This window comes from Crotalus tigris, unplaced genomic scaffold (genome assembly GCF_016545835.1).
Source record: "Crotalus tigris isolate CLP2741 ecotype Arizona unplaced genomic scaffold, ASM1654583v1 scf7180000018216.395306, whole genome shotgun sequence".
Taxonomy (NCBI): domain Eukaryota; kingdom Metazoa; phylum Chordata; class Lepidosauria; order Squamata; family Viperidae; genus Crotalus; species Crotalus tigris.
The window spans coordinates 143,531-395,306 of record NW_024096886.1 but is presented as its reverse complement, the minus strand read 5'-3'; the positions used below and the strand labels follow the sequence as shown (position 1 = coordinate 395,306).

At 37.3% G+C, this 251,776-nt stretch overlaps 5 protein-coding genes and 1 long non-coding RNA gene across 15 annotated transcripts; 3 read left to right on the top strand and 3 right to left on the bottom strand.

Annotated features, from left to right (window-relative positions):
• The first annotated feature begins 13,023 nt into the window (after nt 1-13,023).
• LOC120310492 lies at nt 13,024-53,194 on the top strand. The gene is made up of 2 exons (XR_005557369.1): nt 13,024-13,144; nt 52,204-53,194. It is a non-coding gene; the product is annotated as an uncharacterized LOC120310492 (long non-coding RNA).
• WDR27 (WD repeat domain 27) lies at nt 32,093-103,840 on the bottom strand. 2 transcript variants are annotated; one of them, XM_039348934.1, is made up of 25 exons: nt 103,120-103,840; nt 98,675-98,876; nt 96,803-96,944; nt 95,339-95,463; nt 93,793-93,906; nt 93,205-93,256; nt 92,413-92,483; nt 91,895-92,006; nt 91,251-91,383; nt 88,731-88,834; nt 88,350-88,417; nt 87,231-87,364; nt 85,656-85,723; nt 83,834-83,912; nt 79,920-79,994; nt 78,719-78,825; nt 78,438-78,527; nt 76,390-76,511; nt 74,209-74,342; nt 71,486-71,583; nt 70,620-70,741; nt 64,134-64,231; nt 58,401-58,503; nt 53,711-53,809; nt 32,093-34,775 (listed from the first exon to the last, which is right to left on the bottom strand). In XM_039348934.1, the coding sequence occupies exons 2-25, from the start codon at nt 98,867-98,869 to the stop codon at nt 34,728-34,730; spliced, it is 2,493 nt and encodes an 830-aa protein (XP_039204868.1). In that variant the 5' UTR covers nt 98,870-98,876; nt 103,120-103,840; the 3' UTR covers nt 32,093-34,727. The 2 variants fall into 2 exon arrangements, with proteins under 2 accessions (XP_039204868.1, XP_039204867.1); XM_039348933.1 differs by lacking the exon at nt 103,120-103,840 and adding an exon at nt 100,244-102,163.
• On the top strand, nt 102,311-105,909 carry CUNH6orf120 (chromosome unknown C6orf120 homolog). Its single transcript, XM_039348947.1, has 2 exons — nt 102,311-102,440; nt 103,847-105,909. Exon 2 carries the CDS (start codon nt 103,852-103,854, stop codon nt 104,410-104,412), a length of 561 nt encoding a protein of 186 aa, XP_039204881.1. The 5' UTR covers nt 102,311-102,440; nt 103,847-103,851; the 3' UTR covers nt 104,413-105,909.
• Nucleotides 105,884-121,156, bottom strand: PHF10 (PHD finger protein 10). Of its 4 annotated transcripts, none has more exons than XM_039348940.1 (12): nt 121,009-121,156; nt 118,969-119,075; nt 118,344-118,474; nt 117,203-117,286; nt 116,468-116,601; nt 116,215-116,364; nt 114,351-114,460; nt 113,186-113,348; nt 112,748-112,900; nt 106,907-107,015; nt 106,524-106,712; nt 105,884-106,085 (listed from the first exon to the last, which is right to left on the bottom strand). In XM_039348940.1, exons 1-12 carry the CDS (start codon nt 121,075-121,077, stop codon nt 106,000-106,002), a joined length of 1,485 nt encoding a protein of 494 aa, XP_039204874.1. In that variant the 5' UTR covers nt 121,078-121,156; the 3' UTR covers nt 105,884-105,999. The 4 variants fall into 4 exon arrangements, with proteins under 4 accessions (XP_039204874.1, XP_039204876.1, XP_039204875.1 ...); XM_039348942.1 differs by having other exon boundaries at nt 113,198-113,348; XM_039348941.1 differs by having other exon boundaries at nt 117,203-117,280.
• A 2,849-nt stretch (nt 121,157-124,005) lies between these two features.
• On the bottom strand, nt 124,006-137,126 carry DYNLT2 (dynein light chain Tctex-type 2). Of its 3 annotated transcripts, none has more exons than XM_039348944.1 (4): nt 136,989-137,126; nt 133,521-133,730; nt 131,613-131,771; nt 124,006-124,264 (listed from the first exon to the last, which is right to left on the bottom strand). In XM_039348944.1, the coding sequence occupies exons 1-4, from the start codon at nt 137,076-137,078 to the stop codon at nt 124,154-124,156; spliced, it is 570 nt and encodes a 189-aa protein (XP_039204878.1). In that variant the 5' UTR covers nt 137,079-137,126; the 3' UTR covers nt 124,006-124,153. The 3 variants fall into 3 exon arrangements, with proteins under 3 accessions (XP_039204878.1, XP_039204879.1, XP_039204880.1); XM_039348945.1 differs by having other exon boundaries at nt 131,613-131,768; XM_039348946.1 differs by lacking the exon at nt 136,989-137,126 and adding an exon at nt 136,748-136,881.
• ERMARD (ER membrane associated RNA degradation) lies at nt 136,956-160,784 on the top strand. Of its 4 annotated transcripts, none has more exons than XM_039348938.1 (18): nt 136,956-137,246; nt 139,531-139,699; nt 140,016-140,155; nt 141,192-141,293; nt 143,947-144,036; nt 144,343-144,440; nt 144,725-144,861; nt 146,349-146,436; nt 147,459-147,561; nt 150,306-150,335; nt 151,669-151,737; nt 152,279-152,449; nt 153,469-153,552; nt 154,314-154,387; nt 155,751-155,873; nt 156,449-156,658; nt 157,307-157,420; nt 159,100-160,784. In XM_039348938.1, exons 1-18 carry the CDS (start codon nt 137,217-137,219, stop codon nt 159,302-159,304), a joined length of 2,037 nt encoding a protein of 678 aa, XP_039204872.1. In that variant the 5' UTR covers nt 136,956-137,216; the 3' UTR covers nt 159,305-160,784. The 4 variants fall into 4 exon arrangements, with proteins under 4 accessions (XP_039204872.1, XP_039204869.1, XP_039204873.1 ...); XM_039348935.1 differs by having other exon boundaries at nt 146,322-146,436; XM_039348936.1 differs by lacking the exon at nt 136,956-137,246 and adding an exon at nt 137,297-137,688 and having other exon boundaries at nt 146,322-146,436.
• The last annotated feature ends 90,992 nt before the right edge of the window (nt 160,785-251,776 follow it).

The following is a 251,776-nucleotide window of genomic DNA, read 5'->3' as shown; positions in this document are numbered from 1 at the left end:
AATAGGTGGGCGTGGAAGGCTACAAGTACATCAGATGGTTGAAGAATAAAAAATGGCTTTGGAAGAATATCTGAAGAACAATGATGAAGATGCACTGAAATTAGTATATCAGGAAGGCTTACTAACTACTGGAGAGAGCAAACTGGCCTACAAGAAAGACCAAATGAAGAACAGAATAGAGGCATGGGAAGACAAAGAACTACCTGGCCAATACATGAAAAAAATAGCTGGGAAAGCAGATAATAATAAAACCTGGCAATGGCTAAGAGCAGGAAAATTGAAGAAAGAGACCGAGGGACTAATTCTGGCTGCACAAGACCAAGCCTTAAGGACAAATGAATACAAAGTCAAAATTGAGAAGACAGCAACAGACAGTAAGTGCCGCCTATGAAAAGAAGCTGAAGAAACAGTGGACCACCTGGTAAGCTGCTGCAAGAAGATTGCACAGACTGACTACAAGCAGTGGCATGACAAAGTAGCAACAATGGTGCATTGGAAGATCTGCAAAAAAATCATTTGCCTGTAAGCAAAAACTGGTGGGATCATAAAACAGAGAAAGTCATAGAAAATGATAAAATTAAACTGCTCTGGGACTTCAGAATTCAAACAGACAAGCACCTGCAACATAACACCCCAGACTTAACAATTGTCGATAAAGAAAGAAAGACAAAAAAGTCTGAGATAGTGCGAAGGAGGCACGTGCCTGGAGGACAGCAGAATAGACGAGAAGAACTGGAGAAGATAACAAAATACAAAGACCTACAAATAGAAATAGAAAGACTGTGGCAAAAGCAGAGCAAGGGTAGTATAGTACCAATAGTCCAGAGCTCTGGGTGCAATTTCCAAAACAACTGGAGCACCACTTGAACACCATTGGCATTGACAAATTCGCTATTAGTCAATTGCAAAGGCGGCCTTATTAGGAAATGATTCCATCTGCGACGATATCTAAATACCATCAACATCCACATTGCCTTTATCCCAGGTCCTGGGTAAGGACTCGATAGGTAGGACAAAATGCCAAAATGTCCAGTTCTTGAAACATCTCGCGACGGTGCGATGATCAATATAATAAAATAATAGTGACCCTTGTGGGGCTTGTGTACTCGAGGAAGATGAGAGCTATGCCAGAGTTTCAACCATACTGGACAGGTCTCATCAGAGGAGTCAGACAAAGAGTGTCTCTCCCATAAAAAATATGGTGAGACGTAAATTGCAGAATGCCATACCGGCTCGGACGTCGCCCGGGTTAACAAGGTCCGCACTAGAGATTGGAGTTCCTGGATATCTGGTGAAAAATGGGTTACAGGACTCAGGACTGGTGGCTGAGCAACCAGGGCCAGCAGCTGCAGAAATACTGGAAGAAAAGGTGTTTACCCGTCGCAGATACACAGTGATGGAAAACAAAGAAATAATGATCTGTTACTACAGATCAAGTCCAACAAGAAGAGGATATCTAAAACGAATGTACCAGTTCTGGAAAGAACAACATCCAGAATCAGAAATAACAGAACAGAGACTAGCAGATCAATGCCGATTTATAACACGAAATAAAGTATTCACAGAAACAGAATTGGACGAACTGCAAAGGTTTACCCAGGGCAAAGAAATCAAAGCCTGACCAGAAGTAATTCAGAATGTAGAGGCAAACCAGGGGGAGTTGGCAGTGAAGGAATCCAGCAGAGATATACAACTGTTCTCATTTGGAAACAAGGCACCTCGTCCTCAGGAAGAACAAAACCCTCTAACTAAAGAAATAAAAGAATTGAAACAAAGAATAACTGAGCATCTAGAACAGCACAAAAACAACCGAATAAGGCTGCCTGCATTGAAGCTTGTTCCAAAGAAACAGCTAGCACAAGCATTAAAAGATGCAAATACTGCAATATCAAGTATAAGCACCAATTCACTGCAAGAAACAAACCAACTAATGTATAGCACAGCTGCACTTATAACTGAATACCTGGGGCCTGGGAGCAAAATCACAAAAGGGAAAAACAAACAAAATGGCACCACAAAAAGGAAAGGTAGGACTAGAAATAAGATCAGCAAGTTAAGATCACATGCAAGCAAGCTAGAACAGAATGAAAAAAAAGCAGTGAAGAAACAAGAAGACCATAAGAATACCTAATCAAGACAAGACCACTTAGAAACAAGGAAGATCAAGGAAGCACTGGAAATAATAAAGCAACAAATAACAGCTATAGCCAGGAAAATCAGTAGATATGAAACTCAAATTGCAAACTATAGGCAGAACCTCCAATTTCAATCCAATCAGAAACATTTCTACCAATCCATCAATAGAGAAACTGCAATGAATCAGTCAGTACATGACAAGGAAGAAACAGTGCAGTTCTGGAAGCAGATATGGGATAACCCAAAGAAATACAACAAGGATGCGGCTTGGTTAAAAGGGGTGGATGCAAATAAAACAGAAGTTGAAATGAAAGAACTAGTAATAACAACAAAAATGGTAGAAAAAAGAGCAAAGAAAATCAAAAATTGGTCAGCACCAGGTGAAGATGAACTGCATGGGTTTTGTTGAAACATCTAACTGTTATACACCCACTCATTGCCAAGCAGTTCAACAATATACTACAAGGAGGAGAAATTGAAAAGTGGCTAACAACTGGGAAAACCTACCTAATAATGAAAAATCCAGCAAAAGGGGCAACACAGGTAACTACAGGCCAATTACCTGCTTACCAACAACTTTCAAATTACTAACTGGTGTAGTAGCTGATGCAGTGCAACAGCATCTAGTTGAAAACAATCTCGTTTACACCTGAGCAGAAGAGGAAACCGCCCAATAGCAGAGGAAACAAAAGATCAACTCCTAATAGACAAAAATGATCTGGAAACTGCAAAGAGAAGGGAAGACCAACCTGAAATGGCATGAATGACTACAAAAAGGCATGACTCTCTGCCACATGATAAAATTTGGGGAATAACCAAGTGCCTAGAAATAACAGGAGTAAGTAGAAACATCAGAAAATTTGTGCAAGATCGATGGCACAATGGAAGACACAGGTGCAAATCAATGGTGAGAAGCTGGGAGAGGTTAATATCAAGAAAGGAATATTTCAAAGAGATTCATTATCACCATTACTATTTGTTATTGCACTGTTTCCTCTGTCAACAATACTGAATAACTCAGGACATGGCTATCAAACATCAAAAACATCTGCCAGACTATCCCACCTCCTTTATATGGATGATCTGAAGGCTGTATGGAAAAACATCATCTGAAATAGAATCGCTGCTCAACACTGTCCGTATATATAGCCAAAATATTGTTATGGAGTTTGGCTTGGACAAATGTGCCACACTTACTATCAAACAAGGAAAAGTAGTGAAAACTGAAGGAATCTAGATGCCCCACGAAAATAACATTATGAGTCTGGATGAGGAAGATTACTACAAATACTGGGTATCCTTCAAGCTGACAACATCAAGCACACTGAAGTCAAGAAAAAGATTAGAGGTGAATACATCAAGAGAGTGAAGAAGATCTTAAAGTCCAAACTCAATGGAAGAAATACCATAAAGGCAATCAACACATGGGCAATTCCAGTCATTAGGTACACAGCGGGAATAGTGGACGGACTCAAGCAGAACTAAAGCAATGGATAGCAGACCAGAAAAATAATGACAAGGAATCATGCCCTTCATCCACGCAGTGACATTGATAGACTTTATCTACCAAGGCAAATAGGTGGGTGTGGAATGCTACAAGTACATCAGATGGTTGAAGAAGAAAAAATGGCTTTGGAAGAATATCTGAAGAACAATGATGAAGATGCACTGAAATTAGTATATCAGGAAGGCTTACTGACTACTGGAGAGACCAAACTGGCCTACAGAAAGACCAAATGAAGAAAAGAATAGAGGCATGGGAAGACAAAGCACTACATGGCCAATACATGAAAAAAAATAGCTGGGAAAGCAGATAATAATAAAACATGGCAATGGCTAAGAGCAGGAAAATTGAAGAAAGAGACCGAGGGACTAATTCTGGCTGCACAAGACCAAGCCTTAAGGACAAATGCATACAAAGTCAAAATTGAGAAGACAGCAACAGACAGTAAGTGCCGCCAATGAAAGAAGCTGAAGAAACAGTGGACCACTTGGTAAGCTGTTGCAAGCAGATTGCCACAAAAACTGATTACAAGCAGCGGCTGACAAAGTAACCAACTAATGGTGCATTGGAATATCTGCAAGAAAATCAATTGACCTGTAAGCAAAAACTGGTGGGATCATAAAATAGGAAAGTCATAGAAGAAAATGATAAAATTAAACTGCTCTGGGACTTCAGAATTCAAACAGACAAGCACCTGCAACATAACACCCCAGACTTAACAATTGTCGATAAGAAAGACAAAAAAGTCTGGATAGTGGACGTGGCAGGGCCTGGAGATAGCAGAATAGAAGAGAAAGAACTGGAGAAGATAACAAAATACAAAGACCTACAAATAGAAATAGAAAGACTGTGGCAAAAGCAAGAAAGGGTAGTACCAATAGTCATAGGCTCCTTGGGCGCAATCCCAAAACAACTGGAGCACCACTTGAACACAATTGGCATTGACAAATTTGCTATTAGTCAATTGCAAAAGGCGGCCTTATTAGGAACTGCTTCCATCCTGCGACGATATCTGTAATACCATCAAAACATCCACATCTGCCTATCCCAGGTCCTGGGTAAGGACCGATAGGTAGACAAAATGCCAAATCCAGTCTGAACATATGGCTGACTGTGGCAATAATAATAATCATAATAATAATAATATAATAATAATCCCCCGTGAAGGCCACTACTGACGTGGTTGTGGGGGTTGTGTACTCTGAGGAAGATGAGAGCTATGCCAGAGGTTCAACCATACTGGACAGGTCTCATCAGAGGAGTCAGACAAAGAGTGTCTCTCCCATAAAAAATATGGTGAGACGTAAATTTCAGAATGCCATACCGGCGCGGACGTCGCCCGGGTTAACAAGGTCCGCACTAGATATTGGAGTTCCTGGATATCTGGTGAAAAATGGGTTACAGGACTCAGGACTGTTGGCTGAGCAACCAGGGCCAGCAGCTGCAGAACTACTGGAAGAAAAGGTGTTTACCGTCGCAGAACACAGTGATGGAAAACAAAGAATAATGATCTGTTACTACAGATCAAGTCCAACAAGGAGAGGATATCTAAAATGAATGCACCAGTTCTGGAAAGAACAACATCCAGAATCAGAAATAACAGAACAGAGACTAGCAGATCAACGCCGATTTATAATACAAAATAAAGTATTCACAGAAACAGAATTGGACGAACTGCAAAGGTTTAGCCAGGGCAAAGAAATCAAAGCCTTACCAGAAGTAATTCAGAATGTAGAGGCAAACCAGGGGGAGTTGGCAGTGAAGGAATCCAGCAGAGATATACAACTGTTCTCATTTGAAAACCAGGCACCTCTTCCTCAGGAAGAACAAAACCTTCTAACTAACGAAATAAAAGAATTGAAACAAAGAATAACTGAGCATCTAGAACAGCACAAAAAACAACAGATAAGGCTGCCGCATGAAGTTGTTCCAAAGAAAACAGCTAAGCCACGAAGCATGTAAAAAGAGCAAAATACTGCAATAGCAAGTATAAGCACCAATTCATTGCAAGAAACAAACCAATTAATGTACAGCACAGCTGCAGTTATAACAGAATACCTGGGATGTAAAATCAACCAAAAAGAAAAACAAACAAACAGTGCACCAGAAAAATGGAAGGTTAGACTAGAAAATAAGATCAGCAAGTTAAGATCACATGCAAGCAAGCTAGAACAGATGAAAGAAAAGAATCTGAAGAACAAGAAGACCAAAGAATACCTAATCAAGAAATACCACTTAGAAACAAGGAAGATCAAGGAAGCACTGGAAATAATAAAGCAACAAATAACAGCTATAGCCAGGAAAATCAGTAGATATGAAGCTCGAATTGCAAACTATAGGCAGAACCTCCAATTTCAATCCAATCAGAAACGTTTCTACCAATCCATCAATGGAGAAACTGCAAGGAATCAGTCAGTACCTGACAAGGAAGAAACAGTGCAGTTCTGGAAGCAGATATGGGATAACCCAAAGAAATACAACAAGGATGCGGCTTGGTTAAAAGAGGTGGATGCAAATAAAACAGAAGTTGAAATGAAAGTAATAACAACAAAAATGGTAGAAAAAAGAGCAAAGAAAATCAAAAATTGGTCAGCACCAGGTGAAGATGAACTGCATGGGTTTTGGTTGAAACATCTAACTGTTATACACCCACTCATTGCCAAGCAATTCAACAATATACTACAAGGAGGAGAAATTGAAAAGTGGCTAACAACTGGGAAAACCTACCTAATAATGAAAAATCCAGCAAAAGGGCAACACCAGGTAACTACAGGCCAATTACCTGCTTACCAACAACATTCAAATTACTAACTGGTGTGGTAGCTGATGCAGTACAACAGCATCTAGTTGAAAACAATCTCTTTCCACCTGAGCAGAAAGGAAACCGCCCCAATAGCAGAGGAACAAAAGATCAACTCCTAATAGACAAAATGATCTTGGAAAACTGCAAGAGAAGGAAGACCAACCTGAATGTGGCATGGATTGACTACAAAAAGGCATTTGACTCTCTGCCACATGATTGGATAATCAAGTGCCTAGAAATAACAGGAGTCAAGTAGAAACATCAGAAAATTTGTGCAAAGATCGATGGCACAATGGAAGACACAGTTGCAGATCAATGGTGAGAGAGCTGGGAGAGGTTAATATCAAGAGAGGAATATTTCAAGGAGATTCATTATCACCATACTATTTGTTATTGCACTGTTTCCTCTGTCAACAATACTGAATAACTCAGGACATGGTTATCAAACATCAAAAACATCTGCTAGACTATCCCACCTCCTTTACATGGATGATCTGAAGCTGTATGGAAAAACATCATCTGAAATAGAATCGCTGCTCAACACTGTCCGTATATATAGCCAAGATATTGTAATGGAGTTTGGCTTGGACAAATGTGCCACACTTACTATCAAACAAGGAAAAATAATGAAAACTGAAGGAATCAAGATGCCCCACGAAAATAACATTAAGAGTCTGGATGAGGAAGAGTACTACAAATACTTGGGTATCCTTCAAGCTGACAACTCAAGCACACTGAGTCAAGAAAAAGATTAGAGGTGAATACATCAAGAGAGTGAAGAAGATCTTAAAATCCAAACTCAATGGAGGAAATACCATAAAGGCAATCAACACTTGGGCAATCCCAGTCATTAGGTACACAGCTGGAATAGTGGACTGGACTCAAGCAGAACTAAAAGCAATGGATAGGCAGACCAGAAAAATAATGACAATGAATCACGCCCTTCATCCACGCAGTGACATTGATAGACTTTATCTACCAAGGCAAATAGGTGGGCGTGGAATGCTACAAGTACATCAGATGGTTGAAGAAGAAAAAATGGCTTTGGAAGAATATCTGAAGAACAATGATGAAGATTCACTGAAATTAGTATATCAGGAAGGCTTACTGACTACTGGAGAGACCAAACTGGCCTACAAGAAAGACCAAATGAAGAACAGAATAGAGGCATGGGAAGACAAAGCACTACATGGCCAATACATGAAAAAAATAGCTGGGAAAGCAGATAATAATAAAACCTGGCAATGGCTAAGAGCAGGAAAATTGAAGAAAGAGACCGAGGGACTAATTCTGGCTGCACAAGACCAAGCCTTAAGGACAAATGCATACAAAGTCAAAATTGAGAAGACAGCAACAGACAGTAAGTGCCGCCTATGCAAAGAAGCTGAAGAAACAGTGGACCACTTGGTAAGCTGTTGCAAGAAGATTGCACAAACTGATTACAAGCAGCGGCATGACAAAGTAGCAACAATGGTGCATTGGAAGATCTGCAAAAAATATCATTTGCCTGTAAGCAAAAACTGGTGGGATCATAAAATAGAGAAAGTCATAGAAAATGATAAAATTAAACTGCTCTGGGACTTCAGAATTCAAACAGACAAGCACCTGCAACATAACACCCCAGACTTAACAATTGTCGATAAGAAAGACAAAAAAGTCTGGATAGTGGACGTGGCAGTGCCTGGAGATAGCAGAATAGAAGAGAAAGAACTGGAGAAGATAACAAAATACAAAGACCTACAAATAGAAATAGAAAGACTGTGGCAAAAGCAAGCAAGGGTAGTACCAATAGTCATAGGCTCCTTGGGTGCAATCCCAAAACAACTGGAGCACCACTTGAACACCATTGGCATTGACAAATTCGCTATTAGTCAATTGCAAAAGGCGGCCTTATTAGGAACTGCTTCCATCCTGCGACGATACCTGTAATACCATCAAACATCCACATCTGCCTATCCCAGGTCCTGGGTAAGGACTCGATAGGTAGACAAAATGCCAAATCCAGGCTGAACATCTGGCTGACTGTGCGATGAATGATAATAATAATAATAATAATAATAATAATAATAATAATAATAATAATAATAATAATAATAATAATAATAATAATAATAAAGTTGGAAGGGAACTTTGAGGTCATTGAGTCCAATCCCCTGCTCAGGCAGGAAACCCTACACCATTTTGGACAGATGGCTATCCAGTCTCTTCTTAAAAACTTCCAATGTTGGAGCATTCACCGCTTCTGGAGACAGGTTGTTCCATTGGTTAATTGTTCTAACTGTCAGGAAGTTTCTCCTTAGTTCTAGGTTGTTTCTCTCCTTGATTAGTTTCCATCCATTGCTTCTTGTCCTGCCCTCAGGCGCTTTGGACAATAGCTTGACTCCCTCTTCTTTGTGACAGCCCCTGAGATATTGGAACACTGCTATCATGTCCCCCCTTGTCCTTCTCTTCATTAAACATACCCATTTCCAGCAACCGTTCCTCATATGTTTTAGCCTCCAGTCCCCTAATCATCTTTGTTGCTCTTCTCTGTACTCTTTCTAGAGTCTCAGCATCTTTTTTACATCGTGGTGACCAAAACTGGATGCTGTATTCCAAGTGTGGCCTTACCAAGGCATTGTAGAGTGGTATTAATACTTCGCGTGATCTAATCCCTCTGTTAATGTAGCCTAGCACTGTGTTGGCTTTTTTGGCAGCTGCAGCACACTGCTGGCTCATATTTAAGTGACTGTCCACTAGGACTCCAAGATCCCTCACAGTTACTACTATTGAGCAAGGTACCCCCTATACTATATCTGTACATTTGGTTTTTCTTGCCTAAATGTAGAATCTTACTTTTTTCACCAATGAATTTCATTTTGTTAGATAGTGCCCATTGTTCAAGTCTGTACAGATCCTCCTGTATCCTAACCCTGTCTGGAGTGTTGGCTATTCCTGCCAGCTTGGTGTCATCCGCAAATTTGATGAGTTCCCCATCTCTCCCCTTGTCCAAATCGTTGATGAAGATGTTGAAGAGCACTGGGCCTAGAACAGAGCCCTGGGGCACCCCACTACACACTTCCCTCCATGTAGATGTAGTTCCATTGAGGACCACACGCTGAGTACAGCCGGTCAGCCAGCTATGAATCCATCTGGTGGTGATGCTGTCTAACCCACATTTTTCTATCTTATCGAGTAGTAGATTGTGATCTACTTTATCAAATGCCTTACTGAAGTCCAAGTAAATTATATCCACAGCATTCCTCTGATCCACTAATTTTGTCACTTGGTCAAAGAATGCAGTAAGGTTTATCTGGCATGATCTGTTTTTGACAAATCCATGTTGGCTTTTAGTAATGACTTTGTTTGCCTCTAGGTGTTTGCTGTTTCATTGTTTGATTATCTTTTCAAGAATCTTTCCAGGTATTGAAGTCAGGCTGATAGGGCTATAATTTCCTGGATCCATTTTTTTCCCTTTTTTGAAGATGGGAAATACATCAGCTCTTTTCCAGTCCTCTGGTAGTTCCCCAGTGCTCCAAGATCTTTGAAAAATATAGTTCAGTGGTTCTGAGATCACATCTGCCAGTTCCTTGAGAACCTTGGGGTGTAATCCATCTGGTCCTGGTGATTTGAACTCGTCTAGGCTGGACAGGTGCTCACTTATCATTTTCTTGCCTATCTTAACTTGTGTTTCTATTCTGTTTTTTATGGCACTATGTTTGATAGGTTGGTCTGTTTTTTTCCCTTTGTGTAAAAACAGATGCAAAAAATGAGTTAAATAGTTCTGCTTTCTCCCTGTTGCTTGTCACCTTCTTGCCACTTTCGCCCAATAATGGACCAATCATTTCCTTCACTTTTTTCTTGTTTGAAAGAAGCTTTTTTTGTTATTTTTGACTTTGGTCGCAAACCTTAGTTCATTTTGAGCTTTAGTTTTCCTCACTTCATCTTTGCAGTCTCGGGCTATTTGTTGATATTCTGATTTAGTTATGTGCCCCTCTTTCCACCTTCTATACTTGTCCTTTTTATTTTTCAATTTATCAGAGAGTTCTTTATGCAGCCATGCTGGTTTCTTTTGAGAGCTGTTATTTTTCCTCTTTGTTGGTATTGTGCTAGACTGGACTTCTATTATCTCGTTTTTCAGAATTTCCCAAGCTTCTTGAGTTGTTTTCCCCTGGAGGATTGTCATCCATGGAATCCTTCCCAAGCCCTCTCTAAGTTTATTGAAATTAACTCTCTTGAAGTACAAGACTCTAGTTTAACTATGTTCTATTGCTTGTGCTTCCATAATGTTGAATTCCAATATTGCATGATCACTACCTTCCAAGGTTCCTGTGGCTTCAACACCTTCTATCATTTCATCTCTGTTAGTGAAAATTAGATCCAAAATGGCTAATCCCCTAGTTCCCTTCTCTACTTTTTGGGAGACAACAGCAGAGAGTAAATGGGCTAAACAGATTTCAGCTGTTGACGCTCCTTACTAGAGACTTTCAGATGGAGATATTAAAGAATGTTGATTCAAAGCTTTTTGAAACTTAAAATGAAGGCATGACAGGATGAAATTAACTTTGGACTAGCTTGGAATAAGTGGAACTCTGTCTAGAATTGTTTAAAGGGAAATAGCTCAGCTCATTCCAAGTCCTCTTTCCAAGTTCTTAGGAGAAGCAAGGCCCTGGGTCTCCTCTATTTTCTCCATTCCATAAGATGAAGGATGGGAGCTTGGCTTCCCTCACTTCCTGCCTTTTTTGCTGCTTCAGCTTCTTTAAAAGAAGAAGAAGGGGAAGGTAGGCAGCACAGAAGTTCTATCATGTTCCCACCAAAAGGATAACAATTCAGATTTCTCTCTCCTATAGTGCAAGAGAAGTGAAGTCTGCAGTTTATTTTGCAGAAGGCATGATTTGGGAAAGCAGAGTGAAAGGAAATAAACTGCAAACTTTCAATGAATGCATGGCTAAGGATGTGCTGCTTTGGTATTGGATTGCTCTAATGGCTAAAACATTTGGTTTCTATCCGAGAAACAAAACTGATTGAATCAGAAGCAAAAAATATATAATCAAACCCAGCCCAATGCTCATTTGGAGGGCACCAGTCTGTTACTTTAAACCACCCACCAAGTTACTGTCCACTGGAAAAACAGTTTTGGTGCTTTTTCTCATGGCATTATTTTCATTTAATTAATCCTGTAGCTACATATTTCTTTAATCGCTTTTGCTGCCTGTTGGTTTCTTCCTTCAGAATAAGATGTTTCACCTGACAAATTACAGTCCCAACTTCAGTAATTGAACACATCTGTTCAACTGTTAATGTCAGGTATGGGTTATTTGTAATTTCTGAGCTGGTTTTTGACCTATTTGTGAAACTGCTGCCTCCTGGCCTGTTTCTTTGACTTGATTTCTGTAGTGTTTCTTTTCTAAAACTGGAAGAAGCCTGAATTGAGTTTGGGAAACAGAAATAAGTCTTATTCTTTTCCAAGATGGTTAAAAGGCAAAAAAAAAAAAGTCAATAGCAGTAGAAATAAGAAAATAAAGTTTTAAAATAAAGCTATGTTTGCCACAAAATGTTGGCTATTACATCAAGCATTATCAAATCATAAAAATAACTGTCAGTCAAGAGAATGGATGACAGACTGACTGACTACCCCAAACCTAGTAATGACATAGTTTACAATTAATTCTATATCCACAATCAAGCAAGAATCAGCAGGAATAGTGAACCAAAGTGTGGGAATATTCTTTGCAATGATGAATTCCATAAGCTCTCTTCCTTATTTTTCAATTCTCTAAACTAAGAAAATATGGGAATTAAAACAACAGGTTATAAAGCTACCATATCTGGGCAAGACAAATCCAACTCTGAGGAACTTTTCAGGAGAAATTATTGGAGGTAGGGAGAGCCAGTTTCAAGGAACTGAAAAGTTTGCGAAGCTGATAGTGTCAAGTGAAATTGAAAACTTTGAAACTCAAAAAATTTTTGAGTTTCAAAAATTCCGATTGGCATTATAGTTGACTTTTTCTTCCAACATTTTCAACTTCCATTTACAAATCGTGATATTTTGTTACTTTTCTAAATTTATATATTTGAAAATCCAATTATCTCCAGATATGCAACATCTATGAACCACAGATTTTTTTTAAAAAAAATAGTAGGATCATGTTTCAGGTGAGTCTCAGCCTGTATTTTAAAAGCAAAAAAACTTTTTTTCTGGTGTCAGGTCCAAGTAGTTTTTCTTAATAATAAAGCCAACTTTTTATCTGTATTCCAGTACCTAATTTGTTAACAACAACAACATTGTCAGCCTTTCTATCCACCTATCAAGTCCTTCCCAAGGACCTGGAATAGCAGATGTTGATGTCTGATGATGTTAAAGGTATCACAGGATGGAAGCTGTTCCAAGTTAAGCTGCCTTTATACACAGTACAAGTTTCATTTGGGTTTTTTTTCCCCTTGGGTTTTTTTTCTTATTACATAGATTCTTCACATTACAGAGTTGCCTCCACCCAAAATGTATATTCTCATGACGTATCATTGGAATGCATATATAATCATCTGTTCTGTTTCTAATTACAGTGCACAGTCAATGATTTTTTAACAGAGTGGAAATGGTTAGAAAAGCTTTAATTCTCACGTTGGACAGAAATGATTGAAAATTCATTCCCTTTCTCATGAGCGAAAATGAGACCAGACTTCTCATGGGTCAGACCTGGAGATCTGATCATCCATGTATGGTAAGCTTCCTTTTTTGCTGCCTGCTTGGGACTCTCAAGCAAGTTACAGGCTGTGAACTATGTTTAATGTGGTAGGTCAGAAATGCTGGCATGGCATCCATGTAACATTCCTGATTTTTTTTTAAAAAAAAAAATGCAGCTATGTAATTGCCTCATTATTGCATATTTCTCACATATTAATTCAGTGTATTAGGGATATCAAATGTTGCATAGCAAATGCAATTTTCAGGAAAATTCTTACCCAAAAAAAGTGTAACTATTTTAGCATTTTCTTGATGCTTTTGTTATCTCCCTTGATAAAATGGCTCACCTGTGATAGAAAAAAAAACCCACCAAAGGGTGGGGTTTGTGTGAATTGTGTGACTATATTCTGGAGCAAATTGATCAGATTTGCAAGACAACAAGTGAATCTGAAGTTTTGTTCTTTAAATTCTTGATCTCTTCAGATGATCGAGTGACTGCTTAAATTTATACTCCAGCTGTAAGCTTATTCTAACTCTCAAGATAGCTTACAGCAATTTAAAAAATATATAGAGTATGAAATATAAAAAAATGAATTAAAATCAATCATTAAAATAATTCTCAATTAAAAGGTTAGCAAAGGATGTGTTCTTCCTAAATGATGAGAGAGTGAGAGCGAAACAGATCTCTTTAAGAAGCAAATTCCATAGTGTGGATATAATGGTATGTAAGAATGATCTTGGGAAACAGGGCAACTAGACACAATCAAGGGCAAGTCAGATAAGAAGTAGCTTAGCCAGCAGAAGGAATGTGGATGTTGCAAACATCTCAGAAGGGACTCTTCATAGTTTCTTGAGCTGAAAAGGTGAGATTTGCAAAGTTCAGTTAATGTAAACTTACAGTAATATAGAATTAGTTAATCTGGGTGTGTTTCCTCTTCACATTATCTTGCATGGCTGACACTGGGTATCACATAGACGACCCCTCTCTGCATATTGAATAGTTACTGTTCTGGCAATAGAGCATCTTCAAAAGGACCTTCCAGTTGATTTAAGCAATGGAGAGCATTCATAACAGATGAGGCAGTCTTGTAAATAATCACAGCAGTTGTTTTGTGCTTTAAAAGTCAACACCAATGTTCTTGATTGTGCCTGGTAGGCAACTGGAAACCAGTGCATCATTATATGATCCTGTCTTTTGTCCTGGTCAGCCATTTGCCTGTCACATTTGATCTGAGATGCAATTTTGGAAATTTTTCAACAGTAGTCCCATGTGCAGTAATTCATACCATAACAGTCATGATGGGTTCCAACTAAGATATCATTATTGCTCTGTAGGACTACAGTTGGTATGCTAGCTAAAATTTTGCAAAGGTACTCCTTATTACAGCTGTTACATGTTCTGTGATAGCTGGGGATCAAGAAGCAACCTCAAACTGTAAAGATGTGCTCTTTTGAGGAATGCCACATCATCCAAAACAAGCTTTATCTCCATCCCAGAGTTTATCTCCAATTGTACCACCTTGTACCTGGATTTAATGTTTTGCTTGCTCTTCCTCATTCAAGATTATTTTTAAGATTAGATGGTGTTCAAGGGCACTGCATATTAGAAAGCAGGGACCAGTAGAATCAAGTGTGAAGTGACAATGTCTTAATTTAGCCATAGAGAAATGGAAGTCTAATTCTAACTATATTAGAGTATTAGAAGTTGCATAAGGAACTTGCAATAAAAGTTTTAAAACCTTTGATTGAATTGTTTCTCAATTAGAAGATTCCTTATACAATTGAGCACCACATGGCAACAGATCCAGAACTTTAGTTTTAAATAATTTAATAGCTGCTTGAGACGTAATTATTTCCAGATTGATTTGCAAATTTAGCAATTGAAAGGAATGCTTTTGGGGCTGTTATTAGTAACTTTCTTGATTGAATAGATCAGAGGTAGAGGACTGAAAATGGACACTCGGATATTTAAAGTATTTAACTTGTTCAGTAAGTTTGCAGCTAATCATCCATCTTATTGAGGACTTAAAGTGTTTCTTAGAGAATACCAATACCTTCTCAGGAGCAGAAAAATAATAGAGTGTTGAGGGATCTTCAAAGGTCTACTTGGATTACAGTAGCTGTATAGAGAAAAACAGAGACGGAGTAATGGATGAGAGAGGATGGAATTGAGGCTTAATGCTGACTGGGGAATTCTGGGAGTTGAAGTCCACAAGCCTTAAAATTGCCAAGGTTGGGGATACCTGCACTGGATAGGTTGCCAAGGATATGTAATGGACTGAGAATAACCTTGAGAGATAGAAGGAAATGCTGCGCCCTAGACAATGATCTGATAAACTAAATCTGAGTTCAGAGTAAGTGGTTCAATACTGATACTGCCTAGTTCTCTGGAACATAAAGACGGGAGGGGAAGAGGTTCATTCAGACCTTCAATTTTCTGTTACTGTAACCTTATAATAAAAAGAGCATTAGTATTCATTGATTTCTGACAGGACTATCTGAAAGGGCTGACAGGATTTTACCCCTTAACTTGAATAGTAGTGCCATGATATAATGGAAGACAGTGGTTTACAAATGTAGTAGCTAATTTCTTCCAGGGTCCTTTTTTATGGTATGGAGTCAAATGCTGCCCTCAATTCTAAAAAGACCACATAGAGATCATCATTAGATTGGTTATGTATTTCTTAGCTAAGTGATGTAGTTACTACATTGGTCCATAGTTTAATGTTCAGACCTGAAACCAGGTTGTTCCAATACCAAAATATTTTGGAGGACATCCAATCCAAGAGTTTGTAATATAGAAATCCAGCATATCATTTGCTAATTACAGATAATAAGCTTATTGGGTGGCAATTTTTTTATTCATTTATTTATTTTATGCATTTGAGTCAGTATTGTCTCCTGGTGAGTGCCTGGACGAATCCTTCCAGTTTTCTTGGCAAGATTTTCAGAAATGGTTTGCCATTGTCTTCTTCCTGGGGTTGATAGAATGACTAGCCCAAAGTGACCCAGCTGGCATTGTACCTAAGGTGTACACAGTCTCCTGATTTCTAGCTTGGTGTCTTACCGTATCACATTTGTTACCTTTTTGATAAGCTGGCATAAGAATAAACCAATCTTTAGGGAGACAAAGAGTTATTTATGGCTCTGGGCAAGCACAGACTCCTACCATGCATGGTTCAGGCTGGGCAGAAAATTCACTGCCTTCAGATATGATTTATAAGCTCCAGAAACTCAAGGAGGATTGGATTGTTACTGCTGTAAGATTGACAAGATGCCAAAACAGACAATTGCCTTTGTTAGCTACAGCCTGCTGGACTCCAGTCCATACTCTAGAGCAGCGGTTCTCAACCTTTGTGTGACGGCCACCCCCGTCACACGGACGCGGCGTGCATGCGCGGTGCGCATGCGCGGTGGCGCCCCATGCACGGCATGCATGCGCAGCGGCGCCCCCTGAGGGGGAAAAATGGCGGATCGTGTTGTTTGGCGACCCCCGTAAAATGGTCATTCGACCCCAAATGGGGTCGCGACCCATAGGTTGAGAACCGCTGCTCTAGAGGCTAATTTTGCTTATCTTCCTTTAAATGTTTCTTATAAATCCCTTTTTAGGAAGTGAAAAAGAAGAGGCTTTACAGATGAGGGTTCTTGTGAACAAAAGAATTTGAGATTTAGATATCCAAAATGATAGAGCCAATGTATTCCACCTCTTTTACAGTGAATTGCCTCTCCTCCTGGTCAGGCTCTAAATATTTTTTCTTTATGTCCCTAGACATGCTACTCCTAGATATGCTATATATCTTTCATAGGAGGTTACCCCAGCCCAAATTGAGATGTTACCTATTAGTCCAACAACTAATACTGTAGATATATGACTCCCATATGAAAGCTGTACTTGTTTCTGTTCAGGCATGGAGTAGAATCTGTCTCACATGCTATTAATTATTAAATTGTCTGTAGTATACTAAAACGGCAATAGAATTTAGTATTTCCAATTGTTAACAACTTGAATTGCCATTGGGGCAAAGAGACTCTTCTTCTTCTTTTGAGTGATCACTCTTCAGAATCTTTACAAGATAGAGTAGACTAAAGAAACAATTCCATAGAGATCAGGACTGTTTTTATTGTAAAAGCTACAGTAAACAAAATCTTGCAAACCCAAGCAGTATTGTTTTAACCTTTGCTTTCTTTGATAGTGGCTCTTCTATCTTTCAAGGCCATTCCCTGAGATTTCCCTGAAGAAATCTCCAAGAAGGTTACTTTTTTTTTTTATCAAAAGCTATAGCTCCTAGAAATTGTCTGGTTTCTTCTCATGCTCTTAATCATTAGCTCTTAGTTACCCACAATTTCCCTTGCGATTTTTATTCTTTTTGTTGTTGTTAGTTGCGAAGTCGTGTCCGACCCATCGCGACCCCATGGACAATGTTCCTCCAGGTCTTCCTGTCCTCTACCATCTTCTGGAGTCCATTTAAATTCACACCTACTGCTTCAGTGACTCCATCCAGCCATCTCATTCTCTGTCGTCCCCTTCTTCTATTGCCCTCAATCTTTCCCAGCATTAGGCTCTTCTCCAGTGAATCCTTCCTTCTCATTAGGTGGCCAAAGTATTTGAGTTTCAACTTCAGGATCTGGCCTTCTAAAGAGCAGTCGGGGTTGATCTCTTCTAGGACTGACCGGTTTGAACGCCTTGCAGTCCAAGGGACTCGCAGGAGTCTTCTCCAGCACCATAGTTCAAAGGCCTCAATTCTTTTGCGCTCAGCCTTTCTTATGGTCCAACTTTCACAGCCATACATTGCAACTGGGAAAACCATGGCCTGGACTATACGCACTTTTGTTGGCAGGGTGATGTCTCTGCTTTTTAGTATGCTGTCTAGATTTGCCATAGCTTTCCTCCCCAGGAGCAAGCGTCTTTTAATTTCTTGGCTGCAGTCCCCATCTGAGGTGATCTTGGAGCCCAGAAAAATAAAATCTGTCACTACCTCCATTTCTTCCCCATCTATTTGCCAGGAATTGAGAGGGCCGGATGCCATGATTTTGGTTTTCTTAATGTTGAGTTTCAAGCCAACTTTTGCACTCTCCTTCTTCACCCGCATCAAGAGGCTCTTTAGTTCCTCTTCACTTTCTGCCATTAGAGTGGTATCATCTGCATATCTTAGGTTGTTGATATTTCTCCCGGCAATCTTAATTCCAACTTTTGATTCATCTAGCCCTGCCTTTCTCATGATGTGCTCTGCATATAAGTTAAATAGGCAGGGCGACAGTATACAGCCTTGCCGGACTCCTTTTCCAATTTTGAACCAATCAGTGGTTCCGTGTTCGGTTCTCACTGTTGCTTCTTGACCCGCATATAGGTTTCTCAAGAGACAAATGAGATGGTCTGGTACTCCCATCTCTTTAAGAAGTTGCCACAATTTGTTGTGATCCACACAATCAAAGGCTTTTGCATAGTCAATGAAGCAGAAGTAGATGTTTTTCTGGAACTCCCTAGCTTTCTCCATGATCCAGCGTATGTTGGCAATTTGATCTCTAGTTCCTCTGCCTCTTCGAAATCCTGCCTGTACTTCTGGTAGTTCTCGATCCACATACTGCTGGAGTCTAGCTTGTAGGATTTTAAGCATAACTTTACTAGCATGTGAAATGAGTGCAATGGTGCGATAGTTTGAACATTCTTTGGCATTGCCTTTCTTTGGAATTGGAATGTAAACTGACCTTTTCCAATCCTGTGGCCACTGTTGAGTTTTCCAAATTTGCTGGCAAATTGAGTGTAGCACTTTTACTGCATCGTCTTTTAAGATTTTGAATAGCTCAGCTGGAATACTGTCACCTCCACTAGCTTTGTTGTTGCTCAGATTTTCTAAGGCCCATTTCACTTCACATTCTAGGATGTCTGGTTCGAGGTCAGTGACCATCTCATTGTGGTTATCTGGGATGTTAAGCTCATTCTTGTATAGTTCTTCTGTGTAGTTTTGCCATCTCTTCTTAATCTCTTCTGCCTCTGTTAGGTCTCTGCCATTTTGGTCCTTTATCATGCCCATTTTGCATGAAACGTTCCCTTCATATCTCCAATTTTCTTGAAGAGATCTCTGGTCCTCCCTATTCTGTTGTTTTCTTCTATTTCTTTGCACTGTTCATTTAAGAAGGCATTCTTATCTCTTCTAGCTACTCTCTGGAATTCTGCATTCAATTGGGTGTATCTTTCTCTTTCTCCTTTGCCTTTCGCTTCCCTTCTTTCCTCAGCTATTTGCAAAGCTTCCTCAGACAGCCATTTTGCTTTCTTGCATTTCTTTTTCTTTGGGATGGTTTTAGTTGCTACCTCTTGTACAATGTTGCGAACTTCCATCCATAGTTCTTCAGGCACTCTGTCTATCAGATCCAGTTCCTTAAATCTATTTGTCACCTCTACTGTATATTCATCAGGAATATGATTTAGTTCATACCTGAGTGGCCTAGTGCTTTTCCCTACTTTTTTCAATTTAAGCCTAAATTTTGCAACGAGAAGCTCATGATCTGAGCCACAGTCAGCTCCTGGTCTTGTTTTTACTGACTGTATAGAGCTTCTCCATCTTTGGCTGCAGAGCACATAGTCAATCTGATTTCTATGTTGACCGTCTGGTGATGTCCATGTGTAGAGCCGTCTCTTGGGTTGTTGGAAAAGAGTGTTTGTTATGACCATCGTATTCTCTTGACAAAATTCTATTAGCCTGTGCCCTGCTTCATTTTGTACTCCAAGGCCAAACTTGCCTGTTATTCCGGTTATCTTTTGGCTTCCTACCTTAGCATTCCAATCCCCCATGATGATAAGGACATCATTTTTTGGTGTTAATTCTATAAGGTGCTGTAGGGCTTCATAGAACCGGTCAATTTCATCCTCTTCAGCACCAGTGGTTGGGGCATAGATTTGGACTACTGTGATATTGAATGGTTTGCCTTGGATTCGAATTGAGATCATTCTGTCATTTTGGGGATTGTATCCCAGTATTGCTTTTCCTATTCTTTTATTGACTATGAAGGCTACTCCATTTCTTCTGAGGGATTCTTGCCCACAGTAGTATACCTGATGGTCATCTGAGTTAAATTCACCCATTCCTGTCCATTTTAGTTCGCTGATTCCTAAGATGTCAATGTTCAGTCTTGTCATCTCTTTTTTGACTACGTCTAGCTTGCCTTGATTCATGGATCTTACATTCCAGGTTCCTATGGAGAAAAGATCTTTACAGCATCGGACTTTCCTTTCACCACCAGATATATCCACAGCTGAGCGTCCTTTCGGCTTTGGCCCAGTCGCTTCATTCTTTCTGGCGCTACTAGTACTAGCCCTCTGCTCTTCCCCAGTAGCATATTGGACACCTTCCAACCTGAGGGGCTCATCTTCCAGCGTCATATCTTTTTTCCTTTTAGTACTGTCCATGGGGTTTTCATGGCAAAGATACTGGAGTGGTTTGCCATTTCCTTCTCCAGTGGATCACATTTTGTCAGAACTCTCTGCTATAACCTGTCCGTCTTGGGTGGCCCTGCACGGCATAGCTTATAGCTTCATTGAGTTACGCAAGCCCCTTTGCCACGACAAGGCAGTAATCCATAAAGGGGTATTCTTTTACTATATTTATAATATCACTGGTCTTTTTTCTTGTGCTTGGCCGTGAACTGTAAATAAACTTGGGTGATTTTAAATCATTTTTCCCACTAATTGAAATTTGTAACTGCCTTACAAAGAACAAGTCCCAGGTTTTTCATTAAGGTGTCATAATTGCCTCCATTAACCGTGCAGGAGCACATCCCACATTCAGGGAGACACTGATTATCTTCCTTAGTTACACGCCAGCAATTACCTGGTTGGTTAAAACAGCAGCAAAGCCAAGAGTCATGGGAAAAAGTGGTGGCCCTATATCCTCAAGATCTGCAGGCTGAAAAGAATCTATAGGAACAAGCAGTTGCCTAGTTTATTTTCCTATGATGTGCCCATCACTGAAGTCCACAATGAGGTGAATCCAAACAACATTGCTGGTAAACAATAAAAATTTCTTATAGTGAGTTTCTGCCTATTTGAGCATTCCTTCCACAGAGCGGAGGGTGCGTGGTTTTGTATGGTGCCTGCATCCTACAGATGGGCTTTGCTTGTTTGTATGGCCCAGTTGCTGGCATGCTGCGGCCCAGGCGTCGGGGACCCCTGCAGTAGAGCAGTGAAGCCCTCTTCAATGCATGTCCTGCCACCAAGTAGGAACTCAAATGTGCCAGAAAGGGAACCTCACACTGCCTTTGGTCCAGATGAAGCATCTTGTCAGTGAGTTAGAGTTTCTACAGACTAAATCATGCCTCCTCCCTCTCCTCCAGCCCTAGTGGTGATGGACACTCCTGTGAGAATTTGACTCTTCTTTTTTTACTAGCTTTTCTTTTCATACAACCCATTTATCTTCCTATTTGTCTCATTTATTCTTTAGGATACAGAGTACTTCAATCTTTGATAACTTCATGTCCTTGACATCAGGCGCGCATGCGCACAAACACACACACACACACACACATGGTTTTTGGAATGATATTTAGAATTACAGCAAGGAACACATGAAAGGAAGAAATCACCACCACCACCACCCCAGCCACTGGAAGAGAAAACGCATACTATTTAAAAAAAAAAAAGATTGAGCAAAAATTAAAGCATGGATTGCCCTGGGGAAATATTTAATTTGTCATAACTTTTGTGTTGTACTGGGGGTTAGGCTTTGTTTGAATGAAAATGTCAATTTCTTTTTGTGGTTAGGATTGTTTTTTTTTTTTTTTTTTTTTTTTTTTTTTTTTATTGAAATTTTTCAAAAGTTTTACAAATAAAAATCCACCCCCCCCTCCCCAACCACCCCACCCCCCCCCGACTTCCCAGAACTGAATATAGGATTATTTAACAAATATTTTAAAAATAACATTTGCAATTTATAAAATAATTAATAATAATAATAAAAATCACAGTAATAATATATATAGAAATAATATACATAACATAAACTTTAAAATGAATAATATATACTAAAAAAGAAAAAAAATAAAAAATAAAAAGAGAAGAGAGAGAGAGAAAGAAGAAAGAAGAAAGTAGACGAAAAATAAAGCATATATATATATAAAAAAAAAAAAATATATGAATAATAATACATTAAAAATGTATATATATAAAAAAGAAAAAGAAGAAAGAAAGAAAGAAAAAACAATCATTACAAATTATAAAAAGGCTAAATAATATTTTTCCATATCCAAATTATGTTGTATAAAATTTATCCATTTTTCCCATACCGCAAAAAATTTTTCTTGAGATTGCTCCTTTAAGAAAGCCGAAATCTTTGCCATTTCTGCCAAATACGAAACTTTATGAAACCATTCTTGTAAAGTAGGCAAAGATTCCTTCTTCCAATATTGTCCTATTAACAACCTAGCGGCTGTAATCAAATTTAACATCAATATAACCTCCTTAGCATCACAGTCAATAACAATACCTAGTAAAAATAATTGCGGAGTAAATTTTACCCTTCTTTTAAAAATTCTTTGAATATTCCACCATATCTTAATCCAAAAAGCTTTTATATGCTTACACGTCCACCAAATATGGTAATAGGTAGCATCCAAATATCCACATCTCCAGCATTTCGGCTGTAGATTAGGGTACATAATGGACATTTTCTTTGGGTCAAGGTGCCATCTATAAAACATCTTATAAAAATTCTCTCTTAAATTTTGCGCTTGTGTGAATTTAACATTTCTTATCCAAATAAGTTCCCAAGTATCCATTGAAATCGTTTCACCAATATTCTGTGCCCATTTAATCATACAATCTTTAACTAGTTCAAGTTCTGAATCTAATTCCACTAAAACCCCATAAACTCTCTTAATATGGGTTGGCCTTTGATCTCTTACTTGTTTTAAAAAAATTCCATCTTCACTAAGCCAGCCCATTTTACAATCCATCTTCCATCTATCCACTATTTGTCTATATTGGAACCATGAATAAGTTAAGTTTTCATGTGTTAATTCTTCCAAAGATTTTAACTGCCAGTCTTGGCCATCCCATCTTAATAACTGTACGTAAGAGACCTTGTCCATATTTACCCCTTTCCTTATACCTTCTATGGCATGCCGAGGTATAGCCCATAATGGTATTTTGAAGTCACTTTTATAATACTTTCTCCACACTCTTAGCAAAGAGTTTCTTATAATATGAGACTTAAAAACCCAATCCACTTTTTTATTAAATATTAAATAGGCATGCCATCCAAAAAATAGGTCCCAGCCTTCCAAATGAAGTATTTCTGTATTTGTTAAATTCACCCAATCGCTAATCAATGTCAATACTACAGCATCATAATACAATTTCATATTTGGTACCTTGAGTCCACCTCTCTCACGAAAATCTTGCATTATTTTAAGTTTCACCCTTGGTTTTTTCCCTGCCCAAACAAATTTATTAATACCTTTTTGCCATTCATCTAAATTACGTTCGTTCTTTAAGATAGGTAACATTTGGAACAAAAAAATAAACTTTGGCAGGACATTCATTTTAATAACTGCAATTCTGCCCATAAGGGATAACTGTAAATTATTCCAGTTTTTTAAATCCTTCTGTACCTCCATCCACAGCTTTTCATAATTATTTTTATACAATTTTACATTAGAAGCAGATAATGTAACCCCCAAATATTTTACCTTATCAACAATTTCAAAGTCTGTTAAGTTAACTAGAGCCTGTTTATCACCATTAGTCATGTTTTTAGCTAATATTTTGGTCTTATTATTATTAATTTTAAAGCCAGAAACACGTCCATATTGTTGAATCAATTGTAATAATTTCACCACCGAAGAAACAGGTTGAGACAAAGTAACAACCAAGTCATCTGCAAAGGCTCTTAATTTATATTCTTTTTTATTAATTTCTATTCCTTTTATTTCTTGAGACTCCCGAATTTTAATCAACAAAATTTCCAGTGTTAAAACAAACAATAACGGAGACAACGGGCATCCCTGTCTTGTTCCTTTTTCTATTACAAAAGCCTCTGACAAACCCCCATTTACAATAATTTGAGCAGTCTGTTTTTGATATATATTGGATAATACTTGTAATATATTTTGTCCAAAATTCATCTCCTTGATTAAACACAGCATAAACTGCCAATTCACTTGATCAAAGGCTTTTTCAGCATCCAAAAATATCAAGCCTGCAGAGACTTGGTTATTCTTTTCTAAATACTCTAATAAATTAATAATTTGTCTAACGTTATTCTTCATATACCTTCCAGTTATAAAACCCGATTGATCCCTATGTATAAACTGCTGCAAGATCCCCATAAGCCTGTTAGCTAAAATTTTTGCAAAAATTTTATAATCCACATTTAAAAGAGATATAGGCCTATAATTTTTAGGCAAAGTAAGATCTTGACTATCTTTTGGAATCAATGATATAAATGCATTACGCCAGGATGGAGGGATCTCTAACCCCTGTAATAAATTATTAAACAGTTCACACAACGGTTGATCATCTCTTCTACTAAAGCTTTATAATAAATAGATGTCAACCCATCCGTACCCGGCGCTTTGCCCAATTTCAATTGTTTAATAGCTGTAACAATTTCTTCCTTAGTAATTAAACCGTTAATCTTTTTTTCCTGATCTTCTGTTAATTTAGGAAAGTTAACTTTGCCTAAATAATTATTTATATCTGTAATTTGAATATTGGTACCCTTATATAATTTTTGATAGTATTCTAAAAAAGATTTCTTAATCAATTCTTTCTGATAAACCAATTTACCATTATAATTTATTTTATCTATATTCCTCTGTTTCTGTTTTTTTCTTAACTGATAAGCCAACCATCTCCCTGGTTTAGTGGTTAGGATTGTTAGCAAACAATGAACAATACTGAAACTGCAGAATGAAAGGGGGGAAAATCTTATAACTAACATATTAACATTGCATTGAAACAGTTCACCACTTCCTTCCCTTGCTATTTGATACTTCACGCAAGCTATGAAATCTGTTACCATCAGAGGTGGCAGCATTTTTAGAATAATAACATTTCTGCAGATCTTTATTACTCTATATGTTACAAGCATAATTCCACTGATTAGCCATCAAGTCAGTATTGACATTGACAGGTAGACTGCATAGATGATTGGAAATTCGTAAGATTTATTCCAAGTGAATCTTTGGTCACTGCGATGTAAAAAAGATGTTGAGACTCTAGAAAGAGTACAGAGAAGAGCAACAAATATGATTAGAGAACTGGAGGCTAAAGCATATAAGGAACGGCTGATGGAATTGGGTATATCTAGTTTAATGAAGAGAAAGACGAGGGGGGACATGATAGTAGTGTTCCAATATCTCAGAGGCTGCCACAAAGAAGAGGGAATCAAGCTATTTTCCAAAATGCCTGAAGGCAGGACAAGAAGCTCCAACACCGGAAGTTTTTAAGAAAAGACTGGACAGCCATTTGTCCGAAATGGTATAGGGTTTTCTGCCTGAGCAGGGGGTTGGACTAGATGACCTCCAAGGTCCCTTCCAACTTTACCATTATTATTATTATTATTATTATTATTATTATTATTATTATTATTATTATGTGGACTACCAATTAATAATAGCAATTTGATTGACATTTGTAGTGTTATAACCCAGAGGCATTTTTTGTGCCTTTTTGGGGGGGGGGGAAACTAAAGAATAGCATACTTTGTTAAATTCCACAGTTTGGCCTTCAAATGTCAACATTACAGGCTGCTGTGGAGATTACAGGAGGGGCTTGGTGGGATTCCATGGGAACTTAACTCTCATTTAAGAACCCAACACAATGTACAGCAAAGTCAGCTGAAACTTTAATTTCAACATATCCATCAACCACTAAGCGGCTTGATAAGAAATGAATAATGAGAAAGGGGAGCTAAAGCAGAGAAGTCTGTATAACAAGAAAGGATTCTTGAAGCCTGCTTAGACAGGGAATTTACAGACTTTAACCCAGTCTGAGTGTGGCTTTTCTTGCAAGGAGGCAATTGCTGCCATTTATAAGACAAGATCTTGTGAGCAGCCTTTGCTCTTCAAAATAAATAGTTATCCAATTTGCATGACAAATGTTAAGAGGATAATAACCTTTTGCTACTCTAGATAAGCATTCTGAGAAGCATGTTTTAAAACTGGTAATATTTCAGTGTTTGTGTTTTTTTCTAAATCAAGACTAATTAAAATATTGTGGGGTTCAAACTTATCAGTAAGTGCTGCTCCTCTGACAATTTTTGAAATTCTCCCATGGACACTTTTTTAACTAAGTTCCCAAAACATCCCAGATGTATTTGGCTATAGCATTATTCTTGACCTTATACAAACTTTCAAGATTAACTGTGGGGATGTTATGATCTTGCCAACTAAAAATAAAACTTTTTAAACGTTCTTTCCCACCATACATTTATGAGATCAGACTACTAGTGTTCACTTTAAAAAAAAAAAAGACAGACTGGCAAAGACAAAAAATTAATTTGGATTGGAATCCAAATTATGTTCAGAACATGACAGTTCAGTGCCATTTCAAAATTAAAACAAGGCTGATTTTCTCACACTTCTTTGTTAGTGTTATTAGGTGTCTTTGAAACAACTTGAAACAATTTGGCCTTTATAAATTGCTGCACACAGAAATTAAACATTCCATTCACTTAAAAGTCTGCACTTTTTTTCTAATCCAATTGTTCTGAAAAGCATTGTGCAAGAACTTGTTTTATAATTAATGTGGGTTTCTTCCTCACATTTACCAGAAATCCCTCAAGAAAAAAATGAAAAACCAAGACTTTCCAGCTGGTTGTGAGAAAGGCTAATAAAACCAAGCCTTAGGGTTGTTTGTCTCAGCTTTCCCTACGGATCTTTCCTCATCCTGGCAGTCAGTGCTTTTTTTGCAAAAAAAAAAAAAGATGCTGGAACTCACACGTCATACAACCCGCCTTGCCTACCCTACAAGGTTCCATCCAAAAAAGGTGCCGGAACTCCGTTCTGAGCATTCTATGACAAAAATAAGCCAGTAATGTAGAAGGGAAGACAAAAAGAACTTACGAATGCTTCAAGGCCATTCTAAAGAATCACTTCTTTAGGATCACAGCTTGATCTATATTACACTTCCTGTTTCCATTCCCAGAACCAGGAAGCACAAGGCTGATAAAAACAGCATCATCAAAGATCCTCCTGCCTTCAGCCATTTTTCCCCAAGTTATTACATAGAAGAATTTCTGAGAGGGGTATGTTGTGGCATTAATTTAGAAGAGAGTGAGCTACATTTATACTGTAGAGTACAATTTCTGAACTGGGGAAACTCAGTCCCACAATTCCAGGTTTGGCTCTAAAGCAACTTGCTAGGTGTCGATTGCTGCTGCTGTTGTGGTTGATGTTGTCATCAATATCAAATGGAGAAAATACTTCCAAATTGCTGTCTTTTGAGAGAGCTAAGCCACAACATTCCTATGTTGAACTATTTACCATGATTTTGGTCAGAGATGAAGATGCAAATGCTGCAATGGAAGCATATTTCATTCTGGCAGAAATTGAACTGGTTGTTTTTTTTTCCCCTTGTAGACAAGCTGCTTTCAAAAGTTAAGCTGCCCACAGATAGCTACAATCCACAGAAACCCTCATGCTTTCAGACACAATTATCATGTTCGCACTCACTTGCCTAACAAGCTAAAATGTGTACAATGGCACTAGAAGGCAGAATTAGAGACTTTTACTTATCAATCTAAATTTGGGCTGGAGCAGCACAAAACAGGAAATAGAAATAGTGAGAATAGGTTTCAGGAAGAACTACAACCATCCATCTTTTTCCGTAATAGCTCTAGATGTAAGAAGTCATAACAATCATTTCTAAATTTAGGACTGGAACAGAACTTTTCCATAGATGAACTGAAATGAAAAATTTCAATGAACTTTTCATAATGAAAATGACATTCCCCTCTCTTTTGGTATAATTCTGACTGTCCCAATCGCATATAAACTGTACAGGTTATGGGACAAACATCTGGTTTAAGAACAAAAATGGTATATAAACCGAAGCATTTTCTCTCCAACAATGGGGGCTTCACATCGACAACTGGGGCTTCTGGTTCTTCCCCATTATCACTCCATTAACCAAAGAGAGAAGAATGCTTAGAGGAAAGACTATAAGAACTCTGTTGATTCTTGAAAGATGTATTGGCACTTATGCGTCAATCTTGGAATGTAAGATCCGTGAATCAAGGCAAGCTAGACGTAGTCAAAAAAGAGATGACAAGACTGAACATCGACATCTTAGGAATCAGCGAGCTAAAATGGACAGGAATGGGTGAATTTAACTCAGATGACCATCAGGTATACTACTGTGGGCAAGAATCCCTCAGAAGAAATGGAGTAGCCTTCATAGTCAATAAAAGAATAGGAAAAGCAATACTGGGATACAATCCCCCAAAATGACAGAATGATCTCAATTCAAATCCAAGGCAAACCATTCAATATCACAATAGTCCAAATCTATGCTCCAACCACTGGTGCTGAAAAGGATGAAATTGACCGGTTCTATGAAGCCCTACAGCACCTTATAGAATTAATACCAAAAAATGATGTCCTTATCATCATGGGGGATTGGAATGCTAAGGTAGGAAGCTAAAAGATAACTGGAATAATAGGCAAGTTTGGCCTTTGAGTACAAAATGAAGCAGAGCACAGGCTGATAGAATTTTGTCAAGAGAATATGATGGTCATAACAAACATTCTTTTCCAACAACCCAAGAGACGGCTCTACACATGGACATCACCAGACGGTCAACATAAAAATCAGATTGACTATGTGTTCTGCTGCCAAAGATGGAGAAGCTCTATACAGTCAGTAAAAACAAGACCAGGAGCTGACTGTGGCTCAGATCATGAGCTTCTCGTTGCAAAATTTAGGCTTAAATTGAAAAAAGTAGGGAAAAGCACTAGGCCACTCAGGTATGAACTAAATCATATTCCTGATGAATATACAGTAGAGGTGACAAATAGATTTAAGGAATTAGATCTGATAGACAGAGTGCCTGAAGAACTATGGATGGAAGTTCGCAACATTGTACAAGAGGTAGCAACTAAAACCATCCCAAAGAAAAAGAAATGCAAGAAAGCAAAATGGCTGTCTGAGGAAGCTTTGCAAATAGCTGAGGAAAGAAGGGAAGCAAAAGGCAAAGGAGAAAGAGAAAGATACACCCAAATGAATGCAGAATTCCAGAGAGTAGCTAGAAGAGATAAGAATGCCTTCTTAAATGAACAGTGCAAAGAAATAGAAGAAAACAACAGAATAGGGAGGGCCAGAGATCTCTTCAAGAAAATTGGAGATATGAAGGGAACGTTTCATGCAAAGATGGGCATGATAAAGGACCAAAATGGCAGGACCTAACAGAGGCAGAAGAGATTAAGAAGAGATGGCAAAACTACACAGAAGAACTATACAAGAATGAGCTTAACATCCCAGATAACCACAATGAGATGGTCACTGACCTCGAACCAGACATCCTAGAATGTGAAGTGAAATGGGCCTTAGAAAATCTGAGCAACAACAAAGCTAGTGGAGGTGACAGTATTCCAGCTGAGCTATTCAAAATCTTAAAAGACGATGCAGTAAAAGTGCTACACTCAATTTGCCAGCAAATTTGGAAAACTCAACAGTGGCCACAGGATTGGAAAAGGTCAGTTTACATTCCAATTCCAAAGAAAGGCAATGCCAAAGAATGTTCAAACTATTGCACCATTGCACTCATTTTACATGCTAGTAAAGTTATGCTTAAAATCTTACAAGCTAGACTCCAGCAGTATGTGGATCGAGAACTACCAGAAGTACAGGCAGGATTTTGAAGAGGCAGAGGAACTAGAGATCAAATTGCCAACATACGCTGGATCATGGAGAAAGCTAGGGAGTTCCAGAAAAACATCTACTTCTGCTTCATTGACTATGCAAAAGCCTTTGATTGTGTGGATCACAACAAATTGTGGCAACTTCTTAAAGAGATGGGAGTACCAGACCATCTCATTTGTTTCTTGAGAAACCTATATGCGGGTCAAGAAGCAACAGTGAGAACCGAACACGGAACCAATGATTGGTTCAAAATTGGAAAAGGAGTCCGGCAAGGCTGTATACTGTCGCCCTGCCTATTTAACTTATATGCCGAGCACATCATGAGAAAGTCAGGGCTAGATGAATCAAAAGTTGGAATTAAGATTGCGGGGAGAAATATCAACAACCTAAGATATGCAGATGATACCACTCTAATGGCAGAAAGTGAAGAGGAACTAAACAGCCTCTTGATGCTGGTAAAGAAGGAGAGTGCAAAAGTTGGCTTGAAATTCAACATTAAGAAAACCAAAATCATGGCATCCGGCCCTCTCAATTCCTGGCAAATAGATGGGGAAGAAATGGAGGTAGTGACAGATTTATTTTTCTGGGCTCAAAGATCACCTCAGATGGGGACTGCAGCCAAGAAATTAAAAGACGCTTGCTCCTGGGGAGGAAAGTTATGGCGAATCTAGACAGCATACTAAAAAGCAGAGACATCACCCTGCCAATAAAAGTGTGTATAGTCCAGGCCATGGTTTTTCCAGCTGCAATGTATGGCTGTGAAAGTTGGACCATAAGAAAGGCTGAGCGCCAAATTGAGGCCTTTGAACTATGGTGCTGGACTGCAAGGCGTTCAAACCGGTCAGTCCTAGAAGAGATCAACCCCGACTGCTCTTTAGAAGGCCAGATCCTGAAGTTGAAACTCAAATACTTTGGCCACCTAATGAGAAGGAAGGATTCACTGGAGAAGGGCCTAATGCTGAGAAAGATTGAGGGCAATAGAAGAAGGGGACGACAGAGAATGAGATGGCTGGATGGAGTCACTGAAGCATAGGTGTGAACTTAAATGGACTCCAGAAGATGGTAGAGGACAGGAAGACCTGGATGAACGTTGTCCATGGGGTCGCGATGGGTCGGACACGACTTCGCAATTAACAACAACAACAACAAATCTCATGTAGGCTGGAAAAAAGGTGTGGCACAGTTAATTACAATTGCATCTTGCTCCCAATTTTATATCTGGGTAGCTCATATCTACATTCTGCTACTCTCACATCTAGGTTGGTCTTAAAACAGTACAATGACTTTCAGTAAAGATGGAATCAAGAAATAGGACTTTAGGAAAAAACAAAATTCCAGTGGTGAAAGCCATCTGTCTAAATGCTTTTAAAAAATCAGTCAAGAGCATACCAGTGGTGGCACTGAATAAATTCTGTGAAAGGAACAAAACACAAAACAAATAATTTATTAGAATAGCATACAAATTATCTCATCGTTCCCTGTAATCCCTTTCATTACAGAACCACAGTGCTTACTACAAGCCACCCATTGCTAGAAATAAACATTCCAGGACTCAGAAAAATATACCGCTGTCAGTTAATTATAAGTTATGCAATATATTCAATTGACTTGAGATGACCAAATACTTTCCCTTGAGTTTGCCATTATATAAGGTTCAATCATGCATAGTACTTTTCTATTGTTATTAAGTGGCTTTGTCTACCTTCCACATCTCAGACAAAAATGCAGCTTCTTTTGGCAGATACAGTAAAGATTCCAAGATAAATCTTGCTGTTGCAAAGTTTACATTTTGGCCTGCAGAATGTGTTGACAGCAAAGTAGGCTCTGGGCAACTACAGGCCTTTCTATCATGATTTGTTGTCATATCCCATTGTACCTGGTATTACATAAATGCATTATGTTTTTTTAAATGAAATCTGGGTCAATAACCTGTAATAAAGTTTGCCTTGATTTAAGGTTGGACATACCAGTAGTTTTTTAGTTTTGCTTCATGGTACATATTGTACATACAAGTGGTTTTGCACATGGCATCAACATAATTTGACATTTCTAGATAACGAATAAGAGGTAGACCTAAAATGGAAAACTTGGAAGTAGAAAATTAGCAATGATGACACAAGAGCCACATAGTAGAATAATCAGAAATAACAATTTATTGTGATGGTGGGACCATTGGCAAAGAAATCTAGCAATTTGGAACAGGTTTTTTTTTAATTAATTTTCTTCAATGTGAGAATTTTAAAAAATTACCAAAACATCTGGAGTCTGAACAATTGCAGAAATAAACTATTGATCTGATCAATTTGTCTGCACCTGTGTCTATGTGTTTGCATTTTTTGCAGTGTATATTTCATAAGGGATTTCATACTGTCCAATAATCAAAACATCCAACACTGACACAAGAAGAAAACCATTTAAAAACAAAAAATGATCAACAGAGGGGCAGCAGTTAGTCTTGTAATAAGTCTTGTAAGATTGTCCAAATACAGCTACAACTATACATGAGCCATGAGAAATGTCTAGATTGTACATGACTGTGATCTGATTGCCTAGCTTTCAACTAACAGCTACTCATCTGTTGATCATTTTTATTTTTAAATGGTTTTCTTATGGTGTCAGCATTGGATGTTTGATTGTTGGACTGCCTTGAGAGATCTCCATGAAAATCATCTAGTCTTGTAATTACTATATGCACTAGCTATTTCCTCAATACAGGATTTTGTCAAGTGCTAATTTGCATTGACTCTTTGCCATACTGATCAGTCAGCAAAAAAAAGTTAAATACACCCAACAGATGGTAAATGGTATCTATCCACTGAAGAAGATCCATCACTCACAGTTTTAAGTGAAACAAATTTTCCCTCCTGTACAAACATGACATAAAGAATTTAAATACAAAACTGCAGAAACCTTGTCGGTTAGCTCAATGATAAGACAGTTCAACTTGAATAGCCTATCAAATGCAGCAATTTACACTCATTGTTTGGAAAAACAGAAATTTGACTTTGATAAATAGATTCATTAAATTGTACAACAAACTTAAGGACCTTTTGCATAGCAACCTGCAACTTCAGCTGCTTCTTTTACATTTCGATTGGTACTGTATTTATGGAATATAATATTTCATATTACTTTTCAGATAAGGAGTTATCCTTTAGACACAAAGAGAGAGACAGAATAGAGACAAAGAGGCAGATAATATTGAAAAGGAGAAATGAGAATTCTAAAAAAATGGGAATGGGGCCATAGCTGAAGAAGCAGAAATTATTACAGCAGCTTCACCCCTTCTCCTATGCCACTACAGACCATTATTCTGCATAAAGGGAGGGGGTCTATCCCTATTCAAGTATTATATAAAGGTTTAAATTCACTATAAACAGCAGGAGAATTCCTATCAAGCAATATTCTACTGGTGATCTACTCTTTCAGAGGCATCTGTGCTTTCGGCAATCATACTGCTAAAAGTATGGATGCCTTTGAAGATTGAACCAAAAGGCTTATTTTGTAACTACATGTCAAATATTAGACTATATTCCTTCTCATATGGCAGAATATTTCTTTTAAACATGTAATCTATAAGGATTCTTAGTGTAAGCATAACAAATTGCTGCTTGCCATTATAAAAATAATATATTGGATATTGATCCCATCAAGCTTTTTTTATTATTATCAGCAGGATTTATTTTAATATACATTACATCTAATTAAATATTTCATAAGTATTATAATTATCCACAATTAACTAAACACATTTTGATCACTCACACCATATTATTTAAAAATCTTCTGACTAATTTACTGAAGAATTTGTATCCAATGACCACTTGTTTCCATATTATGGAAAGTATAAATAGTGAAATAAATGTGTCTTAAATCATAGTGGCCTTTATTTTGATTGAGCTTCCATTCTTATAGTTCTGAGAATGGTGAAACTATTTATTATTTTTATCTATTTTACTTTATTAACTTATTTTACTTTATTCCAGGAGATTTACAGTTGTATGAAAGAACATTAAGCATAGTTAAACATTAACTTTTAAAAATCCTGCAAAAAATACCTATCCTTACTGATATTTTAACACTCTTGTTGAGAAAGTGGCATTTTCTATGATTCTTTTTTAAAAAGAGTCATATATTATTAGACAACTAAAGAATTTTTAGAGGAAAAGGAGAAATGCATTGCATAATAGTGTCTATTGACCACATAAAATCAAAGGTACATGAAATCTATTAAAATATTGCTAGCATTTCCAAATCCAAAGGAAATTCTTAACATATCAGATGGTCTCTATAATTAAATCAAGATGCAAAAGGAATGAGTAGACTGTTTCTTTATTATTGAGGTTTAGGTGTTAGCAAGCAACTGAAGAGCAAAAGTTTTATTTAATCTGTGTAATAATAAAAAATTATAGAATGGTTAAAGGATGGTTATAGAAACAACCACCCAAAATATCAGTAAAACACATTAGAAATTTATACACTACAGAAATTTAACTCTTGAGCTAAAAATAATCTAAGTACACAAAATATTTAAAATCTTTCATTTGGTATCACCTGTGAAGCTGCTTTTCCAGCAGTAAAATTATTTTTTTAAGCAAATCCCAGTTGGTTGACAAATAGTAGAACAAATCTGGAAGACTCTATTTAATTAAAATATGCTATACAGCTTGCCCAGTTACCATGCTCAGCTATATATCTTTTTTTTTTCTTTCAAGAAGTTTAATTATCGATGCAGGAAAACCAAAGATGCCAGGTCTGATCATTATCAGGGTAGAAACAATTGCAATTTGCCATCCAAGGTAGCTGTAATGAGCTGCAATTTAAAAGAAAAGATCCACGATTAGCTTATATATCAATGGGCCAAAACACCCTAGAAAAGCTGTGTTATGGAACATCCACATGAATCCAGCATATGGTCATCAGAAACAAAAATTCTATGCCATCTACAAAACTAGTCTACGTCCTATAAAACACAGACTACAGCTATGATGCATGAAATGTTAGTGAAACGTTTTTATTCTTCTAACAGCTGCAGAATTGAAAAGGTCTCACAAGACAGCAGGGATCGCCTTATACAATTGAGATTAGACTGGACTGGAACCTTAGAACTCATTACACTGCTGTAAATTAATTATGGTGCCATATGGCGCCATATGGACACCATCTTTTTATATGTTTCTTTATGGTCTTGTATAATTATATAGGAGCATATTAAATATTCTTATTGAATATACTGTATGTCTCAAGCCTTTTTTCTCTTGAGTAGCATGTGTTTCCTGGTTATTCACTTCACTGTTCACAGCTGCCTTCATGAGTAGGTTTTATTATGATATCCTATTTGTCCCAAAGTCACCCAATGTACATTGATCTGGGATTGGAATCCAGGATCAGAACTAGTTAATATGTAAATGGCAGACCACCTAGAAATTAGAAATTACAGAGCTGCAGGTTATTTGAAAACACATTTCAGAAGAATATAAGGGCAAATCATTTATTTTACCATGAGGAAACAAATTTGATTTGAACAAAACTTTATCTTGCTTTATACTTTGATCTAAATCAAATAATACAGCTGAGTCTTAGGGAAATACTTTGGAATCAGGTTAGTTCTTCATTAGACTTTGGATAGTTCAAGATTCTGCCAAAGTGAAGAAAAAATAATTCTACATTGTCATGCTGTGAATCTGGATCATTCTGATATTTTGTGAAGAATTTGGAAAATCAAAGGCAAGCAGAGCTAATGTGCCTGCATAATTTCCAGTACTACTTTCCCAAAGTTTTAATATAAAGGAAACATCGGTGAGAATAAATGAAGGAGGAAGAATTGGAGATGTTCTTTTGTGACTGACAAATCTATCTTCTTAGTCACACAGGATCTTTGTACTACAGGTCTCTAACCATAGTGCAGAGTAAGCTTCATTGAAATGATATTTATACTTCTGTGCTCTCTACAAGTCCCTCTTCTTAGCAGGGTCGTTTAAAAGTGTTAAATATTTATAAGACTATTGTTTGATTTTTATTTTTGCTCTATTTTTGCTGTATTTGCTTTATTCCTAAAACTGTCCCACATTTTTAGGTGTTGTTTTTGTACAAATCTCTATGCATTATCTGCTGATATTGTGACTTCAGCACTCAGAAAAAATAGTCCGCAATCACAATTTAAAAGCAGCAACCTTCTTCCCACACTTTTATCTTCAGTTGGAAATGATCAGCCACCCCAGAAATAATGATGAATTGTGCCTATTCATTTCATGTCCATGTATCAAACTTAAGCAAAACTAGTTTCATTTCCTTCCCTGCAATTAATGTTTAAACTGAAAGCTAACCTGAATGATCTTGATGCAAAGTTATCAGTCAAATTCAAACTAAAGAAATTGTTCTAAAGTGAGTCAAATCAAGATGTCTGTTTTCCAAAACATCACAGAAGGTTCTAAATGTTTGGTCACCATGATGTAAAAGTTTTGGTCACCACAATGTAAAAAAGGTGTTGAGACTCTAGAAAGAGTACTGTACAGAGAAGAGCAACAAAGATGATTAGGGGACTGGAGGCTAAAACATATAAAGAACGGTTGCTGGAATTGGGTATGTCTAGTTTAATGAAAAGAAGGACTAGGGGTGACATGATAGCTGGGTTCCAATATGTCAGGGGTTGCCACAAAGAAGAGGGAGTCAAGCTATTCTCCAAAGCACCGGAAGGCAGGACAAGAAGCAATGGATGGGAAGCAACCTAGAACTAAGGAGAAATTTCCTGACAGTTAGAACAATTAACCAGTGGAACAACTGCCTCCAGAAGTTGTGAATGCTCCAACACCGGAAGTTTTTAAGAAGAGACTGGACAGCCATTTGTCTGAAATGGTATAGGGTTTCCTGCCTGAGCAGGGGGTTGGATTAAAGATCTCAAAGATCCCTTCCAACTCTATTATTATTATTATTATTATTATTATTATTATTGTTGTTGCTGTTGTTATATGTTATTTTATGGTCAGTGTACATAACGGTACTTGTTTATTAACTATTAATTTATTTAGAGGCTGAATGAACAATGCAATACAGTGATGCAACTTGCAATACAACAGATACTAGAAATTCAAACGTTCAAATTTAGCAATAGTCTATGAAAATAAAAATCAAGTAAAATTTTATTACTAATTTCATGACTACTTTATTCAGTATATGAGATATACACATTCTTCTGCTGATGAGTGACTCAAGGTATTTTCATCCTGTTTCTTAGGCTGTTTTGAAGAAAGGGGCGGGGTTGGTTACAAATCTGAACATCTTTAAACTACTCAAAAATGGAAAGTACTGAAGATCTGATAGCATTTGGTACATGCCATATCAAGACCCTTCCCCCCATTCAAACCATATGAATACCAATGTTAATCAATTAAACCATCATGCCTGTTGATAATAAATGCTTATTATGTTCTCAGTAAAGCAGATATCCTAGATTAGAGACTTGTGGTGCTGATGCTGCTGACTTTATACTGTAGTCATGCCCAATGCTAGATTTGGCCCAATGATCACACCCTCTATGCACACCACAAATGTCCCTTCCCAATCCTGAAGCTAATGAATTTCTCCTCATCTGTTGTTCAAAAGATCAGAAATCAAACTTTGCATGTCTCTGATTGGGTCAAAAAGCCTTTGGGCTAAATCTCCACATTTTTAATGGTGCCTTTGAAAGTGACCATCCAGCTAAATTCACTTATCTATCTGGCTTCAGAATGAGTACTTTGACTATATAATTGTCTCTAGGGATTTTCTCCCTTATGCTAAGGCCCTAGAAGTTATACTTGAGTTTGCCAGCAATCATTTCCCGATCCTGCTCCAGTTAAATGTCTTCACTCAAGAAACACATACTGAAGACTGCCAACAACTCTTTCTAATGCCAACAGGAAGAATCTACTGCCAAATCAAGTGGATCCCCCATCAAAAAGATAACTGAGCTATGTGACCTCAGATTGCCTACAGTGTCTTCAGTCTTTCCTGACATCAGCCATCTCCTAATCTACTCTTGCAGAATTGTAACCCCCTTACCAGAGAACTTTACCAGGATCAAACTCATCTTAACAGTGCACCTTTGAGACAACAACCAAGCCATGGTTTGAAAAGGACTGTGTTACTGCCAAAAAAGAAGCACTTCATACTATTAATAGGCTTATGTATCTGATACTGCAAATACCACCTCCAGCAGAAAAGATACTACAAACAACTGCTGGCATGCAAGGAAAAGGAAGCCATGAAAAACATCTGGGCACAGCTTATTCAGGCAGTCAAATCCAATGACTCAACTTCATTCTGCCATATCACATCAAGCCTTCCAAAGGAATGTTCCATTCAGGTTTGACTGTCACATTCCTCACCCCCAGTTTCCGGGATATGGGAGATATACTTTCAGAAACTCTTCACAGAGTTTCACCTCCATTGAAAATGGATGCCCTGGCTAAACTGTAGAAAATCTGACAACGCGGGCATCAGTGACAGTGATAGAGATCAAGAACTCTGTTGATCAATTAAGACCAGGGAAGATTATGGGGGAAGACCTAATACTTCCAGAGGCCATTAAAAACAACTTGGACTTCTGAACTTCCAATCTGGCCTCATTCTTTACCTGCATTAACACCCGGGGAATAAGGATGATCCTGCTAATTATAAGCCACTACCCAAGGTACACAGGGCAATTGTACACCTCCCTGTTTTTTTCAAATAACAACCTTACTACAACATACAATGTTGCCAGGTTCTATTCAGCAGTATTTAAATTTTGTTGGATGTTGACCTGTGCCATCAACTAGATTTAATGAGCATCCTATTCACCATACTAGAGTGCTCTGTAATTTGATATAGTCTTCCTTTTGTATGCTCCCCTACAACCATCTAATGCTCTTTCCTCTCCTTTTCAGTTCTTTTAGACTCTTGTTTACTTTCTATTTTAATACATACAATATATTTTATATCTTCTAGATTTTCATGCATTTTTAATCTCTGATGTATCTTCTATACCAGTGATGGCGAACCTTTTAGAGACCGAGTGCCCAAACTGCAACCCAAAACACATTTGTGTATTGTTGGGTGCCAGGTGGGCGTGGCCCATTGGGTGGGTGTGGCCTATTGAGTGGGCATGGCTGCAGTGGTAACGGCAGACTGGGTGGGACTAAAAAGTTCAATCAATCAATTCCAACTTTGCGAGATCTTTTTTTTTCCTATGAGAAGTTGAAATTGATTGATTGAACCTTTTTTTTTTGCACACGGCGGCAGAGGCCTAAAGCGAAAAGGTATTATAAAACCCCACTGAAGGCGTAGGACTGGGGCAACAGCGCGCATGCCCACAGAAAGGGCTGTGTGCCACCTGTGGCATCTGTGCCATAGGTTCGCCACCACAGTTCTATACTTTTTAATTGATTGAACCTCACCCTCCTTATGTTGATCTATGATCATAATAAAGATTTACTTTGATTTGAAGGGACATCTAGATGCTCCAGGGCTCCTAGTAAAGCAAAGAAACGCAAAATCATCGTGGAAGATGACAATAGCAAACTATAAAAAGACACAGATGCAGTCATCAATCAGTCTTGACTTAAGACCAACTTTACCTTTTTCTATCTCTCTTAGTCTATCACCATGACTAAAATAAGAAAGGAAATTTCAAATCTTCTTTGATAGTCCCAAATAAGAGGGTGTTTGTTTAATCACTGAGATGCTGTTACAATGCTGAATAACTTTCTTTACAGCAGAGTGCCCTCTGCTGAAAATCCAGTTTGAAGTCCCCCCCAAAAATTGTCAGGTTTCTTTGCCACACTAAAGAGAAAAAAAAACACTTTCTTTTTAATTCGGTTCTTTGTCTCAACTCCTCCACCTCCACACCTGACTTCTTCTGAAGAACAGAATAGCATTTGAAGTCTAATAGGGAAACTTTTCTTTCTTGTTTTCAGTTTTACCATATTTCAGTTCTATTTCTTAGTTTTTTAGTCTTGCATTCATTTTTTAAATTTATTCTATAGAGTAACATTTAGGCTGACATTATTCAACTCTATTTTAATCACACTGCTCTCTTCTCCCAAGTGTATCTATCTGAAAGATATCCCAAACCTTATTATCTTGTTATTTTGGGATAATTCTGCAATTCATTCTATGTACTGAAAATGTAATACTGATTTTTGAACATTTTCATTCTTTGGTTTTTAAAAACACTGCTAGAGATAAAATATGATGGTTTTTCCTTCACAATATTATCAATGTATAGCCATATTGTTATTACAGTTATTATTATTTTCAGCCTTTTCTACATGCCATAAATACTGTGACTTACTTAATTTTTATTTCTTCTAAATTTGACTCTCTTTGCTGGGGCTCCAATTTTACCAGGATAAGTTTTTGAATTTCATTCACTTTTAATATGCTTTTAGTTGTAGATTTTATAATTTCTCATTTTGCTTTGTGTTGATATTAATTTCTCATATTTGTGCATATAAATCTTTGTGTATATAAATATATAATATTTATCAAATAAATATATACCATAAATGCTGGCGTATAAGACGACTTCCGCGAGTGCTGAAATCGGCACCAAAGAGGGGGGTCGTCTTATACGCCAAGTCGTCTTATACGCCGGAAATACTGGTAGTTTCCGGCGTATAAGACGATGTTCTAGGAATGCGGCCCGGCTATAAAGACGGGGGTCGTCTTATACACCGGGTCGCCTTGTACACCGGCATTTACGGTATTTCTGTACATAATGTAGTATATTGCAACTTTATTCTTTTTTTATTTTACTCCTTATTCACAACTGATCCAACTAGGAAGGTGAAGGAGGAGAAGAAGAAGAAGGAGACGCCAGATCTCACATAGAAATCTTGGTCCCTGTTTAATACTTCCCACAGTGAGTCTTTTATTCCACAGGGGGATAAATAACAGAGGGATGAAGCTTATACTGTAACACTAGTTTTATCATTTAATGAAAGACAAATGATGATGATGATGATGATGATGGAAAGGACTTTGGAGGTCATCTAGTCCAACCCCCTGCTTAGGCAGGAAACCCTATACCATTTCAGACAAATGGTTGTCCAGTCTTTTCTTAAAAACTTCCAATGTCGGAGCATTCACAACTTCTGGAGGCAGTTGTTCCACTGGTTAATTGTTCTAACTATCAAGAAATTTCTCCTTAGTTCTAGGTTGCTTCCCATCTATTGCTTCTTGTCCTGCCTTCAGGTGCTTTGGAGAATAGCTTCTTTGTGGCAGCCCCTGAAATATTGGAACACTACTATCATGTCACCCCTAGTCCTTCTTTTCATTAAACTAGACATACCCAATTCCAGCAACCGTTCCTTATAAAGATCCTATGGATGCCTCTGAATACAGTTCCTGTTCATATATTGGGTTCAAATCATGTTTAATAGTACACTACCTACCAATTTGCTACTATTAAACTTGTCGATAAAGTTACTTCTGTACAAACTTTTTCCACCCAGAGGCAGTTTCTTGCCTCAGGTAGATTGCTCTGTCTCTATTGCAACAGTAGGAAAACACATAGATCAAGAGTTATTTAGTGCTACTTTTCAATCTGATCATCTAACAAAACCCATCTCTAGTTCTACAGTTTATAGAAAAATGAAAAAAAAAATCACCTACTAATTTTTGTTATCTCAATTAGAATTTTCCTAAATTAGAGCAGATTTTCCACCCTATTTATCTTCCTTCTCCCCACCGTCAGACAATATCACACTTGATTTTAGAACTGCTGCCTTATTCTCAGTGTCATATCAATTGTGTTTCAGGTTTGACTATTATGCAGAATAGCTGACACTGTTTTTCTAAATTGTGAACAAAATGATAGAATAAAAGCAGATACATTTATAGCAGTAATTTAGTACTAAGCTGATTGTGCAGCTGTGTATAAAAAGGCAAGTAATTATCCTATGTAACCCAAACCTCTTTGGGGTTTTCTAATGTGTTCCTTTTTTTGCTATGATACACTGTCTGACTTACATTAATTTAATCCTGATAATTCTTTCCTTAGCATTTGAGAAGGACTGGGAAATAATCAACATTACAGATTATAAATATTCCTAGTTCCGTCTAATCAATTGTGATTAGACTTTAGACCCTTTTGGTTACAAACTCAATTCATACCATGTTCAATTTCCTATGACTTAATTTCTCATTGGAAAAAAGAGAATAGTATGATAAAAGAGACTACAACTATACTGTGGTTTTATATAACAGAATATAGAATATTCTGGGGTTTGCTTCATTTTTAAGTTGAACGGTATTAATATTTCAAGTTTGAATTCATGCAAACAAAGTTTTAATTGCAAATTGCAATCAGATTCTTAAAATACTCCTAACTTTGTGTCAACCACATATACCATCTAGTACCAAATTGATTAGTTACATTTTAAAAATGCAAGTAATTTACATTTCATTGAAAAAGTATTCTAGCCTCCAAACAATAATATGCAAACTGAACTCAGATGTCTCACAACTGTGGTAGTCTGTATATTGATTTATTCTTTTCCTAAGCTAATTTGGTTCTTCTGTATTATTGTAATATGGAAATTCTAGACTGAAAAATTGAATGACAAATTTAAAGATGTTCCTTTGTTCTAATCATTAATAAAAGGCGATTTCTTCAATGGCAAGCTTTCACATAACTTTCCTTCATGCTACTTGAAAAGGGCAGCTTTTTAAGTCTCACATTATAAAAGCCTGACTCTTAACTAACAAAAGCTAAATCTTTAGGCTACAGTCCTGTATCTGCACAGACTTAGATATAGTTGTGAGAAAGAATGACAAGGTGGTACTATTATTTCAATTTTAAGCTGTACCTAAGTGTAAATTCTAGGAAATGTCAATGTTGTATGACAGGAACAGAGATGAAATGAGTTATTATACCTGTGAAGCAATGGTGGGATTCAACCTGTTTGCACTACTTCAGCAGAACCAGTAGCTAATTTTTTGTTGCCCAGGCCCAGAATGGACTTCTGGAAGGGGTATCCACACAGAGAACTGGTTGTTCATATATTTGAATCCCATCACTGCGGTGAAGTGGTAGATAATAAGCAGAATATTCTCAGGCTTGCAAGTTGTTTGCTCAATCCCTGGCTCACTTTTCAGAACCTAAGATGGTATAGCACCAATTAGGCCTGTTAAGAGGTAAGGATGATTTGCTGCTTCAGGTTAAAATAAATTAAAAATGAATATTGAAGTCCCCTTCAGAGAGCCAGCCTTGCTCTGCAATGATGTTTTGAAATGCCCTCACTAGGCTTATTCTTTGTAGGAGTAGGACTTTTCAGCGGAGGACAAGTAGGTTATAAGAACAGGCTGGGTGTGAATAAAATGAGTGTCAGTAGAGGAAAAGAAGTGAGTGACTGAGAATGGAGATCGTTCTGGAAAAGCACATTCAGGCCATTTGCCTATAGCCCCAATGAATGTGCCTGGAGCTAATTCAGCCCTGGGCTAAGATAGATTCCCCATTCCTGGCAAATACCATGCATTTTCCAAAGAGAAAGCATGAATGCTACTGCTAGTCAAATGATTTTACCATCCAGCATCTTTCACTTAATGGGAAACTAAGATGGAATTGAATCTTTCGCTATTTTTCCAAACCACAGTTGGAAAACTGCCATGCCACTATTCATATTATGATTTTAGTTGACTGGATTTTCAAGGTTTTTTTTTTCATTCCCCCCCCCCAAATTTTTCAAAAAATCCCTGTGATCCTTCATCTTTGATATATTTGGGACAGTGCCATTTGAAAAAAGAATTCTTGCTGAATGGAAATGGTTTCTTTGTCGGACATTATACCACTTCTCTGGGCACTTTTGGAAGTACTTGTGATATTCAGAAGCTGCCTTTTTTAACATGTACGAAAACTGAAACTTTCTTCAGTTTATGATGGCAAACTTGGAGATTTTGAAATGGCAGGTTGGTGAAAGTACATATTGAAAAATAGATAGAGACTTTTGGATTAATGCAGAAAGTCACACTGAACTGCATTAATATGCAAAAAAGAGTTTGTGGTTTACCCAAGGCTTGCTTAATCTTAGGAAAATAATTCTGCTAAGCAGAAGAATAAATAAATAATCTGAAATGCTGACTTTGAAAGTTTGATTTGATAAGGATCTAATTTGGGCAACTTCTTGCATATGGAAGATTAAATTAAATAGTTTCTCTAATAAGGGAGTAACTTCAAAATTTTGGATATGGTACAAAAGAATATTTTTTTAAAAAAAAAAATTAGGTATGATTTTTTCCATTCTAATAAATCTATAGATTTTTCTTGTTAAGTAGTAAAGCTGAAATCTTAAGTAGTAAAGGTGAAAAATTGCAATTGCATTGCAATTTGATTAGTATGAAAATATATTTTGATAAATAATCTCAGAAAGGCAATAAATATATCAAAATCCTTTAGTAGTCTTCCCAGGTTGCATTACTACATCTGTTCAGACAGAATCAAGCCTAACTTTATTATATTTTATCAAAATAAAAAATGAAAGTCCCATGAAAACAAATTTATTACTAAAGATATACCTCCAGAAACTGAGTCAAGATGAGATGCTGTTTTTTGAAAATAAATAGTGCAACTTTCTCTAGATGGTCCCCCTTTCCACTATTTTAAAATGTAATTTGTATTTTTAGTTTATTAAACTAGTTACTTGCATTTAATTTTTTTGTAGAAAAATTAATTAATTGACTAATATGGCACATTTCTAGAATTGGTATTTCTAGTGTTCAAGAATTCATACAGCCATTACTGTTGCTCAAAGACATGTCATATTCTTATTTTCTATTGGCCTCATTATGTCCACATCATAAATGAATCATGCTTCCTAGCCATTTACTTTCCTTTAAGGAAACTATTTTGCAAATCATGGCAGTGTCAGTAGTCAAAACACTGTTATACAGAGCACACAAAATATTGAATTTGAGAAATGGAGATTCTTCCAACAGGAAAAATTAACCTAACACTGCTTGGCTATAATTATTTTAAATTTTCCTTGCTACTATAGATGCCTCTGGAAGCATAGCAAATGCAACAGTTGGTATTGTCTTTAGCTCCTGACAATTTCCAGTAGGTTAATAATTTTTCTATTATTTTGATTCAAGATTAAAAAAAAACACAGAATCCTAACACTGTTTAATCATTTCCTGGATTCTTATCTTCTCTAGTTAAACTTGCTGTGAATTAGGCACAAGTAGAATATATTACAGGTAGTCCTCGGTTGCAATAGCAATTTGGAGAGTGATTACTGTTGCTAAACAATGGAGATATATAGTACAATGTCACATGACTCTATTGCTTATCGACAATTCCAAGACATATAGGTCATTAAGGGTGAAGTGTAAAGAGCACCGGAGTACTATAAGGGGTGGGCAAGCCCTAGGAGCCCCGGAGGGGGGTGCGATGGTTGAAGAAAAAAATGGCATGCTGAGAGAAGGAGACTGTAATATGGTGTGAGTGAAGGGAGGATGTCTATGCAGATTCTCAATCATCTAGATCAGGGGTAGACAACTTGGCTCTTTTACCACTCATGTTGACTCAGGAATTCTGGGAGTTGAAGTCCACAAGTCATAAAAAAGCCAAGGTTCCCTACCCCTGATCTAGGTCGTGGTGCACCTTTGGGACAAGTGAAGGGAGGCTAAGGAAGGAGGGCACTGCTTGAGCTCAGGCAAGCCAAAGGAAGAAAGATGCACCACAATGCAGGCAAAGGGAGGCCAAGGGAAGGAGGACACAACTGCAGGCACACAGGAAAGCAGGGGGAGGGGGAACTTAGTAGAGCAACTTGTGACCTTCCCATCAGACTTTCCCACCAACTTTGCTTGTGAGAAATTGGCAGAAAATGATGATCACGTGAGCACAGGAGGCTGCAACCATCCTAAGTACATGCTGGTTGCCAGTGCCTGAATCATGATCACATGATGCAGGGGTGCTATAATGGCCAAATCTTTGAGGACTAAATGTAAGTACCACTCATTCAGCCCCACTGTACCTGTCAACGCTGCTAACATCGGATGTTTTTGCTTTGACAACATATGGAGATGCAACCATTTTCCTTCTTATGTTTTACTCTTAGAATTTGAGTTAGAATTAGATGATACTGGGGGGGGGGAGGAGGAATGTGCATAGGAGTTTAGTTAGACATAACAATACTGTAACTAGTGTAAGAACTAAGATTTTTGAAATAAGAGATGATAAGAATTGGCGGGTTGGAGAAGTGGAGGGAAAGTCTGCATTTCAAACTAATTGGAAAATGTGATTTATGAGTGTAAATTAGAGGAGGGAATTCTGCTTTGATACTATGTACTCAGGGGAGGGGAATTCAGATTTTGGCTTTGGCTATGTAAGTGCCGATGCTATGCTTCTCGAATAAAGATTCTTTAAGGTAAACAATGCCTCAAAGTTCTTTGAAGAGTTTCATCTGTCAGAACCATGACAGTACCTTCAAATGGTCACTGAACAAACAGTTGGTAAGCAAGGATCATCTATACATCAAAAATCCTTATGGAGTATATGTCCGTATCAAAAGAATGACTTCTCCAGCTCCACAAAATTAGATTTTGCTGAAATGTTGTGTGAACCTGGTGGTTTTAAAAGATGGCTAAAAGTTCAGGTCGCATGTGAAGATGTTGAAATGCTGTGATGTCAAGATCTGTTGAGCTTTGGCATGGCAGGGTTCCCCCAACTTTGGAAGTCTTCATTAAATGGACAGAGAAACTGAGTGAAAGATTTACCCACATTTCTCTCTAGTGAAGAAAAATACAGGACTGTCTTACTAATGATAATAACTAATGATAATAACACCACTACTCACAAAGCTCAGAGGAATCTTTCCCTTTAAATTTAATTTAAAGGCTTTGGTCACTTTGCATTGTAATTGAGGTGTTTCAAACTTGGCAACTTTAAGATGTGTGTAATTCAACTCCCAGAATCCCCCATGTCAGCATGCAGGTAAGTAAGTGCATGGATATTGTAATCCAGTTATAAAATAATTTCTTCTTCTGTGAAATAATTTCTAACGCACTTTTTTCATCAGAATGGCTGGAAAGTGGCAGAAAAAAATACAGAATGATTTCTTTGCCACTGGTCTCTTAATTATATAACCACTTTTGAATACAAGTAGTCCTTGACATGCAACCATTCGTTTAGTGATTGTACGAAGTTACACCGGCACCAAAAAAAATGACCTATGACTGGTTTTCACATTTATAACTGTTGCAGCATCTCCATGGGTCATGTGGCCGGATTTGGGCACTTGGCAACTGGCTTGTATTTATGACAGTTGCACTGTCCTGGGGCCACAAGACCACCATTTGTAACCTTCCCAGCCAGCTTCTGACAAGCAAAGTTAATAGGGGTAACCAGATTCATTTAACAACAGCATGATTCACTTAACAACTGCATGATTTGCTTAACTATGGCAAAAAAGGTCATAAAATTGGACAAAACTCACTGAATAACTGTCTTGCTTAGGATCAGAAAGTTTGGGCTCAATTGTGGTTGTAAGTCAAGGGCTACCTGTATTGATATGGTTCACACCTTTGATCACAAACATTTGCATTGACTCTTATTTGGATAGCTACTTGTCCATAAAATTGATGACTTACACATTAAATAGGCTCAGACCAGTGTTTAATGAAACCATTCTATATATTTTTTTTCCTACCAATTCTCAGTCATTTTGTAAAACATTCTTCACAGCCCAAAATCAATTTTTTACCTAATTTGAAACAACTTAAAATTGGATTCAAAGTTCCTGAGTTCCATTTCTAAACCTTAAAAGATGAATCAGGGATGATAACAGTGAACCAACTTTCTCATAAGCTTAACTTTAAAATATGTAAAGTCACTGGAGATGTTACATTAGAATTTTTTGCCATTTCCCTGATCTAATCTTCCCCTCACCCTGCCACCTATACCTGCCATTAGCCTATTATGGCAGTATCTTTTGGATTAGTCACTGAAACTAGTTTGAAGAGCCCAGATAAGTGGCTTTTGATGAACTTCTCCTGAAAGTGCACATTTAATCATTGCAGTTTAAACTCATGCATCGATAACATAAACAATTTTTGTATACAGCATGATTAATATAGGTATATATTTGGTCCTTTGTCATATATGAGATGTCAATGAGTATTCTGAAAACAAACCCCATGGCTTTCTTATTGGCTGTTATGTTAAAGCTGACATGGAAAGCTAGAACATCTGGCAGAAAGGAAAACAGAAGATTTCAATGTGTGTATTAGCCCATTCTCTCCAACTTACATGTAGCCAATCTTAAGAGAAAAACAGTTATTTAAATTGCCTTTAGAAAGACTCCACGAGGTTTGGCATCAATAGTTTAAAGTTGAATGATTTCAGTTTTTATAAGACTTGCATAGGAAACTGCTTCCTGATGTTTGCTTTCAAGCTGGAGTATGCACACAAACATTGCAGGTTTTTAGAAGTGCTGCCAACAATCTGCACTTAGATATTTTAATCTATTTCCTTATTTGATTTTTTTTCTCGTTATTTTGAGCACTTACTCTACCCTGAAGTGAGTTTATTCTATCCAATAGCTATTGGATGAATCCTGAGGTCTTCTAGTCCTGTTTCTGAGAGCAACATAGCTTAGACGTAAAGTCAAGAGAATAGCAGATATTTATTTCAATTCATTCTGGATCTTGGTCCATTATCTGATGCATTTGCTTTGTTGTGATGAACGTAAGGGGTAGCTAGTGTTTGTGGTAGGAATACTAGAAGAAAAAGAAGAAAGTCTTCATTTTGTCTGTCACTGTAAAATCTGATGGGCAATAGGAGAGCAGTTCTGAATTAAATGAAAATATGAAGACCTATTTGGGAGCCAGGCACAAAAGAAGGAATGGTTGGACTTAGTGTGGACAATATTTTCTAAGTATTCAAATTAATATGAAACATTACTTTAATTCTCATACTTAATTTTTTCAGAAAGAAAAATATCTCAAAATCCATCGCAAAATAATTTTCAAACATCTCTAATGATGACTGCAGATACTTTATTTGCTGGGGGCATAAGATGAAAATGTCAGCCTTTAGAACTCAGGATAAAACTGTTATTTTCCAATGTAGCAGAGAATTTAAAAAGGCAATAAATCTAAGCCAGTGCAAGTTCCACTAGTACAGCAAAGTTATCATTGTCAGATACTAAACAGAAACACAAGAAATGCTGATTAATTCAATCATGATTGTGCATTAGATTTTCTTATTTGATTGCATTAATTTTAGCAATGATAATTCTGAAAGCAATTACAGTGTTTAGTATTCTGTTTAAAATTTCAGCCAATTGAGTCTTTGCAAAAGTTCTTGGTGTTCTGGATTCTCACTGCTATTACCTCAGCTGCTCTACAACCTCCAACTAGCATCAACTATGACTATAATCCTCTACTGGAACTTGCTTAAAGCATACACTTTGCAATTCTCCAGGGTATCTATTAGCCACACCAAGAACTATTTAATATTGGAGTTGCAATTTCAAATTGCCACACAAACACAAAAAAATACTAATTCATCTTCCAAGAATCACAGCACTGAAAAGTTTTTATGCAGTGACAGAAAAGTTTCTAGTACGGTAACTCAAAAATGAAAAGCTATGAAACAGGTTTTTCACATTGACCACTTAGGTGCCTTACAATCTAGGAACCCCAACACAATTACAGCTACCCATATCCTCCTTCATTTTTCTTTCTCTCTCCTTTCTGACTAGGGAGTTCTTTCTTTCTTTGGTCTTTTCCCCCTTGCCCTTCTCTTCTTTCTCCTTTCATGGTAGAGTCTTTCCTTTCATTTCCTTTCCTTTCCTCCTTCTTTCCTCCCTCCCTCCCTCCTTCCCCATCTATTGCCTGGTTAACCTCTCAGCCCATTTTTTCTAGCCAAGCCTTGCCTCTCTGATTCACCTGCACAAAAATCCACCTGCTTCTCCCATACTAAATTGAGCATGCGAGATAGTGGTGGTTCCCAGAAGGTGGTGCTAGTCTGACTGGCTTTGAGGTGACTAGGCTCCTTTGTTGCCAAAAGACACAGTAGGCTAAGCCAAGGGGAGTGGGAGTTGCCAGAATACAGAAGCAAACAAGCCCTCAAAATGGGAGTCAGTTACTGCCTAAGTTTCTGAAGTGGCTGGATTATTGTTTTATGCATACACAAATAAATAAATAAATAAATCTCTGTTACTAAGATAAGCCTTCTTGTCCTAAAATAGGGAACAAATAAAAAGCATATAAAGGAAATATGTCAACTGGATCAGCATATGTTTGAGGCAAAGCTTTCAGACCTCCCCAATTACTGAACCATAGAACTGATTACGGTGAAATTGACCTCAATTGTTTAGGATATAAAAGTGATGCTGGCACAATTTCACAATTCCTGAAACAGAAAAGGTAGTACTAGGAATAATAAATGCAACTAAAACTCCACACAGTCAAAGAACTGGTTTTAGATAATATTCTAAGATTTTGCTACTAAAATAAGAAGGAGCAAACAAAATATCCTGTGTCAACGCTGTAAACATTAGATGTTCCCGCTCTGACAACTGATGAAAATTGCAGCTATTTCCGCTTTGGTTTTAACATGCTTTTTCTTCTATTTAGAAATCAGGTGCAGAAGGGGGTTGGGATGAATGCTTGAGCTCAGCTAGCCATAATAATAACGCTGCTCTGTGGGAACTTAAGGACGAACTGATAACAGTTTGATGGGCTGAGGAGCTGGAGAGACAGCCTACGTTTCAGGCTAATTGGAGAAAGTGATTTATGACTGCTTATTGGGGGTGGGAATTGCAATTTGTTACTTTGTATCCAGGGGGAGAAGGGAATTTAGTATTGGGTTCAACTATGTAGTGCCGATACTTTGTTTCCTGAATAAAATGTTCTTTAAGGAAGAATTCTTGCCTTGAAGTTCTTTTGATGGGTTTCATCTATCGGAACCATAACATCCTGCACTGATTAACTATACATTCACAATATGAATATGGTTGGAAGATAACAACAGATACTCATTGTGAATATCCTATTACCTTGATATAATTCATTTCATTTCATTAATTTTTATTATCCTTGATTACCATCTAGTATCACTTGGTGCTAGTCGGCATATAAATTTAATTAATAAAATAAATAGTTTGTCTGAATTTTTAAAAAATCCTCAAGAAATGCTACACTGTCAAACAGAAAAATGTTGTGGATGCAGTGATGATATCTTTATTCATAAACTGTTATTTCTGAATGAAGCTACCCCAACTGCTGCTTCATTTATTCAATGGATCATACTTCCTTCAGTGAATACAATGTTTTAAATTATTTCATGGTGGATGCTGTCTACAGAAAATAGACCTTATTTACCTTAGTTATTGATTCTGACATCTTGGCATGCTGAAAACTACTGATGCAAAATGCTAAGTGTAGGAAACTAAACTTCAATAACCAAACATCATTCAGTGTCAGCTGCACCCAAATAAAACTTGCACAATGAATGGAAACACTGTGGTGTATTTATATTCATGTATAGACAGATGCTTAGATATAGACACATATAGACCTGTCAATTTAAATTGAGTAGATTTTTTTTCCTGTCCAAAAGGAAGGATTTTTAAATCATTTTCATCTTGTCATCTTTTTATATTTTTTATTAAATTTGTTTGTCACCCATCTCGTTGCAAGGCGACTTTTCAAATATCCATTTTCAGAGGGATGTGGAAATTATTCCTGTTTGCTGAATGCTGTTTTGCCGACGAGTTGAAAAAAGTAAAAACACGGCATGTCCTTGGATGGTGAAAGTGCTTTTATCTGATGTACATTAATATTGGATTCTCACTACAGACTTTTTTCATTTTTTAATTTGCAAAATATTTGGGGTTTATTTTTTAAAAATTTTCTTTTAATATTGAATCAAAATATCCAGAAAATATCTTTCCTGGGTTTTTTTCTGCTTAGCGTTCTTTGTTTCCTAGCTAAGTTACATAGAGCAACAATATATTCAGATTATTGACAAGCAAGTATGGCTGATGTCCAGAAAAGACCTTTTGATAACATGCAACCTTTAGTTGAAAACTAAATACGTATATGTAGGAATGTGGGTCTACTCTATACATACGTTGTTCATAGTATGTTTAGGTGTGCGTCATGTATGTGTTTCACTTTGAGAATGGGCAACTACATTTCATTTTTGATATGTGCCGTTGTGCCCACAGTTTAAAAAAAATAACAATAAAGGTTATCTTATCTTATCTTATCAGACCCATTGGAAAGTCTGGAAAGAGATATGGAGTGTACAGATGTAGAATCAACTGAGCTGCTTCCATACACCTCTCTGAAGTTCAAGCCTGCATTCTTTTACAATAGCAGAAGTCTGTCTGAATGGAGAAATGATAAACTGGTTTTTCCTAGGAGGACTCTTAACTCTTGGGATGATTTGGGATGCCATGGTAAATTTTCTACAAGTTGATTATAATAACAATTTGTTAACAGAGGTTTTTGAAGCTTTAACCTTGTCTTTTTTATTATTGTTGTTCTTCCTGCTAACTATTTTGTCATTAATATAATGGATTATAGATCAATAATTTGCAAATAGATTTAGTAGTTTAATTTTTTTTTTCTGGCCCTGTTTCACAAGGGGTGGGAAACCAATATTGTAGTTAATGTATTAATCAGTATTCAATTAGGAGGGATAATGCATTTTTAATGCATCATTTTGTAACGTCTTGTTTGTTTTGCGTTTTTTTATTTGATTTTTTAAAATTTGTTGGAGTTTTCAATTTTAATTTTTTTCCCAAATAAAATAGAGTCTTAAAAAAAGAAAATTGCTGAATATTAGGTGGCAGATAAGACACCCTTTTTAGTGAAAAATGAGGGAGCCATTTTGTTTGTTCTCTAAGGCAAAACATTCCACTGGATTTATTTTGTTCTGAGCTTGAAATATTGCTATATTATCATATCAGATACTCTCTGTGAAAGTTTTTCTACCTCTAATTATTGCAGTTAGAACTGTGTGTGTCAATGTCTTTTAATAAAAAAGCTTCAATCTTTCATATAATAGAAAATATGCAGCAGACATAGGAGTAGAAAAATTACTTAATATCAATGTGAAAACAAAGCCAAACTTGGTAAACTTTTTTTAAAGAAAAGATTTCCTGAAACATTACAAAATGCAACTTAATTTTGAGAAATTATGTGTTTCTGACTATTAAATGAATGAGTGGAAGTGAAATAAAAATCAGAGAAAACAGAGGTTTTGAATTTACCTTTCTTCTTTATGAAGTTTTTCATATGTGTCACAAAGAATTACAGATATTTTCTACTTGTCCCTAAAAATTCGAACTCATTTTAAACAAACATTACTTTCAGCCAACCCTAAATCAACACTGATGAATAAAAACTTAATTGTAAGCACATCCTTACAACTTTTTCTTACAACTAATAGACAAGTATCCCTAAGTCACGAGTCAATATAGATTTTAAGTAGCCTGGGTTTTCTTCAATTCTAAGTGAAAAAAAAAATATCTCCAAAGTCACAATGATTATACCCTACTCCTCCACATAATCAGAAATAATATCCTTTTTTTTTAAAGATACCAAGTATCATACTTCCAACTTGGCCTAAAGCTAACAGCAAAAATAATTGATCCTCAATGGAATTATAATGGGAAATTTTAAAAAATGCCGAGAAAGGGAGGCAATACAATATTTGATTAATAAACATTCAGAAATTAACATTTGTTAGGAAAAGGAAAATGTTATAAATACCTGGGGAGATGACGGATTAAAAGCCACATTGATTACAGATTCAGTGTGTCCTGTCAGTTTATAAGAATAGGTGCTGGAATGCTTCTCATATATATAAGCCTGAAAAAGAATACATATTTAAAGTTGGCAATAGCCCATCAAGGAGCAAAAGTTTTTTATTTTAAATACCTCTTCACAAAATGTACACTTATCAAAATTCCAGGTCTTCATAAGATAAAATGGAACCCACAATCCAATTGTTGCCTTTGCTCAAAAGCATTGGGGGAAGAGCTAAAAAAAAAGGTTAAATCTGACTTAATTTTTTACATTTGTTCACACATACCTGAAAAATGTATGTTTTGATCATACAGTCACAGCCACAACTTGACTTTTTTAAACCCACTCTGGATTCACCTGCTATTAATGCTACACTCTACTGCTTGATTGCAGCCAAGGCAGGCACTAATGCAGTGGGCCTTGATTTGCTAGTTGCTGTTATTCATTTGCATTAACTATGAGAACTTTAAGGTGAGCATAAGTCCTAGAGACTTAGAAGCAGGGCTTTGTTTTTCATAGAACGCCCAGAACAGAGTTCCGGCACCTTTTTGGGATGGAACTTTGTAGGGTAGGCAAGGTGGGTTGTATGACGTGTGTGAGTTCCGGCCCTTTTTTTTTTTTTTTAGAGAAAAAGCACTGCTTAGAAGATATAGAAATAAAGATTCCCAATGTGCTACTGGAATAACCTTTCACCCACAGAGGTATATTGATTCTTTTAAAACCACTTAAAACCCTTAAAAAGAGATGTTGCCTGCAGAGACAAGGTTCATGCCATCCTATAGTCTATGGAAATATTCCCAGAGTACATAGATTTGCCTTCTCCAAAAATTATACACTTATTCATTTTGAATACAAAATGAATTTACAAAATCTATTTTGATCACATTTTTATTATTGCTTATAGCAGACCCATATCTTGTATTTAATATTACCAATGAGAACCAGTTCTGTGTAGCAGTTTAAGGTGTGAAGCTAGAAACTAGGAGACAATCAGTCCAAGTCTTGCCTTAGCTACAAAGCCAACTAGGAGCTTTGGACCAGATGCTCTTTCTCAGCCCTTAATAAACAAGGTAATGGCAAGCCACTTCCAAAAAATGTTGCCAAGAAAACTACAAGGACTTGTCCCAGCAGTCACCAAGAGCCATAAATGACTTAAAGGTACTGAAAAAAAAATCACCAATTGATATTACTATTAATAGTATCATATGTCTAGTACTATTTAATACTGCTCATATTAATATTTTAATACCTCAACTACTTTCAGAAACATGAATCTATTTTTCAGACATGATTTTACAAATAATATCAAAGTACTTTTAAATAATTAAAATTATCTACACTTATCTATAATTTTTTTTGACTAAATGTGAAAATAAACTATTATTTGCATCCAGATTATATGAACAATTGGAAAATGAGAAGCTGTGTATATGTTAGCTGCTGGACTAGTGTATATTTTGTGACTTATCTGTGCCCTCAGTGTCACCTGAATAATGTAAATGGGTGTGGAACCTTCTTGGAATGGCTGAAAGGTCTGTGTTGTAAACAGGAGATAGGTGGTGTCGTATTCCTCTCCCTCTATTGAGAGAGGGCTGTTCATTCTTAATGTAGATTAGGGGTGTCCAACTCGCCACGTCATGTGATGTGTCGCGACATATCGTGACTTTCCCCCCATTGCCGGAGCTGGGGTGGTCGCAGTTTTGGCATGACGCATCCGGCCCGCAGGTCGGCAGTTTGACACCCGTGATATAGATTGTCTCTTTGACCCCTCTTTCAAACCAGCGGTCCTTTCTGTCCAGAATGTGGACTTTACACTCTTCAAAAGAGTGACCCTTATCTTTCAAATGCAGATGGACTGCTAAGTCTTGTCCTGATGGGTTTGTTCTCCTACAATGTGCCATGTGTTTGTGGAGTGGTTGTTTTGTTTCTCTGATGTACAGTTCTATACATGATCATAACACAATCCTTTTAGCAGTTCCAAGAAGTTTCACACCCATTTGCACTATTCAGATGACCCTGAGGACACAACTAAACCTTCAAGTGACCTCAACAACTCTCAGAAAGAGTGCTAATTAACAAGCAGATGACAGCAAGGAATATAAATCCTTCCATCCTCCATCATTCAGTCAGAACTGAAGAAGCTTCTTGGATGAGAAGCAAAATGTCTTCAAAGAAAAAAACGAAGTCCAGTTACCTTTTGAAAAAGCACTTTTGGGACATGCACTCGTCTAGTTAGGTGGTCTTAGGTAGTGGTTATGACAGTTGTGAGAAGTTTCTTAAAGATCACAGATTAAACACGAGCTAGCAAAATGTTGCAATTGCCAAAAGATTCAAAGCAGTTTTGGGCTGCACTAAGAACAGTCAAGATCACAGGGAGTGTTAGTACTGTGTGTTTTTTTCCCTGGCCCGACTGCATCTGAAAGACCTATTGCCATACACAAATAAATAAATGTGCCCAGTTCTGGTCACCACAAATATAAAAAGCACAATGAGAACTTGAACAGCCTGCATCCTGAAGTCATGGGCACTTCATCACTGGGATCTTTCAAGAAAGGATTTGACAGTCATTTTGTGGCATGCTATGGGTATTCTTGCATAGGCAGAAGATTGGTTTAGAATCCTATGATTCCATTCTTGCTTCATACTACACCTACATTTCTATTACTTATCCCCATTATGTATTTATTTCAATAAGGCATCATTTAAAAATATGCAAAGAAAAGTATTGGGTGTACCTTTTTTGGAACAGCCTTTTTTCCCTCTCAAATATTTCCATATTATTTTCAATAATCCCTATGATGTTTCAAGAACTGTATCAGCACAATCTATTTACATTTTATATTCTATGTTCAAACATTAGTAAATCTTTTAACCGAAAATGTGTAGCCTTATTTCAAGAAAAAATCCTCAAACTATGTGAACTATTCAACCACAGAAAAACCTGGCCTTTTTAAAAAGAAGACACATAGGAATGTTTCTAATGTCCTGTTTCTGTTGTCATAAATTAAAGGGGAAAAAAGTCAGAAAAGGCTTCAACTAGTTTCCTCTGGTCTGTACCAAATAGCGAGATCAATTGGTTCATACTGGCACCCAGCTGGGGCCATAAGAAGGTACATATTGTACTTGCTGCCATTTTCATTTTGTCTAACTTGGTATATTTGCTGTTATTTTATTTATTGTCTTCTTCATTTTTTTAAAAAAAATTACTACTCTGTAATTTTAATTTGTTATATAATAACTATTATACGAATAACATAATTCATTCCATTGGGCAGAATCTTAAAATCTGAGTCCAACTCTCATAACAAACCGAGACTGCAGAGTAATCCCCATTTAAAAATGGCTGGAAAAATCTCTTTGGAGAGAATTTACAATGAAAATCAGTTTAGTGCTAGTCAGGTAATATATATAATGGCTTCCTTAAAAACTTTGAAGCACTGCAAAAGGAAAATAACTTGACAATGAGACAAATAAATGGCAACATGAACAGTTAAAATACTTATTAGTCATATTATTTGGGTAGAAGAGACCAAGACATCAATTCCATGGGGAAGGCTAGGGTTATTTTGATTGGGACTGGCTTTAATAACAGAGCCTTATAACTCTGATTATGCTGTACTCCCTCTTCCTCTTTATAGTCTAGTGAATCAAAAAGGTGTCTGCTTGAGCAGCCTCCAAATATTACCTTGTTTCTCAGGACTTAAAAAATGGTGCAGCCTCTTTTGTCAAGTCAACAGTTCTTGAGAGGTCCTTGTGCTCTCTGACCTCTTAGTTGTCTTCTTGCAGACTTTTCATTACCCAAACAAGAAGACATCATCAGTGTAACAACCTGCCTCCAGAAGCGGTGAATGCGCCAACACTGGAAGTTTTTAAGAAGAAACTGGACAGCCATTTGTCCGAAATGGTATAGGGTTTCCTGCCTGAGCAGGGGGTTGGACTAGATGACCTCCAAGGTCCCTTCCAACTTTATCATTATCATCATCATCATCATCATCATCATCATCATCATCAGTGTACCCTCATTTCAATCCCAGCTACAAATATTCTCCCTTATTGGCAACAGTTTTATATATTCCTATCAAGGTTATCTTTCTTACTGTCTACAGGGGCCTTCACAGTTTCCAGAATCTGGGGAAACCCTTGTGTATTGAAGAAAGCTTGATGGACATCAATTAGCAATTTATTATCACGAATGTTTGAACAACATTACAAAAACCCATTTCAATTATACATAATAAATATGGAATGAAGAATTGGAATAGTCTACTCTTGGAAGAAAGTTTAAAGTTCAGAGTCGTCGATGTGTTGCTATTGCACATATTTAGAATTTCAAGTTATGGAGAACTTTGAATAAACAGTGCCCATACTGTTGAGAATAACTGATTATAGGCACAAAAGCTGGCTGGGTAATTTTGGGCCAGTAACTCTCTCTCAGCCCAACTTATTTCAGAGTTGTTATGGGGAAAATAGACGGAGGAAGGAGTATTCGTTATGTTCCCCACATTGAGCTATTTATAAAAAATAGTACAGATGACATAAAATAAAACCAATAAATGAATAAGCTCCTGGAAAGATGTTTGTACACCAGATTATAATGATGGTTATATGAAATTTGGAATACCATATATTATCAAAAGTAAGCTACTATACATACACATTTATCTTCAGATCCACAAGCGATGAACTGGCCACAAGGAGAAACACTAATTCCACATGGATGACAACGGCTATTATGACCTTCAAATCGGCGCTCGCATCTGCAGAAATTCAATAAATTTAAGTACTATGAATTTTAAAATAATTGCTTCTAAACTTACTCATTTTTTTCAATGAAGTACATATTCTATTTATCTTTGCCTTACAATCGACATCCAACACTCTGAGGTAAGATGGGCAGCCAATAAATTTAATGAATGAATGAATGAATGAATGGAATGGAATTGAATATGATATATCATAACATGCTCTGATTGCTTAAAACTAGGAGAGTTTAAGAAGAGTTTACAAAATACTTAAACTCTCTTATTTAAATAGATTTTTAAAATGAAAATATTAAATTTTATAAAGGTATGTATACACATAATAACAAATATATAAACTATAAAATTATTAGAAGACATATATAGGCAGAAAAGTTGCATTCATCTTAAGAATCTCAAGGAAATAGTATCTGCCTCAAATTTAGTTAGATTTGCAGTGCTAGATGCAGAGTTGACTTTTTATATTATTAGGACTATTCCACTATTTCTATATGTTCAGTTTGCTGTTCTCTGGGCATTATACCTGTTGTGATTAGGAAGGGAAGTTCAATAATCAGCTTATGTTTCCAAATATTTTGTGGTGTTGATTTACTTAGTTCTAGTATATTTTTTCAATATTTAATTTTTTAGTATGTGTAGGTAAGAAGGATTTTACACGACACTGCAGTGGTACATGAGAGAATGTATGTTTAGTCATATATGTACATGAGTGCATTCAAGAAATGTAAATTAGAATATGGGCACTGTTCCTAATTTAGCTAAAAATGGACAATTGACATGACAATCTATGATTTTCTTTTCTCAGATTTGATGAATGAGTTGTAAGGATTTGGTATCTTTCGTTGAATACATGCATCAGTTTATTTTCCAATATCGTTTTTAGTTTCTTATACAGGTTCAGAAATTTTTCAACACTGTTCTACATGATGTTTTTAAGACATACATTTAAGAAACATTAGTTAACAGCCATGATGCAATGGGATGTATCTATGAAGGGGAAAGTGGTGTGATGGATTTCAGTAATGCAGCAGTTTCTCAGGAAGGAGGGAAGACATTCCAAGGAAGGGAGGGTGAGACAAGAGACAACACAGTTTGGAGCTGGATCATGGAGGGAGGAAGAGATTTAACATAACCATTCCCTAAAATCTCCCAGGGTATATTCATAGGTTAGGGTAGTATAGGTTTAGTCTCCAAGATTCTGTCTATATGGCATAAGCAAATAAAGAACTGAACTTTGGCTGGATTGTTCTGTTCTTCTCAGTTGAAGCCTGACACAACAGGCTAAATAGTTACTTAGAAAACTGTCTTTAACAACAATAATTTAATACAGGAAACATCCTTGAGACCAGTCTGACTACAATCTTTCTGGCAATAATATGGAAGCCATTTGCCACTATCTTTTTCCAAGTCCTTCTGGTCTACCCTATAGTCCTGTGATTTTCTAGTGGCTGCCTATCCAAGAGCTAATCACTTTCTACCCTGCTTAGCTTTTCTGAGATTAGTCAAGAAAAGCCCTGCTCCCATCTATTTCCGCAAGCAATTGTTTATCTCGAAAGAAATGTGCAAGGGGCTTTCCACTGGGTATTTTTACAGGCATTATTCTCAGGCATTATTATGTGCTGCAGAACATATTCAACAAATCGTCTGGATAAAACAAAGGAAATAAATATTCCTACTACTAAACAGTTGGGCATTCCATAACTGAGTACAATATCTTCCTTGTTTTATTTCTGAAAGAGATGGAAGTCAAAGCAAAACCTCACTCACATATTGTCTCTTTGATTAATAGATAAGAATTTGTTACATTGTAGTAATAGCTAATTTGTTAACTCTTGGAGGTCTCAGATTTATGTATGAGAATGGTGGTTCCTGGTTTATGGAAATATAAACCCATTTCATCTGTTCCCAAGGCCTAAAATAAATCCCAAGCCTTGTAGATCTTATTTGTTAAGAAATAGTTTATCTAAGCTGCTTTTAAAATTTGGCTGGAAAACAAATAAAAATCTTTACACATCAGTCAACTTTTTACAGTGGAAGCATAATATAATATACAATTATGAAATTCAAGCTAATAGTTCTCATAATATACAATTATGAAATCCAGACTCATATATCTCTGTGGATAAACATTCATGGATCAAGATGTTCATAGATCATGAAGGACATGTATTTTCCTCTCTTCTGACTTAACATAGGAGCAATCAATAATTAAAATGCCACGTACTGCTGAAAGCAAAAATACTTACAAATGATTCGAAGAAATCAGCTTACTGGTGGTATTCTATGTAATTAAATCTTTGTCATGTAACGTTTAGGTGCTACAAGAAAGGCTGGGATACCTGGCATGTAATATTAATGTTAATATTCTTCACATGAAGTCTATAAGCAGGAAATAGGCAGAAAATGCCTGAACTGATATCTGGAGAGTCTAAAGCAGTGTTTCTCAACCTTGACAATTTTAAGGCATGTGGACTTCAACTCCCAGAATTCCACAGCCAGCATTGCTGGCTGTGGAATTCTGGGAATTGAAGTCCACATGCCTTAAAATTGTCAAGGTTGAGAAACACTGGTCTAAAGCAAAGCAGCTTGCCAATGTCTCTATGCTCTTTACATTACAAATTGCTCCAATATATGTTGAGAAATAGATGACCAACTTTATTTCACTAATAATTTCTTTAAACTCTTTAATGACTTGCCTGATTTTTCTTTACAAAAATTATGCTTCTGAAAAATTTATTGCCACTTAGTTACTGCACTTGTATCCCATCATTCCATCAACAAATAGTCCTCACTGTGGCTCATTAGAGAAAGTTTACATTTGTAAAATGTGAACTCAGAAGTAATTTCAGTAACAGCAGAAGGTACCCCTAACTGTGGCAACACAGACAGAATGACTTCTTTTGCCATTTTAAAAGTATGAATTGGCTCATAAGGGAGAATAGGATCTTTCAAATAAATTAGGGCCAAGTTATATATAACTATAGATCATAACCAACACTTTTTCCAGGAACAGACTGCCAGCAATGGAAGGGTATTAAGAAAGGAATTGCATATTCCTTTTAATCAGTTCTAGACATCAGTCTGGCTGCAGCATTTTCTCTTTTCTGTTTCTGAGTACTTTTCTCAGACTGTGTTATGGTAGTCCTAAGAGCATTTTACAATAGCATGTGTCATCGTGGCCAAATCTGACATCTCCAGGAATGCATAGAATTGGTCACCATCCTTAACTGTGCCAACACATTTCTAGACACCACAAAAACCTAGGTATCCAGCTTCATTAGTGAATCTGAAAAGACCAACAAGCTCTGAGTTTTCACAGATAAAATTACCCTTTCCAGCACAACTTGAAGCACCTTTGTATTATCCTGACTGAGTTTCTCCCAGTATGATCTTCTGAATCTTCACTCTAAGAACTGGTGTCTCACTGCTATGCTCAGACCATAAGCTTGATTCTACTGTACAGTAGTCCTTATTTAGCAACCACCACTTAGACTGGCAACTCAGCCAATAAGTAAAGTGGTGATTAAGTGAAATTGAGATCATAGACTCACGAAGGTCATAAATGCGAGGACTGGCTGTAAGGTTACCTTTTCATTACCATCCTAACTGAAAAGTGATTGACATTGAAGAATATTATCTTCTTCATATAATTCTGGTAATCTGGAGAAAATTGTGCTTCTACAGCTTCACTACTAGAACTTTTGATCCAAGGACTGTGGTATAATTCCATAAATGGAGTAGGTGCTGGTAAATACTATTTTTTATATAAAGAATAATACATAATTTGGAACTCAAATTTTAAAATTTCCACTAATTTGTCTTACTAGTCTTAGTATTAGAGCCAAAATGGACAGGACCATCTATGGTATCAGCCCCACAAAGTCAGCTGCAGCTGAGATCATAGCACCCTATCATGATGTTAAATCAGACTAGTCAATAGCACTTATAGGAACAATACAGACTAGAGGAAATATAAATAGAAGGGAGAAAAAGAAGGGGAGGGAAATCAAAGGCTCTAGACGTAACCAACAAGTACAGCCTATTATACTATATAATTTAGGATTGCAATATAGAGAAACTACTCATACAGATTGTATTTTAATTATTTTACCATTCCCTGTCGAATCTTAATGTTTTAAAATGAGGCTGCAAGTAAGTAACCTGTTAAAAAAATTAACTTTTTACTATTCATGAATAGTAGTTAAACCAATTGATAGAAAAAACATAAGGATATAATATAGTTAACCTTTTTTCCTAAATATTTCCTTTCACTATATTTAGACATTTGCTAGGAATAATGAGCCATTATTGTTTCAAAAAATGTGCTAATTCCAATTTCAAAGGTAAGCTTCTGTTGTTGTTTTTATAGAGTTGCCTCCAACTTCTTCCAGACTAATTTTTTTCCAAAACATTTGACTTGGACATTTAATGATTTACAAAGATCTCCCATGTGTGCTTTTCTGTACTGCTTCTGTAGTTTGTAACCCTATACTGAAATGTTTTTCAGTTCAGACAATTGTACACTTTTTAAGAATTAAAAAAGTACATTCCGATTTGTTAAGTTCATTTCAATTTTTTTTAAAGGCTGTCACTTAAATTTGGGGGGAGTAACATAAGGCCATTTCATTCATAGCTACGAAGACTAGAATGAAGAATCAATTTATAGTTACTTACATTATATCATAAAGAACACAAACTTGTATATTCAGGTATAATCAACAAAAATTGTGTCATGTCTCAAAGAGGAAGAAATATATCACACATATGTTTTTGTAGATTGCAGTTTATCTCATCAGATACAGTGCAAAACTGTATGCAACAAACTGTTAATTCTTAAGTAAAGTGGTCATGGAATTCTGTCAATTAGGATACATCAGTTTTTCCCTGTACTTACATTTGTCTGAGTTATGTGGCAAATACCCATGTTCCTCAACCTCTCCTCCAGATGAAATTTCTTCTTTTATATTTGCCTTTCCCCAGCTTTTATGACAGTTTTTCCCACTCACTGGCATTTTATCACATGACTAGGTTATGTTTTAATGCAGCAATATTTAGATTTTATTGCTGAGAATGTGTTTAAACTAAGGAACCAATGCAATATTCTCCATATGTTTTTTCCCAGCTTAATCTCATGAAAGGACAAATGTAGACTGGCTATTTTTCAGCATGTGCCTAAATAACCACACAGTCCTTATTGGTTGTTTGTATGCTGTATTCAGGAAGCTGTGTCTCCAAAGGACAACTGCATTTGAGGAAGACAAAATGCCACAGAGTAAAAATTTTGACTTTTATATGATCCCACAATCATTTTTGCAATTTTGTACTCCCTATATTATGGTATCTAACAGAAACCATAAATTATGCCTGGGGATAAATTAAACAAGCAAACATTTATTCAGAAATATTTATATGTTGCCTTATTTCTGAGGAATTATAAGTAGCTGTTTCAAAGCTGGACTAACCAAACTTCATCAAATTGTGCAGAAGTTCCATAACTTTGCAAATATCAAGTACTTCAAAGAACTCCTTGTGAACTCTTGTAAGAAAAAAAATATTAAAAAGCACTTGTATAGTGTAATAAAGAATTACCAGGAAACATGGCAAACAGCAAAATGACTGGCTGTTACCTTAATGTTCTCAAATCCCAAAGTTTGATGCCATCACCAATGGCTGCTGTTAAAAAGAGATTGTAAGCTTCATGTGGTTGACAGCTAAAAGATGATCCCTGAAAGAAAAACAAACATTAGTTTAAAATTACAGTAGCTTGGATAGTTTAGAAAACATTTCCACGGTTGAAACTCCATAGAAGAACATGTAATAATAAATAAAATAATAAAAGCCAAAATTGACAAAAGATCAGATTTTTCTTCAATGTAAGTGTCATACAGCCATTCAGAGAATTGTTAAATCTAGCTTTCACGGTACTCTGTTTCTGCTCAATGATGGCTTATATTGTTACTATGGTTTAGAACAGCGGCCCCAACATTTTGGACACCAGGGATCAATTCTGGAGAGAAAGATTTTTCCACGGACCAGAGGGGGTGTGGTTTCATATGCTGTCTGCATCCCGTGGAAGGGGCTTCGCTTGTTTGTGGGGCCTGGTTTCTGGCATGTCATGGACCGGTGCCAGCCCATGGACTGGGAGTTGGGGACCCCTGGTTTAGAATACGCTTATAAATCATTTTAGCACAATGAATTCCTGTTTATTTTATTCAAAGTGCAATTCTAGAAAAGTAAAAAACTATTTTCGAGCCAAATGAAATCACTTTATAAAACAGTTTCTTTTCCTAGATCAACCACTATCTTTAAGATCTTTTGAATTTGTCTTTTGGCAGCCATTCTTTTGAGAATTGAAACTGGTTTTCATCAGCAAAATGAGTCAGCTATGATTCTGGAATTATGGAAAGTTCATTTATAGGCATCTATGTCTCTTCTTTGAAGACAACTGTGCTTTGCAGATGGATCAAAATCAACTTTTTCTAAGTATATTTCAAACTGTTTTACAATCTTTTGTCATTTAAGATAAATCTTTATTAGGAATTAACTGCTTTTCGAATCCTTTTCTTATTAAAAGGAATCATATAAATATTTGAAGCAAATAAAATTAAGCAACCATTGGAACACCCGAAAGATCTGGTTAGGGCAGACTGTCATGGAAAAAAAATGATCTATGTGTTTGCTAAGAGCAGACATTATCTTGACAGCACATAATCGGTCAATAAAATAATCAATCAATCAATCAAAATTAAACAATATTTCAGCAGTCAAACAATAGCAAAAGAATTCATATTAGACAGCTGACTGAAAGCTTCTGTAAGAACTCTAATACATATGGACTCAATTTTTACTGAATTGAATTAAATATAATCATATTTACTAATCCTGAATATGAATTTAAATAATCAAAATAAATAATTTCAAGTAGCATCAATGTTATTAAATATGTTTTGTAGTTTTTCCTTCAGAGAGGAGGGAGGATTGAATAATTCATATGAGTTTTGCCAAATATTCAGTGCCTGAAATTATTTTTAGCTATAGACAGTGAGTTTTCAGAAATGTTGATATATAATTAGGAAATGTCCCAATTTTAAGTCAGTGGATATTCAATAGAGCATTAAAGTTGACTGCAAAAGGATTATAATAATCTCATAGATTGACCGTTATATTAGTATTTGAAATGTATTCATTTTTAAATGTATGTAATTAACCAGTGACATTTGATAGAAAACATATAACTTACAATACACCTGAATATAAAATCTGTTCCTTGAGGAAATTCTATTAAAATGACTAGAGAGTTCTATAAAAATCTAGTGGTAATAAAAAAAATAGCACTAAACACCATTAAGCAATTGGGAACTTGTATTCAGGTAAAGAGAAGATAAGTTTTTGATGTTACAGAACATGGACCACAACATGGACAACACAGAATACACTTCTACTTTCAAAAGCATTTGGCATTTTGAATCTAAAATAACATTTAATATTTATTTTAAATAATTATTTACTTTTGAGGTAAACAGTTATTATTTGCTTATTTATAACATTTTATTACTTTTTTCATATTATTTAAAATAAGGCCAAAATGAGGAATGTTGAGGTTACTGTTTTGAAAGAAAGACAGAAGCACAGATTAAATTACAGATAATTCTGGACTTACAACCATAAATGAACCTGCAATTATGGTCATAGGTTGTGATTGTCATTAAGCAGGTCAACAGATAACCACACTCTAACCACACCCAATCTTATGACATTTCCATGAGTTCATGAAATCTCACAAATTCTTGTATGAGAATGACAAATTTGTCAAAAAGATTTTGACATTTGTTTGACATCTCAAGACTCTACTTTTTTGCATGAAATCATAGAAGGTAAGATTTAACTGGGTTCCCCTTTTTTTAAAAAAAAGTGTACAAGTTTCTGGGTCATCATGTGAGATTATATAAGGGCACATGGCATCCAATCCCTTGTTAAAATGAGATTAAGATGTTAAACGTGTTTTAAACAATACAATTACAGCAGAAGTCTGAGATAAATTGCCAATAATCACTTGCATTCAAAAGAAACTGGAACATTTTTGAGGTCTGGGGATGTTCAAAAAGCATCCAAGAAACATAGTTTGGAACTATATTTATTACGGAACTTTACACAGAGTACCTTGTGACTAATGCTAGGCTAAGAAATGAGAACACTGGATTTATAATCCTGTTTAGGCTTACTGGATTGTATTAAAAAATGTCATTGTCTTTCATCCAAAACTCTGATTCAAAGGTCAATGTGTAGTCCAGTAGACAATAGGATGCCTTATTAACTTTATTAGCCAAAGAGCCAGGCACAGGAATCTATGGGTGGTTCTTTCTGAAAATCCTGGCATCCTGAACACTATCTCTCTAGACCAGTGTTTCCCAAACTTGACAATTTTAAGGCATGGGGACTTCAACTCCCAGAATTCCACAGCCAGCAATGCTGGCTGTGGAATTCTGGGAGTTGAAGTCCACATGCTTTAAAATTGTCAAGTTTGGAAAACACTGGTCTAGACCAGAGGTTTGCAAGAGTAGTATTTCAGTCAGGTCCATAAACAAAATAAACAAAAAGCATATTTCTTATTTTTATTAAATAGAAATCCACTGCCATTATTCTGATACTATTCTGCCAGATGATAGATTATTCAATCCCATATCATGATCTTCTTCAGAAGATTACAAAACCCTTCAGTCATGATTTGGGGCAAGCACGGCCAAGAAGAGAAATATGAAGTGCCGCTATGTAAGTAGAATGTGTGCTTTTAAGGCTGGATAAAGCCCTTAATTTTCCATTAACCTTGAATTGAATGCCAAACACTGAATATTTATACTAGGTTAATACACCTTACTGGGTGTGAGAAATAACAAGGAAGCTAGGAAAGAAAATAAAGTAAAAGCAAGTAAAAGCAACAGACAGGTCAGTTGACAATTTGTCTCATAGATGGCAACATAGCCCAGGTAGAGGAAAAATTAACCAAAAAACAATAAAATATAAACTAACATAAAGGGAAATTATATAAAATTATAAAATTGTCAGCTTTAAAATTTGTTAATCTTGTATACAAACACACACACACACACACACACACACACACACACACACACAGAGCTATATGAATGTATATATATTCCAAATATCCTTTTATGTGCATCTGCTGGATTGCACCTTCGTTTTCTACTTCTAACAGGATTTCTTCCCAAAGCTTTCCCAAAGGTATTTGCTTAATATAGCCATGGTGTTTTGCTGCCAGCATTTCACTATAAAAGTTGAATATATGTTGAAAAGGTTGATTTAGGATTGTAATCTTCCATTTTTCATGAAAATAAGACTAATTTCATTCCCCATGTGGCTGTATGTCCACAAATTTCAAAGTGAGCTCTGCTTAACTAACTTGAAATCATTCTGCTGACACTGAGAAATAAAACAGAGGAAAGGGCCAACATATAACAAATGATACTTGTAGAGTTTAGTATAGTTAAATGTTGTAACAGACCAGTCTCATAAAACAACATAAAAAAACTATGCTAAAGTCATTTTAAGGAACTGTTTCAATGCTACAACAGAAAAGACATTCAAGATGGATGGCTGTCTGTAGCCTGACTAATGAGGATAACAGCCTAGTAGGGATAAGTCAGATTATATCCCAGTGCGTCTATATTCCTTAAAGTATTGGCACATACCGCCAAAGCAACTCAGTGTTAATGTCTTTAACCTAAAATTAAAAGATTTGGTTGATAAGCAACCAAGTACAAATTTCACCCATACAACTTCTACTCCAAAGTTTAGTTCATGCTATAGGCACCTAAGGCTTTTTAAAAAAGTTAATACAAAAGTCTGTTCCACCTTCTAAAACAAATCAGACTCTTCCACATCCTATGGCTTACTTAGACAAGTACAATTAATCCATATCATGCTATTTCCTACTTAATCTCTTTCTGATATGAGAGTTTTTTGCAAATTGAATCAAGTTGACTCAGTACCATGTATTTATTTCCATTACAGAAATGGAATTAAATAAATTAACTGTAGTCTAGTTTGCAGAGTACTATAGCTAATAAAAAGAAGCCCTAGTTTAGAATATGTTTTGCATGTAAAGTCTGTCCAAATAATCACATTACAATTAAAATCCTAAGGGGAAAATATACAATTTTATCACTTAAAGAACAGCCACTGACAAAACCTGGAGCAAAGATAGTACAAGAAATGTAGTACAGGTATAGTACAGTTATGCTCAGCTAATTTTAAAGACTGAGATGAAGAATAAGGAAAAGGGTAGTGTCTAAAATGACAAGATCCATATAGTTTAAGACTTTGCAAAACAAGGACATATATATACTGAACATAAAACTGTGCAAGATACTAACGTTTCCTTAAGTAAAACATTATTCATGGGATGGAAAACTTAAGAAAAACAATTCAGTCCAAATCTATAAAAATGAATGTTTCCTAATAAAGTTTTGCCACAAGGGGTATCAGTGGTTCTGTTACACATCTTGCCAATCATACTTTATGCACAATGTCATACTATCTAAACATGCATTGTAGTAACATGGAATAAATTAACACATAGGAAGGAGATATTGAAAGTATTGTTTAGACTTACTTCCCTTTACATGACAGATAAATGACCTATTATGGTACTGACACCGCTACCAATAGTGTTGAAGACTGGGGTGCAAATCAGTGAGCAAATTAATTGTAAGAAACATACTATAGCAATACATTTACCAATACAGCATAAAATAATGTATCTAATATTTCAGAAAACTAAAGACAGAGGGTGGAACTCACTGGTGTATCTGCAGTTTGCCAGTTACATCTGTGCAACAGAGCTTCTTTCTAAAATCCGTTGTATGCTAATAGAATAACACGCAATAGTTTTGCAATTCACTGGAATTTCAAACATGCTTTATGGATGTATTTTCATGAAAAATATTGGTCCACAAACTTATGGTACTTCAGCATGAAGCAACAGAATCTCTGGATCAAAAATTCTGCATCTATTAAGACTTCCCAGATTTAATTCATGATGTTCCAAAACAATTTTTTTTAAAAAAATGCATGTGTCAAACATACCACAATATTGTGTACATCGTTTGTTTTGCAGTATTCATGAAGACAAAACATTTGACAAAACACATGTCAAATAACTGAGTTGAGCAACACTGAACAGCATTTGGAAGGATTGCAATATGTGGACTGTACCTTAGACAATAATACTGAATGCTTATCTACGTTCCATGTAACCAAACAGCCCCAATATGCATACTGAAAAACTCCAGAGACGCTATAATTTCCAAAAGCACAAGACAAACATGCATTTACAAAAGAAAGAGAAAAAATAGGGAGGGAGAATAGGACAATAATTTCAGTGAACAATCAGTATATCCAGCGCAGTGGAAGTGGCTGATCAAGCAACAACAGATCTCATCTTCCTCCACTCTGTCCCCACCCTCTGCGCATGTTATTAGATTTTAATGTTTGCTTTTAATTTATTTATATTTTAATGTACATATATAAATGCATTTTTATGACTGTAAGCTGCCCAGAATTACCGTGTGGTAAGATGAGCGGCCAATAAATTTTATAAATACATACATACATACATACATACATACAGTGCCCATGGAATGCTAACTGATTTTCAAAGAAAGTTAAAATGAGAATTTGAGGGAAGTAAAAAGTAGTATCTTGGGGTGGGAGGGACACAATTAGGCTACCTGAATCTCCACATAGGAACTCTCTGTACTGCAAGGTTTTGTTGAAAATGCCATACAATCAAACGGAAAATAGAAGCCAGTTCTTCAATTCACACGTTACCCTCAAAGAAGACACAGAACTTTGAGTGGTGATAACTGCTTCACAAGCAGAACCAAAGGAGCAAAACTAACATGAATTATTTGCCCAGATCTTCCACCCAATGTAGCAGACATTTTCCCAATCAAGACAAAGACATTCAAAATATAAATCAAGTTAACCTTCGCAAAGTTTGAAATGATTTAATCGTTAGTTTGTTCTTATGTGTACTTATTCTATTCATTTGCACTTTGGAAAATACTGGAAATATAAACAGAGATCGTGCCTACCTTATTTTGGCAAATCTGGTGAACTGATCTAGAGTGAGCATCTCTTATCAGTGCTGCACTACAGCCCACGTTGAGGTCAAATATTTCTAGAGCTCTGTTACTCCCAGCTGCCAATACAATATCTGTAATTTCTGTAAGTTAAAGTTCTGTTAGACAAATTATATGTTATAAGTATGGCAGTCAGTATATCCAGGCTTTCATTTGTCAGGAAAAATATGTACTGCGTTTAAATCACTTAGAATAGGTATATCAAACTTTAACAGAAAGGGAAATAGAGATGGTGATACCATACAAGTACGTGATTGCACATGATCCCAGGTTCCAGTCACTAAGGCATGACATTAGTTACCAGAATATGAAACCTCATAATACTTTTTATTATCTTTTTAATTTATTTTTGCTCATTACAGGTAGTCGATTTATAGCAGTTCATTTAGTGACTATTCCAAGTTACAATGGTGCTGAAAAAAGTGACTTATGACCATTTTTCACACTTATGACCGTTGTGGCATCTCCAAGATCATGTGATCAAAATTCAGACACTTGGCAACTGACTCCTATTTATGATGGTCCTGGGGTCAAGTGATCCACTTTTGCAACCTTCTGGCAAGCAAAATCAATAGGGAGGCCACATTCACTTAACAACGGTGTTACTAACTTCACAACTGCACTCATTCACTTAGCAACTGTGGCCAGGGAGTCGTAAAATGGGGGAAAATCCATTTAACAACTGCCTCACTTAGCAACAGAAATTTTGGTCTTATTTGTGGTTGTAAGTTGAGGACCACCTGTATTACAATAAACAATTGTAATGAAAGAACTAATGCCTTTTGCAAAACAACACCAATAATGATGACAGAGGATACAGGAATAGAAGTCATTCACTGCTGCAAGACTGGTAATTTCCACCGTAGACGACATTGGAAATTTCTGTATTGATTTGCAAATACTCTTTGTTCTATATCTGCAGAAATAAATCAGATAAACATGTATCCTCTAGATTCATGAAGCAAAAGAAAAAAATAAAATCCATATTTATTCTAACCCATATTTCAAAGACTTGGTTTTAGCATCTTTTTTATTCTTGCCTTTTCTACTTCGGAGAAATATAGGATCCAAATATTTTGTCAAAAAAAAAATAAAGATTTTCTTAATATATACATTCTGTTATCAATAAAAAGAACTGAAGATCTTTGTTTTCCGTATTTTTATTAACACACATCAGGTACTATATTAAGTTACATATACATTTTTCCTTTAATCTATGAAAATAATAGATGAAAATAATACAAATACTTAAGAATGATGCTTATATTCCAATAGCAAAAGTTAAAGTTCCTTCCCTGCACAGTGGAAAATATTGTTTTCCTAGGCTTATACTGGAACAAAGAATGACAAAGAATTTCAGCTGATCCTGTACAATATATGCAAACTGAGCTTGATAGTTAAAATGTCAAATTCTTCTGTTCCACTCGTATTATATGCTGGGTCCTGTCCAACATGATGTGAGTGACTCTCAGCTTATGCAATGGGATTGTCATCCCATCTACAGCATGATTTTTCCCTACAGTTTGCTTTTAAGGCAGCATTTTTTTTATTTTGTATTTAATAGCAATAGGATTGCCAAAAAGAATGGGTGGGTTTTTCCTCCAATGAATTACCTGCGTAAGCCTCCTGAATCTGGCAGACAGGAGAAAACGGGAGGAGGGAATTTTAATTCCTTTTAAATCAATGATCCCTGAATCAGGAATCTGTGTTAAGGAATTCACAATACAATAAAACTCCTATTTATTTTGATTTTATTCTGTAATGCAAATTGTAGGTCTAGATTGCTAGGCCTGGATCAGAAACAATGGTTGGAAACTGACCAAAGAGAGAAACAACCTGGAATTAAGGAGAAACTTCCTAACAGTAAGGACAATTAACAGATCGCCTTCAGAAATCGTGGGTGCTCCATCACTGGAGGTTTTTAAGAAGAGACTGGACAGTCACTTGTCTGAGATAGTATAGTTCTCCTGCTTGAGTGGGGGGCTGGACTAGATGACCTCCAAGGACCCTTCCAGCTCTATTCTATTCTAAGGAACCCAGCAAGACATAACAAGTTCAGGTTCCTCTATTTTCATGCTATAGAACTTGCTCGCTCAAATCCTAATTTATAGGGGGGGGGAATCAATTGTAAAACTATGAAGTTCAGTCCACATATAAGTATGTATGTCTAGTATCTGAAGAATACAGAAACTATGATGATGTGAATGAGCCATCACAATTCAAACCACCCCATAAAGCATCCTGTTACCTAGTTTGGGTAATGTCTGCAAGAAAACAAGCAAGCTCAGAGAGCGCCAAGAACCCTTCACCCCATAAAGTTGAACTTTAATATAAGAGAATTAAGACATTATTACTCATGTTTCTGACGATGTTCCACAATTTTATTTTCCAATTCAGCTGTTTACCAAATCTGACTCACCAGATAAAAGAAATGACAGAAATAACACAGTGATACATACGTGGAAGAAATGAGGTAAATTGACGTTACATAAATGATTAATAATGTCATATAATATCTCCTTTCTTAGTTTTCCTTACACTATAATTTCATCTGTCAAATGGGAAATCAATCATTCCCATTTTCTTTCATTACTGATTCTTCTCTTTTTCAGTTAAAACAATAAAGAAATACCTTTACTTGACTTCTTTTAATTTATTAATTGATTAATACCCTTTAGTAATGCTTATGTAAGTATATATATATATATATATATATATATATATATATATATATATATATATATTGCACTGATTTCTAAAGCTATTTTGAAATAGCCTATTTTTATCCAGAAGACAAGCTAGCTTTATTTTTTTTTCTAATATTTAGAATAGAATAGAGCTGGAAGGGACCTTGGAGGTCTTCTAGTCCAGCCCCTGCTCAAGCTGGAGAACCTACACCATCTCAGACAGGTGGTTGTCCAGTCTCTTCTTAAAGATCTCCAGTGATGGGGCGCTCAGCCTTAAAAGTGTTTTTTTATTGTTAAGAATGAGTATTTACTTAAAAAATAATACCTTTAACTGATTACTCTATCAAACTGTAGCAATGTTATGCATCCTTCTGCAGTGTGGTAATATTACATAACTCATAACTCTACAAATAATATATTGGAAAAGAAAAAGAAAAAAGCAATAATAATTCCACAAAAGTTTTAAAATTAAATCTGATATAATGCCAAAAAAAAAAAAACCTAATTCAGATCAGACTCAATCTTCCCTCTTGGAACACATTTCATTTTAATAATTATTTTTATTTATGGCAAAATTTTCATTTGTTATACAAGGTAATATCTACATATTTTGCAGTATATATAATGAATACTTAATAAATACAACCTTAACAGCTATAACAAATCTAGAAATATACACCAATATTTCTGTTTCTGAAAGCTAGTACATAAGAAATCTCACATTTTACTATTTTTTTGCACTAACAGTGGTGTTTCTATACTATTTAAAGAACTACTGAATGGACTTGCACATGTCAACAAAATCTTATTAGCACAGTATTACATTTTCTACTAATGCTACTTTAAATACATACCGTTTTATCTCATCTTTGCTGGTGTCAAGATAGTATCTTAATAAATAAAATTCTGCTCCACAGGACAATAATATGAATGTATCTATATAATAAAACTGGGCTGATCGGATAGATTTGTGAAATATATTGTTTCCCTGAAATTAAAAGTACAAAATAAATATTGTTTATCCTGTAATTCTCATTTAGAAAGCACAGGTAGTTTATTTATAGACTATTGTCATCTAGTTTATTTTTCAAACTGAAATATTTTTTTAAATTACCAATCTTAATTTATCTTACATTGTTCTTCAATGCAGTTTAAAGCAACATTTATCAATATTATGACATTCCAGCTCCAATAGACTTAGCCAATACACCAACAATTATATTTATTGGCTTGTGTTCTGGTTTATTTATAATTTACTGCATTTATATTCCACCACAATCAGTTGAACTCATGATGAGGGATAGAAGAATTTGGTCACGTATTTTTACTCCCACTAAAAAATATCTTTTTCCCTTTTTGTTTGTTTTTTGCTTGCTTTTGCCTTGGAATTAGTAATTTAAGGAGACAGAGAAACAGAAATTAGTAAATAAAAAGTTCCACTGAAAATGTTGAGTAAACAAACCAAACAGAGGAAAGAATGTCATGTTAATTTTTTAGTATAAGACTTAGGAAATGTGCATTGTTTCCATGTCCACATTAGATGATTGTTATTCTGATTTTCTTTTAATAGTACAAATACAGAATGACCACATGAATAAAAATGACAAAAAAATATTTTCAGCATTGACTGGCGAGTTCCTCCTTCCAAAATTTAACTATGACTTCCTCCAACTCAAAATCTGAACTTCTAAGAACATGAACATATATTTATGATGATAAAGACTCATCATAACCCAAAATAGTGTCAAGATTTGTTTGAGGGGAAGGCATTTATTTATAGGATTCAGGCATTTTCTGATTAGACCTCAGACTTATATTCCGAAAGAACTCCAAAATCCCAAATACAATTATCTGATGGGTACAGCATGAAAGAAAGCCCTGTCCCACCCTGTTCCAATTAGCTGGACAAGTCTGCAGACTTGCATGGAGGGGAAACTGTTTGGCAGGCTGTAGGAATGGAGCTGAAATCCTGAAGATTTCACTTCTGTTCTTGCAACTGCCACAGGATTTCTATTCCGTGCATAGAGAGCAGCTGAAATCCTTTCCAAGGTTGCAGGAGTATTTAAGGACTGCCTGCCAGGAGGATTTCAGCACTGTGCATAGCTGAAAGTTTTAGTTCTCAGCTGCCTGCCCAGAAGATTTCAGCTTCATATGGAGGTAAAATCATCCAGCAGGCATCTCTTTTGCTCTGTTCACTTAATGACCAGGGAGATTGCTTAATGAATGCAACCAATAGTGCCATTACTGCAGTCATAAGAATGTCTTGCTTAATGATCACTTTGCTCAACAACTGAGATTCTAATCACAATTGTGGTCATAAGTCAAGGACTACTTGTAGTGTGGTTGCTAGGCCAAGAAGTCGGAAATGATAGTGAGGAAGAAACATTTCCCTATTGTCAGGCTTTGCTTAGTTGAGACGTGGTGATGATAAGCCATCTATGAAAAAGGGCTCTGCAGAAGATACCAATCTTGGAGCAATTTCATATTTGGTAGCACTATGGATTGGCAAAAAGGTTGCTATAGTGGCATTCATGAAAATACAGTCAGCAAATACAGTCTATGCTTCTGGAACTATGCAAACAGGATGAGAAACACTGATAAATATCTATACTTCTCAATAGCAATAGATAACCATCCAGTCTTCTGCTGAGCATCCCTTTGGAGAAACACTTCCATTGTTACAATGCCTTGACCTTGACCAAGATAAATTTGAAAAAGAAAATCACTCTTGAACCTTAGAAAGATTATCAGGAATCATATTTCTGGTGGTCCCAGTGAGAGATGCAAGATTTATATCTACTCTAAAAATCAGGAAATATTAGAGCCGCCCTAAGTTGGCCAAGAATTGCAAGAAAGACAAATTGGTATTATGAGCATGATAACTAAAATGTGAAATACCACTGATTTTTTTTAAAAAAAACCTTTGTTATTAAGTTATTAATATGCAACATATTTCAAATATATGCAATTAGTATGTTTTTGGTGGTCAAATGGAATACAGAGTATCCCAAATCTATTTCACTTAAAAAGCTTACCAGACATAAAGAGGGCTCTGCACTGCTGACTGACCAGATCTTTAATGTTCTGTCTTCAGAAGAAGAAACAAGCCAATTGTTGTCATGGCTCCAACCAACTGAGGTAATAGCACCATCGTGTCCTAATAAAAATAAATACATTTCAAAATGAAATTCTTAGAAAATCACAAAGCAAAATATATTAATCAGCTATACTATGGTACAGTTGGAAAAACAGGATGTTGCACTATTTTTTTTCCTCTCCTCTCTCTGAAACTGCAGAACGTTCTGAGGCACCAAAAGAGTATTTACCATTACACTCCTGGATACAATCCAAGGTATTTTTATAGAAATATTGATGTTCCCTTGTGCATACTTATAAATTCATATAGAGACTTCTTAATAACGGTATCTGTGGGGAAATGAGGACAAATATCAAATGGCAACTAGGATGATCAAATAAAAATCAGTACCTAATATGATGCTTTTCTTTTTTTCACAGACCACATTTCATACATGAGGACTTGAGAAGCAAACTTTTATAAAGAAAAATAAATATACAGTATACAGCCCTGGGGGTTTAACTTAGGGAAGTTAATTTTCAGTGTCCAGGGTAGAACACACATATTTTATGATGCATTGAGGAGACGGGGGAGCGGGGCAGTCAGGACATGCAGTGGATAAAGTAAAAATGATGTTATTTTGCAAAGATATGCAATGGGAGAAGGTTTAGATAGGTTGTTTTTTTCTTTTCTGGGTATGAAGCCTAGAATTTACAGATGTCTGTTTTGTTCACCAACAAAAGTCAGTGGAAAACTGTACAAGTAATCCTTACTTAATAACCATTCATTTAGCAACCATTCATGTTACAATGGCACTGAAAAAAGTTATTTGCAACTAGCCCTCTCGCTTACGATCATCACAGTGCTCCCCACAGTCACATTGCTATGATCCAGCTCTTGGCAACTTACACCAGTTCCAGCATCCTGCAGTCATATAATTGTCATATGTGATCTTTGCAGGCATTGTCCAATAAGCAAATTCAATGGTAAAGCCAAGAGATAGTCACAAGTCATAGTTGTTTAATAATTGTGGGTAATTTGCTTAATAACCATGGCAAAAAGACTATAACATTGGGTATGGTCCATACAATACCTTAATTAATGACTGCGCTGCTTAAAAAAATATTTTCCGGTCCTTATCCTATAAGTTGAGGACTACCCTGTACTTCTATTTACAGGTTGTTTTTTTCTATTAAGCGACACAATTTCAGGGAACATGAAGAGCAGCAAAAAAAAAGGGAATTATGGTCCTTATGTGGCACATAGGCTGCCCATTTTTGCAGCCTGTGAATTGGAGATATCATAAGAAAAAATATAAATAAAATCCTGGTGACACATCTAATATTTGCAACTTGTTGAACTAGTTGAAATTACTAACATTAATATACTTAAAGATCCTAGGCTGTCCCCTAGTGCCTAGCAATGATATTTTACTGATTCCAATTTTTATAGAAAAAGTCTCCATTTTAACCATAAGAAATCTCTGTCAGCTAAGAATAAATGGTACAAGCCTCACTTTTTAAAAACTCTAATAATTTTTGGAATAAAGGGAAAACTTTCTTCCCCTAGGGAAAAACATTTCCTTCTGGAGCTGTTAGCCATGTATACAATTCTACTGTCAGAACTAAAGTGAAATATGTATCCTTAAAATGAGGGAGCCTTTAATTAATATAGAATAAAGTGGAATTATTAATCCTTGTGATCTGTATAATATGTTTCCATTAAGAAAAAATTACCTTTTTAGCAGCAAGTCACATTCTGGCTCTTATATACATTAAGATGAGCTACTATAGATCTTCTCACTTGGCCAACTCCTAAACAGATCTATTCCAGTTGTTAACTGATTTTTCTATTTTATTATTTTCATAAATGCAAGAAAACTTGTTGAATTTTTTCTGGCTGTTTCTGTTCTATTATTTGGAATTTTGATTTTGTTTTTATCATATCAGATCAGGGGACAAAGAAATAAGGATAGCTAAGAACATAAAAAACTAAAAATTAATTTACCTGAATAAACAGTTGGTTCTCCTATAAGGTTTGATTTGAATGCCAGCAAAGTTCTGTCAGCTAAACCACAAGCTAATAACTCTCCATTTCCTAGAAAAATGAGAATAGCAAATTAATCTAGTATAAATAAAAAATGCCAAAAAATATAGACAGACAGATTCCCAGGCCAGAGTTGGCCATTGTGTAAACACAGAACTGTTAGCTTTAAGGTTTCCAAGTACTCCATCAAATAACTATTAATATTAGTAAACCATAGAAAGTTGTCATTTTCCCCCTCATACCTGAATGCTGAATACAGCATATGGCAGTTGGTTTATCAGTTACAGTAATTTGCCTCACACTTTTGGTTGGAGGAGATTTTCCAAGTGGATAGTCTTCCTTATTTCTTCTTCAATAATAAAATAAAAATAAAAGGGAAAAGAACAATTAGTGAAGAAAGAATAAAGGAGATTTAGCATTTCTTTCAATACTACTAATTTTAAATTGTGCAAATTGAGCAACAAAGATAATTAGAGATTTGGAGGCTAAAACATATAAGGAACGGTTGCTGGAATTGGGTATGTCTAGTTTAATGAAGAGAAGGACGAGTGGGGACATGATAGTAGTGTTCCAACATCTCAGGGGTTGCCACAAAGAAGAAGTCAAGCTATTCTCTAAAGCGCCTGAAGGCAGGACAAGAAGCAACAGGTGGAAACTAATCAAGGAGAGAAGCAACCTAGAACTAAGGAGAAACTTCCTGATAGTTAGAACAATTAACCAGTGGAACAATCTGCCTCCAGAAGCGGTGAATGCTCCAACACTGGAAGTTTTTAAGAAGAGTCTGAAATGGTATAGTGTTTCCTGCCTGAGCAGGCGGTTGGACTAGATGACCTCCAAGGTCCCTTCCAATTATTATTACTATTATTATCGATCATCGCAGTCAGCCAGATGTTCAGACTGGATTTGGCATTTTGTCTACCTATCGAGTCCTTACACAGGACCTGGGATAGGCAGATGTAGATGTTTGATGGTATTATAGATATCGTCGCAGAATGGAAGCAGTTCCTAGTAAGGCCGCCTTTTGCAATTGACTAATAGCAAATTTGTCAATGCCAATGGTGTTCAAGTGGTGCTCCAGTTGTTTTGGGATTGCACCCAAGGAGCCTATTACTATTGGTACTACACTTGCTTGCTTTTGCCACAGTCTTTCTATTTCTATTTGTAGGTCTTTGTATTTTGTTATCTTCTCCAGTTCTTTCTCATCTATTCTGCTGTTTCCAGGCACTGCCACGTCCACTATCCAGACTTTTTTGTCTTTCTTATCGCCAATTGTTAAGTCTGGGGTGTTATGTTGCAGGTGCTTGTCTGATTATTATTATTATTATTATTATATACAAATTATAAATTGTGCTTGGTTATGTTATATTATAACTGCAAGATAATGCTAATGTGCTTTTGGTATTAAACAAGTTTTCGTATTCATTGAACAATTGTACTACTTACTGTCTCCAACGTCTCTTGCATTCCGATGTCAACCTGTTGTGCTTTACTTTTGAATTTGGGGAAAACATGACCATGCTACAACAGGAAAAAAAAGACTCCAATATATATGATGATATTTAGCACTCTATTACCAGTAAATCCCAGCATCAGAAAAAAATATTTTCCTCAAGCCCATATGAAACAAGGAAGAATTAATACCTGCTCCATCCTCTAATCCAGTGGTTCTCAACCTTTTTAATGCTGCGACTCCCAACCGGTCATAAGTCAAGGACTACTCAACCAGTCGTAAGTTGAGGACTACTCAACTGGTGCAGCACCGTTTGCAGAATGGGACTTTTGGTGGGCTCAGCAGGGCAGAGACAGCCTGGACAATTCCTATTGGCTTTTGAAAGCCAATAGAATTAGACTGTATTCAAGAGAGTCTATTCTATTGGCTTTCAAAAGCCAATAGAATAAAAGGAAATAGCACAGCTAAGGAAAAGGGGGGAAAAATGGTGGACTGCGTTGTTTGGCGACCCCCGTGAAATGGTCGTTCGACCCCAAATGGGTCCCGACCCACAGGTTGAGAACCACTGCTCTAATCAATGGTCAATGCTTTCTTCTAAGGCAATTTCATTTTTATAAAACTCACTCATCAACTGTACGGACAGGGCTTTTTTTCTCATAGAACGCCCAGAACGGAGTTCCGGCGCCTTTTTTGGATGGAACCTTGTAGGGTAGGCAAAGCAGGTTGTATGACATGTGTGAGTTCCGGCACCTTTTTTTTTTTTTTTTTAGAAAAAAAAGCACTGTGTACGGATAAATTTACTACAATGTGGTGCTTGGACATAATTACATGCATGAAGCAAGGAGATTTTTTTAAAAAACATTGATCAATACTACTATCTATATCAACAATTACAGTCCTGTTGTATGTTGTGCAAGAGTTTTAGAAATTTGAACGTAAGTATAAATATTTTAACAGTATTGTGAATACATACATACAATTTCTAGGCTGCCCACATTCCAAATGACTCTGGGCAGAATCAAAAACAACAGCACAGTACGAATATAAACAGCTGCAAAATAGCCACTATCAGGGAACAAAAACATTTGTCCACATAGCTAGCAATTCCTGGAGTCTGTTCTTCTATCACAACCCAAGGCCTGAAGAAAATCCCAAATTTTTAGAGAACACTTAAGGATGGCCAAGGGGGTGTTATTCCAAAGGGCAGTTGCAATAACAAAGAAAGCCATTTCTGGATTCCACTAAATGGAACTTAATGAAGAGAAGGACTAGGGGGGACATGATAGCAGTGTTCCAATATCTCAGGGGCTGCCACAGAGAAGAGGGAGTCAAGCTATTTTCCAAAGCGCCTGAAGGCAGGACAAGAAGCAAGGATGGAAACTAATCAAGGAGAGAAGCAACCTAGAACTAAGGAGCAACTTCCTGATAGTTAGAACAATTAACCAGTGGAACAACCTGCCTCTAGAAGCAGTGAATGCTCCAACACTGGAAGTTTTTAAGAAGAAACTGGACAGCCATTTGTCCGAAATAGTATAGGGTTACCTGCCTGAGCAGGGGGTTGGACTTGATGATCTCCAAGGTCCCTTCCAACTTTATTATATTATGGATCATCGCACAGTCAGCCAGATGTTCAGACTGGATTTGGCATTTTGTCTACCTATCGAGTCCTTACCCAGGACCTGGGATAGGCAGATGTGGATGTTTGATGGTATTACAGGTATCGTCGCAGGATGGAAGCAGTTCCTAATAAGGCCGCCTTTTGCAATTGACTAATAGCGAATTTGTCAATGCCAATGGTGTTCAAGTGGTGCTCCAGTTGTTTTGGGATTGCACCCAAGGAGCCTATGACTATTGGTACTACCCTTGCTTGCTTTTGCCACAGTCTTTCTATTTCTATTTGTAGGTCTTTGTATTTTGTTATCTTCTCCAGTTCTTTCTCTTCTATTCTGCTATCTCCAGGCACTGCCACGTCCACTATCCAGACTTTTTTGTCTTTCTTATCGACAATTGTTAAGTCTGGGGTGTTATGTTGCAGGTGCTTGTCTGTTTGAATTCTGAAGTCCCAGAGCAGTTTAATTTTATCATTTTCTATGACTTTCTCTATTTTATGATCCCACCAGTTTTTGCTTACAGGCAAATGATATTTTTTGCAGATCTTCCAATGCACCATTGTTGCTACTTTGTCATGCCGCTGCTTGTAATCAGTCTGTGCAATCTTCTTGCAACAGCTTACCAAGTGGTCCACTGTTTCTTCAGCTTCTTTGCATAGGCGGCACTTACTGTCTGTTGCTGTCTTCTCAATTTTGACTTTGTATGCATTTGTCCTTAAGGCTTGGTCTTGTGCAGCCAGAATTAGTCCCTCGGTCTCTTTCTTCAATTTTCCTGCTCTTAGCCATTGCCAGGTTTTATTATTATCTGCTTTCCCAGCTATTTTTTTCATGTATTGGCCATGTAGTGCTTTGTCTTCCCATGCCTCTATTCTGTTCTTCATTTGGTCTTTCTTGTAGGCCAGTTTGGTCTCTCCAGTAGTTAGTAAGCCTTCCTGATATACTAATTTCAGTGCATCTTCATCATTGTTCTTCAGATATTCTTCCAAAGCCATTTTTTCTTCTTCAACCATCTGATGTACTTGTAGCATTCCACGCCCACCTATTTGCCTTGGTAGATAAAGTCTATCAATGTCACTGCGTGGATGAAGGGCATGATTCATTGTCATTATTTTTCTGGTCTGCCTATCCATTGCTTTTAGTTCTGCTTGAGTCCAGTCCACTATTCCAGCTGTGTACCTAATGACTGGGATTGCCCAGGTGTTGATTGCCTTTATGGTATTTCCTCCATTGAGTTTGGACTTTAAGATCTTCTTCACTCTCTTGATTATTATTATTATTATTATTATTATTATTATTATTATTATTATTATTATTATTATTATTATATCAAGATTCTTCAAACTTGGCCTTTTTATGACTTGTGGACCAGCTCCCAGAATTCCTCAGTCAGGCACACTGTCTGAGGAATCCTGGGAGTTGAAGTCCACAAGTCATAAAAGGGCCAAGCTTGAAGACCGCTGCACTAAATGAAGTTACTTAATTGATGGGACCTGAAAAACACAGAGGACAGGAAACTTAGTAAGAGACTCTAAAATAACTATACCTTGTGCCCTATAGGGATGAATTTTCAATATGTTTGAGTGACACAACTACTATTTAACAAAGGAGGAAGGATTAGCAGTGACAGAAACACAATTGCAATCTTCAACACTATTATCCTTTTTGATTTAAGAATAAGCTTCTAAGTATACAAGTAATGCCCCTTGATATCTTAAATCTAATTAAGATATAAAATGATTGAGGAAACATTTCATTTCTGGCTCTATTCCACCACTAAAATAAAAAAAACATGATATATATGCAAAATAGAAAAATAGATTAATATGCAAACATTGTTCTATTTGCAGAACAGAAATTAAAATTTGGATGGTTTTACCTCAGAATTCAAATTTTAATTTTATAAAAATAATTAAACATTGTTTCAGATTAGTTAGTTGGACTCAGCTTCGAAGGAATTTATAATTTTATTAATGAGGGGTCCTATAAATTATCATTTTAGGTAATCATAGTATTACCAAATTTGAACTCATCTGCATGGATAAATTAAATTAAACTAGTATTTTAAACTCTTTATTTCTTATCCTTCAGCCCATTTTACATTAAATATACACCAAATCTTTATGTAACTAAAAGAGACAATTGTTTTTATTTATTTATTAAACTGCTATGCCTCCCATCTTGCCAGGGTGACTCTAGGTTGCTTACAGATATTCAATAAAAATACCACCTAAAACATTAAAACAATAAACTGTTATTAAAAGCAACAGACTAAATTTACCAGTGTAATTTGCACTCACTGTGGTGCTGCTGTATAACCTGATGATTTAATTTTGTTATGAAAAACCAATGGCTTGTCTTTTATTTGGGTTTTTGTACCTAAATTAAGAAACATCTATAGTTAATATCAATTTCATAGCTAAGCATCAAGAAATACATATACAGAGAGAAACTAAAAATATACTTTGGATATCATGAGCCACATATATCAGGTAAGGGGACTTCCACTAATACAAACAACACCTGATCTGTTAATATCATCCATTCCAGTGTTACATGGACACAAAAAGATATGTAACTTTCTTCCCAGTACATTTGTTAGACTAAATAATTCTGTTTTTAAATCATCATTTTAAGCTAATCTTAAATTATTTTTAAAAAAACCTTTTAGAGATAATATGAAACATCAAAAGACATCAGATGACACAATAGAACTTATTGGTCAAGAATGCATATATGGTTAGAGAAAATGTCTAAAAAAAAGAAACAGATTTTTAAGCCAGAATTATTTTTTGTTAGGTATAATTGTAGGAAATTATGAGAAGGAATGTGTATATTTAATGTTACATGTATTAACTGCAGCGAGAATTGTATTTGTTCAACATTGGAAAGATGAAGAATTACCAGCGGAGAAAGAGATAATATAGAAAATTTTAGATTGTGCAGAAATGGACAGACTGACACTGAAAATGAAAGAGAAAGAAGATTCAGGATACTTTAGAACATGGGATATATTTTATCAATGGCTAGAAGAATGAGGTAGAGAGAAAGGAGTTTAACATGTATTAGTAAATTAAACATTGGAACCCAGACAATATGTTGCTGATAAAATATTAAGGATTTGTGATTATAAAAAATAAAATATTGAACAAAAAAAGAACTTATTTTCTAGTGTAAGAGCACTTCATCAATGGCTGATGATGAGCTGAATTTCCTTTCATTTTACCAGAGGTACTTTTACCTGGATCCTTACATTGAGATGGCCAGACTTGATAGCTTAAAAACTGTATCATTTCAGCTGTATCATTCTAGGCATGGACTTCTTCTGTGTTATCCAATGATTTTAATGGAAAAAATACATTCAAATCTATTTGTACATATATTCTCATTAAAAGAATGGGAAATTTCTTATGGGAAACAGGGACCTATCTGAGTATCTGTGATTCCATATCTGCAAAGGATAACAAAATATAGAGTAACACTGACTTCCTCTGAAATATCTTTCTATTTATTTCTCTGGGTTAGAAATTCCACATTTTAAAAACTGCAGGAGAAAGTCTGTGCCTGAAGAGTTTTTCTGCTATGTTTCAGAAGTTGATGCATACATAAGGAATTAGGTCTTTTGATAAGATACTTCTTTGATACCCACAATTAAGTGTACCCACTAGACAATCTATAGCACTGATACTAATAGTGTACTGAGGTGATGAGATAGGGACAAGAGCAAGTTGGCTTCTAGGAATGCTTCTAATTAGTTTGGATAGAATATCACGAACAAGCTTGGGGTAAATTGAGGTTTTGGTCGCATTTGTGGTAAATAACTCTGCTTGCAAGAAAAGGTTGTTATGTGAAAACTTTGACTCATCAAATATTGACCCTTGTTTGCCAGCAGGGGTCAATATTTATAGACCAATCTGGTAAAGACCATTGCATTTGGTGACTTCGGACGGATAATGAGTAAATATTTCAGAATATGAAATAATGAATAAAATGAGGAGGGGAGAGGTAAATATAGCTGACATTCAGCCCTTAGTTTCTTCCTTTATTCAATCTTTTCTTTGGGATGTTAGTTTCAATGTATTAGTCAAAGTATTTAATCACTGCAGAATTTAACAAATTTACCTGTTTTATTTACAAGTTTGGCTTTTTCCTTCTTTGGGTACAAGGGAGAGGTCACAAGAAGAGGATATCTAAAACCACAAATCCAAAGATATAATTACATATTTAACCCTACAAGATGCTCATAACAATAGACAGAAGAGCAACACTAGAGAGATTGCTCTCAGGATAAATATTTAATTCACTACAGATAATAATAGATCCCTGGTACTGCAATCACCTATATTACTTATTTATGAACAACTCAAAATGTAGTCAGAATAAAGGATTTTCCCATTTGATACATTTTTGCAATCACATCTGCTAAACTGGTACACGCTAATAGCTGAAGGAATAAGCAAAGAAATCACAAAATTATTCCGCCATAAATTGACATGGTGATCTTAAGCAGGCCACTCTTTTTTTTGGCTTCAGGTCTATGTCTACCAGTTATTCACCCTATATCAGTGGTTCTCAACCTGTGGGTTGGGACCCCATTTGGGGTCGAATGACCATTTCACGGGGGTCGCCAAACCACACTGTCCACCATTTTTTTCCCTTTTCCCTAGCTGTCCTACTCCTTCTTATTAGTGGCCACACCTACTTGGGGGTCACCACAACATGGGGAACTGTATTATGGGGTCACGGCATTAGAAAGGTTGAGAACCACTGCCCTATATGGATATTGTAATGTAAATAATACAATTTTATAATTAGATAACCTAAATTGAAGATAACCTGCATTAATTATATCCAGTGGTTTAAAATACTGTAATTAGCACTTATTGTTGTTTTCTACCAAACACTAAGAATACCGTTACACGTAGTTCTTGTTTTGAGATCATAACTTGGACTGGCAAGTCAGTTGTTAAGCACAGTAGTCTAAGTGATCTTACTTCAGCTTTGCTTTACAGACCTCTGAAAGTTGTAAATGCAAGGATTGGTTGCAAAGGTATGTTTTCATCACTGTGAATGCTGCGAAAACTCGCTAAACAAGGCAATCACTAAATGAAGACTACCTATATATTATTCATAAAAAGACATATTTCTCAATCCTACAGTTGTGAAAAAGATGTTTATCTATTACAATATTTTAAATTAAATTTGTTACCTAGATACAAAATTGCTTATGTCTGTTAGCAATATATTTTCATAAATGTGGATGAGATAAGCTTAAAGTCTCATTTCAAATATTTTATTCATAGCTAAAAAAAATATGTAATGTCAATAATGATAAAGAAAATAAATCAATTACTTTTCCAGGAAATGTCCAGTGTTTAATCCTTTTCACTCAATTTTTAACCATTTCTGCTGTTATTATTAGATGCATTTGATAGTTGCTAAATTCATCTTCATTCTTTTATCTCTATTCTAATTCTAATAATTCTAATTCTAATAATATTCTGATCTCTTATATGATTATTACTACTATTTATTAAATTATATGTCTCCCGACTTCCAGTGACTCTGGTATGTTTACAAACTGTCAAAAAATATTTTCAAACAAAGAAACTATAAAAAGAATAAAGATGGCAGAAATAACATCAATAAATAAAAGGAACTGAACTTTAAATGGGGTTAAGTAAAATGACGCTTTACCTTGCAACAGCAGAAAAGCCTTCCTCCTTTCCACTTAAAAGGAGACTATTCTGCTGGCATCTCAACAGAGCAGCAACGTTAACTTCCAGTAAAACAATTTTGTTCTCCAACATAGAAGTCAGCAAACAGAAAACCTGCAGAAAGACAGCCATAAAGCATTTCTCTCCCTTTAAAGCAAATAAATCCCTCCCTGGTAAAGAGGTTTGTATCAAGGAATGGAATTCTACTCATTGAAGATCCATCTGGGAACATTGGTTGGACGTTAAAATGGTAGAACTTTGGTCCAAGAATGAGAGACGCAGACCAAAAAGGAATGGACTTTTCTTCTGCTGAGAGAATAGGGAGAAGGAGGGCTAAGTCTCAGTCTTGGTGAAAGGTGCATAAAAGGGGTCTGTGGGAGAGCTTGGTGTTGATGAACTTATTGGGAGAATGGATACATTAATTATAGGCTGGAGGTGTGGAATTATTTTAAAGGTGTATGTTACTGCTTTGGTCGGAGGATGATATTTCTAACCCCACTCTCTTCTAGCACTGATGATGTTACTTAGTTGGGGTAATGAAATGTCTGCAAGAAAACAACTAAGCTCAGAGGGCACCAAGGACCCTTCATCTCAACTCTGAGCTGCAAACATTCTCCTTTATGGATGATGTCTCTATCAGTGGAGTGTCTCAAAGGCAGTTTGAGTGGGGAAGGCTGCTGGTGCAGCCAGAGGGACCCTATTTGGGAGAGGAGAATTACAGCATTGACGGCTAGAGATATTATGATGGGAGGCAAGGATTTGTTATCACAAGAGAAGAGAGGTTGGAAAGTTTGCGACCAATTTCTACTTTTAGCCTCCCAGTCTCCAGTCTTGAACAAGGTAAATGGAATTGCTGAGAGTCTTGGGCTCAAACTGATGCTGTAGAACTTTAGGTGTGTCGAAGACTGTATTGTTGGATGATTTATTTATTGTAGAAAGTTGTATTTTTTCCTATTTTTTATTTTTATTATGTGTACTTGTAAACCATTTAAATTTGAAGCAATTTATATCACACCCTATATAAAAACAAAATTAATTTGCCGTTTTTACATGAGAAGAGATTGTCTTATATTGAAAAAATTTAAAATCAATTTCTCACCTTACCATTGACTGCCTTCCTCCTTAAAGCACAGGATCCAGCAATCTGAATACTAAGACCAGTGAAATCTTCACATGCAACCAAATATAAATAAAACAAAAAATTTAAAAATTCATTAAAACAATGATGAGATCCTGAGTCCATTTCTCATATGCATTTTGAAATAATAAATACACAAAATATTTTAATTCAAACATTTCTGAAATTAATATATTTCCAGTGCAATAATCACAAATTAAGAAACAAATAAATGTTAATGAATTGTTTATCTGCATATTGTTCACTGCAAACAGAAATCAAAGTCTTCCATATATGAAATTAGTGTAATATTTATTTATTAAAAGAGAGGAAAAAGAGTACAGATTATCTTAAATACATCACCTTTGTAATGTAAAGCAGCTTCCAACTCAAAGTTTGCGTTGTTAATTATGAATAAACCAGTAGAGCTTCCAATCCACAAATACTGGGTACTCACTTCAGGAAATCTACACAAAAACAAAGTTTAATTTTTAAAAAAAAAAAACCTCAAGTATCTTCATTTCATATACAAGAATATACTTTTACATGTCATGGCTTTATGAACTGGAAATTATGCACAGATAGAATTTCTAACACTTAGGATCTGCAGCCTTCTTCCAAACAACATCAAAATCTGTTTTTTAATAATTGTTCAACATTGCAAGAGAATTACTTAGAATTAATGATCACAGCGGTGTCAGAAAAGGAGCACTAAATGAGACACAATTCAAACAATATCACTTCCCTGCAAGATGCAAGATGAGACTTTTCTCTGTTCTGATTTGTCTGATTTATAATTTGCATATTTTTATTAAAAGCTTTGGTATTCTATATTATTTAATTATCACAATATCCCCACTATACAATAACCTTTAAGTATTATGGTAACATTTAAATCTACTACAGAATATTATATACATCTATCTGATTATTTTTTACATATTATAATGTAATAAAGAAACAGTGTATTATAAAATATAAAATAAAAAACGGTTGCAGGAATTGGGTATGTCTAGTTTAATGAAAAGAAGGAATAGAGGTGACATGATAGCAATGTTCCAATATTTGAGGGGCTGCCACAAAGAAGAAGGGCTGAAAGGCAGGACACTTCCTGATAGTGTGAACAATTAATCAGTGGAACGACTTGCCTCCAGAAGTTGTGAGTGCTCCAATTTTTTTAAGAGATTGGAAATTTTTAAGAAGAGATTGGACAATCATTTGTCTGAAATGGTATAGGGCAGCGATTCTCAACCTGTGGGTCGCGACCCCATTTGGGGTCGAACGACCATTTCACAGGGGTCACCAAACAAGGCTGTCTGCCATTTTTTTCCCCGTTTCTTTAGCTGTGCTACTCCCTCTTATTCTATTGGCTTTTGAAAACCAATAGAATAGACTCTATTCTATTGGCGTTCAAAAGCCAATAGAATCTATTGGCTTTCGAAAGCCAATAGAATAGACTCTCTTGAATAGAGTCTAATTCTATTGGCTTTCAAAAGCCAATAGGAATTGTCCAGGCTGTCTCTGCCCTGCTGAGCCCGCCAAAAGCCCCAGTCTGCAAATGGTGCTGCAAGGCGAACTTTCCGGAAAGCTTCCCTCCGTGCTGAGCAACTACTAAACGTAAGTAAAGAGGGCCAGAGGTGGGAGGTGGGAGGCCGGTGAGCGCAGGGAGGGTTGCTGGCGCATGTGGGGCCCGGCAGGTGCCTTACCTGCCTTGGGCTGGGCCAGCTGGTGGCCCAGCCAGTGGTCGGCCTGCGCCATCGCTTGCCGTGGCCATCCAGGAGCGCTTGGGCCTGCCTGCCGCCGCCCCGAATGGGCAGTGGACAAGATAAGGCTAGCGAGGCAGCAGCAGGTGCAGAGAGGGTTGGTAGCACGCGTGGGGCCTGGCGGGTGCCTTACCTGCCTTGGGCTGGGCCAGCTGGTGGCCCAGCCAGTGGTAGGCCTGTGCCGTCGCTGCCGCTTGCCATGGCCGCCCAGGAGCGCCTGGGCCTGCCTGCCACTGCCCCGAATGGGCGGTGGCCACGGTAAGGCTAGCGGGGCAGCGGTGGGCGCAGGGAGGGTTGCTGGTGCGCGTGGGGCCCGGCGGGTGCCTTACCTGCTTTGGGCTGGGCCAGCTGGTGGCCCAGCCGGTGGTCGGCCTGTGCCGTCACTGCCGCCTGCAAGCTACGCCTCGGCCACCGCAGGGGGCAGCACCATGCATGCGTGGCGCTCCCGGGAAGGGAAATACGGGTAGTCCTCGTCTTACAACCTGTTGCGGGGTCGCAGCATTAGGAAGGTTGAGAACCGCTGGTATAGGGTTTCCTGCTTCAGCGGAGGGTTGGACTAGAAGACCTCTAAGGTCCCTTCCAACTCTGTTATATTTATTTATTTATTTATTTATGAGACTTATATACCGCTTTAAGTGCAAGCACTCTCTAAGCGGTGTACACCAGTAAGCAATGTGTATGTGTGTATATATATATATATATATATATTTGTTTTCTGAGGTTTTCGCGGGTATTTGTATATAGGTCTTTGGTTGTTCGGGTTTTCTCCCGCGTAAAATTGGAAGTGTCAAGAAGCTAAAAACACCAGCCTGAAGATGACGAATGTGACTTCGTCGAAACGTTGCCAAGACACTTCCAATTTTACGCGGGAGAAAACCCGAACAACCAAAGACCTATATATATATATTATATATATATATATATTTACATTGCCCCCAACAATCTGGGTCCTCATTTTACCTACCCCGGAAGAATGGAAGGCTGAGTCAACCTTGAGCCGGTGAGATTTGAACTGCTGACCTGCTGAACACAGTCAGCTAAAGTGGCCTGCAGTACTGCACTCTAACTGCTGCACCACCTCGGCTCTATTGCCTGCACTTCAGCTAAAGAACCCACTCACCTAGATTCTTCAGCACCAAAATTTGCTGGGTTATCACAGTGTTCAATTCTAAGGATTGGAAAGGTAGTTTCAACCACATCTTCTTCTTCTATATTGCTCACAGTACATGTCTGAGAAATATTCTGCTTCTGATCTGGAAAATGCAGAGATGTGATTATACCAGAAATAATTACTAAGATATTCAATGAAAACTACAAGAATGTGTAGCTTAATAAGTTTTTATTAAATGTGGATTCATTGGTCAATTTCTGTGGTGAGATTTTCGATTATTTTACAGTGAAATACACTACATTTCTTATTTGTAGTTTTGGAGCAACGTATGGTTTAGGTTCAGTTTTGGAGCAAAAAATATGGTACAAACTCAGCAAAGCACATCATTGTCTGTCACCTATCGTGCTTGTCTTCACTGACTTCACGCTCTGGTAATATTGGCATAACAAATTTAAATAACATACAGCAGGGATATTTCAAGTTTTTCTTAATTTCTGAGTTGTCCCTAATTTCTTTGCATCCTTTATGAAGGCACTTCATGTTTGAACAATAGAATTAATATCTTCCAATCAAAAAATGTAAATTAGAACAGCACATATTCCATTAATTATTCGCCAACCAGTAAATTGTAAAATGTCTTTACCCAACATTACCCAAATGCTCAAACTTTGTTATTTTGTTGTAAAACCTTTTCCTCTCTTTCTTTATATTAATATGAATTACACAGCGATATTGATGTCCACTAATCAAGCTGAAGATCCACAGCTGAAAGAAAAAGAACACAATCACTGTAACTTATTTTTTCACATTAATCACTGTAAAAATGTTTTTAATTTTATTATCTCAGTTCAGTGGTAAGCATGTGGCCACTGAATTGAGATAATATTCCATATCTTTTCAGTAAAATGATTGCAATTAAAACTCTCAGTTTCTTAAATTTCACCAATGTTTTGGCAACCAACTTCTTCTATTTTGAATGGCGTATAACGTACAAATTAAATTCACTTTTCCTGGCATTACAACTTACTTTTTATAATTGCAGTATAAAATAAGTGAAATATAAAAGAGAAATGTATAAAAGGTATCCTTTCATCAAAAATGAAATATGATTTTTCTATCTAATATTATAAAAGTAAAATACAAATAGTCACACTGTGTATACATTTGTTACCTGTCCATCTGCACATCCAGTGATAATCTGTTTATTTGCTTCGTCAATAAAGAGACTTAAAAGAGGAAACGCTGTTAAAAAAAAGTCCTCATTATTAATGTATTATAATAGAAACTCTAGCACCACCTACAGTTCATTTAAAACTATTCTATAATACAAGCAGTCCCCCGTATTAATAACCAGTTCCATTCCTAAATTTGCCTTTAATCTGAATTTGCATATAAGTCAAAGTAATACTTACAAATGGACTGCCCTATGTCTAAAAATGGCAAATCGTGTTATTCTTCCTCAAGTGAACACACTGCTGATGCTGCACAATGTTTTCATGAATTGCTGAAAATAACTGTATATTAAGAATGTGCAACTTCAGAGGTTTGAATATCACACTATTCAAACTCATATTAATCACAACTCACTTGAATTGCACAAAGGTACTGCAGACAAAAGCATGAGTTAAGAATATAATTTATGTTTTCTGCCTTCCCCCATCTCACAGCTTCTCCATTTCAAACTCTTTCCAGAAGCTGCTTCTCAAAATTATTTAGAAATCTTTGGTTGAAAACTTTATTTTATTTATTAAATATATATGACCCCTGATTCCCAGAGATACTTCATTCCCATGCAATGAATCTTTATGCTTCATACCCTTGCAATGAATTTCTTACGGATATAGAAACACTGTTGAATAGGTAGCTACAGCAACTGCCCATTCTGCCAAGCAATAATACTAGCACACATTGTTTTATAAAAGGAACATAGGTTGGTAATGAATCATATGCATCTAAAACCTACCCGTTATTACTGCTGATTGATATATTAGCAATCCAAGAGAGTAATCCCAAACCTTTTGAAAAATACATGAGATTAAATAGTCAGTTTATATCACCATGAAAACAACCAATGTGATGCCCTGTAAATAATAATAATAATAATAATATCAAATTTTCAAATAAATTATTCACTATGCTGCTAGCACTTCTAATCTATGAAAATAAAGATAGCTCCTGGTGTTCAGAAAAAACTACATTTACAATTCACCTAATTTAAATTCTCATGAGAGTAAAATATCATTATTCCTCAACTAAACATAAAAGAACATTTTTTCCAGAGAAAACTAGATTTGCTCTATGCTCTTAAAATCCAATACGTTTTCAACTGATTTCACAGTAGGAAAAATATAGAAAACAAGCAATACAGAATGACCGAAAGTTAATGATATTTGTTAATATTACAAAATTTGTCGTTCTCTTCCTAATATGAATTGCTTTTCATGATGCTTACTTCTCTGATTTAAAAAATCTCCATTTTATAATATTTAAGTGTTTTTACTTTTATAAGTCTGCAATCAAAAAGTACAAAAGAGAGAAACAATGGACTTACCTTAAAACTTCTATCTTCAGAAATTGAAATAAGTATATTTTTCTCCCAAGTACAAAATTCAGCAGCAGTTACTGGTGCTAGATGGCCTTCCAGTTCAGAAAGTATTGTTTCATCCTGCCATCAATACAGGAAAAAAAGTAAATGACATTTGTTGGATTTGACAGAATTTGGTTATTTATAACATTTTAATAGATTGATGTGAAAAATTATAATGCTAATATGGTGACAGACAAATTTAACAACCTTGATTGATTTCAGCAAATTTAATTAAATTTCAAAGCTATCTTACATATAAGAAAAAAAAATCCCTCAACCTTATCGCATATCTCCTAAGCAAAGCCACTGAACCACAATTCTGTTTTAGTTATCACTTCCATTAAATATAAAATGAAATTCCATTGCCACTTTTAGGCTTTGCCTCCGTGTCTTCTGTGTTACATTTACCCTCTATTTTAATATTAGATCTAATTTCATTATATATCGAGTAAATTTAAAACTGCTTACAAAAGCTTTGTACCATTCATATTTAAATTAAATCAAAATAATTCACAGCTTAGTTGTTGGACTGCAGGTGTTTCATGCACTGACTAGAAGTAATATCACCAGTTGTAGCAAGTTTGAATTTACCCTGTTTATATGGAGTAGCTTGCTCGGCCAGTGTTGGTCATGATCACTGAGCTTCCAGCAAGCAAAATCAAGAGCACAAAGATCAAGATGACACTGATCTTATATAGTTTACATTACTTTCTAAGTAGTATACAAGCTAATTAAATAACATTTTACAATAATCAAAATGAGGATAGAGAGGGTGTCATTTCCCCTAGACTTTAGTTTCAAATATAAAGCAAATTACACATAGGCATTAACTAATCAAAGGCATGGATAATCTGTAACATACTCAGTGTTATTGTTACTGTATGATTCTTCTTGCTCTATCTACATGTCTGAATCAGTTTACTATCTTTATCCTTGAATAAAGCAACATAATCAGAGATAATCTGACTTATAGTTCATATTTTCCATTCGAATGAGGAAGGATGTTACAAAACAAAATGGGTCTTGCTTATATTGTGAAGCTGGGACTTTGATCTTGCTTATACATAAGATGAGAAAATACTGCATTGTAAAGCAAGCAGTTTTTTATTGCTCTATGGGGTTGCAAAGGTTATTGGGAATACCTCCTAATACCACCACATTGTTACTTTGAAAAAAAACACTCTTCTTTTGCAAAATGACAAAAACAGCTTTCAACTTTTGCTTATTCTATGAAATAGTATATGTTAATAAGCATTTATTTTACAAAGTACATATGCAATAGAACTGTGCACAGCATTTTAAAAGGAATCTACGGTAGGGCTGTGAAAAGCATTTGGAATGGAAGCTTTGCAAATTACTCTGCTGCAATCTTTTCCACTACACTAAAGCAGTGGAATCCATTGGAGGATACGGATGTGATTTTTTCCCAAAGGCTATTCAAAAGCATTGTGTGCATTAGCAGCCACACTAGTGGGAATTCCACTGAAAGCATTTTCTAATATGGTTTTACCTTTGCATTTAGGATGTAGATTCGATTACCAGCACATACTGCCACAGTCTGATCATCTGGACTAAAACGAACATAAAGCACCATCCCCAGAAGTGTCCCTATCACAATACCTTGTGGCATTAACCCTGCCATAATTGAAACAAATCATTTAATTATTAAAATTATTCCATCAACTGAAGAGTCAGCAGTGATAAGTAAAACAAATATCCTAATGTCATACAAATGTTCTGAAAAAAATAATAACATGGTTATTACATCCTAAAGAACTTCTTGCAACATCCTATGTGTCTTCTCAGAAGTATTCCCCATTGAGGTCGGTAAGTTTATAACTGTATCCAGGTAAATGGATTGAGAGGTACAGTTAAAGCAGCCAAATTGTTCATGTTGCCCTTCTACAATACAGATTCATGCAAAATGAATAGAAATTCAAGAAAAATTCAAATCTGCACATTGCATGCAAACATGATTTTGAATGTATTAGAAAAATAATACACAGGGCTTGAGTTATAACCATTTATTCAGCAACCATCTGAAGTTACAGCAACACTGAAAAAGGTGACTTATGATGGTTCTCACATTTATGACTGATGCAACAGCCCCACAGTGACAGGGTCAAAATTTGGACGCTTGGCAATTGGCATACATTATGAACAGTTGCATTGCTCTGGAGTTACGTGATTGCCATTTGTGACCTCCCTAAGTGACTTCCGATAAGAAAAGTCAATGAGGGAAATCAGATTTGCTTAACAACTGAATATTCACTTAAGGACTGCAGGGATTCACTTAATAACTGTGGCAAAAAAAAGATCATAAAATTGAGTGCAATTCATTTAACAGCCGCCTTGCTTTACAATAGAGATTCTGGCCCCGATTATAGTCATAAGTCAAACACTACCTATAAACATACATGAAATAAAAGATGGGTTCATATTTTTATATTGTTATATCAGTCAATTTTCTCTGAATACAACCCACATTTGTATTCAGGTATCACATACACTACACTTAGAAATTGTTATTTGAAGAGATAAAACTAACATTAATTTCCAGAAGGAGCTAAAGATTACAATTAAAGGTGAACATTCAAACTTGACCTTCCAATACAGGAGGAAGCAAAATATTTTAACATTGGACACATTTAATAAGATTGAAGCTAAGTATTTTAACATTGGACACATTTAATAAGATTTTTGAACAATGGAACCAGAAATTAATAAGAGTACCTACCTCTATAGATAGACTGTGATCCATAAGGTTACTAATTCAGTTATTTCAACCACATATCTCAATGTATTCCTATTATATAGTGAAGCATTCATTTTTTATTAAAATTTTCTTTGGATTATGATTTCAACAAAACCTATTCAATACATGTGCTTTGTTGGAATCATAATGCAAAAAAACTAATCTATTTTCCATTGTAAAGAGGTTCCAAGTGTATTAAATACAGCACCAAAAGCAGACCTTCTAGCACCTTCTTTGTACATTCATCCAGATTCCAAACTATCACATAATCATGGGAAGCAGAGCAAAGAAGGAGAGGATTGACTTTGGTCCCAAATGCCAGTGCAGTAATCGAGTGGTGATGACCTGTTAAGTGTAATGGCTGAAAAAAAAAAAAAAAAATTGGGTTATTTTAAGGCAGATGCAGTGCACAAAATCAAAAAGTGTAAATTTCTTTTGAAATGTTCTTTATAGGCCTTAAGAGAAATGTACAGTATAGATAAAATCATATTAGACACAGCAATATGCTTTATTGTTCCACCCTCACTTTAGCTTTCTAAGACTGTCTTCCCTTGCAAATATCAATCTAGGATAAGCTTTAGCAGGCAAAGTCCTGAAGTAAGAGAAAGAAAATGAGGAAACATTTTTTCCATAACATTCTGTATGTGTGTAGGGGGAAGGGGGTGCGGGGGAGGGAATTGTAAAAAATGAAAATGAGAGGAAATGAAATATGGGCAGGTTCACAAGTAAAAGATAAGGATGGCTGAACCCTAGTAACGTTCTGTGAACGTGGCAGGGCAGTCGTAGGATGAAAACTTCATCTGGAATTGCACTAAGGCACAGGTCGGCAACCTGCGGCTCCGGAGCCGCATGCGGCTCTTTGAGCCTTCCCCTGTGGCTCCCAGCCTCCTCTGCCTTTGCAGAGAGAGACAGAGACAGAGAGAGGCAATTGCGCTTCCCTGCCTCTCTCTCTCTCTCTCTCTCTCTCTCTCTCTCTCTCTCTCACTCTCTCTCTCTCTCTCTCTCTCTCTCTCTCTCTGTGTGTGTGTGTGTGTGTGTGTGTGTGTGTGTGTGTGTGTGTGTGTGTGTATGTGTAAAAGAGAGTGCACTCACATTGTTCTCCGAGGAGCTGAAAAGCTTTCTAGGCGGAGCTCCTCCCTTTGCTGCGTCTCTGCAGGAAACAGGAAGGGCAGGAGAGAGCTAGCTAGCCCAGCTAGGCTGACTCAGGATTCTGGGAGTTGAAGTCCATGAGTCATAAAAGAGACGAGGTTGCCTACCCCTGAGATTGTTGAAGAACAACTTGAAGCTTGCCAGGTGAGCAGCAGATGGGGGGGGAGAGAGAGAGAAAGAGAGAGAGAGAGGGAGGGGGAGAGAGAGAGGAAAGAGAGAGAAAGAAAGAGAGTGGGGGAAGAGGAGTGGCAGACCAAGGGCAGAGAGGGAGGGAGGGAGAGAGGCAGAGAGAGACCCTTTTGACATTTAAAATGAAGATAACACTGCATATATCCTTTTTTTACCTGTGTGTGTATGTAATTTTATTCTCTTAAAGCATTCTCTCGGTGATCATTGTTTTAATAGTATGGATATTCCCAAAAGTCATATTTTTACTTTTATTTTTAATGTGTGTGTGTGTGTGTGTGTGTGTGTGTGTGTATACACACACACATACACAAACTCTCTCTCTCTCTCACACACACACACACACACACACACACACACCTATAATAAAGATAAAAAAGGATATATGCAGTGTTATCTTCATTTTAGATATCAAAAGGGTTTTGCGGCTCCCGGTATTTTGTTTTTGGTAGGAAACGGGTTCAAGTGGCTCTTTGAGTGTTTTGGGTTGCCTACCCCTGCACTAAGGAATCTGACATTAGGCAAACACAAAACTATGTTGATCTTTGCCATAATAAATAGATGATAGAGTATCTATTTAAATATGAAAATATGTACTTTAGGTCATCGCTGGTATCATATTTGCTGTTCCTGGACATATGCTTTTAACCATTTCTATATTCATTTCAAAAGGATTGGCACAAGTGGTGCTTGTGGATTGCTTTCTCTAAAATGTTATTTTCAGCATTAATGGCCACAAAGAAACTTGTATTTAACCTGATGGTTGGGATCATCACTCATATTCCAAATACAAAGTTCATTTCCATTTAAGGGAAAAGCACAGTAATGGAGGCTACAAGCCAGTTGAACATGTGATTCTGGTACTTTCGATCTAAATACTTGTTTTTCAAGAACAATGTTGCTGCTGTTATATCCATCTTCGGTGGAGTACAAGTCCATGAGGTTTTCCATAGTATACCTGAGACATAATAAATTGAATATAATTATATCACTGATTACATTTAGAGATATTTTGTATTTACACATCATTTATAATATTGTGTACAGTACTTTATCCTTAATGAAAGTAGTCCAAGGTCTATAAAAACTTACAAAAATAATTGAACTTATAAAAATAATTGAATAATTCTCATTTAAATCATTTTAAGATAAAGTGAATGATGCAATCTATTTAAATATGAATTATTGCACTAAAATGTGCAATTCCATAAGATACGTCTGAGGGACTGCAGATAGAGGCAGGGGTTAGAATTTCTAAACTCTAAATTCCAACAATTCTATCAAATACAAGCAATTGTTCTGTGATGACATGTAGCAATACTCAATAAAAGCTTTGCTTGGATGCACTCCAGACTATGCAATCCATACAATAGAATTCTGTGTCTTAATTAAAATTAGTAAATAAATTATAGCATAGGATTTTATGGACTATATAGGCCCTTCATTATAAAAGTACAAATCATATTATATATGGAAACCTAGATTTATAATAATCCTCTAGATACCATTTGAACATTTTAGATATTATCAGTTGTGATGTGGAAAATGAATATATATTACTGGTTTTAATTTGTTCCTGGTCAGAAAGAAGATATTGGGAAAACATAACAAAAAAATAACAAAACATAACAGCAAAGAGCTGGGATTCATGTGGATCTTTTTAAATTAGGCAAGGAAATACCTCCGCAGACTCATTGTTGCCTTGTAGCTATAGTTCTTATGGTCCTCACAAGATTATGTTTTCATAAAGTAAGCTTATTTAAGGCTTGCTGCCTTATGTGAACCCGGCCAGCTTGGTTTATAAAACGGTTTCAGATCTAAGTTGCAAATTTCTGGCCAACCACAGAACAGCAACAAAGAGCTCGCTTGTTATATCTCATTGTTGCCAACCTAGTTCTTCTCTAGATTTTGGGAGATCAGATCAGGTACCTCTAAAATACTTTTTTTTTTTTTTTTTTAGTTTTGCAAGCTCCTTGAGCCCAGGCAGTTCCGCTTTGCTATCGCAGAGAAACCAACCACGGTGCAGCCTGTCGTTGGACTCCAGCCAGGCTTTTCTGCGAGAAAGAGGTCCGCGAGAGAAAGAATCCTGGGGAAGAACTGAACTTCGTCGGGATTTTCTCCCGCGAGGATCTCACTGTAACACAACTGTTGGGGACGGAACGAAAACACGATTGAGTACAGTGCAGATCTCTGCAGCAGGGCAGCCCGGTCGCCAAATATGCAGCGCGCCGCACTTTTTTCAACGTGGCGGGCAAATCAACCCACGAGGACGTCAATCCCAAAGAAGCCTCCTGCCCGGGAAACGGTCCTCGTTATTGTCTTTACCATGCGTGGTTGCCACGAGTGTTGGTCGCCGTCTCCCGTATGCAAGATTAGACGGTGAACATAAATCCTTCCCAGCTGAGCGCCCGAATGTGACCGTCGCCTGGTTTCCTAGACAGCAAAGACGCTTACGGCAAGGCCTCGGAGCCAATTCTAGACGTTGCTTGGTCTTCCTATGGGCTTCGTTCAAGCGGTTCCGAAGAGCCGGAAAGAATTGCGCTGTTCTGTATGGGATGGAGATAAGACTGCTTTTCTCCTTCCTTTTCCAAACGGTCTTTAAGGATAATATGCCAAGCTTAAACCCGATATGTGGGCGATTTGTCTATCTATCTCACTTTCCTGGAGGGAATTGGATCTTTGAAAGTTTGCCTGCAAGTCCAGAATTGGTAAATTGCCACCTGTATGGATTATGAACGGCTCCAGAAAAACAATTGTCTTCTTAAGAACAAGTAATCAGAGTAAAAAGAGTGTTACTAAACATACACTATTCAAGGGGGTTACTATACTATGTTTGCTGTATATAACAAAAAAATATAGTAGATTAAAACATCTATATTTTTCTCTTATGTTATGAGTGCCATACATAATTAAGAAAACTCGATTCCAAAAATGGTGACATGAACAATTAATTATGCAACTTAGATTTTTATTATTTTACTTAAAAGACATATTCTCTAAATCAAAATGACCATTCAATTCTGACTTAATGGATAATTAATGCCCAGTTTTGTTTAGGCTGCTATTTGGTGATCCTGACCTCTGTATGCTAAACTCCTAGTTAAATGTATTGTACAGAATTCCTGCCATCTAAGCAGTTAATTTTCTGTACTGTAGCAAATTTATATATGCAAAACTTTATATTCATATACTTACAAAGACACACACAAAGACATACCACACACAAATATGTATTTATCGTATGCATATATACGTACACTAGATATGGACTTCAGACTTTATTTTATGCATCCCACTACTACAGTTGATTATGATTGTATTGTCCTAACACATTACAAAATATCTTTTTTTCAAAATCTTGAATATGTATATTTTGGGGGAAGATGACCTAATGAAATATTTTTGTGGAAGCATATAGGTCTTGCGGTAATTTAAATACACACACAGTCACACACTCACACATATATTCTGGCTTATTTATTTTATGCATCCCACTGCTACAGTTGATTATGATTGTATTGTCCTAACACATTTCAAAATATCTTTTTTTCAAATATGTATGTTTTGGGGGGAGTAGTAATTTAAACACACATGTGTGTGTGCGCATGCACACACACACAAACACATTCTGGCATAATTTTTTGTAGGCCACTTCTTCTATTTCCATGAGTTATCACTTCATATGCAACCTCTTTTAGTTGTATCCTGATAACACGCCAAATACTTAAAACAAAGAACTTGCATTATGATATCACAACACACTTTTTTATATATGTCTACCTCCTTCATTACCCCCAGCTTCCTTTGTGAACCCCTTTGGTTAAGACAGCATTTCATATATGTGGCCAGACAGCAATAATAAAGGAAAACGATTCAATATCGTGTAGGTTTGTGGCCTCTTAAAAGGAACGTAAGACATTGATCATGGTTATTGCTAGAAGGAAATCAGTCATACTTGCAGATTACCTACAAATCAGTTCAATTATACATATATTTGTCATTGTTTGTTTTATATGTTACACTTTTGTTAGTAAACTGCTTTGAAAAATGTAGCGACAGATTATTTTTTTTAATAGTCGGCTCTCCTTATCTTGCCAGAAAGACATCTCATTTTTATGAATTAGTTTCACGCGTTGAGTAAAGTAAGAGAACGAGGGGCACGCATATATTCCAAACTTCTCTAATAATAACAACAATAAGCAGCCAATGGTTGCTGGCATTATTCCAATAGTATTACTAGTAAAGTTCCTTTCAGCCAATGGTTGACCGCTTTTCAGCCTCGGCTCACGACCTGTGTCCTGTTGCCACGGTGATAGAACGAGATAATCCCTCCCAGCCATCGCTCCGCCTTTTTTTTTTTTTTTTTTTCCTTTCCAGAACAAAAATCCGTAGAGCAGCTCGAGTCGAAATCTCGCGACGCTACATAGGAGTCTCGTGGTGAGCTGGGTTCCAGTTCTGTCAAAAGATTCTGGCGGCCTCCTCGATGGTGGCGGGAGAGCGAGAGAAGTGGCTCCGCGCTAGAGTGAGTTTGGGGAACAAAACCGGGGCAAGCGAGTGGGGGCAGTGAGGGGGGCGCGGCCGAGGAGAGCTTCGCGAGTCCTTGCGCGAGGCTGGACGGAACGGAGGAAAGAGGGAATGTGGGGGAGTGGCCTGTCTCTTGCCTGGCATTCTACAATAAGGCGCTGCTGAAGAGTTAAGACTCCGGCGGCTTTAGGCGAGAGAGATTCCTTCTCTCCACCCTGGCAGACTCTTCCCGAAGCCGTTAAGAAGTGGGCGAATTGAGGGGAAAGCGGGAGGCTCCCGAAGAGGCGGAGATTTTCCTTCCGGATCGGGTTTCCAAATTTCTTTACACTATCTGGCGGGCCTTCTCTGGCGTCCCCTCAGAGCTCGCACTCTTCTCTGCCTCTCTTTCCTGTTGTCAGGATTGCAAACCTCCTCGAGGTGGTGCATTAAATTTAGTGTAAATAAATGAGCAAGCCGGCACTGGGTCCGCTGTCGCAGGGGACGGAGTTTATAGCCCTGGCAACTTCCTACGTCGAGGCTAAATTCGGTTTAACTTAACACAGGCAGCCTCCGTTATTTGTGGTATAACGGAACTTGGAGCGCGTTTCTATGGTTTCACTTTTATGTCTCTTCTCGCTTTCCCCGCTGCCCCCCAAAGCCCTACTTAGTAAATTACCGTTATGAGGGATTGATGTTACCTTTTAGGTTGTAGTTGCCTGCTTCTGATTGATGAAAATCAGTGTGTATTCATCTCTTGTCCTGCGATTTCAGGACCCGGGAAAAAGAATTGATGTTCCTGGTTATTGTAAGACTCTGGGACTCTTTCTGCCTTCAGAATCTGTAGATTAAGATAGGTTAAGATATGCAGTCACTGTGGCGTTTCTGTGAAAACACACTGCCTCTGTATGTTTAGGATCCAATCTGTTTAGTGTGTTTATAAAATTATGTTTGAAGCATGATGGGAAATGTATGGAATAGTCCTAATTTTCATATTAAGCCTATAGCAGTATAGAACCACTGTGTAATTATTTAAAGGGGGAAAAAAACCTGTGTTCTACAGAAAAGCAAATCTATATACTCTTGTTGAAATTTAAATAAATCACGGATGCTTATTTCTGAGGCCATTTTTATGCAAAATAGCCTATTCCTGTCATGTTTACAAAGATCACATTTACTACTAAAATATTAATGACATGCTTTCAGTCTGTGTTATCAAGTTGGTCTTGACATCCCAGTGGTATAAACTTTTTCAGAAGAGTATCTCTGACTTATTTTCCAGGAGGAAAACCTTTCTATATTTATTCAATATTAATACAGTATGTTTAAACTGTATTCATTTTTGTTGCTTTGTTACAAGAGTGATAGAACATGGTTATATGGAGATTACTTCAGTCACAAAACAGATTTATTTTATATCCAACACAGGTGTGATGGCCCATTACTACAAGAAGATACTAGTAACATTGTTTACTTTTCAAGGACTTCTTATAACAAGTGCTTTTAATGAGGATGGGGATATACCTGAAGAATGGATTCTCCTGCATGTAGTTCAAGGTCAGATTGGTGCTGGAAATTACAGCTACTTGAGACTAAATCATGAAGGGAAAATAGTGCTTCAGATGCAGAGTTTAAAAGGTGATGCAGACTTGTATGTATCTGATGTAACTCTTCATCCCAGTTTTGATGATTATGAATTACAGTCTGCAACTTGTGGTCAAGATGTGGTTTATGTGCCAGCACACTTTCGTCGCCCAGTGGGAATAGGAATTTATGGTCATCCCTCTTATATGGAAAGTGAATTTGAAATGAAAGTGTACTATGATCAGACAGTTGTAGAATCTCCATTTGGTGGTGGCTCATACAATCCAGAAGAAATGAAAATGAACCAGAAGAAGTTTCATTCAACAGAAGATGAGTATCAAGATGAGGAATCTGTCTTCTGGACTATATTGATAGGAATACTAAAATTAATACTTGAAATTCTCTTTTAGATTTATAGCTTTGGGTGTGAGCAATCTGTACAACTGATTGAATGCTGTTCTAAGCTGTGGATTGGAAAATAAAGCCATAATTATTTTTATAATGTAAACTTTTCCCAGTGCTATATTGTAGCAGGCACAGTATTTGTATGGTTTTCTCTTAACTGATCAGGGTTAACGGATGCTACAATTCACTGTGATTTTTCAATAAAACTTCAAAATTGTAGAAATATGAATTCATGCTCAGTATTTCAACACATTTGTTAATATATTCACAAATAATGTTAATATAGACTATCTTCTTTGGCCAAAATAGAAATACTTACATGAGAAAGATTTGAAGAATGAATTCTGGAAAAGAGTTCATCTGCTTTTCCAACCACCATTAACCACCTATTATTTGAAGCAACCCGAATACAGAATTACCTATAGATAAGCATGAAGATTTCAAACATGAAATGTTGACATTAGAACATTTAGCCCACTCTAATTTCAAATCATTTTCCACAGTGCAAGCCCATCTATACTTAAAAATCATGTAATTATCACCTACTAGGAAGTACCACCATACTGGCATTTTCAGGAAACAAGACCTGAGCTTCCTTGTTCCAGAATTCCTCCAACTTCTGTGAGATGTTTTCCCATGTGATCTGGAAAAGACCTTGAGATCACTGGAAAGGCAGAAGCTGAAATGTTTTGAAAATGAATACAGTATGTTCTGAATAAACGCTTTGAAGAGGAAAAATACTAGGAAAAAACTCTAATATTGCATCATCAGGAAAGGCCATAAGAGAAAAAAAGGACTGTAAGTTGAAAGTTTTGCCATGTCTACATTAATTTCAAGAAGCTGTTTAGCAATCACGTACTGCATTATACTAGAAAACAAGTCCCTTATCACCATATGGAACACTACCATGTTTCCAAATCTGAGTTGCTCTCAAGATTTTAGCATGCATTTCTTACTCATTTTCTGGCCTTAGCATACAGAAGAAATGAAAGAGTATCAATAAGAAATTAGTAGAATGATAGCTTCTGTGTTTTTATTCTAAAGTGTGTGACAGCTATATAGACAGCTGGAATGGCCAGAGATTCCTTGTAGATGGAAAGAAATGAGAATTATTCAAGAATCCACTTGACTAAATTAAGCTTGGTTCCTACAACACACTTTAATTTCACATAATAGCATCATATTCAAACAAATAAGATGCTAATTGATTATGCAAGAAACTTGTATACTTAGTGAAGTGTTTTATTTTGTGATTTAGAGAAACTGTTACTCTACTAATACTCTTGAATTTAATAATAAATCAATATTTTCCTTTGAATAGGATGGAGGACAAAAGTAATTACTCTGCGGTTTTCTATAAAAATGATTATTATGCAGAACAGAATCTATAAGACAAATTATAAAAGTACAGAATACAGATATGTTCACCTCTGTCTTTAATGCAACAAAAGATACTGAATAACCTTCCTCACCATGTTAAAATTAAAAAGTTTTTATTTAATGAAACTGTTTTTGAGTGGTGTTTTTCCTTGTACAGTGGTAAATAGAGTAGCACCATGTTTAGCACTAATTTTTATGAAGTTAATATGCAGTTATCCTTCTTTGCTGTTCTTCCCTCTTCTTCCTCTGGCCCTGGGAATTGGGGGTTGCCTTTCACAACAGTCACAAATCCAGCGACCTACAAAATTAGAGCTGTCAATTAAAAGAAGACCAATTGCCAAGTAGTCTAAAAAGGCTACTGCAGCTGTATGTGGGAAGTGGGGATATTAATAAGTAGCATATTTTTTTATAAATTACATTTGTAACTCTAGGTTTTTATGCCCCTATTAAAAAAGACACTACATTAAATTGATTCAATTACATTCCAGTAATGAATGTACTTGGATTTAAGGTAATACATTCATATTCACTCCCCTAAATACATTTAAGATGCTGTAGCATAAACTAATGAAATATTTAGCTACACTCAGAATGTTAGTAGAATGGATAATTAACACAAGATCAGTATTCACATAATGCCCAACTTTTAGATGTGTAATCTTTTCAAAAGAAAAAAAAGCAATCTAAATCTTGAATTTTAGTTCAGCCTCTGAACAAGTATAATTGATATAATTACCTGAAGGGATAGCACCAAGCCCCACACAAAATGTATGATAGCCACGATCACACACATCACAAAACATCATTTCTTCCTCATGGTGAGGCTGCCCGCATATAATGCATGTTTTACACTCCATACATTGCCAAGGATAGGTCTTAATTATTGCAACAAGCTCTGCAGACATATCCAAACAGGACGGATGTCCTAAATCAAAACCAGTATCATTACTAGAATGGTTATAAGAAGGATCCTGACAAGACTAAAATGATTTTACAGAATTTACTTTAATTCAGTGTATCAAATGTGCTAATTAAACTTTAGATACTGCAAAAATGTAGCTTGTTATTTTTGTTTCATTTTAAATATATAGGCATGTTTAAAGCAGATTTATTACTTACCACTGTTTTCACATTGGGAGCAGTGTATAAGTGCTTCAGACTTCCCTTTCTTGTTGGACTCCTTACCCTTCAGACAAATTCCACATATAGCATTTGGAATGACCTTTGGCTGGAAGGGTAGAAGAGGGCTATAAATTCATTCCGGAAGAATTGATACAGGGTTTTTTTTTTTCAAAAACGTGTGTTATTTAAATTTCTATAAATCAAACCTGGGTGGTGTAGAACAGGATATGATTACAGATTGACAGGTATTGATTATATGAAAAAGTGGAATACAGACTATTTTAAACACATGCAAAGTGAAATAATAATGTATAATAATACTCATAATATTCCATTAAAATCACAACTAATCAATGAATTTCAAAAGGATAATTGAATTTCTAATCTCCTTATGTAAGATGAATGTGTATGAAATCTCGTAACACATAATTCTTCAAATGTAGATTAAGTTAATTATATTAGCCATCCATGCAGTATAGTATTGAAATTATATACTGAAAATTCTGAGTATATTTTTGTCTGATGCAAAGGCTGATTAAAACCAGTTTATTTCATCCGTAAACAAAATAATTTTTATATAGATATAAGCAAACAAGTTGAAATTGGTACTTCTTTGTGAGAATAAGGACCAACAAACAGCAATTGCAAGCAATTTTTACATCTGCACAGAAAACAAATTTTACACATCTATATTTGTTCCATGGATTGCATCCATTACACTATGTCTTCCTAAACTTAATCTATATTGTCAATTTGTATAAACAATACAAATTGTTTGACTCTGTGTCTGACAAAATGAGAAAATTATAAGGAGTGTCTCATGGTAATAACATTATTAGAATTTTAAGTATCTTCCGTAATCATAATCTTGTACCACTCATGTCAACAAGGGCTTTTTCTGCATGTAAGAGTAACTACTATCATTTGAAAAGAATGTTATGTCATTTCAATTCCAAAACCCTCCTGCTATCAACACTGCTCCACATCTTTGGGGAATCCTAGAGTGTAGATTTGAGATCAATGTTGGAGGGAGAAAAACACACGTTCCTCTGATCAAGTAACATTGAAGAATCAAAAGTACTACAGATACTTAATATACATTTTATATGGATTGTAATGAAAGCATTTTTGCAAATTACTTTTAAATAAATTGCCTCCTAACCTTAAATATCCAGCTCTTGGCTTGTTTGAATTGTTATTGTAATAAGAATTGCCAAAATTTATCAAACAGATGGGTAAAACTGAACAATTTTTCTTTCAAATTTAGATACATTTCCAATTAAAACTTTAACATGTAACAGAAAACTAAGTACATTTGTATAACATTTGAATTGTGTAGCTGACCACACGTATGCTACCCTAATAATTATTTTGCCCTCTGAATATTTGAATTTGTAAAAAGCCACAAATTATTTAACAAAACTAAATCAGGTACAATAATTTATATATTATAATAAAATAAATTTTAATCTTATTACTAAGATATAGTTTGCACGTTTTTGTTTTCCCTCCATTTATGGTCAAGGTCAACAGTCCTGCCAAGAGAGCACTAATGTTTGACATTGATAAATCAGAACATGAAGGAAATGATGCTGGTGAAGAGATTCTAGAACAGAGGTAGGTACTTTTTAAGCTGAGTTAGGCCTTAAATAGTTGTCTATTGTTCATGCTATAACAGTACATTTCCTGCACCAGCAGGAAAAAACACTAAATGAATCCAACACAACCTCTAACTCTGATACCAATTTTTCTCATATAACATTGACAACATGGGTGGATGGTTGCTTACTTTATCTGAATGGCTACAAATTACAAGGTAATAATTGTAACAACAGTTTGCTCTTCACAGAAAAACAGTATATTAAAGTAAGAATAAAAACATTTAATTGCTGAAAGAATGAAAAGTGTGCAAGCATCACTGCTATACACGTCTCTATCTGGAATATTTTAATAATGCTGAGAGAAGCAAAGTAGATTTGAATTCTTCTGATTAAAAATAAATTTAATTCTAGAAAATTGCAGTTATTAACTAAATAAATATAAAATTTAAAGGAGTTAATATGTGTTTACTATATTAGCCTAATTTCAGAATTTTTTATGTAGTATGCTCGGCCTCCACAGTTTTGTTTAAACACCCACAAGGCATTTATAAATAGCTCTTTTTAAAAAGATGACAGAGGCATTCAATATTTTTGCTTATTTATTTTTTAAAAAAATCATAGTCCACCTGTTTTATACATAAATATAATGAAATGATAAAGGAGTCTAACATTCACAAATATCTCTACAAAATAATAAATAACCATGGTGGAAACAGACATATATTTTTATTTACTATTCTAATCTTACTTGCATACCTTTTTATACCCTGCTCCTCCCAAAGAAAGGAATAAACCCAATTTTGCAGCATTCACCTTTTGTACTGCTACATTCTATAAAGTTCACTGTTTTTAAGCTATATCAAGATAACAATTAGAAAATACACTTGCTATTTCTTTTATTGTATGCATACTTACTGCTACGTTATGAAGCAGCAATCTGCCTCTCAATCACCCAATGTAAAACTACTTTTCCGTTGCTATACCTGTACTGAGTTAAGTGCAGTTACTATTTCTGAGCAGTCTAGGTACTGCACCAGCCAAGAGGCATTTAACAATAATGCTTTCCCCAAATCTCTATTCTATAAATCTAGGAATAAAATAGTCACAATATACTAATTTAAAAGAACATCCAAAAATGGATGTCTCTCCTATAGAAATGAGGAAAAAAGTCTATTCATATTTAGGAACGATTCTAAAAAGAAAAAAAAATGATATTGGGGGATCACTGGAAAACATTGCTTGTCTGATTTAGTGATGTTTTGGTCATCTTCAAGTTAACAAGCAAAAGAATAGTAAGATTTTCAACCCTACTGCTTCAAAAATTCATTTTAGACTAAAACTGCAATCCTGTATACCGGCCAAGATCATATTCACTTGTCAGTTCTAAATAAAGCAAGGGCAATGAGTCTTGATGCCTGGCTTCAGTGACTTCGGGACTTGTTCAGCCAGTTTTTTTGGTTTTCATGAAACTGATTCAAGTAAACCAAGAAGTCTTCTCCAAAGCTGGAGAAGCAAAGAGTGGACAGAAAGCTCCTCTGAAGCAAGGGAAACAGTCAGTAGGAGAACATGTTCCATCTTCCCACTTCAATAAAGCTTTGTGCTTTGTGTATTGGATATGAAATGATATGTCTGAACCACACAAATAGAATTTGTAACTTATCCTCAAATACATAAGCATGCTGTATTTCCAGAAATTACATTGGCTGGAAACGAGCCTGCCTTCTTTTCTAAGCAAATTAACGTAAATCAGAGAGTTACAGAATGCAAAGAAAGAGTGGGATAATCAGTTAACAGACTTGTACTTCAGTCTTGTTTTATACTGAAATATGCAGACCTGGATCTCTCCCTTACTCTGAGAATACTGCCATGACAATTATAGTCATCTATCCTTCATCTTTTAGAACAATAGCTATTGTGGAAGAATAATAGGAATGATGCCCCCATTAAAAAAAGACAGATGGTTTAACTAATTAATAAAAATCAACCTGCCTGCTTAGAAAAAAGGTAAATATAAGAAGCCCATTTGTAATACTTGCAATATATGTATTAACATTTTGCTTATCTTTCCTAAAAGCTCTTACGGTTAAATTTTAGTTTTAAAATGTAAATAGAGAAATAATCTAATATATGGGGTGACTACTATGCAATAAAATCATTGTAACTTTTAATGGTTCCTGGGCATATTTAAATCCCCATTTGTAGGCTTATTTAGGCACATGATGTATCAAATAAGTCAATAACTGATAAAGATGTTCATACTATATTAGTTCTATAATATACATTGTATTAGATATTTAAAACTAGTTCTTACATAGAGTTAGCTACTCTAAAGTGAAAAAAGCACTGTTTTATTTTCTAATCAGTCTATATTTTGTTTTTGGGACCAAAATGCCCCTGATAATCCTCATATTCTACCCTCATTCAGATTCGCTTTAAAGAATTCTCAGTACTTCTCCATAGATCAACTATATATGGATGGGTTTGAACCAGTGACTAGTAATATAAAATAAAATAAAATTACATTTAGCAATCAAAAGCTTGTATATTGGTTTTTGATACAGTGCCTTCACAAGAAACTAGCCAGGCATTGCTATATGCATGGTTTTTTCTCACATAATACCTCAAGTTCAAAATTTTATAATGCTTTCCTAAGCTTCATCTTTGGATTTCATAAGTTAATCATATAAATTACTAGCACACATTTGAAGCTGCAATGAAATAAAACATTTTGCAAGGCTTTTATGTAAAAATAGACATGTCTACTAAACATTTTCTGTATCATTTTAAAAAGCTTCTCCTTAAAAGAAATGGTTTCTAGCATTCAATATTTTTGTACAAGTATCTGAAATCATGCATTTATGCAGTTAAATTGTATTTGGAATCTTTTTTTTTTCCAAAGAAAGCTATCCAATTCTAACTGAAGAGTGACTGGAGTCCTATACTTTGAATGATTCAGTAATACATTCAATATATAAGTTACGTAGTTTGAAAATGGCTTACAATATTTCAAAATCATGTTACTTGCACTATGTAACTTCTCAGGCTTGATACTACCTAATCACTTTTTTGATCACAGAACGATTTCCTTAACTTTCCTCCTTATAACCCTTCAAACATGTAAACATATGCCTTATTCTGTGTAAGCAAAATTTGCTGGTAAACAAATGTTATTAGTAAACAAATAGCTTCCAGCTTCTTATTTTCTTTATCTTCAATAAAAATTACAGTCTAAAATTTCAGTTAATTCTAAACTGAAGTTCACCAGTAATACTGACAATTAAAAGATGTTATATAATGATCACTGTTTAAAATATAACTCCTTATGTCCCAATAAGCTTAAACCACTCCCTCTGTGTCATTTGCTTAAAAGTACAAAACCAAAACTATACCAGTTGAGTATCTCACTTGGAGCCCACCATCTCTCCAAATCCTCTGTCCCCAAACTACCTTTTAAACTGCAAAATGATGGCCTGTTGCACGATTCTATTCTACAAGGTTAGCACAACCTACTTTCAAATAAGTTCATCTATCTTCTCATTCTGGCATTCTTCATAAAATGAGAAGAGCAATAGGGAAAAGAACCTAGTCCAAGGCCAACTTGTGACCTTCACTGCACCTAACAGTGAGGGTTTCATTAGACTACCTGAATATTTTTTTCTAAAAATCGAACATGGCTCAAGCCAAATCTCGTCCTCCCAACTTCCTACACATGGGGAATTGTTTTAAGATTGCCAACACCAAATTATATTATAAACAGATTACATACTTTTCATCTGGAAAAAGTTAAGAAAATATAAATATGTATGTACAATATTCTAGCTGCATTTTACAGTGCTTGTCCAGTCCATACTGGTCAGCAAGCTATTTTAAGCTAAAACACAATGTTATATTTGAAATGTAACTATCAACCTTTTGAAGCCCGGAGAACAAAGCCATTTTCCTCCACCCTGGCAAAAAAGAGGGAGAAAACCCATCTTAATAATGAGATCTCATGCTGCAATTGCTCAGGAACCATTTAGGTACAGAAAATAGAAGCCACTCCACAGCCAGGGTAACAGTAAGGCCCCAGGTAAAATAAAGCAACAGGAAGTAAGGAAGCAAACAGGAATGCACAACAGGAGAGCAGCTAAGCAAGTATAGTAAGCAGACGTTCCAATATTTTGAAAAACAAAGTTAAATATTTCAGGGAGAGAAGCTGATCAGTAAAGAAGCTGAGTCAGGGGCTTTTTTCTTCTACCTTGTACCCAGGAACCGATTTGGATACAGATCGTTTGGAACCCTCTTTTCTTGGAGTAGAATTTCTCTCTCTTGTTTTTTGTTTTCCCTGCAAAGGTTCTTCCTGGTTTTCTGCTGTGCATTCACCTTCAGACACATTGCCAGATGAGTTGTCCTGTAACATGAAGGAAAAACCATTTTTTGCTTCTTTACATGGGAAGAGCAAAGACAAAACTTTGCTCATTAGTTTAGTGTATTGATATATATTCTTAGTATATTCTGACAAAGCCCAAGGATTCCGCCCAGCGTATACAAATAAATATTTAGAAAACATTATGATAAAAAGTATAATAATAGAATCTAAAATGTAATAAAAATCCAATAAACTGTATAAAATAGACCAAACTATAGAAAACCCAACACTCATTGCTGATATTAAACATATATCTGGAACACGCACATTTTGGTTTACCGAATTGCCTTTGATTTTCCGCTTTTCATCTGCTCGCTCTTCTACATCATCTGACTCTCCATCACTATCCAGCGCTGGCAGATCTGGATCTAAGGGGGGCTCATAAAGAGCTGTATTTAGTGGCAAATATCGAAGTTCATCAGGAGAGTATCTAAAGTTAAGTAAAAAGTTTTAAACTTGCATTTCAAATTGAAATACATGTGACAAACCAAATTCAGTATTTTATCAGTCATTTACAAAATTTAACCATATATTAGAAAGTGCTTAAAACAGCGGTTCTCAACCTGTGGGTCGCAACCCCATTTGGGGTCGAACGACCATTTCACGGGGGTCGCCAAACAACGCGATCCGCCATTTTTTCCGCCATTTTTTCCCCTTTTCCTTAGCTGTGCTACTCCCTCTTATTCTATTGGCTTTCGAAAGCCAATAGAATAGACTCTCTTGAACAGAGTCTAATTCTATTGGCTTTCAAAAGCCAATAGGAATTGTCCAGGGCTGTCTCTGCCCTGCTGAGCCCGCCAAAAGCCCCAGTCTGCAAACGGTGCTGCAAGGGAACAGTCTGCAGAGCTTCCCTCCCTGTTGAGCAACTAAAAAGTAAGTAAAAGAGAGCCGGGGGTGGGAGGTGGGAGGCCAGTGGGTGCAGGGAGGGTTGCTGGCGCGCGTGGGGCCCGGCAGGTGCCTTACCTGCCTTGGGCTGGGCCAGCTGGTGGCCCAGCCGGTGGTCGCCCTGCGCCGCCGCTGCCGCGGCCGCCCAGGAGCATCTAGGCCTGCCTGCCGCCACCCCTTGCCGGCTATGCCTCAGCCGGCGCAGGGGGCGGCACCGCGCATGCGTGCCGCGCATGCACGCCACGCAGGGGGCAGCACCGCGCATGCACGCCGCGCCGCGCATGCACACCGCGCCGCGCATGCGCACCGCGTGTTTATGACCAGGGTTGCCGGTATAAAAAGGTTGAGAACCAGTGGCTTAAAGGATGTTAATATGTATATTTATACACAGTACATAATAAGTATACACAGTTATATAAGTACATAAATTAATCAAGTCTTCTTTAAGAATCAAATGTTATACCTGAACTAGCATCCAGGCCGCAAAATTACAAACAACATTTTTTTAAAAAAAAACATTAGTTTAATCACAGCAAATTTCTGGTACCTTTTATAGTACTCCTGAAACTGGCCTGGTATGAGAGCCACTGGATAAGGGCTAACTTTTGTCCTTTCTGTAGGTAAGATTTTATATTTTCCTTGAGGCACCTGGATAATCTATTGTTAATACAAAAATAAGAAGCTCATTGCCCATATTTCTGAATTTCTTTTTTAAATAATCAAGAAATATTTCAATACATACTATATCACATCCATGGATTTGCCATGCATACATCCTTTAACAATACATCATGTAACTTAAGGTACATGTTTGAATGATCCTATTATACCTCAAATACTAGATCACACAATTGATTTAAAACTCTAGATATTTTAGAGTATCTGAAACACAGATGTCTGCATTTATGTTCTGGATCAAATAATATGGCAAATGCACATAGTGTCATATAGAAAAATATATAGTTAATACATGTAATGTAAAATTCTATCCTGTATCTAAAAATTCCGGTTGATAATTATGGATAGTAATATTTGTCTATCAAGCTATAAAAATAATCATACTAAAAGAGGGGAATCAAAACAATATTTTTGTGACATTACATTTTGCTTGAAGGCAAAAGATGAAAGAAAAGAGATTGTCACTCATCTTCCCTCATATAAACAATTCAGAACCATATATTTACAGAATGTGGTTATATTTTTTATAGGCTTCTATGTTTAAGTGTATTTTCTTTAATTTTGTCATAGCTGCTTACAAAATAAAACACTAAAACTACATTCATAGTTCAAATGCATTGGCAACCTAGATCATAACTGTTAATTTCATCTCATTTGAAAGCAAAAGTTGAACAACTGGATTGGGAATGAAAATATATAGAAAAAAAGAAATTTAACAATCAGGCTGAAAACATCAGGACAATCTGCGAGTTCACAATGATTTTAATCTGAAGAACAATATTTCATTATTATACATAAATGGGAAAAAATATCCTGGTCTGGAGAGTATATTTGATTTGAAAAAGCTAAATAAATAAAATCTTACAAATTAACTCTGAATGGTAACTGCAAAGCAGAACAAAGCTTGCTTGCTTTGCAATTAGAAGCAAGGAGTCACATGGTTCAGCATAGCAACTTTGATGGACTGATTTGCTCAAATGTTTTATCAAAGCAAAGCAGTTCTTAAGATTTCTACAGCCCCGCATTCTCCTGCTCCAAGAAAACTTTTTCACTGTTGCACAAATATCAAACCCAATGTTACTTTGTGTCCACAATAGTGTAGATATTCACAAATAATTACAACTCAACTTTACTAGTATTGTTGTTAGTTATTACTTGTTCCTTTAGTGTTTATGCAATATTTGCGTCAACGCTGCTAACATCGGATGTTTTTGCATTGACAACAGATGTAAGTGTAGCCATCTTTTACTTTTGCTTTTAGAGTTAGATGATGTTGGGAGGAGGGGATGTGAACCAGAGTCCAGCTAGACATAACAATACTAAACCCAGTGTGAGAAACAAGGTTATTGTAACCAGAGTTGATAAGGAATTGGCAGGTTGGAGAACTGAAGAGGAAGCCAGCTTCAAGTTAATTCCCGGGATTTATGACTGTTAATTGGAGGAAGGAATTGTCCTTTGATACTATTGTGCTCAGGGGAGGGGAATTCAGTTTTAGGCTTTGATTATGCAGTGCCGATGTTATGCTACTCAAAATAAAAAAATTTTAAGGAAAACAGTGCCTTGAAGTTCTTTTGAAGAGTTTCATCTGTCGGAACTATGACAGTTTGCATTTCTTGCATTTTTTCTTTCTAGTGTGACATTACCATAGATCTCTCAGAAACCGTTTCCCCAGATCAGATTACAGACAAGCATATGCTTATAGCAACTGAAACAAGAAAATGAAAGCTTCCTACATGTGTTTGTAAATCAAAATAGGCCCGTCTTTCTTCCATTCGTTCACGGTTTAAATTGCTGTTGAATTCTGCAGCTTTCTTGGCAGCTTTCTTAATATACTCTGGAACTTTACTTGCTTCAACTTTTTGAGTATTCTGCTGCTGCAATTGCTGAAACAATTTATTTCTATTAGTTCACAAAAGCTGAAGAAATTTGATAGCTTACATATTATATTGCTCTGTATTTGTAAAATCATCATAAACAGTTACTTACAGAATACTCTTTATAGTGGTCAGTTATTCGTTGACGTTCTTTCTCTTGAAGTATAACTGAGTACTCTGCATGTTTGGCAGGGTATTCTTTAATCATCAGATCAATTACTTCATCACTGCGCAAGGCAGTTAGACCTAAAGTATATCAAAAACAATTAAGCGGTTTTGTAAAAAAAAAATCAAGAAGATAAAATTAAGATTTTTGCTTTTGTGTTTAGCCTTTTTTAGAGGCTTGTAACAATCTAAAGTTGTCAGATTAGTATAAAGGGAGGGAGGGAGGGAGAGGGGGAGGGAGAGGGGGGGGAGGGAGGGAGAGAGGGAGAGAGAGAGAGAGAGAGAGAGAGAGAGAGAGAGAGAGAGAGAGAGAGAGAGAGAGAGAGAGAGAAGCAATAAGGAAAACACATTTCTAAATTGATTCTGTTCCAACTCCTCCCAACCCATTTCTATCTTATGGCATTCTAAATAGCAGACGTATTATATTCTAGGAATTAGAGTTTAAATTGCATTTTCTCTAAATCATGGAACAAATTAAATTTAATAATCTTTTGAAGGATACTTTTCAGATCTTCACAATTTTATTAGAACAAACTTCCAAAAATATATAATTGCTTACATACAGCTTCTCAGAGACACTTATTCTGAGATTGGGGGGGGGAGGGTATATAAATATGATGAATAGATACATACAGTAGGTAGGTAAGTAGGTAGATACAACATGTGCCTTTTTTGTCCTTACCTAAAGTACACTGTGTTTCCGTAATGACATTTAATTCTCTGAGGTAAAGTTTCTCTTTGTGAGAAAGATCTCGTCTTTCTAAATCTCCAAGAAAACAATGGGAAAAATAGTAAGAAAACAAAAAGGATTTCAAAATATATAATATTAAAATTAAATTTCCATCAAAAGCTTGAATTAAAAAGCTAATGCTGCTTCTGTGGGGAAAAGGTAATGTTTCATTTGAATTGAGCTTGGTTTTTACTGAATTCATAAATATATAAATATATCTATGTATGTAGCTTTCCTGGCTCCAGTACAGAACTGGTTTGCTGTGCCTTTTTTCATGTTCTCTTTTTAACTTCCCAGTCTAGCTTACAGCTCTTGCTTTTCCTCCTGGAAGGATGAGGTCCTAACCAGATCCAACTCTACTTATCTTTTAAAATCAGCTAAGATTGGAACACCATACCCCACAAAAATAGTGCCAGAAATAGAATACTTATTGCAACTGCCAAATCTGAGAAACATGTCGTGTGGGGAAAAATAAAAACAATGCTGTTTGTTCTAGTGCTCTTTTCCACGAACTAAAGCACACATGCAAATCCATGTATATAAAAATAAGAAAGAGCTGCAAGAAAGTTCCAATTTCAAATTGGGATGACTTCAAAGAATTAAAGAAGCAATAGCATAAGCCTAAATGGATTAATATTGACTGCATTTTCTCTGAAACATAAAACATATTGACTTGTACATTGTTATCACAAAACACACAACTTCCAAACATATGCTAAAATCTCACATCTGAGCACAGAGCAGATATGAAACTCTGCACTATTTCAACATTATCTGTTTCAGTGCTAATGGTGTGTATTAACCAGATGTAATAGATGTGGAAAGAGTTCAAAAAGTTACACTGCAGCCATTTATTGAATTCAAATTTGTGAAGTGTAGGTAAGTCAAAAGGGTTCCAAAGGTTATGGAGATAGCAGTCATTGGATGCATATAAGAGATCCACTTGCAAGCATTTCCAAACAAAAGCAACGGACCACTAAGACATTTGATCATCTATATGCTTGGAGGCACTTTTAAGACATGTAAACAAGCCTGCCTCCTGCACTGTATGTATATTTTTTACATTTCATGTAAGTATTTTTAACATGAATACCTGGATATTTTCGCTTAAAGGAGGTTACCCCCAAGTATTCACTAACTTGTTCTTGAAGCATATAATATTCTCCAGTTTCATCAGGTGGCCATTTGTATTCTATCAGGTTTTCAGCTGGAAAATAACTAAAACTAAACATAGAAAATCAAATATTAAATTATAAGAATTTAATACTACCGTCCAAACAGAACTCACATTCAATGCCATGTGCTCTGTAGTAACACTTTTATACATCTATATTCTTAATCATTTCTGAGCTCACTCAAGTGGAAAAATCATGTACACATTTATTAGTAGATATTTCACCTAGTTACTCTGTAAGTAACTAAAAATGCTGAATATACATAATACACATTCCTCCTATTTTCCCCAACATAAGGTTGATTTAATTACTCTAAAATACACTTTCTGTTCCCCATTTTGAACTATCAAGAAGTATCAATGTCCTCTTTTCAAATTCTTTTGCTGGCTATCTTTATATATTGGTAGGACATTTCAGTTCTAATTCATAAGATTTCTGTAATACCATCAATACCCTAGTAATAAAACAACAAGGACCATGCATTTATTTTTGTTGAAAAAACAATATGTCAAACTAGAACAACTTTTTTAAAAACGGCAATACCTAAGATCTTGACTTGAAGTCTCACAACTTCGTGAGCTGTCTCCTGAGCCCATGCGGCGCCTTTTAGATGGTTGGCTGCCATCATTTGAATTTTCTTCTATGTCATCCTGAGATGATACCATAATGTCAAGTGTTGAGCAACAAAATGTCAAGACCAAGAGCACACTTATCAAGAATATGAAGTATTTGAATTTGAAAACCTTAACGAAACTGTGAACATCTACACCTTACTCTGGGATTTTTCACCGCTCTTTATCCATCTAATTAAAAAATAAGTCAAGGAGTTACACAGGGCCATGATATCTTTAGGGAAATCAGCAAAGCTGATAGGTAGAGGTACTGTACTCTAGAATCTCTGATAATGCTATACAGCATGTTGGAAATGGTTACAGGTAACCCTCAACTTACAACAGGAGTCTTCCATCTTGGCCCCTTTATGACTTGTGGACGTTAACTCCCAGAATTCCTCAGCCAGTGTGCCTGGCTGAGGAATTCTGGGAGTTGAAATCCACAAGTCATAAAGGGGCCAAGATGGAAGACCCCTGACTTACAACCACAACTGAGCCCAAAATTTCTGTTGCTAAGAGAACTTTGCCCCACTTTACGACCTTTTGTGCCGCAGTTAGGTGAATCACTGCAGTTCTTAGTAATATAGCTGTTAAGTGAATTTGTCTTCTCCATTGACTTTGTCAGAAGGTCGCAAAAGGGGGTCACATGAACTAGGACATCGCATCATAAATATGAACTGGTTGGCAAGCATCCAAATTTTGGTCAAATGATCATAGGGATGTTGCAACAGTTGTTAAGTGTGAAAAAGTTGTAAGTCACTTTTCAGTGCTGCTGCAACTTTGAACAGTCACTAAATGAATGGTTGTTAGTCGGTGACAGTTCTTGGCTCACACATAGTTAAGAATCACATTTTAAAAAATAAAATAGTACTGTAACTCTGAAGGCGATCCTAAAGCAATTTAAACTTCGAAAATCTGAAATCAATGTGACTTCTTAATAAATACGTTTGATGCTTGAATGCAGATAGCCAGGTAGGGGATGCCAGCATTATTTTCTTTTTTATATCAATCAGCATGGGACCTTCATATTCTGTAGGACAAATAGTTGCTAGCTACAACAGCTTTCCCAGCATTACACTAAAGAAATGGGAAGCAAGGAGGAGGTTTGGCTAGCCATCAAAAGCCCCATCCCCATAATCAGGCTAAATAGACTGCAGGTTCTCTTCTTAGATGAGTGGGCCTGCTGCATCTTTCAGAAGAAAAACAGTGTTAAGTCTATTTTTGTCGACCTCAAAAGAGCTACATACTTGCGATTCGATTCTCAAGAAAAAAAAAGTGATACCGACTTCTTAAAAAAAAAAAAAACCCTCTCCTTCAACCCAGGTGCCCCACTTTTTATGGCCAATGTTCAGCTTAGCATCTGTATGTTCTTAATTTCCTTTAACTGAACTTCCTTTAACTTCAGATGTGCTAAAATCCTTCGACTCCTGTTCAGTCCTTCAAAGGAGAGTTAAGTGGGAAGGATCCAACGGATCTCGCCCCACCACCAACCATAGCACGTAAAACCCGGGGACAAAACGGCTTGACCTCCAGGCGCCTTCAGAGAGTGATAACGAAGAGCGGGAGGCGATATTAAGAACCAAAACAGAGCGAGCCATCCCTGCCGGGACAAGCAAGGGTAGCGGAAAGAAAAACAAGGCTGCCTCTCCAGGGCCAGCCATCCGGGAGATGCCCAGTCCCAGGAGGCGATGAGGCGGAGCCGGGCAGAGACCTTCCCGGGAGGCTTCTCCTCTTCACGGAAAGTGGTGGAAGGATTAAACCCCAGCCCACGCGGGTCTCGCCGCCGCCCTCCACGGAGGAGCGGTTAGCCGACCGGTATCCCTAGGGCTCCGCGAAGGGAGGAAAATGGCGAAAGCCGCCGGGGGCGTCCTCCTCCGCGACGGACGACAGGCGCTGACGGAAGGAAGGGGACCGAGAAGACTAGGCGGCCGGAAAGGACAATTTCCCTCGCTCTACCTGCACGTCGCCTCACCTTTAAAGACTGGGCTCCGGGCGTGGCTGGGTCGCTGTCGCACACCCGCGGGGACAGCACCGCCGCCATCACCGGCCACGGATGGGGCTGGGCTAGAGACCGCTTCGCCGCCCTCTCCTCTCACGCACCACACCACCACCGCTTCAGGCCTGGCGCCACCTGCAGGCTCGGGGATGGCAATGCAGGCGCCGAATCGCTTCTTCTTCGCTCGGGGGAAGGCGCGATCTTTTCCGTGGCGAGCGACTTCGCGCCTGGAATGCTAGTTCAGAAGTCGGGCGGGAAAAGTGTGATTTAGAGCCTGCGCTGTAAATGCATGCCTTTACTCGATCAGAGTATTATTTATTCATTACGAGTGACAGCTGTTTTCTTAGTGGCGTACCTTGACCTGGGGGCGGAAAGGTCACAACTTTAGTGCGGCCAACTCCCCACGGCGAACCCGCCGCGGGACAACTTGCTGCGGGACAATTCAACAGTTCAATTTAAATATTTAAAATAATTGAAAAAAATATTTTATTTTAATTACATTTTGTCATTCATATTTCATTCTGTCCCTCCTTTTGCTTCCTTTAATGATTTTATTTCACTATTTCTTTGATATTAGTGTAACTTGTCTTGCAGGAGTTGTCCAGCAGCGAGTTGTCCTAGACCTAGACCCGTCTGGGAGTGAGGTCAGTGAAGTCAGCAAGCATATTGAGTCAATATTTAAAAATATATTTTTTAAAAAAGATTATTTTATTTTGCCTATTACTTTCTATTAGTAACTCAAGGCTGCTACTTAATATCCTTCCTCTCCTTCTATTTTCTCCACAACTACCACCCTGTGAGGTGAGTTAGGCTGAGAGCGAATTGACTAGTCCAAAGTTGCCCAGCTGGCTTTTATGCTGAGGCAGGACTAGAATTTAGAGTCTCCTGATTTTTATTTTTATTTTTCTAGGTAACCTATGTCCTTACAGATGTTTGCTAAAGTATATGTGAGGCTGTGAGACTCAGTCAAGCCCACTCATAAAACAGCTAGATCAATGGTTCTCAACCTTTTTAATGCCGCGACCCCCAACCAGTCATAAGTCGAGGACTACTCAACCGGTCGTAAGTCGAGGACTACTCAACTGGTGCAGCACCATTTGCAGAATGGAACTTTTGGCGGGCTCAGCAGGGCAAAGACAGCCTGGACAATTCCTATTGGCTTTTCAAAAGCCAATAGAATAAAAGGGAGTAGCACAGCTAAGGAAAAGGGGAAAAAAATGGCGGACTGCGTTGTTTGGCGACCCCCATGAAATGGTCATTCGACCCCAAATGGAGTCCCGACCCACAGGTTGAGAACCACTGAGCTAGATGTTATTGCAATTATGTGGTCTTGGTTGCAAATGTTTTGAAGCCTTAATCGGTCAGCCATAGTGGTTGGGAGAAAAACCAAAGAAACAAGCCTGGAAGAAAGGCAAGATACCAGCCTAACAAATGCAGTTAAGTGTTGCATAAAATATTGCTACCATATCTGGGCTGCAAATATCCAAATCATTTCAAGATGATAGGAAATACAGAAACTTTTTCTGCCATCTAGTGGTCACCTAGATTTTTAAAAGTCCAAACTAGACAGCCCATACCTATTATTATCTCCCCCCCCCCCCCCGCCCAAGATATAAGATAGGCTTGTACTATTTCCTTTCATTTCACTTCAGGAGAGTCAATGAAGTTGTGTCCTCCTCCTCCACCTGATCTGATGAAGTGCCTGCCACTTTGCTGGGGGGTGGGGATGGCAGATGGGTGGAACAAAGAATGGTGAACCATGGAGAAAACTGCACTCCTGTTCCCCGAGGGCCCCTTCCCTCCAGGAAGAACCATCAGTGCCTCCCAATCAGCTCAAACTTACCAGCAAACAACTGGTTTCTTCTCCAAACTAGCCACTGCTGTTGAAAGAGATTTCAAATTTCAGCCTCTATTCCAAAACAACCAATACCCACTTCCCTATTGGGTCCAGCCACCAGCTGTTTGGCCACAGGGGCCAGAGGGAGGTGGGAAAGAGGGTGGGGATACACCTCTTCCATTTTTCTTTGCATCAAGCAACCTATGGATTTCCAGGAAGTGTAGTCAGAAGATGAGGCGGTGCTGAAGTGGCCACAATTTTAACAAATTTCAGTCCCATGGGAGCAACGGGTGCTGGATTTTGGATGCATTTTGTAAGTTAGCCCTTTCGATCCAAAACTTGCTCTATGATGCACTGCTTTGCCCAATTGAAGATTACAAATTATCAAACAGGTATAAGAATTTTAGTCATATATGGATATGTATAAAGTCTTAAACTGGACTAGGCTGGCAGGGAAGGTATCTAATTGTGATTACATAACTGCCAGATGCTACAGGATTGCAAAGATTGCAATCATGTGACCATAGGGATTGTCAGAGCCCCTCAAATGTATTTGCCTTTAATCCTTCCCTTTTTTCCCTTTTTTCGCTTTTGCTTATGTATTCTTGGGGCTTGCCATATTGTTGGGGGGAGGGCGCTTGCAGGGGGAATGTTTTTTGCTTTGCTCTGCTCTGCATGAGATGCCCTCCCTGAAAACATCTGCCTTACCTCCAGACAACAGATCCCGGGACCGTTGGGAAACGAAACTGAGAGAGACCTTGAGATGGGTGCTAAGTCTCCAGCTTCTCATAACATGGTGGACCTGTGGATTGGCTGGATTTCAACCGGACGGTTGGACACTGGGGGGGGAGGAGTTTTGAATTGCCTTTTTGATGTAATCCCTTCTGTGCCAAATCTTTAGACCTTGCTTTACTTTCTTGCCATCACTAAGCTGGCAATCAGAACTACAAGACTAGTTGTAATCGCTACTCTTTCAGCACCATCATAATGTAGAGTGGTCACTGAATGAGTCATATTTAACCAAGGACTACCTGTATACAATTACAAGCATGCCCAGTTGTTTGGTTATCAATTCTCAACAGGCAGCAAGAAATATCGCTCTGTTATGTTTTGCACAAAAAATGTCACCATGGTGGCATGGTTGAAAAAAAATATACATTTATTTGAGGAGATAAACTAGAAAATCTCATTACTACAATATTTCTTTGTTACTGTTTGGAATCCATCTAGAGTCTCTGTGAGTGAGTAGGCGGCTATATAAATGTTTTAAAATAAATAAACCAATTACTCAAAATAGGAAGCAACTACTAGAGCTACTATAACATAGGTCTCAGTTTCATATTGAGCTTGAACCCAAGTGTCTCTTGCGACATCCCACACCCATCTGCTGGCAATCTGAAGAAAAAAACAACAAAGTAGCAACAAATTAGCTAACATACATTTTAAAATTATAATTAATAATCACATAACAAATCTATTGCAACAATATATTATGCTGAGACTGTTGGATTATTGTCTGTTCAGTTCAACAGAATTATCTATAAATTGCCAAAAGTTAGAGTTAAACTGCAACAGTTGAAATAATTTCTGCAATGTCACTGCATAATATGTAACATGGTGACATGATGATTAATCAAACTTGATTTAATAAAAATGTAAAGAAGTTTAATTTAAGAGCAAACATTACATATGGAAGAAGATAACAGCCCTGCCCAGTTTACAATAATATGGCAAAATCAGGGGTCTTCAAAATTGGCCCTTTTGTGACTTGTGGACTTCAACTCCCAGAATTCTGGGAGTTGAAGTCCACAAGTCATAAAAAGGCCAACTTTGAAGACCCCTGGGCAAAATGAATGCAAATTAAGAAAAAAAATCTGAAAGAAAATGCAATGCTGTACAAATAAAAAATTCTATCTAAAATGTCTATAAGACATTGGAGAGGTACCAAACTAGTATTAGAATTAACCAGATTATTTTTAAAAAAGTGTATCTTCATGAGCATAGCCTAAAATATAAAAGAAGACGTAAATTAAAACCCAGTCCTGTAATTAATCAAGAGCTATTTAAAAAATTATATCTAGCATTATACAGAAAGCAAAGTTAGAGCAAATTCCCTGTATATCAAAAATGTTATTCATGGAAATGGGAATTATATATTGCAGACTGGCATGTAGGCGATCTTCACAATACTGATATACATGGTTATTTTGCAAAAATTAAAATATACAATTTAGAGTAATTTACCCCAACATTTAAATTTTAAAACTGATTCACATTTCCCTGTTTTTACTTCAAGAGGAAAAAAAAATCCAGAGGCCTATGTAATTCTGTTATAAAAATAATGCAGAATCTTTAAAAGCATGGGGAAAATACCAATTTTATTTCTGAATAAAACTTTTATGTTCATGAGGTGAATTATTGTGAGTTAAGATCATACGAATTCAGAGGAAAATGCAATCCATACAATATGTCTCAATTCTTTCCCTATTATATAGTTAACATTCCCACATCATGCATCTAATGAAGTGTACTACACTGTATTCATGAAAGTTTATGCTGATAATTTCTTGCTCCCCTACTTTATTAAATAATTTGAAAAAATATTCCGCCAAGTGAAAAAATTGTATATAAATTATATACAAATATACAATTATATTTGTATATAATTTCTTATTTACTGATCTATTCATGATTCAGTTGAGTCTTAGTATATTACATGTATTTGATTATATAATTAAAAATATTGCTATTTAATTATGTAAGGGGTAGAAATACATGTTTATAAATCCTACATACCTGTACCTACATACTTGTAACAATCAACCCAGCTCCTTGACACTTGAATATACAATTTAATTATATAAGGGGCCTGCCTCAACTCAGGTCCAGCAAAAAAGGCTTGTTGCAGGTTCTATCCACCAGAGAAAGCTGGAGTGACCCAAGAGAAGGGCGTTTTCTGCTGTTGCACCTGTTGCCATTTACACACACCTCAAAATCAGGTTGGCCCCAACCTTGCTGGCCTTCCAGAAAGAACTGGCTTTACCATCTGACTTGGGGATCAGAGGGGGTTATCAATCCTATAAAAAGGCTGTGCTGTTCTTGAATGGTATGCTGGTGATTCTACTGTATAGCTTTTTTTTATGGGTGCCCGACCTACGTTGGACACTGGGTCTCCACTCCAGACCCCCTCGGAGAAACTCCGCTGGGAGGAATGCAGATCCATACCAGAGAAGCCCCTATGGGGAATCTCTGGCACCTTGGAGACCGGCCACCCCTTTCGACGATGGAAACCATGGAACGGGCACAGGAGGATTCCATCCCTCCTGCAATACTATATACTGGATCCCCAGCAAAGCTTTGGTAGTAGCCATATTATCTCTGAGATATGGTTCCTCCTTGTCACCACTCAGAATCAATTCCACTTGCTGTGAATGATTTTGTACAAGGGCACCTTCTGCAGTTCATATATTTGGTTTGGTAATGTTCATAGATTCATAGGCTTGGTAATGAATGCAGCTTACATGTGTATGAGGTAGGAGGGAACTTTTTACCAACATATCCATAACTTGCCTTTTCTGTCACACCTGATGGAACACCAAAAAGTAACCAGTTGTGGGGGAATTTGCACATGCAGCAAACTGCCATGCTTTCCCCCCCACAAACCTCATAACCTTTTGATACCCTTTGTCCCAAGGAAGCAGCCAAAAGATCACCCCCTTTTGATTTAATATCTTACCTACCTAAACAGATAATATGCTTAGTTCCTTCCCCTATCTCTTCCCATCTTTATCTCTTCCTGTCTTTCATCTACCTGTATTTGTCTTTACCTGATCTCTGACCATGTAATGTGTTACTAGAAAATAATTGCTTATATGAAGGAATTTTTCAATTACTTTATGTCAACAGCTAAAGGTTAAACTTCTAAATGTAAAATGTCAGCAGTTAATGGCAAAGCCTATGTATGTAAAAAGTATATAAGAAGGAATAAACTCAGAGTTTGTCAAGCTGTGTCCTGCAGCTTCAAACCTCTGCTCAAGACATGCCTGTGTCTTTTTCTTAGCATCCTACATCTGGCGCCCGAACAGGGACAGCCCCCCCATGGAGCAACTGGGACAGCCCCCCCCCTTCTGAGGGAGCAACAGCCAACTTACTTACCAGCGTCTGGAATAGACCCCTAAGTGCACTTTCGTCCTACGGGACCCCTCAGTGGTAAGTAAGGGTTGCAATCTATCTCAGCACCAGCAAAGGAACTCAGATTACTATTACACACATCAGGCATGAAAACGCCTGATCCAGACAAAAGGAAGCTGATGGGTGAGGTAGGGAAACATTCCCCTTGATATCCTAAGCGCTGGACGCTTAGGTTACAAGATTGGGAAAAAAGTAGGGCATACTTTACATCTTGAATCTTGGGCTCCAGTACAGGTATTACATCAATGGCATCAATGCCATCAAGCAGTGGAAAAATTTGGCTCAGATGCTTCAGCAGGGTAACAATTAACTACAAGCCCCACACCTGATTAGGATCAAAGTAAAAACTGTGCCTCCGAAAGCATCTTTAATTGGATTTTCAGCTCCTTCTGAAGAGGCTAATTCTTTTGCCTCCTTACAGCCACCATACACCCCCATAAGGAAAATATTAGAGGAACAATCTTGAAGTAGAAAAAATATATATGGGGAATGGTCAGAGGAATTTAAAGAAACAAATTAAATTAAAATGTACTCCTCTGCAATGTGTTTTGAACAATTGGGATGTTTTGAAACTTCAAGTAGCTGTTAAGTTTAACCCTGTCAGACAATGTCTGATGGTGCTTTGTGTTGATGTGTAGAAGTATAAATAATCTTTAACAAGACAACACTGAAAAATTTTGTAAACCTCCTTTTGGCTAGTTTATTGATAACAACTAAAGCCACGGAAGAAAAAGAAAAGAAAATTCAAAGAACTGAAAGCAAGTTTTTTTTTTCTTTTTTCCCCTTTTAATCTGGCTCTATTCAATTCCCTTTTGTCAAGAGGTGAGGAGAGGAGGCTGCTACATTTCCCTCACCCTTCACACCTTCAATATTCCTTTTAGTCTTTCCCCAATGTCTTTTGAAATTGCTGGGATAAGTTGGAAGTAACCAAAAATGTTCTCCTCCTTTTTGATTAAAAGGGGAGGCCTGTTTTAGCCTCAAACCCCAAATTGATGTGTCTTTTGTTTATGTATATGTGTGTATATGTGTATATGTGTGTGTGGCCACCGAGAACATTATGCTTGGGCTTGGAATGGTGAGAAAAATAGGAGATGATTAAAAGGGCCCTATTAAAAAAAAAAACCACAAGTTTGGTTGGAATCATCTCGTGATTTTTCTCGCTTTTTGCAGGACAAGCCATATGTCAAAATCAATGTTGTTTTATTGGTATTTGTATATATATATGTTTGTCTGTGTTGTTCTGTGTTATTTCCAAGACTTGGAAGAGGGTCAAATCCTCTCTGATAACAACAGTACAAAAAGGCCTTATTTAAAAATAAATAGTTTGCCTGGAGAAAGTATAAAATGAAATATTTGTATGTGGAATTGTTTATACAAGCAGTTAGAATGAAAATGAATGAATTAATTTGTTGATACCTAAGTGTGTGTGTTAGCCCTCAAACCCCATGCCACCCACTCTCTCCCAGGCTGTAAAAGAAATAAAAAACTGCAGATTTTATTGTTGTAATTGAAAAGTAATAGTAAGTGTTTGCATGAGAAGAGTCCCATGGAGAATGTGTGAGAGAATTTATGGAAAATGCATGTCAAGGAGAGAAAACTAATTTTTAGTGGTGAAAAGTTTGTAACAAAAAACTTTTCCTGTCTCTTTTGTTTTTCAACTGGCTGTGTTGCTTTAAGAGCAAGAGAGACAGAAAGAAGAGGGGGGGAAAAACTGTTCGTTTTAAACTTTTTTTTCCTCTCTGCTTAGAATTCCAGTTTGCAAATAGAGATGAAATTTAATCCCGCTCTTGCTGTTTCAGCTGGCAAAATCTTTATCTATCAACCAAAAGAAATAACTCTGAATTGTTTTATTTAAGTTTTGTAAATGTTTAACCTACTTAATATAAACTTGTTTCCATCTTTGATTAACTTGGAATTTAACTTATTGACCAAAGGAAAACAACCTGGAGATCTCATTTGTAGTTCCACTTGCAGCATTTACCACAGTTGAGCAAATTAAGTACTTGAGTACTCAATTTGTGGACAGAATTCCACATAGGAATTGTCATTTAACACTTTTGATATTTCTTACTAGTAAGATACTTACAGGAATATTAGCTGTGTTAGAAGCGCAAAAAGTATATTGTATTGAATGGCTTTACTTATCCCATCCCAAAATGTTTTATCTTTTATCCAGGCTGTTGCTGAAATAACCTTAGGACACAATCAAGCTTGTTCTTGAAATGGGACTGATTTAATTAATACTGTTATTCCTATCCCAAAATTTGATGTTCAATTTTATTTTCAGAATAACTTATATCTTCTGCTGCTATTTTAGCTTTCCATACCTTTTAACTTAATCTCTTACTCTCATTATGTGTGCCAACTTATATTTAATTTTACAGGTGCTTACATCATGCCCAGGATCGACCCCAATCTTATGGCTTTGTTTTTAACTTTACAGCACCTATCCTTTGTTTCTCAGATATATATCGGTCCTTTAAGGACTGCCTTCATAAACAAATAAAAAAGGAGGGATCAAGGGTACCTAATTTGGCATGGATAAATAATCAAGTCAATAAAGTCCTAATAACTTTAAATCAGCTAAATATTTCTTTTCAAAAAACTACTGCCTACCAGCGTCACTTTCAGCAGAAAGCTGTGCTTCTTAATCCATTGGTATGTTATCGGCAATTGTCTGATAAAACCTGGTTAGATCCAATTCCCTTACTAACTTGGGGGCGAGGCTATGCTCTGTGCTTGCTCCTACAGGCCCTCTCTGGATTCCAGCCCAGTGTGTGCAACCAGCCAAAGATGTCATGGCATCAAGTCCAGAACCCAATACTGGAAATGAAGCAGGTGACTCTTCAGACAGCACAATGTCCCTTTTGCTCTCACCATCGCAGTTGACCAACAACCTGGGGCGATGTGAAAAACCTAATCTCCAAAGCACAGATGGTTCTGTGGCAACAGGGAAAAGAACTTACACCAGAGAATTTATGCACTGCCATATTTGTGGTTTTGACTGCAAATTCCTTAGTCATTTTTTGCCTCTCTTTCCTTCTTAATTGCTGTGTGGGGGCTCAAGCTCTCCCACTCATCCTTTAGAATCACGGATGAAATATAATATTTGGGTGCAATTAGCTAATATCACAAAAGTGACAGACCTTTGTATTTCTGAATCATATGATATGGAAAATCTACTCTCTACCTGTCTTATACCTTTGTGTGTTCCAGCTTCAATTTTTAAAAAAAAATTATACTGGTTTAAACAATTTTTTATCAGACAATGAATTTCATTATGCAACTATGTCAAGCTAGGGTCATGCCTCTTACATGTTAACCCTTGATGCTATTGTTTTACATACACCAATTATAGCTGTTCCTACAAATCTTACTTATGCAAAAATTGTCAATTGTACTACTTCATCTAAAAAACCTCATTGTATACACATCAGTCAAAGAATTTTAAATTGTACCTCCTTTCAAGAGATATCTTTTAATTATGCACATATATGGTTATTCAATGTCTTTTTTTCCCCTCTACTTTCAATTTTCCACACTAAACTACCATTAACTTACCTCAGGAACAAATTATGCTTTGTATAAACAGGTGCAAAGTTATATGTCCCCTGACTAAGACCCACTAACTACTCCAGCTTAGAATAATGTCCTCATTAATAAAATAGAGAAAAGTGAGATGTGGGGGAATTTGCATGCGCAGCAAACTGCCATGCTTCCCCCCCCACAAACCTCATAACCTTTTGATACCCTTTGTCCCAAGGAAGCAGCCAAAAGATCACCCCCTTTTGATTTAATATCTTATCTACCTAAACAGATAATATGCTTAGTTCCTTCCCCTATCTCTTCCCATCTTTATCTCTTCCTGTCTTTCATCTACCTGTATTTGTCTTTACCTGATCTCTGACCATGTAATGTGTTACTAGAAAATAATTGCTTATATGAGGGAATTTTTCAATTACTTTATGTCAACAGCTAAAGGTTAAACTTCTAAATGTAAAATGTCAGCAGTTAATAGCAAAGCCTATGTATGTAAAAAGTATATAAGAAGGAATAAACTCAGAGTTTGTCAAGCTGTGTCCTGCAGCTTCAAACCTCTGCTCAAGACATGCCTGTGTCTTTTTCTTAGCATCCTACAACCAGTAAAGTTGCAACAACTTTAGTCATTTTAACTGATATAAATAAAGTGCTTTATTTCAACAAGTAAACTACAGTAGAACTGGATGGTGATAATATGTGCAAAGCCATTTATTATATCTTACTAACTTCAACCAGAGCTAATTTTCTACGGATGAATTTGAACCCAATGAAAAAAAAAGTTTCAGCTATAATGGCCATTACTTACATGCTTTGCTTGCATTTTTCTATATGCATCTGACTGACTGTTCTTGAAAATGCTAGATTATAAGGCTTTGTGTACAATTTAGCAAGGTAGTTCATTCCACTTTAGTAATCTGATAGGATTCCATTTGAAAAGCAATATTCTGCATAACTGCAACAGGCAAATGTGGGCATTTTTCAGAGAACAGAATAGGGTAGTTTATATACTTACATGTATTGACTGACCAGTCTTTTCCACAAGAAATACCTGAACTATATACTTGTAACGATCAAACCCCAGTTCCTTGACACCTGCTAATACATCTTCTGAGATAGCTGTACAAGTGGGGGCACCATTGATTCCAATATATTTGAAATCTTGAAGTTTCTGCTATTAAAGATCAAACAAAATTGCCAATAATTATATTAAATATGCTTTTCTATAAATAGTCCATAAAGTACTCATTTAACATTTAAACTATTCTATGTTTGATACATCCTGTAGGTATATTGTTTTTCAGTAAATATAGTATTCAATAGTTTATAGCATTCAATAGGATTTGTAACTAATCTAACCTATATAATAAGACTGTACTCAGTTTGAAGGTTTCAGTTTTAAATAAGCTATGCATTATCCCACTGTTTTTAGGGGGGGGAGAAATGTCAAACTGCTGTATTTTGGTAGAGCACAATTGCAACATTAAAAATAAGCCCATTTTAGGAACCATTTTATTTGAAAAGTTAAATATAATTTCATAGGATTTTAGAATATATTTGTGCTTATTTTTTTAGTTTCAGACCACTTTAATTTTAGAGATTATATTCCCCAAGAAATTCTGGAAACTAATTTGTGAGAAATGTTCAGAATTCAGTTGTAATATCTCTGGTTTGTCCATAGAGGTAGGACCATAGAGGTTGTCCATACTGTAGGATGTGACCAAAAGTTAGCAGTTAAATTATGTCAGGTGGTGTGGATCTTAGTGAAGGATGGCCCTGCCCCTTTCAAAAGCCCAGCGCTGAAGTCCAATACTTTTCACTTCTTGTTTCTTCTTACACAAGAAAGTTCAGCACAAAGAGAGAACTAATGTTCCTTGCATGGACAAAAATAATTTGCCCAGGACAAAGTAGGATGTCAACGCTTCCCAACTCACCCTGCAAGTCATCAGTCATTTTTCTTCTGGAAAACACTAAAGGCAGCCAGGAAAAAGTATCCCTTACAGGCTATTGGTGGCCAAAGCAAAAGTGACCAACTTGGACACTTGCAAATGCACTCATGGGAATTTCAGTAATTTTAATTAAAATTAATTATATACACATGGACACACACACACACGGACACTTCTCCAATACTGCTGATATTTCTATTAGTGTATGATGACATGGAGCGCAGTGGCTCATGTGGTTAGGATGCTGGGTTGAAGGTTAGGATGCTGGGCTGAAGTTTAACAAGCCTGCCTTCGAGGCCTGAGTGCTGTTGCGTGGCTGGGTGAGCTGCCATCATTTGCTCTAGCTCCTCAACGGGAACATGAAAGGAGACCCCACGGGCATCCTCTAGGCAACAGTGATATCATTGGCTAATCCTTTCAACCCAGAAGTGCCTTAAAAGGGGCTTCCGACACAAACAGGCCTGGAGGAAGCTCCATTTACAGGTAGTCCTCAACTTACAATAGTTCATTTAGTGACCAAAGTTACAATATTGAAAAAACTGACGTGACTATTTTTCACACTTATGACTGCTGCAGCATCCCCATGGTCACATGATCAACTGGTTCATATGATGGTTGTAGTGTCCTGGGATCACGTGATCAGCTTTTGCGACCTTCTGACAAGCAAAGTCAATGGGGAAGCCAGATTCACTTAACAACCAAGTTACTAACTTAACAAATGCAATTATTCACTTAACAGTTGTGGCAAGAAAAGACATAAAATAGTGCAAAACTCACTTAACAAATGTTTCACTTAGCAACATAAATTTTGGGCTCAATTGTGGTCATAACTCAAGTACTACCTGTACCTTAATAAGTTATTTGCTATAAACTACATTTTAAATGAACTATGATGTTGATAGGAGATATAATAAAAAGCATTAAGTAATATAACTTATAGTTTGGAGCCTAATTCTTATTAGAAAATACTCTACCTTTAGAATATCTTCAGCTTTCTTCCTTACTATGTGAGCCTCACATTTTCTATAAGGTTCCATCCTGTAAGTGTTAGCATATTTCGGTCTCGCAAAGCTAGTCTTGAATATCAAGAGCTCGTTTTTTGTAAAATCTGTGATGGATTCATCATCTGGGTCCATACCTGGCATGTCATAGCTTGAAGCTCTGTGTTTTCCTGACTGTAAAGGCTAAACCCCCCAATACATAAAGACAACTTTATTTCACTCACAAAATTAAAATGATAAAATTTAAACATAGTAAGGGAGAATTAGATTTTTTTCCAGCATGCCCCACTTTTTTCATGTACAATTCAAAATGGTTAAAAAACCAAAATTCCCCACAACAACCCTATGAGATTAGTTGCACTAAGAGAGTGACTGGCTCAAAGTCACCTAGCCAGTTTTTCAAGGCAAGACTAAAACTCACAGTATCCCAGTTTGTAAGCCAGCATTACTATACCAAAGTGGCTCTTTAACTGAATGTAATGGAATGTTCTAATTTACAGCCACATAAATTAATTCTGCAGTGTATATATTCCATTTTGAGGGATTCATTATAACATAGAACAGTATACTTGACCAAAGACTCAGATAATGGTCCTCCAAGGGAAAGTCAAATAGGAGTTTCTATTATGTTATTCATACATAGGGTACTTGAAGAATTTGTGAAACAAAAACATTCCAATTTGAATTTTGATAGCATAATAGGTAAGAGTAGCAAAGATAATACATGTACAGAGAAGCTAGAATGACATACATTTAAGTTATTACAAGCAACAAAATGTACAACATTATGGAAGAACAAGCAACAGAACATAGTCAAACTAGAGTCTTGGACTTCAAGAGAGCTAATTTCAATAAACTTAGAGAGGGCTTGGGAAGGATTCCATGGATGAGAATCCTCAAGGGGAAAACAACTCAAGAAGCTTGGGAAATTTTGAAAAATGAGATAATAAAAGCCCAGTCTAGCACAATACCAACAAAGAGGAAAAATAACAGCTCTCAAAAGAAACCAGCATGACTGCATAAATAACTCTCTGACAAATTGAAAGATAAAAAGGACAAGTATAGAAAGTGGAAAGCAGGGCACAGAACTAAGTTAGAATATCAGCAAATAGCCCAAGCCTCCAAAGATGAAGTGAGTAAATTCAAGGCTCAGAATGAACTAAGTCTTGCGACCAAAGTCAAAAATAACAAAAAAAGCTTCTTTCAACGTGTAAAAAACAAGAAAAAAGTGAAGGAAACGATTGGTCCATTAGTGGGTGAAAGTGGCAAGAAGGTGACAAGCAACAGGGAGAAAGCAGAACTATTTAACTCGTTTTTTGCATCTGTCTTTACATAAAGGGAAAAAACAGACCAACTATCAAAAATAGTGCCATAAAAAACAGAACAGAAACACAAGTTAAGATAGGCAAGAAAATGGTAAGTGAGCACCTGTCCAGCCTAGACGAGTTCAAATCACCAGGACCAGATGGATTACACCCCAAGATTCTCAAGGAACTGGCAGATGTGATCTCAGAACCACTGAACTATATTTTTCAAAGACCTGGAGCACTATGGGAACTACCAGAGGACTGGAAAAGAGCTGATGTAGTTCCCATCTTCAAAAAAGGAAAAAAAGATGGATCCAGGAAATTACAGACCTATCAGCCTGACCTCAATACCTGGGAAGATCCTGGAAAAGATAATCAAACAACGAATCAGCGAATACCTAGAGGCAAACAAAGTCATTACTAAAAGCCAACATGGGTTTGTCAAAAATAGATCATGCCAGACAAATCTTATTGCATTCTTTGACCAAGTGACAAAATTAGTGGATCAGAGGAATGCTGTGGACATAATTTACTTGGACTTCAGTAAGGCATTTGATAAAGTAGATCACAACCTACTACTTGATAAGATAGAAAAATGTGGGGTAGACAGCACCGCCACCAGATGGATCCGTAGCTGGCTAACCAGCCGTACTCAGCATGTGGTCCTCAATGGAACCGCATCTACATGGAGGGAAGTGTGTAGGGGGTGCCCCAGGGCTCTTCAACATCTTTATCAACGATTTGGACGAGGGGATAGATGGGGAACTCATCAAATTTGCAGACGATACCAAGCTGGCAGGAATAGCCAACACTCCAGAAGACAGGCTTAAGATACAGAAGGATCTGGACAGACTTGAACACTGGGTGCTATCTAACAAAATGAAATTCAATGGTGAAAAAAGCAAGGTTCTACATTTAGGCAAGAAAAACCAAATGCACAGCTACAGTATAGGGGGTACCTTGCTCAATAGTAGTGACTGTGAGAGGGACCTCGGAGTTCTAGTGGACAATCACCTAAATATGAGCCAGCAGTGTGCTGCAGCGGCCAAAAAGGCCAACACAGTGCTAGGCTGCATTAACAGTAAGATAGAATCAAGATCACGTGAAGTGTTAATACCACTTTACAATGCCTTGGAATACTGCATCCAGTTTTGGTCACCATGATGTAAAAAAGAAGTTGAGACTCTAGAAAGAGTACAGAGAAGAGCAACAAAGATGATTAGGGGACTGGAGGCTAAAGCTTATAAGGAATGGCTGCTGGAATTGGGTATGTCTAGTTTAATGAAGAGAAGGATGAGGGGGGATATGATAGCAGTGTTCCAATATCTCAGGGGCTGCCACAAAGAAGAGGTAGTCAAGCTATTTTCCAAAGCGCCTGAAGGCAAGACAAGAAGCAACGGATGGAAACTAAGCAAGGAGAGAAGCAACCTAGAACTAAGAAGAAACTTCCTGACAGAACAATTAACCAGTGGAACAACCTGCCTCCAGAAGCGGTGAATGCTCCAACACTGGAGATTTTTAAGAAGAGACTGGACAGCCATTTGTCCGAAATGGTATAGAGTTTCCTGCCTGAGCAGGGGGTTGGACTAGATGACTTCCAAGGTCCCTTCCAACTTTACTATTATTATTGTTGTTACTTTACAGTACATAAACAGAATATAGTAGAAACCAAAATTAACCCTTCTGAACAGGGTCGCCTTGGTTCTGAAACATGCTTGACATAGACCAATATTTCTCAAACTTGGTAACTTTAAGAGGTATGGACTTCAATTCCTAGACTAGAGCATGCTGGCTAAGGGAATTCTGAGTGTCCACACGTCTTAAAGCTGCCAGGGTTGAGAAAAACTGGCAAGACAACTTTACTATTGTTAACAACAAGCGCTCTTCGTGTACCTTAACAGAACTTTGGACCGAGCCCACATCTACAGCTTTTTAACCGAGCAAAAGAGCCATCTCCGGCTTTCCAAAACGCACGATTCCCACCAAAACAGATGCAAACAAGCTTTCCCTACCACCCCGCAGCCGATCGCGTGATCCCGCCCACTCAGTGGGAAACCTCAAACCTGAGGCCCGCCCCAATGTTGCTCCGCGCACGCGCAGATAGAGCTGTGCCGCCTAGTCCGACACGACCGACCTGATCTTTGTCTGTAATGCTGTGTTTTTTTCCCCATGCCTGTCCGGCGTGGGAGGGAGTGACGCCCAGCTTTTTTTTGGCTTTATCCATTGGGACTCCTCACTTTAGGCTACTGCCTGGAGCGGACGGAGATTTACCGGCGCAGCAACCGTCCACACGGACCCGTTAGGAGCAGCCTTTCAGAGGCTCGAGACTGATCTCTATCCGTGACGTCAGTAAGCACGAGCTATGCAACCCAAGAACCAGAACCGAACAGAGGTAAATGCCGCGGATCAGACTTCCCATAATCTGGTCCCATAAGAGGAGTTGTAGTTCAGTTATTGGGGCGCGACGTTAGGAGCGAGAGCGCCTCATATCGGTTCAGGTCGAGTTTTTTATTGTTGTTGCCTAGCTTGCTATTTCCTTCTTTTGCTAAAGGCCAAGTTAAACAGTTTAGGGCAGGGTTCCTAAACCTTGTATCATCATACCTTCCTTCATTGTCATCTTAATGTACACACCTCCTTTAAAAATACAAACACCAAAATGAACACAGGAGAACAAGGAGAATAATACAATGAAACTGCAGGAAAGGTGGATTTATTAAAAATGTAATTAAAAGGTTGCTCAGAGATCCTCTGGACTCAGCTCCGCCCCAAGGGAGGCACACCTCACCGTTTGGCAAACCTGGTTTAGGGGATTAGCGTTGGGAAAGGGAGACATGGTGAGTTTATCTTCTTTGCAACTTATTTGCTGCTGTTAAAGTTCCAGTCCTAAGGAGAGGAAAGGAACACAAGTCATAATTGTAATGGAAACTAAATATTATTTCACAGCAGTGGTAGAAAGTTCTAATTTTGCTGACAACACTTTGAGTTGTGACTTTTCACAAGTTACAGGTAGTCCTTGACTTACAGCCATTTGTTTAGTGACCATTCAAAGTTACAATGGCACTGAAAAAAGAAATGAGCGGTTTTCATACATATGACTTATGACTCATACTCATGGAGCATCCCCTGTGATAATGTGATCAAAATTCAGATCCTTGGCAATTGGCATGGATTTCTGATGGTTGCAGTGTCCTGAGGTCATCACCTTTAGTGACCTTCTGTCAAGAAAATACCAATTTAACAACTACAGTGATTCACTTAGCAACTGTGGCTGGAAAGGTCACAATTGTCTTGCTTAACAACGGAAACGTTGGGCTCAATTGTGGTTGTAAGTGGAGGACTACCTGTATATGCTTTCACCCTGTCAGTTAGACGGAAATGCATCTTAAATTCAGAGGTTCTGTGACTGCCTGGCATAATTAGTATTAATGTTGAACTGTTTGCTTAATTGTGACGTTTATTTTGTTATACTGTATTTGTTCTGGGATTACAAAGTAGTTGCATTGTGGATTGATGCTTTTTTTTAAAAAAAAAATTCTGATGTGATGTGTTAAGATTATCAGTCTGACCCTTAAAGCTATCATTGACCACTAAAAGGCAGAAATAACAGTTTTTTGTTTCTCCTACTCAGAAGCCATCTTTCCCTAATGTAAATGAAAAAAAAAACCTCTTCTGTTTATCCAGAGGAATTAAAAGCATCATCCACAGCCAACGAGGAATGCATTTATGCAGTTCTGTCACAGTTTCATTACAAGTGATGGCTGTTTTATTCCAAATTTATTTATTAGAACCATGTTGGTTCTAATATGTTGGGACCCATAATTGGTGAAATGAGATGGGCAAGGATGACCTGTGGCTTTCCTGGTTGAACTGAAGGGTTCCCTAGAGACTCTCTGGTTAAGCCTACCTTCAGTTGTGGAAGTGTTCCAGATCCAGATGATCGATACATGGCCATAAAGAGTTGAGATTTTCAGTATTTTTTCAACCCATGATTATTATCAGCTACTAAATTTTTAGACATCCTTTGAAATATAGAGAGAAGATTTCTGGTTGTAAACTCAGTTATATACTTCCCAGATAATAACATTTGACTCAATGACACAATAGGAAGGCATTTTCTTAGACCCAGCACATCTCTCATCTGATACTGAGGTTTATTTACACTAAAGGCTTGTCAAACAATTTTATTCAATCCTATTTGTAGAATGTGGGCACAACAACAGGGTGTGAAAAAAGTAGTTCATTGCAGGATTGTTTTCAAGATACTTTCAGTTCCTGAAGTATGAAGATAAATGGCCCAATACTTACTTTGACAGAGTGCTTTTTAAAATATTTTAAATGATAATAAAAAACATAAGCAGGAATTATCTACGATATCTTTGGGCTGAGAAGTAGGGAGGAAAAATGCTGTTGCAGTGTTTAACCAACACCCATGATTTTTCTCTTTACTCTGGATTACATTAACTTTCATCCTACAGGGGAAAGGTCAAAAACATCATAACATCAAATCTCCAAGTAATATAGTTGGAATTTTATTTTCATTCTTGCCATCAATACAAAATATTTGTAAAATGTGTAAAAGTAATTCTGAGAGTAATAATTGTGTTCACAAAACAAAATAATTGTCTGCAATAATTACCTTATTTTGTATCACCATTTGCCTTTTTATTTCCTTTCAGATGCTCTTAGCTGAGCCACCATCTACCTGCCTTTCCTCTACAGTGTACTATATGGTTTGTGAAGCTGGATTTGAGAGGAAATCAAGCTATGCTCTCAGTAGTATTATATGCAGCACCGGTGAAATAAATTGGGAATTCATCACAGAACATGTACAATATGGAGAGCAAGGTCTCTGTTGTTTTTAAATGTAGTGTATTGTTATACTTGGGACAGTAAGACATTGTTTCTGAATTAGCATATGCAATGGAGATTATTTTACTTGTTTGGTGGGGATCTTTTTATTAAAAATAATAGAATTAGAATTTCTAATGTTAGTTATTTAGCTTCAATGGCTAAATGGTCATTATTTAAGATTTTCTACAGAAAAAGACAATTCCTTAATGAGTTTAGGGGAACCCTTTCAGGAGAAAATATTTTTGAATCTTTTTATATTTAGCAGCATTTGACAGTATTCTTGAACTAATTGGTTATTTTTGTTTTTTAGACCCAACATTGGATTATATCAAAAGTGTGAGATCTCTTGGTCCTTTATGTGAATCTATTCACTTGCATTTGAAATCACTTACCATGGAGCAATTTGAAAACCAGTTTGTGGTGTGGCTTCAATGGACAAACTGCCCAGAGGTAGGAAAACGTTGGATTGGATACTTGTTCCAAATTTATGGATGGATGGATACACACATATATACATATACACACATTTTTTTAGCATATGGCACATCATGCATGAACTTGCAATATATATTAATATTGTGCCTGGATTAAAAAACACAATAAAATATTAATATTAAAAAGAGCCATATTCACACATACTAAAATAGGAAATCACTGTATATGATTCTTCGTTAAGGAATATAAATAAATAAAGGAATGTGGGAGTTGTAAGTATCACAATGGGAAATAAAAGAACAGAAAGCAAGGATAATCAATTACTTGGTGTGAATATTTAGAAATCTGTAGCTAGTTGCAAATACATTTTGGTAGGAGAAATTAGCTTTTTTGAATACAATAGCACAGAGTTCTCCAAACAGGTAATGTTCCCTCAAAAATGTGTTTTGTCTTCTAAAATCCTAGTGAGGCTAGGATATCTGTTCTGATAATGTATAGTTCTGTGGTTTTCCATAGAAGAATTGTGCTCTGGTGCAGAGAGTCTTACCCCAGATATAGAGCTGTGATAAAATTGATCATCAAAATGGAAATCAATTAAAAAAAAAAGAAGGGCCAGCAAAATATGCAGGCGTTTTCTCCCATGTATACAAAATAAATCTAGAAAAAATTATTTTGCGGCTATCTCATGGATTGTATAAGTTAGCCAACAAGGATTTGATGGATGATTGTATTTCTTTTGATAACTTTTTTGGTCATTTCTAGTTCTGTGGAAGAAACATATAAATGCTAAATTGTCTTCTTTAACGTTAGTATTTCCAAAAAGAAGTTTAACATTTTAAATTTGTAATTTTGTGATTTTCAGATATAAGTAACTGTTAATGAAAAGTAAAAATATTCTTTTTAATCTGTCAACCAATGATTTTTTAAAAAACTTAATTGTTCTAGTTCAGTGGTATACGCAAACTTATTAAGCTCTATTTCTTCCTAATATAAATGCACTGATAAAAATAACATGGTTACACTTAATTCTTCTATCTTGTATAAACTACAGATATTTCTTGAAATGTTTGATACCGTAAGGAACCCACATGATGCAGCAGTTGCACTCAGTTTAATGAAGCTTACATCAAGTTTGGAACGAGCCTTGGGTGATGTAAGTGCTGAAATCTTGGAATCTGTCAGACTTGAGGTCAATGAGATCCTTTTTAAGAAATCAGTGTTTCACTTCCTTGTTTACTAATTAAAAGGTCACAGATTCAATATAATTACCAGTTGGTTTCTCTGTCCAAGCACTGGGAGTGATTGGCTTTATACATGTTTGCTGATAGAATGGACTTGAGAACAAGGCCGACTACATGCTTTAGAGAATTTTCTCACTCTATCTAGAACTTGAAACCTCTCTTAGAGTCATAAATCTTGCAATATTTTGGTCCAAAGCACTGCATTCTGTATGACTAATGCAACATTCATCCATACGGTAAATACTCCTACAATACATTTATGAAAAACTGAGCAAAGTCAGATGGGTTTAGATCAGATATGTCAAACACAAGGCCCGGGGGCCGGATGCGGTCCGCAAAGTGGTTTCATGTGGCCCACGAAGCCATCCTGGAAACAGTGAGGGAACGGCCCACGCTGCCTTGGCCCTGGCCCAGGCTGGCCGGGAGGGAGCCAATGTACAATTTTGTGGTGGCCATCTATGCTGAAACGCATTCAGTCTTAGCTCCATAAGGCTATCTGGAAACAGCAAGGAACCAGTCCCTGCCCCTGGATGCATGCTGGGGAGGTGTCACCCTTTGTGAGAAATGAAGAAATGCACCATTGCCTGGAAATGGCCAACAAATGGCCCTGGCCTACTTCACATATCCGGCTTAATGGGCTCCGGGGGAGGGGTTTCGGCAGGCAGCGGGGCGCTCTCCTCACAGCACCAAGAGGCTGACCGAGTGGCACGAATCTGATGAGAAGTGCAATGCTGCCTAGCCCCCAGCCTGCCCAGTTTCAACAGGCAGCAAGGCTCAACCTCTCGGCACTGTGAGGAGAGTGCCCCGCTGCCTGCCGAGACCAGGCAGGCTGAGGGCTGGGTAGCATTGCACTTCTTTTCAGATTAACACCACCTGGGTCAGCCTCTTGGAGGAGGTAAGTGCAGGTGGAGGAGGAGGTAAGTGCAGGTGGGCCCCCTTGGGGAAGTAGTGCTGGGCTTGGTGCCGCAGGTGCTCGAGGGCCAGGCTGGGCATTTCACCTCTGCTGCCCAGGGCTCTGGGCAGCCTGCAGCACCATCCAGCCCCCCCCACATGGGCTGAGAGGAACAGTGAGGCTTCTCCAGTGGACCATGCCTTGGCACTTGCCCTGGTCCCACCCCTTCTGCCAGAGACCCTCAGATCTGTCCCACTCCTGCCCAGGTCACCACAGGCACCATTGATGCGAACGATGTAGAGCTGGCCACGGGCTCCCAGTAGGCCACACCTACTCCATCCACGCCCACCCAGTAGGCTGCACCCACCCTGGCCACACCCACCCGGCCCCCCAAGGGCAACCGCAATGCTGATGCGGCCCTCACTGAAATTGAGTTTGACACCCCTGGTTTAGATACTTAGTTCATAGACATATTTATTTCATAACCTATGCGCTAATTTCATTTGGGCTTATCCCATGCTAGGTGTGTCTTACATTACAGTGCAAATACATTACAGTGACTCACTCTGGAAGCTTTTGGCCAAGAAGCAGGGAAGTCAAAATGGAGCAATCTTTTAATTATACCTCATTACTGGGTTTCTAAAAGCTAGCATTTTTGTATTTGTCAAAAAAAAATTGTGGCAGTTTTTAACTGGAGCATTTGTAATATCAATAATTCAGTGAAGAATATGTTTTAGTTTTCTGGTGTATGATAAACCCAGTGTCCTGTAATAAGAACTGAATGAGTTTTCTGCAGTCCTTCAGTTCATGTACATTTGGAAGTAAAGATAGCAAGACAGTCATAGCATTCATAAGACATTTTTTTTTCTTTTAGCAACCTGGTAATCCCTTGCATTGGGGTGGAGATGGGATGACTGAGCGGAGTTTGAGCATTTAGCATTCATTAGACCAGTGGTTCTCAACCTTTTTAATGCCGCAACCCCCAACCGGTCGTAAGTTGAGCACTACTCAACCGGTCGTAAGTCGACGACTACTCAACTGGTGCAGCACCGTTTGTAGAATGGGACTTTTGGCAGGCTCAGCAGGGCAGAGAAGCCTGGACAATTCCTATTGGCTTTTGAAAGCCAATAGAATTAGACTCTATTCAAGAGAGTCTATTCTATTGGCTTTCAAAAGCCAATTGAATAAAAGGGAGTAGCACAGCTAAGGAAAAGGGGGAAAAAATGGTGGACTGCGTTGTTTGGCGACTCCTGTGAAATGGTCGTTCGACCCCAAATGGGGTCCCAATCCACAGGTTGAGAACCATTGCATTAGACAATAAACCAGGTGAATTCACTGTGAAAGATGGTTGGGCAACTTCTCCAATTGCTTCACATCATTTCAGCCAAAAAGATTTACTAATAGTACCTCTTAGCTTATATCCATATTTGTGGGCTCCTGATTTGGATATGTCCTTTTTCAAAAATCCAAAGAGGAAGATATAAGCCACACTTTGTAATGCTTTGATGATTCAAGAACTGATATGAAGTTGCTTCATACTTCTTTGCTTGAATGAAATAATTAACATTTCAAATTGCTCTTTTAAACATAAAAAAGGAAATTGATATGGTGCTTTTAAGAAATACATTGATTGGGAAGCGCAGATATTCAGAGTGAAATGTATTGTATTCTAGGTATTCTTATTAATTGGGAAAGATTGTCCTTTTCTTCTAAGGGATTTGCTTGCATCCCAGGAACTTTTTTCTATCTTTGGGCAACCAGTGGTGAGTATTAGATTTTTAATTTCAAATTAAAAATGTTTAAATATTAAGTATATTTACATTTATCTAAATACACTTTATTTTTACTCAGTGGCTGACTTTGAGCAATACCAATCTAACTGGGCTGTTAGTAAATATTGCCTAAGGATGGGGTAGAGGATATTTAAACAAAGATTGGAAGTTGGTATTCAGTGAGCCAGGTTTTATAGAGAGATTTTACAGGTTAGAACTTCTGTGAGGTTCATTTGTTTATGGAAAAGTATATGAACAATATATTGTTTTGCAGTATTTACTTTTGGTTCAAATTAGATGGATGTTCTGAAGGTGTTCATTGGGTGTCCAGATGGTCTAAACCTCCGTAATATTTTGTGGCATGGATTTGTATCAGCTAAAGAGATTCCTGTCAAGTAAGTAAAATTAATTTTGATTCTTTTTCTTTTGTACCAGTTACAATAGAGTTAGAAACATAACTGAACAATAATTGAAGGAAGATGTATGCATTTAAAAAGGGATAGGCTATTCACATCTAAATGACATGCCAGTAATTAATATTTTAATTAATTGTAATTTATATTTTTATGAGTACTTTCTTCTGTTTCAAAATATTTGAATATTTATTTGAATTTTATTCTTTGGGAATGATTGATGTGTACTATATTTTCCACTGCATTGTATATCTTATTTTCCATAGATATTTCTCCATGCTACTTTTTTTAACAGCTGGATTGGGACAACTGCTTAATAATTACTGCCTTCAGACTCATTCTGCTTTAGTTCATCGACCCTATGTATCTTTCACTCACTTGAAAGAGCTACATATATTTCCAGGTATTAGTTTTAATGGCTTATTCTTGAAGCTGATACATAGCTACCATCTTGAAATATATATACTTATTGAAGTATTTTGGTTGCACTTTTAGCTCGGTTTAGAAATTGGAACCTTTATGCAAATGTAGCTTCCTGGAGTTTTAGGTACACAGAAGATTTAAAAGTGCATTATTTTACTTAGTTCTGGTGCGTATGTGCATATAGAAATCATCTATGGCCAATTCTATATGTTCTTCAGATGAGGAATGGGTTTATCTGAGTTGTAGGTACACCAGGCAGATAACCAGCCATCTTACCAAATCTGTTTCCAAATGGGGACTGAAGAGTTCTCAAATGTTTTCTTGTGGACCATGCCAGTTGGAAATTACTGGAGAATTCTAAATTGAGAAGAAAAGCTACAATACCTGTTTAGTCCTTGCATTTGAAAATTAATACTGATATAATCACAGAGTACTTTTTAGGGACATGTTTAAATGTAATAGATTTTAGAAACATGTAAAACATTTTGAGTTGAATCATTTACATTCAAAGTAACCCCTATCAAATGTGGGTCAATTGTTTCAAGTGCAAAATTGGGTGCTTTAGTCAGTTTGAAAGATTTTCAAGTTGGGCTGAGCTGTTTTGAACATAGACACTTAAGAAATAGGCTGTATACAGGGTGTTTCAAATTCAAGAGAGATGTTTTGAATCCAGAATTGTTTGAATTATTAAAAATATACAATGTAACATAAAAATGCATAAAAGAAGCAGAATAAAACACGTGACACTTCAGATAATGTTATTCCAAACTTATTTAAGCCACATGTTTATCTAGAAGAGCTAAAAGAGTTAGATAAATAAAAACTCCAATTAAGTCAGGCTTTTCTAAATAATGGGTATGAGAGACTTAAATGTATTTGTTTGTCTGTTTAGATCTCTTGCCCAATTTTTTAATACTTTCTGATGTATAAAGATTCATAAAAATATCACTTCATTGTTGCTATTCATAATCAGTACAGTAGTTAATTTGTCCAATTGGTATCTGTGTTCTTTATCGGTAACTGGTATATAAGGGGTTTTTTTTATCCTTCTTCCTCTAAAACCCATTTTTCTTTTGAGTCATACATTTTAGATTGTAAATCTGAAAACAGATACGTCTTATTCTTGTTCAGCCTCTGGGAATATCTTTTGTGAGGAAGAGGGGTAAAATAAGGATAAAATGCTTCAAATATAGAATGCTGTACTTTGTTTTTTAAATTTGCTTCTGCTCTAGGAATATCAACTTGGAAAATGTAAAAAAATCAATAAAGAGGAACTAGAGTTGGCAGTTAAATCTTACAAGTAATAGTAGAACCATTGTTTGAGCATTATTTGAAGACTATCGTAATATATTTTGATTATAAGTTTTCTCCACAATAAATTTATTTTTTTATGCAACAAAAAATTAATGTTAGTGCAAGTTCCACTCTTCTATTTTATAGATCTTAATAAAGAACTCTTGTCATTAGCTGAAGAATTAGTAACAAAATCCAGTATTGTGCTAAAGACCATGTTACCTTTTTGGATTACTGCAATAACTTCATTCCAGCAGGCGAGGTAACTATATTAGTGTATTTTAATCTTTTTTAAACAGTTGAAAATTGGTTTAGCTCAGTTGGAATGCAGGGCATAATTTATTAGAGGTTATTTGCCTATTACCCGTAAGTTCCATTCCTTGCAATCTTTGAAATAAGATTCCATAGGGTCTAGGACAAATCATCCTGCTAACTCACCCCAGCTGACTTGATGCAGGACAACTTTCCATGCCAACTCAACATGGGACAACTTGCTGCAGGACAATTCAATGTGGGATAACTACCTGTTTAACACAGCGGAAGGAAGCTTTTATTCCCCCCCCCTTCTGCTAATATCAGCAGAGGAGGTGATACATTTATCCGCCTAAGTATTGAAAACCCTATGACAGTGATGGCGAACCTATGGCATGCGTGCCAGAGGCGGCACTCGGAGCCCTCTCTGTGGGCACGCATGCTGTTGTCCCAGCCGCACCTCCCCCCATGGCCCCCTCTTCACCAGCAGCCCCTGGAGGAGAGTCGTCATCACGCGCAGCCTATGCGGAGCAGTGCAGCCAAGGACATGGCAGCCGGGCAGCAGGGACAAGACTCTGCCCTCATGCCCTGTCACGCACAGATGATGCTCCGGGGCATGGGTGGAGGGTGTGGCCTCCATGGCGTTGCAGGGCTGCCTGGGCGATCTGCGGTGGGCCATGGAGGCAGTGGGTGGCCCTGTGGGTGGGGGCAGGGCAGAGCAGGGTGGAGTAGGCAGGGCGGGGTGGGGGTGAGCCGGGGCAGGACAGTTTTTGGACACTCAGTCTCTAAAAGGTTCACCATCACTGCCCTATGAGGTACGTTTGAGTCAAAAAATAACAAAGACAACCGTAATCAAGCAAGAGGATCAGTGTGAGGACTTCCACATTGCCCGACCAACTAACAATATGCTCCAAGCATAGTAAGATTCCCTATTATCCCAGGTTATGGCATTTGAATAGTTAAAACCATTTTTCTGCATAAAGTAAGAACAATGTGTGCTGCAGCTCAGTCCCACAATACTATTTCTTTCAGATATGCCGACTGTGTCATTTTGCTACTTCCTCAGCTGGAAGGTGCGCTTAGAGTACTCTTCACAGCCGTTAATAAATGCCCAAGCAGACTAATGACAGCTGAGGTAATCATATTTATCTATTGTTATCCATATGTTTCTTTAAAAAAAAGAAATTTGTTGAAAATTATATACACTATATATGCATTAACAGAGGGATAGAATCAAGATCACGTGAAGTATTAATACCACTTTACAATGCCTTGGTAAGGCCACACTTGGAATACTGCATCCAGTTTTGGTCACCACGATGTAAAAAAAGATGTTGAGACTCTAGAAAAAGTATAGAGAAGAGCAACAAAGATGATTATGGGACTGGAGGCTAAAGCATATAAGGAATGGCTGCTGGAATTGGGTATGTCTAGTTTAATGAAGAGAAGGACGAGGGGTGGACATGATAGCAGTGTTCCAATATCTCAGGGGCTGCCCCAAAGAAGAGGGAGTCAAGCTATTTTCCAAGGCGCCTGAAGGCAAGACAAGAAGCAATGGGTGGAAACTAATCAAGGAGAGAAGCAACCTAGAACTAAGGAGAAACTTCCTGACAGTTAGAACAATTAACCAATGGAACAACCTGTCTCCAGAGATGATGAATGCTCCAATACTGAAAGTTTTTAAGAAGAGACTGGAACTGCCATTTGTCTGAAATGGTATAGGGCAGGGCTTTTCAACCAGTGGTACGGGTACCACCTGTGGTACATTGGCACCTGGCAGGTGGTACGCGACCATCCTATAAAAGTAGTGGGGGAGGGGAATGAGCTGAACCGGTGGCAGCATCGCACAAGCCTGAGCAAGAGATAGCTGGAGCTTCATCCATTTGTCCGAAATGGTGTAGGGTTTCCTGCCTGAGCAGGGGGTTGGACTAGATGACCTCCAAGGTCCTTTCCAACTTTACTACTACTACTACTACTATTATTATTATTAAGTCGAGGACTACCTGTACTTCATCACTTTTTTCCTTTTTGGGGGGGGGTTATCAAGTTTTTGACACCTTGCTAGGCGACTGGTGGTACTCGGATATTGCCATATCCTAAAAGTGGTTCAATGGGTGAAAAGGTTGAAAAGCCCTGGTATAGGGTTTCCTGCCTGAGCAGGGGATTGGACCAGATGACCTCCAGGGTCCCTTCCAACTGTATTATTATTATTATTATTATTATTATTATTATTATTATTATTATTATTAATAATAATAATATATGAATGCTTTTATGTTGATACCATTGTTTAAACTTAAATTATTTATAGATCTTTGCTCTGTAATCACCTTTGACAGAGGCATTTATGTAACACGTGGGGATTTTACCCAGTAAAAACATATTCATGGGCACTCAAGACATTTTCCCTCTTTCTCTCTTAGAACCTCAAGATTCACAGGATTCCAACTTCTGCCAGCATACAAACAGAATATTCCCAAATCTACCCATCTATTACTCTACAGCAGTGTTTCCAGCTTTGAACACTTTCAAGGCATGGACTTCAACCCACAATCACCATGCTAATTCGGAATTTTAGGTAAAGAAGTCTGCATATCAAGAAGTTGCCAAGGTTTGGAAATACTGTTCTAGAGTAACAGGGCTGAAAAGATTCCATAAGAACTGGGGAATGGATTCTCAATCTTCATTTTTCTCCAACATGAAATTTCATCTCTGGCTTTGGTGGGGAAATTTTTAAACGGTTTTACAGTCTCTTGATATATCCTAAAGCAGGACTTTTCAACCTTTTCACCCATTGTACCACTTTTAGGATATGGCAATATCTGAGTACCACCAGTCGCCTAGCAAGGTGTCAAAAACTTGATGACCCCCCCCCAAAAAAGGAAAAAAGTGATAAAGTACAGGTAGTCCTCAACTTACAACAGTTCGCTTAGTGACTGTTCGAAGTTACAATGGCACTGAAAAAAGTGCCCCCCCGAGCCACAGTTGAGCAAGACACCTGCCTGCCCGCCCGGCCACACTCTTCCTCCTGTCCGAGGTTTCCATTGTTGTGAGCATTTCTGTTGAGGATTGGCAGCAGGAGTGGGATGGGGGGTGTTTGGTTTTTATTCCCCCCGTCTGCAGGGTGATTGCAGCAGGTTTTGGTCACTTCACATAACTCTGGGACACTGTGACCGTCATAAATATGAATCAGTTGCCAAGCATCTGAATGTAAATCACAAGACCCTGGAGATGCTGCAACATTCCAGCTGATTGGCACTTCTTCTGGGCTCAGCAGAAGCGCCAGGATCAGCGCCAAGCTCCAGCTGGACCTGGCGCTGATCATGGTGCTTCCACTGAACCCTGACAGCCCTGCAGCTCCAGCCATCTCTTGCTCAGGCTTGTGTGGTGTTGCCACCAGTTCAGCTCATTCCCCTCCCCCACTACCACTTTTCTAGGATGGTCGCGTACCACCTGCCAGGTGCCAATGTACCACAAATATGCTTTAGCATATTTGGGATGGAGTAATGACCAGGTGAATATAGATTTTAGTCCTCTGTATCTTAGAGAAAAAGGAGAAATTAGTAACTACTTACAATATTATGCAGACTGTTGCACTATTCCAAGAAAATACTTATTTGTTTCTGGGTACAGTATTTCTACACAGCTCAGCTCTTATATTATTATTATTAGATTTTTACCCCGTCTTTATTACTTTTACAAGTAACTCAAGGCAGTGAACATACTCTTTTGATTACTTAAAGTCAAAAAGCTGTATAAAAATGCCTGACCACGAGTCTAACCTATATACAAATATTATTTCTAACTGTATATAAAGTACGTTTTATTTTGGAAATGAAATGTTATAACTAATAATATTTTTCTTTCATTATATTCTAGTCATCTTCTCTGTATACCACTTTTGATGAAGTAAGTTCTTTATAAGAATCTTTGAATTATTTGATAAAGTGCTAGTCAATTGTTCTTTTAAACTTGGCATGCTAAAATTAGCTAAATTACAGTATGAAAAATTCAATGAAGACATTTTTTAAAATATATTGTTGAGATTTTAAGCTTTTTAATACTACAATAGCCTGTCTTACAGAGAAAAAAAGATAGAAAACATTTCATAAATGGGGATAAAAAACATACAACAATTACAGTAATGCATCTCTTCTTTGATAGGCCTAAATTAGTTTCTAATCAATACTATTCAGTAGAGTCAGAATAATTGGATTTAATATCCAATTAAAGATTGGATACTGCATATTTATGATGTAGAATGCAGCATGTTACTCCTTGCTCAACTTGGGAGGGAATGCAGTGCTTGCTAGAGAAGTATATTTTATGGCCCCTTATAAATGCTGTTTTAGACTACTATTTTCTATAGATTCTATTAACTTGACTAATTTCAATATATTTTTATTGGGCAGGTTTTATGATACAGAAGGCCCAAATCAGGTTAATTTTGAGTGAAACTGTTTATCAGGATTCTTTTCAGACTAGCTTCTAGCATGATTTTAAGATGTTAAAATCAAGTTATTACACTTGATTGCCCATACATATTGTCTGTACCAATAATGAAAAGAAGGGCATATCTAACAGTTCTACTGGGACCATATAGCTATTTTCATAAATAAGTGCCTATATAGTCATCAAGTTATGAAAAGTGCAGAAGTAAATTTGTAGTACAGTATGCCCCAAGTACAAGAAAAGCTTTGTTTTATTTATTTTATTTTATTTATTATATTTATATGCTGCCCCTCCCACATTATCTCCATCCTGTTCAACCTCTTCAATGTAATCTAGGTTCTTGTCTAAACAAGAGACTATCTTTTTTAACCAACATGCTCTGGCCTGCATTCCATCAACAAGGAGATGCGTGCCATATATTGTTCTATATGTTGGAATTTGCATCTTGAAGTATTATAAACCATATTGTCCTAGGCAGAAACAAAGTGTAAAGTGAAATGTCAGCATCTACCTTGTTCCCCTAATCACTTTGTAAGGATGAGACATGGATGCACTACCCTATTTTGCATTGTCACGTCCTAAAAGGCATTGGCACAATCTAATATTAGTTTTCAAGAAAGATATAGCAAAAATGTGCACAAATGCTGCAGTGGCCAGAACATAGTCAATTCTGCCTGATTTTTCTTAGATAAGTTCCCAGAGTTCCATTGCAAGCCTCTGCTCCTATTAAATCAAAACCTGTTCCATTAATTCTTAAATGTATTTCACATCCCTTATTTTTCCTATGTAGATACTAGCAAAACAGTTGAATAATGAAGAAATGAATCAGCTCCCCGGAGTCCTTGGTGAATCAGGAATGGTGATGTAATTAAGTTTTGGGGTTTTTGTGTTTCAGTTGGGAATGCTGAATACGTCTAGGTTCATAAATTCATGCTCTATACATGTTTCTGACAATAAGCCTAATTGTCTTATAAATCTAAAAAGGCATTAATATAATTTCACTATATAGTGCAGTGTTATCTTTGGTCAGTCTATGTGGAAGACTGGAAGCTATATAGATTTCTGTATTCATATGGAACATTCAAGCTTTTAAAATTGGGGAAAAAAATCATATTATTTTATTAGACCACAATTTTTTTAAAAAATACAGTTATAGACATGTGAGAATGCTACACATATATAGAGTTTGACATTCAGTTTTCATTATCAAAGAAGAAAAATGATTTAAGTAGTTTCTTTCCAACCCTTGCAAAAAATGGCAACTAAGGGTTGCTATTTTGGGTTGGGTTTTGACTTCTCCCAAGATTTTCTTTGATGTATGACTGTAAACAACTGGAATATTTGAAGTAGATCAAATGATGATGAGAAAAAAAAATCATCTTATTGGCACATTTTGGCAGGAATTTCTTTGGGATTTTTTGAACCATCAAGAAGGCCCACGTGTTAGAGACCATCTGAGCCATGGGGAAATCAACTTAAATCACTTCCCAAGAGAAATAGCAAATTCCATGCTTTCATTTTCTATTACACTCCACTGCAGATTTTCACAGGATGACTTGGCTTCCATTAAGGTAAGGAACATGCCAACTTACACTAAATTTTAAACTACATTAAAATTACGCTGTTGTAGCTTTCAGATCCAAATGTTTATGTGTTTAGAGCATATGGTCTCCTTGTTCTATATAGCATATCTGTATATTTTGTAAATCTCTGTTTATGGAGACAGAGCAACCAGGTGGCCTACCTATAGTCCTACTTTTTTAGATGGCCGCTTGATTGCCACATTCCCTGAAAAGTTATTTCCAAAGGGGAAATTTCTATCCTGAATATCATTTAATGTAACATAAAGGAATAAAGGCAGAAGGAAATTCAACTATTTGTCTTTTTATATGAATTTTTAAAGAAGGAGGCAGCAAAACTACCTTTGTTTCTTTCCCAGTTTTCTATTATTGTTATTATTGGCTTACTTATTTATTTATTTTTATAATTCAGAGACATTCTCAGATCAGATATGCATAGGTAGGTAACATTCAATATTCATCACGCTATTATTCCCTTTCAAGATAAGCAGTGTTATGCAAAGTTGAGAAAAGGAGTATGAAGTGTTAAGCCAAAAAACTAAGGCATAATTCGTATATAAGACACAAGAAAAAGAAAAAAGAACGATTTTATATGCATATACCACTGTGCTGTTCCATTTGAGAATAAGCAATGACATGTAAAGTGCATAAAAAGAGTAGAAAGTAATAAGCAAAATAAATTTAAGACAAAAAATAAGAAAAGTATATTTTAAATCAATACTATTCCCTATATAAATATCTTTCTGTCCTTGCAAAACATTATACCTTCCACCACATCCATTCACAGTTCATATGTTGCCTTTTATTCTTTATAATTGTCACCTTTTTCTTTTTGAGGATTGTTTCAACAAACAATTTTACAATTGAGAGATATTTCAGTACTTTTATTTTGTAATAAACTTGTGAACTCATTTCAGTACATTGCCTTTAATTTCAGCGGAAATTTATTTGTGAAAATTCTTGAAATAAGGTTGTATTTTGTCATTTACTTTAACATGTCTTTAAACCAGGAACACGAATTCTTAAAACTGTTAATGACTTGTGCAAATAATTACTGTACCAGGTTTCATCCAATAATTCAGCTTAAAAAACAGGTATGTAACAGTCTTTTTTGCCATTGTTGCTTTGAATTTATACTAGCAGCTTTAAATTGAATAAAATATTATAAATTGAATTAAATGTAATATTCAATTAAAATAAATTGAATACTATTAAATTGAATAGCCATATTAATTAATATTGCTTTAAATCATGTTGATGAAAGTGTGAGATTTGCAATTAAAAAGAAGTCCAGCATGATTGGTCCTTAGTGCTCTCAGACCTTGGTTGTTTTCTTGCAGACATTTCATTACCCAAACTAGGTTAACATCATCAGTACTAGCCCAGCATGTTAAGTCAATGTTTGACAGCACCTGAGGTTTTCTTAAAAATTATAGACAATCCCAAAAGTTTAATCGGGTATAGATTTATTTATTTTTTTAATTTCAGAAAAAAAAAATTATTAGCAAGTCTGCGCATTGGCATGGATCCTGAACATTCAAGAAGAAATCTTTTGATTGCAGTGGTATAGGATAGGAAACTATTGGGAAAACATTCCCACATGTCCTATTAAAAGCAACAAAACCCAGCAGCTGAACAGTGGCTTGGTGTTTCTTGATCTGCACTCATGAAGCAGTCTCAGTAAGAGAAGGCAGAAGTTAGAACAAGCAGTTTTAATAGCTTTTAGCCTTTAGTTACATCTTTGATGATTCCGAGGCCCTGCAGCACAACATGTTTGAGATCATGGGAATTTCTTGAATCATTAGTTTAATGAAAGTAAGATAAATTGTTCTGTATTTTTTGTTTCTCTTTCTAGATCCTGAACTGCATAAAAAGTATCACCTCTTGGCCAGATTTTCCTATGGAGCCTGAAGAACAAGAAGTTTCAGGGTAATACCTTTTTCCTCCTTCCCTTCTTGGAGTCATAACCACAGGACTGAAAGAAATAGATGATGAATTTGTTTGTTGATAATTTCATGAATGATTGTCACCAGTCACAATGGACTCAACAAGCCTTGAAACAGGTCTTTATGGCCTGTAAAACACTTCCGGCCAGTAAAACACTTCCAGCCTATTGTAAAATGCTGCCTGCCTCCCCCATGACACGACCACATTTAGGGCTCTTAGCAACCTGTTCATATTTATGGTTGTCAAGTGCCCTACAATCATGTGATCAGCATTTGCAATCTTCTCAGCCTTCTTTCCCAGAAAATCAGTAGGGACGCCAGCAGGGAAGGTTGCAGCTAGAGCATTGGATTTGAGGTCCATTTCCCTAACATACCAAGTCATAGTATTTCCCCTCACCTCTGTATCAGTGTTTCCACCCCTCCAGAGGGGACAAACTAGTGAACACCAGTATTCTGACCCTTTCAAAACAATGGCATTTGCTAGCATTTTTGTCAGATTGGAGATCTGTTCTTCCAGCATATCAAAGGATTTCTCCTCTGGAGGGGAAATCTCTTGACCTGCTGGAGGAATGGCCTTCAGATCAGGTAAAAATGCTAGCAAATACCATAATTCTCATGATTGTTCTCCTGGTGGGCTAGAATACAAGTTTGCTTTACACCCTTACTGGTAGACATGAAAAATTATTTGAAAATATGTGTTATGAATGCTGCAAGTGTCTGTCACTAGATTACTCCAATTTGGACTACAGTCATTCTCTAGACACTGGGGCTAATTTAAAATCAATAAATACCACCCTGGGAGAAATACATATGTCTCAATTATATGCCAAGCACAATGAAGATATTTAGAAAGAGAGAGGACTAAAGGAATCCTTTTATTTTTGTAAGGGATACATATCAATGGTCAGACAAATTCTCCGGAAATAACATTTTTTTTTAAGGGAGCAATTCTACTCCTAAACTTTATCATGTTGTAGGACAGAGGTGAACAGTCTGAGGTGTGTGTAGGGCACTGAAAGCCTTGACTGTATTCCACAAAGAACATGAAAGAAAATATTATCAAACTGTAGATTTTAATGTGACTGAAGATAAATAAGATTAAATGCAAATTTGGAGAGGAATTATATTAATGATCTTTCTTTTTTTCCATGTAAATAAAACATATCTAATTTAGATTTTGTTCAAGATTAATCCAAGTGCAATATTTCTGCTCAGTTTTCAGTATAGGAAATAGGGATTGTTGGGATGTAAAATGTTTATTGCAGTAAAATGAATACTTATTTGTGTCTTAAAGAAAACTAAGTTTTGGGTGAGTTTGTATTGTAAGAACTTATTTTTATTTTTAGATCAGGAAGAGATACTGCCCCCTGCATTCTTATGATCAGTGATATTTTGTCTCAATTGCAGCCCTATTTGTCTGTGAATGTTACACTATTAGGTGACTCCTTAAATAATCTGCTAACTGAGAAGTAAGTTTTATAAGATATTGTGGGCCCTTTTTCAAATATGAGAACACATTTTATTCTATTAATGCTTTGTCATTCTTTGGAGTTTCATTTATGTTAAATATCATAATATAGCATTCAGATATTTACTGGACCAAACCAAGAAAATAGCATTTTAGTTTGGCATGATAGATGATTCCAACCATTTTAGTTTTAAATCATAATGTAAACCTTTGCATTGTGTTGTGGAAACTGCGTCGGTTGTGGCTTACTCAATAAACCATGGATAAATTAATATGATACATGAATGCAGCCATCATGTTGTTTAGCATGCATTTTTTATAAAGTGTGCCTGGAGTTGGCTTGTCTCTGTTACCTGTAATTGAATTAATACAGTTTGGATTTGAATGACATTAGAAACTGCATTTAACGGAAATGGAAATAAACTTCCAAATTCCTTACAGTTACACTAGAGATGTATCGAAAAATCTTTATTTAATATGGAAGTACTGAATGTAATCTTTTTTTATATTCATAGAAAGATGATATTTGCCATAAGTAATAACTAATTTTAGTGCAACCTTTTTTTTCCTGTTCAGGTTACTGACTGAACTTTGTAGCAAGCACATTCATACCCTTTTCTCTCCACGAATTGTCCTGGAAACCATTGTGGTGCTTCGCCAGATAAGCACCCATTGCCATCATGTGTCATGTCAAGTCATTTCGGTTTGTGAAACCAGATATAAACAGTGGATAAACAAGTCACTGAGATCTCGCCAACGACTTACCTTTCTGCGCATGAAAAGAAGGTGGGAAGTATCTTACTTTTAAGAGAATGAGACTTTTAACGGAAGGTGGTTTTAAAATAAACTATCTAAGAAAGTAATTTTAATACTGTACAGAACTACATTTTTGTAACACTGACCTGATCCTTCAAAGTTAATATCATTAATCGTCATGAAAGGTTCTCATTGAAATGAGTGAGATTTAGTGATATGTTAATGTAGCTAGAATATCAGCATATTGCTAGGGAAATCTGGGTTCATTCAGCTGATGCTGACGGGTCTTCAGCTGGTAAACAAATCCCAATCTGATTTGCTTAGGAATAATGCCTTGAATTCTTAGGAGAAAAAAATGGGATATAGATTTAATAAATGGTAATGTTTGTGGCTAATTTGGAACAGAATGTGAGCTTAATAAGAGCAGCTAATTAAAATATTATTTAAAAAAAAATAAGGGGGAAAGCGGATAGGAAGAGATTTTCAAACAGCACATATATACATTCCTGCCAATTGGCAATTTTAGCTAATTGCTATTCATTTAGCTTATCCCTCTTTTTATACTGTATGTTCTCCAGATGCACTTCCTGACTTTATTATTTTGGGTCCATGTAATATTATTTTAATGTTAAATGTTTTAGATGTATATTTACTTACTTGTTTTATTTTTTCTTTCAGTATCAAATTTCTGTCCCCAGTTTTGCAACTCGTTTTAATCTTGATTACCCTGGAGCTAGGGAACATTCATATGATTTGCAGAAAAAATACTTTTGAATGTCAAAAGTACTTAAAGTGAGTATAATGTTCTTGCAGAATATTCTAGCGTTAGATATTTTTTTCATTAGCAATCATCTAACTGATAATTCCCAGTAATTAACAATTCTTTGGTTTCTTATATCATTCTATTTTTAAAAGCACTCTGTCTCTAAAGATGCACATTAAGGATAACATTGCATTTAAAATATATTTCTTCACTTGTTGTTCTTGCTGCTGTTTTTTTCTTTAAATAGCTGCTTGGACTGAATTGGATTTAGAACTATGGTATATATAAAACATATTTTTAAAGCTATATAATGGTACAAATTCAATGCTGTCACAGTTTTAATGAATGGCACTCATTATTTAAAACTGCAGCCCTACACATATTTTAATCAGCAGGGGAAGATGCAATGAGAAACTGCAAACTGACTATTCGAAAGGGAGGGATGCAAGCTGCTGGCTGATCTTATTTTCTATTTGCAGACTAACTAAGAAAGCAACAGTAGTTCTTTTAGCTAAACATATTGCTTTTAAATGCCAAGTCAATTATTTTATAAGGTACATCAGCATTTTCTAATCTAGCCAACAGTAAGGTATGTGGGCTTCAGTTCTCAGCATTCTTAGCATTGACCATATTGAATGGGGAATTCTGAGAGTTGAAGTCCATATATCATAAGGTTGCCCAGGTTGAGAAATACGCAATATTTCTTCCTTTTCGAGATTGGATGACACAAAGAAGAGGTACTGCAGACTTAAACTAGACAGCAGGGAAGTGGAGCTAATGCTATGTAGGAATTCATTCCTGCCCTCTGTTGTGTGCAGGCTTCTGAATTCGGGGTCTGGGACAATGTAAGAATATTGATAGTGTAGCCTAATATTTTGCCTACCTGAACTAGTAGAGTTGATCTAAGACAGGGCTGTCAAATTGCCAGCCCATGGGCCGGATGCATCACCAGGAAACCGTGCCCCCCCCCATTGCCGGCAATGGGGAAAAAGCTCCATAGTCATGCAATGTCACGTGACGTCGCGAGTTTGACATGTCTGATCTAAGACATGATGTTGGTGGAGCATCTTAGATAGGATTTCATTGTCCATGTAAAGTTTGCTCAGGTGTGACTAAGGATTTCACATTCTGTACAGTGCTCAAGGTCCTATTACAGTGAAGTATTTGGTCTCATGATTGCATGTAACTTGTGTACCACAGGTTGCTAATTTCCTGATTTGTGGTGTTCCATAGGGTTCTGTCTTAAACCACATGTACTTCAATATGTAGCTTCTGTATGCTGGCTGAGGAATTTTGGGAGTTGAAGTTCACAAGTCATAAAAGGGCCAAGTTTGAAGACCCCTAGTTTATAAAATCTGCTTAGATGTATTTCTTCTGCAGGGTATTTAACTGTTAACTAATTTACAGTAATTTAATTGGTTTTAACTGGGTTTTAGTTTTATAAGTATTCATTTTAATAGAAAGCTCATTTATGTATCAAATACATAATGAATTGGGGTGACTTCTGATTTAATATCCAACATAATTGCATTGGATATGTCCATTACTCTATCAGCCAAAGCAAAAATGAGGTAAAAGCTTGGCAGGTTTATTATGGCATAAATGATTTATGATGGTAGAGCAGTCTCAAATGATTTACAAAAGACTTAATTTAAGAAATAATTTTAATCAAATGTATTGACATAATTTCATTTTGTTTTCCTCCTAGGTTTCTCAGACTGATTTTGCAGTATATTGAGAACTTGGTGACTTATACAAGTCCAGAAAAAAATAAATGGGATGAAACCATAGTGCTTACACACAAATCATTGATAAAAATCAGAACCTTTCTAGGAAGAGAACTGATGCTTGTACAGCTAGCTGAAACAAAGAATATAGTTAGTCCTCATCAAAATTCTATAGGTTTAACCTAAACAGGCAGTTATCATTTCTCCCCAATTTATACAGATCAACATTTGCAAAAACTATGTGCCTATATTCTCCAATGCAGTGGAGTGTAGATGTGAGTATGAAAGATTTTCTGAGCAAAAAAAAAAAATAAAAAATATGGCAAAGCCACTATTATCTGTTGAATATGGGTGGATGGGTATATCAGATGATGGATCAATGGATGGACTGATGGATAAATGAATGGGTTTGATCACATTAGTAAGATCAGTATTATTGCTGCTATAAATATATATTTTATTTTTACTAAAGTGCGTTATATACGTTACTATAAAAATGTTTCAGTAAAATATACTGATTTGTAAATTATTTTTTACAATTTTCGCTGATTAAGGTGAATAAACTGGGAGATATGAGTTACCATTATAGATTGAAAATGTTATTGCCTATTTCTCAGAACTCATTCTGAATTCACATTAATATTTAATTATCATTGTGATATTTTGAGGACTCAGAATTGTACTATGCGTCTGCATAGTACATAGTACATCTCACAATTCTTTTACATCAGTCTTTGGAATTCCTTTCCTGACTGGTGCCTCTTGCACAGCCTCACTTTATGACCACATTGCTTAGCAATGGAAATGCTGATCTCATTGTACGTTGAGGACTGGCTGTACTGCATTAAAAACAAAAAAAGCCTACAGTAGTATGCTTTCTTACCAGGAAACTAAACACAAGGTGGCGGTGTAGGACAACATGTACTCCCTTTTTACAACCTGTAAGGACAACATAAACAGAAAATAAAAGCAGGAGAGTAGAAAGTTAGAAATGTCATTACCTCCATTGGACCCAGGAAACGTGTAGATTTTTAAATAAGGGAATATTAAAAGTGTAGGACTAAGCATTCTCTTGTCAAATGCATTCTTCCTAGTCTTAAATATGCTGGGAATCCATCATTCAAATTCAACATGCAGATTCTTTCTCTGCCAAAAAACCAAATCATTCCCATTAATCGTTCCATCAACCCTGAAAACTGGTCATATTTTTTTTCCTCTTCACTTTTCTTCCCTGGTTTAGAAAATATACCTGAGCCCAGAGATTCTTCAATTGTCTCAAAATCCAAGGATGATTCAGGTCTAGCTGCTCCTTGTGTTGTCATTTGTTCCAGCTTGAATGAGCAAGAGATATCTGTTGATAGGCTTGATGAATTTTGGGGAGGGGGGATGTTGATCTGTTAAATCCCTTAGAGGGCAAATTTAATGAAATCCTATTTACCAGAGTTCACGTCCATGTGCATTTAAAGAAATTGAATCCTTACTGGATGATTTTGTATGATTTGTGTTCTAAGTTATTCTAGTCTATTTTTTAAAAAAAATCTATATGGAAACAAAGTTTTTTTAGGAGACTGAAACCACAGAGTCACTTGTTTAATCATAAAGACGTGTTCCTTAGCATTAATAATGCTGTTATATTTTATTAAAAATTGTATGGGATTTTTTAAGAGCAAGTATTTTATTCTAATCTTATTTATTGATCAAGTAACTTTTAATAGATTGCAGGAATGCTGTGGATATAATATATCTTGAATTGAACAAAGCACTTGACATAATGCTTTGATTAGCAAGTTAAGCATAGGCTGGATAGGAGGCATAGTTGGTTTGATTGACGTACTCTAAGAACATTAGTGGTGCTACATCCGGTTGGAGTGAGACAACTGGAGACTGCCATTAGGTTCTCCCTTTGGAAAACATAATCTGCGAAATATGTGTCATTTGGATTTCTGTACTGCATAGAAAGTTAGACTCGGCTTATGTGGCATTTTCCAATTTGATGATCCTTTCATCTAATTATTGTGGAATCATATATACTTTATATAAATATACTCATCAGGATATTATAATGTAGATTTTTCTACCTACTTGAAAGCCATTAATTAAATGGCTTTAGTTAAAGATGAACTAATCAAATACTTACAGTATTAGTCCTAAAGTTAGGATCACTCATTCTATGACCCTTCAAAGTTATGATTACCATCATGACTGGTACTTAATGACTGATCCTCAAAGTTGTGGCCATTGCAACATCTCCATAGTTGCATGATTGCAATTCAGATCTTGGCAACTGGCTCACGCTTACAAAGTTGCAGCATTTTGCAGTATAGTAATCTACAACTTTCCCTGCCAGCTTTCCACAAGCAAAATCAATAGGGAAGCTGGCAAAGGAAATTGCAAGTCGCTCCCATCACTCTTTCTCCCGGGGAGCTGTGCTTTAGGCTACAACATCCCAGCACTCCCATACTTCATAGCTCTCACCCACATTCTGTAGCACCCTCCAGGCCACTATGCTCCTTGTCTGAGGCTCCCATTTCATCCTGCTTAATAAGCCGCATGGTCCTGGGGTTAATACAGCTGCCACAATTGCCATCATAGAGCAATATGATTATGTGACATTGCACTTCATGATTGCATCACTTAGCAGTGGAAAGTCTGTTCCTGGTTGCTATCGTAACCCAAGGACTATCTGTATGAGATTGAAAGATGGTAACGGGTTGTTGTTTTTAATCAGACCTGATCACTACAGCTATGACCCATCACATAGTTATTTAAACAGAATCGGTGTTACTAGAATACTTCTATTTTAATCCTTTTTCTCCTTTGCTATGGGGAGGATTTAAAATAAGCCATCACATTTTAAAAACATATGGGTATTCTTGAGAGGACTGCAAGTAAATGAGGGAGAATGTTTGAATCACCTATAGCATACAGGTAATTTGGGTGGTGCCCATAAGAAATGACATGAAGGTGCTACAAAACAGGTGAAATACTGTAGACTTGATTGTGGGTCTTTAAAAAAGAAATTAATGATAGACATAGCTCTGGGGAGGCACCTAAGGAACAATTACAGATACAATAACCATTAAATTGATGACCTGTCTAGCATCCCTAGAGTTTTATGCTATAAAAGTAGGGTACCTTTCAGGTGATGAATAATGGCTTCTGGGATGGAGAATAGATGTTGCAGAGTATGCAGATGTAGCTCTGAATTGCCTTTCTAGACCCAGGATTTAGTGAAGAGCCTTCTGGTTAATTTTCATTCAACCTAATAGTCACTTTTGGATGAGAGGATTCCTAGCTTAGGAAAAATCAAACACCGATTTTTGTATTTTTACCTGATGTTTTGGTTCACTTGGCCTCCATTTTTCTAACTTCTTTCTTTGGTGAAGGGGAGATCAGTCCCAAAACAACTTTTAAAAGACCATTTCTCAGTCAGAATTCATCTTTATCCTGCCTTCCAAGAACTTTTTGATATTTGAGATAGGAAGCTGGATAAAAAGATGATTGCAGTCAAAAAGAGCAATATAATAAAACTATATGTTTTGTAAGATCAAATTTGGGTCAGTTGGGATCAGGGATTTACTCTTCCAAACTTTCAGACTGGAGCCCACCTTCAGGGAATTTCTCTCTCCTGAAATACGTGCATTGGGCTGTTGTGTGAGTCGTTTTATGCGGTGCCTTTCTATTGGCTGATTGGTGTGTGGATGGCTGGTGATTAACTGTCATTTCCCTGTGCTTACATTGAATGCCACAGATAATACTTGGCTTTATTATTTCCTTCAACGCACTTACAAAGTATCCGTTAACAATTAGGTGCAAGTATCCAATTGGAACTATGCATTTCAGATGGTTTTCTGCAACCCTTTCCCAATCTGGGTTCTCTCCAGAGTTTTATCTCTTCAGTTCTCATCATTTTTATCATGAGGGTAGAACCTGATGTGAACTAATGTTCAAAAATCTGGGTAATGTACCATCTTGATAATGTATGTTATATGGTAGAAATAAAATGGATACATTAAAAAAGCTGTAGTAGAAAACTCAGCTTTAGAGAGATTCACGTTCCATCTTACTGTTATTTCAATATTCATTTTTTTCCTTCTACCATGAATACCATTCCTAGTAGCATGTGCCCTGCCCTGTGCTGACATGATGCCATATATCCCAAGTCGTTCATTGGAATGTTTAAACAAGGAACAACAATATACTTTCTAATGCCATGGCTTCAGCATTACAAAGACCAGCAGGTGTGCTTACTTGGAAAGATAACCTGTTTTCACATCTGCTGATAAGACTAAATTATCTAATTCTTGTGATTTGGTTAATATTTCCCTCTTCCGCCTGCTGTGTACACAGAGGCCTACTGGGTAAACTGCCTACAACAGTGGGACACTGCGCATAGCACTGTTTTGTATGACAATATCACCCTCTCACCTGGTGCCTTTAATTAAACATCTCTTTAATCATTGCACAAAAATTAACAGACATTTAGACTTTGGTTTTTTTTAGTCATATCTTTAAGAAATAATAACTGAGTCATAAAGTCATATAAGGAAAAGTAACTATGTTGGCAACTAAAACACACTCTCATATGCTTTTTAAAAAATCAATTGAAAGGATGGGGAAAAAGGCAACTTTTGAGTGGATCAGACATACACAACTGACAAGAGCAAAACATGTAGGATCACAGAGTTTCAGAGAAGACTGAAAACATTTAATTGAGATATTTCTGGTCATATCAAGGACTATTGAATTGAAGAAAAAGCACCCCAGAAATACTAGCAAACCTCCTAGATAAACCCTGGAGTTTTTCTGTCTTTCCTCTTTCATATATCTCATTTCAACTTTTATACTTTTCTGCAACCAACATTAGTGGCTTCTCCTTTTGGATCATCTATTTCCTGACTCCTTAATCATTTTCATTCAACACACAATTCCTTATTTTAGTATTGTTATTCTTGTGATCTGTTTTTCTAACGCCACACATTAATATGAAATGGATGGAGGAATGCTCCCATTTTTCTGTTCAAAAAGCAATCTAAAAGGCTAGCATGAAAGAAGAAAAACTAACTAAAACATAAATATAAATATATATTGAGCATCAGTGTTTCTCAAATTCAGCAACTTCAAGAGGTATTCAACTCCTACAAATCCTCAGCCAGAATAGACTAAGTCGGCGAAGCCAGTAAAATTCAGAAGAAGAAAAAAAGTAAAAGTGTTTAATTTAATGCAGAGGTAAGAAATTTTACAAAACCATCAATCAAAACAGGATCCTTCCATGTAGATGCTATTCTGATTTAGATAGCCAGGAATGTAAAGAGAAGCTCACTAACTTTTCTTACAGTCTGAACAGAATCACATGAGATCCATGAGCTGTAAGTAACTTTGAGTTACCAGTCCACTTGGAATAAGAGTAGCATTATATACAATAGCTGATCTTTTACAGCCAACTATAATTTAACCTGAGAAAATGCAATGATAAGGTAATCGAAGGCACAAATCAATTTCAGTTGGAGGAACGATTGTGGCTGGTCGTCATATGCCAGTCTTCAACTTTGTAAATCTTGGACATATTTTCCTTCTTATGTAGGATCCTTAATGTTTATTTTGTTACTTTTTTTTTACAATCAGTGCAATTAAATGTGGTTTCTGTTCCTTTTTGTTCTAATCTCCTGACTCATTGGAGCCATAAGAGAATTAGTTATCAATTAAGGAGCCTATACTTATAGGTTAAGCCAGAGATGAAGGTCATCCAAGGGCACAGACACGTACAGGAAGATTTTATTCCTCAAGCAAAATACAAGTCTGCAAATCTTGTGATTCTTCATTTGATCTGGCAACTGGTCTAAGCAGATAGAGTGACACAAGAGCAAGGTGTTGCACTGAGAAATCATCACTGCATGGGATATATATTTTTTCCTGATTACAGTCCACTGCTATTCAAGCAAATGCCGTTACTCGTTATCTGAGATGTGACAGATACCTTCTGCATCACAGTAGAATTTCTGCCAATCCCTTTCCTCTATAGACATCACAATTTAAAATTGCACCCATAAAATTACACAATAATCAGTGGTCATCAACCTATGGTCATCATGGTGTTCTTGCCTCCAAACTGGTAAATTTTCAGACTGAAACACCAAAAGCTCACAAAATTTAGTAATCCTGCAAAATTTTAGTCATTTAATCTTTAAAAGATAATGTTTAATTTTGGGATCCACTGATGCTAAGGACAGGGGTCCCCAACCCCAGTCTGCAGACTGGTACTGGTCTGCAACCTGTTAGACACCATGCCACACGAGTGAAGCTTCATTTGCTTTTGCATGGGATATAGGTAGCACACAAAACCATAACACACACACACACACACACACAAATACACACAGCTGCCAATCCATGTAGAAATCATTTCCCCCCCAAACCGGTCCCTGGTATTAAAAAGGTTGGGAGCTGCTGCTATAGGAGGCAGGATCGTATGTGCTATGGTACTGGCAAGCACTACACTGTCTATCCCAATTTATATATTGATCCTCATCAGCTTTAGATGATACAGTAGTCCTCATGAAGGAAAATTGGAAACCATTGTGCCAGATTTCTGATTATCCATTCTCATCCATTATAGTGAAGATACGTGTTAGCATCTGTTGGGCAGAAAAGCAAGATAACTAGAAATCCTACAAATAAATAAATACCTTTTTTTAAAGCAAGCTTTATACCTAGAGTATCATGACTTTTTATATTTTTGTAAATATTGCCCATTTATTTCTAAAAATCTTTAACAAATTTTTTTAATTACTACATTAATATCATGTATTAATGAGGAACATGTACCTTATTTGAATCTATAGCAGACCATTTATGGGGATGGGTGAGCTGGTTTCAAATCTATATCGCCTTCCATAGGGAAAATGCGGGTAGTCCTCAACCTATGACCACAGATTGGGACCAGAATTTCCATTGCTAAGCAAGGGAGTTGTTAAGTGAGTTATGCCCTTTTTTATAACTTTTTTTGGCCTTCATTGTTAAGTAAATCACTGCAGCTGTTTGTTTATTTATTTATTTATGAGACTTATATACCGCTTTAAGTGCAAGCACTCTCTAAGCGGTGTACACCAGTAAGCAATGTATATATATATTTACATTGCCCCAACAATCTGGGTCCTCGTTTTACCTACCTCGGAAGGATGGAAGGCTGAGTCAACCTTGAGCCGGTGAGATTTGAACCGCTGACCTGCTGAACACAGTCAGTTAAAGTGGCCTGCAGTACTGCACTCTAACTGCTGCGCCACCTCGGCTCAATACATAAATGTATTGCTGTTTATAGTTATAATTACTCTGCTTTGTTTATCAGCTGGCGAAGGCAACGTCATGGGGACATGGCAGATTGTTCTTTTAATTAATTCATGCCTGCATTGTGGTTAGGTAAGAGCGGAGAAAGCTTCTAGATGTCTCCATCTCTAGACCCCCCTCCTCTGTCTCCACATCTTTTGAGACAGGCCTATTCCAATTTCATATTTTAGGCATGCAGTGGAAAGACATACTTGAGTAAGAATTCTCAAGTGCAAGCCAAAGTCATGTGCACACAACTGTAGCCTCAGTTTCATTAGATATTGTTATAGTTACTGAAGTTTCTGCCTGCTTTGAATTGTTCAGACAATGCAGTAATTCAATACAGAATACAGAAATTGAAAGACTTACCTTGAGCTTGTGATGAAAGACACAAAGCTAGACAGATCAATAGCCCCAGTAACCAACTCCTCTGTAACATCATGCCTAGGAACAAACCAAGATGTATCCATTATTGAGGCTCCTTTACCAATTTTAACCACTTAACTCATCTCCCAAAAAAACAGCCAAGAAAATTCCTCTGCGTGGCAGCATATAACATTTATTATTTGTTGTATATAGGGAATACATAACACTCTGCTACTATACAGGATCAATATGTTTACTTTGGCCATGCTTTTACTTCTGCGTACAATCTGTCACTTGATCTGGGGTTGATTATGATGAAATTAGTAAAAAGGCTCATTTGAAATGCAGGGAAAGTAGTCAGGAAAAGACCCTCCCAAATAAGCGAAGCTGGCTTCCCCTGTTGACTTTGCTTCTGTTTTACATGCCAATTACCAAGCACTCAAATTCTGATCACGTGACTGGGGGGAGAGTATGATGGTCATACGTGCAAAGTTCAGTTATAGGTCCCTTTTTCCAGTGTTGTTATAACTTCAAAAAGTTGCTAAATGAATGCTGTAAGTCCAGGACTATCTGTAACTATAACATTCTCCTTTTCTTTAACACGTTAGCTAATGATGCAGGGAGTATAATATTGAAGATTTTATTTACATGGATATCCAAATTTCCTTGAAGTCCTAGAAATCAGCCTGTCAGGGGAATTTCTCTCCTTCCCAAATAATAAGTAGCAGGAATGTGAACTGCATTTCTAATGTGTAATTCTCTGAGGGGATTTCTCTCCTAAGTATACTGTAAATGAAAGCTTGTTATGAATGTAAATATTAATTATACATTGAGAACCAGGAACTGTTTTTACTCAGAGCTCGTTAGCTTACTAATTATCATAATTATCATACAAGAGAGAGAAGAAGAAAGCAAAAGCAGGAGGCTGTGATTAGCGTTGGTAATTTGCCTTGCCTTTCTCTATGGTGACCATTTTCATTTGAGGAAAATTAATTCTGTAGCATCATCACTAGCTAGACTCTTTATGTCCTCCCCCTACACAACACACACATCTGCACTGGGCAGCTTTGTTCCAACCAAATGCAAGGCTAATGCAGGCCTGGCATCTTTCCCATCGCTCAATATCTTGCCCTGTTTTGAATCTGAAGGGCAAAGACAAGCTGTTTCTCTCGTCCCTCAAAACCAATGAGAAATCAATGTTGACTCCTGCCAGTTCATTGCCATTTTCACAGCTGGCATCATGTGCAGCCCTCACCTGTTTGTGGCAGACCCTTGGACAGCCGAGACTGGGCTATTCAAGCATCTTTCCCTTAGCTTTCTTATCCATTCCAGAGGCACTATTTTTTCCATGAATAAATTGATGGAGAAAATATGGTTTCTACATGTCAGATGTATAAGGGAGAGAATGATTTAAACCTCTCGATAGTCATGTTAAGGGAAAAAAAAAATACTATCCTCACTTGCCAGAGAACTAATGCAGCAATTTTGCACCTCTCGCTAATAAGCATCTGGAGTCTTATCTGAGATACTGGTTGATTCCTAGCACTGGTTGAATGAGCCATTGCCCTTATCCATACAATGGTCTACCTTGTAGGAGCATGGAGGGCACGTTTGCACAGAATCCCATCACTGTGAGAGATGAAATGGAGGCAACTCAGAATGCTTTCTCTATCTGAGCAAGATAGTGCTAGAGAGAAGGGGGGAGGGCTCCTTTTCTCTTGGCAGCCCAATGAGTTACGAAGACAGCTTTTTAAAGGGAGCATTTACTTTCCAAATGGTGATCGACTGCTGTTTTAGTTGTGTTATGCAGGTACAAGGAGACTGAATTTACATTTATGGATTATTTCATGTTTTTATTGTTAATTATCTGGAATCAATTACTTGGAATCTTCTAATAAATAACAGTTAATATATAGAAATAAGAACTAACTCAGGAAAAAATTCCCGACAGTGAAAACAATTAGTGGAATGGCTTACCTCCTGAAGTAGTTGAGGGTGCTCCATTACTCCATCCAATCTCCATTAAGAAGAAATCGGACAGCCATTTGTCTGGAATGGAATAGGGCAGAGGTCCCCAACTTTTTGGACACCAGGGACTGGTTACATGGAGAGAGGTTTTTCCGCGGACTGGAGAGAACGTGGTTTTGTGTGCTGCCTGCATCCTGCAAATAGGGCTTTGCTTGTTTATGCAGATCGGTTGCTGGCATACCGTGGGGTTGGGGACCCGTAGAATAGGATCTCCTGTCTTTAGTAGAGGATTGGATTAGAAGACTTCCAAAATCCCTTCCAACTCTGTTATTCTCTTATAAAGTGACCGTACATACATACCATATTAAGTGGTGCCCATACCATCACCAATACTACAAAAAACCCCTCATGCCTGCTTCGTGACTCTTTGAGATCTAAAACACTGGCCTGATTCATAACAGGCAACATTAAGCTGTAATGTAGGAAGTTTATGGCTCCCAGATTGTGATTCAGATTGTTCTGTGTGAAACAGACCACTATGATTTGTCCAAAATTAGTTAAAAAAATATGACTTAGTATTATTATACCTAAGTAGCTAATATAGCCAGAACTGTTATGTGATAATCTGCTGAAGACTATAAATTGTAGTTTAAATGGATTTTCCCCACTTGTGGAAAATGAACAGTCTAAAAATGTTATAATGGAGCTGCCTTCCCTATCTTCATACTTTCCAGATGGATTAGATTACAGATCCTAGTATCTTATTTTACAAGGCCCATAGCCAGAGTGGATATAAAGACTGGAAGCTGTATAATCTGGTGCTTCTGGAAGGCACTAAGCTGTGGTGATAAAACAAGACAGGTAATTGTACTGAGAGAAAAATATACTTGTAAAAAATTGAATCCTAATGCTTAGTGATAGCTAAAGACTTTAAAGAAACTTTAGCCTTAGAAAACCTGCTTCCGTGGGACCTGAAGAGATAGGAAAGTTAAAGAGAAGGGCCCAAAATAACCCCAACAAACAAGCAACCCCAGATTAGATGTTTTATCGTAGGTTGTCTGATGGGCTTCCTGCAAAAACAAGCCCTTCAGAAATGGTACTGGGGCAAGCAGCAAACATGACATCTGGAAGATACACCACCCTCAAAACTGAAGTGGCTTTGTTATAATTTAATTGTGTTTGATAATTAACCAGGGTGTAATTAGATATAATCACCCTGACAACAATGTGCACCTATTTCAACAGACAAGTAGAAGGCTTGTCATCCACCTGGGCCTGATCAAAGGAGACCAGGAGCAACAAGCTGTTTATCAGGCACATGGCAAAAGGGATGGATCTGCCTTCTCTTTGAAAGCTTGGTAATTGATACAGCCAAGCATGGCAGAAAATAACTAATTCATGCCTTAAAAAGGGGACAGTATCAAAAACAACCTACTCTTAAGCTCAGCTTTCAGAAATTGGCCTTCCTGAATGTAACTGAAAGGCAATGCACAAGAAAGAGAGGATGCTTGTTTTAAAATGTCTCCATTAGAGATTGACCCAACTACTTTCAGAGATCTAGGGGTCCAGACATATAGTATTCCCTTTTGGAAGTTACTGACACCTCGGCAGACCAAAAAGCTCAACTTTAAGCACTGAAAAGATGTCCATACCAGATGTTCACATATAGAGGGTTGCCTATACATACATCCTGCTTGTCCTTCTTTGCTTTACAGTTTGTATTATTCTGCCAAGCTTCATGAAGAACATTCATGAACTCTAGATCAGGGGTCCCCAATCTATGGGCCATGGTCCACTAGGACCATGGTCTCTTGGCCAGCGGGCTGCAGAAATGGCTGGCCGGTGCACACACATGTGTGCGCACTTCCCCCCACTCATGCTAGCACCCTTGGCCCTGTTTGCACATGCGTGCGGGCGCACACGCAGGCACTAGCACTAGGCAGGTGTGTGCAGCTCCTTTGTGCATGTGCGAACGGGGCCGCTAGCCGCCACGGGAGAGTGCATGGCCGCTCACGCATGTGCATGACACCAGTGCATGCTGCATGCATGAACAGGGCTGCTAGTGTCGCGCCAGGGTGTGCGGTCACATTTGCATGTGCGCGCACACCAATTTGGAAGCTGCTCTCCTTCCTCCAGGCCGCAAGCCCAGAAAGGTTGGAGACCCCTGCTCTAGATGATGCCTGTAGTACAGTTTGTAGGTAAGACTACTGATAGGAGAAGATGTTCAAGGGCGACCACATTTGTCTTCTTCAGATGTCACCAGCTTATAGTAGACTAGCAGTGGCTGAATAATTTCTCTTACAGTGTAACCATATCACCTAAGAAAGCTGCCTAGCTGAGTTTTTGTAAAGGTATGTAGGAATGACCTTGGGAGACAGGAGGAAGATGTAATAAAATTACAGCTAATGCTTCTGGGTATGCTTCTTGTCTGGACTAACTCACAAGACTAACAGTTTTGAAGCTTTATTTTAATACTTGTCCAGCACATCACTGACAGCCAGAGATTAACCAGTATCCAAAGTGGCAACAGGCTGCTATACTTCAGGTCATACCACAACGTCTTACCATGTATCAGGGAACACTACCAACCAATGCATCCCCACCAATGAATTTGCCTCTTTTGACAGGAACACTGAGATCTGCCAGATGTCTGATTTATTTGTTGATGGTTCTGGAGTCATTAGAACTTGGAAGGCCTGGTTTCTGTTTACTGTACATACTGGATCGTTATCAGTATAGGGAAGTCCTTCGAGGAAATCTATGCCTCAAATCATTTCTTTTTCATAACAGTGATATGGATCAATTTCCCTCAGTAATCCAAGCTCTGGTATCCATCAAGAGTGTACCTTCAAGCAATACTGCTACCTTCCTAGCAACATTCCATTAAAAGGAAAAGTGGGAATAGGAGAAAACATTGGCCAAATTGTAAGCCTTTGTCTAAATCCAGAAAAATCGGTGTTTGAGAAATACCACAGGGATGGTCAAGAGATTAGAAATGAACTACAGTGAATGCAGATGGAAGGAACAGGGAATATTTAGCTTTGAGAAGAGCAGAAGGGGAGCACAAGTTTAATGCAGACCTGTTTTGTATTCAGGCTCACCAAGACTGAGGTAGATCTTTAAACTGAGTCCTCCTAAAATGTGCGAAGAAGATAATTACCAGATGTGAGTTCCAAAAATTCAAAGAGCCATTTAGATGAGAACAAGAAATTTCTCTATATTTGACTACTGCCACTTAGCAGTCATCTGGAGTTTTGCAGCCCAGATACCTTATGTCTACCACAGAGGAATGTACTGTATGAAGTACAATATATCATCCTTCATGAATTTGCCTCGCCCTTCTTAAAAGCCATGCATACCTTGTTTCCCCAAAAATAAGACCTACCCCAAAAATAAGACATAGATTGATTTTTGATGTTGGGCCTAATATAAGCCCTATCTCAAAAATAAGCTCTACTTAAGAGCCTGCACAGCTGGCCAGCCTTCCCATTCAGTCACACAGTATGTTGCTAGACATGAGAGGGGGGAAGGGAGCTGCCCCATGTGCCCTGCAACTGCTTACCGTGCCAAAGGGCCCTTGCAGCCAGGCCTACCACGCCCGGACACTTGTTGTGCCTCACCTGTTCGGTAGTAGCTTCTCCCACTTTCTCCATCTTCCTTCTCCTTTGAACAGCCCTTTGCTCCCATTGCTGCTTTTTCAGTCTGGGATCTCAGCTTGTCCGGAGCCTGTGCAGAGGGTCTTTGGAAACAAAGCCCCGCAGTGATCGGGTGGGGTAGAAACCTTTGCTTTTGGACCGGCTCTGAAATTGGCTGGAAAGAGCGGGCCAAGGGCTGCAATCTAGCTTTCCAGCAAGAAGGGGATTGGAGGCACGTGAATGCACGCTAGTCTGGTGTCTCAAAAAAAGGGGGTTCTTTGCTGCTGGATTTTCGCTGCCATACTGTATAACTTTCTTTAAAGATTACTTGATGCAGAATAGGAAGGATCTGCATTGTACTGGGCATGGTAGGCCTGGCTGCAGGGACCCTTTGGCATGGTAAGCAGTTGCGGAGTATGTGGGGCAGCTTCCCCCTCCCCGTTGCCTCGCCTCATGTGAGCTGTAGAAGAAGGGGGGCAGCCACGCAGCTCCTGGATGGGGCTGCTGGTATCAGGAAAAAAATAAGACATCCCCCTGAAAATAAAACCTAATGCCTCTTTTGGAGGCAAAAAAAGAGAATAAGACTGGATCTTATTTTCGGAGAAATATGATAGAAATTAAGTATAACTGCTGTGATAAGAAGCTGTTTTATGACCCTGTTTTATTTTAAGTTGTCCATGACATCACCTGACAGCTAAAGGAAAACCAGTATCTAAAGTGGCAATAGGCTGTTATCCTTCAGGTCATATCCAAAGTATAACTGCTCTAATAAGAAACTGCTTTATGACCCCATTTTCAAAAGAAAAAGTGGGCCATGGAAGTGTGAGTACCTACAACTTGGCAAGTACCTACAACTGGTACCTGATCTGCCCTGCAAAAATCTGGATGACTGCTAGATGGCAGCATATTTTAAAGGACTTAAACAAAATGTAATTTCCATATAGAGGAGGAGGAGGAAAAGTAAAGGTGTTCACAGCAAGAACATCGTGTGGCAAGAGGCTCCTACCTGTTCCCACTCTTCCCTGGCTGCTATATCTCCTTCCCCGAGCAGGCACACATATGCCCGAAATGTGCTACACAAAGGCAATTGGTCCCAACTGCATTAAGAATATTTCTTTGCGATTTCTTTGGGACTTCTTTCTCCTCTCTCTTTTTTCCAGCATGTGACATGCACAGTGGGGGTGTATGTGTAAATACGGACAGATGGTGACACTCTGTTCCAGCTCAGGCAGATTAGTAAGAGAACTTAGTGTTCGTAGGACCAATTACCACTCTGTCCCCTAAGGGGAGAGCATATCAGGTGTTTACTGGGGGGTTAATAATAAATGAACTACCTCCCCCCAAAAAAATTCCTCACTGAACACCATATTTGGTTTATTCATGTCAGCAGGTTGTAATTAGCTAATTAAATGACAGAATGGCCCCTATGGAGGGGAAGGGGGAAGCACAGTTCGTAGCAGTCAAGACAGCTCCTGAAATTCAGCAGGAAACATCTTGGAATATGTGGTCAGGAGAGCAGCGAACACTGATCATTTAATGGGATGCTTTTTCCTGTTAAGGATGCAGACAGAAAAGGGAGGTGATCTTCAATTACAAGCCCAGAAACTGGCTAAATTAAAGATGGGGGGGAGGGAACACCAACTATGGAATAATAGTAAAAACAATAACAACAGAGTGATACCAATAGAAGAGAATATACTGTATGTAGCTCAGAGTTGAACTGTGGAGTCTTTGGTGCTCTCTAAGCTTGACTGCTTGCTTACAGATATTTCCTTACTTGACTAAGTAATAAACAGAGAGCAAACCCCACCCTCTTCCAGCACTGATGATGTTACCTAGTTGGACAATGAAACGTCTGCAAGAAAACAACCAAGCTCCGAGAGGACCAAGGACTCCAACAACAGAATGATTTTCAAAAATGATTAGAGGATACAACCAAAGCTATCCATGCATAATAATCATGCAGTTCAAAAAAGACAAGTAGCAGAAATGTGCCCCATAGATTTTCTCATTTTAAAAAAGTTATCCTTGAGTCACTGAAGCAACAGAAAATGAGCATTAATGACAACCCAAACAATTTTACATTTCCATTTAGCTTATGAGGGAGAAGCTCTGAATGTATAAACCAGGGGTCTTGAAACTTGGCCCTTTTATGACTTGTGGACTTCAACTCCCAGAATTCCTCAGTCAAGCATGCTGGCTGAGGAATTCTGGGAGTTGAAGTCCACAAGTCATGAAAGGGCCAAGTTTCAAGACCCCTGGTATAAACAATCACACTTCTTTCATGAAACTACCTGCTTCTTTAAAAGCACTATAATGGCAGGAAAACTCTCCTTGTGGAAGAATAATCATCAATCCTAAAAGGTGGGAATGAGGAACTGGGAAGTACTGTATGTCAACTTCATAACAATTAAACAACCATGAGGCAATTGTAAATCTTTCACTTTGTGTTCAATTCCTCTATCTTTTCGGTAGAAATTCACATTTTTAAAATTTTAAAATTCTCTGACATTGTGAGAAAAAAATAATAATAAAGGGTATCTGAGGAACCAATTGAAGGAAAGAAACTCTTAGGTGCACCTCTCTCTCAAGAAACTCAGGGAATTAAGTCTGGGAAGAAGAATTTTTTAGTGATCAATTCCATACTAGATTTGGCAGGGAAAAGCAAATCAACGTATCTGGTCATGTTTTTCTTGAAAAAAGTAAGAATTCTCTGAACACTGCTAGAGAAATGATGTTTTTCTTTCTGTTGCATATAGACTTCAGTAATTCTAGAGTATATTTTTTAAAATAAGTCAAGTAGAATATTGAAGAGAATCCCACGGGAACTAGATTCCCCAGATAAATTATGCTGTACTTACACTATATGTCAGCCTGGGTTTCAGAAGCTCATTCATAATAAAACTATTGTCTTTTTCAGTTCTGTGTAATTCTCTTTTGAGCTCAGTTATGGCTTGTTAAACAAATTCTACTTTTCATAAACCTATGATAGTGAAATGTAAAAATGACTGTCTTTAAAAAAATGAAGATTTGTTTTGATGTATCTTAAAGAGAGGTTCCTCTTGTGATTGTTCACAAGAGGAACCTAGCTCTATCTTGCAAAGAAAAAGATTAAAGACAACCTGTGATCCAGTTTATGCCCTATTCTTGGCATCATCCTCACATTAATGCAACCTCCAATAGTATGATAAAACAATCTGTGCAAGAAAGGAAAAGATACAGGGAGGGTCTTGTGGACTCTGTGTATGTGTGTGTGTGTGTGTGTGTGTGTGTGTGTGAGAGAGAGAGAGAGAGAGAGAGAGAGAGAGAGAGAGAGAGAGAGAGAGAGAGAGAGAGAGAGAGAGAGAGAGAGAGAGTTTTGTAAATCTCTAGACATCCAACCAGATGGCACTGCCTTAGTGACTTTGGATGATCTTAAAAAGCTAGTACTTGGGTGGGAGACCACAGGAAATCCTGTGGCCTTAAGCTAGACTAGTAAATTGAAAAAATGCTCCAGGAGAAAGCAGTGGTAAACCACTAGGATATTGTTGCCAAGAATGCAATATGAATGCATCCATGAAATCATCAAGAGTTGAGCTTGACTCAAAAGAGAGATTTTTAAGACACTATGTACAGCAATTTATCCTGTTTCCATCTTTGGCTTTACAAGCGTTCCTAACTTAACTGCTCCTAAAGAGGGTCTCTTGGTTAATTTGCAAATTCAAGCGTCGTAAACTAATTCAGTTCTGATCAAGACACAAGGTTTCTACTGGTAAGGTGGATTTAAATGGGAAAATAAAACATCATCAATTCTACCCAAGTACAACTAGTACTTTCCAGTCCTAATTACAGAACTTCCCCCTATGTTGCACACAAGCAGTCCTAATGAGGCTATGAACCTCTTGCAGGAAAGCATTTCTTCTAGCTTCTATCTTAAATCCTTTGACATGTTCTCAGGCCAGGTACTTGCATTCAAGATCAGATTCTCTGGAGGCAGGGGCCAAAATATTTTCAGTCTAAAGAGAGCCTAAGTCTTCTGCATCAGTGCTGAGGACTTTCAGTGCAAAAACTTGGGAAGAAGCCCGTTGCAGTTCCTCCTTCTTGTGTGAGAAGCTAACATAGTCATGACATTCTTTGAAGTGCTTCTGTCATACTGCTTCCTTTATAATTTGCTTATGTTTTCACCACTGGTCTAAATTCTGTTACCTCATTTTCTTTGCTACTATCTTGGGATAACCACGAGAGAATAGCTTAGACTTTTTTCAATATAAAACAATTCTTTATAGTACAACCCTCTTTGATTTTTAGGGGATTCACTCCCAGATAGCCAAAGATTGGGATTGATATTATATACAATACATTAGTATGTTTTACAATGCAGTACTGACCTTCTGAAAAATAGAAGCAGCATCTTTACTATTATTATTTGCAAAAGCTAATTTAGAATCTGATTTATTGTTTATTCTCCAGCAGCATCAAAGCACACACAATTTTCAGATTATCACCTTTGGTAATTTGCTGTTGCATTATTAATCATATGTGTACTTATGAAACTCTTGTCTACTACTAATTATTTTTAACTGCTTTTCAGCATAGGCTAGTTCAGTTTCCACCACATGACTGAAGAAATCATACAAATAAGTGAAGGAAAAATGTATTATTTCCTGGCAGAAAGCTTTAAAATATCCTACAGTAGAAGTTAGAAATAGCCATCTCTTAATTCAAACATTGTTCTGAATAACAAAACATTAGAATGCAACCTCTGAAACCACTTTTCTGTATTTTTCTAAATTTAGGGGTAATACAAAGGCATAATGTTTTATATTGAGTAAAGTTGACCTTGGACTTAGTTGATTCCTCTTCCTTTCTTTTTTCTGACTAATCTAACATGCCAGCCATAAAATAGGTCAGAAGATCTCTTTACATCTCTGGTTCCAGTCTCCACCCACTGCATCATTAACAAAGAATGTGGGTATTATACGTGAATAGGAAGCATAGGGATAAGTTGCTAGCCTAACCACATTAGTGGGAAGGCAGAATTTTAAGCCATAATATGGAAATAGGGAAGAAGTTCTGAACATCTTGTGAAATAGCAAATTAAAAACCATTTCCAGACAAGAAAGACATTGACTGCCCTAAACGATGCTCAGTGTGACTTCTGAGGTTATAAAGAAGAACCAGCCTAAAGCATTAGATACACTGTCCACACATCATACAGAAAGAGAAAAAGAAACCCCTGGACTTGTTTTGCACCAGGATTCACCAAGATTCAGGGGACGTATATCTTCAATTTGAGTCCTCCTGAATCCTGAAAGATGTGAGGAATAAGGCTACCAGATATGGACTGCAAAACTAATAAATACTAGATAGGAGCAAACAGTATTGTCCATTTCCCATTGCTACCATTATACTTGTGCTAGCTTAGCACAATGTGTGATGGCATAAGCAGCCTTCATTAATTTGCCTTACTTTCTTTGAAATTATTTATAAAAATGAAATATTGTTGCTATAATAGGAAACTGCCTTATCTTGAGTCATAGATCAACCATTGATCTAAATTGGTATTGTCTAAATTGACAGGCAATGCTTCTCCAAACCCTCAGGCAGAAATCTTTCTCTATTCATCTTCAAAATCAGTCGGGCCTTTCTACATGAGAATTGTAGAGAATACTCCATCACTGAGGTAACTAATAATATTGCATAGGAGTTCATTGACTGAAGGAGTCCTAGAGTCTGATTCACAAACATTACATACACCAAGCTACAGGAAGTAATTTACAAAGGACAAACGTTTAACATTCAACAAACCATAGTAGAACAATTCAAAACTTAACACAATACAGGTAGTCCTTGACTTACAACCACACTTCAGCCCAAAATTTCTCTGGTTAAATGAGACCTTTGTGAAGTGAGTTTTGCCCCATTTTACAATCTTTGTTGCCACAGTTGTTAAGTGAATCACTGCAGCTGTTAAGTTAGTAACAGAGTTTTTAAGTAAATCTGGCTTCCCCATTGAATTTGCTTGTCAGAAGGTTGCAAAAGATGATCACATGACCTTGGGGCACAGCAACGGTCATAAGTATGAACCAGTTGCCAAGCATCTGAATTTTGATCACAAGATCATGGGGATGCTGCAAAGGTCATAATTCATTTTTTTCAGTGCCATTGTAACTTTGAACGGTCACTAAATAAGCTGTTGTAAGTCGAGGACTGCCTGCATATGAAATCAGTCTTTCTGTGTTGTTTTTGCCACTTTATTAACACAGGTAGTGGGAAATCTTGACTTAGGCCTGTACAGTATATCTGGGAAAATATTGAGGCTGGGATTCTTATTACTGAAACAACATGCCAAGAGTACACGGTTAATTATTTTTGAATACTCTTAACTTGGAATTCACTAGTTAAATTCTGAGATTTAGATCTGATGCATTTCTTCTGCAGAAAGTTTGCCTCAGAACTATTCAGGATATTCTTGGTTATCCCAAATTAGTAAATGATAGATAGGGATAGAAAAGGAGCAACAGGTGTGATTAGTGGCAGAGCCCAGAAGCCCAAGAAAATAAATTTCTTTGCTACTAAAATCAGGCTAAGATAAAACTGGAAGAAAATATTTTGCAGCAGCGCTACCCTGATGTAGTGATGGGGCTTCTGTTTATTATTTCTCTGCCCATGATTTTCTGACCCTCACCAAAGGGGGTAAATGTGATGTCTCCTCCATTAGCCTGAATGGCAGTGGCAGGCCCAGCATGCAGAGTTCCCATTTATTTGCCAAGGGATTTATTCTTGCGAAGCACTATTTGTACAATTAGATGCATGCTGACCAAAAGCAGAGCAAAAGCAAAAAAAAAAAAAAAATCACACCAGTGTGTCTATCACATTAGCCGTTGCCTTAAAATCTTTTTTTTTTTTTGTCAGTACAAGTTCTTTGCAAGGAACTTAATGGAGAAGAGATGAAAATGTGGTATTGATGGTAGATCATAACAGAATAACAGCGTTGGAAGGGACCTTGGAGGTCTTCTTGTCCATCCCCCTGCTCAGACAAGAGGCCCTATACCGTTTCAGACAAATGATTGTCCAATCTCTTCTTAAAAACTCCCAGTGTTGAAGCATTCACAACTTCTGGAGGCAGGTTGTTCCACTGGTTAATTGTTCTCACTGTCAAGAAATTTCTCCTTCATTCTAAGTTAGTTCTCTCCTTGATTAGTTTCCATCCATTGCTTCTTGTCCCGCCTTCAGGTGCTTGGAGAATAAGTTGACTCCCTCCTCTTTGTGGCAACCCCTGAGATATTGGAATATGCTATCATGTTCCCCCTCGTCCTTGTCTTCATTAAACTAGACATGCCCAATTCCAGCAACCGTTCCTTATATGTTTTAGCCTCCAGTCTCCTAATCATCTTTGCTGTTCTTCTCTGCACTCTTTCTAGAGTCTCAACATTTTTTTTATATTGTGGCCACCAAAACTGGATAATAGGTTTTGGTCACTACAATGTATCATAACTGAAATCAGATACATCAGATAAATCGTAATAAGAAGATAGAACAGGGAAGAGGTGGTATAAACTGTACCCAAAGTTCTAAATAAACATCCTGCTCTGGAATGCCTAGGCCAGATGGCCTTTTTATCACTACAGCATTGACCACTTATTTCAGTGGGTTCACTATTTTTAATGGGTTTTCAACCATGGTGTCCTCTGCACTGTTGTACCATGAAAGAGATGGGGTAAAGCAGCAGCCAGTTTTCTTGACAGGGGGTTAAAAAAAGGATTCATATCCTCTCATCTTTGGAGATGCTGTAGAGGTGCTCGGGAATGGGGTCTGTCATTTTGTATGCTGCCGAAGTAGATGATGGCACCTCAGCATTGAGAATGGCTATCAGGGGGTCTACAGGGGGCAAATGCTGACCCGTGTGTGGCACATCATCTGTAAATGCCATGACTTTCACACTTGTATCGAATGTCAGGATGCAAATGCTAAGACTGGCATTGACATGATGGTATAACCACACACCTGCCCTGTTTTACACATCAGCAAAGTTTGTTAAGGATGTCACTGGGACTCTGTGTCCTACTTGCCAGAAAAAAAAAATATTCTCTTTGAAAAAATTGGGGTAGGAGGAAATCCTCTATTTAAAGTTATTCTCTCTGTCAAGGACTGTTCAGTGCCAAGGGCTGGAGAAACCAGGAGATTCAGGCAGTTCAAATGAGTATAAAGATTTATTGCAAGCTTAAGCTTTCTACAAAAATCTGGCCAACTAACGGTCAAGTGAAATGAGTGGGAGATAAGAGAGGCATTCAAGGTGGGCTGGACTTAGATCTCTTGTGGGATTCATGATTTACGACGCGTTAGACCCCTCCCTTGGGCCCAGCCTAGTCATCTCGTACATCCACTCTAATTTTTTCACAGTCCTTTGTAAACTGAAAATGGATAACACACTATCTATGGGGGCAGGGTAGGGGAACTTCAGTTATTCCTTGAGTTGCGACTATAGTTGAGCCCAAAATTTCCACTTTGCTAAGCAAGACAGTTGTTAAGTGAGTTTTGCCCTATTTTACAATCTCTCTTGCCACCATTGATAAGTGAATCACTCAGTTGGTAAGTTGGTAACACAGTTGTTAAGTGAATCTGGCTTCCCCATTGACTTTGCTTGTCAGAAGGTTGCAAAAAGTGATCACATGACTCCAGAACGCTGCAACCATCACAAATACACGGCAGTTACCAAGCACCCGAATTCTGATCACATGACCGTGGGGATGTTGCAATGGTTGTTAAGTGTGCAAAATGGTCAGAAGTCACTTTTTTTTCAGTGACGTTGTAACTTTGAATGATCACTAAACAAATGGCTGTAAGTTGAAGACTACCTGTAGTGACATTTTTGTAGGAGTCTTGGTTTGTCACTGATCTTCTGTGACTATACTTCTGAGGAAGTCATACTACTATACTACTCATTACTATACTAATATTATAAACAGCCAGTTAGGTTTGTGCACTAGTTATGGATTGAAATAAAATAGCATTGGGTATTGTGTTCCTACCTTTTTAAAGCTCATGACTGGATGCTGTAAGGCTGGCACCCAAGCAGTCTTTTAATTGCCTATCTATGATATGGTGGAATTGTAGTCAGAATGATAGCTTTTTAAAGCCTCCTTAAAAATCAAATCCAGTGAGACTGTGCACAAGGTGTAGTCTTGATGTAATGTCTTAAAAACAATGGCCAACACTGGGACAGGTGACAATCTCTTCAGCTTAAAAGGTTTAGGTCTAGGCAGGAAGTCCTAAGGGAGTCACAAAGCTAGAGGGAATTAGGGCAGAAAGTCATATTTCGCATTCAGGTGTTTTTGAACCTTGCCTGAATTTTATGGCAGCCAAAGCCCCTGAGGTGTTGTCAGAAAATAATATGTGCAAAGAACCCGAGGCTTGATTTGGGCTAACCACAACAAAATAGCCAGATGAAGCTTTTCAAAGCACAGCATAAGCATCCTCATCTGCTAATATCCATCCATCATACAGCACAGCCACCAAACTGAGATGAATACTTGGCACCCTGCATTGGGCCCTGTCCCAAATACCTACATCCTGTTTCTGGTGACAAGCAAGGCAGAGAAAGGAAGGGAAGAGGGATGTTTAGGAGGGATGATTTAGAACAGTGTTTCTTAACGTCAGCAACTTTAAGATGAGTGGATGTCAATTCTCAAAATTGCTGGCTGGGGAATTCTGGGAGTGGAAGTCCACCCATCTTAAAGTTGCTAAGGTTGAGAAAGAAGTGGTTTAGAGGATGGTTTGTGATCATGCTGATCCGCTCTACAGAAAGCCCTCACCGTGCCTTGCAAGGATGCTTTGCCTCGCCTCCCCCACCCCATCCCCATCCCCCTGCACTCCCCAGCCTTTTCTTTCTTTCTTCTTCTTCTTTTTCTTCTCCTTGTGCACAGCTTGAATGCCCGGACTCTTTGTGAGAGATAGTGTGACAGATGCAAAGCAGGGACCCAAAGTGGAGGCTCCAATTATTCTGGCCTTGGGGCTCATTACAAGCACTGGCCTTCTTCATAAGAGTCACCGGTGTTTGGCCAGCTCCCCGATGGCTTTGCACATGCCTTTTCTTTCCCTGAATGAAGGCACTAATCTGGCTGCAGGGCATCTCCAGCCCCCATGGCCTGTGGACTGCACCTGCTCATTGAGGATTGCAAACACCTGCCATGGTTTCAGCTTAGCATTTAAGTGCTGCTATTTGAAGGCAAAACTTGGGTAGGATGATGAGGGTTTGGGGGGGGGGTTTCTGTCCAGTTTGGTTTCCTCAGATATACACACAGGCTACTTTTTTTCTCCCTCCAGTGCCAGAGATATTTACAACAGGACAATTTTCTGTTTGTTTGCTTATTTGCATAGAGATTGATATGAATGATGAAGCCAGTCTAACTCAAGACACAAAGCAGAGAGGAAAGAGCTGTAAGTTTTCAGCTTTGTGAAAGGTGACTATGTACCTGGGATTCTTCTTGTATCTAGCAGTTCTCAATTTGTATCTTAGTTTGCTGCAGCTAAACCCACATTTCTTTCAGAAGCCTTTCTCTAATTTCTGCTACAGAGACTTACTTGATCACTATGTTTCTGCCTACTGGCAGCTTCAGTGTAACCCAGTTAGTTTCTTTCTTTAAACAGTAGACGATGAAAGCTAAAGCAAAGATTCAATTCTATAAAAATATTAACATTCCTCAGGCAGAGGCCATCCAAGTTCCGACAAAATGATAGATTTTAAACATGTTTAAAACAGCGGGAAGCAACCTGTGGCTCTTGTGCTACTTGCAAAACTTGGCTGGGCTATCAAACCTAGACTGTAAAAAACATCTAGGCAACTGCTAAGTGGCGGGAAGGAGATGTAGAAAATGCTACTTCTTTACAGATAGCTTCTCATTGTCTGAGTTTGTATAGCTCACATCTGGGAATCCTAAACCTGGGCTTTGGTGTGTGGGTTTTTAAAAAACTTTTCCCTGATTCCAGACGCCTCCTTTCACAGTGAAATACAATGGCAAATCACCAAATGGAGATGCAATGATTTCCTTACAAGCTTTGATGGGAAATTAAATAAACAAAATATCTAAGCCATAGGCATTACCATAATGATGCCGAGATGATGAAACATGTGGTGTGACTTCATCATGACCTGTTTCTTATTCGTAACATCGCACAAGATTATGTAAGAGGCAGTGTTTGTGTTACAACATTGCAACCTATGTTTTGCCCCTTCTCTACACCCCCTCCCCCCACACTTTCCTTCCCATGGTTTAAGCCTCTGACTATGAAAATCACTCAGCACAGCAGTCAAGGCTATTTTTATCTGAATAAAGATTGGAATAGAGGTAAAACTTAGAGTTGCCAACTGTTTTGGATAAGACCAAAAGTAAACCACAGTAAAAAAAAAAAAAAAAAAAAATATACTGGTTAATAACTGTCCAGGGTACTGGTATCCAGTCAATTCTGGTTTGGCAAGGAACTTGCAACTGTTATTTACAGATGCTTTAGAACAGAATCTTCAAGAACCTTCATATAACTGGCCAGATGTTCTTTGTCACTCTTTTCTCTTAGCAAAGATGGACATCTGCTCCAGCATCTGTGGAAAGGGAATGTCCAAAAATCACAATGGGTTTTGTGGCAAAGTGATTGAAACCACACTCCTTTTCTTACATGCTTTACATTCATTTTTATATGCAACACATGTAAAAAAATGATCTTTGATCATGTGGCCACAGTTAACATCATGATGCTTTCAACCATCTATGGAGAGATGACCCTGACAGACTTTGAACAAAGAAGGCCCTAGCCCAGTACTTCAAGGAAGAGTCCCTAATATCAAATATTAGCAAACTGAAGTCATGGCATTTGTCAAAAAGGCCAAGAATCATTTCTGCAGCATAAATGGCTACAAGATTCTGGCTGGGTAATGAAAGAGGGGGAAAAGCAATCAATTCTCCTCCCCTTTTACAAATATGTAATGAATTAATACTGAGGCCATGCTAGGTCACTTCGGCCCTTTGTCTTTTCCCACTAGAGCTTGTACAGTCCAAATTTCTTCACGTCCCTAATTGTATCTCTAATGCCATCCTATGAATAGAGGTTGGGCTTCATGAAACTGGAAGTTAGAGTATGGCTGTTAATACTCAATTATTAGCTCAATCTCTCTTTCTCCCCTCCACCTTGGTCTTACCCCATTAACTCTGAGTGATGACTTCCAACCTATGTGGGAAGAGGCAGTGGCAATTAAAAACTTATCCTTGGACCTCCATGTCTGATAAGGCTACCTCCATGTCTTCTATTCAGCATGTGTTATGATATGTTATGTATACATAACCCAAACTAGACTGTTGTTTCTCTGTGTCATCATATATTATATGACATAATATATGTGGGTATATGCATAATTCTGTATTTATTTATTTTTGTCATGTTTATGTAGTGTATATCGCAGTAGTGACCCTTTGAGAGCTGAATGCAATGAAATTTCATCTTAACATATGCCGATTCAAAGTGACAATAAAGTTATTCTTCTTCTTCTATTCGATTAGGCCAGGGGTCTTCAAACTTGGCCCTTTTATGACTTGTGGACTTCAACTCCCAGAATTCCTCAGCCAGTGTGCCTGGCTGAGGAATTCTGGGAGTTGAAGTCCACAAGTCATAAAAGGGCCAAGTTTGAAGACCCCTGGATTAGGCCAAAGCAATTATCAATTGTAACAGATGTATCATGCCCATTTGACCTAGCTAGGGCCCCAAGGTTATAGAGAATATTATCAGAATAGATATATTAGCTTACTAATTTAAAATTTTATATGGCTCTTACATATTTTTATCTATATTTTTATGTTTCTTCCTAATGAATATATCACATCTTTTATGCTACTCTGTAACCAGACTAAACATTGATTTGATTTAACCAGCCTACCCACATGACATGAGCCAAATGAAGGAGGAAAGAAAATTCATTTTGCAGGTGACTAATGAGCCAAGATGTTGCCTCAATCTATAAGTTAATGTTGAAGCATTGGTGAAGATCTTAGACCATAACTGGGATGCAGAAGTTTAAGTCCATCTTCAGCCATGGAAGATAACTGGGTGATCCTGGACTAGTCACTCTCTTGCAGCCCAAACTGATCACTGAGTTGTATGGAAAAATTAAAGGAGAGAGTGCTAAGTGTGCTTTGTGGTGCTCCTAAAAGAAAAGCAAATTATAAATCTAACACATAACTTATTGATAAAACAAGTAATGCAAAATTAACACATATAGTTGATTGTGGTGGATATCCATTCTGAAAATGGGGGTGGCTAGCAAAGAGAAGACAGACACAATCATAAAGTGATACAGGAAGACCAAAATGCAGAAGACTATAAAAAGGTTTTGAATTTAGTGAAAAGGCCTAAATTATGCACTGTTATTATGCAATTAAAGACAAATATCATACTGGAGTGCTGAAAAGGGATTTTCAGCTTGAAAACTGAGGCACTAAGGAGAAAATTATAGTTAGCTTGGCAAATATGTGCTCCTCCATTTATATTTAAGTGCTTGCATTTGGGGAGGGGGCATTAAAATGGAAAGGACAGCCAAAGGCATATTTACAAAAGAGGGTAGTTGCTCTGCTCTTCCTTCAGCCCTTGACTCACCCTTACTAATGTCCCATCTGTTTTTCTTTCAGTTTAACTTCTCTTCAGTCGCTCCTCCACAAATTGCCTTATAAGAGAATCATAGAGGTTCCTTCATTAATGGGATTCTGTAAGGATCAATTTAACCAGAAGCTCTGAATTAAAGTAAATAGGAGAAAAGTCATAACAAGTGGCAACAGCTGACTGCCCCTGGCTGATCTTGACAAACTAAGCAGAGTTAGACCCGGTTATTACTTGAATAGAAACCACTGGAAAATCCCAAAGTTTAAGCTAGACGGGAAATCTAAAAGGCATCCAGGAAGCAGACAGGTTGGCATTGTTGCTGAGAAAACTCCACTCCACTATGTCGCCTTACCATGCACGGGGGAATGGATATCCACTGATCTTTTTTTTAAAAACTCCTTGTAGCTATATAGAATGATTGTTTGACCACCAGGTAGCAGCAAAGAGTTAGAGGCTTTCTTTTTTCTTTTTTGCTGTCTTGGCTGTCATTTAGTGGTCAGCTAGGTTTGTCTTTGAACAAGAGTTAGAATCAGAATCAGAATAGAGCTGGAAGGGACCTTGGAGGTCTTCTAAGCTCAAGCAGGAGTCCCTATACCATTTCAGACAAGTCCAATCTCTTCTTAAAAGCCTCCAGTGATGGAGCGCCCACAACATCTGAAAGCAAGTCATTCCACTGGCTAATTGTCCTCACTGTTTAGGAAGCTTCTCCTTAATTCCAGGTTGCTTCTCTCCTTGATTAGTTTCCATCCATTGTTTGTTGTTGAAGACCAAGAGTCTGAAAAATGTATCTTGCTAAGGCAGTCAACATGGGAGGTGCAAACTACCCTTAGAACATTATGTGAGGTCAGGAAGTATGAAGTCTTTTCCCTGGAAGCAGCAACAACTGGCAATGAAGTTCCCCCTCAACAAAGCAACAACATTCAAGGTCCAAGTCCTTTCAATTTTACTTCCAAACTAATTACTGCTACTCCTTGACTTACAACAGTTCATTTAGTGACCATTTGACATTATACAGCACTGGAAAAAGTGACATGACCAGTTTTCACATTTTTGACCCTTGCAGCATCCCCGTGGTCATGGGATGAAAATTCAGGCGCTTGGCAACTGACTCATATTTGTAATGGTTGCAGTGTCCCTGACAAGCAAGGTCAATGGGCAAGCCAGATTCGTGTAATAACAACTATGTTATTATTAATTTACAACTGCAGGGATTCACTTAACAACTGTGGCAAGAAAGGTCATAAAATGGGGCAAAACTCACTTAACAACTATCTTATATAGCAACAGAAACTTTAAGCTCAATTATGGTCATACGTTGAGGTCTATCTGTACTTGCTGTAGAGAGCATGGAGAATGGCCTTAAGGGACAGCGGGAAGATTTATCACCAAGGCAACTATCAAAGAAGTGAGGCTTAAACCCATTCCAATAAATGGGCTTGAGAAAATGCCTCAAATGGGTTCTGTCTAATTCACATGAAATAAAACAAGGGAAGCACATTCAGACTTGCGAGATCCTCTTACTATAAATGTTCTAATAAAAGTCATTTTATTGGGGCATTGGTCTGGTCTACAACATACTGGATATTTGCATTAAGCCAGAAAGAAGCTGATCAGATTCAAGGCTTTGCTCTTGCAGAGATGACTAGCCCATTAAGAAAGGAGAAGAGCTGTGAAAGCCAGAGTTCCCTTGCAGTCAAATAATGACTGAAGAGCAGGGGAAAAGGCCAGGAGTCAGAGTGAAGGCAATAATCCAATAGCAAACCAGAAGGACCAGTTGACCATAAGCTTGCTGGCACATAGACTGCCATATTAGATCACCTCCCAGATGCCCATCAATGCACCTTACACTGCCTGCACACAGCATCTGTTAGGGAAGAGCTGCTTCCAGAATGTAGATCCAAGTTATCCTTGGAATGACTTAATTGCAGGAGGACACTGAGATGCTGCTAGAGGCTTGCAGACATGGATTTGGAAAAGTTAGAGGCCCACACTCAAGCTGGAATAAAAAAGATGCGTGCAGATTTGCTCTTCAAGAGATGCACTCTTTCGGATATCCGTTTGAAAGAACCTTAATCTGAAAATGTTTCTAATATACTTCAGTTCTTTGAAGGGTACTGATAAATGGAACCAAGGAGAGTAGAAGGAGCAACAGAGAGAAAAGAATGAATCAGCTGCCACAGCAATAGAAGAAAAGTAAAATTAGAATTTAAAAGGGGAGGGGAGGAATGAAACGTGTACAGTGACTGAAGAAACCATCGTTAGGGAAGAGGAAAAAGGGGGAGAGATGAGACTTCACTGGCAAAAATCAGTGAAAAAGAAAGGAGAAACAAGAATCAAAGTAAACGGACAGACAAAAGTTGCCTTCTTAAATATAGCGTTTCCCAGAGGTGTTTGGGCACCTTCTCCTTCCTTTTCCTCCCCTCTCTCTTTCCAATCTTGGTCTTCTGCAAGAATAGTGCAAGAACAAGAGGAATGAATGAGACCATTTAAGCACAGTGATTTTTCTCCTCTGTGGTAGACACAGTAAAACCGCAGCTGCCTGTTGTTTTCAACAAACACCCCACTTACCAAGGAGGGAGGAGATTATCACCTCTTGCTGTCTGCTTGTGGTGTGTTCCTCCCTCAAATCCCATTCATGGATGCTTATTATCAAGTTCTCCTCAGTGCGGTTTGCCATCTATTTTTGTACCGCCCTGCCTTGCCTCTGTAATTATGGTGAGAGTTTCTATAGTTACTCAGCGGAGGGTTGCTTTCTTCTTGACAGCCATGGCCTACAGTTGAGGGTGAGTAAGGAGCTTTGGCTGGCTATCCATACCTGGAGCCACCAAGACACCAGCACAAGGACTCCAGGTTCTGGAGCATTTTATATGGCTGCCAACTGATACTTTGCAAAAGAAGACCCAGGATGTAGTAACAAAGCAAGATAAGCTGAGGCCCTAAATAAATCTGCCCTGGCATGAACCTAGCTAGGATTTTGCCCTGGCTCAGGCTCATAACCATATGATAAGGTGGGAAACAAAAATGGCTTTTTATAGCATGATGGGGCTGAGGAATAAGCAGAAAATCAAAGCTCTACTCTTAGAAATGCTTCCCTCAACCTGGTGCCTTCCATATGTATCAAACCTCATTTTCTATGATGGTCAGCCATTTTATTCATAGATTATGCTTGCGGATTATCATTATCTGACGCTCGGAGACCATCCTATTGGGAAGGCTGTGCCAGAAATATTTTTTTCATATTTATATTTCATTGCTTTTTAATTAATACAAAAAGAAGCAAGACACAAGGACAAGAGTGATGGAGATTTGTACATAAAAAGTAGTCTGTTAAAAAGCAAAAAAAGTACAAAAAATTGTACATATTATGATGTGTCAGTTACAAATCTATATACACCAGGCCACCAGGCTGGAAAGTGGAAGATCATGAATTCAAGTCCTGCCTTAGTCATGAAGCTAACTGGGTAACTTTAGGATAGTCCCTCTCTCTCAGACCAATCCACTTCACAGGGTTATTGTAGTGGGGAAAATAGGAGGAGGGAGCTGTGTTGGATATGTTCACCACCTTGAGTTACTTGTAAAAATAGTAAAAGCAGGAAATAAATAAACAAATAAGTAAGTAAATAAATACTTGTCTAATGCAAATAGTTGAATGAATAATGAATAACATTTGCATTAGATGTGCATGTACCAAATAATATTTGCCCAGAGATAATGAGAGCCGATGACAATGTAGCCCAATGTCCATAAAGAAATAAATATGGAAGTCAGTGTGGATCCAGCTGACACACTATATAAGCCATGTTTCCTTCACTAAACCTCAGCTGACTTGGTTTGCACGACAGGAGCTTACCCAACAAAGTCATAATTTACAAGCTATGATGAAGGGTTCACTATACTAAAAAGAAATAAACCACAATGTGGGTTACTTGTTGCAAAGTGTGGCTTCAGCAGTGCAATTCGGCTGTGGATCAGACCAAAGGTCCATCAAGATCTTCATCGTTTTGGTCCATAAGAAGTTGAAGAGGAGGGCAACGACCCTCTCCCTCTCTTACCTCCCAGCAATTAATTTTCATAGTGGGTCCAATTCCTATTACTAATTAATTCAAAAGTATAATTCCAAATTCATCTGTACCCTTAATCTTTTTGTTCACTTTCCAAAATCCATATTCTAAGCACCTTTTTGCTGTGTAATAATAAAAAAAATCCAAACTTTTAAAAATTGCACTTAAACCATTTTTCTCCAAGCGGAAGACAACTCATCCAATGAATGCAGTGAAACCTTGCCAGTCTGAAGGGTCTTAATCTGCACATTACAGTAAAAAAACAAAAGTCCAAAAAATTATTAAGAAATGAAGTTTGGTCAAGCTTTATGTCAGTAACGGGTGTGAATTTGATGTAATCCTCAACTCCCATCCACTCATTTGTTAAGCCGACCACAAAGCAACAGTTGCTACAATCTATTCACAAATGGCTGTCCAGAGTCACATACTGTAGATTGACTCAGTGATCTCTCCTTCTCTAGAGACATTCTGTTGGTCCAGCCTCCAACAACAATTCACCTCATAAACACATTCCTGCCACCCTGCAGGATGTCTTCTCAACATGGTCCTTGCTGTACTTCTCCCCCACTTTCTTTCCGCGTTGTCTAAATGGTCTGGAATTGAAATCACAGCATCCCCCAACTGGTGACACTTAATGGGAGAGCAGTTAAAGGGAGTGGAACACATGTTTCTTTAACAGTTTTCATCATGGTGCTTTGAAAACCCAGAGATTGATGGATAGATTTTTTTTTTTTAAATTGTCATCATGATCATCATCATTAGAAGACAACTTTCTTGAGGCCTCATGCCTTTTTACCTCAGCTACATTGACATATGTCTACATATTCCCTAGGGCAATGCATGTATTCAAATAGGGGATTCATGTGCCTGTATTTGTTTAGTGTGTACTCCCACTGATCTAATGGGACCTTTCTCATGACCCATTGCTTCCTTAAGTTTGCCACTTGCTGATGTCAAATGAGAATTGCTTTAACTTGGAAAGTTGGTGCTAGGAATGAATGAGACCCTCCCTTTCTCTCTCATTCCTCTCTCCCTTTCTACTATTAGTTTTGAATCCTTCTATGTAAAAATATTCCAGAAAAGGAGCCAAACAGATCCCATCAATTACCCTGTGCTTTTTACCCAAGTGAAGGCTACTTGTATTCTATCGAAAAAGTAAAAACTTGTGGCAACTAATATACACAGTATATACCTTTGATTGTACATATAAAATCTGTTTGGAAAGGAGAAGTTATTCTGGGCCAGAGCAGACAATGTAAATAATAATCCTGGAAACTTTCATTTAGAAACTATGCTTGTTTTGCTGAATTGCCCTGAAATAAACAACCGACAGCTCAAGCTGATCCCTTTTTCCTTAGAAATTGAGCAGAATTGGGTCATTTCCTATTAAATACATGGGTTTAGGATTAGGCTGTCAGCAAGAAAGTATATACATGTGTGCATGGATATTGTATGAGCCTGTGAGCTGACATTTACTGCTTCTCAGAGATATCTTTATGCATAAAGCCTTGCTAATTTATTTGCTGCTTGTGGATTATGTTATAAAGATTGGTGGGTAAGCTCCTGTGGTGAAAAGAAAACAAAGGCAGCTGTCAGGTTATCTCTTATTTTAAAGAATGCCCCGAATATAATTCCCAAGTCCTGGCCAGTCCCTCTGTGTTGCAACCATTCCTGGTGCCTGAATTTTTGAGCTGACAGGTGTTAAACTGAATGCCTGCAGAGAGATCATTAGGACATTGTGAATGAAAGCAGGGCAGCTGACGAAAATCATTTGCCCAAGGGTGTGCAGGGAAGGCTCCAGGTTTGAAGAGGTCCTTTGAGCTTGCTGAAATAGGAAGTCACAAAGCCTTAAACATCTGATTTGTCTGGGGAAGTCTCCATGGTCATTCCCATACTTACCCCAGCAAAGTCACTTTCAAGATTACAAGTTTGATATTCATTTACATCGGTGTGCCAGGAGGAAAAAAAAAAACTGAAGGAAAATTATTTAGACGTATCCATAAGTGAATGGGAATTAGGGCTGAGAAGTGAAATGACATTATTTATGATGTCCAGGATAAAAACATATTTCACATATTTCTGCAGATTAGGGATAACATAATGGCAAAGGAGTCCCTCCCTGCAGATTTTACTCTGCTAGTCATTGCTGATCATAGGGGGCAGTGCTCATCTCCATCTCCATTTCAAGGCCATTGAGCCAGTGTTGTCAGAAGACATTTCCATGATCATGTGGTCAGTATGACATCGCTGAGCGCTACCTTTTCACTAAAGTGGTACCTATTTATCTCCTTGCATTTGCATGCTTTCAAACTGCTAGGTTGGCAGGAGCTGGGGTGAGGACAGGAGCTCACCCTATCACGTAGCACTTGGGTCTTAAACATGGGCTGCCAGCTTTCCAGCCAACAAGCCCAGTATCTTAACCATTGACCTACCAGGCCACCCCAGCAGACTAGGGCAGAGGTAGGCAACCTTGGCTCTTTTATGATGCGTGGACTTCAATTCCCAGAATTCCTGAGCCAGCATGGCTGGCTCAGGAATTCTGGTAGTTGAAGTCCACGCATCATAAAAGAGCCAAGGTTGCCTACCCCTGGACTGGGGGTATGGACATTAAAACAAACTGTAGTATTGACTGAGGATTGTATTATTCATGTGTTGTATTAATGATCTCACCAACAAACTTTGTAGAAAAAAGATAGTTGTGCTGTTACTGGCATACATGAGGGCTTTTAAAAAATTAAATGCCTTAGACAAGATGCAATAGTCCCTGTTCTTTTTAATGAAAAATACAAAATGGGAAGCTGTAAGTAGTAAGAACTGATATTAGCTTATTTTCTCACAATAAAAAGGAATATTCTGTGTAATGACCAAGTCCCTTTCCATGGCTGTTATTCTGTATATGCTCTAAAAATACTAATAGGGACCAGCAGTCCTGCCCACCCCAAAATTTGAGATTTGTAGAATAGAGCAATGTAATGTGAAAACAACGTACAAGATTTCAAGGCAAGTTCTTTTTAGCATTAGTTAAAACAAAGTAGTTTGGGATATGATAAATGTATATGAAATCAAGCACAGTCTCTAGAAATTGGACAGGATAATTTTTGCCATTTTCCCTTACAATACAATTTTGGTCACTATACTACAAAAAAGATGTTGAAAAAAAAAGTTCAGAGAAGAGCAACTAAAACGATCAAAGGCCTGGTGACTAAAACATATGAAGAACAGCTGCAAGACCTGGGTTTGGCTAGTCTAAAGAAAAGTAGAAACAGGGGCGACATGATAGCAGTATTCCAGTATTTGAGGGGCTGCCACAAAGAACTATTGTCTAAAGCACCAGAGGGAAAGATGAGAAACAATAGTTGGAAACTGATCAAGGAGAGAAGCAACCTGGAATTAAGGAGAAACTGACTAACAGTTAGGACAATTAACCAGTGGAAGAGCTTGCCTTCAGAAATTGTGGTCACTCCATCACTGGAGGTTTTTAAGAAGAGACTAGACAGTCACTTGTCTGAAATGGTATAGATTCTCCTGCTTGAGCAGGGGGCTGGACTAGAAGACCTCCAAGGTCCCTTCCAGCTCTATTCTATTCTATTCTATTCTATTCTATTCTATTCTATTCTATTCTATTCTATTCTGTTCTACAATTGAGCTCAACTTTTCCATCTATATCAATGATTCATTGTAGCTGAACTGTTGACCGGAATCTACACAGTATCCATTTGGGATTTAAAGACTCAATTAAGGATAAGATTGAGTATTCTTCACACATACAACTTGCTGTGTGACTCACTCCTACCATCATTCTATTTACAAAATCCAAAAACCTATGGCAGGATAGCTGGATTCTGATCAAATGCCATTCTCTTACTACAACCTGAGAAAAGATATGTTAAATTTTTATTTTAAGAAAATTGTCATATATGTCACCATGTCAATTTTTTCTCAGTTGTTTGAACTGCTGTTGACAAAAATGATCTAAACACACATTGGAGATTGCTTCTTAAGGTAGTAGTATTGATAATTTCAGCAAAGAAATAAGGGAGTTGTGTTGATAAAACAGTACAGTATCATTCCCCCACAAGAAATAGAGACAAATGGGGAACCTAAAGCGGAAAGCTAGCAAGAAGAAGCTAGAAGATTAGAAAATTACTCTTTGTCCATTCCCTCATGCTTCTATAATTATGAGCTAATCTATTGTTAGTGAGCAATCTTCATCCTATCTTCAAACATTTTCTTTCTGATGGTGTTTCTCTATGAAAACCTATAGATTATCTACATGCAAGCAGAATTCTAATTCTTAAATTGTATTCTGAGCTACTTCAAACTACAAATAGTAATTTATCTTATAAGTAAAGTTGTCTACAAATTCCAAGAGAAAAATCTTGGTGATTTGCTTTGCTTTATTTTTTCTTTTTCTTTCTTTTTCTTACACCTTTTTTTCTCTTTATGCAGAGTAGTATTCAAATATATGAGTTTTCATCTGTGCTTTGTGCAGTTATATAGCTTCATCTATTCCTGTTACAATGGTAGGCTATTTCCCAAGATATTTTATTTTTTGAAGTTCATCTCAAGTCAGATCAGCTGCATAGCTTGGGCAACTCAGTTAAACACCCTCACATACAATATCACTGCAGTCTGTTTTAGCCAGGAACATTTACAAAAGGAGAGAACAGGAGGGCAGGAAATTAATAATAGTAATCAAATCAGCTGAAAATTGTTTGGACAATTTGCATCCGTTTGTCTTCTTAAGCTGGATAGTTTGGTACACATTACAAGCCTTAGTTACCAAAAGTCACTTAAAATATTTAGATCCCAGACAAATAGTGCCAAGTATTTCCCTAACAAATGTAGCAATTTAATAAACATATAAAGCAATGGAGCATTTATGATTGGATGCATGCTGTTGTCTTTTCCTGAGAAGAAGTAAAGATGGTAAGTAACTGCTTCCCGCCACTCTCCCAAAAACTAAAAAGGTCATGTTGAGGTTTAAATTGGAGTTAGTGGGGATTGCTATGGAATGGAATAGAATAGAATAGAATAGAATAGAATAGAATAGAATAGAATAGAATAGAATAGAATAGAATAGAATTATGGGGAACTGCTTTAAAGTTCACTGTGTATTAATTATATTTGTGGGGATAAGACTGATCCATTGTGACAGATTACTTTAAAGAGTTTCTCTAAGTAAAGATATTGATGTATGGAATATATTGTAATAATAACAAACAACTACATCCTATTATATGTGTTGTATGCGGTATCTTCCCTCTATGCACACTCTTTAATACTACATGGGGATATTTCTCACATTGATAAATTAATTTTTCCCACCCGTACATGTAGCCCTCGACTTACAACTATAACTGAGTCCCAAATTTCCATTGCTAAGCAAGATAGTTGATAAGTGAATTTTGCTTTTATGAGCTTTCTTGCCCTAGTTGTTAAGTGAAACACTGCAGTTGTTAAGTTAGTAATAGGTTTTTAAGTGAATCTGGCTTCCCCATTGAATTGACTCGTCAGAAGGGCGCAGAAGGTGATTGCATAACTCTGGGATACTGCAACCATCATAAATACATACTAGTCGCCAAGCATCCGAATTTTGATCACATGACCATGATGATGCTGTAATGGTCATAAGTGTAAAAAATGGCCATAAGTCACTTTTTTCATTACTGTTGTAATTTTGAATGGTCACTAAACAAATGGTGATAAGTCAAGAACTACCTGTATTTTCTTTTCCAGGGAGGAACAGAAGATGGAGTATACAGAGCATCTGCTTACCATGGGTGCTACTGCCCTTCTTTAAATGAGATCTCACATTTAATGTTGAGATGGAAATCCTCTAATTTTTTCCTTTTAGACTTACTTGCAACTCCTACATTACAATTAGTGTCTGTTGGTGGCAGGAAAAAAAATCTTTCAGTTTCCCATATGAAATGATGGCATTTTGCTGTCAGGTCTGTTTTTGTTTTATTTTACATGGAAGCCAGCTTTAAAATAGGTGGTTTGAATGATTTAAAATATTAGTACGCTCAGTTTGGATCCTAGTTGAGCTATTGAAGAGTAGAAAATGGTCTACAGGAAGAAAGTCTTGTTTTACTCATAAATTCCTTCTGCGTAGCTTATTCTCTGAATTTATTATTATGCTTAAGAACATAGCAAATATTGATTAGCTGAGTAGTGTATTCTCTGAATGTTTGTAGATTTTTCACACTAAAGTTGGTGAAGAAAGCAAGTATTTTGAACCTTCAGGAGAAGGCTTTTTTCATACTAATTCCTGTTAACATTTAAACAATGTCACCTTTGTTGGGGGGGGGGAAGAAAATTAAAAAAAGAGTTAGGAAAAGCAAAATTATGAATGACGCAAACATTAATAGTGTATTATAATCAACTGTTGATTAGGAACCTTTATTAGAGATGCCTTTCTAGAACTGGGTCATCAACAGCTTTTTATCTGTTCTTAAGGGAAGCATTTAGGAAGTTAAACCACCCTTTTTCATGAATGATCTGTTTTACAGAGCTTAAAGCTACAGTCAAGCACTGCGGCAGTAAATCCTTCTCTTGCCATAATGGAGTAATGTAAGCAACATTGGGCTGCCGTTTAAACAATTCCCAGTGTGTGGCATAGCCGGTGCAGTTTGAAATGGCTCTGTCTAAACAGAAACAGATGTTTGAACAGCAGAGCTGTGCAGAAGTAATTCTTCAAACGGTAGATTAAAACATCTGCCCGGAGCATCCGATGAGGCCCAACAGGCAGCAGCCACCTCAGCTGGGCCTGCCACTCACACAATCCTCTAGCAACAAGCATGGAGGGAGAGGGAAAAGTCCTTTGGGGGTGGCACCCTGATATCAGCATCCTTGCTCATCTTTATGCCTTTTCCTTCATTTAGGTTAGGAAATAAGTCAACTTCCACTGACTCAAAGGCTGCCGTAGATGGTGTGTGGCACAACAATGATGACTTTCTCAAAATGTGGAATGCCAGATCCCATTCAGAAGAGATAAGGGATAAAATGGGTGCCTTATTTTCTATAAGGCTTTGCTCCTTAAACCCCCCCCCCAACTCATCAAAAACCAAAAGGGGGAACAACTTTGTTGGTCTCACTTACTTCAGGAGGGGGACCTCTGAGGGGCACAAAAGAAACTAGCCATCCTGGTTGTACTTCCAAATGATTTAGAAGATTGTAATTCAATTTCCTAAAATTCCATAGGCCCCAAATTACATAATTGTTCCTTTGCTTTCAATGATTGCATTTATCAATAAGAAATTACCTTTCTCCACACTAATGGGCATCTATTTTATATCATTCCATACTACTTACTCTATGGACCTCTAGTCTTAACTATCACTTATCTTACCTAGATGTCAAGCCAGAATCTTTCCTAGCAATGTTTGGGAGCAGACAATGTGGTATCCTCACAATTAAAGGTGGGCAGGCTTCCAATCTTCTATGTGGCTTTCAAAGAGTCCACTACCACAACAGTCAACAATGAATGCAATGTTTTTTACCATTTGGGAAAAACTGCAAAGAATTGTAAAAGTCTGAAAACAGTTTATCATTTAAAAAGAAAGAAAACCACTCAAATCCCACCCCCCACATCCACCAACTCTCTGCAAAAGAGGAAGTCCTAGGTATGCCCATCTGGGTATATCTGGGCATCATTCACTTCCCCAAACGGTTAAAGGCAATCCCCAACCACAAAGTTGGTGCTGTTTTCCTCAGAGTTCCCAGCACTATTAATTATCACAGTCAAGAGTTGAGGGCAGAGAGATAGTATAACTATCTAGAGATTATAGAGATGTTTTACAGCTGTACTGTATCTGCTCTTGCAGATATAGTAGCCCTAGAAAAAGCCAAATTAATTTTATACTTTTTGAGGGTGACCTTAAGTGTGTCAGAAAGAGGGGAAATGCTACTGCAATAACTTCTAAGGAACAGCTAGGGAGAATGTAAATCAGCCTCATCCATAGGCTGGGTAGGAGATGGATACACATCATGAAGACATGGCCTTAAAAAAAGTTGTCAAGCCATTGTATGATTGTTCTATAGTTATGTGCAAGAGGGACATAGCCTAAATTGATGCCTGCTGCAATATATTTGAATGACACAAAAGGCAGTCAGGCAAGCAGTCAGGCAAGCAGTCAGGCAAGACTCATCATCAAAAATGTTATCCTATTAACAGGCAACACTAGGGACTTCTAATCGAACAAGTAATGGCTTAATTAAAAGTAACAAGATCAATTCACTGGTTTTTTTTTTACATCAGAAGACAGCTGTAGATGAAATACATGAAACATTACTTCATTATTTATTTTATGTGCCTTAGTTCTCAAAGGGCTGACATATGTAAGGAATATGATACTTACCTGAATGTGGTCTCCTTTGGCATTTGAACATAAGAGAAAATGCAGCTTCGGGTGCTTTGACAAGTGTCATGAAATGTATTGCTTTCCCATGATTATTTCTGCGGGAATAGGCAGCTTCTAGAGTTTTTCCAAATTCATCCTGTAGATTCTTTTCTCCATTCTGCATTGATGTTCAGCCCAAAAGAGGAGGATGGAAACATGCCGGTTTTGTAAATTGGTTCACCTGTTCCATAAAATTAAGTATTGCTCTCTCCTCATCTATATAATGGAATCTTACATTGTATATGGAATCTACATTGTATAATTTTCAGTTGGTTTCTCACAGGTGTACAATGAATAGAAGGTTTTACTTTTATACAATGTTTCTCAATATGCATTAGGTCATTACAGCTATGGCTAACAGCTTTCTTCCAGGAATTATGCAGTCACATCATTTTGCTTTTAGTGATTTCTTTCATTATCATTATTATACTTATTCATTTTTATTCTGTGTTATTCTATTTCTTTCCACTTTATCTTAGTCAATGAACTAAGTGGGACATTGGGCTTCTGCTCTAAGTCTAATTAACTCTAAGTTCTATATAGATGTAGCCAGTGGGCAAAAAACATTGAAGTATGGAATGAGGAAAAAGAGACAACAAAGAGAAAGAATGAAATTAGCTACAGTTATAGGAGTAAGTCTTTGGGAAGCCAAAATGTCATAATAATCAAGTTTAGAAAGGCCTAGGATATTCTATTGACTTTCTCCCTCCTTGTTGTGACCCATCTATCCAAGGGTCCCAACAATAGGCACACACACTAGTGAAGGAACAGTTGGTTTTATTCATTATTTAAATTGGCAGTTAGCTTTTCGTCCCTAAGAAATGTCTAATATATCCATATTTTATGATCATATCTAGTTTCTTCTGTCATAAAGATTCAGTTGACCGTAGCAGCTTTTTGAATAGCCAAGCTGAATAACCTCATTTATACTAGTGTAATAATAGTCTTCCCTTGTGTACTCTCATTATGAAACCTTCAGACTGTGTACTATATAGCAATTGATAAACAAAGCTGCTTTGGCTTTTGGAAAAAGCCATTTTTAACTGCTTATTTGCTGCCCTTGCCAAATTGAACTGGATTCCTTTTTTTTTTTTTTTTTTTTTTAGAAAACAGGTGCCCTCATTACTAAAACCACTTAGCCACAGTGGCACTAAATGGACTCCTTTGCACGCACCCCCCCAAAAGGCTGCAGATAAGTTGTTGTTTCTAGCTAATGGAAGGGAGTGGAAGTGCTAAGCAACACCAGTGTGTGTGTGTGTGTGTGTGTGTGTGTGTGTGTGTGTGTGTGTCCTGTAGTAAGATCAACATTTTGCTTCCATCTAGGGAGCTAGAAAAGGAGATTATTACTACACTCTGTTGATGTTTTTTTCTTCTTAGGGGTTAAAACTTATATCAGAGAGAACCGTACATGTATGATTCTGTTCTACTGGTATATCTAGCAAAGAAGTAGTAGCTGGTATAAAAAACATCACCACCAACAAAAACAGATTTTGAAATAATCAAGCAGGTCAATTATTTTTAATCCTGAGTTTGTGGCAATTTGCACGTCTGCTTTATTTTTTTAAAAAATGGCATCTATCTCCCAAATATGAAACTGTGATCATTTAAATTAACTCACATGCACACTCGTATTCTTCTTACTTTTTCAAACATTCATTAATAATATTGGACTCCTAATCCATGGTTGGCATAATAAACAAATCTGCGGTATTGGGGTGACATTTATTGGGGAATAAACTATGAGTCTGATTGTGTGTGAGAGAGAGAGAGGAAGAGAGAGAACATTTAATGTTTTCTCTACTCAAACCTTTTTCTTGGGAATTTTTCCTTTCCCAAACACTGCTTGGCAGTTCTGGCTCTGAGCTTCGAGGAGAAAATTCTTAGCACCATCACTCAAATGACATTGTCATTTGAAATAACAGCTCTGGTTATTTCTCTTTTAAAAGATATTTGTTTTCTGGAAAGCCTGAGAGGGAAGAAGTGGAAAATGATGATTAATTACAGGATATTAGGGTTCTTCAAAATATCTGTAAACAAAACAGAGTATTAGTAATAATGAAAAGGCCTGATCATTCACTGACTAAATCAAATGGAGAAGCAGAATGGGAGTCAGAGCTGGGATAAAAAGAAGGAAAAATAGACAATTAGCCGAGGTGCCGCAGCAGTTAGAGTGCAGTACTGCAGGCCACTTTAGCTGACTGTGTTCAGCAGGTCAGCAGTTCAAATCTCACTGGCTCAAGGTTGACTCAGCCTTCCATCCTTCCGGGGTAGGTAAAATGAGGACCCAGATTGTTGGGGGCAATGTAAATATATATATACATTGCTTACTGGTGTACACGCTTAGAGAGTGCTTGCACTTAAAGCGGTATATAAGTCTCATAAATAAATAAATAAATAAATTTCTGCTCACTATTTCTTTTCCACTTCCAAGGCCCACAGTGATTTAGAAATCCTGTCTTTGTTGCTGAATGCTGTCCTGCAAAACCCATCTATATCTATAAAAATACAAACCAAAGGAAATAGATTATAATGATGTATGTAACCCAAAAGTTTAGAGCAAATCACTTCACTCACAGGCTACTCATTATTTGGTTCTTGTACAATGAAACTGCCTCTTTCTTTCTGGATGAGTCATCATCTCCATTAAGTCAATTTAAAAATAAAATAAAAATCAACCATACAATTCTGGGAATAGAGAGGAGGGAAGTTGCTTTACCACAACAGTGTAGGGCTTTACCACGTTTAATAAGAAATATGAATTTTGGGATTATCTTCCTTATAATTAAGGTGACCAACTTTTTTACAACAAAAAGGAGGACACGAATAAATTTAAGAAAAAAATATCGTAAATAAAAGAAACATTGTATTTATTGCAACAATAATACAGAATACACTATATGCATAATAAAAAACATTTGTAACAATAACATTTTATATTGTAATTATGCTTACATGCCTATTAATTATTTAAATGAGTACTTTTTCCATTGAATGAATATTTTTTGTCAATGTATCATCTTCTAACAATATATTGGAAATATCTGAACAAGAAATAACCTTCATATTGAATTTTACGGCAAGTGCTGCAGCTAGATTATCAATATTCAATCTCGATTGCTCACTTGTCCAAAAATCTACACGGCTGGACTGCACAGGGGTGGGCGGCGGAGGCAGGTATTGTGAGCCAGGCGCTCCAGGATGGCCATGTAGATGCGCAGGGTGAGATGGTGGCAGCGCAGGTCAGCACTGCGTAGACCACCAGCTGGCGCAGCCCATGGAAGGTCAACTGCCCGCCGCGCCCCTGCCCACAGCCGCCCCACCAACACTGCTACCCTGCCGTGGAGAGCCGGACCTACGGCTCGCAAAGCACCAGCCGCGCCAGCTCCGGCCCTGCAGCCACCCCCCAGCACCACCGCCCCCCCTGCGCATCCCCGTAGAGCCAGCCCCACGGCTTGCAAAGTACCAGCCACGCCGGCTCTGGCCCTGCAGCCGCCCCCCAACTGCTGGGGGGGAGATCTGTGTAGCAGGAGGCAGTGAGGGGGTGCTTTGCAAGCAACTTGGCCAGCTCTACGGGGATGCGCAGGGTGGATGGTGGTGCTGGGGCAGCACAACCATCCACCCTGCGAATCCCGGTAGAGCCGGCCCCGCGGCTTGCAAAGCACCAGCCGTGCCGGTCTGGCCCTGCCAGCCGAGCCCCCAGCCCTGCAGATTAGTCGTCAAAAAGAGGACATTTAGGAGGACATTTTCGAGAGAGGACAGAACTCACAAAAGGAGGACTGTCCTCCCAAAAGGAGGACGGTATATGGAAAAGGAGGACATTTAGGAGGACACTTTTCAAGGGAGGACAGAACTCAAAAAAGGAGGACTGTCCTTCCAAAAGGAGGACGGTTGGTCACCTTATTATAATGGCACTGTGATCATATCATGTTGTTGGTTGCTTTAACCCACATCAACTATCAGTGTTATTAAGAGGGTCATGGAAACAGTAATTATTTAGGGTAGACAAATAGCTGGGGCTTGCTTGGTTTTTACTTACAATTCCAGGTACTATGTTTTACAGCTATTTATTTATTTCATTTGAGCAGCTGCTCATTTTGCTGTAGTGACTTGAGATGGCTAACAAGACATAGAGCACAATCCAAAAATAAATAATTTTTTAAAAAAGGACATAAACTACAAAAACAGCTAAGGAAAAAACCCAATCTACAATAAACACAGATTTACAACCACACAGGCGCTGAGTCTCAAAGGCTGGGATGTTTTGGGGACTTTTATACCTAAACCTGAATATAATGTATGATCCCACTATAAACAATTTTCAAGAGCAAAAAATTGCACTTGAGGATTACAGCATGCCCTGAAGCATAGCTGGGAATGCACTGCAATTCTAAAATGAACTTATCAATCAAAAAGTGTTTGGGAAATCAATAGCTTCTTCAGTCACAACACTGATGGTTGTGATGGTTTTTAACAAGAAATAAATCCATTGAATCCCATAGCAATTTATTTATAATTGTTCTGATGGTCACAGCTCCAGGATTTTTAGAAAAACTGCCTGCATGATAGCATCCATCCTCAGGAATGCTTTCTTGCTTTAACGCCATGCAAAAATTGCAAAATGTGTAGCAGAGTCCAAGAATTGTAGATTCAACAGCAAAGAATGGGTAATGATAGATATGGAAAGATTAACAGTAGCAACTATTTTAAGGGTTGTGATGTTAATCACAGGAAGCAAAAAGAACAGCAAGACTTAGTATGTGTTAAAATCAGCAAATGTATTATGGATAAATTTTTATGGATAATCTTCACAGGCGGGCACTGCAAGAATCATAATTTTATTTTTTATCTATTCTATTTATCAAATTTATATAACTGCCCATCTCACTGAAGATCACAATTTGTAAAAATGTAAAAACAGCAAATACAAATATTTTTTAAAAAACCCATTGTAATAAATTTTCTAAAACCCAAAATACAATCAAAGTGAATGGAGAGTTAAAAATTGCCTCAGCGATCAAGCCATCTAGACAAATCTTTGGAGCCCCAGGCCTGGACATTAGTACTTTGTTCGAAATCATTTTAATTAAACAGAAAGTCCCTGGTTCAATCGCTAACTCTGTTGTATTCACTTTGTTGAGTGAGTCCAACGTGGTTGGGTCTGCAAACATACCAAGCCATAAACCAAATAGGAGTGATGCAATGTGCCAGGCCAAAACTAATCAGAACACAATAGGATTTAGCACAGTGTAAGAATCAGGCCTCTACATGCCCGTGCAGATGGAAATACAACATTGTAACAATTTTGTTTGTTCAATTTGCTATGAGTGTAAATTGTGCAATGAGCAAGGCACCTCATATTAAGTAGAATAAACCACCACTGCTTTCAGTGTTATTTGGATTGTGATGTTTACAATTATTTACATAAAGTGTACACAATTTGAGGCCTGGGGTCTCCATAGGCCCTCTAGAAGTGGCTGCCAAATTTGAAGTTTAATGTGAGAGAGAAAAAAGTGGATTATATAAGTAGGCAATTATCATATTAACCGTAAAAATCTATTCCTGCTGACTGATATAGAATGGACATGTAATAACACTAGTTTCATTGTTTGCAATGATTTCAAGGGGGGATATAAATGCAGATGTTGAAAGTGCTGTTAATTTTAGACGGACTGAATTTAGTTGATAGGAATTGTTATAATTTGACATGAGTTTTGCTAAATGCTAAAACAAAACCTGTTTATTTTGCAAATAAATGTATTACTGATAATAATGACTTAATATGCTACATAACAGGGCACATGTGGTTGCAGGCTTCCATTCGGTTGCTGAAATGTAACTTTAGCATGCCATTCAAAGATCAAGTGGGGCCCTTCAGCTAGAAAAAATGGTGACTTGATGCTGATTCATTCAAAGAAGTAAAGCAAGGGAACTTCTCACATTCTGTTACTTGCTTGGTTTCTGAAACATCATTACATTACGTGTGGCAAACATCCTTGAGGCAAGGGCAATGTCTGGAGAACTTAACTATGCAGTTTTCTTGGCAGAATTGCGGATCTAGCTTTTTAACCTAGTCATTTTCTAAGGTATTCTTCTGACTTTCCAATATCATTTGTCAAGTAATCATTTTCAATCTTTATTGGTTACAAAAATCTTCAGCAGTAAAAGTGTTAATTATACAACTACCCAGAGGTAAGTCAGTTACCCTAAATACTACCTTACTAGCTCTTCAAAGTTATTATGAGGCCCAGAAAAAGGAAGGGGTTAGGAACAGAAACAGTTTGGAGGGACAAACCCAGCGAGTGGTATCTGAAACTTCCATTAACTCTGCTGTTGCATTCTCTGCAGAGTTAATTACAAATCAGTTTAATTGTCCTCTCACTCAATAACTTCCTAATCTCTCCAAGATTTACTACGCAGCAGGCCGCAGAGTTATATTTTATCACTTCTGGCTCCATTAGCCACATAGGGTTTGCTTGAAACCTGTTTCCTCCTTTTCTGTTTAGTTTTAATAATTACATTGATTCGAACTGACTCCAGGAGACACTCCATTTGGAGCGCTCCTCATCTTCCCTCCCTGCCAGTCTGGTTCTCACACTGCAAGGTCACACGATGGCAGCTTCTGTGCCTCTGTAGTTTGCCTTCCAGTCACACCATGACAAATTGTGCAGTGAAACATAATTTGTGCAAAGGACAAGAAAAAAGTGAAGGGGGGGGGAGATTGCTTCTGATGAAAGAATAATGGTATCCTACTAAAAAGTAAAATTTAAAAAAAGGAAAGAAAGCTTCTTGACTTGCATAAAAACTAATTATGGAACCTAGAAAATCTTACCTATGTGGCCCCCAAATAAAAATACTTCTGGTGGCACTTTTCCATCTAACAAATTTATTAAAAGGTATAAACATTTATGAGCTCAGCTCACTTCATTGAATGGCTAGATCAGGGGTCTCCAACCTTTCTGGGTTGGCGGCCCAGTGGGAGAGGGAGGAGCAGGCACCTTACACGCACCTGCGCAAACATGAATGTGGCCACATGTACACACGTGCACACAGGCCGCAAGTAGGTGCACCATGCAAACACGGCTGTGAGCATGCACATTTATTTATTTATTTTATTTATTTTCAGTGTTTATATGCCGTCCAATCCCAAAGGACTCAGGGCGGCGTACAAAGTTAAAACAATGATAAAACAATAAAATAAAGCAGTCATACTGCGAGGCTCTCAGCGATGTCAGCGCTGTGTGAGGCTTGTGCCACCGGGACCACCAGGCTTGTGGCGATGTTACCACCAGCGCAAAGATCATGCCATCACCTCGCATGAAGCTCACGCCATAGCCCGCAGCAATGCTGCCACTGGTGCAAAGATTGCACTGCCACCCCACGTGGCCTGCCTGCTGCCTGCCTCTTGTGACACAGCCATCAGCCACACAAGGTTGTGGCAATGCCACACCTGTATGTGGCGCGCTGCCGCCCACCTGCCACTCACGTTACTCCTGCCACCCATGTAAGGTTCATGGCAATGCCACTGCCTAGGCAATACTAGCAGCACTGCCGCTGCCTGTACAACACTCATGGCAATGGTGGCACAAGGGGAGATGAGCATGCACACATATATGTGTGCACTGCCCAGCTATGCAAGCGGCCCTGTGGCCAAGAGGCCATGGCCTGGTAGCGGGCCGCAGCCCATAGGTTGGGGACCTCTGGGCTAGATTGTTTATGCAGATGCAGATTACATGTGAGAGAGATTACAAGTACCTTATAAATTAACAGTTGTGATGTATTAAAAACCCATTGTGTTTGTTGAGACCTTCTGAGATTGTCCAGAACCATTTGTTGGTTTCTTGCTCAATGGTGCTGTTTAAGAGCCACTTTTCCAAAAGGTCATTTTGAAGTCTTCTGTGGAGGTGCCCTGATTGAAATGCTCTCATGTTACTTTATCCTTGTTTTGAGACCTGATGATAAGTATATCTCCATTAATTATTTTGAGAACCATTTATATTATCAAGTGAAAAACTTGAAATCTAAGAATGAATTCATTCTGATTTGAAAAAGAGGTGTTTTCATGCTACTAGCTTCAAATTATCAATCATGGAAAGTAAGAACGGAATGGAACGGAACGGAACAGAACAGAACAGAACAGAACAGAACAGAACAGAATAGAATAGAATAGAATAGAATAGATGGAAGGAACCTTGGAGGTCTTCTAGTCCAACCCCCTGCTCAGGTAGGAAACCCTATACCATTTCAGTCAAATGGTTGTCCAAGCTCTTCTTAATGTTTGTGTAGTAAAACACATATGAACAACATATACAACACCAGTTCCTGAATATCTGCCTACAGGTTGACGTTGGCGGGAGAAGTGTTTTACTTTTCTTGACACAGCTTTGAAGGTCCAGAAACAGCTCTTTTTTGGTTCTGTCACCAGAAACATTGGGCTTCTTCCATCCTTAGGAGAATGAATTATCTTGAATAGATGTTTTTCAGGCATACCAAGAATATCATACTTGTTCATGAGTTGTCTGTGTGCACAAAGTGGTACACAAAAGTTTCCTGCCTGTTTTCCAACTTCTGCTGCTTTGAATTTATCAAAATGAAATTCATTTTACTTGCAATAGAAAAGAGAGGAAAAAAGAGAAGAGAAGAGAAGAGAAAAAAAAGAAAAGAGAATGTTGATACAGTGTATCTTCTTGCACTTATTTAGTTATGAAGAGATCAAGGGTGTGTATGCACATCCTCTTTCCATTATACATGAATCTCTCCAATAGTCTGCACCCTCCTGTTTTCTCATACTCCATTTCTAAGGAGCCGCAAGGGAAGATAGCTAAGAGGACATTTTCCATTGAGTTTTTTCACACTAACCAAAAGCCAGTGAGATTTCAGAGTGATTGAAAGATGTACAACACAAAGGTATGTCTAGTTACTAGTACCTCCACATTTCCCACAAATTAATTATCAGGGGACATTTAAAATATATCTGCCTACAATCTGATAATAAGGTAAAAAAACTAGAAACCTTATCTTGCAGAGGAAGAAAGTTTCTAACAAACTGAAAGATATACAGCATTAATGTAGAGTCACTGAGCATTTTTTCCATATATGGAATTCCAGATTGGCTTCCCGTTGATTTTCAGCCTGCTGCTTCATACTGGCCTCTTTGTTTTAGGGGAAAACGATCCAAGCTATCATTTCAGATTCCAGCTTTATTTATTTGCTTATTTTCCAGCCAGTCTGTTTATACCATCCTCAGGCTAGTGGTAGATAAGAAGATTTTGGGAGCTCAGACTTATCAAAATGTATTTCCACTCAGCAGTGATGGTTGATGGATCCAATCAATGTCAATGCATAGTTCCATTTCTTAACATCAAGACATTAGAACTTTTTCAAATTTTGTGGGGAATATACAGAGAAAGGAGCTGTTTGGAGCTGCACAATGTTTGAGGGATGCAGAGATGAAGAGTTTCTGGGTAAGACAGAAGGGAGTTAGAACAGGACAGAATAACAAAGTTGGAAGGGACCTTGGATTTCTTCTAGTCCAACCCCCTGCTCAGGCAGGAAACCCTATACCATTTCGGACAAATGGCTATCCAATCTCTTCTTAAAAACTTCCAGTGTTGGAGCATTCACCACTTTTGGAGGCAGGTTGTTCCACTGGTTAACTGTTCTGTCAGGAAATTTCTCCTTAGTTCTAGGTTGCTTCTCTCCTTGATTAGTTTCCATCCGTTGCTTCTTGTCCTGCCTTCAGGTGCTTTGGAGAATAGCTTGACTCCCTCTTCTTTGTGGCAGCCCCTGAGTTATTGGAACACTGCAGTTTGCAGAATGAGCATAGGAGGAAAGACACTATTACACAGAAAACAGGAGGAGGAGGAGGACAAAAGAACCAAGACATTTCCTATCATTGGTGCTGCCAATCATTTTCTTTCATATTTCTATTATATATAGATAGAGATAGAGGTATAATGTTTTAGCAACAAGAATAAAATGCAAAAGAGAGAAAATAGAAAAACATACATTCAACAGTAACAAAAAAAAAATGTGTACAAAAAAGAGGGAAAAAAATTGACTCAAACATCAAGTAAGTCTAACATTAAACATACAAAAAAAAAATCTACCTTGGCTGGATGTGGAAAGAAAATTAAAAAAAAAACACCAATAAATTTCCTCCCCTTATGAATGGGTCTACAAATAATATAAACAAATAGACTTTACTCAATGTTCCAGAAATGACTTTATTGACTTTCATAGTGGCAAGGAATAATAATAATAATAATAAAAGAAATATCCAAAGCTCAAACACAAATAGTGCCAAAGAGAATGGATCAACCATTTCTCCAAAACTACCTAAAGAAAAGATAAGAAGCAACAGATAAAAACTAATCAAGAAGAAAAGTAACCTAGAACTAAGAAGAAATTTCCTGACAGAACAATTAATCAGTGGAATAACCTGCCTCCAGAAGCTGTGAATGCTCCAACACCGGTAGTTTTTAAGAAGAGACTGGACAGCCATTTGTATGAAATGGTATAAGGTCTGTTATTCTGTTAAATCCTATTTTTCATTTATCTCTTCAGAAAAGAAAAAAGTGGTCCAACATGTGAGAATACACATGGGGGGAGAGGGAGAAATACGGGGTCAAAATAAGTAAGGAATTGATGAGAGACTAACCATTCACTTTGAATGAATTCTACTCTGCAGGCTGGATGGATTATATCCCTGAGTGCTAAAGGAGGTGATCTCAGAATCAATGACAGTAATATTTGGGAATTCCTGGACACAACAAAAGTGGCAGAAAATTAGACAAGAGCTCATTTTGTCCTAATCTTTAAAGAAAAGAGAGAAACAAATGGAAACTACAAGCTGATCAGTTTGACATTAATACTGTGCAAATCCTAGAAAAGATCATAAAACAGTGGGTTTGTAAGCATTTAGAAAGAAACAAGGTAATTACTAGAAGTTACCATGGTATTGTTATACACCATACAGACTAATCTTATTGCTTTTTTAAAAAAAACAACAGTGACTAAATCAGAAGATCAAGGGAATGCTGTGGAAGTAGTGTACCTAAACCAGTACAATTGACCATATTCCTCTTCTCGATAAAATGGAACAATCTGAAATGAATGACTTCACTACCAGGTGGATTCACAGTTAATTGAAAAATTGTATTCTACATCTGGACCTTAATGGATCAATATCTATAGCAACAGAGATATGCAGAGTACCTCAGGCTCCTGCCACAGGCCCCATGCTCTTCAACATTTTCATAAATGACTTAGATGAGACAGAATTGGATGCTCAACCAGTTGACACAAAACCTGGGGGGACTGCTAACACCTGGAAAAATAAGACTCAAAGTTGAAAGCCACCTTGATAGACTTGACAATTGGACCTTTTCCAACAATATGCAGTTTAGATAGGAAAAACCAGAAGCAAAGATATGAGATAAGTGATATTTGGCTTGGTAGTAAGACTTGTGAGGAGGATCTGGATGTCTTTGTAAACTGCAGAATAAACATGAGTCAGAAAATATGCTGCAGCTGCCAAACAAGCCAATGCAATCTTGGGGTAGATCAATAGAAGAACAGTATCACAGGAAGTTATAGTTCTGCTTTTTGCTGCACTGGTCAGATGAAATCTGGAGCACTATGTTGGTTAAAATTGCTATAGTACATGAAAGGTAATGTGATTCTAAAAAGAGCACAGAGAAGAGAACAAAGAGGGAGGCTTGGTGGCTAAATCTTATAAAGAATGGTTAAATGAAGTGGATAAGTTTGGCCCACAGAAGAGAAGACTCAGAGGGGACATGACAGAAGTGTTTCAATATTTGGAGGGCTGTCACAGATAAGAAGGGGTGGATTTATTCTCCAAAGTGTCCATCATTTCAGGAAAAAAAAGAATAAATGGAATGTTTATAGCAGAAGTTCCAAATCTGAACCAAGGAAGAATTTCCCTCCTCCTGGAATAATGGAGGTTTTCAAGCAAAGGTTGAACAACCATTTGTCTGGTATGAGAATTTCTGATCAGGGCAGAAGTAGACTAGAAGATGTCCAGCCTCTCTTCCAGCCCTAGGATTCTATGAGAAATCACTAAGATAATACCTTCCAAAACTGTCAGACTATACAGATAGTCCTTAACTTATAACCATTTGTTTAGCAATCATTCAAAATTACAACAGCACTGAAAAAAGTGACTTATGACCAATCCTCACACTTATGACCATCACAGCATCCCCATGATAAACATGATCAGAATTTCGGGCAACCAGCATGTATTTGCAGCATCTTGGAGTCATGTGATCACCATTTATGACCTTCCCAGAGGGCTTCCAACAAGCAGAGTCAATGGGGGAAGCTAGGTTCATTTAACAACTGCAGTAATTTGCTGAACAACTGTGGCAAAAAAAAAAGTGAGGACAAGCTGTATATCCCTAGATCTTTCTAGCTGATAAAATATTTGCTTTTGCTTTTTTTCACTCTGCCTTTTAACTCATTTATCTTTTAATATGTTCATTGCCTTATCTCTTTTGCACACAAATGGTCCTAAAAATGCTAATTGAAGGGTGATGTAGAAATTTATTAAATAATCACATACTGCCAACAAAATTGAGTAGTTTTGCCGCAGCTATTGCATTTTCTATAACATACAAAAAGAAGTAAGGGCCATTATGGAAAAGCTCATTTTTTTCCCTTTTTTTTCTTTTCTTTGCAGACTGCTGACTAAGGACAGGATAGGATGAAAAACAAAAAGTAAGTATGCTTTCTATTCCTTATCCATAATGTGATGTGCTGAAGGGGAAGAGTTGATGTTTATTAGCGTAGATTGCCAGGTTTAAAATTTTTCTTGGTTTTAACCCAAACAGGCTCCTCACCAAGATAAACATACTTTGATGTAATGCAGTTGTGACTAATAGCATTTACATGAAGCTTCCCATTTCTGCTTCGGAAGAGAAAAGAAAACCTTGAAAATATTCCAGGGGAAACACTGTGTGCTCTAAAGTTCCTGATGGCTCCCGAGATATAGGAATCCAGGGCAAACCATTTCGCTGAATGTACCTTAAATAAATATGTCCCACAACTGCGGGACAAAACTGAGATTCAGATCATAGTGTCACTTTGCCTTTGGCACATAAGCAGTGGAAAGAGGAAAAAAAATACATTTCTGTTCTCTTCCTCGTACATACCCAAGTACAATAGGAGACTCATTATTTAGCTTTTCAAGCATGGGGGGGAGGGGCAGCTTGGACCCTCAGGACTTGAACTTGCCATTTTTTATGACCCCTAAAGACCCTTCTAGTTTTACTGCCAAATTCCAAAGACAGAGTTTAAAAAAAAAAATAGTAGCATGGTTTGCTACTAAGGCAAGGCAGGAAACATAAAAACTGTAGCATACTCCCTGAAAAAACTTAATTTGGTTTTTAAAAAAAAAAAAAAAAAAAGACCTTTCCTTGAACCTTGGAAAATCTTGACATATATGCATAGGTTGCCTCATGCATTGCTGCTCAACGAATCACTCCAAAGCTTGTCCATCTCTGTTCCTTAGGATGTTCAAGAATAGCTCCTAACATTCAGTATTATCCTATTTCATCTGGTCATGGTGAGATGCTAGATTTTCATATCTTCATGACCAAAACCTTCACACCACAGATATTTTGTCTAAGAACAGCTAGCCTGTTGGGGTTAAAACCAAGACAAATCTAGTGTGTCTGATCTTTATGCATGATTCCCTTGATTTTATAGTGGGGAGAATACTCTCACCGTTGTTCTCTGATGTTGGGCATGATGGACCAGATCTCGGTAGCTGAGGCTTATCTGCAGAAAGTCACGTGTCCTCAGAGGAACACCAGGAATTAAAGCTACAGTGCCACTGGAAAAGATGAAGAATAAATCTGACCAAACTCAGCATTACATTTTTTTTAGTTATGATTTGCATTTTTAAACTGTCTTTGGGTGGGTGGGGGTGTTGTATGTGTATGTGTGCCTTCTACTTAGCCTTGATATCTAGTGAGTGCAGAGGCTACTTCCTACAGGTTTTTTGGCAAGATTTTCAGAAGTGGATTGCCCTTTCCTTCTTTCAAGATCTATGAGGGAGTGCCCCTAGGTCACCCAGATGACTTTGTGCCCATGGAAGACAAGAACTCACAGTCCCGTAGTTCTACCATGATACCTTAACCATCCTTCCTTCTTGTGGAGGAGGGGCTTGTATGTTCTGTTAAGGTTGTACGCTATGCTGGAGGAATACCACCAGAAAGTATACCAGAAAGTCACCCAAGCCAAATAGAGGGGCCAAACTGAGAATACCCACAAACCCATTAACCATAAAGAGACAACAGAAAAAGAATCCCATACCAGAGCGGTCGTCGCCCAGGTTAACAAGGACTGTTACTATGCCTGGACAACTGTCAAAAAATGAGTTATTTGTTCTTAGTTGTGAAGTCATGTCTGACCCATCGCAACCCCATGGACAACATTCCTCCAGGCCTTCCTGTCCTCTACCATCTTCTGGAGTCCATTTAAGCTCACACCTACTGCTTCAGTGACTCCATCCAGCCACCTCTTTCTCTGTCATCCCTTTCTTCTATTGCCCTCAATCTTTCCCAGCATTAGGCTCTTCTCTAGTGAGTCCTTCCTTCTCATTAGGTGGCCAAAGTACTTGAGTTTCAACTTCAGGATCTGGCCTTCTAAAGAGCAGTCAGGGTTGATCTCCTCTAGGACTGACCAGTTTGATTGCCTTGCAGTCCAGGGGACTCGCAGGAGTCTTCTCCAGCACCATAGTTCAAAGGCCTCAATTCTTTGGCGCTCAGCCTTTCTTATGGTCCAACTTTCACAGCCATACATTGCAACTGGGAAAACCATGGCCTGGACTATACGCACTTTTGTTGGCAGGGTGATGTCTCTGCTTTTTAGCATGCTGTCTAGATTTGCCATAGCTTTCCTCCCCAGGAGCAAGCGTCTTTTAATTTCTTGGCTGCAGTCCCCATCTGCAGTGATCTTGGAGCCCAGGAAGATAAAATCTGTACTACTCCATTTCTTCCCCATCTATTTGCCAGGAATTGAGAGGGATGGATGCCATGATTTTGGTTTTCTTAATGTTGAGTTTCAAGCCAACATTTGCACTCTCCTTCTTCACCCGCATCAAGAGGCTCTTTAGTTCCTGTTTACTTTCTACCATTAGAGTGGTATCATCTGCATATCTTAGGTTGTTGTTATTTCTCCCGGCAATCTTAATTCCAACTTTTGAGTTATATGGATAGAGAAAGACTTGACAACCTATTCCACAAAAACTCACCAAGAAAATTCTACAGAAAGGGTCTCAAATGTGTCAGATAGGGTGCCAACTATAGAACATCAGGAATCCCAGTTACTGAGGCAACCAGTGGCACAAGCAAACATCTGCATTGTACAGAGATACATCAGATAACCACATGAAATGTCAGAGGAATGAGTCAGAGTAAATTAGATATTATCAAACAAGAGATGATAAGGTTGGAAATTGATATCCTTTGTGTCAGTGAGATCCACATGTCGGACAATGGCTTTTTCCAGTTTGGGGATTTCACTGTCTATTATTCTGGACATGATACCATGAAACAAATGGAGTGGCATTTATTGTAAGCAAGAAATTTGCTTACAATAAATTGCAGTGGAAAGCTTCTCAACTGTTAAGTGACCAAATTATGACCATCAGAGTTTGTGCCAAGCCCCTCAACATCACAATTATGGATAAGATCATCATAATTTTAACCAGTGTACCAAAGTTAATAACTTTTTGTGGTATAATTTTCATTACATTCTGCTTGGCACATTTGTTGGGTACCACAGAATTCTGCTTCTTTATGAAGACCAGTTTAAGCAGGAAACCAGTTTAAAATAAATCTGAATTAAACTCTAAAAATTTGCATCTTGTGCAACCCTAAGCATTATATTTTCACATCGAAGTTCTATAGATCAACAGAAGCCTATCATTTTATAATTCTTTTGAAATTAAAAAAGAGGCACAGTTTTTTTAAAAAAAATAGCAACACATACTTCTAGAGTTGGGGAGATTTTAGCTGCATTTGAAATACATGCATATTTTTAAGTTACTATTGGATTCTGAGCAAGGATCTTAGTTTATCTCCTTATTCAACACATCAATTACTCTCTTGTTCATAAAGATCCTGTCCATCTAGCAAACAGTAATTGCTGACTGGAAACCTGCTAAATGAAATATCAGATTACCAGGAAGAATCAGCCATAGGCTCATTCTTTATAAAAACCAAAGTCTATGTTACATTTCACTCGAGAAATCCTTTAGCTCAGGGGTGTCAAACTGCTGGCCCATGGGCCGGTTGCATCATGCAGAGGCCGCGCCCACCGCAACTTTGGCAATGCAAAAAAAGTTGCAATATATCATGACACATCATGTGATGCGGCAAGTTTGACACCCGTACTTTAGCTGGTCCTCCATTGTTGTGCTCACTCAAGAAGATACTTAACAATAAATGAACTAGCAGATGCATTTGCAGAACCTGCTAAGGTTGGTTAGTTTTAATTCTTAGTTAGTTAGATAATTGTCTTGCTGCTTTTCTGCATATTGGCAGGTTGTATAAACACTTCTGCATAGGTTAGTTTATAATCTAGTATCTTGTGAAACTCCGGAAAATTAATCTGATTCATCAAATTAAGCATATTGAGCAAATGCATCCAAAGCTTGACAGATTGTGCCTTTCTGACAGTCTTTGCCTCAGGCTTCTGTTTAATTGGTGATCATGGACACACTGATTGGACCACAAATTAACCAATTGCATTTTATCCAGCTTGCTATGCACATCGATCTCAAGTTATTCATGTTCAAGGTGTCATGCAAAGCCAGAAAACTTGGTTAACTAAATAAGCCATAACTAAGCCTATCTGAAAAAGGCAACCATATCTCTTGTTTCTTAGATCTCAGTGGAAGACATTGTGCACATAAAGCACCAGGAGAGGAACTGTTCCTCACAATGCCTTTGCAACATTTACAATATGATCCATTTTGATTCCAAAGTTCCTTTAAGACCAGCTAAATTAATTAAAATTTTGCTGAGCTGCAAGGCATTGGATACCAAAAATATTCTAAGGTTGAGAAAAATCTTTTTGTCTTTGCTAGTTGTTGCCATGGACAATGATTAATTATCAGCCTTTCAGCGCTGGCTGTTCTATATCTCCTCCCTGCACGAATAGGTTTATTAATAGAAAGCGGCTTTGTTAGGAAACAGAGCCCTGGTGTCTTTTGGTAAAGCCTGAGCTGTAAAAGAGAGGCTTATAAACGTCCCAATATGGTTTGGACTATAGCCAAAGTATTTGTATCCTTGCATAACAGGATGCCTCAGAAAAGAAAAGCTCAATCTTTAAATAAACAAATAAAAAGACAAGAAAAACCCTCAGCTCCGCAGTGAGAAAAACACATACACAAACAGGAATTTCTTTTTCACTAGAATATATGAAAAGCTTATACAGGGTTGGATTAAATGTTCTGACAAAAGTTAGCATAAATGGATAGTTGTGTGGAGAATATTTGCTGTTTTTTTTCTCTCTCTCTCTCTCTCTCTCTCTGTGTGTGTGTGTGTGTGTGTGTGTGTGTGTTTGTGGGTATATGTGTGTGTGTGTATATATATACATACATATATATATATATATATATATATATATATATATATATATATATATATATGTAGGTCTTTGGTTGTTCGGGTTTTCTCCCGCGTAAAATTGGAAGTGTCTTGGCGACGTTTCGACGAAGTCCCATTCGTCATCTTCAGGCTGGTGTTTTCAGCTTCGTGCTTCGAGCACGAAGCTGAAAACACCAGCCTGAAGATGACGAATGGGACTTCGTCGAAACGTCGCCAAGACACTTCCAATTTTACGCGGGAGAAAACCCGAACAACCAAAGACCTACATACAAACACCCGCGAAAACCTCAGAAAACATATATATATATATATATATATATATATATATATACACACATACACACGCACACACACCGTGTGTGTGTGTGTTACATCAGTAGATTTTACACAGTGATTAAAAGATCAGAAGGGCCTTGGATCTGCAATCTGAATACATTTTCTTTAAAACATTTCTTTTTTATCTAAGGTAGAAGTGAATGCTACTCATAGAAACCCAAGAAGTAAGCCAAAACTTTTACTGCATCTCCATATGTGAAAGTATAGCTATAAAGAAACAAGGCAAAAGAAGTCCCTTCTATGTTCAACTTGAATATCATAGCGCATTCTGAGGACTGCTTTGAGTATTTGCACATTTAAGACACACAAATGTAGCTCCATGCAAACGTAAGCAGTTCAAGGCTTCCGCAAGGAAATTGGTTTAAGAAGGGACAATTGAAATAAACTGGGCATTGTTATAACTGGAGGAATGTTAAAAAGGTAATTTCAAGGCTGAATACACTGTATGGTGGAATTGGCAGTCTTGATATTCTTAATAGTGAAAATTGAGAAAAACCATCATTTTAGATCAATGTTTTTCCACGTATAATAAAATTTGTGTTGGAAAGAACAACAATTCATTCTTTGATGTTACTGTTTGGGAAAATGAAGCACTTGTACTTACTTGCATTCCTGAGGAATTTATAAAAGTGGATTTTAAATGAATTGAATATTGCAGAAACTAACAGTGGGAGTATTCTTTTTCATATTTTTGAATATATTGCAAAAATGTTATGTCGTTATGTTATGTTAAGTTATGTTATGTTGTGTTATGTTATGTTATGTTATGTTATGTATATATTATATTTCTTGAAACTGTACTAGGTTTTTTTTCATTCACCCACCAAAAATTCTGATGATATATTGGTCAATGGTAGCAGCAATCATTAAATGGGAGTCATCCTATTTCCTCACAATGCAACACTTCTATTATTTATCAGTTTCCTGCTGCTGAACAGGACAACTCACACATCTGAAATTTCTACACTAAGCTGAACCTGAAATTTTTAGTTTGTTTAAATAAATGTAGAAAAAACCCAATTCATCAGTCGATTGAACAGCATTCTACTCTGTTAAGCTGTAATATATCAAGGGTTCTGCAATCAACAGGATTTGAGTGGAGTGACTTGCATTTGGCACTGGGGCAAAACTTGGTCAATTTGGAGGAGTTGTTCTGCTTATAATGTAATTTTCCAGGCCATTTCCTTTCAACTTTCCCATGTTTTTATTTATTTTTAATTTTGAAGTTGATTATTTTGTTAATACTATTATCTGGAAGTATACTATTGTATAGAAGTGTACTAGTTTAACTTTTTAAAAAGTTAAGGAGAATTTAAGAATAGTTTGGAAAGTAAACCATAGCATATTCTTTCAAGGGTCATCCAGGCCAGCCACTGTGAATTCAAGATAAAGCTTCATAGCTTAAAAAAAAAAAAAAAAGTTGAGGCTTGGAGACTTGGGCTGAGATAAACAGTCATCAGAGAGATAACAGATTTGTCTGATCTTGTGGTATTCAATAAATCATAACAAAACCTCAGAATATTGGAAACAGACCAGAAGTTGATAACTTAGATTATAACTTCTACAATATTTTTGGGAAAGTCTGTTTCCCTATCACATTAATTTATTCCAAACTGTAGGTTGCTTTAAACATGCCCTATTTCTCTTTTTCCTATGCTGGAACAGCATGTGGCTTATTATTTCTGTTGAATAACTTAACCAGCTTCCGCTTTTAATTCAGATCTTGCCTCACTGGCAATCTTGACGGCAAGAACTGTATCTTCCCACTGGCAGGATTTATATACAGGTTGTCCTCGATTTAGAACCACAATTGAGCCCAAAATTTCTGTGCTAAGTGAGACAATTGTTAAGTGAGTTTTGCTCCATTTTACAACCTTTCATGCCACAGTTCTTAAGTTAGTAACACGGTTATGAAGTGAACCTGACTTCCCCATTGTGGCAGCCATCTTAAATATGAGTCAGTTGCCAAGTGTCCAAATTTTGATTATGTCATCATGGGGATGCTGCAATGGTCATAGGTGTGAAAAATGGTCATAGCTCACTTTTTTCAGTGAGGTTGTAAATTTGAAAAGTCACTAAATGAACAGTTGTAAGTCTCAAGGAATACCTATAGACAGACAGACAAACAGATAATAGGTGGATGGGTGGATGGATATGTATAGACATAGATAGGTAGATAGATAGATAGATAGATAGATAGATAGATAGATAGATAGATAGATAGATGATAGAGATCCACCCATCCACCCACCCATTACCTATCTATCTATAGATAGATCAAGACACACACAGAGAGAAATGAAACATAAGTAAAATAGATACTAACAGTTGTTTCTACATATGAATTAGGGATAGGTAAAGGTGCCCCAAAATGTCCAGGTTCCAATTATCATCCTTTAAAAACATTATGTGAAAACCTAGGTACCTGGAATAGGCTCAAATGCTAAGAAAAATGGAAGGAAAGAGGGGGGGGGGAGATTAGCAGAGACACCTGTCTAAAAATATAAAAATCCTGAACATACCTCCTAACATTTAAGACTGAAAACATTATCCTCATGAATAAAAAGTGTGTCAGCAAACTGAAGAAGAGAATCTATCTTCTTAGCGCTATCCAATTTCATGGATCAGAACTCCCAGTGTTAGGCTTTAACATTTAATAGGAATTGTAATAGCTCTGTTAAACATTTCCTTACATTATAATCAACCTGGATTGTAGTTATAACATTACTGGACTAGCATTCCACTTAGCATGCAGTTATAAAATTCCAGGCAAAAGAGAGTTCAGTATAAGCAGCTGGTGAATCAGTATTTATGTGGATTATATAAGTGTCAAATGTTCACTCTTCTTTGATGAAACCATGCTGTGCATCTTTAAAAAAAAATATCAAGGTTGCAAAAATAAAAGAAGAATTCATGCAGCAATGGGGCTCCCATTCTTAAGATATCATATGGATCCAGCAGTTTAAAAATAAATAAGTGAAACCAAGAGAAAAAAATGGAAAAAGTAATGATAGACCAAGCAGTTTTTTAAAAACAGTTTCTGTCATATCTGTCTGCAGAATAATCCAAATGGCTAAATCCAATAGGCAGAAACTTGCTTCACTTTTATATATTTACTGTATGGATGTAGTAATAGGTTTATTTCATTTTGCTGATTAAAATTGTACTGGATACTAAAGAATGCCATGCAAAGTTACATCAGTGTTGCATCATTAATACACAAAATGAGCCATATACTGAATTTCATTATTGCATCATTGCAACAGGAGCTGGGAATTATTTTCTTTCCAAAGCCACATGTTTTCATCATTATCACTACCGTGTTGTTAACCTATAAGAGCCACAGAGGGCATAGCCAACAATATCATTTGAGTGGATAAATAAAGAGAAAGCAGAAGGTTCCGTTTCCACTAAATTATGTATATTAAGTTTTCAGAGGGTTAATGTTCTTATTTTACGTCCCCCCCCCAATAAAACCCTCTAAATATCCTACCATCAAATTTTGGTAATAAGTCCTTGGGGGGGTTCTGTACTGCACCCGCCATGGCTTTCTATCTTCAAAATGAAGGAGACAAAAAACACTCTCTCTACAGGCATCTATTATATTCTTCCACATATGGCCGTGTTTTGGGAATTCCATGCCAAATAGAAGTGATATTGACCCATCTGCTGCTCAACCTCATTGATTCACAAAAAACAATTATATAAAATGTATCCCCTAATACATCTAATTCATATTAGATAAACTTTCTGGTTCTCAATTCTCGTATGTATGGTGACACTGGTATATATTCTGATTCTTAGTGGCAGAGCATCCATAGGTTTAGTCAGTCTTATTCTAAATATTAGGTACTCTTGTGCATATACTATCTTGTAAATATTGCAGCAAACTGGACAGTAGAGAATAGGAGATGGAATTTGTATTACTGCTGCTAATTTTTTTACCATTTGTTTAATCTATTGACCTAAGGTCATTTGTCAAATGAGTGCTCTTGTTTCTGCCACAATGGATTCTGTTCCCCTTCGGAGGTGATAGGAGAATAGATTTACAAGGAATAATTAAAGAGGAAGTGTAATCTATAATGGCTAAGTGAAAAGCGAAGGAAATGCCTCTGGATCAGTTCACAGGATGGTAAAATTTTTACCAAAGCCAAGGAAATTAGTCTAATGACCAGCAGAGAGTGAAAATCTGCCCCAAGAGTCAACTCTCATCATTTGATAGAAGTACACCCAGGAATGTGCTTTGTCCTTTCTTATGAGACAGATGGACTTTCTCCAAATGGTTTTACACTTATTTCCCCTGACTATTTCCTCATTTGGTTTTGAACATGTTTCTTCTTAAAATGTTGTATAATTATTATATTTTGGACAAATAAATAATTTCAGCAAAGTATGTAATTGGTAAAGCTGGGTTAAAATCAATAACTGATGTTATTTGAAATTAAAGAGTCACTATCTTTATTATCACCATTGTTATAATGTCTACTTCACTTTTCTGCAGAGATTTTTCTTTTTCTTCTGCAAGACCCTAAAGATCTGGCTCTACCAGTTGGCCTGGGGACCAAATGGGGAAGTGCCACACTGGAGATAGCTGCTGGATTGATGATAGACTCTACCTCCTCCCTGACTCTCTCTACCCATCCATTTTTTTGGTTATTATATATAGATATTCTCGTTACATTTTTTCATTGTTTATTTTATGGTTCCAGTATTTCTGTTTACATTCCTTTTGGTTTCTTCCTTTTTATTATTGTAAACCACCTGGAGCAGCCCCACGGCAAGATAGGTGACAAATATACTTAACAAATCAAATGAATAATAAAGGTAAAAGAAGACCTACACCTCAAGCACTATACAGTATATAGAATTCCAATTTCATAGCAATGACATGTTGTTGCCTGTATTGAATATTATCTTATATAGAAATATTTTTCACACTCCCTGTTTGATAAGCAGTTTCTGTACATGTTTCTACCAGTAATGGTTTTTGTTCTCCAAGCCATCCCTTGCTCCCTTTTGTTTGTGTGTCTGAATTTTCCGATGGCTTTCTGCTGGTGCTGGGGCCATGAAGGTGAATAGGACTTTAATTATATTATATATTGTATTCCACTGCAAAAATGAATGAATAGAGAATAGAATTATCAATTTCCCTTGCATTGGCTATTTTTTATTGTTGTTGTTATTAAAGAAACACTCATATGGTCAAGTGAATAATTCCCAAGTTAATTGAAAAGTCATATCATAGTTGGCTTTTAAAAATACAGTGATGTAATTTTAGATATACACACATATATGTTTGTATGTGTGTATGCATAGTATAATATTGAGCTTTGAAATATTTATTCATGAAAATAATGTACAAAATGTTAATGATTAAAAAAAAATATTAGAAAATATCTCAAACCAGATATAATTGCAGAAGCTTGAATCAAAACATGCATACATTTCAGTATAGACTTTTTAAAAATTATATGATTTGATAAATTTAACAATTTGTAAAAAAAAAAAAGCCACACAACTAAGATAAGACAAAATCTTAGAAATAAGAAATTGAGAGTAACAGAAATTGTAAGGTTTGAAAATTTCTTATCCAATCATTTTATGAACAAATTTAATATCCAAAATTTTTATCTATTCCAGCTTAGTTTGAGAAAATCTACTATTTAAATCTCCGAACAAAACATTTTGAGATATTAAATATTTTAAAATGTTTTGTTTATAAACATCAATTTCATGAGAAGATTATTTTTAACATTCAACAGGAAAAATCAATATGCCAATTGTTCCTGTCAATTACATCTGATCAATGGCTATTCAGGACCCTTTCTTCTTCCATACATATTATTTATTTGATTAACAAACAACAAATCAATAAATTTGTGCACACTTGAGATCTATGACCCCCACAAGCATGTGTTCTCACTAGTGCTCCAGGGTCAGACTCAATGATTGAAGCCCAATGAGGAATGTACACTATTTTGTGGAAAGCAGAGAGAAGGAAAGGGAAGGGAGTATATTTAGATGATTACAGGAGCTATGAGACTATCTTTCAGAAGCATTCCAAGGTACGGGACAAAACTCCACCTGGAAACACAATAACTAATGCATAACACACATGCCTCTGGTCCTGCCACAGCCTGTGTTAAATAATACGTATCTAATGTGATGACAGCTTCATGGGGGGATGGACCATCATTGTCAACAGGAGAGGCCTCCAGCAGCATGTTAGTTGGGAGAAGACACTGATTTGATTTCAAACATTAGCAACACTTGGAATGACTGACATGTGATGAAAGAGAAAACAACTCTACCTTCCATGGTGGATTACTCTAGCACCAATGGAGAAAACTGTTCTCACTTCCTGACTGTCTCCTAACCTAAACTACTTGAAATGACTGAGTGGTGCTTTTTTTATTAAATGATAGGAGTAGCAACTAGTTGGATAAGTGCAGAGGAACATGCATGAGATGTAATCAAAAAGCAAATTGTTGGTTGATAAAAAGCCCTTCTTTAAATTTTCCAACATTCATTTGAAGTACCTTTATACATTCTAGATAACTTGTCTGGTATTAAATACCAGCGATACATCATCTTGTAGAAATTTTCTTTTAAGTTGCAATTCAATGTATATTTTAAACTTTTCATCCGCATATCATTTTTATCATTTATGGTGGACATGTGATAAAGCAAAGAAATATTGGAGAAGGATTCACATTCTGATACAGAAAATCCTTAAAGTAAAAATAAACATGAAACCAGAAACTTTTATTTTGGGTTTAATGGAAAAAGACTTGGGAAAAAAAAAGGAACTTTGACCCTGTATAGGTTGACGGCAGCAAGACTACTGTATGCACAAAAATGGAAGGACATTTTGATTCCAGCTATGGACGAATGGCTGCAGAAGCTGATGGAGTTGGCAGAGATGGCAAAATTGACTGTTTTGATTAAAGAAAAGAATACAAGTTTCTACATGGACTTTGTGCTTGAGGTGGAAAAGAATGAAACTTTGATTTTGTGTTTCACTGATTAGACTGATTTGTTGTTACAGAAATGGTTAGCTTTTGTTATTGTGAAAAAGTAAAAAGTTGAGGCTTGACGTTAATGCTCTATTCTACTGCAACAGGGGAAGTCGGAAGTCAATCTCTTTTTTTTTCTTTTTCCTCTCTTTTCCTCACTTTCTTCTCCCTTTTTCCTCCCCATTGTGTCCTACCATTTGCTTTGTATTTTGTATTTTACTTTACATTTTAATAAAAAAAATTTTTTTTAAAAAAAGGCAAATTGTTGGTTGCACTGCCAAGGCAGTTTTTGTTTTTTTAAAAAAGTGTGGAGCTTCTTTTCCCCATTTCCACTTAATGCACCTGTGAATTTAAGCCTAGAAATAATGCAATTCTGATTAATATTGGTGAAGTATTTAGACCCCCATTGAAAGCCCATTTCAAATCCCATGTTATGCATTTCTAGTGAAATGGTCAAATGTCCTGTTTTATACAGAACAGCCTATGTATAATTGTTTCCCCTCTTTTTAGGACTGTCCATTCGAAGCCTAGTTTAAAGACCAAGAACCATCAGAAAAATAGTCATGAATATTTAGCAGATGGACTTCAAAATTAGCAGATACATCAGTTACCTGGTCAAAGTTTCATCTATCTTGGTGAGAAATATTGTTTTCTAAATGTGTAGTTTAAAAAAAGTCAAGGTAGTGGCCATAATGGTGTGATCAAAGCTGTGCTTCATCACATAAAAACAATCAGATCTGTTGTGGTGGTAATGTTGACATTTTTTTACCATGTTCTTTGGACATTCCTGAATATACTTGTAACATCATGAGAATCAATATATTTGTGATGGCAGCTTTTTTGATATGGATGCTATTCACCAACCATAAACCTAAACCCTAACCCGTATTCTTGAGAAGACTTCTCGTTGAATACATTTATCTTTTTGCAGCAGTTTATAAACCATGCTATCCCCAGATTTAGTTTGCAGCACACCTAAAAATCTTAATCTCGAAATATTCAAACTATGCTTATTAAAAACAACCATAATATTAAAATATAAATGAAAAACACAATAATCTAAATTCAATATAAGGCAGTCCAAACAGCACAAATTCCCAAATGCCTGTGGAAGAGAACCATTTTAAAGACCTTCCTAAAATTCAGCCAGGTAGAGATCAATCAGCCAATGGGGCAAGTTGTTGTATAGCAACTGGGCAGCTACAGAGAAGCTTGACTCTCTATTGAAGCAAAGAGGGGTTTGGCCACTCCTCTCTCATAACTAATGAGAGTTAGGAAGGTTTGAATGTTTGAGATCTATGGTTTGTGCTGGGAAGGATGAGAAAGAAGATAAGTGCGTCATCTGTTTTACTCCCTAGTTTTAAAACAATATAATCAAAACCAATGTTTTTTGGTGCTAAATGATGAGACAACTGACAATTATCAAAGTAGTTCTGGAGTCCTTCTGCAACCAATGATTTTGGGATTATTCACTCCTTCTGACAAGAGCCTCGAATATAATTCTAAAACCTCTTTATTTTGGAAAATGTACGGTTTGAGGAAGTATAGGTACTAGCCACCATAAAACATGTTAATGGATACTCCTAATATATGTCACCTCATAGTCTTTGTAGCTGCTTACTGATTATCTTAGTAGAACTGCAGGGGAGGAAGAGAGAGAAATAGATGAGAAATCTGATTTATGAGGTTGAAACATTTTGTCCATATAAGAAGAAGCCCAAAAACTGGTTTTGTGTAGTTGTTATTGAAGACAACCCTATGTTAGGGATGAAACTTTGGCAGCTATGTGCCTCTGTGTTTTGACTTGCAGGTTTCAACCCTAACATCCACGTTTCTTCTACCGTGATTTGATTATTTTTTTTTTGTTTTGAAAAAGCAATGTCAGGGGAAATGAAAAGGGAAGCTCAAGGAAGGGCAGAAAATTGAAGATTTAATGACTTATTGATGTTCACTCAACCCCCTGTTCACAGCCAAGATTAAAGGCTGGAATAACTTCCTGCACAGATTCTGGTCAGAGTCCACCCACATCACAAAAGAATGTAAGATTTGTATAGTTTATGCCTTTCAGAAATGGCATTGTAAAAAAAAAATTAGATCAGATTTTTTTATCAGATCTCTGCGCAGACCAAAGATCTTCAGTTGGAAAAAGGAGAAAAATATATTTTAGAATGTTGAAACAGTTGTAGATTGAGGGCCAGTGTGACAGTAGTTAGATTATGAGCAGAAGTTCTTGGAACCAGATGCTCTTTTTCAATAAAGGAATCCAATATCATAGGATCTCCCATAGGTGATTACCCAGCTTTTGTTGAAACTCGTCAAGTAAAGAGTGACTCTATTACTTCCTGAGGCAGTTTGTTTCACTGCTGAGCAGATCTTATGTGTGTGTGTGTGTGTGTGTGTGTGTGTGTGTGTGTGTGTGTGTGTGAAGGTATGCAATAATTTGCTTCTAAGAAATTGAGTTTTGTCAGTTCTTTCTGTTGTGGTGAGCTTCTTTTCTTATAATGTTCTTAAATAGACAATCTTTTCAGTTGATGAAAACAGGACTTGGTCTACTTTGTTTCCTATTTTATTTATGTTTTCAAATTTATTTATATGAAATAAAATAAATTCATTTTAAGGTTTTCAAAACATTCTAAAGATCATATCATCCTTGGCCAAATTTTCTACACTTTGGACAGGGGACGGCAGTTAGCATAGGCTATCGCCCTGCCTACGTTCGTGATCCTGGAATGAAAATAAGGTAGTAGCAGCTTATGACAAGTTGCATTCAGCTATGGCTTCTCACTGACTGTTCATGTATCTTTTTAGAAACCCAAACAAATATTTGTGTTAGCTGGACACCTACTAAGGAAAGTTGGAAGTAGAATAAAGTTTAGTTTCTCATTGGAAAAGTTCCCAATGAAGGTGGACTCTTTATTGTGTTGGCATTAAAGGTAGAATCTTAAAAGCTGTCTTAAAAAATTATTACAGAGAATTGGAATCTCAACTAAGATGTACCTGGATTGCTTTGGCTATTGATGGTGTACGATTTTAGTAAACTTCAATAGGGGGTGGCAAATGTGAACTGTCTTGGGCAATGTTTATAATGCTGTATGCTGGTTAATTGGAGTTTAGCCTGAATGTCATGGAGGGGATGGAAACAGAAGCCAGAGAAGCACACCAGAGATGATGATGAGATGGGTTTTGTCTATCCAAAGCAGATAGTTCTGGTCGAGGTTGAAGATGATGAAAAAGTTATGGTTTACCTGCCGAAAATTACCATCCTGATTCACAGAGAAAAATAGCCTTCATTATCTGCCACTGCTTCTTTAGCTTTCAATTAGCAGGTAGGTAGGGCCTAGAAGTGGAGTATTGCACCTAATATATTAAGTAAACATTATAAAATGTATACAAATCCAGATAGAATTGAGCTATATAATGTTAGTCCTGTATGTTGTCTGGAGCAGAAAAAAAAGTTCAGTCACTTTGCAGTTTAGCATCCCAAGTAGCTATACCTTATCTTGAAATGGAACAAATAAGTGGGATACTTGGGTAGTTGCAGCTATAAGTAACTTCCTTGTTCTGCTAAGCAATGTGGCCTGGAGATCACAAGTAGATGCTGAGAAATTTGCACTGAGTTTCTATCAATTCCTCAGAACTGATAAAAGCTGGTCCCATTCCTTCCTGAAATGTTTTGTTCTGCTGAAACTATTTCATATTTCATTGCAGCAGAACATAGCTAACCCAACATTTTGATGGAAAGTGTCGGGCTGGGTTGGTTTATAAGGAGGAGGAGGAGAAGGACGAGGACCAACATTTAGTAACTTATCCTAATATCGATATAGCCATGTATCTATTATGGTTACCTTTGTAAAATCATCCCCAAAATTGACTTATGAATGTAGGTGATAAATATATATTTGTAAGTATTTTATAGCAAGAAGAAAATCAGATATGAACTTTTTCTCTCCCTGGCTATCTACCGTATATGCCGGCATACAAGGCGACCCGGCGTATAAGACGAACCCCATCTTTGTCACCGAGCCGCATTCCTAGAACGTCGTCTTATACGCTGGAAACTACCAGTATTTCCGGCACATAAGACGACTCGGCGTATAAGACGACCCCCGTCTTTGGCACCGATTTTAGCGCTTGCGGAAGTCGCCTTATACGCCGGCATATACGGTAATAGGGAAAAGATAAATGTAAACCTGCTACTTTCACCCTTTAGATCAACATTGAGGCAGATTAAAAAAGAATGGATTTCTGCCAATACTGGTTTGTATCCATATGCCCATTGTTATGATTTTTTATTCCCCTTTGAACCTCCCAACAGATTTATTTATTTATTAGACCTGCCCACCTCACCTCGAGGTGACTCAGCTTGGCATTTGATATCCCCTAAGCACACTGATATCTCTCTCTTGTTTTTTTGTGGCTATACTTTCATAAGAATCCTTATCAGCTGCATTTATTATCAGAAGGATTAGTTGAAATAATATTTTTTAAAAAACTTTCTTCCATGGAGTTACGTGTTTCTATATGAAATATTGGGCTCAAAACTGCCCAGAAACTTTGTGGATGAGTTTTGAACTCAAGTTTCCCTAGTCCAGCATTAATCACAATACCACCCCAGCTTCCACAGAGATTCTTTGGCAGATTCTGAATTGTCCACACATTTCCAATAAATCTGCTTTTGTCGTCTTACTTCTCTAGTTTGTTTGCTTGCTCTTTGCTTGGATTGACTTTAGAGAAATTTTCCAGAAAACCAGCTAACACAACTTCCACATAAACAGTATTCTCAGTTAGCTGAATGTGTAACAGCAGTGCATTGTTACAAGGTTGATCATCCATTTGAAATACTGTCACAAGTGGTGCCACGCTCCAAAATGCATTTTGCAGGCATCAGAAGTGGTTTTCCATACTTCTTTTTCTTTCTTGTTGTTCCAGTCCTTTCTGGCCATGTTTCTGGGATGATGTGAGCCCTTATGTGTAAATAATTTGTAAGAGAATGTATGATTCTCTAAAGACCCCAGGTAGTTTGTAGAAGGATAAAAAACAGGGGAAAGGGAAAAAAAATAGTCTCATGTGTGGAAGCCACCGGAAAGAGGTAAAAGTGGCTAAGGTTGTGACCTGTGAACCTTGCTGTTAATGTAATGTGATATTGGGCAATGCAGATGGGGGAGGAAAAAGAAGTCTGGTGTGTAGACCACAAATCACAGCTTATGATGACAAGGGAAGGCTTAATAAAAGCTAGCACCCTTCACTCTCAAATGACACCGGAGCAGGGTGGGATATTTATTGTCTCAAAGGCTGCTTTCTTTGAAATTATTTCCATTTATCTATGGAGATGTACTGGTAGAGTGATCAATTCTTTCTATGAGTTTAGCATGTGGAATGCCTTGCCTTCAAGGCATTCCACTTTACCAGTGGAACAACTTGCCTTCAGAAGTTGTGGGTGCCTCATCACTGGATGCTTTTAAGAAGAGATTGGACAGCCACTTGTCTGAAATGGTATAATGTCTCCTACATGAGCAGGGGGTTGGACTAGAAGACCTCCAAGGTCTTGTCCAACTCTATTGTACTATGTTTTATGGGGGGGAGGAAAAACAGGTTTTTTGTGTTTGCTGAAAGTGTTGAAGAAAGGAATTTCTGTTCAAAGCATAATTGGAAAGTTCAGGCAAAATGGGTTGCTGCCAACAACAGGAGGTCCATGACAGTATTTATACTTTTCCCAACATATAATATAATTTAAATAAATATCCAGCTACTATAATTCCTCCCTTGCTAACTTCCAGGTAATAATATTGTATTGTGATCTGTAAAGTAAAGACTCCGAGTCTTCTTGGTGTTTAAATGCTGCCTCTCTATTTTTTAAAAGTCTGGACCGATGGAGGCGTAAAGTTAGATGGTATGGATATTTCCAGCCCCAAATTCAAAATGTTAGTTTTGACATATAAAATAACACATTCTGAGACTGAGGTTTCTTAGGATTCAAATCTCCTGAAACCAAAAGGAGATTTTGTTTTTGTTTCAGATGATACCTATTTTAAAGAAGGATGCTAATTTGGATGAGTGGCAGAAGGGTATCAATAAATTTATTTGGGGTGGGAAGAAATCAAGGGTAAAGTTTAAGATTTTACAAGATGCTCGAGAAAGAGGTGGACTTAAAGCACCTAATTTGAAATTATATTATGATGCGGCCACTTTAACTTTAGTAAGTGACTGGCTTAATTTAACAAATAAAAATATTCTTGTTCTTGAAGGGTGGGATTTATTATATGGTTGGCATGCATACTTAATTTTTGATAAGAAAGTAGATTGGGTCTTTAAGTCACACATTTTAAGATATGCTCTACTTCGAGTTTGGAAGAAATATTATTATAAGTTAAATTATAAAATACCTATTTGGGGGATTCCTGGACAAGCAATTCAGGGGGTCTCTAAGGGGGTGAATTTTGATAACATTTCGTACAAAGAGTTACTTATTTGGTCGGGTACTGATTGGCAACTAAAGTCTTCAGATGTGTTAAGGCAAGAAAATATTTTATAATCGTGGTTTCAATATTTACAAATAGTGCAGAGGTGGACTTTAGATAAGAAAGTGGGAATTACTTTAGTAGATGAAAATTTGGTAATTCAAATTAAGGATCAGAAACATGCCCATATTAAAAGAATTTACAATGAGTTAATAAAATTGGATTCGGAAACAGAGTTAGTAAAAGATTGTATGATTAAATGGGCCCAGAATATTCAGGAACCGATTTCATTGGACCTATGGGAGGTAATTTGGATTAGAAATGTTAAATTTACGCAGGCTCAAAATTTGAGGGAAAATTTTTATAAAATGTTTTATAGATGGCATCTGGATCCTAAAAAGTTGTCTTGTATGTACCCGAAACTGCAACCTAAATGTTGGAGGATGGGTTGAAGTTTAAGTAGTTCAGATAAGTAGAAATAGTTTTATTGTATATAATATTGATGTTTTAATTTGGAGAGAGGAATTGCTCGGGCATTTCCCCTGGACCACATCTGGAGCGAGAAGATAGAAGAAGGGGAGAAGCAAGTAGGAAGGTTGAGGAGAAGGAGGAGAGGGGGAGAGTGAGGAAGAGGAAGAAGAGGGAAAGAGGCAAGTTGGTTAGAGGGTGGATGCAGTTTGGGGGGAAATGGGTGAGCAATACCGAAAGTTGTGTGTATCAATTTGTTTTATTTTTTTATCTGAAGTATTTTTATGAATGTAATGTATTGTAAAATTGAAAATAAAAACTTTTTACAAAAGAAAAAAAATCTCCTGTGAGAATCCCCCCCTCCAAATTGCTCTAAGTCAGGGGTTCTCAACCTTGGCAACTTTAAGACTTGTGGACTTCAACTCCCAGAATTCCTCAGCCAGCAAAGCTGGCTGAGGAATTCTGGGAGTTGAAGTCCACAAGTCTTAAAGTTGCCAAGGTTGAGAACCCCTGCCTAAGTTCTCTTATAAAATGACCTGCTCAAGAAACAATGTTATCATCCATCAGAAATGGGACTTTTTTTTAGTAATTACGTCAGGTTTCTGGAAAACTCTTCTTATTCTTCTGGGAAATTAAATCTGCTGGGATTTTTCCTTCAGTTCAATTATGTCTGATACTTGGAACTGGACAGTTCTATGCAATTTTCTTGGCAGGTTTTCAGAGTAATTTGCCATTGCTTCCTTCTTAGGGCTGAGAGAAAGTTACTAGCTCAAAGTCACCCAAATGGCTTTGTGCCTGAGGTGGAGCTATGCTGATTGGGGAAATCTGGGAGTTGAAGTCCAGAGATCTTAAAGTTCATAAAGTTGAGAAACACTGGACTATGTTGACAAAAGTCTAGTGGTACCACTTCTGGCTAACAAATTTTATGAAAAGGCAAAAAGTATCTTATAATAAAGTGTGTTGGTCAGAAAAGGAACAACAAGATGCCTGATTTTTTTCTGAAGATTGATAAAAACCCTCTAGGCACTCTCTCAAATCATATCTTGGCACACCTTGTCAGTTATCCAACATCAAGGGAATAAACCTTCAAATGTACCTACTCCTCTTCTGCGGCAAAGAGTTAATTATCATGTGTGCCACTTTCATATTTCAGTGTGATTGCCAGTTGCCTCACAAGGAAGTTAATGATAGGCTACACCCAGGAATGTCACAAAAACAGTTTAAATTGAAATGCCCAGTCCAAATGGCAGTTCAGAGAGTCATCAATGCCATGAACAGAGCTGCTTTCACTTTTATGTATTTGTTTATGTATTTCTGGTCTGCTGATTCCAGTCAACAATGCATACAGTACATACAGTAAAATAATCTGAGAATTGCAGAGAACTACAGGTCAAGAAAAAAAAATCAGTAAATGATTATAGCAGGGTAAAAGAAAGAAATAACTTTCCAAAGCAGGACAGACCTTTGGAGCCCCACTGAGCAGAAGAAATAAGAAGTGTTTCTTAAAAGGTAGTACAGGGGATTTACAGTGTGTTGAAGTAAGTGAAATAAAATTAATACATGTTATTATTAAGACCATCCAATCCAGACAAAATAAATTAATTCAGAAATTCAATTGACCTGACTGTGCTGTTGCCACCAAGCCTGATCCTTATTTTCATTCTTGTATTGGGAGCAGGCAATGTACAAGACAAAAACTGAGAACTCTCTGTGTGTGTATGTGTGTGTACATGATTGAAAAAAAAGGATTAATAAAGGCTTAGTGATATTATTATTTATTAAATTTATATGCCACCAGACTCCCAGTGACTCTGAGTGATTTAGAAAAGATTTAAACCATGAAACAAGACAATAAAAGCAAGAGAAATAAAAAGGCTAGAGATGGCCGAATAACTAACTGGGCAGAAGTAAAAGAGCCTAGGTTAAAAAGAGGTTTCAGTCATCCTCTTTTCATTATAGTTGTTCAGCCTGAATGAAGAGCCTTCTGAACTAGTGGAAGGGTCTGAGTAGTCTTCAGGGGCATGCCCTTGTAGAGTGCATGTAGTAGTCAAGCTGCAAAGGGCAGGAATGGTTATCTCAGCCTAAAAAGAGGGTGCAACTGCTGCACCAGAGGAAGTAATGCAGGAGCCCAGTTCCCATAAATTCCAGGAAGATCCTCAGTCATGCACTACTCTTGAAAGTGCCAACCCATCCAAGGTCAGAGATTAAATATGCCTAGCTGTTAATCCACAACTGCATCAATCAATGGATGCAGAAACAGTGGCAGAGGATGCAAATCACATCCCACTGTGACATCCTTGGTGCTCTCTGAGCTTGGTGGGGTTTTTTTGCAGAAGTTTCATTACCCAACTAGGTAACATGATCAGTGTGCTGATGATGGTATCTAGCTGGGTAATGAAACATCTGCAAGAAAACCACCAAACTCAGAGAGCACCAAGGACCCCACAATTCAATCCTGAATTACAAGTATTCTCTTCTATGGATACATTCCACTGCCTTACATCTTTTTGTTTCTTTTTGGCCAATCAAGATAATAGGCTCATTAAAAGGCCTAGAACGAGTAGGGGGAAAAGAAGTCATCTGTTTGCAGTTTCCTGCTCCAATTCATACAGTCAGACAGCTCAGTGGCATGATACCTACAGATAGTGTTGAGTGACTTCTGTAAAGCACTTGCAGCTTGTTCAAGTAAGGAAAAACACTTTGACTTATGCCAGCCAGCAGGGGGAATGTGCTACAAATTACAAGCTGCTTACCAACAAGACTTTGTGCAAGAATTTCTTAGTCAGCATTATATATTTTGCACAGCTGGCTGTGTGCATTGCCAGAGGGTGGGGGAAGGGAGTTTCCTTTCCTCACCAGCATCCTGTCCAAGCCACTGAAAGAGATAGAATATTTGGACAAGATGACCATTATCTAGTTCTGGAATGGGAACTGCTATAGGGATAGTATAGCCGGCAGGCTCCAACATCTAATAATGTTAGTGCTAACAACATCCAAAGCAACACTGAAGATGGCCTTTCTTGCTAAGGCTGTTTTGCTCAGATGGGTTCTCATCTTCCAGCCTTCATTGTCAAAAACAACAACAACAATCATTGAATTATAAGGAAAGAAAGTCAGTAGATGGTATAAATCAGTGGTTCTCAACCTTTTTAATGCCGCAACCCCCAACCGGTCGTAAGTCGAGGACTACCCAACCAGTCGTAAGTCGAGGACTACCCAACCAGTCGTAAGTCGAGGACTTTCCCTGCCCGGCAGCGCCGCGCATGCATGGTGCCACCCCCTGTGCCAGCCGAGGCGTAGCTGGCAAGCGGCAGAGACAGCGCAGGCCGACCACTGGCTGGGCTACCAGCTGGCTCAGCCCAAGGGAGGTAAGGCACCCGCCGGGCCCCACGCGCACCAGCAACTCTCCCTGCACCTGCCGGCCTCCCACCTCCCACCCCTGGCCCTCTTTTACTTACATTTTTAGTAGTTGCTCAGCAGGGAGGGGTGGAAACTTCCAGACAGCTCATCTTCGCTGCAGACAACTTGCAGCACCGTTTGCAGAATGGGACTTTTGGCGGGCTCAGCAGGGCAGAGACAGCCTGGACAATTCCTATTGGCTTTTGAAAGCCAATAGAATTAGACTCTATTCAAGAGAGTCTATTCTATTGGCTTTCTATTTGTTGACAGCTATATGCAACAAAATGTCATTTTAATGTATGCCGATTAGTGTACATTCAAAGTGACAATAAAGTTATTATTCTATTCTATTCTATTCTATTCTATTCTATTCTATTCTATTCTATTCTATTCTATTCTATTCCACAGAACTACTAAATTCTACTTTATGGAGAGAGGCTATAATAAAAAACCTTAAAAGTCTGATTGTGTTTTCACCTCTCGCTTCTCTCCTTTCTATTGAATCAGGAAGGAGCTCTCTTCTTCTTAATACTATCTGCCTTCCCAGAACTGAAGGAACACTTTTGTGCTCTTTGTTTACTGAATATTTGTTTTAAGGTTGTCTTATGTCTCCACTGCCCTCTACATAGGAAAACGCTTCTGGTAAGAACAGCACCAATAAAAAAATGGAGCCTACCAGAGGGCAGCCAGGTCAATCTTCTCTGAAGCTGCTCCTGGGTCAGGCCAATATAAGTTCAGTACATTCTGCAGAAGCTGTGGGGGGAGGAGAAGAGGTGTGTGTGGGGGGGGGAATAGCAGCAGCAGCCATCTTGGTTTGGCTCTCCAGCACGGTTCCAGTTTTGCATGTGGCCCCTTGGGAAAATGAATTGCCTACCATTGTTCCAATGTTGGGAGTCAGGACAGAAAAAAGCTATCTTCCTGGGCCCTGTCAGATGACCTTCTCTAGTAGACTAGATCTAAACATGCCACTTCTGCTGGATCAGATGGGACAGGTAGATGTATCTAGGGAGAGGGGGGTCCCTCAATCTATTTCAATACATTGCATTGTATTAGCAATTTCATTTATGTTGTCCCAGAATGAGAAAATAATAGGACAAGGCCAAAATATATGAGCTATTGTTCTTACTGCAGCAGTAAAATGTTTGTAACCAAACAGCTATCCACTGGGACTTCAGAAGAAGTGATCTGGATCAAACATATCAAATAAACTTTTGAAAAATACTCTGTGGTTAAACTTTTTATTATTATTATTCTGTGAACTGAGCTGATCCAAAATAATAATGCCGTGAGGGACCCAGTCACCCCAGAAACAGGGAGTTTAAATTGGTATTATCTCACCGTGTAAACTTTTCATGGATAAACAAGTCAACGTTATATTGACATCTCAACAATTAGTTGATTTGAATAAAGTTATCATTAGAATTGGAATTTACTAAATTGTGTTCTCTCTATAACATCAAATTATTCACTAGAATATAGGAAAGTGGACACAAGCAAGAGGAGCCACACTAAACTCTTTCTCCAAAAAGATTAGAAAGCAGAGAAGAATATATTTAACTACATCACTTGCATGGCTATTTGAATCTAAGGATATTTGCAGACAGAAAATGGTCAAAAGAAACCAACATGGTTTAAGCAGAGCCTGCAATTATAGTGCTATTGGCTCCCAGAAAGAGGTGGCCTTTTAATCACCTTTTGCTTCTTTCATTATGTTTTAAGCAAAAAGGGACCTTAAATTGGACAGTTTAACATGTGCCTTATGTTTTTGAAAACTACTGCCACCATGATGTCTCTCACACAAACACTGTTTCTGGGAAGATCCTGCCACAATTCAAGGAAGAGTTTAATCTAAAGAGAAAAGATGACTAAAAAAAAATCAGTTTCCATTATTTGAATCCTGGTTACTCATTAGCATTTTTTTTTTAATGAAGTATCAGGAAACATAGCATGTGACAGCATACAAGTTAAAGCAGACAGAAAGCCAGTTTCCAAATGAGCATCTAAGACATTGCACGGTTAGAAACCTTCTCCTTTCCATCAATTATTCTGAAAAACCAAAAGTCCTCTCCTCCTTTTTATTTTTGCTAGTATAAAATTGCAGTTGCAGGGATGCCAGGGATAACAATAGGCCAGTAGCCCTATAACAGTGTTTGTCGACCTTGACAATTTTAAGGCATGTGGACTTCAACTCCCAGAATTCCACAGCCAGCATTGCTGGCTGTGGAATTCTGGGAGTTGAAGTCCACATGCCTTAAAATTGTCAAGGTCGACAAACACTGCCCTATAACCAAGCGCCAAGTAACTGACATTAGCAAGGATGTAAGAAGGCTACTTTAAGACACTTTAAAAGATGACAAACAGAGCCTTGAAAATAGAAAGAGTAAATCCCCAACTTGAGTTATAGTGAGTTTGAACCCTTCTCAAACTCTTTCATCTCATGTTTCTTACACTGTGTGGCCTCTTCTCAGATAACACAATTGCTTGTCTTCCACTTTTCCACAGTCTCTCTCACACAGGAAACTTTTGCTTGCTACCAGTAAACCTCATATCTAACACTGTCACTGGTTCCAGCAACCGAAACTCCTTTGCTAAAATTTGGCTGCAGATATATTGAAAAATCTTGGGGGGAGGGGGGAAATGGGAAGGAGCAAAAACAAATTTCCATCAGGCAAGAGGAGGAATCCTTTGCTTTCCAGCATGTGTAGGAGCAGCTAACCTTATATTGAAAACCATATTAAGTATCCAAAGGCATTTGTTGTTTCTTTCCTGCCCAGAAAAATGTGTGTATTTTACCACACCTTGATTACATGTGGCAGGACTATCAGATCCATATATACTGGCGCAGGAGGAAGTGAGTCTTTATGCCTGATTGGCTTCCACCTCCTTTGTCCATTAACTTAACAATATTACATCAGCTTTCGAAAACATGGAAGTTGCTTTAAAATTATTAAGTTTTCCTCAACACCATTACAGGTAATCATTAACTCACAACCACAATTGGGAGTGGGATTTTGGCTGTCAGTTGTTGCAATCATAAGTCAAGGCAATAATAATAATAATAATAATAATAATAATAATAATAATAATAATAAGAAGAAGAAGAAGAAGAAGAAGAAGAAGAAGAAGAAGAAGAAGAAGAAGAAGAAGAAGAAGAAGCAGAAGAAGAAGAAGAAGAAGAAGAAGTTGGAAGGGACCTTGGAGGTCATCTAGTCCAACCCCCTGCTCAGGCAGGAAACCCTATACCATTTCAGACAAATGGCTGTCCAGTCTCTTCTTAAAAACTTCCAGTGTTGGAGCATTCACAGTTTCTGAAGGCAGGTTGTCCAGGCCCTTTTTTTTTTTTTTACCATTTTTATGACAGTTGCTAAAACTAAGTGACATATGGTTATACGTCTGAATCATGTGGCCATTAAGCAAAATGGGATTTTTTTTTGCCAGAAACTGGCAAAAAACCTCACTGGAAAGTGGCAAGGAACATGGCAAATCATGATTACACAACTGGGATGCTACAACCAATCCTTAATATGATCCAGTTGCCAAGCGCCTGAAATGAAGTCATGTGACTGAGGGTTCTGTGTAGGACATTTTACAATGGCTAGAAGTGTTTTATGCTCCTAACACATCCTTTCCAAGATTGTTGAAACTTCAAAAAGTAAAAAAAAAAAACAACCTTTAACATCTAGTCATAAGTCAAGGATTACCTATATATAAGAGAAGCCAGCCAGTATATAGTACAAAACAGTACAGTACATAAAGTTTCCTGTGTCAGTTTTGTAAGCTGCTAAAACAAGGAGTGACTTTTTCTCCCATACACACATTTTTACAATCTGCAGAAATGCAAATGTTTCTCTGTGCAATTCAGTCTGGCACTTGCTGTGATAAACCCAAGTGCCAATTTTGTTTCTCATCATTAACCTTTGAATATTAATCCCTTATAAGTATTTGCATGCAACTTCCATTTTTACAGAACATTTCAGTAGGGAAATGGACCTCACTGTTTATCAGATTAGCTAATGCAAATAACTTTTGAAGAATGACTAATTAATCAAAGGAGTGGCCCATGGGTGGAGTTGGCAAGAATACGGGCACAACTGTTCTTACGCAGGAAGATGCCATAATGTTATCATGGAGGAAATCCACATTTTTGACCCGATTACTAAGCATGTCACCTCTTGTTCCTGAATTTAACAAGTTGTTTTGTGAACTTCTTTAAAAGGAGCAATGAAAGCCAGTCCTAATTTTCAGAGGACTCATCTGGATGCATGCTGTCTTCTTCACAATTGGGCACATTTAGGATACCATTAATTCTGATGGCTCCCTGACTGGAGATGAAGATTCGGACACCAGAAGCTTTGGTGATCACAGAAAGCTATAAATAAATATATGGCTTGGATTGCGGTCCATTTCCTCTCCTTTTGTTTCTCATCACAGTAGATCTGTACAACTTTTTAAGTGCAATTTGAAGATGGGATTTTGTGATAGGAAAGAGTAGGCTGCGAAGTGCACAACATGGATATAGGATTTAAAAAGGAGGAGTTGGATAAGAATTGGCTCTACTTAAATAAGAATTTGCAGAGATGCTAGGAAAAGTTCTCAAAAACAGTTGACGTTGGGTGTGAATGAAGTTCATTTCAAATGTCAGCAGCAAGTCAACATTTAAGGGCTGGATTTGGGAAGCATCAATCATAGCTGATTCTATTTTCTTAGTTCAGAAGGACACATGTGGCAGCAGGTGATGGGTGAAAAGCTGCCTGTATGTGTCTGTTTGCACATACATACAAATTCTCCACGTAAAAGAACACAAAATATCTCCTCCCCCTATTGAGCAGATGTTGTGAAGATGATTCATTTTACATGCAGTGGCAGCAACAGGGGTACAGGAGAGGACAGTTTATACCAGGAAACCAATTGTTGCTATTCCCTTTTATTATGAAATAGTTGGGCCCCTTTGACGTTGCTTTTAGGCATCCACATAAGGTAGTCCAAGTTCAACCAACTCTTCCTTTTTAATATTTGTGCTTCCCTACTTCTATTATTTCATTACCTTTTTGCATTAAAACTGGTAATTTGGACTGTATTCTTGTTTTTAAATACAATGAGCTATTTTGATTTTCTGCCAAAAAAAAGTCAGGTTGAAATTAAGCACATCTCTGTAGAAGATGTTGTAGTTTGCAAATGTGCGTAGTTTCCTAGTTAATTCTGCTTCTGTATAACTGTCAAAAAGACAAAAGCAGGACTGAGATCTACAATCAGCAGAATGGTTTCTCACCAGATCTCCCCATCTCTGGTAGGGCAAAATATGGAGAAAGTGCTGACACATTTTAGTCTTTGCAATTAGGGCCAATCTGTGATAAGCCACTCCATTTGGAACATTTTTACATTTTCACAAGTGATACACAGGAATCCAGAGCAGAACCAAAAAGATACTGGATTAGGCTCCTGCATTGCTTAACAGAGCTTTAATCTCCAAACTTTATATAAATCAAATATTCAAGTGTTGGAACATGTTGTGAGCATCCACCCTTTTCTAGCAGGCTGCATAAACCATATGTCAATCACAAGACAGACATTTCACCTGGCACCCTCTTGTCTCCCCCCCCCCCTGTGATCTCAGATCTGCAATTTGATAATGGGGGTAGGGGAACAAATAAAACTTGACCTTTCTGGGGCTGTTAGAAAAAGAAGTCAGAATGGTAATAAAGGCACACCTGCTTCCTTTTACTTCTACTAAAAGATTTGATTAAAAGATGACCTATTTAGAGAGTGAAAAAGAGAGAGAACAATTAGTCCGGGTCATTGTGTCATGGAAATATTCACTTAGTTGCAGATTTGCCTTCTTCCTCCTGATGGGCTGCTGTGATTATCAAGTAGTAACCATGGACAGCAGCCTTGACATGTTAAGAAGGTGGGCTGAGCTGCAAATGCCTGTAAATAGAAAGGATGAGACAGAAACAGCTTTCCTTTGATCCCACCTTTACCTAGCCTGTATCTACCTTATCTATAGTCCTTCTGCACAAAAGCTATCATTTCTGCCATTGAGAAGAAAGCTCCATTTAGGCAATAATAATTATAATTAACAGCGCTTTATTATTCTGCAATCTCCCCCTGATATTCCTGCTGCCCAGGCTCTTCCCAGGAGATCTTGAAGTGTTGTGGGCAAGGAAGGATTGTTTTGCTCTGATCAATTCCAGTTTTATAATTGCATCATTCAGGCAGCACCCTGGAAGAAGGAAAATTTGATTCAAATTTTAATCCTAATGACATGACACTAAATTACTGTTTCATCAAGGAGAGAGAAGACTTTTGTTTTGTCTTCTTTGAATAGAAAGTGTACAGTTGAATCAATATAACTATATGCAAACCAGAAAAGAATTTTCTGTTCAAATACATTAAGTCTTATACCACGTTTCATGGAGAGATGGGGCCCTTGTTCACCAGTCTTTTCTATTCCTAACAGTTGCAGTTAGCATGGCCCATCTAACTGGAAATAATGTAAGTTGCAGTTCTTCAGATTTCTAGACCAGGTAAGACTGTGTAAGCAGCATTCATTCTTCAGAACTTGACTCTTTAGAAGTGCAGTTCAAGTAGTACTTTGGGATAAAACCTAAGGTCCATTCTATAGGGCAGTGTTTCCCAAACTTGACAATTTTAAGGCATGAGGACTTCAACTCCCAGAATTCTGGGAGTTGAAGTCCACATGCCTTAAAATTGTCAAGTTTGGGAAACATTGCTATAGGGCATAGAAGAGGAACTTGAATAACGATTGTCTTCCAAATATTATGAAAAACCAGAAGAATCTTACTGGATCAGAATGAAAGGGCATCTTGTCCAGCATCTTTTGTTCATCAAGGAAATAGGTGAAACACTGTAAATATCCAGCTAACATTCATTGGTATGAGAGTCAGTTTGGTGTAATGGTTAAGAAACTGGGCTAGAATGGGAGAGATCATGAGTTTTAATTCCACGCTAGCCACAAAATCAGCTGGGTGGCCTTGGGGAAGTTATGACCTCTAAGAAGAAGGCAATGGAAAACCACTTCTGAAATCTTGCCAAGAAAACTGCAGGGATTTATCCAGGCAGTCACCAGGAGTCAACAATGACTCAAAAGGTATATAGTCACCATGAATATGGAAGGTCCAATTTAATATTGAAGGAAATCATTATTAATTACCCACCATCTATATGTGCATTTTAAGGGCCTTTTAAAGCAACCTACACTAATTGCAAGAATATATACAGTGGTAATGAATTCCATAAATTAATTACACATTGTGAGAAATATGCCAAATCTCTCTCAGAGTTGTTGTGGGGGAGAGCAGAAAAGAATGCTATCTATGCAATCTTGAGCTTTCAAATGAAAAGCAGGATGAGGGAGGGGGGGAGAGAGAGAGAGACAGAGAGACAGCGACAGAGACAGAGAGAAAGAAAGCTCATGCTTTATTAGTTGGAAAACCCTTTTCCTGATTTCAGGTTTAATCTGGTTTAATAAAATGATCTGCTTTTGAAACATACAAATTACTCTAAGTTTATTCTGAGACAATTCTGAACCAGTCCATTTGTCCCCCACCTCTTTTATCTTTCCAGCTGCCTTTTAACTCCATTTTTCTCCTTTTAGAAAAAGTGAGCAAAATTGGATAGGGCTCTTCCTGCAGCAACTTGAAGTGGAGAGATTACTGCAATATCAGTTCCTAAACAGGATGTACATTCAGGTAAATTTGCCCATTATTGAGTAAATGAAAAGTCTATATGTCATTCCACATTAAACTGATGAGATGCTCATAAAGGTAACTTGAAAAGATAAAGTAGTCTTAACTAGGAAAAACATTTAACCTAACATATGTTCCTGGAATACAAAGATCCCTGGAGCTTTATCATGATGATCTTCCTGACTGAACATCAGTCTTGTTCTCTTTTAACATTTCCTGAATGTCTGCATTTCATAATGCTTGCCAGTTAAACTTCTCTGTTCCTTTTTTAAGTGAACACCAATTCTTGGCGTATAGTAGTGTTTTTCTACTCTAGTGTTCTATACTCTGTTTAGAGTTACAAGGCCAAAGAATTTGGATAGTTGTTATCCTAACATATCTGGAGAGTTTTAGGCTGAGGAAAATTCCTGCACTCATTCAGCTCCTATAGCAGGGGTCTTCAACCTTGCTGGTATTGGTCCCTGGCCTGTTAGGAACTGGGCCACAAAAGTGATGGGTGAGCAAGCGAAGTTTCATCTACACATGCATGGGATCTAGGTTCTGTATCTCCGTGGAATACAATTTTTCTTCTGAAATTGGTCCCTGTTGCTAGAAAGATTGGGGACTGCTATTCTATAGTCCTCCTTTATTAGCATAGGCTGAAATTTGGATTTCTCTTCATTTTGACCCAATTCTTGAGCCTGAACTTTTGAGATCCTTAAATTTCTATTGCTCCTTGTACTTTTATTTCTGAAATCTCTTGTCCAGAGATCAAGGATCTTATACTTCTTTAAGATATTCTCTGAGATCATCAGATTCCTGAATATTTCCCATTCTGGAATTTGCTTATGTTACCCTTCTACTGTATTTCAGCCTCAGACACAAACCAAATCTTCTCTTAACCATGAAGTCAACATTGTCTCCTCATTCCATTTTTATCTGTTCTGCCTTTCATGTATTTATTTGTATGTGAAATTGGGATTTGTTGTTGTTGTTCACTCATTCATTCATTCATTCATTCATGAGAAATACTGCATTTTCCTCCATCAATTGTCCTATCAGTTTCACCAAGGAGAATTTATTTATGAATTATTTTTACAGGAGTGGAGAAGGTTGGAAACATTCCCAGTTTGTGATGAATTTATTGCATTTGTTGAATGGTGTTCAAGAGCAGTGTGTCTTTCCCTGTACAATCGTCTCGTCAGAGGTCTGTATTCTTCTGTTCAATATTCAACCCCAAGTGAAAGCATCCTAAAGGAAATCCTCACAAAAAAAGTTTTTCCAATAACAGGATTGTTATCATACCTAGCAGGAATCCTGCTTTTGAGAAATTTTATCTGAAAAAAAGGAGACTCAGCCTACGTTTTATTGTCTGTATGTTTGATGCAGAAGGTTTTTCATTTGTTTTTACTTCATGTATTTATTTATTTATAGATAGATAGATAGATAGATAGATAGATAGATAGATAGATACAGACAGACAGACAGACAGACAGACAGACAGATATAGATTATATAGATATAGATATAGATAGATATAGATATATAGATATAATAGATATATAGATATAGATACACACATACACACACACATACAAACACAAACCTGAGTCTATAGATTAGGGCCTAGCCTGCAAGTGGAAACTTTTTTTTTAATTGCTCAGTTTGACCCTTCCAAAGCTTGCCCTGTAACTAAATATAGTTTATGAAGATGTTTAAAGAAACATCACACATAATATAAATCCTGGCCAGGGAAGAAAAATTGCTACCACTTCACCTTACTTTTGTAACAGCTCTCCCATCATTTTCTGCTTTCCATTAATTTACAATTCTACATTCCCAGGAGGAAGCTTGCAGGAATCCATGACTTAAATTGCTTACAAGTCTTTGTTAAGAACTATGGTGAAAAGATGGTTGAAAGTTTACATATATTTTATCTATTGGAATGTGGCTTCCTTGTTGATATTGGATTTTATAAAGCTAGTAAGATGAACAGAACAGAACAGAACAGAACAGAATAGAATAGAATAGAATAGAATAGAATAGAATAGAATAGAATAGAATAGAATAGAATAGAATAGAATGATCTTACCTGTGGAGAAGCCATGTTGATTTTTCATCAGCAAGTCTTGCCTGAATATAAGTTTATTTTCGGTGATGCTTCTACCTATATATTGGTAGTCTTCAACTCACAATGGTTCATTTAGTGACTGTTCAAAATTACAATGGCACTAAAAAAAGTGACTTACGATCATTTTTCATACTTATGACCTATGTAGCATCCCCATGGTCATGTAATCAAAATTGAGATGCTTGGCAACTGACTCATACCTAGGATGGTTGGGTGTCCTGGGGTCATGTTATCACCTTTTGAGACCTTCTGACAAGCAACGGGGAAGCCAGATTCACTTAACAACCGTGTTCCTCACTTAACAAACACAGTGATTCACTTGACAACTGTGGCAAGACAGGTCATAAAATGGGGCAAAATTCACTTAACAGTTGTTTCATTAGCAATAGAAATTTTGAGCTCAATTGTGGTCCTACATCAAGTATCTCAAATAGGAAAAATCGTTGTGTTTGGATTTCCATCTCAAACCCTGAAACCCATTTTAAAATCTGGCATATTTCAGTCACTTTTCAATTGTCCAATATAAGAGTTAATCTCAGGGTCATTGCACATTTGATTTGTTGCAAATTTTAAAATAGCAAATGAAGCTGATTTCTTGGATTCAAGCCCCCTCCCTCCCCCTTTTTTTTAAAAAAAAAAATAAACTACACTGGTTATCTCCTGTACTCTGGCAAGAATATTGACTTAATGATAACTTGCATATTTTGGCTAAAAGAGCAGCAGTTTCATGTTAGAGTTCTTTAAGAAGGCTTGAATGACAGCCAACTGGCCATGATGACTTGCTAACTTTTAATGTGCCAATTATCTCTATATTTTGTTCCATTGTTACCATTATTTGACACAGCTCTTCACAGTTAGCTCTTGTCCAATGCCACCCCACCCCAAAAACTGTGGTTTGATTACATATCCAATTTCTTCCCACAGTGAAGACAGAGGCAAAGTATTTATTTCACTCTGTGGTAATTTATTAATCCTATTTCAACATATACTGTTTAAAGATTGTACTATTTCCCTGGATGTTTCCTTACTCTTGACTGAAGAAATATTTGCATCTATACTTTAAAGATTTTGCTCCTCAAATTTCTTCTCTGGTTATGTTTGCCAAAGTTTGTTCTCCTTCTCTGTACAATTTCCATGTTTTAAGGAAGCCTCATCAAATGTTACACTGCTATTTAACTGCTTTGGCAATTTTCTGGGTTTTACATTGTTTTGGGTATTTGAACTCAATGTATCCTTCTTATCCTTCACAACTTCTCTTCCATCAGTGATTTGGCTAAGCAGTACTATTTATCTTTCCAGTTCATAACAATTTTAAATTATCACACATGTCTCTATTCTAGGATTTTGCATTCATTCTCCTTCTCCACTGATATTACATTTTAAATGTGTCACTTTTAAATAAACATAAAATGTAACTTTTTTTAAAAAATGTGACTCAGTGAAAATACTTGCCCAGTTTCTGAATGTCTCTTGCAGTAATCTTCAAATCTCTTGTCTTCTATAGTAACCCATCTAGCACGTTGCTGTGTAAATCATACCTATTTTTCTAGCCACACTGATTAGGCTACACCAGGGCTTAAAATATGACAGACTTTTCTGACCACTTTCAGACTGGATACAAACACTGGGTACAAACCACTTTCAGACTGGGTACAATGGTAGGATTGTCAAGCTGTGCTCCCACTTTGCCACTTTGATCATTCTAGTGATAGAATTATATTTCTGACTTCTTGGGACTTTCACTTATCCGGCTCCATTACTCTCAAGTAGCCAAGGATTTTTTTCTTCCCAAAAACAATTCTCCCTTCTTCCTTGCTGCCTTTATTGCTTGGAGTGGTCTTTAAGAACAATTAATTTGAGAATGCTCCCTCCTTAAAACTTGCTTTTTTCAGAAAAATGAAGGAGAAAAAAGAAAGAAAGGACTTCATGATGAATTCCCCCAAAATGGATTCTCTACAAAGATATATATATATATATATATATATATATATATATATATATATATATATATATATATGCAATTCACCTCCCAAAATTTCCAGTCAGCAAGGTCATTGTTGAGAATGCTGGGAAATAAAATTAGGATATCAGAAGAGCATCCAAGTTGAGAAAGGGTTGATATAAAAAATAGCCGGAGCTGTGAAAACTTCATGTTTTTCACAGGACTTTATATTTTCCACGAGGAAAAGATGGAATCTTGCTTAAAATAAATAAATAAGTAAATAAAAGAGGCTGCTAAGATTTTACCAGTTTCTGCACTACATTTATCTTGCCCTGTTATGCATAATAACTTAAACTCACGAAGAACTGTATATGCTTTAAATCAAGATTCTTGAATATACTTCTGATGTTTGAAAGCTTCATTTAGAAGCTATTGTATATTGAATTAATACTACTTGGTTATTGAAAACACATGCAATGAGTGTTAACAACAAAGTCATACATTTGGAGCTTCCCCATTCCTGTCCCACTGAGACCAGATTCCTTGACTCTTGCTCTCCCATACAGTCACAACTCTGTTGGCTTCTGTCAAAGTCCCAATTAGTTTGTTGAATTGAGCCATTCCTCCCACAGAAAATTAATCTCAACGAAACATGTTTGTAATGATCAGTTAATATATCTAGGGAACATAGTCTTGTTTGAATAAGTACAGATATGCATGCCAAAGAAATAAATACCAGCTCATTAGTAATAATATGTTAGTTGCTGGGGGTCAATTATTATAAATTTGAAACAGATTTCTGGAAGGGTATATTTTAAAACATAAAACTTAAGAGAACTGAAATGTTGTTAGTTTGTTCTCCGATGCAGGGCAGAAATTGACATAGCAATAAATATGGTGTTGTCACTAAAACGTGCAATCTGCTGTCCAGTTTGCCTTCTCCATAATGTGTAGCAAACCTGTCTGGCATACACTCTGGTTAGCAACAATCAGTTGACATTGATTATTGCTAACAAGAATGTTAGCAACAAAAGGAGAGCAAGAAAAAGGTAAAACATGTTTGTGTGGGTAGAAACTCTCTCATTTGTTCATTACAATAAAATATTTCATTTGAAGGATCATAAGCGGAAAACATTTCTCATGCAAGACAGAACTGAAGTGACATAAAGTTACTAGGCTGATACATAAGATAGTCATGATTCATTTTATCCAAAATTGGTCAATCCTAGCAAGGAAAAGGATCTTGAGCATAAGGAGAAGGTTCACAGACAATGCCACCACCTCATTGCAGTTCACCAGTTGAGATTGTTAAGAGAAGGAATTCTCTTTTTAGGTTTACATTTTTCAGTGTATTTGGAACAATATGTGATGTTCTGGTAATCCCATCTTTTTAAAGGAAAAAAACAGGAAGAGAAGATAGTGTAAAAGATTTAAACTGATGGACATGTAACTTCTACACTGGAGAAAGTTGATATGAAAATATAAAATGATTAATGCATTAGAATGCAATGCAAAGACTTCTTTCTTCTGACCTGATGTTTTCCAGATGTGTTGGATTTTCACCTTTCAGGATTTTCATTCAAAAATTGTACAATGAGTTTGCTTTATATTTATACTCAACGGTTGTAAATGCCTGCAGTTGCGAAGCACCTGAATCTCAGTCATACGACACAGAGACATTGTGATGGCCATAAAGTTACTTTTTCCGTGCCGTTGTAACTTTCAATGGTCACTAAACACAGCAGTTTTTAAATGAGGACTACCTGTATTTTCAAAGGTGTATTTTCAAGGACAGAAGAAAAGTCTTCACCAGCTCTCTTATGGTAGCACCTTTAGGAGAGATAACAACTTGAACGCCTAGCTTTTTTGCAGCTCACTCCTTTTTCTTTTGTGGTCTTGTAGACATGTTGCATTTTGAAATTCTTTCCCAAAGTTGACAACAGAAAAAAATAGCTTGAAAATGTTTCTCTGGGGAAGACAAATTACTTCAAGAATTTCTCAAAGGAAGAATTCTCTCTTAGTAAGAAAATGCTCGTCCCGCCCATGTTTATAATGCAGCCCCATCTCAGCCACTGCAGCAATTCCCTCCTTGCAAATTAAGGATTTTCAATTCAGAATAGAACTGGAAAGGATATTAGAGATCTTCTTGTCCAATCCCCTGGTCAAGCAGGAGACCTTATACCATTTCAGACAAGTGGCTGTCCAGTCTCATCTTAAAAACCTCCAGTGATGAAGCACCCACATTTTCTGAAGGCAAGCTGTTCCACTGGTTAATTGTTCTCACTGTTAGGAAGTTTCTTCTTAATTCCACATTACTTCTCTCTTTATAATAATAATAATAATAAAGTTGGAAGGGACCTTGTAGGTCATCTGGTCCAACCCCCTGCTCAGGCAGGAAACCCTATACCATTTCAGACAAATGGCCATCCAGTCTCTTCTTAAAAACTTCCAGTGTTGGAGCATTCACCACTTCTGGAGGCAGGTTGTTCCACTGGTTAATTATTCTAACTATCAGGAAGTTTCTCCTTAGTTCTAGGTTGCTTCTCTCCTTGATTAGTTTCCATCCATTGTTTCTTGTCCTACCTTCAGGCGCTTTGGAAAATAGCTTGACTCCCTCTTCTTTGTGGCAGCCCCTGAGATACTGGAACACTGCTATCATGTCCCCCCTCATCCTTCTCTTCATTAAACTAGACATACCCAATTCCAGCAGCCATTCCTTATATGTTTTAGCCTCCAGTCCCCTAATCATCATTGTTACTCTTTTCTGTACTCTTTCTAGAGTCTCAACATCTTTTTTATATCGTGGTGACCAAAACTGGATGCAGTATTCCAAGTGTGGCCTTACCAAGACATTGTAAAGTGGTATTAATACTTCACATGATCTTGATTCTATCTTTCTGTTAATGCAGCCTAGCACTGTGTTGGCCTTTTTGGTAGCTGCAGCACACTGCTGGCTCATATTTAAGTGACTGTCCACTAGGACTCCGAGGTCCTTCTCACAGTTACTACTATTGAGCAAGGTACCCCCTATACCAGGGGTAGGCAACCTTGGCTCTTTTATGACTTGTGGGCTTCAACTCCCAGAATTCCTGAGCCAGCATGGCTCAGCTTGGAACCTCTCCTTTTCTCCTCAGCATGGCTGGCTCAGGAATTCTGGGAGTTGAAGTCCACGAGTCATAAAAGAGCCAAGGTTGCCTACCCCTGCCCTATACTATAGCTGTACATTTGGTTTTTCTTGCCTAAATGTAGAACCTTACTTTTTTCGTCATTGAATTTCATTTTGTTAGATAGCACCCAGTGTTCAAGTCTGTCAAGATCCTCCTGTATCTTAAGCCTGTCTTCTGGAGTGTTAGCTATTCCTGCCAGCTTGGTGTCATCTGAAAATTTGATGAGTACCCCATCTATCCCCTCATCCAAATCGTTGATGAAGAGGTTGAAGAGCACTGGGCCCAGAACAGAGCCCTGGGGCACCCCACTACACACTTCCCTCCATGTAGATGCGGTTCCATTGAGGATCACAAGCTGAGTACGGCTGGTCAGCCAGCAACCGATCCATCTGGTGGTGATGCTGATTTGTTGTTTGATTATCTTTTCCAAAATCTTCCCAGGTATTGAGATCAGGCTGATAAGTATGTAATTTCCTTTTTTGAAGATGGGAACTACATCAGCTCTTTTCCAGTCCTCTGGTAGTTCCCCTGTGCTCCAGGATCTTTGAAAAATATAGTTCAGTGGTTCTGAGATCTCATCTGCCAGTTCCTTGAGAACCCTGGGGTGTAATCCATCTGGTCCTGGTGATTTGAACTCATCTAGGCTGGACAGGTGCTCACTTACCATTTTCTTTGTTCAGCTTCCATCCATTGCTTCTTGTTCTGCTTTCTACTGTTTTGGAAAATAGGTAGACCCCCTCTTCTTTGTGGCAAAGAAGCTCCTCAAAAACTGGAATGCTGCTATCATGTTCCCCCTAGTCCTTCTTTTCACTAGACTAGCCATAACCAATTCCTGCAACCGTTCTTCATATGTTTTTGTCTCCAAGTCCTTAATCATCTTAGTTGCTCTTCTTTGCACTTTTTCCAAAGTTTCAACATTTTTTTTGTAATGTGGTGACCAAAACTGGATGCAGTATTCTAGGTGTGGCCTTACTAAGGATTTATAAAGCAGTACTAATACTTCACATGATTTTGATTCTATGCCTCTGTTTATACAACCAAGGATTGTATTAGCTTTTTTGGCTGCTGCTGCACATTGTTGACTCATAGTTAAGTGATTGTCCACTAGCACTCCAAGGTCCCAAGATATTTGTGCATACATCGCAGTTACCCAACTTATGGTTTAAATCAGAACAAATATACATTTTTAAAGTAGTACATACAGTATTTGTATATTGTAAACCAGAAGCCAGTTACTGCATTTGAGAAAAGAGAGCAAAACAAGGAAATGAAAATTGGTTGGCAAGTTCAGGAATAAATTTGCTTGCCTTTGGCTGGTTGTCTACAGCCTGGAAACAGTTGCTCTGGATAATATTTATTTTTTATGGGCAAAAATGAGGACAAGAAACATCCCAAGACAGAGATCCTCACTAATATTTACAAATCCAGTTGATAGTAAAGACAGAAAGCAAACCCTAGTAAAAATAAAGATGGTTCTTATAGGCAGCATATGAACTGGCCTTACTATTAGAACATTGTACTATTTCTTCTAGGATGAAATTATGTTTCTTTCTTTGCCAAGCACAATTAAAATGAAAAAGTTTCAGTCCTTATTCTCACTGCCATATAAGACTGTAGGTCTTTCATGATTCATTCCCTCATGGATATTTTTTCTGGGACAAGCAAATATGGGAGATGGGAGAAGCAAATATGGGAGGCAAAGTTCAATGCTGATAGTATCTGAACATGTAAAATTCCATGGATAAATGTGGCAACTATGAGAAAAACCTCATTTAGAAAAATCCCAAGATACAATCAGCTTTTCAGAAGCAGCCTGCAAATGCAAAAACATTTGCATTTGCAGGCTGCATTTCTTCCTGAAGCCAAAGTTTACTTTCAGCTTAATTAGTCCTGATTTCTTAGAATAGTCTTTTTCTCCACTTCCTTCTTAGTCACAAGAAAGTATCTTAGATAGTTTGCATCCCTCTTTTAAAAAATATAGCATCATATTTATGATTAGCATTTTTTATTTTGCAAAAAAAATGTTACTCAACCCTACTAGTAGCAGAGTGACGTCATTTTGAATGGCATGCATAGTTTCAGGCTATACAATTTCCTTTTTTACTACTCAGTGAGGCATCACAATTTGCCATCAGCTCAACATCCGCCTGTAGCATGAATTCAGGAGGCAGCTGGACTGTGTATCATAATTTGATCATCCATGGATGTCTTGAAGGCATGACTGAGGCATGTGGTCTTGATATGCATCAGAAAAATGCACCAGCAGGTATATTTTTTAGTTCCCCAATGTTGCAATTCCTGAATGGTGTGTATTATGAAATAGCATCAGAAGTCCAAACAAGAATCAACAAAGTGCTCGAATTCACAGAAGTATGCTGACTTCATGTACACATGATGACAAAACAAGCATTTAAACCACAGTATGTTTTCTAGCCTTCCTTTTTCTCAGACTGAGAAATCTGCGTTCCAGGATGAAAACCCAAAATCTATAAAATGAGTAAAATTTGAATCTGGTATCTAAATAGATCCATTCAGAGCCAAGTTAGGGGAGTCTTTAAAGTATTTGCTATCATGAGTTTACTTGACTGCAACAATACTATTTAATACCAGTTTTGTAATTAATTTTTCTTCCCATCATTTTTTTATTGCTACCACAGCTCAATCGCAAGTGGGGAACTGCTTTCCCTCATCCTTACTGCTAATTCCATTTGAATGAGAAATCCCAGCTGCTGTTTTGAAGTAAAAGCACTAAAACAGACATGCCATAACTTCAATGAAAGAACCTCATCCCTCTAGGCATTGAAATAACAATGAGATGAAAGGTTTGCATACATTTTGGACCTTATCAAGTATTCAGTGGTTATATAGTATGTATCTCACTGCTGCATTCAGCAAAAGCCTCTATCATGATAATTTCAGAAGTGACTCATATTTCCACTTGTACTTTCAGTGTTAATCCTCTTCCATGGCAGGTATGAAAACACTAATACTTTGAAGTCTAAAAGGACACTATCTGGCTACAAGTAGTATTGCATT

Bases quoted from the DNA above. Each gene is read 5' to 3' on its own strand.
- CUNH6orf120 (XM_039348947.1), top strand. From the start codon at position 103,852: ATGGCCCATTACTACAAGAAGATACTAGTAACATTGTTTACTTTTCAA.
- ERMARD (XM_039348935.1), top strand. From the start codon at position 137,217: ATGCAACCCAAGAACCAGAACCGAACAGAG. The intron at 154,388-155,750 runs GTAATACCTTTT...TTTTATTTTTAG, and splicing joins GAAGAACAAGAAGTTTCAGG to ATCAGGAAGAGATACTGCCC. The intron at 156,659-157,306 runs GTGGGAAGTATC...TTTTTCTTTCAG, and splicing joins TTTCTGCGCATGAAAAGAAG to TATCAAATTTCTGTCCCCAG.
- DYNLT2 (XM_039348944.1), bottom strand. From the start codon at position 137,078: ATGGATAAAGCCAAAAAAAAGCTGGGCGTCACTCCCTCCCACGCCGGA. The intron at 131,772-133,520 runs GTAGAGTATTTT...GATCTTTAATAG, and splicing joins AAGCTGAAGATATTCTAAAG to CAGAAACTTCAAGATTTCAA. The intron at 124,265-131,612 runs GTAAGTATATAA...TTTTTTCTTCAG, and splicing joins AGACTGGTCAGTCAATACAT to ATTGCCAGCAGATGGGTGTG.
- WDR27 (XM_039348934.1), bottom strand. From the start codon at position 98,869: ATGGAAAACCTCATGGACTTGTACTCCACCGAAGATGGATATAACAGC. The intron at 96,945-98,674 runs GTTAAATACAAG...TTTTTTTTTCAG, and splicing joins GTGATGATCCCAACCATCAG to CCATTACACTTAACAGGTCA. The intron at 70,742-71,485 runs GTATCCTCTGTC...CAGAAATTACAG, and splicing joins AGTGAATGACTTCTATTCCT to ATATTGTATTGGCAGCTGGG.
- PHF10 (XM_039348940.1), bottom strand. From the start codon at position 121,077: ATGGCGGCGGTGCTGTCCCCGCGGGTGTGCGACAGCGACCCAGCCACG. The intron at 119,076-121,008 runs GTGAGGCGACGT...GTATCATCTCAG, and splicing joins CCGGAGCCCAGTCTTTAAAG to GATGACATAGAAGAAAATTC. The intron at 116,365-116,467 runs GTAAGTAACTGT...AAATTGTTTCAG, and splicing joins ACCACTATAAAGAGTATTCT to CAATTGCAGCAGCAGAATAC.